We start from the raw sequence: 216,990 nt of genomic DNA, 5'->3' as shown, positions 1-216,990 counted from the left end.
TTGTTTGCATTGTGGTCATTCACTAGCTTATTCTCTACCTTTGCTGACTCTGAATCAATCTTGTCTTTGACAAAAGAAATGGGATTCAAGTTCAAGTGTATGATGATGTTTAGCCTCTGAAGTGAGCATGTTTGAGCAGATTCCTGGCTGCTTATTGGCTCCTCAGCAGGCCAACGCTGCACATGGTCCCGCTCTGCAGTGTTGTGTCTCAATATACTGTCATTTCCGGACAATAAGCTGCTACTTTTTTCCCACGGTCTGAGCCCTGCGGCTTGTACAACAGCGCGGCTAATATACGGATTTTTATTGGCTGAAATCGATGAAATCCGAGGCTTTTTATTTACCCTGAAAACACTCAAAATGAGCTGTTTTCGCCCGCATGTCCACAGCTCCGTCAACAAAGTCGATCTCCAGGAGGTCTGGAATCGAGAAGCAGCCACTGAGACCGGCAGTGGTGTCGGAACTTTGGGCACGCGGGAGAAAACAGCGCATTTTGAGGGCTTTAATGTGATTAAAAGATGTGAGACGCTGTCTCCAGACTAAGTGCGTTCGGCTAGTGTGTCAGGTTTTGGCCGCTGACTTGATCCCGGCTGCAGAGCTGTCTATTGTGAGAGCAGCGTGGATAAATCAAGACTCTCCATATTACACAGCTTGTCTCTCAATGCTGGACCCGTTTTCAAGACAGCACCACTGAACCTGCAATCTATAGACCGGTGCGGCTTTTGTATGAACAAGATCTAGTTTCCTTCTTAAATTTAGTGGGTGTGGACAATATGCCGGTGCACTCTATAGTCCAAAAATTACGCTAACTCTGTTTCAATCCCTGCAGCGACAGGTGAACATTCCGCAACATGCTTATCATCGTAGAGGTGGAGAAACATAGTAACAGAAGGATTCCGGGGAGGGTTTTTAAAGCCTTAAATGTATAAAAATTATAAAAATAAATATGGTTTCTACTTTGCTGATTTCCCCCAGAACCATAATAACTGAGAGGTTGTTGTACTGACATTTCTTTCTTGTAGCAGTTGTCCTGAATGCGGCATCAATGAGACAATCAACCTCCAAGTTCCTAATAGCTTTATGACTTTAAGGCTTTCACTTGTGTAAATCCAAATATAGCTTACAGTCAAATATTACTTGGAGCACGTGAAGCGCTTATGAACAGTTCTCATGGTTTTGTGACTTGGTTTTGCAGTACTTGAGCTGGTGGGTATCGTTCTGCCTGAGAGGGCTCGGCAAAGAGGCTAATATGACAGAGAGTAGGCTGTGTTTCTTCACAAACATACAATGCTGGAGCGGAGTAGTCTTGAGTCTACAAAGGGTTTTTAGATTCTTATATATCAGGGACGATTTTTTTTACTTTTTAGCTTAGCTTATTTCCCATGCTAGCTGTTAGTTTGTGCTATTTCACATGAATGATTTTAGAGTTATAAAAAAAAAAAAAAACAATTCTATTGACAGATCAAACCATTGTAGATTTGAAAGGTACTATCATAGACATTTTATGCCCAGATGTGCGTCTCACTAATGGAAACATGTAGAAAAACAGAATATAAGTTGGTCATCAAATCTGACTGTCTGATTCCACGAGTCAGAAAAAACAATCCGGAAAAGCAGTTTCCACTAAAGCCCATGCATTAGTTCTCGTTGCCCAGCCCTCACAGAGGAAAAGTTCTTGTTTGTACGAGTGAAATTACGCCGACGGGAGACAAGGAACACAAGCAGATTGACTGATCGCAGGTTAAGCGTTAGTTCAGAATGATTTCAATGGGAGCAGCAGCTAGAACTAGATCATAGGTCACTGAGGACACTACAAGGCTTCAAGAGGCGTCTTGACCTTACTGCAGGCGCAGGTCGGTGAGCTGGACACGTCTCTCAGTGAGAGCCGGAATCTTCTGAGAGCGAACCTCTCACTAGGAGTACTGTTGTCCACAGAGAGTGGCCGGCTGCAGCTTACCACATAATGGAACGGTGTGGTCCAAGTTCTGACCCTCCATGTCCATGTCCATTAGGTTCTGTTTCGCCGTGCTGGCGCTGCTGTCCCCCGACCCAAGGGGGCTTTCGCAGCTGCTGCCCGGAGACGAGCTCAGCGTCCGAGAAAGTGAGCCCAGCTTCCAGGGGTCGGCTCTCATCCGGGCCGGAGTGGGCCGAGGCCGTGGGGCAAACTCTAGAGTCTTAGGTCTCTCCAACGGACTGATAAGGGAATGCGCACTCTGGTCAGGGATTGGTGGAGCCGGGGCTTTACGTCGCATAGGAGTAGGAAAGACGGTGGTTGGGTCGGGGAGTCGAGGGATGTCTAACTTGTCCAGTCCACCTGAGAGAGGGAGATATAGAACAGAGAACTTCAGATGATTTTAGACAGACATTTGATTAGGGCAAAGATTAGTTGATGTCATAGATAACGCAGACAACAAAATTTCGTTGACATGAGAATCGTCGATGCGTCATGTTGCTGTTGCTGTAAACACACAGGGGCCGCAGGATGGGCATCGAGAACTGGTTGTTATTGAGAAACAGTGAGAAAATATCACATTATCTGGAATCATTAGGATATGTTAATTTCTCTTCCTTTAATTGGTTCTCGACTGAGGTCCGACTCCAACTGGCCGCCGTTGCAGCACGTCCCAAGCTAGCGTCACCACCTCCGACTGACAGCCTCAGTCACAGTCACAGAGGAATTCGAGTGGCGACGGGTCGTAGTGTTCACAAGTGTGGCTTTGTTTTGTTTGTGAAGATGGCGCGTCTTAAGGATGAGCAAACCCCTTCCACACCATGGTAGAATGATGAAAGAGTGTTCAGTGTTTGTTCTGAGACGCCACACACTCTCGAGCTAACAGATAGCATGTTGGTTAGCACTGGTTGTAAGTAGATGTAGTGAAGTGTCCTGGTCTCTCTCCTCCTAATAATAACCAGAACTGAACTAGGGAGCTACACTGAACACATTGTTTTAGATTATCATTGAAATAAGACCCAGTGATGTGGATGTTGGTCAGATATTTTATATGAGATACATATATGAATATTGATGATTTTTTAATTCTTCTCAAGGACCAATGAAGATCCTGCATTATGTGTCATTATTTTAATATACTTGTTTAACAATGCATGGTGTTGGAGTATCACAGTGAGATGATTTAAGCAACTTTAGGTTAAACAGACATTCAAAATAGGTCCAAACAAAGGTAATCGCGATTAGTAGACTAATCTAAAAAATAATCAATAGATTAGTCAACAACGAAAATAATCGTTAGTTGCAGCCCTACATTTGATTAGCACATTTTATCTCCCACTGCTCAAAAATGTAATTGTTTTGTGAGTCATTTCACGTATTTTAGCGGCAACTGAATGTGTTGTCATACCTTTGTGGTTTGTTAAGATAGCCTTCCCAGGTGGCGGAGGCATGGGCATGCTTCCATCTGATGGTGTCCTGCGGTGCCCTAAAGTCTGAGCTCTGGGTCTGATAGCGCCATCTGATGGAGTCCGTCTGTGTCCTCTGTTCATGGCCATGGTGGCAGAGACATGAGTAGGGGTCAGCGACTGGTTGGGCTCCTTCTTGAAACTCTCCGCCCGCAAGTCCAAGAGCGGATTCAGGGCAGGCGCAGTCGGAACTGCCGGTGTTTTCACCCCTGACATGGGGGTCATGGGATACTCATCCGGGTCAGAGGGAAGAAGGGACTTGGTGGAGTTACAGTCAGACAGCGAGGACAGAGAAAGAAGGGTGACTGAGGGGGACGGGTCCAGACAGGGGAGCGTGGAGTCATGGTGTCGGCTCAGAGAGAGGGAGAGGTTTCTGCTCGGAGGAGATGTGCTGCGGCGGAAACGTCCCGTTCGCTGGAAAAGACCCTCTTTCTTCTTGCGCTGTTCCTCTCTGAGATCCTGCTCATCTTGAAGAACCTGACAATAAATATTTTGTCATGAACGGGCGGGTTGAAGAGACAAGGTCAGTCATGAATCATAGAGGTCATTTTCCTCACCTGCAGTTTCCCGAGCTGCAGCAGATCTTGTCCCAGTGCCACAGATGCGAGCAGCGAAGCACAGCCCAATAGCAACATGTCACTCTTCTTCCTCTGGCTGCAGCGCCGCAGGGAGTCCTGAGACCCGACAGCCCCTAACCCCAAACTGGAGCTAGTGTTGGTGGACCCGCCCACGGGAACCGTGGCGTAACTCAGACTACTCCACAATGACCCAGAATCATCCGGGACCCCGTTACTGCTGGACTCTGAGGGCTGCAGAGATCCAGGTGACACCTCGAACTCGCAACACTCTTCTGCGTGAGACAAGAGACACAGAGTGATTGAATCAAACTCAATGATGCATTCACAGTCTAAAAACTTACCCATTTCATTGAGGCTGGAGAATGCTGCAGTCATTGGTGCATGCTTCGGGGACTTGCCCAGGTTAGGTGCACTGGATGACCAAACTTTGCATCCTTCACCCAGAGATTTCAGTCTGGAGACACAAATATAAATCTATATTTCTTAATTTTACATGTACAGACAATTCAAGTCACACATACTTGTCCTCCCCGCCGACTCTCTCCCTCTGGTGAGTGGAGCTGGGGCCCCAGGTTCTTCCCTTCTTCTTGCAGGTGGTCAGATCCTCTTTCTTGCACACAGCAGTGCGCCCCCATGTCTTACTCCCATCACTTGGTGTCACTGTGGAACAGTATATAGGACATTCAGAAAACCAAGCTGCTGCATGGCACTTGTTGATCATGATCATTTACATCTTATGGCCCTGAGTCTGGGAATGACCCCGGGGCTGGCAGGAGGGGTCGTGCTCTCGCTCCCCTGCATCTTCCTCTTGTCAACGCTAGGAGACGCCTGCACTGTGATCTTGTGTTCAAATCCTGCCAGAGACAAGACAGTTTGTGTCAAAAGGCTATAAGTAAGCTGAGATGCAGCGATATAAATAATTCGCTGAAGTTACTCAAGTCACCCACCAGAGGGCAGGCTAATGCAGTTGCCGTCTCTGCCCAGTTTCAATAGTCTGCTCTTCTTGAAATGGCCTTTTCTCTTTTTGACGCTGGGCTTCTCCTGGTACATCTGATGGATGATGATGTTGAGCTCACGCTCCACGATGTCGATCTCACGCTCCGCCAGCTCCTGCTCTCTCCTCCTCAGCTGCTCCTCCTGCTCACGCTGCTCCTCGGCAGCTCGAGCCAGTGCCTCCTCCCAAGACCTCAGCTCCTGAGGGGAAGGAAACTTGTCAACACTTCTTCTAACACCTCTCTCGATAAGGTGTATAGAATAAAACTGATGATTTGTGGGAAAACCAATCAACAAGTGGGCGCCTTCTTCATCACCCTGAAAACTGAATCTATTAGTCAGTTGTCACCTTTTCTTTGGCTCGCAGCTCGTCAAACATCTGCTGTATCTCCAGCCTCCAGTCTTCCTGTAAGGAGTGGAAGGACTCCAGGGGCATCTGGAACATGGCCGATTGTTCGATGGCCAGTAGTCGCCTCAGGATGCTGCTGAAGGAGGGTCTGCCGTGTGGAATCGAGCTCCAGCACTCTGGTGAACCAGACCAACTCATTCAGGCCAATATCAATACGTTTGTTTTGGACAAAGCGTGGAATGGAACTGTGAAGAGCCTAAAATAACCTCAAAATACTCATTTCGGGTTGTGAACTTTAATTATCAGTCCTACAGGCTCCAAGTTGTCATGGAAACTGAGACGAAGCCGCAGAAATTACGAGTCAAATATTTGCTGCCTGTGATGTAGAGACATGCTAAATGGATCAATTCATGGTGAATTCAAAATTAAGCCCGCGGTTGTTTTGTTCATCTTTTTTTTTTTTAATGGGCGTGTGAGGTATGGCTGTGGGAGAAGAAGCAGCAGAGGTAAACATAGCGGCCAGTGTTGACATAGGCGAGATTAAGGGATGAACAAGGATAAGACGGAGAAGAGGAGTAAGAGGTGGATGAAAAGATTTAGCCACATGGCTGAAGTCAGTTGATGCTGTATCAGTAAATGACGTTGTACATTAGCTTGCTGATCAGTCAGAGGTAGATGTGTGAAATTGGGTTTTATAATGGCAGCAGATCAAGTTAAGGGCATGTTAACAAGACTTAACCTCAGCGCTATTGTGCCGCCACAAAGCTTTGTGACTATTTTAAATACACTTAAGACGCATAAGCTTATCATTTTCAGTGCCATTCAGAATTTTCATTCTTGTCTTGTTGTGTTGAACAGCGCCAGGAGCTATTTACCACATTAAAGTCTCCAGCTTAAAATAGCGCTCGCTTGATGCCATCGTTGTCACAGTTGCTAGTCTTACCTGCCAGCAGCTGGGCGAAAGGCTCGGGGCAGGTTGAGGGGATGGGGAGGGTCAGCTTGTTCATAGCCACGCCATACGCAACTGCCAGTGCGTCGATTTCTCGGTACGGGACTTCTCCAGTCAGAAGCTCCCATAACAACACACCGAAGCTGTCAAATAAGAGAAAACAGGTGTGGATTATGCATCAATAGCTTTAACCCATCAGGTGCCAGCGAAATACCCCACGTTGATGTCACTATTTCAAAAGGCTGTGGCCTGAAAATGATTGGAGATGAAGGGAGATTGTAAAGAAGACACATCTTCTGCATGGAGCAAAGTTTGGGTCTACAGTAAATTTACTCATCTAATTGGTACTGTATGACATCACCTGGCGGTGGCCATGGTGGATTACATTTATAGATGTTTTTCTGATCCACTACTGATACTGAACAACAATGTTGATGGATCACCACGGCACACAGGCTTGTCTTTGTGGGGTCCGCTCATTGCCATAATGCCTTCCCCAGCCTCTTAACCATCCAAAACAAATGGCTAAACTAAACCAGGACTCTAAACCAAACGTAAACTCAATTATAATGACCTGGATGCTTTGAAGACTTCATCCTCAAATTGAGGCCTAACCTTGTGGGGTCTGGCAAAATGGCCTCAGAGGGGCATAAGGTCCCCACAAGGAGGTGTTTTCCCCTAAATTGGGCCTCACTAGGACAGATGTGCTTCAACCATTACTTGTGTTGTCACATCACTTAAAGAAGCTACTATCTTTTCACTTCTCTGCAGATTGTCTATTTTAAAATATTCTCACGTCCTAACATTAAGGCCTTGCTCATCGGTCCAGACATCTACTTTTTTTATTTATATTTATGTCCATGTCGGTGTCTAAGTGCTGTCCAACATGATCTTGGCTTATGGCTGCTTTTGTGCCCATTTTACTAGTAACACAGCGACACACTGGTACAGTCACTGTAACGGGGCGCCAAGGTTGAGATCCAACAGTAATGTCCCAAGGAGACCCCATTATGGATAAGACTCAATTGTTCCAGTTCAGATCATCACTGTGGCAGTTGCACTGCTTCAGTTTTGACATGTTTGATAGGTGGTCAGATGTTTCACAGCCGATGTTCGTGTGTGTATATGTATTAATATTCTTTATTAATGTCAAAATAAGTAGGTCATTATAATTGGGTTTAAGGTTGGTTTAGAGTCCTGGTGAAGGTGAGGTGAGAGGTCCTCAGAAAGACAAAGATACCAACGTGTGTGTGTGGCTATGATCGGGGATGAGCTATTTTCACTATACCTCCACACATCGCTGCTCTTGGAGAAGAGAGAGAGCTTGATGACCTCCGGGGCCATCCAGGCGTAAGTGCCCGCAGCACTCATCTTGGTTGTCTGGTGCCACTCGCGGGCAAGACCGAAGTCTGTAATCTTGAGTGTTTTGCCGCTCAGGTCGTCCCGCTCCAGTGGCTCCAGAATGAGGACTGAATAAGAGAGATGAAGATTGTTTTAGTCTCATAACCAGCTTCACCCTTCAAGATAAAAACACCTGCATTTGTAATTCATTATGATTCACATCTTCTATTTTCTTCATCCATATTTGATCCATCTACATTTTACAACAGGTTTTTTTGTTACTCAGAAATGCCTCCTCAAGGTTCCCTCTCTCTGTGGGTGATGAATGACTCAGTACAGAGCTGAGGAGCACTGGAGGCAGGTGGAAGCGCTGCTGCTTTCACTCATCTACAGGGTTATGCAAAGGCTGGTGGAACTGGACGGCACACACAGCAGTCTTTGTTAACACACACACGCACACTCCTACAACACACACAAAATCCATCCACGTGACGAAGGTGTGTCTGCACTTTCCCGGCAGTTTCACCGAAAGAGTCGGGACTGTGGAAATTGTTGCTAATTAACACAAATGATATTTGAATGATTCTAAGGGGGTGAAAATGGAAATATTATCCCCAGGTTGACACAAAATACAACTATATTTTTATTGAATAGTATATTTTTATATCTGCATTCAAGTCCATAAAATAACTTGGTGGGAAAGATAAAAATATGTGACTTGGCACAGCCTTATTTTGAAAGGACTATAGGATTTTTCTGTCACATAGTTGCTTTACTGCTTTACACAAACTTAGAACACAAATAAAAGAATTAACCGGAGCCCCATATTTTGGTTTCCGTGGCTTATGACTAGGTGCTGTGCTGTACACTATAAACCTGTAATGGCTGGTTTGAAAACTATTATTTCCTGTAAATCTGAGGGGTTTTTTTTGTTTGTTTTTTTCAGATTTTTCCTCCACTGCTGAGTGATATTTTTCTAAATCGTGATGTGTGAAATTCCCAAGTTAAAATGCAGTCAGCTAAGTCTTCTGTTATGTTATTCATGCCCGTTGACATGGTATGCAGGCTCTCTGAATTAACTTAGTTTGCTTTATTTCCTGAGTGTATGCGTGTGTGCATTTTTTATTGCTCCAGGACTAAAAAAAACCCCACTTGTTCTTTTAGTATAACAAATGTGTGGTTTCAGTCTTGGTCTTCATGCTGTTTCAGCCCCTTAAGTTTTGGTCTTGTCTTGAACTTCGTTAGTCTGAAACTCACAAAGTAAAATGATCTTCATGCACGGACAGATCATTTCCGTAATAAGCACTATTCTGCTATTATATATAAAACTACTTGAATTTTGCATTGTAATTGTGAGGCTGCAATGGGCTATCCGGGATTGTGCATTGGCATGTGGCAAAACACGCACTGTATCAAGCTAGCGATGTCATCCATGTTTTTAAATTTGGCCATCACACATTCATTCGCTTACTAGTGTTAGTCATATAAATAAAACCTGCCACAGAGTTGTGCGTCTTTTCACTATTTAAACACAACATTGCTGCTGCTTCTCTTTCTGCATGCTTTTCTGCGAGCTTCCTTACTGTTAGCAATGACCCAAAACCAACAGTAGCTCCGACCATTGCAACACACTGGCAGGCTGCAGCCAAGCTCCATTCACCTCTACTTGAAATGTACATGTTGGCCATAATGCCATTGAACAATCGCATAAAATCTTCAACAACTGCCTGATTAACAAACATCTTTCGAAGAATAGATTGATATGATCTACCATCCTTTGCCATCTCCTATCCTAACACAAACATCAGAGTGACAGCTGTCTCCTCAGGGATGTAAAGTCACCATTACATTTGTAAAGAAAACAAAAGATGGAGCCAGACATAAAGGAGGGATGTTTGCATGCCTGGCAGGGTGTGTCCTCGCCGTCTGCCTCTGCGCGTTTGTTCAGCACGAGTGTGACATAAACTACATGCACAAAACATATGTTGAAGTGCAGGTCAGTCAAGCTGCAGAGCAACTCTTTGTCAATCCTTTAATCCATATGTTTGGTGGACAAATCTGTTTGTGGCATTATAGTAGAAGAGCAGCAAACATCCTCGAGGATAAAGTGGCTTTTGTAGTACACTGCTGATGATAATGTTATCCTATTATAGAATCCATAAGTCACGGGAAAAGGACAGCAGACTCCCTGAGTTTGTCATGGCAACATGAGCAAGCATGATGAAAAAATAGAATAGCTGCGAACACTGATTCATATACCAAACGCCTCACACTGAATCAATTTAGTTTATCTCACAGTTAGTTGTCTGAATTTCAAAAGCCTTTTTAAAGAATAAACCCAACTGTTATTATTACATTCATGGCTGTAGCATGACTTTCCACTGAAGACATGTCAATTTCATAAAATAGCACTTCCATAGTTCTTATAACTGCGACACATTCCCATCATACATTCCAGGCTGATCTAACCTTTGGTCCATCCTGGACTTTGAACCTGAGTGACTGTTGCGTCACTGTTCAAACAGTTCTTGAAGTAAGGTTTTTGAACCAGCAGTCAGAGCACCCAACTCAGGTGACCCATTAGCTGCAGAGGAATGTGACCAAGGCTCTTCACAGACCTCCAGGCATTTCCATCAGGACCGATCACATCACTGGCTTTTACCCCTTTAACCAGCTGATGTGTTCATCAACAGCTGCTATTCGTATATATATAAATGCTAATACATTACAGAGGGACGGGATCTATGACTTAGTGTGCTGCTAAAACAACCTGCCGTAATGGCTGTGACCACATTGACCAGCAATATTCATCCGCTGTGTCACCACTTTGTTGTTATGGTAGCAAGGACAAAGGTTACATACTATCAGACAGTAAAACGCTTATCACACTGACATTAATTTGCAGAATAATGAGTATATTTACAACATTTATTGTTGTGTCGCCAAAGAACCACATGTACTGTGTGTTAAGAGTCACACTGTTTACTCTCCAGGATAAGATCTGTACTTGGGAAACTTGACACCATATTTTCTGCTAACAGATGTGGGAATTTAGACTCCACGTGAAATAAAACAAGCCATTACAGCAGCTGTAAACGTCTTGCTTTATGGCCAATCGTTTGGTGAACTAGAGGCTTGTCGTGCAGTGCACTGCAAAGCCTGAACCGCCAGGAGCCAACCAAAGTTTATGTCACACAGCACACAACAACACAAACACGGCAGGTACTAATACTGAACCGACAGCCTCTCGGTCACAGGCAGACCACCACAGTCAAAAAAAATTATCTTCAGCAGCTACTTAAATAATTCTTTAATAATGATTTGAATCTCATAACTCATGTCAATACATTGTCATATTTTGCATATTCCATAAGTAAAATTAACATATGGTCTGAAAACAAACATACTGGCCAACAAAAATGACATTTGTATACAGAAATTTGCCTCTGAGCTCAAGTTTTGGTTTAAGAACTGCACCTTTTTTGGTCAACCTCAGAAACACTGAGGTGCTACTGTACTACTACATGTCAGGGAAGAATGGCTTGTTGGCATGGCACATGAGCATCAAGTTTTCTTCAGAGAGCTGGCAGTGGTTGACTCTATAAAACCTCTTTACCGGCACCAAAATGGCGTCGGGTGCTGTACAGGCTGTGTCAGTAGACGTGCTCAAATATGGCTATGGTTCGGCCTTCGTGGCTGGAAGGTTGTCTGTGACATGCTGTTGCCATATGAACACCCCGTGAGGCTATGTCCTCTGTAGATGGAAGACTCGCCACTAGTGCCACGCTGTGGAGCGCAGTTCATTACTTCAGAGTAGAAAGTGCGTGACTTAGCTGTAGCTATTAGAAACTTAAATAAACCATTATCATGATAGATAGTTTTGTATTTTTAAAAAGTGTGTTGGCAAAATTGTAACTAGAAATGAAAAATCAGTTTCATTAATTGATGCAGCACAAAATATGAATGCAGTTTGAAAACTGCAAATTGTAGTTAAGCTATGCAGTTCAAGTGCATGTACTGTAATTTCCAGACTATAAGCTGCGACTATCTCGTAGTGTGAAACCTGCGGCTTATACAATAATGCGGCTAATATATGGATTTTTACACGTTAAAGAGCGTCATGCTGCCAAAATATTGCGGCTTATGTATGAACAAGATCTATTTTTCTTTTTAAATTTAGAGGGTGTGCCTAATATTGTAGTGCACTCTATACTCAGAAATTACCGGTAGTTTAAGTCTCCCTCACACTGGCGACAAATTTGTGATAGACTCAGGATGTTGTTTAGTGGAATTCATAGAGCTGGTCGATAAAATAGAAGATATACCAGTCGTGAACTAAAGCTGATCACGTGCCAAAGAGTCATGTGGGGTCTCAGGGTTCATTAGGTGCACCTCTGAAGATTAGCTGTTCTTGAAGCAAGAGGTTTTGAGTGCTGCCTGCCTGAGGGAACAGTTCATCTGATGTCTCGTGTGAGAAGGGCGGGCTTGCAACCCTATGCTCCAGAATCCTGGAGAGGCTGCATTCTACTCCAAAATATTGCAGTGGAATACCATAAAGTGATGGATGAGGTTATGATGGACCGATCTGCACTCAGCTGAAGGGGTTTGAATATCCTCTGATGACACATCTAATCTTGCAAGGAATGTTTGTCTGTGTGTTATTTGTGACTCAGACTGCCAGCCTGAAGAACAGTTCAAAACTGACTGGACCACCTAGGTTCAGGTCTCGATCACCCGTATCTGGTAGCTCGAAGGATTACATTACTGTGACTTGACTAGCGTGGCAGCGAACCGACATCCATGCAGGTTGTATGTGAGCAGGCAGGACTGCATTTTAAGTCCAAGCAAAAGCTTTCGTTCTGCAACAGCACCCTCTTCATCACCTCCCATCCTCAACCCCTTCACCGGTGCCCAGTGCACTGCCGTCTGCTTTTGCAGCTGCCGCCAGCTCGGCTACAATCACAACACACAGGGGAGGCGGCACTGAAAAAGAGATGCTGAGAAGGGAGGAGGGAGTCCAAAGAGAGTAACTGAGAGGTAGACTCAGAGTTGATGTTGGGGGGGGGCGAGAAGACGAGGCACCGTCGGGGAGTGGTGGTTTTAAGGATGCAGAGTGGGGGGAAGGGCAGCCAAGAAGATGGGAGGAAAGAAGATGATGAGAGGAATAATGCTGCTCAGAATGAGGGCAATGGAGGAGAGGGAAATATTGGGAGGAGTGTCGTAGAAAAGAAGTGGATGGAGCAGAAAGACGTGAATAATGAGAGGATGAAAAGATGTGGAGGTAAAGAGAGAGATGACTGCAGGGAGAGCTTTTGTCATTTTACTGGCAACACATACCACGTGCCTTTGTCTCTCTGTGGACACACAGGAGAAGCTTGCAGCATCTCTGTAGACGACTTGAGAGAGTCTAACGTTGCTTCAGCAGATCTAGTCGTGGATTGCACGGCATAATCGCTGCATCACTAGCACACCCGTGCATGAGCAGACTCAATTATGGGACAAGTGATATGCCGTAAATCAGTGGGTATCCCTGCTTTATGAGGGCTGGTATGCATGCCTGTCATCGATACTGCAGTTTGGCTCTTCGTGTACCACTGAAGGCCTCTAATCCTGAACCAAGCAGCATCAGAGTTTCACCCTGCAGCACTTCACTTTGTCTCTGTACAAATGCAGCTGCCAGATTCGTGTGACCAGCCAGCGTCTCACTCAGAGGAGATGGAAGTATGAAAGGAGGCGACTCGCTTTTGGTAGCACAGACCTGGAGTATAAAATTGCACAGCAACAACATGGGAATCATGTTTTTTGGGAGGTATAATATTTATAAAGGGTGTTGACATTTGAAAAAATGCCCAACACTTCAGATTCTATTTTCATTTAATATTAGATCAACTGAAAAAGTTAGACACAACACATTCTCACCTCTTTGTTGCTGCAAATATAATCTCCTCAGCTGAGTTATACAACTCAGCAGCAACATGAAGAAAGTGTGTCACTATGTTTGGCAGCTCTACTGAGACTCACTGCAATGCAGCAAAGCAGACGGGCAGTCATCTCTGTTGTTTTGGCATCAAGTCCTCTGTTCATTGACCAGTGGAGATGGTGGTGTACAAGTGTGCGTTTGCGAGCGTGTGTTTTGTCTGCAGTGGGTCCTCCATGTGTCTCTCTGCTCCCTGTCTGTCACGAGCGAAGCTCACTGTGGGTTCCAGCACCTGCTGACCGTGTGTTCACAATCACACACAGCTCGTGACAAGAGCACTGTCCAAACTCCCACCAGTGACTTATGTCTTCTTTCCGGATTACACAGTGATGATCGACCGGTTCTTGTTTGTTTGAACTCTAGTTCATGAGTCGGTTGAGTGAAGAGGCTTATGAGAGGTCCAGTTTCAGGTTGTATGTACATGTGAGTAAAGACATATTGGTGATGGTAAATGAACCAATCAGGGCATTTATAATCGCAAAATATCGCTGCTTATCATTCTTAAAGAAAAGAAAAGCCAACTTTGATTTGTTCATAAAACATTAAATTTAAATTTAAGATTCTAGTTGTGCATTGCATCCTCCATTTTGTGATATGATACACTTTTCGGTTACTTTGTCGAGCAAATGAAGTCATTTTGAGTGCAAAACAAACAACAATGCAAGACTTCCTTTGTGGTGCGTTGTTGTCCTCAAATCAATAACTAGGTTTCATTTTTGCTCAACAGCTCTGTTGCTGGAAAACTTGACAACACTTTGCTTCGGGTGCCGCACACAGAACGAGACTAAAAAAAAACGAGCAAATACTATATCATCTGGGTTAAGATCCAGTTTGACTAGTGTGTTGTTGACTCATGAATATAGATTGTTGCAGTTCAATTACAGCACACATATACATTTGATTTGCTCAATAGCATTGCAAACAGATTACTACAGAACATGCGATTGATTGTGAATGTAACATAATCTGTAGCTGGTATCCACCCCCTCCTTCACTTTCCTCCATTCTCACCCCCAGTCATCTCTCTATTCCCTCTCCCATCCGAGCCTCCAGGGGCTTCTTTGGTGCATTCCTGCCTTGCTCCTGCCTCACTTCAACCCATCGCTATGCTCCTATTCACGACCTGCAGTCGCCTTCCCCTGCCTCCATCTCCCATCATCCTGCCCCCCACCCCCTCCCTTGTAATGCAGTGACTCCTGCCATTGTGAGTGCTGCTCTGGTTCTGTCTTGGGCTGCTGTGTGAGAATAGGGTCATTGTTGCTCTGATGTGATGTGTAGACGTGTGTGTGCGTGTGGGTTTGCTGCCCCAGCGCCGGCATGTCATGCCGAACAACCTTCACACACAGGCCAGCTCTCACTGCACATGCAGCAGGATCACAGACCAAAAACGCAGACAAGACAACCAGGCTCATCCTCTCTGTCAACTGCAGTTTGACTTGTCGTCTTACTCCCCAGCTGCCAACTTGTAATACGACCATTAGAACATTAGCCACCGGCTCATTATATTCCCATCACCATTAACTTCTCCCTCCAATATTTGGCCTGGAAGACAGAGTAAAGCGAAAATGACATTTGCAAGGTTCGGTTGAGATGTAATTTTTGAGTGGTTAGGTGCTATTATATCATGTTGAAAAGCTCCGAATGGAGCAGGACAAATCTACCCAAAAAAGTATGATGACAACATTGTCTTGCGCTGATATTGCTCTGTCATAAAGTTAGCATTGACGGAAGAGCACAATGGTTTGCTTCACTCATCCATGCTACCTTACAAGTCATCTTTTAAGTCGTTGTGGAAGGGTACAATTATTCCTGTGGGTCTATTGTAGCCATACATCACTGCGTACACTGTGCCAGACCTACTTTGTCCCAGAATCTAGGGAATGCCTGTCCTAGTTTACCTATCCTGAACTGGCCTCGGACCCTGTTCTTTATGGTGAGAAAACATGCACACAAACCTTGACTCCAAAGCTCGCAAATGTTATGGCAGTGCGGGCTCATACTCAACCATGTGCTGGTACTGTACCACTGAACCCTAGTCAACCTCTACATGACACACATCACCGGCTCCTTATGCTTGTGCTGCTTTGCTTTCTCATTCTATTCCATTCTTCACACACGTAAAACACACTGGATGCCCTTTTTAACCATCCCACCTCTGGCACCATCAGGTTTTAGGCAATAGCGCTGAATACATGTACCTCTTTACTGGTTCACAGACGTCATTGCCGAAGAACTGACTCACTAGGAAGCCAGTCAGGGATCTGTGGCTCTTCACACATTGGTAGTGAACTTTAGTTCAGCTCTCAATCATTCATCCTTCACACAACACCATCCATAGGCTACAGGACTTTCCTGAGCACTTTAGCAGCATAGGGGCCACCTAGGTTGGAGTTTCAGCTTCTTCTTTTGAGACATACGACTTCAATGTCAGTGCCCCTTCACCATCAGTCGAGTAGGACTCGGATGTACATTATTCCTGGAAATACATAATACATGCAAAAGAGAATGGTATCCCTACAATGACAATCCCCGCTTCTCACACCATTTATTGGGTATAAGGAGAAGACATGACCAGAAATTACGATTTGTAACTGTCATTACAATTGTCTTAATACCGTGGGATGCACCGATATCTAATGTTGCATACAGACTTACAACATTACAAATGTTACGTCCTTTGGGAAGAAGGAAACGATGAGACAGTGAGGTATCAGAGATAGTCATTTCTGTTTAGTTAACAGCTCACATAAAACCTTTCAAAAACAAATACCAAGCTTGACTCTGGACTTTGACAGTGACGTTCCAAATGTAAACTCCAAGCTAATCCATGTGAAATGACACCAGCATTTGTGCCATGAAACGTCCAGCCATACTCTCATCCTGTTGATTCATCTGTTTTCTTTGAGAGAGCAGCAGCTGGCTGGATCACACTCTCACAGTCATCCAAGCTCACTACCCACCACATCTCTCCTGCTAATCTTTTAAGCAGCTACTTAGGAGCACCGTCGTGCTATCGACGCCACACTTCTTGACTTGAATGCCCTGGCCAAAGCAATATTGACGGTCAAAGTGAGAGAAAAGTATTCGTTTCTTGTCTTTGCAGTTTCACTCAATAAGCAAACAGCGTACTTGACAAGCCTGCTCCGAGTCAGCGGGCTCCCTCTAGTCAGGTGATTGTTGACTATGTAAACATGGCTACCATTTAAAAGTGCTGCAGTCAAAACAGCAGGTAATATCAGCTTCACGTCGGCAGAAATGTTTTAAACCAGGCAGGAAGCATACAAGCTGGTTGTGCTGTTTCGAGACGCTAATGTTCACCAAGTCTGACTTCACGTTATTTAAATTTAAATGAACAGAGGGCCACTGGTGTGTCTTCCTGTTGTTAGCGATAAGCTCTGGTTACCTACGGCTGACTCACAGCAAGCTCAAGCTCTACAGCAGGAGTTTCAGTGACACACCAGTCGAACCTACTAAATGACTACCATGACTAAGCCTTTTTAAATTTACTAAATGGGTGCTGTACTTTCCCCAAAACCCCCTCAATGCACAGAGTAGAGCCAAGCTAACAAATAAATCCAACCCCTGCAACTGAAAAAACGGGGCCTAATGGCCAGCATCAGATGGTTGCAGACAATAGGGTATTTAGGCGTCTCTGCTTTACTTCTTTCGCATCCTGTCACCAAAAACTCCTCCACCAACTCACAATGCACACAGAAGTATTAAGCCCACGATTAATGAACTTCCTGTTGTCTCACATGTCAAGACACTCAAATAAAGCAACGTGTGTTGTGCATGACTCAGAGAAGCTTGCAAAGAGAAGCTAAGTAGGCAGTGGTTAGCATAGTAGCATAGTTTGACTTTATTAAAAGTATTTAAATAATGGTGTAGGCACTTTGTTGCCTGTCAGTAAGTGCCCAGTTATGGACTGGCGACCTGTCCAAAGTGCCCAAGTTGGATTGCATACATTGCATCACTTCTATCTGAATTGTTATGAAGCACAGATGATATTTAATGCTCCCTTCAGCAGTGTTTCAAGGTTTCATGAATCACTGAATTCTATTTCATTTAAAAACACGGATTGATATGTCAGATTCAGGGGAGAATTTGCTTACTGAATCTACCAAAATATACCTGTTCTAAATGCTAACAACATAGTCGTTCATCTAGCTAACTCACTGTCATTTTAATTGATTTAAGGTAGGTGTACAAGCTAATGGCTGGTGAGGACTGGTGAAATTCCAGCGACTGATCCAGGATCAGGTCGATAGGTAGAGCAGGACCGCGGGAGCGCTGACCTGCCAACCCACAAACACGCTATGACATCCCTCTAAGGAGGTCATGGTAATCAGATTATCCTTGTTACATTTCGCAACCAACACTCAGCGGGTTGAAAGAGAAAACACACTCTGACACGTGCACACAGACTTTACTCCTGGTGTGATGTGAGGGATAAATTTAGTTGGAAGTGTTTCGTGTGCCAAAAATAGAATCCCTGCGCCAAAAGAGTGAAGCGCTACAGAAGTTCTTCAACCTGCGTTGGTAGCCTTCACCACATGAAAAAAAAAAAGAATTACTTCACGTTCCACTTTCAAAAATCCATCTTTTTAAACTGTAAATAAAAGCCACCATTCTGTCTCCTTCATCTCTACAGATAATAAGCCTAGCAAATGCTTATTGGAGGACGGTGTAGAGGCTCCGGGGGCTGAGCTGCTGGGTGACCACGTACATGCCAAGTGGCATGTGGTTTAGAGCTGACACCTGAGAGCACAGCACCTGGACAATGAGCTGAGGTGAAACCTTATGCTTAGATGAACTGCTGTTTATCCCCCACGCACTCCATCTCTTGTTCTGCGTCACCAGTCTTCTGCTTCATACATCTCATCTCTGCAAGCTCCTCACAACCAACACTGTGCTTTCTTTCATTGCCTCTGGACACTGCTAGGCTACTGCTCACATCCCTAACTGTGAACCACGCAGTAATCACATACTAGCGACGCACACTCACACATATTCAGTAAAATCATCACTAGCAGGAGCAGATACTGTATATCCAGGTCCTTCATGTGTCTCCACTTGTTTCCCACAAACAATCGCTCAATCACGCACTGACATTTCGCAGCAGCTGTATGACTCAGTGACACAGCAGCGGTGCCATGTCACCATGGAAAGGCAGCGTTATTGTGTAGTTACCAGGGCCACACTGTCCAACACACATCTAACGCCCTGCGTCGTCACTCATCAAGGCACTTCATCATAGGAACATCAAAAAGACAAAATGACTATTGTCAGGCTGAGCAGTGTGCTTGATCACAGCCTGTTATATTGTAAAAAGGCCTAGTCAGCAACACACACCCGTATTTGTACACTCCACCCCCCCATCACTCATGTCAACTGAGATAAACACAGAGGCTGACCTGCATGTACTCGCAGTCAAATACACTTAGATGCATGTTGTGTATTATTTCTTCGAGGCAACTGTGTCTTTAAACAGCATGTAGCACAAAGGACCAAAAATAGCACAGTGAGTTGCAGAGCAGAATTGCTCTTCTTGTGGAGGGTGGGAAACGCGACGAGTAAGAGTACAAGGAGGCACAGAGGGATGATGGAAAACGATCGGCCCTGCTGGGTTCAAATCTCCCTTTCATCAACAGCAACATGACATCACTACTTCATCCACTTTAAATTCCAATTAAGATGTCATGTTTGAAACACTGATGGAAAAACATACCGCAGACACAAACATGTCAATAACAGAAACGGCACATGAAATCAATAATAAAATATAATACTGCCATAGATCAGAATGTGCCACTGAAGCAAAATATTTCAGACAGTAGAGATTCAGGGAAAATACTGAATCACCAGACTGCTTCAAACATGTTAAGAGACTTTGCATTGAGCACTTTAATGTAAATAAATGCGTCTGATGTGACAAGGTTCAATATCTTGGCAGCTTGAAGTATAAGTCTGTAATTTTGGTTCAGGATTCAGCCTGTGACCAGAACTTACGGTAGATAGTTTTAGCTTCTATGATCGTGTAGCACACCAAGTGTTGTTGTCTCGCTCTCTCCAACTACACAAGCACCTTAACCAATAGCTTTTCTGTTACATCTCATTGGACACAAAACCCATTCAGGAAAATGTAAATGCTGACAAAGTTGAAAGACCATGAGGAGTAGAAACTGAGTGATAGGAGGGAAACAGAGGCCAGAGTACAGTACTTATAAGAGCTACTTTTCCTGGATGACTGCAGATGCGCGATACAGCTGAATGAAAGTTGACATTGATGTTGTCTCTGGTGCGTCAACACAAGACAGCAAACAGCTCCAACTGCTTCATGAACTTTCATTTCTTTTCCAACTTCAGCTTAATATTAATCTGTCAGTGACCCTGGTGTAATGTAATGTTAGCAAAACACAACTCTATTGAACCCCTATTGCATGTAGTGTTGGTGGTTCACACAGTGGTTAATTGTATCACTTATTTTCTCAAATAGCATTGGTGGTACTTACTATTGCTGGACTTGAGGTCTCTGTGGATGATGGGTACAAATGCCTGGCTGTGAAGGTAGTCCATCCCTGTAGCAATCTGGACAGCCCAGTTCACCAGAACCTTGGGGTGGACCTTTTTCCCAGCCAAAGCTCGGTTCAGCGCGCCTCCTCTTGCGTATTCCATCACCAAGCAAAGGTTGGGCTCCCTTAGACAAACTCCACGTAGTGCAATAATATTGGGGTGTCTGAGCATCCAGAACAGCCGGGCCTCCTGTCGTACACTCTCTGCTGTAACACTGATATCTTCATCGGGGTCTTGCCTCGCGGCCTTGACTGCTACTTCCTCATTCTGCCATACTCCCTTGTAGACTTTCCCGAATCCCCCAGCTCCGATGACCTCCTCTAAAATCAGTTCAGAGAAGTCTATCTCCAAAGGGCATTCACCAACCCCACCAGGTACAAGACCTCCAACCGTAAGCTGCTGGTAGTTTGTCGTGTCCCCTTTTGTAACATAGTTGCTGGGGAAAATGCCAACCTTGTCCTGGATCTTACCAGTCCACCAACCCTCATCACCGGACACTTTAGAGTCTTTGGAGAGGACCTCAAGCAGGTCCCCTCGATGTAGTGTAAGCTCCTCATCAGCTGTGGCTTCATAATCGAACACTGCAGTCCAGTATGGATTGGTGGGACCACAGCAATGGTCCGGGTGAGAGTCTGGAGAACCAAAGGACGAGTTCCAGCTGCTACCATTCTCCACCTGCAATACAGGTGCCGGATACATCGATGGAGGAGGGGTGATGTTTGACGGGATGGATGAGGTAGAGGACGAGAAGGGACCAGGAGGGATAAGGCAAGGAGGAGGTGGGGAGCAGCAACCCCCACAGTTGGAACAGGACATGGGGGTCACTGTGGTACCGGGTCTGCCGAATGGATTCATAGCAGCCCGGTAGATGTTAGACACTTCAGGCCTGCCTTTAGTAAAGTCAGGCAAGAAACCCATACAGGGCCCATCGACTAGGACTAGGTGTCCTCGACCACCGGTGGTGAGGAGATCAGAGAATCAAGGAGCGATGCTGCTCTTCTCCATCACAACATCTCATCGCTTGGTCACCAGTTGCTGATGGGCTGCTCCTCGCCAGTGTTTGGTAGCTTGTACTCCCAAAGGCAAGTTCATTCAGGGGCAGTGACCATCAGGTTAAATAATGTCAATGACATATTCCGCGAGACCCGGATTGATTGTTTTCACAATTGTCTTTCCGGTCCTGTCACAGCGGCTGCAGAGCTAGATCTGATTATGAGTTTATCTAAAGCAGCAGGAGTTTAGCAATTACTTGGACAAATCCCATTGTGGTGGTCCACGAGTCAATTGAATTGGGTCATTGTTTAATTGTCTCCCAAGTGGTGTTTTGAAGAAGATGCCCTTCAAATGTAGGTTCTGTCTTCACTTGAACAAAAGGGTGCTAAAATCAGCCCATTGGTTCTGGATAATCATAACATGACTGTTGCCTGGATTAATTTTGGATGAGGCTCCCTTCAGACCGCCAATAAAAACGCCAGTCTGTGGTTGAGCTGCCTGAAAGCCTCTAAGCAGGGGTCCTCATTATCTCTCAAACAGCCCACTGTGGTTGCACCTCCCCCGCCAGCCATCTCTATCAACATGGACCCGGTTCTCCGTCTGCACAGATGAAAGTGGTGTTCGGATGGATCCTCGGATTTTAGTCCTCCATGCCGCCGTGTCGGTCCCTGTTAAATCCCGTGTGCATGGCTGTGCGGGAGCCCATTCAACGTTCGTTCATTTTAAGAGGGAATTGTGGTATCAAGCTGGAAGCAGGAGTTTCATCCACAGCTGTAATGAGGCACCGTCCAACATCCAGTCCGAGCAGTGAGCGCGCACAGCGGCCTGAATCGGGTTTATTAAGGCGACGTTAGTAACAAGCGGTCGCATTCAAAAAAGGATAGTGATGAACGAAAACGAAGCAGTTGTCACGCTGCATAGAATAGGGATTGCGGAGATGCTAGTGTACAAAACGAGTGAAGGTATTTCATCAATTATTTTTAGCCATTACAACACAAATAAACACTCGCGTTATAGCTTAATCATACCGACGCTGATGTAAGGCCTACAGGTGTCCGCAACCGGTTTTCCGTCCCGACACTGTTTACAGTAACCGAACCTGCAAACGGAAGGCAGCAACATCCGACGACAACGTCGCATGGGCGTGTGGACGGATCCAAAACACCGGCAAATGACCGTTAGTCAACGTCGGATTAATCCATCAAGGCATCCGGAGGATGGTTCTGATCAAACCGGCTCGCCCCTCTCATTGACGCGACATGTCGAGCAGCGAGCTGTCAGTCTGTGGGCTGACTTTACATCCAAACACACCGGGGTGCCGTTCGCGGACGTGGGAGCGAGCGCCCCGAGTGTCGCTGATCTCTAAACAACATGGATGGACCTCCCCACTTACATGCGTCCCATCGTGTGCTATACAGATCGGATCGCTGCTAATCGCTCCCTGCGGCGGTCAGTGGCAGCTACGCAGGGGGGTGGGCGTGTTACAGGGCATGCTGGGTAATGTAGTATCTGAGGCCATCTCTTTGACCTATATCACAGAATCAGAAAAACTTTATTAATCCCGCGGGAAATTTTGTTCGTAATTTAACATGCTCTGTAAACAACAAAAATATAAATATGAAATCTAAAATGTAAACCGCCAAATACTATTTTTAACAGACACAATAGGAAAAGACGGCTATGCTCATTGTGCACATGAAGACGGACATGAAAGCGGGCTATGTACAATGTGCAAAAAAAAAAAAACAAAACAGATTAAAAATAGATTTAGATGGAAACAGTGCCAAAAATTATTTAACGCAAATTTTAACTAACATTGCAACAATGAAAGTGATCACACCGCTGAGAATTAATCACGGCACAATACGTCATTATTAAGCCCATACGTTGGCGTTACAACGTGCGGTACATTCATGCATTTTTCCTGGTTACCATGCCGTTTCAAAGTCAGACTGGACCTGTCTATGGGTCATCGTGTCATTCAAAGTTGAAATTTCGTCTTTTATTTTGCCCGTGAAATGACTGAATAAGAGAACAGAGATGATTTTGGGGGGGAAAAAACATTAAAAGCAGGATGATATTTATTTATTATGACGTTGACAACTTCGAATAACGTTAAGAACAACTATTTCCGGACAATGCTGACCTCTAGTGTCTTCTATCGACTCAACATGCTCCTGTGCCTGATAAACATATTCAATTATTAAAGTGAAAGCACTACTGGCAAGTAAACGTGGAATAAATGGCGATATACTTGAATGGGACTTGAATATGTAAGTTCGATTACGAGTACTCAAGATCGTTTTTTGCGTGTGAGGGTACACATGCAGTATATGTGGCCTGTATGTGTGATATTGGAATTGTTGTCCTGTATAATGGCACTCATAGGGAAAATGGGTCATTTGCCTTCTTTACAACCATGTGGTAAAAAATGATATCATGTCTGAGTGTGCAGAAGACAATGGAGGTAATATAAAACACACATACAGACATATTTCAATCTCTTATTTATGTGTAGTGAAAGAGATCAACTGATAATAAATAAAAGCAGATAACTAGACAACAAACGTTAATTCACTTATACCATCCTTTTGGGGTGTAGGTTGCGTTTTGCAGCGCAGCAGAGGATACGCTACACCCAAAAGCGAGTCATTCTAAGGATGGATGGTGTTTCCCTGCCACAAGGTTGTGCTATTTACTTATTTATAACAAGTGTGTGAAATAAACAGCGCCTCATGAAGAATGCATAGAATGATTCCGAGGTATCATGCCTGGAGGGTTTACTCTCCTATTCTCACATACACCTGTTTTTCCCCCCTTATTTTTTTTGACCGCCAAGGAAAGCTGCACTCCGGTGGGAGCCTCTGGGTATTTGCTGCACCCGGCTCTATCTCTCTACTACGCCAACGGAAGATCGACGCATGCGCGGAGCGTACGGGTGCAGCTTCGCCGTGGTTTCGGTTGAGCAACGTCTCCGCTCAGTGAAAAGGCAGTCAAGCGTCGGCACACGGAGCTCGCGCTCTGTCTGGAGATTAATTTTAATGGACTGGAGCGGAAGAGATACATCGGAGCGGCGCTTTGAATAAGGTAGACGTTATGCTCTCTGGCGCCGGCTCTGTCTGAGTTTTACACACTTTGGAAGGAGCAGGCTTTTGAAAAGTGACTAAGGTTTAGCGAGCAGCGCGGAGAAGGAGCCGGGCAACTTCAGCTAATACACAAAGTAGCTTCTTCACTGCTTTGTCTGAGTTCAAGTCTATTCTCTCTTTCTACTTGCGTCGCCACCAGCCGTTGTTTAATCGCTGGTAGCGTGTGTGGAATATCGTCCTCCTCCACCTGAACTACCGTAGCGACTTTACGAACTACCCGAATTCTACAACCTCCCTCATCGCCGATGTGCTTACTGCGCATGTACAGCGCTGCAGTCTTCGTTCGCATTTGTAGTTTTCGTACCTGGGCCACTTACCGGTTGTTAAGGCCAGTGGAAAACGACAAAACTACAAGTTCCAGACAATGCTAGCTTTGTTTGGGTCTGAGGCTATAGCCCGCTAGTTAGTTAGCCTTTCCACTTGAGCTGGTAATCGGAAGTTGCATTCACTCTGCATTTGTTTATGAATGGGTAGCATTCGATGTGTTGTTTCAAGTACTCGCACGCATACTGGTATGTGCAAACGGTTCCTACTCTAGTGACCGTGTTTACGGTTTTCTAGCCGAACATGTGCAACACGTTTTCTTGTGTTGATCGTGCCCTTTTTGGACGTGCACAACCTGTTCACCGAGCAAGATGTATGTGCTACGTTTGTTGGCCTCTGCGTGTCGTGTGCTTTCGAGTGTGTGCGCTCAGCAAAGGAAGGTGATGATTCCTCGGTGTGTCGTCTTCTTTTGCCAGTGATTCCCATGCTGCTTGCGTATTCCCCAACCCTCAGGAAATGACACGTCGAGCATCAGGGTGATGGATCTGTCGTGCCGGAGCAACAGAGCATGGCATCATTTACTCTGGTTGCATCCTTGGTGGAGATAATGGGCTTGTTATTACCTAAGATAACAAGAGAATGGTGTTTCAGTGACTCAACCTGGCAAGCCTCCTGGTTTAAAAGCCGTATAGTTATGTGTTATGACCTGTGTAATTACACCTTTTATTTTACATTCACATAGCATTGTTGTCAAAGTACAGTATTTCGTTCACAGGCTCGCCTGTTCTGCTGTGAAGGTATAAGAACTTTTGTAATCATAGCTGTGCTTGTGTGTATTGTGTGTCCAGAGAGTACATTGAAATGTAATATAGGCAGCATTATATTTATTCCAGCTTTTTGTTGGCTTAAGATGTTGATTTTAGACTTATAAAAATAATAACCACGGTGGGTTACATCACACATTTTAAATGCAAAGACCTGTGAAGATGTTATTAGTGGATATTAATTTTATTTTTAGGAGATTGTAGATTGTATAAGGTCGAACAGATTATTTACTTTTGGTGGCGTTTCTGTGCTCTAGTTCAGGAAGACTTTAAAGGTTTCTTTACAAGAGAAGGAATTCAGCGGTCTTTGTTGACCTGCTAAATCTACAAAGACCGGTCAAGGACATTACTGACCGGTGTATAAAAAAAGAGTTTTGCTTTCTACTGTCATGATGGTGTTGTTGAACATCAGAGTTTGGTCAGTCATTTCAAAAACATTTGCATCAGCCTTTGGGCGTCAGTGATGTTTCACCTGTTGGCATATTAGCTGTCATATTTTTGTTAAAGCAGTGCACTTCTTCCTTTGACACTGCACCGTCTTTTTTTAATGGAAGAGTTTGGAATCGGTGTGAGTATTACAGCATTTCAGAGTGAGATATTTGCTGCTGGATATCTATCGACTGCTTTTAAGTTTTTTTGTTGTGTGATGAGAGAGTGAGTACGATAACCGGTATCCGACAACTCTGTTTCTTATTTATTTGGCCAGTTTGTGGATATGAATGAAAGTTCTTTAAATTTTAGACACAGCCAGCTCTGTGTCACAGAACTTGGAATGTTTCATGTCCTAAACCAAATGAGCTCAGCTGCCTTCTGACGTCTATCTCTTATTTGATCTTATTTGATGCTGTACCCAACATTCTTTTTGCCTTGTGCAAAACCTCTTTTGACACCATGACACAGTTTAAATCCTTGGACTGTTAATCTGAGCTTGACGCAACTTGTAAATAAAACTGCCGTTAGGTTCGGGATCCCAGATTAATTCACTCAATAGCACATGTTAGATGCAGTGTTCCTGGGTAACAGGGTTAGTTTGTTACAAAAACAGACTTCTGCCCACATCAGTAGAACTAAAATAAGGATGTCTTCTGAATCAAAGACTACTTTGAGCTTTTAAATAATGTATTAGGTCTTAAAACACAGTTTTCAGTTGAAACAGTTGTTGCTTGCAATGTAAGTCCAGTGATATTTCACCTCCCTTTCTTATGAACATTCTTGTGTGCTTGTGCTTGATAAAGAAAACAGTCCATCTTGCCAGGATACAGAACAAAACAGAGACATCGGGTACATTGTGTGGGCTTCTGTGTCCATCCAGCTAGTTGAAAATTCTGTTTCTTAATTATGTAATGTGAGCTGTGAGGCTCTGCGGTTTGACACTGACGTGTGATGTGCTGTTACAGAGAAAATATCTGCCTGAGTGACAGGTGTGTCTCTTGGTGGAGGTAGACACTGACACGATTGTGTTGTTTCATCAGATTATTAGTTGAAGTGCAGCTGTGTTGTTTAATACTATAAAATGTCATGGGACAGGAGGGGTATCTGAGCCCTTTGCCCACACTCTCATTGATGTGTTGGGGTCCTCTGGGGGTCTTTATCCGTAAGTCAGTATGCATGACAGTGTCAGCAGGGTCAGTGATTTACTAAAGAGGAGCACAACACGTCTCCATAAATGAGAGCGTGCTTTATAGCCTCCTGTGCTGCAATAAAGCATTCGCTAAGCAGGCAGTTGATCTATCAGTTCGGACTCCTACGTTTCGTCTCAGACGGAGGTCAGATCCCCCCGAGGTGTTGTTTACTAATCTGTGGCTCCTCCTGAGGGTGTGAATGAATCACAGATCCTCATCCTGCATGCAAATGTCCAAAAAAATGCAGCGATTGGACTGGTGGTCTTAAGTGTGCGAGGAGGTAGAATGAGCCTGATGCATAGCAGAGCCTGAATTGCAGACGCAAATCTTTTTTTTCCCTTTCAGTTTCCCTGCACAGGGCATGTTTGGCTGGGGTAAATATAGCATGTTGGTTTTAGCTTGAGGATAAACACAGATGTTGAGTAGGCCGTTCTTCAGACGGGTCGAGTCCTGCCACTGGTCAGTGTTGGTAGCAGAGGAAGCCAGCGAGAGGGGAAGCCTGCTCATCCGTCCGCAAAACACTTCAAAGGAACCCAGCGCTAGGCCATTAGCAAGCTAGGCGGGCATTTGTTGGACCCCTTTATTGGATGATATTTAAGTCATGCTAGTCATGCCCCTGACAGGCTCCATGCAGGAGTCTGTCGAAAACGTTTAAATTGGAAGCTCTCAACCATTAGAAGAAATATTTAGTAGTTGGTCATAATTTCCTTTTCTAGGTTGTAACTAGTCAAATGTGGAGATATTTTGTACGTCATTCTGTTTGCCTCTCTCCAGAGATTTACACCAGTGCATCTTTGATTTCACCAGTCTTATATTTATCCAAACCTGGGCTGATTGCCATGGCGGGCAGGTGGAGTCTGTGTCTCTACACTCCATGGAGCATATGGTGAAGCCTGTCTATGACAAAATGTTCCGAAAAGAGGAAATCCTGGATGACGTGGCCGGGGTTTTTTTTTTTTTTTGGAGAGAGATATATAATAAATGGTGAGCGTGATTAAATATTTAAATTCCTCTCCATTCCAAGCATATCAACAATTTTGCTCATGTGTATGAAGTTGGAGTCAATGCAATCGGCAAACAAAATCTTTGTAAGATTTAGAATTGCTTGTAAAACTCAAGATGGCCACCATGGGAAGAAACAAAACAATGGAAGGGAACGCAGCCAACCAAGAAATGATAGAGGAACAGAGGGGAATGTTTTGTTGTTTACCAAATTAGTGACAGTAATAATGCTAGTTTTTTTATCATGAGAAATAAATCTGCCTCCAATCCAAACCGTCCTCATGTGGGTCGTCTTTTCATAAGTCCAGCCGGAATGCGCGGCTTCTGCAAGCAACAGACTGCAGTCATCATTTTGTTTTTTTCCGCAAGTAACTCAGCGAAAACTGTCATGTTGATGTTCACCTCCATGATGTCTCGATCAGTTTGTTTTGATAGGTTTGTCTTATATTTTATCTTCAAAAATAGATCATTTTTATGATGGTGTGGCGACTCTCATTTAAGGGGTGGCAGCACGCCATGCTAGTTTATATGGCGGAAACCCTGAACAGTTAATACTGGAGAAAAAGTTTTATACTCAAAAATCTAGTTCAACAAGGTCATCAACACAAAACTAAGTAGTGTTTTTACTCCTGTGCAACATCCTTCGGCCCCCTAAATCAATGAGAGCACAAAGCCACCGTTGTCCTCTCTTACTTTATTTCTCCCTTTAAATTCCGGGATGCATTTCCACCTTATTGGTCATTCTGTCACTGAGTTCTTGGGGGTCAGAGTCAGACAGGAAATGAGTGCGAACAACGCAGGATGTGTACTGATCAACCAAGTGTTACCTGGTGAATCATAGAAGCAGGGAGAAGTGAGGAGATCAGTCATTGTGACCTCTTGAAGAATTCCTTTATTATTCAGGAAATGTTGACTTATGCTGACGCAGGAATGTGGCCGGTCGTCTGCTCCATGTCTTTGCAGCGTCTTTGCAGCAACTGTTTTTGTCGAGGTTGTTTTATTTGGGTAATTGATATGAGTCTGAGCCAGCTCTGTGTTATATTATTAGGGCCTTCTAATTCCATGTAATGTGTTTGTTGGGCTAATAAGGGTGAGGAAGTGGAGCGCTGAGCTGGATGACTTCAGAACCTCACATGATAATAAATAAACATTTTGATAGAACAATTAAACATTGTGGAAGAACACTTTTGTTCCTCTTTACTTTAGAAGTTGAAATTGTTTGCTTTTAGTGACCTCCACGTCATTGAACACACAGATAGCTGGAGGGCTCCCTCACAAAGAACCCACACAGCTCTTGTGTGTGTGTGTGTGCGCGCGGTTAGACGTTTCTGGCTTTTTTTTTTCGTCTCTTGTGTTGCACCGGAGGATTTTTATGATGCTACTTCAAAAGTCTGTTTCTTTTTGTCCCCTCCTCTTGTGGTATGTGAGCTGAGAATTTGACTTTCACGGCCTCTCCCACCTTCTGACTCTTTACCCATTCCGGCTTGTGACTGTGGGGCCGTTGTTGCAATGCCAAGTGAGCGTTGCACGCCGCCATTCCACGCATACCTCCTCATCGAGTCCTCTGCTTCAATTCAATTCCCCACCTTCTTATTCAGGTCACATTTGTAGTAATCTGTTGTTTGGAGCCACAAGTTACCGGCTTGTTTTAGAGAGAGACTTCTGGGGCTGTGAATCTTTATGCTCTAATCAACAGTGCTTTTGAAGCTGGTTTCAAGTGCCTTATTACATTTCGTCGATCAACATTTGAGCTCTTGAAAAAACTCTCCAAAGTGGTAACATTCACGGCGCCGTGCAGTCCAGGATGCCCCCCACTTTCCCATCATTCTAGTTGTGTACTCCCCTCTATACGGTCATGATTAAAGTACAAATAATATTCACAATTATATTAGAATATTGGACAACACTAGTTTTAAAGGGTTTTATTTTTTATAATTTTGATAGATTGAGTCACTATCTTAAAGAGATGATATGAACTCTGGTGTCTTGAAATCCTCTGAAGTCAAAACAGAAAGATTTTAATCTTAAGTCCTACCACTTGAATCAAGCCATGTTGACCTCACTAAGCTATTAAAAGCTGTCCATTGTGGAAGACTGATGTTTAAAACAGGCCAACCGCAACCCAACAAACTGCTCTGTGTTATGAGCTTTTTGGCAGTTTTGAGTCTCTCAGCAATTCATTGTCATCGAACTGGTTCTGTTTATGTGGACTTCGCCTTTGATCATTGCACTCTATTTTTTTGTAGTGTCTTTCTCTGATTAAGAGTCGTCAAACCTTTATTCTGTCCAAATGTGTGTATCCGTAGTCATTTGTGTTGTGTTTTGAGCCTAGAATTACATTGTCATAACTGATTTTTGTTTTAGCTGACAACCCATGTTTATGACAAATAGTTGGTATGAAAATTTTGTTAATATATGAGGGCTCTGAAATCACTGGCTTTGAGCCAGTATATAAGAAGATGATATTTTGTTAGCTATTTTTTCTGTCCACTACCATTAGCTACAGTCAACATGATAGCAAAAGAAAAAAAACTTATTGCCCAAATATAGTATAATGCAATCCAAATGTGGATGTAACTAAGCAAAGCTCTGTATGCGTGACTTGCAATTGAAGTGCTGACCGCTTCGTCCCAGAGGAGGGGAGAAGGAAGTGACAGAAGTTTGGGTGTTTCTCCTTACAACAGGAGAGTCTGTTATCACCGTGGGAGTGAAGGGAAGAGAAGATAGCCGATAACTCAGATGGAGTAAAATGGTTAAATGGGGGTTGAGCGAGGTTAGGCGGACAGACTGAAGAAGAGGTCTGTTGTTCAAGCTTGTGAGCTTCTTCTCTTCTTTCAGTCCGTCAGTGTCTGAGTAATTTGTCCGCCCATGTTGTGTATGATCCCTCAGTGAACTACACTGCCAAGATTTGATAAGAAAATGCTCTGCCTATGGTGCTGAAGTGGTTCCTGGCAAACACAACATCAATAAGAAAGTAGGACAAAACCAAAAGAAACAGTGTTTTATTGTATAAACATGATACTGTACCTTCCTGCCCAAAGAGAGGGTTGCCTTAAGGTGAGGACTCTGTTGTAAACATCCAAGCTGTTTGTGACTGAACAGCTTTTTTTCTACCTGCCTGAAATACATGAGGTGTAACTCACAAAATGGGTATGTTTTTGTGTGTCTGTTCTCAAGGTCACTACTATCAAACCGCCTGTGGCTAGAAGTTGTTTGACCCACACTGCCTCACCCTCCTACTACAATGTGCACTTAGTCAACCCCTCTGTTATATTCTTTCTCCCGCACACCAATCCTTTGGCTTCTCTCAGCCGAACACACATGACTGCGTCCATTAAACACATTCCCACCATGCAACTGCAGACGCTCGTGTCGCACTCACTCTGCACTGACACACTACTCTCCCTTGCACAGTTGTCTGTGGAAGTCTGTGTTTTTCTTGTGGTTCCCATGTCGAAGTGTGACAGGAATGCCGACAGCCCCGTGGATAGCCTCTCCTGTTTGTTGTGTTTGTCCTCTTACTCTGATTCCACCTTTCCTCCCCGTTCCTTAAAGCACCATTGCTGAATGTGCTTGGAACACAAGTAGGCCAGTGTATGCCTTTGTGAGCACATGTGCAGCTTAGTGTGGTTGCACATGCATGCGTGAGTGCAAGTTGGGCTGTACAGCCACTCCCTGGACAAGTCCTAAACCAAACACAGAGAGAAAGAGAGAGGGCTGCTTGATGGATTAAGCTTGTTGTAACAGCACTCCTCACTTGCTTGGACTTTCAATGGGATGACTCTGGATTTCTGGTGAACTTTGATCAGTGATGCAGCCTGGCATCCTCCTTTATTATGCTCTAAAACAACCAGTTTATTCTTGTTGAAGATGACTGTCCGACCAGAGTTTGTGCGCTCAATATACGATGACAGTCCAATGGGTTTCAACTCTGACAGTTTTAAAAAGATTAATTACATAACCGTATCTTTCCCACTTCTTTCTTCTGATGAATTGAGTTAAAAACCATGAATGGTTCAGAACTAATCATTTCTGCTGTTGCGTTCAAACCACATGCTTGTTGGTCCAGATTAAGCCTTGAGTTGGAAAATGGCCTCCGGTTAACCTCAGTTGACCCGAAGTAACGTTTAGTCTTGTGTCTGGCGTAATGGCCTGTTCCGATCACTGCTTCACAAACAGGCACAGCAGTTCACTGGGGTAAGAAATGGTTTGGGCCACACCTTCCCTTTCGTTGTTGAAACCATGACCAAACTATTCTTAAAAAGAATAGTGATTACAACATCTACCCAAAAGTGGCTCCCTCTTTTGAAGGCAAAAACGCTTCATATGAACGCACCTTTCAAAGTCTTAAACAGACTTTTGTACATGTGCATCCCTTTTGCGTGACACCTGGGCTATTTAAAAAAAAGTTTGGTATTTTTTTCTGTGTTGAAAATATAATGATGCTATATCTTCAATAATTCTAATGCCTTGGAAGGCATGGCAATAAATATCAACAGTCAAATAATTAGGAACCTTGAAGAACACCTTGAATTTAATACATTTCCCACTTAACTGGTGGTGAAACTGACCAACAAATATTCCATCTCAATACACATTTCTGCATATTCCAAGAGCACATGACTCAGCTGAGCCGGTATCTGAAAGCACAGCCTGTGATGGCACATGAACCCAGAACTGGTTCTTTTGAGTCTCTCCTTATTTCAAATTTCAGTTGTGTAGCAGCCAGTAATGCAGGCAAATCCACATTTTGTAATTAAATATTTTTCCCGATTATTGCTGTCAATCAACCTGAGCTGTGTTGAAGAGCCAAACTCCACCACGTTCACCTTGTCTTTTCTCACAGCATCGGTTTATTCAGTTCTTTATAACCCCCTTTGTTTTTGCTTCAATGGACCTACTGTAGTTTTTTAGGTCTGAGTCAAAGTCCCTCTGGCAAACAGTGACTGGTCTCTCCGGGGCCTGTGTTCAGACAGAGCCTGGCTTGCAACACTACACCATTACGGTTTCAGCGGCGCTTCATGTTACCACAGTGCCTGGCGAGCAGTGTGTGTTGAAGTCTTGGAATGAAATTCTGTGAACTCTTGACAGACAATGAGGTATCATAAATGTATAGTCAGGAGCAGTGAAGAGATCAGATGCTGTAGGTGTCAGACATGAAGGAACATAGAGAGAAAGATTTGCCCGAGGTCGTGTTCTAAAGCGGTGATACTGATGTGCTCTGCTACGGTGTCTGTCCACATTATTATGTTGCATCTTTTGGGTGTACTCTGTTTCGATTCAACTACTTCTGCCTCAGCATCTCCAGATATTCTGCGGGACTTGAAATTGCTCCCTACAGCTGGTGCTGGCAGACAGCAGGAGGAGGAGGGAGAAGCCAAAGCGATTATGAGACTCGGGGTGCGCTTTAACCCACTTAGCACACCATCTCAGGGTCTCTGCCAAAACGGTGAGCTTAGCGCTTTCAATCCTTTTCCCAGAGTGAGCCGATAGTTTGTCGCTCGCAGCTGCGTCTTACTCCCAGAAAATGTTGTCAAATAATTTATGACTGAGTTACAATCGCCGTCAGATGGCATGTGTTGCGTGTTTTTGTCTTGGTGAATCACAAATGTCTGATCCAATCTTGTTGTCTGGGTTTTCAGTTTGCCAGTCATAAACAAAAGTCTTTGCTGACTGAAGACCGGAATTTCAACAAAACTTCAGATGTATACAGTTTTGGTTTTTCAGTGTCCGTTATAGATGGAGCTTGACGATGATAAGGGTGTTCAGGAAAATTAAGTTTCCAAAAAAAAACCTGATTTGAACTCAATTTAACGTTTTGTACAACATAAACAATGAACTGCAGATGCCACCTTTTTGACGGCATGTGTTGAAGTACTTACACGTTTACATGTTGCTTACATGTCCTGCAGTCCATGCATGTTTTTTCTTAGTGTGTCAGTAAAACAATCGGATGTTGCACATCGAAGAACAATTGTTATTTGTTCGCAATTCAAACACTATGAGTAGCTTTAACTACATTATGGTCTGTGTTTCTGTGTTCAGGTTGTTATGCTAGTGGCAGGAAAGGTGCTTCTGAGGGTTGTAAATTTCAATATTTCCAGGAGAGGGAGGGGCAGTGCTTCCCGGGGCCTCCCAATGTTGAGTAGAACTCCTGGTGAGAATCATGTTTTTAGCTGTGAGTTGGTGTAAATGGCAGTTAGATGGAAATATTTTGTAGCTGCGTCAATGGCTGAACCGATTTGCAATGGCATTTGTTATAATCATGAACATCGCATCATCATCCAAACATGATGCTGTGATGGATTTACACGCATAGTCATTTGGTGTAGTCACATCAAAGTTGTGCTGGTGTGGTTAAACAAATAGATTGATTCATCTTAGAGACTTTCAATGAATTAGCTGCGTTTCTTACTGCAAAATCATACAATTTTCCTATTTATTTTCTGGTCTCTTTAGCCTGCCAAGTGACTGACACTAGCTTTGTTTATAATCGTTATACTATCTATGGATATTTCAGTCCCATATCATATTTTTTTTTCTTGTTCTTTTGCTTCATTCCCAAATTTTGTCAGTGCTTAGTTTGCAAGTCATGAAGTGAAACTGTTCAGTCTGAGTTTGCCTGTCTCCGTCCTCTTTTTCCATCTGAAGTTCACAGTAGGTGAATGAACTGCAACTGTACACCAGTTCTCCCTTTCTCTTCCTTAATTTAAGTGTTGTTGCTAAGCATTTGCACCGTAAGCTTCACTGATCCCCAATAGATCTACTGTCTCCTATTACTGATTTCCACTGGACCTCGACGAACTGTATTAGCCTTTAATGGACTGTAATGGATCTGTCATTGAAATGAACTCAAGAGCACAAGAGAGGAAATGATTTTCTAGATTACAAATGTATATCTGTGAATGACCATGAATCACTTTCAAATTCTAGATCTATATTAAAATATGGAAGTGTTGTTTTGCCAAGCTCTAATCATACATACAGTATCTGCTCCTGATATCGTGCCCTACTCCCTCTCCTGGTAAAATTGGGGTCACAACGCCACATTCTCTAGATTCTTTATGCGCAGCCTTGTCTTTTATTTTCTCATCCACGCCTGGGTGGCACACAGAAACGCTGACTCCGTGATTAATGATTCCCGCCACAAACAAGGCTTTTTGTCAAATCAACAGTCGTCTCATCGCGCCCACAAATCTTCCAAAACATTACAAGTTGTAAAAGTGGAAGATTGGGTTGGAGGAGGGGCGAGGAACAAATACAGGGTGATTCAGAGGAGGGGGTGTTGTTTGAGCAGTGGCACTGTCACTGTAGGTTTATGTCTGGAGCGCTCCCTCCCTCCCTCCCTCGTTCGTACTGAGCAGAGTCATGGTGGAATTGGGGTCAGCTTCATGGCTCCATGGTCTTTTCTTTAACCTTTTATAAAACCTTGTCCTTCTGCCTATTTAGCTTACAACTCAACCACCGTATTCACATGTTCATTCCCCAGTATCCCATAAATGAGTGACCATCACTCATTTGCATTCTTGAGTTCCCTCCTATCCATTTCCTGGAATGAGACCAGGAGATTTATAATTAACAAAGAGAATGTAAGTTACAGAGAGAGCGCTGTTTCCAGTTCTCAGCGTGAGGGCACCAAGTGAAAAGGGGATGTTGCACCCGCCCTTTAATACGGATAAATGCTGAAGCAGGAAAAACACACTGAAAAGACACTGGGAATGATTTGATCAGTGCTTCTTCAGTGTTCACGCCAAGTCTAAGCTGCTTAGTCATGGCAGGTTATTGAAGTTGAAAGGAACACACTGCAAATGTTTGGTATGTCACGGTTGAATATTACAAATATTTAGTCATTTTTAATGATCTCATTTTTTTAGCATAAGACTATTCAAATCTCCCAACAGTCGATTGATTCATTCGTCAGCTACCACTTAGTCTGAAGAAAAGCCACACAAGAGTGGGAAACGCATGAGCACCTCACAGCTGGGACCAACATCCAAAATATCAATTTTCCTTTAAGCTCGTTTTCTGTAGATTAGTGCTTTACTTGATTATACAATCTGTGTAATAACACTGTAATACTACTGTTACAGAGATACTTGTCTTAAACTGACATATTGTGAAAATATATTATGTACATTAGCATGTAATATTAATATATTATTAAACTAAATTAAAAGAAAGTGGCTGTGATTCTTAAAAAACTTGTTTCCCTCTTTTAAAATTATTTTTTATTGATTTTGAATACAAATTACCCACCCCTTCTTATGCCACCAGGCTTTACACTACGCCCCTATGGTTAACACATCATGAAACTTCTTACTAGAATGTAACAAGTCGGATGCTCTCAAAAAATACAAAAATTATAAATTTGTTGGCACAAGATCCAAACAATTTGTCATTAAATCTATATTTCTGCCAAATGACATGAAGAGGAAAAGCCAGTGGAGACTTTCTTATAACAGTGTTTTTGATTGTAGCTGCCAAAATCCTGACATTCAAAGCGGTTCAAAACATTCATTGACTGCAGTGTGCATCAGTGTGATCACTAATTGCCTTTGTTTCATTTCCTAATTTAACACATTGGTCCTAATGTGCGATCTCACACAACCTAAGGCTCGTTGCAACAATATTGTGTTAGTAGTCGCAGCTACCTTGTCCAAGTAGAGGGAGTGATATAAATCTAATCTAACCTCCCTCGTCTCCGGAGTAGCAGGCTTGCTGAAGGGCTATTAATCATGGCTTGGCCTTGCTGAGCCTGCCACAGTATGTCCGTCTAAACAGATGGTTCAGTGCGGAGGACGGATTCTCGATCCTGTCTCTGTGTGACACCTTTCTGTCAAAGCCTTAAGCTACTTGATGATCACTTGGTTTGAAGGTGGTTCATTTGTCGTTTAATAGCCATAGTAGTTGACAGTGCAACCATTTTATTTATTTATAAAAAAAAAATCAGCTTTAAAAAAATCCTGGTATGTTTTTTTCTGTGGAATCAGAATGGTAAATGCAAGCGATTTGAGGCATCGGGATAAACCTTAACTTATTTTGAAACTTCATAATCCAACGACCTTTAAGCTTCTCCTCCCAACATTTAAGCCATGAAGCACCCGAGACTTGGCTGAAGGTTTAGCATCTCTAACAATATTCCTCTCTGACCCATTTATTGTGGTTACTGAAGCTTTTGCAATGAACACTTTTCATAGCGTAACACAATGCTGTCTAATAACAGTGTACCACGTGTTTAATTAATAAATGGCTGTAATGCATAGCTTGTTTACAAGCTAATTTCCTGTTTACCTTTAAAAGGCATGGCATGTGTGAGAGTGTTCAGGACTTAATTTGTCCTCAAATATGTCACATCCTCCTGCTCAGTTGTTCTCTTGGGTAAAACGGAGCAAACACCATGGGACATGTTCTTTATTGAATTATTTTTAGCAGTCAAAGTAGATGTGGTGAAGTGAAGGAGCGCGGTTCATAGCCAGTCCTCAGTCAATATTTGATTCTTTGAGTGCAGTGCCACTGCAGGGAGGAACTGACATGGCATGTGAATGATCTTCCAGGGAGGCAAGCCGGCTTTTCTTGGTGGAGCATGAATTTGGGCTTTATGCTTCTGTTGTCACAGAGTGTGTGACACCTGTTCTCCATGTTCTCCAGGTCTGAGGTTTAAAAAAAGCCCCAGAGCTGAAACCTCAGTTTAAGTGGTGAGTGGGCGCCGACAGTACCGGTTTTATGAGAAGCCTTAACATTGGTGTGTGTGTGTGTTTGTGCTGCTGCCGTTTCGATTGTCAGCCTGCTGTTGTGACACACCGGCAGCTAACAGCTTGGACACCGGCCGCTCAGGGTCACCGTCATCTAGCTTGCATTCCGGCCCTTCAGTTTCCTCCTCAGAAAGGCACAAGCTGAGAACTGTGTGAACGTTTTGGCTGCACATGTGGCACGTAAAGAGACGGCTTATCTCATTAACAAGACCTTCCACAGGAGCTTTGAAGGGAGCTGCTCCACCCCCACACTCACTCCAAAACTCCACATGCTACTGACTCACTGGTGTGGCTTTCACAAAAATATGACATTGAAACTGAGATTTTAGGGTTTCATGTTCATTACTACTGACATAAGAAGCGGCTACAATATGACCTTTAAACTAACTGCCTTAATGTATCTTGTCAGGACATTTTTAAGTGAGCCAAGATGATTTGTAAACCAAAACTCTTGTGGTGGAAGTTTAGGTACTTTTTAAGATTGTGCTGCCATTACAAAATGTGTTATCAAGTTAAACAGCTGCATGTCAGTCTGAAACGCCAAGCTAATGCTACCCTAATTCTGGTCCTAGATTATCTTGTTTATACGTTCAATCTGATGTTTACAGTAAGTCCCCCTAGAAGTCAGTCAGTCAAGGCATCAGTTATTAAAACAAGCATTTAAAACATGTCCTTTCATTTAAGAATAAAATGAAAATATTTTATTATGAGCTAAACCTCCCGCAGTGTCTGTATTAAAACAGACGCTTCTTGTGTTGACTGGATCCAAGCTTTGCTCTCTGTGTGTGTGTGTGCGTGCGTGAAAAAACAAAACAATTCAGCCCTGTTTGTTTAGGTCCGCGATGACTCAGGGCGTAGTGAAACTCGATGGCCCACTTTGCTCACAGTCGTCCCCACTGCTGCAATGAAGTCGAATTTCCTGTTTCGCCAGCATCCCAGTGCTTTGTTTGGGGTTGTGGGTCCGCGCTGTTTGAACATGTTTACATGAAACGATTCCAGCAACATGACAGTCACGGGGATGCACTGAGTCAATGGAGTCATTTTCACCCTCTCATTTGGGGTAAAGCTGGGCTATCAGTTTTCAGGTTCAATGTTTTGGCCCTGTGCTAGTTTGTAACTTCGCCTGATAGCATGTGCCATCGGCTTGACATTGTGACCTGCAGCATGTTTATGTCCAAATTAAGAAGGTTGGGTGGTTAATGTTTCACTTGTTGGCTCATGTAAGAGGGATTCCCCGACTAGTTTTTATCTCTATGATTCCGGTTGATCATGTCTTGCCATCATAACTAAGGATGTTATTGTCTCAAAGCGAACTCCTCAGACAGTGTTTAGTATCATAAAGTCAGTTGAGACGTTAATATTTAGTATAAAAATATAAAAGCTTGCCAGAGATGGTGGGCTTCATCTGGAGAGATGGCGGGGCTAATAAGGGAGTGGTAGATATGTTTTTAATTTCCTCCATGCAGCTTTCAGCCAGCTGTTGCCTCCCGCCTGTGGTGGGCTGAAGGGCCCCGGGTCAGAGTCATGTCAGGGCAGCATGGGGGAGGGAACGAAGGGACGGGGGATTTGTAAAGACATAAATTAAAAGATTCCATGTATACCTTCATATTTTCTTTCTTTGTCCATGTAATAAAAGAGTCTCAAATACATGAATGCAGAACATATCTGCTGCACAACAGTAGCAATTATAAACACTGTTATGTCACATAACTGTGTGTACTCTTGTCATAAGGAAGAGAAGTTTGAGGAAATCAAAGTCACTAGTGATTAGCATGATAAAAACATCATGTAGCCTCTTCATGCTCTCATGAATTGTAATATGGTTCTTCTTTTCTGTGGTAATTAATTGTGTCATGCTCTCTTAATGAGAAACAAAACAATGTCAAAGTGTTTTTTTTTCCAGATTGATACCAATGCTTCAATTAAATATGTTGCTGTTTTTTGTGTGTGAATCAATCTGGAGCTGTGTAACATTATATGACATGCCAGTCATCTCCACATTGACACTGGAACAATAATTTGTCAATAGGTGTGAGGCTTGCATGCTAACCTGTTTGCTGACGATGAGCGGCTGTTCGCTGGTTTCCCTCGTGTCCAGTAATCACTTGTGGGGAGTGTAATGTTTCCCAGGTTATACCGCGCCTTCAATTAATCTGCTCATATAGACTTACACCCTAATAGAACATGGTTTTCCCACACTTTGTCTCCACCAATACCAGAGTGTAAAGTTACAGAACACCGTTTGAATAGAAAACCCCAAAGGATTTGGTTGTTTCACAGGCATCACAGGAGTTAGTAGCACCAGTGTTGACATGGCTACTGTGGTGAGGCTTCAGATATTGTAAAAGTTCACTGTAACTCACATAAGTATTTATTTTGGAAGATGCATCATTTAATTTATCTAAGAGTCACTGACCCTTTGGGGTCTAAGACCCCAAGTCCAAGTGGAAAAGCTGGCATCCCCGGTAAAATGATCTTCTCAAACTGGCTCTACTGCTTTGGAGTCTGACTTAAAATGAAATAGATCCCAACTTCCTCCACCCGGAAGCCCTTTTGGCACCTTTGTTTCGCTGAGTCACTGTATTGAAAGACTTGAATATGAAGTGGGCTGATAGCACAAAGCCAGTAACTTGTTAGACAGCTACTGCAATGTCACTTTGTTTGTTTTGGATTTTACATTTTCTTTAGTAAGTACATGTAACATGGTGGAATGGTAAGGACAATGGCCATTGCCCGGGTGCCTTGTATATAGTTTGACTGCAGTAAACCTTACATTTGTAATGCTAAAATTGCCGAGAGAGGACGCAATAACAGTCTACCTGCTAGTTAAAACCAGTGTCTAATTAACGTGACAACAAAATACCAAAGTCATTGATTTGAGGAAACAGTAGCCTAGAGCGTGAATGCATGTGCCTGTCAGTTGACCAGTCTTCTCTCATACAGGATGTATCCCAGATTAGCATTCTCATTTATCAGACGAGTTAAATGCACTGAGCAGACATTTATTTGACAAATTGTCACGCCATTTTGTTCTATTCGAGGCATGTTATCGCTTCAGGCCAAAACATTCTGAGACTGCACTGATCGGAAGATCTGCTTTTTAAGGGGTGCATGAAAAATGTGCTGGGAGGAGTTCTGACCTTCTGTTAGTTTCCCCCTCGTCCTCCTGTTCAGCAGATTATTTCAACCAAACCAATATTTACTGCATCACATGACTCATAGGTTGATACATTTTTCACTATTTTAAGGGTTGTTCATCAAGTGTTGTTCTCCTCAACTTTTCTTCAAGGGGAAAAAAAAAGCTTCCTCAGGACAAATGAAACTCTCCCCCACGTTAGACACATTTCCTCCGCTTTCATCCGGAGTCCTCATCTTCCTGAAGCCTCATAGTCATTTAGCCTCATTAAACTGTCACTGGCCTGATTCAGTTACAAGAACCATGGCGTAACAAAGCTGCCTTGTTTGTGCCAGAGCATATATGTATGACTGTCAGTAATATTTCCCTGTTGTGTGTGCAAGCAACACTTTCTTTAATGCTGGTATTACTGAACAAAGGGGCAAGCTACCGAGTGTCTTTCCCTTCCCCCACCCTACTCTGGACAAGGAGATGAAGGGGGAAGTATTTATTAGCTGCAAAAAAAGAGTAAAAAAAAACTGACCATGGAGGTGTATATACATTAAATCTGTATGTATATTAAGACTGTGTGCTTTCAGCTTTATTTTGGGTTTAATTCCGGGTCTGTGAGATGAGTGTGAACGAGACAAGTGTGCTTCAATGGTCTGACATGTTTGTGGCTTCTTCATCATCATAAACATAAAGAGCCAGTCGTGTGATCACCGACAAGGGTGAATGAAGTTATGTTGTCTTTTCAACTTTGTTAATTTAGTCGACAACTGAAACACAACCAAATTCTTGTCTACATTGTGATGTGAGCATGGCTGCAAGTCCAAGGACTGATAAGTACTTCTACAACAGTCGATCATTAGACAGGTCTGCCCTTGGACAGCTGCAAAATATTGATCTATTGAGAGAATGTTGATCGTCTGGTTACTGATGTGCCGCTTACGTCATGATAATTATTGTTATCACCCAGCACTTCTTTTTACGAAAATAGATGCATACCAACAATGTTTCTAGTCTAGATTTCAAGCCAAACATAATGCATATGTTCCTGAACTGAAGTGATTTGCTCCGCTGGAAGGCATGCTAGTGTCACTCTTGTCCACTGTGTAATCATTTCCTGCATTACAATGCATTTTCTAAAGTATATTTATTCGTCACTCACTGATGTCTCTCTCAACATGGAATCCAACCAAAAAAAATTCTGGATTCTTTTGCGCGACCTGCTTTTAATTATGTAACAGAAAGACAAAATGTCACAACATAATGCTCGACCTCTGTGGAGTGCTCACTCTGCACAGTGTTTGAAAAGAGTCACAACATAAGGAATATGAAACATGGAACAGGACAGATGTTTACTGTCAAGCTGTCGACGTCTTGGCAGGTGTGCAAACACACCAGCATAAATCCAAATTACTCAGTGATATGTCACCGATGCAGGTGGCTGTGACAGTGCACGAGGAAGTAAATTCGTTCTCGACAGTCCTGAGTTATTGTCTGTCTTTTCAACTGTGGTGAGTTTTCCACCATAATAAACATAGTGAATGAATGAACAACCCTACAACAGCTCATTTCATGGTCCAATTACAGACCAAATGTACTAAATTGTGTGTACATTTGTTGAAAAGAAAGCACACTCTGCACTGAAAACACTCATTATCCACTGAATATTGTAATTCCTGGCTATGTAAAGTGTTTCGGAGTGAGGTTGTGAGGTTCTTCAGCCTCTCTCACCTCAAAAACACCGAAGCCAACTCAACCACCTTCCACTTGAAGTTCTATGTTGAGTCTCTCCTGAATGGCTTAGCGTCCTTCATTATCTATGAGGAGGTCCAGCCTGGGGGAAAACTTCATTTTGGATGGTTCATGTGTTGATGGAGATGCCATAGTAAGACTAGCTGTTACAGCTCACCAAACACCCAGGCAGCCTGGGGAACTGTCATGAGTGAGTTCTCTGTCTGATGTTTTTTTTTCTACCTTCTTGTTCGAAAGACAAATTTGGTTCATGGAAAGTTGTTTAGATTTTGCAGAACTGTCAAACAAAGAGAACCTCTTGATGGCTTTGTTTGACTTCTGCCACTTCTGTTGTGTTACAATAAACCAACCTCGTCCGTCCAAACAGAAAGCTGGTTTTGTTGTGTCTGCGCTGTGTGTGAGTGTGTCGGAATGCGTCCCTGGAATGTGTTGTTTTCTAAACATCCACTGTAGGTAACCAGCTGACTAAAATCAAGACGCCAATCGTCTGTAGCCGGCCACCTGATGCCACCGCTGATGCCGGGTTTGGGGTAGAAGAATGTGTGTGTCTGTGCTCTCTTTCATTTTTAATGTAACACACAGATGGATTTGATACTGAAATAATTTCGGTCAAGTCATTTGTGCTGCTCACATCATAGCAAGCTGCCTAGATAACTGTATGCATTACTGTTTGTAACATTTATACCTATTTATGCAGGTGGCTTTTACTATAAAGTGAACATATTTCCTACTGTTTGTTTGATAGATCTGGTCAGACTGGGGCATCTAAAACCCACCTTAAGTGAACCTTTAAGTTGCTCTTCTGGCCTGGTTGTTAATCTGTGTCACTGACACTGTTACCGGGTTTGCAAGCCTTTTGACATCTGTTAGCCTAATTTACCTTCCATGTACTCTGAGGTGGCTGTAAAGGAAAGGAAATAACCAGATTGGGAAAAGCTCCGGAAACAACAGGTGTTTGAATTCTGCTGACACGTGCACTATATGGCCCAGCTTTTTCATGTCCTTGTATAAAAATGTGCTGTGAAATCCTTAACTATGCAGTCAGGACTGAAGTGTCACTGTGACTTGACTAAACTGAGGCAGTAAACTTTTAAAAGCTGGATTTTATCTTGCTTTAGAAAAGATTGGTGTGTGTCTGAACATGTGTGGGCGCAGTGATGCGACTGTCACGACTGCATAACAGAGGGCACCGCTAATGTAAATTCCACACCATGCCTCATTATTTACCGCTCCTCTGTCAGGTGGTATGGCCTGATCGTGTCCTGGACGCCCACTTCACACTGCAATTTGCCAGTGCACCTTTGCATTTCCATGGCAACCGGCAAATAATAAAACAGCTGTCGCTTTACGCCTCTTGGAACATGCTCCCAATTTCAGTGAGATAGCACAATGACCTCTGCTAATTTCATATTTCAAAACAATTCATTTGTAGTCTTTTGTAGTATTGTAGTATTTTGCATTTCAGATACTGAGAGTCGGAGTTCACAGATTTGTTAGAATCCCTGGTCTCAGTTAGTTTGACTGCGTGGACTGCACAATATACACTACATGTTACTTAGCGATCCTAGTTCAAGAGCTGAAGTTTGCGATCACCTGAAAATAGTTTGACATGGAAGAAGCAGACTTGTAAGTCTATTCAAATGTGGAACTCCTGTTTGTGGAATGAGCCAGATATCACATTTAAGTAGGTGACATATTCTGTACTTGATGTATTCATAGAGAGTCCTCAGGTTAGCAAGCCGTGCCCTCATGTGCCACTTTCCGTCCTGATTGAATCTTAATGAAGACCTTCCCGCTGGGAGTCTGAAGGACAGAGGCACGTGTGGTTTAGCTCCGTGTTCTTCTCTTCTGCCGTGCATCCATTGTTCTTTTCCTAGTTGTGTGGAGCAGGAGGAGAATCCTTTTGAGGAAAAAAAGGAAAACATTGCGAAAGAGGTTGTGAAAGAAAGTGTGACATTCTCGAACCCCCGGTGCAAAAGCATGAATGGGGAAACCCGGCCCTTCCTGCAGGGGGTGGCTGCTTCCATTCTACCTACCACAGCTAAACCAGAAACGTTGCTAAGAAAACACACACAGCACGTCTCTCCAGACATTGCATGTCAATCTAAATATGCACTCAAGACTCTCAGACAGGTTTTCACCCTCTAAAAATATATTTTTAGAAATGTTTCACCCATAAAGGCTCTTTTAAAAGTCGGTTTTTTATCCACAGATACCCCTCTAAAGTCTACTGAGACAAATAAAATTTTCTGCATTCTGGTATTTGTTACATTTATGTTATTTGTGGAATCCTCAGAGAATTGTTTTCTTTTATCCGAAACGTATCAAGCCTTCTGTCTTTCATGGCATATTTGAGAAAAATGCTTTGAGTGTGTCAACCCCTTAAAGCTCAGTCACCATCACTTAAGTCAAATCTGTTTGTGTTGTTGCTCAAAGACCATATAATGGATATTTCTGGGGTGACATTTAAGTATGGAATTTAGATCAACATTCACTGTCGTGTTTGTGATCTCGTAGGTCTGTTTGCCTCACGGCTTTTAGCTCCACGTCAGTTTCACTCTGTCACCGGTTTAACCTGCCGACACTTCCGTTTTTCACAGGTTCACTCTTTGTGCTATCACTTTTAGTTTCTGTTGATGAACATGCTGTTTACTCTATGATGTCTCTTGCTTCTTGACGGTAATAAAGTTTTATTTATATTGCACTATGCAGTTTACCAAGTGCTTAGGGGGAAAAGCAGGACTTAAACAAGAACATGCTAAGAATAGAGTGTCTGCTCGTGCACATGTGTAAACATGCACATGACATGAATGTGGTTGGGTTACATCTCAACGAAAGTAGAAGTAAGACGTTTGGATACATAAATGCAACCTGACAGTGGAGGTGTTCTGCTTCGGATCTCATATGCCAGGCTGATCCAGAGAGGAGACCTGTTGACTATGTTGCTTCTTGTCACAATACAGCTTAAACCCATATATTTTGTGACCCACTGGGTCAAATACATGAATTAAAACATTCAGATAAACCGATAAGTCAGAGCTGCTGACTGCTGAGCTTCAAATGCAACACATTAACTTTTACTGCAAAACATGATTTCAAACTTCCCATTCGAAACTCATGTTATTGTTTCAGTAGCACCGCCCACGTCGCGGCCAGTATGTCACTGTTACAGATCCTTTGTAATCTTGTTAAGACTATTTAAGTCCAGTAGAAACCAGTAATTGGAACTACTCAATCTTCATCAACAAGCGGCCCATGATCGATGTGTACAAGTAGGGTCTCGACTAGCCTTTGTTGAAGTTGAGGTCCTGTCCCTGGTTTAGTAATTCTAAAAGTAAATGATAATTGTCAATACAATTTTGCATTAGCTGCATATGGACAATAAAACAAGCATGCTGTGTTGTTGTACAGCCGGAAAACACAGCGAGAGGAGGTGTGGCAGATGGAAGGAAGGAGTGATACAAACGTTTTGAAAAGAAAAAGTTGTAATATAATCTAAAATGGTCAGTCGAGGCCGCTAAAGTGATTCAGTGGCTTGTGATGGTTAATATTACCAATGCAATTGTCAACTCGGCACTCTGATAGTTTCCTCTTGTGACTTGTTTTTAGCACCTACTAGCCTGAAAACTCGAATATTTGGACTGTCTAAAGTGGGTTAAGACTCTGACAAGTGAACAATGTCTGTCTTTCTAATTTGGCTTCCGCTGCTGTCAGCCGTCTCCCCTCGGGGGTTCGCGTCTTTTCTAGTGTCAGTTAACCATCATTGTTTAATGAGTGCAACTGCCAAGTCAATGCATGTGAGAGTCTGTGTATTTATTCTTCAGTCTAGTGTGTTAGAAAACAAATAAGCGATCACCGGCGGAGCATGTTTTTCTCAAGATTTCTTCTTTTCTGGACGCTCAGCGCTCACGTTTTAAATCAGTGCTGACACGGCTGCCTTTGTTAAACACACTTGCACAGTCAGGGACCCCGCCCCTGCCCCCATACGGCTCCTCTTCTAAGGATGGTGTTGTTATGCTCGGGAAGTGGGACCTGATTGATCGGTATTGATTGGAACTGTATTTGTCCGACAGTAATAGGCCTCCCCCTCAGGACATCATGTCTGATGATTCCCACTACCCCCCCTTTTCTTTTTGTCCTACTTGTATTGGAGGGACCCTCCCCCTCGTTTCCTTCACCCCTCATTTGCTAATCAAACAACAGACTCCGTCAATCCTGCTCTGGATTACCATGTGTTCCCCAGGAACGACAAGAATCTATATCCAACCCCGTCTCCATTCCCATTGTTTCCCCTGCACATTTTTAGGTTTACTTTAAAATAAAAGCTCTGCTATGTAATGTTTGTGAGCAGAGTAGACAGCACTCATGTCGATATACTGCAGCCTCAGGCAACCTGCTCCTTCTGAACAATGGGCCTGAATTTGACCCAACAAGCGTGGAACAGTTCACAGCTGTCCAACAACTGAGGGCTATGATTTTTTCAATCTGTTATTGCCGTGATATAAATGTGGTAACGTCAACACTGAAAGAGAAGAGGAACGGTCAAAACACCTTTATTGTGTTTGTGGAACCAACCATGTTTCATCTGGAATTTGCTTTCGACTTTTGCTTCATCTAACCATTGCAAGGCAGTGTGGAAAGCATTATTAATAAACATAAAATTATCTTAGCTGTGATTTTAAATGATTGTGTCAGCTGGAGGTTTGACACCTAATGTGAGAAAAAGCGGATAATAATGAATGAATCTTGAAAGAACGGACTTGAGAGAAGCAGTAGACTTATATACACTCTTTTTTTTTTTCATTTTATTCACAGTGAAGCTCCCGAAGATTAAATCCCTTGCCACAGCGCTTCACCTTCACAGCTGATCCTGGATCAGGTAAATTTAATCTTATAATCCAACTATTTATTTTTCATTCATAACTATCTCAATGTATAACAAAAACAATGGCAAGTGCCACATTTAAAATTTTCCAAATCATGCATTACAACAAACACTGTTGATTATTCAACTGCTTGCACATTCTGCTCCTCAGTAATGAATATAATGCAACTTATCAAGCGTGTATTTTCATGCAAATAGTCATGACTGAAGCCCAAAGCTGTTCGTGCTGTGCATCTTTATTACTTGTTTGGGCACTGTATTTATTATAGACCTTTTTGAGCTGTAAAAACGTTCCACTTGAATTGAATTATGTGTTGTCTCTTGCTGACAACCATCCTTTTGATAAATGTTTTTGCTTCCAGAAGGCTAAATATATATTTAAAAATATAGCCACACCCTCTACATTTAAAACAGAAAGATAGATGTTGTTCGTACATAAGCCGCACTGGCACACAAGATTCTGATTGATAGTGGTATATGCCCATTGATCTCCTGACCAATCAGGATCCCAGTGATTAAGCTAAGATGGCAAAAAGAAGTGTCAGCATTTCTACAGTAATTTGATGAACTGTGGACAGCAGATGTAAATGTGTGCTTCAATAAGGGGGTTCAAGTCTTATGAGCCAGTGTTTAAGAAGACGATTAAGCAGAGATAACTGTGCCAAATTTATGCGGCAACAAAGGGAGTCTCTTTCTGGACTTAAAATTCATCTTAAAGAGAAAGCAGTTGAAGACACTCCAGTGTTAACAGATTGCTGTCTTGGGTAACAGGAAATGGCGGAGCATAGTGTGAAGTACTACATCAAGGGGTGTTGTAGTGGAGAGGCCATATTTCTTTGAGATATACTTGGTTTCTTGACCTCCTGTCAGCAGGTCAGCATGCTGTTCAAATGGCCTTGAGTCGTCCTCTGTGACCTCAATGGGAGGAGTTAAAAGAAAACAGTCAGTGTGATCAATATTTTTGTCGTTTCAGGACAAAAAGTTCTCATCTTTTTTGCCACTGCTGCTGTGAGTTGTTTCCTGTATGGTTTTTAGCCTTTTATTAATCTCATTTTCAGTCAGGTGTCTGTTGATAGTAAGTGACGACGGCTGTTGGCTCAGACTTGTGATCCTGTGAATCTTTGATGTGATGTCTTCAGGCCGGTGGCCAGTGTTGACTGTTGCACCGCAGTCAGTCATATGGGCCTCCATCTGCTCCGCTGAGCCTCTACCCGTAATGGATTTACTTATTCGTAGGCAAGATTTATAGTCATGATGCAGTTGACTCCACACTTGAAGCACTTAGGTACATTAACATCCAGGCCATTGAGTCATAATACCTGGTCACTTGGGTGTCATGGTGACAATTTGTGTGTGATTAAAATCTTTACACTACCTTTGTAATGATGCTTCATCTATTTTTCCTGTTGTTTATAAAGATACATATATACGTATAAAGATACAAAATCTTTTCTTATCAGGTCCAGAAAATAATTTTATATTGTTGTGTTTTCTTCATTAAGTTACATTCAGTACTCCCCAAGCAGAGACTAAGACCAAACTGACTCCTGAACAAAGTACTAGTTTGTTCCTATGATTGCGTTTCAATTCTTGTAAATAAATGTGTGTCGCCTTCTGTGTTCAGTTTGGCTCTGTCTTGATCGAGGTGTCACCCCTCATTGGTCCTGGTCTCAGCTTGGTCCCTCCAAGTCTTGGACTTGATGTGTGTATGCTCTGGTCTCGGCTCGGTCTCGGGTGTTGTGGGCCCGACTACACTGCTCAATTTACATATTAATGTTTCTGTATTCCCCATTTGTATCCTCCATTGTTCAGATTTTTCCTTCAGTTCTTGGTCTTTGTCTTTTTCTGACTGTGTTCTTCAGCTATTGTTCCCCCATTTGCATTATTTAACTACCAAATGTGTCACAGTCAAGAAGTCTTAAAAAGCATGAGCATGTTCCCCAGATATCTCTACAGTAGTGCATTATATTGAAATGGACTGCTCCATTGTGTGCACTAAGATAAGTTGTTGTAATCTAAATCTTCAGTTAATGTACTTGATTGTGACTCGGCCTAATAGCTGGAAGATGCTGTTAATGCATTTTTGGGTAGAAACAAAAACAAAGTTGTTGGTTTGATTTTAACTTTAGCTTAATATGATGTGACCGCCAGCCTCTGTGCAGTGTGTCGGGTCTAATCGGTTTGTGTTGTTGCTGTCAAAGAGCATATGGACGTGAGATCCTTTCATCAGCGCATGACAAGCTCTTACTTGCACTGATCCCAGGCCTGTGCGTTGAGCTCCGCCGCTCCTCCTCCAGTCATTTCCCCGGAAGCTATGCTCTTGTTAACTCTGTCATTAAACCATTCTAACTGGCGTAATTACCGGGTCGTGTATGTTTGTGGTGCACAGTCAGGCCGGATCCATGTTGATCAGGTCAGAGAGGGCTTGCAGGGAAGAAGGGTGACGACAAAAACATGAGCTCCTCAGCGAGTTATGGTGATTGATCTGTAGTTTTAGTCAGATGAAAGGTCAATAAGTAAAAATAAAATGTGATTGTTATAGTAGATGTTCGTCAGTAACATGCACAGATTTGACTCACCGGGTCACGGTGAGACTTTATCTTGCCGGAGTGGGACTTGCCATGATGTTTAAAAACAAAAAGACGAGGAAGCTGATTTCCAGCACATTTATGCTTATGTTGGAAATTGTACCCGTCGATTTCAAACGATGTTACCGTCACTGATCACAGACTTCCATGTGTTCTTTGCATTGATGTTGCTGTTCACCAATATATGCACCAGTGGCAGCAGCCCAGGGTAAAAAGTTTATGACAACAGCTCACTCCAAAACAAACATTGGCAACTGTGGAAGACGGATTGATAATGTACCTCTTGCACAAAAGAGTTTTAGGAGGAAGTGGTCAGTGAGGCTGATAAATATATCGCGACTGGAGGACAGACAGTTTCCGCCATTGTTATGTCTTCTTCGTGTCTCATTATATTGGGTAGAAGCACGGCCCCCCATAGTTTTTCATGTGGTGCTGCTCCATTTGGACTGTATCTGTAAGCTATGTGGAAACGTGCAGATATATGGACAAAATGAACACACAGAACGGACAGTAGGCTCCCTCTGTATCTGGATCCGTATGGAACGTTGAGCATAAATGGGCCTTAAGAAGTACCTGACATATAGTGACTGAAGTTGTGAATAGGATGAATGACTCTTTCAATGGGACATCTCATGTGGTGAGGTTTGGAGATAAGAGACAGGGAATGTTTTTATTGGAAAATGGAGATACAAGGTTAAAGGAAAGGTGAAAGATGACCGAAGAGGTTCATGGCCGTCGAGATGAAGAGGTGTGGTGAAGGAAGATGATTAAGATAGGTGCGGCTGGGACATGATGTGGTGACCCCTGATGGGAAATAAAGAAAAAATATATATACTCATGTATGATTTTTAAGGTCTGAGAAATTATTAAACAAACTCTTTTGTCAAACACAAAATGACCTCAAATCTGATGTCTATGTTTACATCAGTCTCTGCTAAATTTAACTTGTTGAGCGTGCAGCAGGCCGTCATGCTTGAGGTCCCTGATAAAGCACAGACTCTGCTCACTCCATCGGCTCTCTTGTCAGGCCTCTGACACATAATGAAGCCATTCTGCCGCTCCTGCAGCTGCGGCAGGATAATCTCTGTGGATCCCACCACAGCTCGCCGGATGAGCAAAGACTCTGTCAGAAAGCGCAAGCCTGTTGTCCGGAAGTGTCCCTCCTTCTTCAAAACAAAGATGTTAGACATGTGCCCAACTTGGTGACTACAGTGGAATGTTGTTAGTTCTGAATGAGCTTTGTTTATGGTGCTCTCTGGCGTTCATGAGTAATGCAGTGTTATGGCCAGAATTAACTCGCCAGTGGACTCATAAAAGAAACGGACTGTGAATCATAAAACACACAAAACACTGCTGCAGTGACACAAAGAAAGCTCAGTGTTATGCTAATTGAACTCCACCCTGCGTGTCCACATTTGTGGAAGTAATAAATTGGCAGAGTAACGGAAATGTCGACTTTTTTCCCCGCTGTAACTCATATACTTGGTGTTAATGTTTGGAGAAGGAAGCAGAAGCTACTTTGAAGCGCAGATGTGGAGCACTAGTATTAATCAAACTGCTTAAACTTGGTCAAACAGATCAACCTTTCTGAAAGCAAGCTGGGAAATTACAGAAATTACTATAGCAAGGCATGAATTGTGATGCTGTGATGCAGTGGAATCTATAAAGATCTTTGTTTCCCAATTATTTTTGTTCAGTGTAAGAGTATTTGTGAGACTGCTATTGAGTATGAAGGAGAGTAGTGAATCAACATTTACTAAGAAGTCTCCCTTGTGCAGTGTCGTGACAAAGAAAGCTATGATTGTGTAACAGTATGTAGGTGTTTAAACAACTTTGGTAGTCGCTCTCAGAGATGAGAGAAGTGCTATAATCCATCAGCGGAGGATTTTAATCAAGGGCGAGCTTAATATGAAACCCCAGAGTAGAATAGAAGCTGATTATCTTGAGAACCTACTATTTCACAACTTAAACCCTGAGGCAGGTAATAAGAACTAGTTATTTATGGCTTCATTTACACCTTCAAATCAGGTTTATGATATGGAATTAAATTGGTATGCACCTGTTTATGAATAGTGACTTTTGTACTAATGAGCATTTGATATTCAAAATTGTGTTTGCTAACCACTGTGATTTTGGTCTGCTGAAGTATAGAAAGTCCATTCATGTCCATTAATGGCACTAGTATTATTTGAGAGGGGTGTGGGAGGCTAGACTGTTCTTTTTTTTCAAGACATTACATAATGTCCAATATTTATCAAATAAGCACTGCAATAAATTTTCTGCGTTTTGTTCTTTGACATTTTTTGTTTGTTTTCAGCATTTAAACATTGTGACACATTGCCAATTTTCTGCATGTTTTCCTTTTTACAGATCTGCATTTAAGGAAGACCCCAAAGGATCCAGACTCTAACTGGTCAATTGTGGCTCAGTGAAGTCGCAGAACTCTTCAGCTTCAAACTATGTTTGTAAAAGTGGCCGGCGACGGCAACGCTCTCACCATATGTTTGGGGACCGTCCTCTAGCGCCCCTCCTGATTTGAAATGCCAGCCCCCTGCCCATTACGCTTTTCTCCTGCCCTGAGCTCTCAAGGGGCATCATGAACAGCTACAGAGACAGAGGGGTCACCTGCACCTCCGCTGACCTTCTCGAAGGGGGAGGGGACGCAACATTGACACAGCACACTCCATTTCGCCACACCCCCAATGGCCACCCAGACCCAACCGTGCAACCCCGCGTATCTGTGCCGAAGATGGGGGTCCGGGCTCGCATCGCAGAGTGGCCCCCCCGCCGAGCGCAGTCCCGAGAATCACTACTTGAAAATGGACAAAGTGGCAGCAACCATAATGAAGACGACTGTGCCACATCCATCTCCTCGTCCGTTCTGTCATCAGATGTCGGCCTGGTGAGGGGTGGGGTCGCCAGATTGCCTCGACGACGGTCAAAGGAGGTTGAGTTGAGAGGGTTTGGCATGGAAAGAGGTTCACCTTTGAGCCTCCGAGTATTCCCCCCGCTCAGGCAACGCTCAAACAGTGAGGTGACACTGAGTGAACAGGACGAGAATGAGGTGAGTGCAGGAGCATTTGTCATCCTTGTCAGCATCTCAGTGCCCGAATCAAAGTTTCTATCTCACATTCTTACAGGGTTGTGGGTGTACTGAACCTCCAAAGCAAAGATTCTCTCCTAACCCTCCTTTTTTCTCCCACAAGGTGGAAGTTAGGGGCGGAGGTGGGATGGCGAACCTGTTCAGAGAGTACGGCAGCACGTCATCCATTGACATCCAGGGCATTCCTGACCAGAGTTTCTTCGACATGCTCAGCCAGTTCCATCAGGAAAGACCGGACCAGCGCAGCTCAGCGCCCACCAAACTCAGAGAGCTGCTTCGTGCGCCTGACTTGCCACCAAGCGTACCTCCTCCCTCAGCACCATCACCTGGTCTCACGCTAGGAGATGAACGAGGCACAGCAAGAAAAGATGGCGCAGAGCGCGTGAGGAAGAAAAGCGGTGGGACAGAATCTTCTTTAGGTACTTCTTCGCTGTTTCGGAAACTTCGTAGCTCCAGTCGAGGGGAGCTCGATGGTGGGAAAGTGGACACGACTGAAGATGGTGGAAGTCGGGGTTCATCAGACGTTTCTTATAAACCGTGGATTTGTCCGAAAAGCTTTGTCCACTTTGATGCTCAGAGCATCCTTTTCGATCTTCACGAAGCTGCAGCTCCACGGAGCTATGCCACACAGAGGAAGAACACGGCGACTGGCGCATCAGCGGCTTCAGTGTCTCTTTCTGTGAACAAAACTCTGAGTGCAAACGAGCCCATATATTCCAGCATTGAGGATCTGACCATGAGCCTCGATCCTGGTGGCTCCATCTCTTCGATGGGCATGAACTCTATGGACGTGCCACTGGGAGCGAACGGCACCAGTCCTCTCCTGCTGTGCTGTCCTCACTTCCTCAATGAGACAGGAGGACACGGCGAGCGCAACATCAGCTTCTTGAGCACCTCAGCGGAGCGAGAAGGGGGTCGAGGCTGGCTGCGTAAGAGTAATGCCAGCGTGTCGGTTCTGGAGGTTGCTGTTGACCAGCAGGTGTCAAGACTGGAGAGACTCAAGCTGTACAGCATAGAGCATGTGGATCACGGGGCCAGATACTACAGAGACTACTTCCACGGGAAAGGTAAGATGCAAGACAATAAGACTTTACATGCTTGTTTTGAGCTCTCCTGGACGATGCAAAAAATAGAATTGAGCAGTAGTTCAGCTCCTAAATTGATGGGAAATACACATTTAGAGCTCAAGGTCACTGTTTCTACGCCAGCGACCAACACCAAATTTTGACTTCAAATCCAAATAAAACTGAGAAATAATGGAAGCAGACGTGTGCATCTACAGCACGGTCAATTGGAAGGACATCAATGAAATAACTGAACTCTGACCTTTGCCAACTGTATGTCGGATGTGCATTACAGATTGAGTCTCTTGTCATGGGATTGTTTGGCCTTTAGTCTGATCTAGAGGTCCGTTTAGAAAAGATGACGAGAGGCTGTTGCATGGGTGCAGATGGTATGAGAAAATGTTCTCTCGTTGTGTCACTTCTCCACACTTGAAATTACACTCTGGGAGGAAGTAAATTTTCCAACTAGCTTGTTTGTTACAAACTTTGTTTCACACAAACATCTTCAGTGTTGGTTATCAAGATGGATACTGTTTATGAGCCATAACTGAATTCAAGGTTGAGTTATGTGGTTCTGGTTACATTAGTATCTGATCCCCTTTTTATGAGGGCCAGGCTTTTTATTGTCGATCACACTTCTTGTGGTGGTTCAGGCTGAGCAGAGTGGGCCTGGCTGGCAGCAGGCCCGGTGTTTACACTGCCAGTGTGCAGTTTAAACCTTTGGCCTCATAATAAAAACCACCTGCTTGGCTGTTTGATAAGAGATGTTTATAACCGAGGCTCTGTTCAGACCCGGAATTAAGCACCAAGCGAACTGATCTCACGTGAAGAGCTGAAAGTGCAGGTGTGAACAGATCCTGACACTCTGAGGACTGACCACAGTTGGAGCTGATCCCGCTCTTGCATTCTTTTAGGAAGTTGAACACAGAGTTGTCTGTTTCATAAAATCTCCTCCCTTTTTGAATGCTGGAACCTCAGATGTCGAAAGGATCTCAGACATGTGACCGTTTTCTCTGTTTTCTTTGTCAAACACAAAGTCTGCACTTTTAATTAGCGTGTCATTTTGCTCAATTGAAACCAGTTTTTAAAGGTTCTTACTGACAAGTACAAGTCTCTTCAGTGATGTTTGAATGGGGGGCTTCTTGTGAAGTCCATATTGCCCCAGGTTTTCTCCCCCTCAACTGTAAAGCAAATGAAACATTGAAATTATATCACATTTGTCATATCACTAACTTTCCTTTTTAGATGTTGTATTTGTTCATTGACCTTTATTCCATATTGGAATTTAATGAGACTGCCAAATATTCTACAATATCAACCTGAAAATGTTGTAAAGACTTTCATTTTTAGATCAACTGTGTTCCGAATGCTCCAAAATACAAATAAAAAAACCCACTATTATTCTTGGCAGTAAAGGACAGGAAATGGACAGGAATGTTCTTTCAATTAATTTTCTGTTCAAATGCAATTCTTCAAATGGCGCCTCAAAAAACAAAAAGTGATGTAACTATGAAACGTCAACCCAAATGTACCAAACCGACACATGCGAATGTTGTGTTAATATAATCTATTCTTTGATTTATTTGTGCGAGTCCTGCTTGAGACATTCCTCACCAACACTTCACTGCGGATGAAGCTTGACTTGGGGGCAAACACCACTTGGCTCCTTCCTAATTACCCACAGATGCACACAAATGCGTGTACGTTTTCAATGTGTGTGTCAAAGACAGCCCCACGGACACACGGAAAGGTTATCATTCCAAAAATATGTTCATCAGCTGGCTTGTTTCAGCTTACCAGTGTCCCAGAATGCATCAGCGACTTCGCGTGTGTGGCGGTGCTGTTGCGTGTGTATCAAAAAGCTGCCTCGACAAAGTTGACGTTTCCGCCACAGGACATGGCACTGAAGCTGAGTCGTAAAGAGCGCGTCATCCCATTTGGGTCCAGTCGAAGGGGGAGGGAGGAAGGAACACTTGTCAAGTGAGATTCCTTTGACGGTGTCTGGAGAATTTATGTTTCAACTCCCATACCGCCAAAGGCTTTTGGCATTAACACGACTTAGCAAAACAGCGTCAGAAGAGGACATCCAAGACTCCGTGGAACATGTTGATAAGTTTGGCAGTCTTGAAACGGATTACTCTGTTGTGTGTTGACACAAGCAACTGGAGACAGACTTGTTTCATGAAAGCAAATATATCATTATTTGATGTATAACATTTGATCTCCAGTACTGTAGCACATGATCACATTTTGGAACAAGACACAACAGGTCTGCCCATCATTTCTTTGTCGAGAACAGGCGTGCCAAACATAATCACACAACAGGTCATTTTAAACACAGTCCAAGTCATTAGACCAACAAAATGTATTTTCATTGAACCATCCTTTTCAATGTTGTAGGGTAATTTTTGTGTTCTGTGACTCATAACACGTATATATTTAAAGGTTCTGAAGGGCTTCATGAAGTGCCTCAATGGGCCCTCAGCCCTTGAGTTTGTCACATGGCTTGGATGGAGTCTGAGTTCCGCACCAGTATATAATAAAGTTCCCTTCCTTACTGACTTCCACATCTCATTACTTACCCTCTGATGTAGTTCTTTCTGTCGGCCCTTCAGTTGTTATAATCAGCGTTTCAAACGGTTTCAGTTTCTCAACTTTTCCGTCAAGAGGATGTTTGAATACGAGCTGATCAGTCGCTGTAGAGCCGTATTAAGTTCAGTGGTCCTGGTTTAATCACTCGCCTGACATAACGAAGATGAACACAGTGATCTCCCAAACGTTGGCCTACTTCTAACAGCCGCACACTGGGAAGAATATTCAAAGGATTTGCATGAAAATTAGCTCTACGAGAACAGTGATCTCTGAGATTCATTCCTCTTTTACAGAAGCTGACTTTCATTTTCTCCCTTGTCTCAGAACACTCAAACTACTTTGGGACGGATGACAAGCTGGGCCCCATTGCAGTCAGCATCCGCAGGGAGAAACTGGACGATACCAAAGACTTGAAGGACCAGTACCAGTACCGCTTGATAGTCCGATCAAATGAGGTTTGTGCGGACCTTTTGAGTCCACTTTTTTTCCCCAAGTTGATTCACCAGGGGGGTGAGAGGGGACAGAAAAACCACAAGATTTTCTTAAGTTAACCGTCCTTTTTTTTGAGGTGGAAAGTTAAGTTGTCCTCTTGGTTAATGTAAGAACAGATGGCACTTTTAATTTTCTGTAAATATCACTCCCGCTCACACTTTTCTCTGATGTTCATCCTACATTTCTGATTGCGGTCGTCAGTGCTTCGCCCGTCTGCGGTGGAAAATTCCACCTGCTCAGTCTCGCTGCACAAAAGCCAACCCAAACACAGGCTTCAACCCCAAAGAGCCCTCACGACCACTTTTCCAATCCGACAAGTGAACCTCTCATCATGTGTTAAATCATGTGCGGGCCAGTCTGTCTGCAATGAGCTGAACAGGATCAGTCAGTGATCTGTAGGTTCGTAGTAGTGAGAGTACAATGGGCTTTTTGTGAATATCGTTTGATACGATCAACTGAAAGGCTCTGCATCTGTTAGAGGAGAGGTGGTGTCGACCTGCCTGCCTCTGACGTCCCGATTTGTGCGGTTGAGCTGTATTTTCTTTAAAGCTGGATTACGCTGATGCCTCTGCTGATATGACTAAGAAGTTCTCTGCAGTTGAAAGTGCAGAGGCAAGCCCAGCCGTGTTTACTTTTAAGCCCCCCCACCCAAAATAGAAATTGATTGCTGCGATGATTCTCCCCACTCGATTTGCTTTCAGGAATAAATCCACCTTAAGTCTGTCGCTTAATTCAATGCAGCAGTGCTGACACAGCAAGGCGCAGACGCCCCCTCTCTCCCACTGTCACGCACTGAATCATGTCGCACCACGCGCTGACGCGTCGTCGCACTGCCTCCACGGTACCACGTGTTTGTCAATCAGGTTACATTTCTCTGCTGCAGATTTAAAGCCACTGAGCCTCAACTGACTCTCCGCAGACTCCCAATACCGACATGCATTTTTGATGAGCCTCTGAGTGTGTTTGTTGAGAGGGAGTCATCCACTGTATCTCAGAGTATTATAGGCCCTCTGTTTTGATGCAGGTCAATTTCTCCTGACCGACTCTGGCAGTGCAGCGCTGAGTAGAATATTAATGCGCTATAAACTTCAAGTCTTCCTCTCTGTACTGGTGTGTGTGGCTGGAGGGCAGCAGGCTGCTATTATGAGCAGGAGCGGGACTATCCATCATCAGATGGACTTCAAGCTCAAAGGCTTCTCATATGTCCTTCCAGTTCACGGTCATTTTACTGCCGCTGCTGGCGACCTTTAACCTGTGGCGGGAAGAGTCAGTGATCAATGCGGCTCCAATGATGATCTTTATTGATATTTTTCAGATAAAAGGGGGGAAATGTTTTTAGGGGGCTTTTTGTTAACATGCTCAGGTTGATATGTGACTAAAATTGCCTGCCACGGCACCCAGAATAACATGAAGAAAATGTATTATGAATTGTACATTGAGTGAGACTGCTGAAGACACCTTCAAAGCTTAATCGAATATGAAATTCTGTGTGTGTGTGATCTATTGATTGAAAAAAAAAAGCCCAAGAGATTAACTCTCTGTGACTCTCTGTGTCGCGGAGCAGCTGGTGACCCTCCGAGGGTCGGTGCTGGAGGACGCAGTGGCGTCAACTGGGAGACACGGAACGGTGCGAGGTCTGCCTCTCAAAGAAGTCCTGGAGCAAGTTGTTCCCGAACTCAATGTCTCTTGCTTGAGGTTGGCACTTAGCACGCCGAAGGTCACGGAGCAGCTGTTGAAACTGGACGAACAAGGGGTGAGACTCTTGGTTTTTTTTAAACCAATAGAAGAATGGTGCAAATATAATAAACAAGTTTATACAAGATACTTTTGTATTATCCTGTGTCATTTACAAGGCCAAAAACTGATTTAAAAACATTTTCTACTGTAATTCAAATCAGACTCTGTGACACAGAATGTATTTGTGGCGACATTTGTAACACACAGTGTAGTTGGAGCATGTTTGCCTCTAAAGACCCTGTAAAGGTGTCGTGTTCAGACCTCTCTGCTTGAAGATGGAGCAGGAGCTGCCGCCTGCGTGAGCGCTGGTAATAATTTTATCTCTCTGCTTCCTCACAGTTGAGTCAGAAGCACAAGGTGGGTGTTCTGCTGTGCCGAGCGGGCCAGAGCACAGAGGAGGAGATGTACAACAATGAGGAGGCGTCACCAGCCTTCTCCGCGTTCCTGGAGCTGCTGGGGGAGCAGGTGCTTCTCAAAGGATTCACCAAATACGCCGCTCAGCTCGACACAAAGAGTGAGTACCGACATGAGATTTCAGACATCAGCCCACGTCCCATAAATACTACACCTGACACTGCTACACGCCAAGACCTTTCAGTTATTGGAACGTCTTTTTCTTTCTTTCAGCTGACTCTACAGGCACCCACTCGCTCTACACCACCTACCAGGGTTATGAGGTCATGTTCCACGTGTCCACCATGTTGCCATACATGCCCAACAACCCACAGCAGGTTTGTGTACTCAAGGAGTCATAAGCTCAGAGATAAAACGATCACTATAATGGGTTGTCACCCCAGGGGAAAATTGAGACGATATTGCACTCTGTTTTCAGGCATTAATCATTATAATGAAAACATACTGTTGGGGTCACTTGAGTATCTGTTTAACTTGCAAATATATATATATATGTTTTGTTTCCCCATTTGTATCATTTTTTTGTATGAAAGCAATACAGGAAGTTCATCTTAATGCTATTTTTTGATGGAAAAATTACTACCTACTCATCTCCATTTTATAAAAATTTCCATTGTAGTTTGTCTTAGGTGGGCGTGAGAAACTGTTACTGAAACTCGGAAAAAGCCTGTAGGCATCAAACCTTTATGACTGTTTTCCAATTATATCTGCAGGTTTGACTTGTCCGCAATTGTGTTTATTTATAAATGGGACAAGGTCTCCATCCAGAGGCCTCGCCGCTGTAACAGCGCGTGAGCTCTTTGTTTGTCCTCTAGATGGCAGCAGACCCCATTAAAAGCAGAACAATTCCGTTTGTGTTTATGAACGGAGTTAAAATTTAGATTTTTTTTTTATTTGTAAAACAAAAAACATGGAGCGATTTATGATGGGAAAATGTTTCAGAAATAAAGCTCAAAATGAATTTAGATATTAGCATGTTGAAAATGAAGGCATGGAACATGCATGAAGTATGTGGTGAAATTGTAAATTTGGTTCTGAAAACAAGCAAATGCACCAAAAATATGTGTGTGACATTGATTGACAAAGTAGAGATGGGAGAAATAGATGAAGCTGTACAGTATTTGCAGGAGTATTTGCAAATGAATCTGCAGGAAGAGAAAACCAAATAGCAATTAGGAGTGATATAGAAAGGACCCAAAGCCATGGTGTTTATCTGTTAACAGTAAATTGACTGGGCACAGAGTGTGTCATCATGCTTGAGAATGTGTGTATCAGTCCCAATAGTGGGCTGGATTACATAATTGCTGCTTCACACTTCCCGCTGAAGATGGGGTTGGCAAGGGCTGCACCACAGACTCCACTCGCCATTACACAAAAAAGGCTGATCTGTGCTGTTGTGTCTTGTAGAATGTCTGTCTCTTAAAGGTTCACTGGAGCGTTAATGTGACAGATGTTTATTTTCTTTATTTTAAATCCCCTCAGCTTCTACGAAAGAGACACATTGGGAACGACATAGTCACAATCATCTTCCAAGAGCCCGGAGCGCTGCCTTTCACCCCCCAAAATATCCGCTCCCACTTCCAGCACGTCTTCGTCATTGTCCGAGTTCATAATCCCTGTTCTGAAAACACCTGCTACAGGTTTGCCCGTCTCTTTGTCTTTAGACCGATAATCTGTGTCCGAATCCTACAACTGTCTCTCCTTTCTTCAGTGTTGCTGTGACAAGAATGAAGGATGTCCCTCCCTTCGGCCCACCCATCCCTAGCAGTGTCACCTTTCGGGACACTGAAACGTTTAGGAATTTCCTTTTGGCCAAAGTGATCAATGCGGAAAACTCATCACACAAGTCTGAGAAGTTCCACACGATGGCGACCAGAACCAGACAGGAGTACCTGAAGGACCTGGCTGAGAACTACATCAGTAGCACGCCGCTGGACTCGGCAGGGAAACTGAACAATTTAATTTCCCTGGCTTCTAAGAAACGTGAGCGCTCGAAGGCAAGAGAGGCAGCCGAGCTGGGAGCGGCGGGCGCCGTGGCCTGGAGGGTCCTGGCCCAGGACTTCAGTGGAGGCAGCACTGAGCTCCCCTGTGCTCTGGGTTTGTCTGCTGAATACGTTCTCCTGGTAGACTGTTCCACCAAAGAGGTGGTCTTCAACTGCTTCTGCGCCGACGTGATCGGCTGGACTCCAGAGCGCTTGGCGCTGAAGATCTTCTATGGCAGGGGAGACCACATCGCTGTGAGGGTTCCAGAGGGATGTGCTCAGGACATCAGGGAGGTGGTGCAGAGGTTAAAGGTGAGATCACGTCTTTGAGCTGGTTGTATCTCTGATAGCCTTAACAACTGTTCAACTTGAAGGTCGTTGGATGTGGGCTCATGTTTCTTTATTCGGTTAAGACGACGATTCAGCTGCAGTTGCCATAGCGCCAAGTCTTCAGGGGTACATTTTTACACTTTTTTTACACTACAAATCCAGACCCACACGGACATCCAAGTCTGATGCCGTTAAACAGAACTAACATGTTCGTTACCACAGGAAGGGTTTGAGTCACTCGCCAGTGCCAATATACATAAACCTATTGATGTGATGCGATCATGAGCTTTAATTAGGCAGCCCACTAGATGGCGCTCTTTGCTGACTAAGCTCAGTACCCTTCACATTATTAACCTATCCGAGGACAGAAAATGAGCTCGACATGTCATGCCTAGGTGGATTCCTAGGAGAATAGGATCAAAGTCGGCATTGTTTTCCCATCATGCAACACGCTCACTAACATTTTCAATCCAGTTGTGTCATACAGCACTAATCCTGCTGACAAATCAGGAGCTTTTAAAGGGAGATTAGCTGGAATCCAAAAAGCTGTTAATCCCCTGCAAAATATAATGATTAAATATTAATAAATCTCATTAAATGCAGTAAACACTAGAGGATGAAATTCAGGGTCTGGACCACAGCCACAGTAAGGGTTAATTTTGATTACTGGCTTAACTGGATCTTGGCACTGCTGGGTTTGAGTCATACCAAGTTAATTTGAAAATTTTCAAGTTCAGTGTTTCGTAACGAACTATAGGGAGCATTTATGTATGCCACTTTGTATTGAGCACTGTTGTTCTGACATATGCTGGTGGTTCCAAGATCCTTAATAACCTAATCCTCTTACATCTCAATGATACCTTCGAGTGCCATCAGGAATAGCAACTCTGTTTTATCTTGCTCTCTAAATTACATACGCTGAGCAAATGAATTTCAGGTCCCCCATGATTTTCCTTCCACTCCTTAGTCCTTCACCCCTTTTTCTTCTTTTATTTAGGTCAGACTTCCTCTCATCTGTGTTATCATATCGACGCTGATGATATTTCTGACTCTCCTCAGTCTCTGACGGTGGGGTGTGAGACGGTAGACATGACTCTGAGGAGGAACGGTCTCGGACAGTTGGGCTTCCACGTACGACTGGATGGCACCGTGGCTGAGGCAAGCTCCGTGAACTCGAATCATCCGCTGCTGCAGGCTGTTGATTCTAGTCTCATCTCCTGCAGGTGGAAGAGTATGGATTTGCATGGCAGGCGGGGCTGAGACAAGGGAGCCGATTGGTGGAGATCTGCAAGGTTGCCGCGGTGACGCTGACTCACGAGCAGATGATTGACCTGCTGAGGACGTCGGTCACGGTCAAAGTGGTCATCATTCCGCCGTATGAAGAGGGGGGACCTCGCAGGTGTGTTCACGCAACTGAAAATTAGCTGGTGGAGCTGATTCTCATAGTCTGTTTTTTTGTTTTTCTTTTTCCTTAATAGATGATCTCTGAAATAATCTGTTGCCCACCATGTGCTGCATGAATAGGTTACTTTGTCTTTTTATTTCTCTCATCAAAGTCCATTGATCAGTTACCATGAACCAACACAATGAATTAAAATTGACACGTGAATAACTATGACACTATTAATAACTATTAGAAAAAAAAAGGTAAATTCTAATAAAAGAAAAGAATTCTTATCTCTAACAGGCAAACCAAGTCATGTTAAAATATTTTTTGAAATATAAATAGAATAGGGAGATATCATTTATTTTTAAATGTATATAATATAAATCTAAATTAGTAAATACATGGGCTGTACAATTATTATACATGTAGTAATATTTTGGCATTTTATAAGAATTTATATACCTGCAGATTATAAAACAAGAAAAATAGTCTGTTTTAGTTATGAAGAAAGGGTAATGCATTTGAGATACAGGTGAAATATGTGGACAGCCGTGTGCGTTGCCTGCAGCCTGCTGTCTCCCATTTTTTATTCCTTCATCATGAAGACATGAGAGCACTGTGAACAACGCATATTGCAGTTATTTGAAGGCCACTGCTGTTACTCTTTTCTGGTTCAGAGCTTCATTTCATTCTTGCTTAATGCATCACTTTGGAAGAAAGATTCGTAGCGCAGTTGTGTTCATGTGTTCATCTTAGTCAGAAGAAGAACACCAGAAAAAACAATATTTAATGGTTATTTTCAAATGATAACATACCGGATGTTTCACTCCAGATTTTTTGGCAGTTGTACTTTCAAAGTACTCCTGTAAATAGAACTAATCATGTCCACATAGAAATGTCCACACTGGATCCTATATTTGTTGTTTAAACTGACTCAAGCTTCTAAAGTGATTGAGGATGAATGTATAACTTCCTTTGGCTGCCCAAAGGCTGCGTGATTTTGAAGTGATGTAAGGGAGAGCAAGGCGATAGGACTTGCTTTTCTCGACAAAAAAAGCTGAGACGAGAGAGTGGACAGACTCCAATGTTCCCAGTGGATTTTGAGTGGGAGTGTGTGAAAAGAGGAAGCGAGTGAACAGAGTGCCTGAAGGATCTGTGGCTCAATTCTGTACATGTGAAGCGAGAAACAACAAAAATGAAGGGAAATGATGAAGCACGGTCCATTTTCTGCCTCCTGATATTGTTGACTCGCCCTCCCACCCCCGGAACTTCACTTCCTTTCCCTCACCTTTTCACGTACAACACTGTGACATAATGAGCTGCTGACGTGGTGTAGAATAGATTCCAGGTGCAGAAATAGAAAGTGTGTAAGCTGAAGTTGTTATGGGGCCATTGAACTGCAACATGTCACATCCTTCTGACACACACTCGTACACACACAGACGCACAAACACACACTCCACTGTGGCACTGCTGTAGCTGATAATTAGAGGATCTGACTCGTCCCCATTCCCCCCCCCCTCCACTTCTCGCTACTCTCTGGTTCGCTTTTGTGCGCCAGTCTCACAGATTGCACGAGATTAAGCACCAGAAGAGTGAAAGCAGGAAGTAAACGGGGGAAAGCGATTAATTAAAACACGTGTGTAAGGGGCGGTGGTGAGAGGACGGCAGGTTGCTGAGCTCACACGGATGGAGACAGCACTGAACACCAGCGAGACTGGGGAAGTGGGTGGAAGAAAGAGAGAGAAAGGCTCGGAGGAGGAGGCGGAGCGGAGCTGGAGTTCGTCTCCTGTGAGGTCGGCTTTGGTGCGAGCGGGACAATGGTGTGATTGATGGCGAGTCGGACCTGGTGCTCCAGATGTCTAACTTCATTTTGCACAATGGGAAAGGCGCTCCCTGTCAGTGTGCGTCGGCTCTGCTCCACGGTGCGTGCTCTCTTTTCATTTTCCCTTTGTTTACATCGCTGCGTGTCCACGGCATTTACTACGATCAGAGGTAGACGGATGTTGGAGTGCTGTTTGGAGATGTCACTCGTGCATGGGTAGGGGTTCCGTTGTCCGTGGCGGATTGTCTTTTCTATTGTGTCTGTGTTTTTGTTTAGCCCTGCAGCTTCTCTTTGCCATGTTTACGAGCGTGTCACAGCTCAGTGTGCCTGAGAATCATTGTCTCAGATTTGTATTCCACTGTGAAGCGATCCATCACTGAAGCATCGTTTCTAGCTCACCTGTTCCTCCTTAGATGGCTGATATGTCTTCTTCGTTAGTCCTTTATTTGAAAACTGATTTTAAAATAGAGGTTTTACATGCTTTTAGAGATTGTGTAGAAGAACATGAAAGTCTTAAGATACAAAGTTAAATTAACTATTTCAACAACAGCGGGCAATGTGGGTGAGAGCTGGAAGGAGTCCAGCCTAGCCCCCAGGGTCAAGGTGCTCGTTGCACTTGGAAACAGTTTTGACAGAGACGGAACAAGAACGGAACTCGGGTGACGTTGCTCCAAAGGCTGGCAGAATTTACAGACTAAGATGGAAGACGAGGCTGGTAGCCAGGGTTCTGACGAACCGAAGGAAGCAGAAACGGTTTGATTAATTCAGGAGGACGAGAAGGACTATCGTGTTGGTAAAGACAATTTGGCTTGAGGCTAGAGGGGCTTCAAGAAAGGAGGTTAATGGGAAAGAATATGTAGCCAGTTGATGGCTGTGACACTTGGACGAAAGAAATCTTCAGTATTCAGTAGTACCAATTTCATTCTGTGTCCAACACAGGTTTGACTGAAAAAAGGGTCACATTGAAATGTTATACTTCTTAGCTTAAGGTTCATCAATATTGAGATCCTGGCTTGCAGACTGGCAGGTCTCAGTTCTTTCAACTTGCTACCACCGATTCTCTTGTTCGGAAACATGTTTTGATTCTGTTGCGCTGCACATGAACATGCTCTTGTACCCAATATAGTAATATTGCCTTGCTTGATCACAGTGCTGATCTCTGGAGGTGTAATGGGTGCGACATTTGTTGCCTACTAAATATGTGTCCTTATATAGACATATTGGAGATCAGGGAGGGGCTCTCATCAGATTAGAGGGTTAGCACTCTGCTGATGCCATTAAACACACACACACACACACACACACACTCACACGCACACTGTTTCACTTAGGCTCAGTCACACAGTTGGCAGTATGGAGTCCTGATGTGCCAATAATCAGTTTCCTCTCTTCTCTCTTGCCATCCGTCTCTGTCAGGGGCCTCATTAGGGAGGCATATATGTGTTGAAGCGTCTACATCAGAGGTGGCCAATTACATTTGGGTGGGTGAGGGTTCTACTGAGGGGCAATGCAATTTACAAAACCCATTAACAAGGACACAATGGAGGGAAAGAAATCAGATGTCTGTAGGTGTGTCAGAGGTTCCGTATGTTAATGTGATCATTTCTCTTTAACATGAAAACATGACATGGATTGGCTTTGTTTTCAGGGGCTGCACAGAGGACTATGAGATGAAGACGATGGAGCAGAAGCCAGAACCTGAGCCCCTGGCTGCTGGCTACAGACCTTCCCCTCGGCCCACCTGGAGATGGGACAGCCCGCCGATTCCACCAGGACTCCACAGCACTCCCAACCCACAACGCTGGCCTCAAATGGGCCCCCCTCCGCCGCAGCGCTCCCACAAGACTCTGGTACCTGTTCCCTACAGAGACCCCCAGCAGTTCAACCCCAAGAGGTGAGACCCCAATAACCTCAGCTGTCTAACACTAAACAGCTCTTCGATTATAGCTTTGCTTTGTGTGTCCATTTTCTGTTCAAAACTATTTTCAAGATCAACTGTGACGTTACAACCAACATTAAAATCACATTTCAGAATTAGCAAGTATTTTGGAGCTCAATTGCTTCAAAGCACAAGTGTCCTTACTTTTATTTGGTTTTTCAAGACATTTCATAGGAAAACCTTGGATCCAACTCTAGAGGAGCTTCAAACAAGATGAATCAAATCTGAACAGCTATTGAAAATAAAGAGAAAGCTGATTCATTGAAGCCTAAACAAGACTAATCTGCGTGTTCTACCTCATGTCTCTCCCTGAGAATAACACGTTTAAGATTTTTTATTTTCTGAACCAACATGACATTACTTCTTTGTTCTTCAGGCCAGTTAGCTACCCAGAGAACCACTACACCATGTCGCCTGCAGGGGGCGACAGAGCACTACCCTACAGAAACCCCTCAGCCAGTTTTTCCTCGCCCTCTTCAGGCCTGGTGCCGCTTTCTAACATGGGACCTCCCACCATCAACCCTGGCCCCTTCATGCGCTACAAGCCTTCCTCAGACAGGTTTGTGCTTCCCCCTGATGAGATGAGTTACTGCGACGTGTTGAGATCTGCTGTCGTATGGACACTTGGTATTGTGCGAGGAAGGATCTGTTGTGTGGGCGCCTCATCCTAACTGTGCAGAGGCGGATCTGCTCTCACCAAACCTGGGGAACAGGTTTCAATCAGCTGTCACCGTCTGGATATGCAACACTCTTTTGTCAAAAACAGGATGTTGCAGTGAATGCACTTGAATGGATTTTATGTTGCTCGGTTGTGCACAACAATAAACACTATTAGTTGTTATTGTTTAGATTAGATTATTATCTTGACACTGTTGAAACACAAATCATCCCAACCATAGTCTGCACATTTTACTTTTACCTGTCTCTATTCTATAGTCTCTATATTGTTCTGAAACCCCCTTCCCCTTATCACAGATACGGATCAGGGCAGCGCCCCCTGCTGCCGTATGAACCGCACCTCACAGTCGACCTCGCCTCCAGCGAGTCCTCATCAGGCTTCACCAGTCAGGACAGCACCATTGAACGCTGCAAAACAGGTACGTGTACTAAAGCAGACTGAAATGATCCAAAAGTATAATTCATATATCATTTTTGGTTGGAGTTTTGATACATATATTGATGTTCCAAGATGTTTTTAATCTATTTAAATTGACATTCTGCCGTTAAAATATTTGTTTAAGTTCTACATTTCCAAAAATATTTATGTGATTATTATTATTATATAGCAAACGAAAAATTCAGGGAACAATATTTTGTATTTTGCTTTGTATACTTCAGTCTTTCCACCTTAAGTTTGATAAAACTCTAGTGGACACCAATTCATCCCTTTCTATTCCTGTTTGGGTCATCAGAATGATGTCTGTCTAACTGTGATGGGAGGGGGAGGCTGGCATTATATGTGGTATAAGTATTTAATCCTCTTTGACAGCCAGGGAGGTCTGCTGTAGTTTGGTTAATCCAGGAGTGTCTGTGTTTGTCATCCAGAACCACTCTGGCACGTCCCGGCGTCATCCACTCGGCAGTCCGGTGGTGGAGGCAGCCAGAGGAGGATGAGACAGGATGTCGCAGGGAAGGACTCTCCAAACAGACATTCAAAGGTGAGATGGGATTTCGCCCTGAGTCACCATGTCTGGTGTAGCTTTATGTGGATCCTGCATGACTGAGTCTGTGTGCCAGCAGGGCGACACTCAATACTCCAGCCACTCCAGCAGCAACACACTGTCCAGCAACGCGTCCAGCAGCCATAGTGATGAGCGCTGGTTCGACAGCGGAGACAGGGGAGTCGGGGATGCTGCAGATCCTGAACCTGACATCAACAAAGGAGGGTCTAATGACAGCGGCATTGATGCTCCTGCGCATTACAACAACAGACACGTCTCCAGCAACCAGTCGCACAAGCCTGGCCTCTCGTCGGTGATGTATGGCGTCGCTCAGGAGACGTCCATTGGACGGAGCAGCAGTGGAGGGGAAACCAAGAGACGGGAATCATCACCCATGGTGTCTGCCTCAGCCCATCAGAACAAAGGCTACAGAACACGAACATTTCCTCCACCAGGATCCAGCGGCGAAAAAATGGATGCTTTCAAACCAAGGTTCTTTTTAATCTCACTCTTATCATTAAAGTTGCTTCTTGTGCAAGCTGTTGTATCATGACAGAAAATCTGCATCTGTGATGCCGCCTAACTACATAGGGATTACAGTCTGCTAATCCATAGAGCAGCGCTCATCATGTTATCTCTTTGCTGCATCATAAATAGGGAAAAGTAAAGTAACATACCATTGTCTAACACAAGTAGGATTCAAGAAACTTCAGATTAGCTGCAATTAAGTTCATGGTGCGGCAAAGTCAGGTGAAGTTTGGAGGTGACGTTTGTGTGGCGTTTTCCACTGACCCAAATGTCCTCTGTCTGTTCTGGTAGGGCCTACACACCTCAGGGGTACAAGACTCCTTCCACTGAGAAAACCCGACCCTCCCGAGCAGCAACAACGACCCCGACTTCTGCCTCTCTGTCCAGCTCCAGCCAGAAAGCAATGTACGGGAAGACCCGGCAAACAAACTGGCAGCCTGAAGATCTGGACTCGCCTCCATCAAACAGTTACTCTGACAGCAGCAAGAAGTACGTGAGGAAGCTGGAGCTGATATTAGTGTTTGGGATGTCTTCTCCTGCATTGTTTGTTGAACATTGTTTTGGCTTAAAACACAGGCAGGAGAATGACGTTGATCTTCTGTATCTTCAGGCAGGTGGACACAAACTCCAAGAACGTTTTTGGGCAACCTCGACTGCGAGCGTCACTGCGAGACCTCCGCTCCCCACGCAGGACCTACAAGAGCACCATCGAAGATGACCTGAAGAAGCTCATCATCATGGACAACCCTGGGGAGACGCCCGAGCGAGAGCCGGTGAGTAAAGTGGCCTCGCGAGACCTCAGGGTGTGGGACCCCCTCGTCTGATCCCGTCTGGCTCTGTCAGCAGTCGCCCAGACGGACTCTACAGCGCACCTTCTCTGACGAGTCGCTGTGCAGCAGCGGTCGCAAAGACTCCAGCTACACCATCACTGAGAACCAGTCGGCCCCCATGGACGTGCTGTTCACCTGCACGCTGCCCACACGCAGACACGGCTCCTCCAGCCACTCGCTGGGAAAGAAAGGTGAGAGGAAGAAGCGTTGTCTTAGACCTCCTGAGCATGTCCAACCGGGAGTAGGTCTTTGAAGTGGAGCATGTTTCCATCAGTTGAATCTGTTTCATGCTTGTGTTCTGCTCATGACTTTCACATGAATGAGCTGAGAAATCCGACTGACTGCAGCCACTGTGCTCTCGTGTCTCTCAGTGCCTCTTTCTGCATCTGAACTGTCTCTGACAGAAGTGAGAGATAAAGTTCCCCCTCTGAGGAGGCTGGATCCTGGCCTGATGCCGCTGCCGGACACAGCCTGTGGGCTCGAGTGGTCCAGTCTGGTCAACGCCGCCAAGGTCTATGAAGGTGAGCGGAGGAGAGTGTGTTCGTGTTAAGTGTGCGGCCGACTCCCACCTCTGCTGGAGGGCTTGAAGAAGTGATGTAGAGGAATCATGGTTTTCCTGTTTATTTATGCCGCCAAATATTTAAACAGCAAAGTCACGTAACTGTTTTGATATATGCAGCACATTAAATCAATAATCCTGTTTAAATGCAAGATCGTCTTAACAGTCTCACCCGTCTTCTGTGACTAAAAGTATTTTGAATCAAATGTTTCAGACCACAGTTGTTCCAGTTCCTCTACCCTCAGAAAAACAATTCATATTTGAGCAAATTATAAATAATAATTTTGAATTTTGAATTTGACAAGTACATGAATGTCGCAGTTTATAATTGAGTTATTTCCAACACATCCCAGTCATCTCGGTCAAGTTAACCATGCTTCTGTGTTCCAGCACAACGAGCCGTCTCGCTCTTCTCTCTGACGGAGCCTTCTGCCGTTGGTGCCGACAAGAGACCCGTGGTCAGCCCTGTGCAGTTTCCCACCCCGCAGACCCCTCGCACCACCCCCACATTCAGCAGGTAGGTCTCATTGGCTCCAGTCACTGGCCTCGCCACGCTCCCTCTGTGAATCTCTGAACTAGTTGGTAAACCAGAATGTTACAATCCAAGACTGGTTCCTCTCGCCTCCAGCTTTGTTTACGTAGGAAGAGGTTTGCAGTGCAGCCATTTTCTCACTATGATTAGACAAACAGTGCTGCCTGACGCATGTGTGGGGTGAAATCTCTGGCTCAAGTGACCGACTCTGTCTGTGTTTCCAGTGATGAAGTCCCCAACGATTTGTCGGGCCGTCTCTACCACCTGGAGGTGATGCTGAAGCAGCTCAACACCGACCTGGAGAGAGTGAGTGGCACTCAGACACGTTCTGAAACTGAAACAAGCAGCACAGTCTTCAGACACCTTATTGGGTGTTGGGGTCTACTGATAGTTAGGGGGGAAAGCATGCGCCCACTGTGGCCTTATTGTGGGTCACTTTGAGACCACTGATAAATATCACAGAAAACAAACACAATAAAACTGAACAAAAAGCCAGAATCCTTCTTTTACCAACCCTAACAGGTTTCCCTGTCGGTATAAGACGGAATACATGTGTGTGAATGAGAGGGAGCCAAGTGGACAGGTGAAGTTACAGGATGCAGAGATAAAGAAGGTGGGGGAGTTTAAATACTTAGGCTCAACTGTCCAGGGTGATGGAGGGTGTGAGAAAGAGGTGAAGAAGCGGGTGCAGGCAGGATGGAATCATTGGAGAAAAGTGTCGGGTGTGATGTGTGACAAAATGGTTTCGGCAAGGATGAAAGAGTACAAAACGGTGGTGTGGCCACCGATGTTGTATGGTTTGGAAACAGTGGCACTGAGGAAAAGACAGGAGGCAGAGCTGGAGGTAGCAGAGATGAAGATGCTGAACTGTTTTCCCTGCCGGTCTTGAATACAAACCACGAGTCAGAGAAAATGAGACTGAGACCCTAAAAAAATTGGTCTTGAGCCCGGTCTCAGACCAAGACCAATCTCGAGTTCTACAACACTATCATTTTCAGAATGTGTAAGAGTCACTGTTGAAGCCTCCTGTCTCCTGACATTCATGTCTGACTCCACCAGGAGAAGCAGGACAAGGTGGTACTGCTGGCCGAGATGGCCAACCTGAGGGAGAACAACCAGCGCCTGCAGGAGGAGAGTCAGACGGCCAGCGAGCAGCTGCGCAAGTTCAACAGGATCTTCACCACCCTGAAGACGGATGGCGAGCCACTCTCACTCGCCAACGACGCCCAGTCCCAGCGCGAGTGAGCGCCGCTCTCTGACCCACAATCCCTTGCACATATACGAGGAGCTCAGAGGTCGTCTCACCTCGCCTGGACGCCTTAAACTGAAGAGCAGTGAAATGTGATTTCCTCCACCGGGAAGTTTATTTTTATAGACCGAAGAAAAAAAAGTTTCTCCACATGTGCGGCTAAAAATAAATCTTATCGCAGAAGGAGGACGTGACTGTTTCACCCGGAGAGGCCTAATACTGTTCCTGCAGCAAATCAGCCAAAAACTCCCAGAGTGCACTACAAGTTCAGGGGACTGTGAGGTCCAAAGCTCACATATCAGCATCATTTATATCAACCTGATGTCCGCACTCGAGTGTGTGTGTGTGTGATTGTGTGACACAGAAGTTGGAGTTGAAGTCGGTGTCCGACTTCTTTTTGACACTTCAAACCGGACCCTTTCAGTCACCTTAGATCTCAAATAAGAACAGCAGCGCCAACAGTTGCTGTGTAACTGGTTAAAAAACGTACCCATAACTGGATAACGGTCATATTTGGATTTGAGTGCCTATGGTGTTCATGTATAAGATTCTATAAGATTCTCTACTATATCTGGATTGCAAAATTTTTTAATAAATGCGGAAATTGTAAAAAGATCTGCATCTACCAGTGATACTCCCGGCAGTTTCCTATGTAGTCTCTGGGCATCCGAGTGTCGATGCACATTTTCCTTGTGGACAATTTTCCAATAATTCTTCACATAAACTAGCGTTGTTCACTTGTATATGGAAGCAGTTTCTCTAACCACAAGGTTCTCAAATACAATTTTGTTTTTCAGTTTGTAACAAAATACTGCCGGGATGTTGCTGTTGTTAATATAAGCTACATTTTATAAGCTCCTCTACATAAATTGGAATATGCTATATTTTTCCGTTTTTCTTGGACCAAAATCACCTGTAGACACTGAATTGAAAAGCATTTGTGGGTGAGAAAACCCTGTGACACGATGGCTGGATTTCTCTCGTCGAGTCGGTGATTTTTGTAACTTGGTACTGCGTGGACGGTACACCTGCAGGAGCGTCTGCCAGTTTGGGTTTTACTGATGCTGGTTTGGATCTGGACCGGAGGCCACTTCCTGGGCTAACTGGAGCTGTTCCCCCTCCCCGCCTCCAAATCTCTCAGGTTCCTCGAGATGCTGGACATTACACTGACAAACACTTGCGAACCGTTATCCCTTTAATAATCCTGATACTTTTTGTGGTGGAGTTCTTTTGATCTGTGAGTTTCATCAACTGGAATTCCCCCTGCTTCACAGTTCCTGCTCAACTATCAAACCTGCACTTCCCAAGTCGGCTACAACATGGCTGATCTTGTCAGAGACTGTTCACACAGAATCACGATCGGATCTTCTCCCTGCTGTTCTTTCTGGTCTGAGTATTTAATAGAACACTCCAGTTATTAAAGCAGCTTCAGTCTATTTTAGTCTTAATTCTTTGCTTGTGAACGACAAGCAGCCTTTGTATATGTTCTGTATATTTTATTTAAAGCATCTACATGTTGAACAAATCAGTAATACACTAAGGTTAGTGGTTAATTAATATTGTATGACTAGTTTTCTTTTTCTTTTTTTTTTTTTTTAGATGTTGAATATTTTGATAATTTATTTTTTAACACATCTCTTGCTGACCAGAGGGTACTATGTGTGTATGTGTGTGTGCTCCAAAAAACTTTATATACCGTCAATTTCCTGGTTGTCTGTCTCTCCTTTGGGTTGTTTTGGGCTGTAATAAGTGTACATTTAAAAGTGTAAATTATGTTTTCATCATTTTATAGAAAAAAATATTAAAAATATCTCTGAACTTTGACTGTTGTGATTCTCAATTCATCGAAGAGAAACCAGTGTTCCACCATGAATTGCCAGTTGTGACAGTGAGATTTCCAGTGGCATTTTGAGAATATATTCCACATGAATCAAAGTAGTATTTGAAATAAGAGAAATTGCAAATTTGTGGAGAGAAAAATATGAGTGAGAAATAATTCTTGAATAATGTGAAAACATTATTCTTTTTAGTTAAGCTGTGGAATAGCAAATTCCAAATAATATCCTGGTTATGCCTGGTGGCTGTTTGAAAGATAAGCTTCGAAGTACTGCAAGTAATGCAATTACCTCAATGAAAGGCCTCCGGTTTCCAAAAACTACATGTCCAAAATAAATATCAGATAAATATTAAATAAATAAAGTCTAAGTCTAAGTAGTTGCTTGGAGTCAAGCGGTTGACACAAAGCACTTACCAGTAAAGTGGGATTTAAAGATAAATTCCAAACTCCTAAACTTTAGATGGGAATGTTACATTTCACCAGCAGTAAATCACTCCCAGATTGAAACGCAGATGTAGATGAAGCAGTGCTTTTTATTGGAATGTTTGCAGTCGTGGTCACGATGCCTTTCCAGTACTTTTCCCCTCCAAGAAAGAAAACAATAGTCAGCTTCCGAGGTTTTGCAATTTGACCCACTTTGGTTGTCGCTCCCGCCACTTTTTGTCCGGGGAAAACAGCCCGACCCTTCTTTCTCTGCCCTGATTGGTGCAACATTCTTGTGCCGGTTCCTTCCCGTCGGGTGATTGGCCCAATGGATCTGTCAATCTACGCTACCGGTAGTACCGCCTTCGCTACATATAGCACAGCAGCGGGCTGCCGAGGGTCGTTCGCGCTTCACCTACCTGCGACAGGAGAGCTGCCCGGCTGCTGACGCACCGACTGGAAGTGAAGCTTAGAGCCGGAGAGTCGCGCTTCTTGTCTGGAGTCGAGTGTCTGAAAGAGCCCCCAACATGCACGTCATCAAGAGAGGTGAGAAAAGTTTGTCCCATGATTCGTACGTATGTCGATCGTTAGGGATATTCACGCTTGATAAACGCGATTCTTATCGATAAACCGCGTCATTGCGGTCGGTTACAAGTGTCAACGGTGCGTCCATGTTTTAAACATCGCCGTGGCAAACTGCGTCTGTGGTGAAAGTTAAGTTGCACGAACCTTTTGTCAGCTGTTCGTGGCGAAGCGTTGTTGAATTCAGATACATTTTTTTAATATAAAACCGTACCAAGTAGCCTTTCATGGCGTTTATCTTTGTCATAGTTGGCGCCAAAAGCCCTCATTGTATACATTGTACCGGAAGTTGGGGGTGGCACATCGGCGGGTAACGACAGTCCGAGGTTATGAATGATGCCCCGGACTCATCTGTTTATACTGTTTTACATAATGATGTTTGAACACCTTTAGGTGGTGCAAGACCTAATGTGGAGTGTAAACAACCAGGAGCTGATTCATAATTTATTTGTATGTGAGCAACGAATTTTCGCCACAGGTGTTTGAATTCTGACATTTGAAACCAGGTCATGTAACTAGATTTACAGATTAAATGGAAATGAATAATCTGGTAAAACAAAAGAGAAACCAACAAAGTAAACTATTTAATTCAACTTAAATATGATGATATTGCAAAAGGAGGTTGAAAGCTGTGCTGTGTCTCGTGCACCTACATCAGTAACAAGCAGGTGCTGTTTGCCTGTCGACCTGCAGATGGGCGCCAGGAGCGCGTCATGTTCGACAAGATCACCTCCCGCATCCAGAAACTGTGCTACGGCCTAAACTCGGACTTTGTGGACCCGGCTCAGATCACCATGAAGGTGATCCAGGGCCTGTACAGCGGCGTGACCACGGTGGAGCTGGACACGCTGGCGGCGGAGATCGCCGCCACTCTCACCACCAAGCACCCAGACTATGCCATTCTGGCCGCGCGCATTGCCGTCTCCAACCTCCACAAGGAGACCAAGAAGGTCTTCAGCGAGGTGATGGAGGATCTGTACAACTATGTCAACCCCCTGAATGGCCGCCACTCCCCCATGATCTCCAAGGAGACGCTGGATCTGGTTCTGGAGCACAAAGACCGGCTGAACTCGGCCATCATCTACGATCGAGACTTCTCCTACAACTTCTTTGGCTTCAAGACGCTGGAGCGCTCCTACCTGCTGAAGATCGATGGGAAAGTGGCCGAACGGCCGCAGCACATGCTCATGAGGGTGGCGGTGGGCATCCACCAGTCTGACATCGACGCCGCCCTGGAGACTTACAACCTCCTGTCGGAGAAGTGGTTCACTCACGCCTCCCCGACGCTCTTCAACGCCGGTACCAACCGCCCCCAGCTGTCCAGCTGTTTCCTCCTCGCCATGAAGGACGACAGTATTGATGGGATCTACGACACGCTAAAGCAGTGTGCCCTCATCTCCAAGTCAGCGGGGGGCATCGGCGTGTCGGTCAGCTGCATCAGAGGCACTGGGAGCTACATCGCCGGCACCAACGGCAACTCCAACGGCCTGGTGCCCATGCTCCGAGTTTACAACAACACGGCCCGGTACGTGGACCAGGGAGGCAACAAGAGGCCCGGGGCCTTCGCCATGTACCTGGAGCCGTGGCACTTTGACGTGTTTGACTTCCTGGAGCTGAAGAAGAACACCGGCAAGGAGGAGCAGAGAGCCAGAGACCTTTTCTACGGCATGTGGATCCCAGATCTCTTCATGAAGCGGGTGGAGAGCAACGCCGACTGGTCTCTGATGTGTCCCAGTGAGTGTCCTGGCTTGGATGAGTGCTGGGGGGAGGAGTTCGAAGCCCTCTACACCAAGTACGAGAGAGAGGGGCGGGTGAAGCGCGTGGTGAAGGCGCAGCAGGTCTGGTACGCCATCATCGAGTCGCAGACAGAAACCGGCACGCCGTACATGCTGTACAAGGACGCCTGCAACAGAAAGAGCAACCAGCAGAACCTGGGGACCATCAAGTGCAGCAACCTCTGCACCGAGATCGTGGAGTTCACCAGCAAGGACGAGGTGGCTGTCTGCAACTTGGCCTCCATCGCCCTCAACATGTACGTCACCCCAGAGCGAACCTTCGACTTCAAGAAACTGGCGTCCGTCACCAAGGTCATCGTGAAGAACCTGAACAAGATCATCGAGATTAACTACTACCCTGTGATCGAGGCCAAAATTTCCAATCATCGCCACCGACCCATCGGCATCGGCGTCCAGGGTCTGGCGGACGCCTTCATCTTGATGAGGTATCCCTTTGAGAGTCCGGAGGCGCAGCTGCTCAACATCCAGATCTTTGAAACCATCTACTATGCAGCGCTGGAAGCCAGCTGCGAGCTTGCCGAGGAGTTGGGACCATATGAGACCTACCCTGGCTCCCCGGTGAGCAAGGGCATCCTGCAGTACGACATGTGGGACAAGACGCCCACGGACCTCCACGACTGGAAGCTGCTGAAGAAGAAGATCGCTAAACACGGAGTGAGGAACAGCCTGCTGCTCGCCCCGATGCCCACCGCCTCCACGGCCCAGATCCTTGGCAACAACGAGTCCATTGAGGCCTACACCAGCAACATCTACACCCGCAGAGTCCTCTCTGGAGAGTTTCAGATCGTCAACCCTCATCTGCTGAAAGACCTGACCGAGAGAGGCCTGTGGAACGAGGACATGAAGAATCTTCTCATCGCTCAGAACGGCTCAATTCAGGTGATTGATGGCGCTTTATTTTAGATCTCCAGACAAACCTCAGCGTGGCCTTCTCCTCTGTACAGGAAATCGAGGGCATTCCGGATGACCTGAAGCAGCTGTACAAAACTGTGTGGGAAATCTCACAGAAGACAGTGTTGAAGATGGCAGCGGACCGTGGCGCCTACATCGACCAAAGCCAGTCCCTCAACATTCACATCGCAGAGCCAAACTACGGGAAGCTGACCAGCATGCACTTCTTCGGCTGGAAACAGGTCAACTGAGTTTGGAGAAAAAAAAACAAAACTTGGGTATGTAAATTCAGAGTGACCCATTTTGACTTTTCTCTTTCTCTGTTTTCAGGGTCTCAAGACAGGAATGTACTACTTGCGAACAAAGCCAGCAGCAAACCCCATCCAGTTCACACTGAACAAGGAGAAGCTGAAGGAGAGCGCTGCGTCTGAGAAACCCACCGAGCAGGAGGTCAAGGAGCGCAATGCCGCCGCCATGGTGTGTTCGCTGGAGAACAAAGACGAGTGTCTGATGTGTGGATCTTGATGTGTCGCCGCTGCAGAAGACCGTTTTAGTTTCAGCGCTCGTCTTCAGGTGCTGTCGCTGATATCTACACGTGTTGAGTAAATTAAAAGAATGTTTTAAAGATGCAAGCCGTTGTTGTCGAATGTTTCCACTTTAAAATGTGTTGTTGGAATGTTCACTTTGTAAGTAAGATAATAAACATTTATATGCATATGTTCCTGCTGAGTTTCCATCATTCAATGCGAGAGGATTATTGAATTAAGTTACTTCATGGATTGTCTGTTATTCTATACTCGACTGCCAACCTCAAAGTATCCTGAGCTGACGATCAGTCCACAATGTGACAAATATGTCTAGTTCACTCTAAATTAAAATGTAACCATCGTTGATATTTAATTCAATGTCCTGTGTGTGTGTGTGTGTGTGTGTATATATATATATATATATATACATACCCCCACAAGGTGGCGGTATATACGCCGCCTGAGCGTGACAACTACGTCAGAAACCACCGAGGAAGAACAGACACCCGGTAGTTTATTTTTTTTTTGTGGCCGTTTGTACATCACCGGCTGGCGTGATGCCAGCGCTCATTTTTACTTTTTTTTAGTTTTTTTTATTAAGCGTTTGAGTCGACCTGGTTTGTATTTTTCAACAGTTCTCTGACTGGTTAAATCGCGTGACTGTCGCGTCACGTGCCTTGGCGTGACTGAATAAAGGTTTTGCTGTTGAAAGTGGCAGCGGCCTGACGGACTGGACTCGGTGTCTATCGCGATGAAAACCCAAGTGTCGCCGAGGACTCCAGCTCCGGTCGTCGGACTCTACTTCCTGTATACTTCCCTCCTACAACGGCTCCAGCTCGGTTTGTACACGTCTCTGTGAAGAGTCATGTCGAGGTCCAGCCGGCGCTACAAGCCCTTGCAGCAGAGCGATGGCTCGCTCCCCGGCTGTGACCGCTGGCGGTGGCCGCGCGCGCGCCTACTACTGCTGTGTCTGCTCGCTGTCCTGGTTCTCGCCGTGGTCCTGGGGTTCTACCTGTCGAATGAACCGACGACTGCACATGTGCACCCGCTACCAGCTGTGGATCTGAGCAGAGACCGGGTAAGAAAACCGTGGCATCATTTCCAGAACCGAGGTTGGGGACTTATATATAAGATGCATGAGATCAACACCGTTATATCTAATGATTATACCCTTCACATGCGGGGTCCCGGAGCTCATCCCAGCTACTCGGGGTGAGAGGCTGGGTTGTCAGTCCATTACTGGGCACCCATACTGTATATAGACGACCATATGGCCACACTCCTGACACTAAAGAATTCATCTCTGTATGTTTTTGAACTGTGGGGTCTGGAGTAAAAAACAAGCTCAGGGAGAACATAGAAGCTCAACACATACAGGAGCCTCAGTCTGAATTTAAACCTGTGAGTTGCTGTGTCTGATCTTAACATCTTAAAAAAATTGAACTCATCTTTCTTTGACAGAAATGTGGGGCCATCCAGACTCGTGGTAGCCATTTTAAAAGATAACAGACGTGATGGGCTCATACTTAAGACCACCAGCAGTGTTTTTTTTTTTTAATCCTAATCAGTTCTTGCCAGTACTTGCACCCTTTCCAAGTTTCTCTTAGAGAAACCAGTTGGACTTCTCTCCCCCAAGGTTTTAGGGCTGAAAAACCAAAATAAAAAATACCGTAGATGAATATGCGTTAGGGTCAATGGTCGATGACCATGTGCATGTTTTGTTTACTGGACTGACAAAAAGTTGTTCAAACCCATTTTTTTTCTCTGTCTCAAGTTGTCCCACAAGGCCAGCAAGTGCTCACCGGCGCAGTTGCGTCGCCTGGCCCAGCAGGTGGACGGCCATCGTCTGTGGGAGACTCATCTCAGATCCATCCTGATCGAGCGCCTGCCTGGAACCCCAGGAAGCGTTGCCGTGCGGCAGGTGCCCACACACTTCTGTCTTTTAACTGCTTATTGATCTAAGACAAGGACAGTTGTCTTCAGCTTGAAACCACAACATCCATCTCATTTCTCTGCTCTCTCTCAGCACATCACCTCCTCCCTGTCCTCTCTCACCGCTGGCTGGACCGTAGACCTGGACTCCTTTCAGTCACCCACCCCACGTGGGAAGGTCACCTTCACCAACATCGTCGCCACTCTGGATCCCTCAGCTCCACGCAGGCTCTTGCTCAGCTGCCATTACGACTCCAAAGCTCTACCTCCTGACCCCCGCCGGCCGGGCCGGGTGTTTCTCGGGGCTAGCGACTCTGCCGTGCCGTGCGCCATGATCTTGGAGCTGGTGTCTGCTCTCGATGCTCAACTCAGGTCCTTCAAACAGCAGGTGAGTGTTACTCATCCTCTACTGGTGACTGATGAGTGGATCTAGACTCAGTCAAAGAAATAGGAAGGTCAAGGTCAGAGATGAGGATGGTGGAGGTTTGACTAGAGGTAGCAGAAATCAAAGTAAATATACGTTTTTAATGCGGCAGGTTAGCCCGGTTTTTCATGCTGATCTGTTGTGATCCTGCAGCTTGAGAAGTGCTGAGCACAGCAGAGCCTCACCAGAGGCTTTGACTCATGAACGCACACACACTGCGACACAACACTGCAGAGGTGGCTTCATGTTGTCTCATGCCTTTTTATCTCCCGCAGAAACTTCCGGTATCGCTGCAGCTGGTCTTCTTTGACGGCGAGGAGTCCTTCGAAGAATGGACGGCCACGGACTCTCTGTACGGCTCCCGGCACCTGGCGGAGCGCATGGCGCACACGCCACACCCTGCAGGTGCCAGCCACAGCAGCCTGCTGCAGTCTGTGGTGAGGAGGTCGCAGCATTGATCCGTTCAGTCGGCCTCGGTCTAACTCCTCACTGCAGGACCTCTTCGTGCTGCTGGACCTGCTCGGCGGTCCTGATCCACTGATCGCGAACCACTTTGACAACACGGCTCGCTGGTTTGACCGTCTCATCGCGGCAGGTAAGACTTTTTACGGAACATCTAAACTCAGATTGGTTTTCATGGGCTCCCTCGCCACAGAGAAGAGGCTCCATCGGCAGGGCCTGCTGACCTCTCACCCTTCGGAGCAGACCTACTTCAGGAAGGACGTCTACCTCGGACCAGTACAGGACGACCACATCCCCTTCCTCCATAGAGGTGAGCAAGGAGACGCTACTGAAGATCAAGATCACATAAGATCAGGGGTGAAGGATAATGTCACTGTCAACACAACCGCTGTCCGTCGCATTTAGAACAGGTTAAGGTTTATGTTTTGTTGTGTTTATGCATTGTTGCTTTAGTGAGTATTCCAAGCATCGCGTAGCAGGTTAGCAGCAGCAGGAACAGTAAGCTGTGGCTTGGTGGTTCGAATCCGCTTCACTCCGTGGACATCCAAACAATCACTTTTGAACGGTTGATGTACGTCACAGCTTTGAGCCTAAAATGTCATATTAGCATCATAAATTAGTGATATAGATGATGTTTAGACCAGTGTTTGTCAAACTTTTTTAAGCCATGACTGACTTTGTTCATTGAGGAAAATCCCGAGGCTCACCACCAAAGGAACCTCAGCCCAAGCGCGATTGTGCTCAGTCGAAAGTCCTGTAGAAAATCCCTTTTAATTAATGAAACTTGTAGCTACTGACTCAGCTATTTTAGCATGTTATTTGCAGAAACTATTTGGAGAAAATGTATTTGTTTCAAATGTCTCCACATTTGTTGACTCAACTTGCTTCGTAACAACAGCAATTCTTTCTCTCTTCACATTTTCTCTTCATTTTTGGTTTTGAATTTAGAGTTTAGCCACCATTTAGACAGTCTTAGGCGCCTCGGGTTCTTTGCTGTGAGTGTGTGGGAAGAAGAGCACCACGTGTCTTGAGCAGCGCTGAGAGACTGGCGGACGAATCACCGCATCAAACGTAGATCTGTAGTGGGTAGAAAGAACGTGACCGAATCCATGTCATCTCCTCACGTAGGTAGACTGTCAACATGTTGCAATTGTTCATGACCTAATGTCATCATATCGCTCATCTGTGTGTCCGGACAAGTGAGGTGGAACTGGATCATTTCCTAAGGCACACGGGTTTTCATACAGTCACAACCTGATCTGAGTATTGAGAGGAGACGATTCTCTTGTCATTGATGTTATCAAGTCCTTCTGACGCACATGTACCACAGAGCGCTCTGCCACAGACGTTACGTCATGTCATGACCAGTTGTTATCCTGTACTAGAGTCTATTACACTGCAGTTATACGCCTTATTTGCATCACATGTCGGGAGCCCAACTCCAACCCGACCCACTTGCTGTTGAGGGTTCTCACTGGATGTTAAAGTCCCGCTTTCCCACAGGCGTCCCAGTGCTGCACGTCATTGCCACACCTTTTCCAAAGTTCTGGCACACGCTGGAGGACAACGAGGAGAACATGCACCGGCCCACCGTGGAGAACCTGACCAAGATCCTGGCCGTCTTCCTGGCAGAGTATTTGGGATTCTAAGCACAAAGCAGAGACTTCTTCACACAAAGTGGACCAGCGACGGCTGAAGTGGACTGACACACCAGCCTGAGTTTGCCAAGGTCTGAGCACAAGATCAAGTCCTGCCTGGACGTCGTGTTGTGAGAAGAATCTGTGAATTTATTTGTGGATCGTTTCAGCTCTAAGAAGTCCCTTCACTGAACTATTGTTAAGCCGCATGAGTGGCTCGGGAAACTTGGTACTGTATTGGACTTGACGGGTCGACACCAGGTTTGTTCTGGAGGGAGCTGAGTCCAGGACGGCTCCTACCTCTGCTTCGCCTGACCACCTGTCACAAGGGGCTCTCATTGGAGTCATTGTTAGCAGGCTAGCTTGAACCGTGGACCCCATTTTCACATACGGTTGAAACAGTATTGCTAGGGGGCGCTGTTGAAAGTGAAGGTCATGGCAATCCTCCTGTCACAGTCTTCGGTCATTTCATAGTTATGTTTTTAGGAACCAAATCTGCTCCACGAGGCCTTTTGAAGACAAATGTTTACTCATAAATAACTGTATTTATGGATCACCAGCAGTGAAGTCTGGGGGTCAACGACCTGCTTTATTTTTATCAGTCAAGTAAAGTTCATGAAGTTATTTTGTGCAAAAAGGAGTATGACTTGTGTTTTTCTTGCATTCTGACTTGCTCAGTTGATAAATGAGTCATTCAATCGGTTTATTTAGTGCCAGAACAAAAGTCCACTTTTGTGACGGGGCGGGTTGGGTTAGATGAACCTGAAATGCTTCAACGGACCCGTATTGGTCCGCGGCTCTGTCCCTCTGCCGACGGTTCTTAAACCAGTTGCTGACCTGGGTGGTGGTCAAGCCTGTGGCAGCGGAGAGCTCCCGCTTCTCCCACAAGGAGGGATAGGGTTGGCGGCGGTACCAGTCACGGAGAATGCTGCGGGACTTCTCCTGTCGACACATCAGACCAGGTAACAACTTCCAACTACAGATTCATTTCATGTTCTTGTTGTTTTCGACAGACAAAATCTCAAAGTACCTTAAAGCAGTAGCTGGTCTCCTCTCCATCCCAGATGGTGTGTGGAAGTGGGAACTTTCTCCGGACGCGATACTTCCCCACGGCCCCCAGGGGGCGCCCTCTCTGTCCTTCAGCCTCCATGTAGTGGGCTCGGAGCCAGAGCTGCTGCATGAGCGGGTGGCTGCGTGCGGAGAAGTGGAAGCCCTCCAGCAGCGCGTAGAGCTCGGAGAAGTGCCTGTGGTGAAAGGCCACTGCAGCTTTGGCCTTCAGCAAACTCTCCCTCTCCCCGGAGCAGGAGGCGGGAGGGAGGCTGCGGAGGAAAGCCGACAGTCGGTCCAGGTCGCCGCTCTGAAGGAGGACCTCGCACACACACACCACCTGCTCCGCTGTGAAGAGCATCTCAAAGCCGGTCAGAGATCCACCTCCACCTGCAGCTCAGGAGCTTCTGGACCTGCCGGCGCGTGCAGCTCTCCTCCATCCGAGGTAATGGGACACCGTCTGCATGAGAACGGCAAAACCTTGTGTAAACACAGACGGAGGTCGACTGCACGTGTTCGGCAGGAAGCGCATTTGACTAGGATTTACTTTCCAAATGAGGAACCAAATCAGCCGCTTATACGAATGTAGTTTATTACAATGTCATGTAGCATAAAAAATAAAATGGATTTCATATATAAAAAAAGTTACACACACACAAACCGTGAACAGACAAAAACATTCCCTTTAAAAAGTACACAATATCTTTGGTTATTCTGGAGTCTGTTGGAGGAGGAGGAGAATATAAACTGGTACAAATGAGTGTCAGCCTGCTCGGGCCGGCGACAAACTTTGGTAAGAAATGGCTCAAACACAACATACAATTCCCTTTGTCCCTCAGGAAAAAAAAGATCTGTCCGATCGTCTACGCTTTCTTCCGGTGACCCTTCAGTTGGACGATAAAAAGAAGAGTATTGATTGATACATTTAAATAGGTTAAATGAACAAAGACAAAAGACATGAAGTAATAAAAACACCGCCGCCACCTTGTAACCAGACTCAACACTCGTGTGTCTGTATGTACCGTGAATGGCCAAAGGTGTGACCGCCACCTGCGTCTTGACAGCCGAGAAGAAAGGTCATGCTATTGTGACGCTCTTAAGATGAACAGAATCGCTGCCGACGCTCCGAGGACCAATGGGGAAGATGACAAACTCTCGCCTTCTTGGGTCTTCACATCTAGAACCTGTCCACTTCCAGACGTGACTACACGCTCGGGGTTTGGTGAAGGACAGCAAGTGTAACCAGATCCATCACTTCAACCACTGTCAAGACCAGCGCGGTGTAAACATGGTGTGAATGAAATGTGCAAAATATACATGTCAAAAGATTAAAATAACAGAGCGCCATGCTGTTACTATAAGTCTGGCTTAAACATCAACACAGAGAAGAGGGTTCCGAACAAAACTAAATGAAGGCACTTTCTCTAGAGTCTGAGGTGGGAAGTAGCTGGTGGTTAGTAAAGCTTTGGTTCGCCTCCCAAGAATGGCTCTGTGTGAGCACATTTCAAATTCCTACAAAGAGCGCTAACCCTTTTTTTCTGTCGAGAAAGAACAGCGGTGTAGCAATCGCTCAACTGCTGGTGCCGTTTCCTGGAGTGTTGAGGTTGGTCAAACCACTGTGAGACTCATAAAAGCAGCGCCGTGATAACCATCTCCCTGAAACTGTAACAGCATCCATACAGTTTTGCACCAACGGCAGCGTATGCGTCCCACCCCCTGGGTCAGGTGTCTCTCCTCTCTCTGGCCAAGTCTTCCGGCCCCACTGGAGGGCAGAAGACAAGTGGAGGCACCTTTGGTTTTTTTTTGTCATGTAGTCGTAAGTGCCTTCCTGTGTGAAGTGTTGAGCTTCCTTCTCTATGGGTTGCCACCTACTTTCACTGGTGCTGGGAAAGCTGCTTCATGTTGCTATTAGATGTTTCAACTTAAAATACTGATTCAAACAAAAGCTCAGCCATGTGGGCGGGGCCTGGACTGGCACATACATAAGGCACAGGGATTCATAAAAGGCACATGTGGATTTAAGTCTCTGCGATTTCCTGGTTTTGGTTGGCGATAGGCTTTTTTTTTAAAAAAAAAAAAAAAAAAAAGAGGAGAGATCCCAAAGGTACCAGTCAAGGCCATGTAAGCTGTCTACATGCCAGTCTACAGACCCATATCGTCGTCCACAGGGACGGACTGCAGCTGAGTCAAAATCTTGGAGTCTCCATCGATGTCCTCCGAGTGTCCCAGGGGTGAGGCGCCTCGCTGCTCCGGAGACGGGCTCCCCAAAAGCAGCGACTCCCCTGGCAACCCCAGCAGCGCGGGGTCGACGGGGAGCTCCGCCTTCCCACGGCCGTCAAACAGAGTCAGACCAGCCGAAGCGGAGAGAGACACAGGGCTCCAGGCCGGATGGGAGGCCTGGGACTGCGATGTCACTCCACTATACATGGGGCTGAGAGTGAGCAAGCTCTCCGGGGTGAGATTGTTTGGTGTGGTGGGCGCGGCTGAGGGGTCCAGAGTGTTCTGGGAGTGGATGACTGGAGTCGCTTCCCCCAGAGAGTAAGGAGGAGACGAGTTGATGAAGTTGAGGGAGGACGTTGTTGTGAGGACTCCAGGTGTGTGGACTGAGGTGGGAGGAGACTGAGAGATGATGGCGGGGGGTTGAGAGGGGGTGAGAGCAGGAGCCACCCCGTTATTGGAAGTGTCTGGGACTGGCTGGAGAGGAACGCTGGTGAGCTGGATTCCTGCTGGGATCGTAAGGATCAGCTTGCCCTGCTGGACGCTCAGGTAGGGGCCTCCACCCAGGAGGAGGTTACCTGAAACCAGAGAAGTGATGGACATCATGAGTGGCAGATAGAGACGGGTGATATGGATCATTTAGTCAGATTCTATTCTCAAAATCATCATACAAACTGTCAGTCCTTTGTCTTGTGTGATGAATAACCTTTTCACAATTCTCTCTCCTAAAATGGTTGTTTTTCATTGCCTCGTTGAAGATTTGACCAATACTTTAACCACTTTAGAATTTGTTGATGGTCCCTGACTGATGGCGGGTCGTAGCATTAGCGCTGCCTGTGAGAGTGTGTCCATGATCAGGGAGCCCTAATGGAGATGCGGAAGAGGACGCCGCTGCCAATACTGGAGCGGACCTCCGTCCAATATCCAACTATTTTCACCACGGTGTTTCGCCGAGGCGCCAGCGCAGCGGGAAACCTGCATGTGTTGATGTGAACCAGGGCAGACGAACCTATGAGGACCAGTCCATCTAATAAAATTAACAAAGATCCAGAGACTCAGAGTCGACCAGTGTCATTATCAAAGGTTCCCTGGATTAAAAATGAGTTTCAATCGGGAACCAAAGTCCACCACACTCTCCACAACTGTCACACACCGGTGTCGGCTGTCAAACGCTGCGGAGCAGGAGAGCGAGATCTCGTCATGTTCACGTGTGCAGGTCCAATGCAGCGAGTGAGCCACGTGTTAATCAATTTTTTAACGTGAGATTCAGAATTGTCATCATGAAGATTGTGTTTGGCGGTATATCGTGTACGATAAGTTATCGCCAATCCCTGACAGCAGAATTACAGTTTCCATCTGTTGAAAGCAGGAAGAACACAGAGAAGGAAATGGTACCTTGAGGACTTGGGAGTTGGATGATCCCGGAGTTGATGAGCTGCACCCCTGGACCCATGCTAGTGGGGGGCCTCTGCTGATTCATCCTGACAGGGCCCTGTCTGACCCCCCCGGCTGCAGGGGTCACGATCTTTAAAGGTACTGGAGCAGACGGGATGGAGAGGGAGGGGGTTGCAGGGACCACCTGGGGGAAAGAGATCGCGGAGGTGGCCTGAGCAGGGACCAGCTGAGGCATGGAGAGGGGAACCAGCTTTGCTGGGGCGCAGCCTTTCGCCTGAGGGATGGGGACCACTTGTGTTGGGGATGAAAAAGCGATGGTCTGTGATGTCTGGACTTTGCTCGATGTGGAGGAAAAGGTTTGCTCCAGCAGCTGCTGGGGCATCGCAGCTTGGGCGGGTTTAGGATCAGCGCGCTGTGAGATGGTGACTAATGTGGGGGAACCTTCACCAAGAGGGGTCTCGCTCTGCTGCTGCGCTGACGGGTCAAAGGTGTTTAGCAACTGTGGGCTTTGATAGTGAGCAAGAGGCGAGGCCAGCGAAGACACTGGAACCAGCTGAGGACATTGGGAGAGCTGGGCTCCGGGAGAGTGCTGGACGAGCTGAGACACGGGTATGCCCTGGATGGACGGCACAACCTGGGGCAGGGAGAGGACGTGGGGGGTGGAGAGAGCGGAGTTGACCACAGCGCTGGAGGGGGTCAGCTGCGAGCTGGAGGAGGTGAAAAGAACAAAGTCCCCTGGTTGACCTGTGGTGGCCGGCGCAGTGTTGGAGAGGGTCAAACCAGACGGTAGAGTCAGGGGCTCCTGGCTCTGCGAGGGGGGCTTCAGAACCAGGGACGAAAGACTAGCCGGAGACAATGTGGGCGACGAAGGGGACAAAGATGAAGAAGACGAGGACAACGTATGGCTTTCTTGCTTGACCGTCAGATCTTCTTGCACAGCCCCAACGTTCAGGGCTTCCGCATCTTCAGTTTTGATATGCAGAGGTTGGGAGGCGTGACGGGTCAAGACGGACGTGGTCTTACTGCTCAGAACATGTGGCAGATCACTGCACTCCAAATTCTTCTCCTGAGACGCGGAGACAGGCGGCAGCACGCCTACACTCGGTTTGGCGATAACTTGAGCGCCGTTCAGCATCAGCGGAGAGTTCGGGACCGGGTTCAGTGTGACTGTCTGGCCGTCCCCCAGGCTCAGCCCATTGATGATGACGCTGCTTCCGCCGCCAGCGATCAGAGAGTTGCTGTTGAGCAGCAGCGGCTCCGTGGCAGTGAGGAAACTCCCAGAGCCGTTGAGGATGATTTGACCTCCAGTGCTGCACGGCACAGTCGAGAGCGCCAGGACGGGCGTCTCGGCGGACGCCGTCTCCTCGGCTTTAGAAGGCGTTTCGTCCATCGCCTCATCCTCAGAGCTGTGGTTCCCATCAGACTCACTGAAAAGGAAGAGGGAAAACATCATGAGAAACTTTCGTTTGAAGCTTGAATTTTCTTTCCTGATACAGACTTCCACTTAAAAGACTTGAAAAGCTGTGCTTGCAACAACTTTTGGTCAAATTCAATATAATTTCAACCGATGCAGCCCACTATGCTCCACTCTTGCTTCAGTTCAACCCCTCAGCTTTCACTTTTGAACCAGTGAAAACCAGAGTAGAGCAACGTTGTGAACACAAGCGAGTCGGGTTTTGGCCACGGACTTGATCCCGGCTGGAGACCTGCACTCTGTCTCGGGAAACACTCAGCGGGTGGTGAGCTTCTCGCCTCAGGTGACCGGAAACTATATGTACAGCGCAACTCCACACAAACCTGATAAAAGCCGCTGCCAGGGCGAACAACAACGTTCAAAAACAACTTCTCAGACTCCCAGAACACTGAGGTGTGCAGCCGGGAGCTGCAGGAAAATTGTGCTCGGGAACAGGAGCGCGGGACTCACGATGTGTGCGGATGTTTGATAACTCAGATGTTTTCACCTTTACTAGGCTGAATAATGCTGCGCTCTACAGTAACTGTTTTCACTGCTGTGGTCTCGCTGCAGCGCAGCTGTCTGCATGAGGAGGACTGTGAGGAGGAAAGATGCAGATTTTTCCCAAGTTACTGGAGATCACCAGACTATTCAATGATCATTTCTGGATCTGTCCTTAAATGATTAAAACCTTCTCATAATCTCTCTAACTGTGTTCAACGTGTTGTGAGAACAGTGTGGATCAATCGAGACGCTCCGTATTACACAGCATGTTTCCGCTATTTCCTTGAAAAATAAACATGACAACACTCTTCCATGTTAAGTTTTGGCTGTGAAACGCCACATTCAGTTACAGCCGTGGCGGAGCTCCGTCAACAGTTCATATCTAAGGTGAGGATGACTCGTAGTACTAAGAAGTGACAGAAATAAGGAGGTCAAGGCGGTAGTGGTAAACAGGTTGTCGCGCGACTTCACAAACCAGCTATTTTGCGCAGAGCAGGGGGAAAAAGGGATATGGCCAGAGAGGTGTGAGGCTGCACAGCAGGGGGCGAATTGTACTCAGGCGACCCGAGACAGAACCCGCAGTATGAAAAGCCCCATAGATGAGCTGCGACAGACCTGGGCCAAGAGTGGCCTGGGGGGCCCCTTCACTATCATCAATGTGGCCCTCAGGAATCAAACTTTAAGCTACATCACATAGAAATGACTGCTGACTTTTCTCATTTCCAATTGATTCTTTTCATAAGGTGAATTCGAGTGAGAATCCTGAAATAAAGAGAATAGAATTCAACACAGTTTGGTCACATTAACCCTGAAGAGCCTTTATGACCTCAATTAACATTTCTCCTGTCTTGAGGAGGGAATCCAGGTCGGACCCCTGCAGTGCTGTGAAGTCTGGCCATGATAACGCTGTTATCTCAACTTTCCCTGACTGCTGTGAAATGTTAAGCAAGTCATTTATTTGGTCTTCACTTTCTAGAGTCTATCACTATGGAGTAACAACAAATGAGTGTCAGTTGGTGGGGTAAATTCAGATCCATGTCAATAAACAGCTGCTGCAGACGACAGTCTAGACGGCCTCCCCTCCATGTCACCGCTGCGTCCATCATTTCTATTGTTTGTTTTTATTATTATTATTGTTTTTTGTTTCGGTCATTATTGCACGTTGTTCCAAAGCACTTTCCTAGTTGGTGGGATCCTCACCGACCTTGGCAATAAAGCTGATTCCGATCATAACAACAAGTTATGTCGCAACTGCTGACGTCATGTCATATTCCGTTTCTCGGTGTGTGTGTGTGTGTGAGTGTGTGTGAGCCGGGCAGCAACACAAACACACTTGATCAAACAGTTCCACCCTGGAACTCGGCGGTCATGACGAACGCTGCCGTTAACGACCGTTTCTCTCCGAATTCGACTCCGTTCTCACGGCGGAATCGTGGCTATGCGCTGGACGGGGAGCAGTCTGGCTGCGGGCGCTGAGCTGGGACCAACATGTTGTCTGAGGAAAGCGGAGCCACGCAGGGTGTCTGAGCTCACATTTCACAACAAAGCGACACACGCTCGAGGTCCGGGACCTGTGGGACTGACAGGAGAGGGAGTCCCACAGGTCCGATCGCCGCGTCTGGTCACGACCAGGCGGTTGACTTGCCTCTTGCTGTGGGCTCCGGACGGGGTTCGCTCCCTCTGCCTGCGGTTCTTGAACCAGTTGCTGACCTGTGTGAGGGACAAGCCGGTCAATTTGGCCAAGTTCTTCTTCTCGTCCGGCGTCGGGTACCTGTTGCTCTTGTAGCAATCTTTGAGAGCATTGCGCGATTTCTCCTTAAAACAATACACTGTCTCCTCTCCGTCCCAGATGGTTTTGGGCAGCGGGAACTTCTTGCGCAGCCGGTACTTGTCCACGGCGCCGAGGCTGCGGCCGCGCGACCTCTCCGCCTCCTTGTAGCGGGCTTTCAGGTACAGGTCCTGCAGGAACCCGTGGTTGGACGGGTGAAAGTCGTGGCTCTCCAGGATGCCGTACAGTTCGCCGAACTCCTCCCGGTGGAAGGCGACCAGAGCCCGGGCCTTGAGCAGGGTCTCGTTGCCACGTAGCAGCTCGGAGGAGCGCGGTATGGTGGAGAGGAACCTCCACAGACGCTCCACATTGCCCGCCTGCAGCAGGGCCTCGCACAGGCACGAGACCTGGTCGGTGGAGAAGCTCGGAGCCGCCTCCTGGAAACTTTGAAACAACTCCTCCGCCACTCGAACGCCGCCGTTTTCCTCGTTGCTCTCGGCCGCCGTGGGTTCCTCTGAGCTGTTGTCGGATTGTTCTGTCGACTCCAGAGACAAGGAAGCCATTTTTGGTTGAACTTTTTTTCCTCCAGTGTTTCCTCCTCCTCGCTCCCTCCCTCCCTCCGAGCCTCGCTCCCGTTCTCTCCCCCGCAGACCAACCACTAACGCGACTGCCGAGTCTGCGGTCACGCCCCAAAAACTCTTCGTTTGAAGGACATTCCCGTCTCCACCGGTAGAGTTCAATATTGTCTTCAAATCCTAGTCATTTTTCATAAAGTTCAATGTGAAGTGTTTGAAGTTGACGTCATGCATGTCACACACATTCCTGGTGCTGACAGGGCTATAAACCATGTTTTATGACAGACGCGGGAACCAGCAGCTAAATAACTTACTAAACACTGGAGTCAAATGTATTTGGTGAAATACAACCTTTATTATATCACTATTCAAAATAAATTAAAATATGTATTCATTGTTTCAGGAATAGCAAAATGTATTGTTTTAATTGTTTATTTTCAAAAGTTGTTTTGTACCTACCACAATAATACTTTTTGAATTTTTTTTGTTTTTGTTTTGTTTTAGTATATAACTTAATTCCCTCTGACCTGTAAGATTGTATTAAGGAAAATGGTTTTTTTTTTCTTTGTGTCAGTGTTTATTTCTGTGGCAGAAACATTGTGTAATTGATGGGTAAATGGTCTGCTATCTGGTGAACTGCATTTATTAATGTTCCTCTATGATCTTGATAATTGGATTTCTGTATCCTTGTGTTGAACTGGAAAGCCTGGTCTGCTGCTTTCAGTGGCTTCCTAATGCAAATATGATGAGCAAACACAAATGTAGTGGCAGTTGGATTTGAAACTGGTAGGCATTTTTATTTTACCTTTTGGATTCATAAATATTTGTTGTGAAAAGTGCAGAACATGACGTGACAAAAAATTTATTAGAAACCGAAGAGGATTTGTTGATAGTTGGGAACAATAGGTATTTCGTCATTGTCTGTTACTGCCATTTATTTATTTTTTAAATTGTGTTTCCAAAGGTTTGCCTTTTTATTTTTCCATTGACAAGCGTGCATAATAACGGGGAATAAAACACCCCACACTCCGGGATAAATAAAGGCAATTACAATATAAATGATACACATGTACAACAGCGCCACTCTGTGGCGAGAAAAGCATCGTGAAACTACGTAAATCATCAGCTTTTGCGGTTTGTTTAAGTGTGAAAAATCTTTATTGCAGTGGTGAAAATGTGTTGCAAGTGAAAGCACAGAGGACGGTGTTCTCACTTTATGTCAGTGGTTACCTCCTTACCAATGGGCGGCGCTATCGTTCCATCTCATCATCTGGCCTACAGCTTATTCAAGAAAGAAGGAGAGTTAGCGGAAGAGGGAAGGAAGACGCGCCTTATTCCTTTCTTTTGTAAACATCACATGTCAGGTTTATCAAGGCGTATCAACTTAATCAGTTTCTTCTAAATCCAGAGCCACCGTTTGTGGGGTTTGGGATCTGTGCGTGCAAACCTCTTATTTTGTAAGTAACGTGGCCGTAGCCAGCGTGATTGTGTGGAAGCTAAGCGATCATATAGCTAATGTTTGGTGCTAAAATATACAGTTATTTGACGAACTCGGTTCATTCTGTCAACATGACAGACAAGTTACTAGGCTTTCATGTCGACCATAGGTTTATCAATTATGTTCCGAGTTGTGTTACTTGTGTTTAAGCCTCATATATAACGATGAAGCCATTTGTCGTTTAAAGCTGATTTTTTTTCCTGTTCTGACTGAACATCCTGTTCCCACTTGTGATTTTGTTCTCTTTCATCTGTCATTTTTAAGCATTTGAAGACGCAAGATCTGGACAATGGACGGGGGAGTGGCTGTCACGTCCAATCCCTATGTAAACGTAAACCTGACAACCTCCATCAGTTCCTTTGAGGTCGTCAAGCGATATGACAGAGGGATCAGTATAGGAGAGCTGAAGGTGAGCATCTGTTTATTGCCATTTGTGTTCAAAAGTATTTACAATCAATAATGTTTTGGGTTGAACTGACTTCAGCGGAAACTGGAAATGGTTGTGGGCGCACCTTCCTCTTCCATGGACCTTGAGTTGTATAGCACAAGCAACAACTTTCTGCAAAAGATGGACAATGATGAAGCCTTGCTGGGTTCCTATCCTGTGGACGACGGATGCAGAATACATGTGAGTCATTGATATTCATATCAATGTGCGTTGTTTAGTTAATACTGACATTTTGTTTTTTCTAAATAAAATGTTTAGCAAAACTGAATGCTTTTGTGCTAATTAAATGTTGGTTTTTAGATGAGATTAGATAAATATCTCTCCGTTATTGGTCCCACACTTGGGACACTGTTAACAGAAATTAAACTTCTGTTTTCAATTGCAGGTTATTGATCGAAGTGGAGGAACAATGAATGAGTTCAGTGATGTGTCCAAGGTGGAGAAGTTTGAACTGTCTGATGAAGCCTATGATAAACGAACAGGTACAGTTTGATGCTCTCTCTGAGATCTAAAAATCTTTGGCAATAGTTCAAAATGTCTCGGAGGTCTACAATGATTTCTAAATACAGCCCGCTCTCGGTTTTCTAACAAATCAGAGTTTGAACGAAAATTTAGAGATTTTTTTGCTTCTGATTTTGCCCCCGAAAAAAGCCGGAAAACACAAAACGTGTGCGGCCAGATCAGCTGACCCACAACACGCTTTGTTATTGTGTATAATATAATATGCAGACGTGTCCCGTTTGCTACATTCACTGACTGTTATTCTGCACTTTTGTTAATAAAAAGTGACTACAGACACGGCAATGCACTCCCAGCCTAGCCTACTCTACTACAAAAGCATGCATTTTACGCAAAAAATAAATATATTTCTTAAATTATTTCATTATATAAAGAATGTAAACTATACATGAATTTCTACTATGCATTTTATTATCAGAAAAAGCTAAAAAAAATGCTTAAAAAAGCCAATTTTAAGGCTTGGAACGCATTATTTCTTTTTCCATTCATTGTAATGGGAAAAATCAATTCAGATTTCAAACAAATGGCTTCTCAAACGGCCGTCTGGAACGGATTGTGGGCGAGAACCGGGGTCTGACTGTATATTGTTATTAATTATCTTTCATTTTGTGTGTGCGTGGGCATGTTTTGCCACACTTGTGAGTACCAGGTCTTGACAAGCCACCTTCTTGTGAGGACATTTTGGCCTGTCCTCACAAGCTTTAGAGGATCAAAACATCAGTAAAAGTACGTTATTGTAATTGGGCACAAGTTATGTTCAGGATAGCAAAATGTCAATGAGGAGTCCTCACAAAAATAGCAAAACAATTGTGTGTGTGTGCTCTCCAATCTGATTTTACCAAATAATAAAAGCTTTTGCGAAATGTTTGTGGTTTAATCAAGTTCCTTTTCCCTCCTCAGATACCGTGCGATCGGTTTTACAGAAACAACGTGTTGGTAAATATAACGAGGAACTGATGGCCACAAAGAAGGCTGAGCAAGCCGCTCGGATGGAGGAGAGTAAAGCAGCTGCTGAAGCCATCTCTCCTGGCAGCAGGTGTCAAGTGCAGGTCCCCGGGCAGCCCACAAAAGTTGGCACAGTCATGTATGTTGGTAAGTGTCTTCCTTTATAGGTGAGACACAGTTCAATGCATGTGAAACAACATTGTTAGTGACAGTGTCGAGTTGCAACAAGTACGTCCTTGAAAATATATAATATGCAATATTTTTGGTCCTTTCTGTTGGAACAATTACAACTACCGACAAGTTGTAAAGTAAAACTACCACGACTTAAGTTGTCATGCGTGTGGCTATGTATTTATATATACTGAATGAAACTATTGTCTTTGTTGCTGACAGGAACAACAGATTTCAAGCCCGGTTATTGGGTGGGTGTCAAATACGACGAGCCTCTTGGTAAACATGATGGCAGGTAAGAGCGCTGCTGACCTCGAATGACCCTGAGCCTTTCTGTGACCCCTGTTGTGTTTGATCTGTCTCTCCATAGTGTTGATGGAAAACGCTACTTTGAGTGTGAAAACAAATACGGAGCGTTTGTAAGGCCCTTGAATGTAACGGTGGGAGACTTTCCCGAGGAGGACTACGGTTTAGATGAGATGTAAAGCTTTTTTTTATCGTGGAATATTCATTTGGTTAAGACTGTCTTAATTCAGTGCCTCCCTGGATGACAAAGGATTTCACCGAAAAAACACTACATCATGACAGATGTATCTAAACAAGGTCTTTGTGCATGTGACTGGAAATTTTGTGTTAAAGCGGTTAAAAAAAAATCAGAAATTCAATTATTTTCACATTTTGTGCGAAATAAAAAAGGTCTCATATAAAAAAATCAATGCAATAAAAAGACAATTTTTTGTTTATATTTGTGTTTAACATGTCTATCCGTTTGTACGTATAAACATTAAACTTTTTTTTGCACTGTATGTGTTATGAAATATGAATGTTTGTCTTCACTGTTGATTTAATGATTAGCTGAAGGAAACATGGAGAGGTCAAATGCAACTCCCATCATTTTATTTTTTCACACTGAAAACAGATTGAACTCGGTGATCCCTCAATAAAAACGTGATCCAAACACGTCTGCTTTTCATTCTTGTTGCGTTTTAATCAATCCACGTCTTTTTCTCCACCTTCAAGTTCATAAAGGAGTCAAACTTCTAGTGGGATGTTTATTAAAACATTAATAAAGTAGTGATCATAAACAATATTAGAAGTGCAGTATTTGAAAAGAGGTTGATAAACGATTGAGCGTGGAACCGGGAGACGCCCAGCTCACTGAAGTCAGAGGACAAAGTGCGACGCACTAAGTAATCGTTATTAACTTTCGGTTGAAAAGGTGTTTCGGGAGGAACTTGGAGGAAAGCCTGACCAACCGTGTCGCTCCGAATGACTCGTCACCGTAAAGACGTCACGAGTGAGGTCTCGCGAGACCTCGCGCAGTTTCCCAGCTTCCCGTGTGGTTGTGTGAGAAGAGACAAGGAAAGATGGCGACGCAGGAGAGCGAAGCAACGAGAGCCGCTGGAAGCAACGGCGAGGTAAAAAAAAATCTCTTAATCTTACACCGTAAATTCGAAGAAGCGGAGAGACCAGAGCTGACGGTCTGTATCCGATGAAGCGAAGAGTGTCGCCCCGTTACTCGTGTCACACGAGACCCGGTGACGTTGCCAGTGCCGGTCGGTTTTAAAAACGACCCCCCGTCCCTGCCGCCGACGGTGTGTTGGGGGTTTGTACTTGTTTTTCCGCTGTGTGACAGTACACTTACGCCAACCCTCACTCACGGAATGGTCACTAACTTGAAGGCGAGCGTGTCACGAGGGGACCAGAGAGAACGCTGCGATGTGTCAGCGAATACAAGGCCCGAACCTGATCTGCGCCGCCTGGGCTCGAGCAGCCTGAAGCGGCTCGGTCACCGTGTCCGTCTAGATACAGCGCTCAGTGAAAGGCTGCCAGTTATCCTGCATCCAGAAATGTCACATTCCCAACCGACTCCATTCGCTTTTACGTTCAAATATGGCTGAGCAAGATGCTATCGGAGCTCTACAAGTCAGGAAAGCGCCTGACTAGAAATGCTACTGGAGGCAGTGATTTCAGTCGCCCTGGATGCCATTCGTCGTATAGAAGATTATTTTGAGCTCAGTTATATTGTACTGAGTTATATTTCACTCTCTTAGGTTTGCTTACGCAGTTCTTTGATGGGTGTACAATAGTGTTTTACAAACTAAAACTCTTTCGGTCCTTTGATGACTAGAGAAACATGTAGATTTGTGTTCGTTGTGTGGCTGCAGAAAATGCTCCGCTATCTCCAAGATTTACTTTTACAATATCAGGCGGTTACACAACATCGCTGTGAGTTGTCTGTGAAATGGAAACTAGATAAACTGCGGTTGTAATTTTCACCATGGTAAGAGCTTAAACTTGGCATTGTGTTTTATTATTGACTTTTTCTGCCCGTGATAAGTGCACCGTTTTGCAGTTGGTGTGGTTGGAAGTGAGACGTTTCTGAGCTAAGATTGAAACCAATATTGCTATGATATAGCCTTGAGTGGGACGTTTTCTGAGTGACTCACTACCAAACTCTCAGACTCCAAACTTGTCTTCCAACTCCACTCTCTCTTTGTCCCGTCCCCTCTCAAGTCCCACTGCTGAGTTGTTCTAAAAGCCTCCTCAACTCTTCACTCATCTGAAGATGAATCTGCTCTGTATTTTGGCCATCCTGCTGGAGGACATTGGTTACATAGGCTTTTGAGGAGTTATGCCTCATTCACGCAGTCAAATCCTCACAAGTTCTCGACGTGACAAACACATCTCAGAACACAGTGGTATCCTTCTCATGGACTTGAAGTGATACTGATCATGTTGATATAAAAGAAGTAGGGATTCTTCACACCTGGAAACTGAAATAAATGTGGTAAAAGATAATATAAGGTGTTGTGAATAATTAAGTGGCCCAGTTCAATCCCTTCCTTTTCCCGTCTCCACCTATCACGATGTTCCCTCACCTGTTGGTGAAACAGTCACCATCTGCAACAACATGATCTAGGAATCACTGATCCTAGTGAATCATTCACTCACATCTTTAACTCAACAATCTTCACCTCGGGAGAGTTTGTAATTGTCGTACGTGGAAATGAAGCACACACAGCTGGTTGCGATGGTGTTTTGTTTGTTTCGGCCTTATTTTGTAGCCATATTCAGATGTCGGCTTCAGAGCCGACACGAGCAGGAAGTCACTTTGAACCCTTGTGTTTGTGAACAGCTTATCTCCCTCTGCTTGGGCTGCCTTGAGAAATTAGAATAAAAGGCAGTTGAACGGAAGACATGCATCCCCCGAAGTGGTTTCTGTCCGCAAAGACAAACTTTCTGGTTTGTCGTGTGTTTGGGACAATGGGGGAGATTAGATGTTTAGATAACCATTGAGTCTCATGACTGATCATGTGATTGTGTATTGTGTCAGCTGAATAGAATGTTGCCTTGTTGAAGGTGAGGGGGTTACGCACGCACACACGCGCACACACTCACACGGGCTGGAAGCTTGTTTGAATGGGATGAATTCAAACAAACGACAGGGTGAGGAAATAAACATAACGTGCACTCATTTAAACATCTGAATAAACTGGGTCGATCAGCTGCCAGTGAGTAATTCACTCACATGCACTGTTTGCTGTTTTTTTAGACAGTTTCTATCAACGTTGAATACATTAGGATAGTTGGATGGGAAGTACAGGATTGACAGGCTAAAGTCAGGGCTCTCAAACTGTTGGAAGGGGCTGCTGCGCCCCCTAGATTGTACCATTTTGGCCGGGTTTAAATTGAGGTGTCAACTTTAACAATTTACTTTAACCCTAGATGCTTAAAAACTCTGGTTCACAGAACAGTGATTCCATCGTTGGCTACGGGGAGGGCGGCATGTTGATGTGGAACACGGTTTCAATAGACTGTCAACATATAGGTCCAGAACTGGAGCTGGTCATATAGCCTTTTTCATGCCTGTCATATCGAAAGTAGACACTGCCGGGATATGAAGTCAAGTGCAATGTTGGCGCTGGAAAAGAGAGTGTAAACTTGTGGTCTGTTTTACTGGGGAAAGAGCGAAATGAGCTGCTCTGCACTCCCTTTGCCAGTTTTCGTTCGTAAATCATTTGTGTTTTTTAGGTGAACAGCAATGGAACTGCTGCGACGACAGACGGCCAGGCAGTGCAGACAGCTGGAAATGGACAAGAGGCTCAACAACAACAACAGCAGCAGCAGCCGGCACCAAACGCATGGCAGGTCATCAAAGGAGTGCTCTTCAGGTTGATTTCCCTTCTTATCCAACTTTAAAAACAAAAAACATATAACCACAAAGGTCCTGTACTTATGTGTTTGAATTCTTGGATCAGAGATCAAGTGTGGATCTGAGTGTGGACGCAACACTTTGATTCGTGAACTTGGTATGCAAAAATGGAAAATGTGTCATTGTGTTGTAGGGCTGGGCGATAACTTATCGTACACGATATACCTCCAAACACAATCTCCACGATGACAATTCTGCATCTCGCTGTATTGGACCTGCACACATGATCATGACGAGACCGCGCCGCACTCTCCAACTCTGCCTTGTTTGACAGCCGACACCGGCGTGTGACAGTTGTGGAGAGTGTGGTGGACTTGTGGTTCATGATCGTAGTTTTAAACTTATTAGATGGAGTGGTCTTCATAGGTTCTCTGATGTGGTCATCTGCCTTGGTTCACATCAACACATGCAGGTCTCTCACTGTGCTGGCGCCTCGGCGAAACACCGTGGTGAACATAGTTGGATATTGGACGGAGCTCCGCTCCGGTATTGGCGGCGGTGGTGTCCTCTTCCGCGTCCCCATTAGGGCTCACTGATCGCGGACACACTCTGACAGGCAGCACTAATGCTACGGCCCGGCATCAGTTAGGGACCATCAACAAATACTAAAGTGGTCAAAGTATTAGTGAAATCTTCAATAAGGCAACAGAAAACAACCATTTTAGGAGAGAGAATTGTGAAAATATTTTTTCATCACACAAGACAAAGAACTGAAGTTTGCTTAATGATTTCGAGAATGGAATATGACTGAATGATCATTTACTCACATTATTTCTAATATTTCTTCAATAGCATCTAGGAAATGTGTCCAGACTGGTCCATAGTTCAAGTCAACTGTTCAGAGACATGAGATACAGCAGACAAACGGCTCAATTTAACCCCTGAATAAAGCTGGCAGAGCAGTCTGTCAGACACCAGCGGCTTCTACCAGAGACGTGAAACATTAAATTTCTCATCTCTACACTTAGTTAGCTATTATATTTAAACATAAACAAATCATGATGTTGGAGACGAACTCCACTAGTAAGTTTCATCATAAAACAGTTTCACGAGAGACTGCAGTGTCCAACACATGGAATAGCATGAAAATGTATTTGTCGTGATAATTATTGGCATCGCTGAAATAACATTTATCGTGATCATTTTTTTGTCCATATCCCCATCCAGACCTGTTTTTGGGTTGAGTGTACGACTTATCAAACCAACGTGTTACGGGTGTCTTCTGTCGTAACATTGAAGACACTGGTGATTTGTTTCCTCCCTCTGTGTTGGCGTCTGTTCTGTGGTGAATTGATGACACTAATGTGACATGTGACAGGCTGTCTGGTTGTTCTTCGGGTGGACTGGAAACGGCTTAATAAGATTAGTCGTGGTGCTGCTCCACGATTTTGACAGCAGAATCTTCAGTTGCTATGTGACAAACGCTTGCCTCTCTTAATTCAATGGCCTTTCTTTTCTTCTAGAATCTTTGTCATCTGGGCCATAAGTAGCTGGTTCCGCCGAGGCCCGTCCACCCCTGACCCCAGCACGCCGGCCGGTGCACCCAGAGTGCCCAGCAGAAACCTCTTCCCCAAGGACACGCTCATGGTTTGACATCTTTTTCCATTAAGATTGGAGATCCTTTTTGAGGTGCACTGCGCTCACCTATCTGGCCCCTCTCTGTGCCTGCAGGACCTTTACGTCTATGTCTCCCAGGAAGAGGTGTTCACTGACTTCAACAACACAGAGTCCCTCTTCTGGTTCCACAGGGATCTGGTTTATGGCGACTGGACCACGGGGGAGAACGGAGACGGCTGCTACGAGCAGTATAAAGAGATGGAGATCCCTGAGGTGAGGGCTGGTTTTGGCTTTGACCCAGTAACTCACCACTAACCTGATGGTTTTCTCTGACGCCCTGAAGGCTGTTCAACAGAACGGATCCCTTTATATCCATGTCTACTTCACGAAGAGCGGCTTCCACCCAGACCCCAAACGGAAGGGCCAGTACCGGAGACTGTCGACAGTCCACTCCACACGAAGTGAGCGCCAATGTTTTTGCTATTTTAGTGCGAAACTGCTTCATTCGCCTTCTCTTTCTTTTCAGTGCTCAACAAGTTCAAGCGCAGGAAGTTTCTGAAGACCAAAAATCTGCTGACAGGAGAGACAGAAGCAGATCCAGAGATGATCAAGGTGAGGAAACACCAGGCTCGATCGTCGCTGGAGCTGTGACCCAGTTTACTGCTCGCACTGGAACAGTGCTGTTTTTTGATTTCAGTTTTGGTCTTAGTTTCAGTCTTTTAGACGAAACTAGTTATTAGTTTTAGTCACATTTTAGTCATGTCTACTTGTAATCGTTTTTGTCTATCTGTCTAAAAATCTAAAATCTGAACTAGTCTAACATAATCTAAAATAAGCTAAAATAACATAACAGATAACATATAACAGAAAACATAACATAGCAACCCAGCTAACATAACCGCAAACCAAGCTAATTTAAGCTCACAAGCAGCTCATGAGTTAAGAGTTATGTGGGGAAAGTTGTGTATGTGTCACAAGTAATGCTCGACGATAGTACACTGCCTGGCGCTGGGGTTGCTGCAGTTGGTCAGGCCTAGGTTTAGCAACATTATGTGCTCAAAGAATGAGGTCAGGTGACTACCTGAATATACTGAGTGACCAGGTTATTCCATCAATGGATTTTTTTCTTCCCTGATGGCACGGGCATATTCCAAGATGACAATGCCAGGATTCATCGGGCTCAAATTGTGAAAAACTGATTCAGGAAGCATGTGACATCATTGTCACACATGGATTGGCCACCACAGAGTCCAGACCTGAACCCCATTGAGAATCTTTGGGATGTGCTGGAGAAGGCTTCGTGCAGCGGTCAGAATCTACCATCATCCATGCAAGATCTTGGTGAAAAATTAATGCAACACTGGATGGAAATAAATCTTGTGACATGGCAGAAGCTTATCGAAACAATGCCACAGGGGATGCGTGCTGTAATGAAAGCTAAAGGCGGTCCAACAAAATATTAGAGTGTATGACCCTTTTTCTTGGTGACGACATTTTTTTTTGGGCCAGGCAGTGTATCAACATATGGTGTGATAACGGCACTTGTTGTGACTCGCCTACAAACACCTCTCACCACAGTGCTGCTTGAGGTTTGTTTCAGTTTTTCTTCGGAGTGATTCTGAAAGCAAGTACCGCCACACATCAATGCACCGTTTTTAACCACCAACTGAGTCAAAGTGAGCTCCGCAGCCAGCTGGGTGGTGGGTGTGTCCAAACACGGACTCTTCCTCTCACAGATATTGTGGACTCCACGACTGCACTCCACAAGACTGTCACATATTTTGAATGGCTGATACATTTTCCTCTCATGTAACCATCGTGTTATGGTCAACAACTTCAATTCAATTCAACACGAGTTCAATTCACACATATTTTGGTTATTTCTTGGACATTAATTCTTCTGGCACGTCTTCATTTTCAGCGAGCAGAGAGCCATGGTCCTGTGGAGATCATCTCCCACTGGCATCCCAATCTAACCATCAACATGGTGGACGACCACACAGCCTGGGTCAAAGGCTCTGTGCCGCCACCGCTGGACCAACGTGAGTTCCTTCTCGTTCCCCTCTGTTGAGTTGAGGTGTTGCATCTTTCTTACGTGGCCCTCTCCTTCCCCTCCAGATGTGAAGTTTGACGCCGTCAGCGGCGACTACTACCCCATCGTTTACTTCAACGACTACTGGAACCTTCAGAAGGACTACTATCCCATCAACGAGACCTTGAGCAAACTGCCGCTGCGCCTCAGCTACTGCCCGCTGACCTTGTGGCGCTGGCAGCTGTACGCCGCTCAGAACGCTCGCTCGCCGTGGAACTTCCTGCCAGAGGACACGTACGAACAGTCTGACGAGGACCAAGACTCCGTCAAGGTCAGGATTTGAACCAGAGCTCAAGATCCGATCCGTCCTTTAGGAGGATCCGAAACAAATTTGCCATTGTAACTGTCGCAGGTTGCCCTGCTGGAAACCAACCCCTACCTCCTGGGCCTCACCATCGTGGTCTCCATTGTACACAGCATCTTCGAGTTTCTCGCCTTCAAGAATGGTGCGAGCACATCATGGTTTTTGACGGTGAGCAGCGACGAGTTCTTTGCATTCACTGGTGTTGTCCTCGGCCCTCGACAGACATCCAGTTCTGGAACAGCCGACAGTCTTTGGAAGGCCTGTCGGTGCGCTCCATCATCTTTGGAGTCTTCCAGTCGCTCGTGGTGCTGCTCTACATCCTGGACAACGAGACCAACTTCGTGGTGCAAGTCAGCGTCTTCATCGGCCTCCTCATCGACCTGTGGAAAATCACCAAAGTCATGGATGTCAGAGTAGGTGTAACGGTCCTCACTCAGGTTGAAACAAGGATCGATCCTGACATGTTTGCTTGTCTCTCTCTAGTTGGACAGAGAAAACAAAATACTGGGAGTCATCCCCAAGCTCATTTTTAAAGACAAGTCCACTTACGTGGAGTCTTCAACCAAAATCTACGACGATGTAAGTTTCCAGTCCAATGCTCTGAGGCTCCTATGTGGCTCGGCGTCTGATGAATTGGCTCCTGTTCTCCCCTCAGATGGCCTTCAGGTATCTGTCCTGGCTGCTGTACCCTCTGTTTGGCTGCTACGCCATCTACAGTTTATTGTACGTGGAGCACAAAGGCTGGTACTCCTGGGTGCTCAGCATGCTCTACGGTTTCTTGTTAACCTTTGGTAAGTTTCCCCTCATTTTACTTCATTGAATGACGTGAAGCTCCGTCACTTGAAGATGATCGTCCAGAAATAGACTCGCTGTTTTCCTCGCTCCTGTTTTCCAGCCTTGTTGTTGTGCGGCCCTGCTTCCTTACACGCTGAAATATGAATGTGCTCATGCTTGCATCATGGTCGTCTCCAATTCCCAGCTGCCTCCACTCCTTGGTATAATTCATCAGGGCTAATTGTTATTGGTGCTCTCTGTGGTCCAGGCTTCATTACGATGACGCCGCAGCTCTTCATTAACTACAAGATGAAGTCTGTCGCTCACCTCCCGTGGAGGATGCTCACCTACAAGGCCCTCAATACGTTCATCGATGACCTCTTCGCCTTCGTCATCAAGATGCCCATGATGTACAGGATAGGATGCCTCAGAGACGGTGGGTTTGACTCATCACCTTACATCTTGATACAGGGCGTCCAAGACCCCGCCCCTAACCCCACCCACTCCTGACACACCACGTCAACAACGTTAATAACCAACTTGCTTTGTAAAAAACAAAGCTGTAAACATCTATTTGTACCACAAATAGATGTGATAAACAACACATAAACAAGCATCTGATTCAAATAACAAACATTAACAGACATGAGCTCAGTAACTGTTGCCACAGTAACACAGATGCAGGGGTCCCCTGGGCTTTTGTTTTACTTGGCTGACCCTGATCCATTAAAATAATAATAATAATAATACAAACATTTTATTATGATTCTTTTCCTTACTACAAGCCATCGTGTGTACAGCCTTCAGCCTACATCTTTTATCATATATTTATGCTTGGTAAGCAGCTGTATCAACATTCAACATTCCTTCATTCAAACAATACATATTTAAAGGCTTGATTCAATAAATAGAACTACTCGAGTTTTGATCCCTGTTAAGCTTTTTTGCTCTCATTCTGAAAGTTCTGTGTGTTCGTCCGCTTGCACCTGGGATGTGAGGGGCGGGGATGTGAGCGCCAAATATTCCTCAGATTAGAAAGCCATGAGTTAGTTTTGTGAACGATTGTTTAAAGTTTAGAACTTATCTGCGGTTTCCTCCTGTCGTCAAGTGTCAGACATCCCATCAATAGCAGCGCGCTTCCATGCCGCGAGATCACCGCGAGATTACGGCTGTGAACAAATATGACCGCGATGGCCAAAACACGGTTGCGAAAGGTTTGAGAATCTGTGAATTTGGATCATATTCGAGGAAATTACCAGGTGGAAACAAAAAGTCAGAGAGAGGAGAGGAGAAGCAAGCGCAGGTCGCCTCTGATGGATCCACAGACGGCAGCATCCAAATCTTTTTTTGCTTTTGAACTGCAGCTGATAAAAGGCTCCAATTCTCCATTTTGACTTTCCACTAACCTAAGACCCGACCCCATCATAGTGACTGACTTTTGTAATGCTACTAGAGAGATGGACAAACCCCTGCCACCAGAAGCCAGTGACCCCGAGTGATGTGAATGTACCTGTAGCCTGTGTGTATGGTCATGGGTGGATGAAGTCTGATAACCAACTGTAACCTGGTTTCCTCCTGCAGATGTGGTGTTCTTCATCTATCTTTACCAGCGTTGGATATACCGGGTTGACCCCAACAGGGTCAACGAATTTGGTACCAGCGGAGTGGATCACAACCAGACCAACGGAGACGCAGTCACTTCTCCTGCCGAAGCCATCACAGACAAACCAGAGGAGGAGAAGAAGAAGGACTAAAGCGGGCGACTCCCCCACTGTCTGCCACCCCCGGCCCGTCATGCTGGCGCAGAGAGGACTCGTGGAACTTGGACAGGACTGGCGGCCATCATCCTTTAGCATCCATGGAAGCCGCAGCTATAAAAAGAGTTTAAAAAAAGTCACGCAGTCCAACTGTTCCCTCGCTGTTCTGTGTGGATCCACAGAGCTTCATGATCATTGTAGACTTGGTAAATCATCATTTTCGTTCCCCTTCGTCTCGTTTTGCAGTTCCAGTGAAGTAAAAACAAAACGTGATGTACTGTATTCTGTTTGATTTCCGGAAGGCGCCACTGTCCGACAGTCAAGGTTGTCGGCGCCAGCACGGTTTCAGTAAATAATTTTTTTTATACAAGGGAAAAAAAGAGACTAAGTGCGACTCTGGGTTCTCTGCGTAGCTTCCTCGTGCAATTTTCTTTTCATTCCACGTGAGGACGAGTCGTGCTGGAGGAAACTGGAACCGTGGTGACTGGACAGGACCTGTGCAGGACACCAGAGGGCTGCCACCATTTTCAACAGAGGATTCACCTTCTGATGACAGACAGAAAAACTAACAGCCTCGTCGGGTCTCATATAAGTATATTAATATTGTCATTTTTATTTTGCAGTCACTGAAGCAATTTTTGTACCTCCTGAAACTGTAACTGGGTCTCGACCCGCCATGTTGGTGATGTAACTAATTATTTAACAAGCTCCGATCTGCAAGTCTAATCTTACCTACCAGCTAGATTTTGGACCCTCAAGTGTTTCACCCAGACACACACACACACACACACAGAGTGAGAAAGTTGTGCGCTTGAAGAATTACAGTGTCTCTTGTTTTTATTGTGAGTGCTGTAAATCCTGGATCAAACAGGGGGTCGTGTTGGTACATATTAAATTTTGAACATTCATGTTTATAGTAAAATTTAAGTGTGATTTAAAAAGAAAATGTCTCATATTTGTATCTGGAAAGCCACGGAATGGCAGCAAGTTCATGCTTTTGTCAACTCTATATCTGAAGGTGATAAGGGTTTCAATGTTTTTAGATCTGCCTTAAGATGGAACCTGTTTTCAGAAAATCGGCAGGTAGAGAAACATTTTTGTAGGGTACAAATGGCATAAAAAACGACAATATAGAGAGTAAATTTTATATTTAAATATACATTGAGATTTTTTTAAATAAAATACAGTGCACACTGCGTTATGTACTGTATTAACCTTGGTCGCTATCAAAAAAGGAGCATGGGAAAGAAAAACTTTACCATCACCAAACTCCCTCCAGAATAAAAAAAAATCGTCCGAATGGAAACCGTTTCCTCTAGGTGCTGGGTGCTTTCCATGGGACTCAAAAAAAGTCCCAGCTTACCAAACGTTGAGAGGAGATCACCCGAGCCGCAGAATGTATTTGGCGCTGGGATTTCCCTGAGAGCGTGCAGTTCTCCCTGCTGACCACTAGGTGTCACTGTTACCCCGATGCTGGCTTCCTAATTGAGTTGACGCGTGTGACGTCATGGGGATTTCCACGTCGACGCAACCAATCAGAGCGAAGCAGCGCCAGCGTCTCGCTGCGGTTCTTCGCTGATGCTCGTCTGACGCCGGAGTCGACAAGTTGAGGCCACTTTTTCAGTCGCAACTATCCAGTTTAATGGACGCGGAGCTTCATAGTCTACGTTAGACCGAGTTGTTTAGGACGCGGGAGCTGAGAGTTTTTTATCCGGAGGCGTCCCATGCGATGAAAGGCATGGACGTTTTCAGCGGCCCGTCTGGTGAGTGTTAGTCCGAGTTGACATCATCCGCATGTGACTTGTCCAGAGTGAATGTGTCACTCTCTCGTCTCCTCTTCTCCGTCTCTTCCATGTGACGCAGGCGAGACGGCGCTGTCAGACTTAGGTGAGCGCTTCCTCTTCGTATATTCGTATATATAAAGTAGATGTTGACTTCAGAGCGTCTGTTCAACACGATTCACGAGTGTGTTTCCAGCTGTCTACATTAGACGATGCGGCAATAGACGCCATTTTGCCGATTAATGACTGTTAAACTGAACGAGTTGTGCTCCACCTCAGTTGTTGGAAGTAGTTTCAATTTCGGTCTTGCCCACATTGGTTTCCTGGGCAACGGTGGTTACAGATCATACATGGAACATCAGACTCTTGAACTAGTAATTTTCGTGTCACATATGGATTGTCCTCTCTCACAATGAGGTTACTGTGAGGGTGACGTCATCATTCCTGTGCCTAACGTCTGACCGTGGTCTGCTGAGGCAGACATCCTGCAGGAGATCATCACAGAATGCGCCCAGCAGTCAAGCCCCTCCCTGCCTGGACCACCTCCTCCGCCGAGCAACCTGTTCGACCTGCCGTCCTCCGGCCAGAGTCACAGGATGCACCGCCCTGCCGCCGCCGCCTCTTCACCTGCTTCTCAGCCCAGGCTGGTCGCCAGGGGAACTGCGTGTCAGGTAATGCAGATGTGGAACCAGAACCATTGACACAATGGGTCAGTGACTCTGGAGTCACTCCCAGCACTCTACAAATGCTATTACACTATACAAGTAGCAGCACATTTTAATACTAGCACTGCTTTCACTTTCCACTGTCAGTTTATCCACCTCTACTACTCCTACTAAGTGACACATACTGCTACTATGAATGTGCACTGTCTACTTACACTACTACATTGTACATCACCCTAAGCTCATGTCCATATTTCTACTCTGCTTCTACCGTTCCTACCATTATTATGAGTTTGATTGTCGCTCCTACGGTATAATCTCATGTTAAAATGTCTACTACTACAGCTCTTACAACTGTTAAATACTGCTACTCTTTGTCCTCATAATACTTCCATCACAATTACTAATAATAAATAGAACCGTTTTTGCTATCACTTACTTTTGATTGTAGTAACGTTGATGTTACTATCATATTACTTTGTTGACACACACATACAAGGACATATCAGATCCCTTTTACCTATATACTTCCTTGAATACTACCACAGTGAAACCTTCAATATTTGAAAAATCATGATCAAGGATGATATATTTCGTTTATCTTACATTACTATCAAAACAGCCCCTGACCAGGAAGACCTCCCTCGTGCTCACTCACCTGTTCTCCTCCAGGTACACTGTAAATACTTATTCACCAGGACTTCCATTTCTCGCAATTGAGTCTGGCCATGACAGCTACGACCACTGGCACTGCTACAATCATTTTTACTATTACTTTTGTATCAGTCAGTATGACTACTTAAACTATTTCTGCTTTGAATACAACAGATATCACTGCATTATTACTTTGTATTTCTGCCTCCATTTGCACTGCTGCTGTCAGTATGAATATAAAAACTGCTTACTCACATGTGTATTCACAAAATATTAGCCGATAATAAAGTACTGCTTAGTGTCTTCTTAAGACTGACTGGAGTTTACCATGGAGTTTTACACTGTTATTTCCAAAGTGCCACCACTGACTCTCCTAATTCCACCGTCACTGTTGTGGCTGGGTAAATAGTGTGTGAACAGGTTTCTTGTGTTTGTTGGGATGAGGGTGTTGGTGAGTCCGGTGTGTGTGAAGCTGAGGCTGGTTTTTACTGTAAGCCATGTGACTGCTGGTGAAGCTGAACGTTTGTAAACAGACCTTGACACCACACACAAGTGTTCTGATAATCTGTGGGTATTATAGGAAGAGAAGGAGGCAGGGAGGAGGAGTTGTGGAGTGTCGTGGAGAAACCGTAATCCGACACCTAGTTTCATTTTGTCATCCTCCGTTGAGAATGGCCAAACCCACTGGAGGTCAAAGGTTGCATTCTGGGCTTGGAGATTGGTCACTGGGCTCTGGGTGACTTCCTACTTTCTGTCGGTGGCTCGAGCTTTTGTTTGGTGTCGTGGAGCGAGGACGTATGGCAGGCTAACACAGCCGCCGTGCCGTAGCATGTCTGGGCTGGAAGGCCTTTTGTGAAACAGGATCCGGAGCAGACCACATCCAGATGTGTCAGCAACGGTCCGCAGAGAGCTCGTCTTTTCTCCGTTGACTTCAGGTTTGACGCTCTAACACTCTGACTGGCTGTTTTCCCTGAGTGCTCTCTGACGGATGTTGTTTCTACTAGGTTGTAGGAACTCGTGATGATGACTTAGTCAGACTGCTCATCCAAACCGCTCACTTTATTGGGGAGTGACCACAACAAGTGTTCTCTGTTTCTGAAGTAAAAACAATGGGTTTTTAGCGACGCAACACTGAAACTTTCTTCTTCTTTGTCGAGCACACAGGAAGACAGTTTACCTCAGGATGCATGTTGAAGAAAGAGAATGTGCATTTTGGACCTTGCGTTTCAAACAGTCCAATTGTTGTTGAATATTGATGCACATTGTTGCGACCCCTGAAAGCAGCTCTGCAAACAACCTTTGGGTCCAGATTCTCCTGTTAAGGGTCACTTAACAAGACACTGAGCCTGTTGTGAAACCATTTACTTTAACTATTGAACAATAGTAAACATGAACGTTATATTATCAGACAGTTAAAATATTAAAATATACTTTGAGAAGGACCTGTTACTAGTTTTTCTTTACAATTTCTACTCCTAATAATGAATGTGAGACAGAGGTCATAATCCTACGTCTGTGGTACTTACACACCGACACATCGGCTAACATCTCTCCTGCTTCTCCACAGTCGACCCTCAGCTTCCCTCAGCAGCTGCCGCAGCGCTGCCCCCCCAGAGAGATGAACCACCCTCGGCCCACGTCGTCCCGTGGAGCTTCACATCGAGGACGTGCAGCGCCGTGCGCCGTGACCTCAGAGACCGGACCCCCAGTCTCCTCCCACTGTCTCGGTGGCATGGATTTATTTGACCAGATTTTGGAGAGACCCAAGCTGGTGGTGGTGGAGGAACCGAAGGAACGAGGCATGAGGTTTCGCTACGAGTGCGAGGGCCGCTCAGCAGGCAGCATTCTGGGGGCCTCCAGCACCGACACCAGCCGGACGCAGCCTGCCATCGAGGTACATGGATAGGTCTCTTCTTATCAGTCCTCTCAGTCATCTGGGTGAAGATGTGACTCTGAAACTCTCTGAAACCTGATGACTCTAGTCAGTGTGAGCTCAGGAACATCAGTGGGCTGAAGATTTTAGAACTTTATGTAGCAATTCTTATTGAAGCAGACTAGTGGAGAGGATGGCGTCAACAGTGGGATGATGAGTCACCAGAGCAAATACAAAAGGTTTTCTACTGCGTACGCGTCTTTGCACTGGGAGCTCGGCCCAGCTGCTGGGGGCAAGGTGCACCTCAGTCACACACACGGCTATTTTGAGTCACCACAGTTACTACAAAACGTGTACCAAACCAGATTCATGGTTTCATTTCAGATTCAGGGTGTGATTGAGCACCTGAAGAAGGTCGTCATCACGGTCTCTTTAGTGACCAAAGATCTCCCTCACCGGCCGCACCCCCACTGCCTCGTGGGTAAAGACTGCCCGGAGGGATCCGGGATCTGTGTGGTCACGATAAATCCACACAACAGCCGCCGTCACAGGTAAATGACCTCAGGTGAAGCTGGTTAAACCAGTTCATACTAACTGAAACGTAATGAAATGCGTCGACAGCTTTGCTAACCTGGGCATCCAGTGTGTGCGGAGGAGAGAACTGGACCGCTCTCTGGACAAGAGAAGGAGCCAGAACATCGACCCATTTCAAAGTAAACGGCCGACACCAGCAGGACTCGGTCGTCCCTTTACACGCAGCTGACAGACGTCTACTTCCTCCCTCAGCTGGCCACACCAAGAGCATCGAAGACATGGACATGAACGTGGTGCGCCTGTGCTTCCAGTGCGAGCTGGAGTGGGACGACGGCCGCAAGGACAGCCTCAGCCCCGTGGTGTCCAACCCCATATTTGACAAGAGTACGAGGCCTCCTCTCTCCGGAGCTTCTGGTGCAGGAGTCACCTTCAAATCCTGATTCTTCTTGTGTCTTGGATAGAGGCGACAACTACATCCCAGCTGAAGATCAGCCAGCTGAACGTCTACAGGGGACCCTGCACAGGCAAGACTGAGGTCTACATGCTGTGTGACAAAGTACAGAAAGGTACAGGGCTCCTGCTAGTCAGTCTTGGCCACCATTGCTGAAGGTGAATGTTTGTGGTCGTTGCTGTGACAGATGACATCGAGATCGTCTTCAGACGGGGAGCGTGGAAAGCCAACGGGGAGTTCGCGCAGACGGATGTTCACCGGCAGATCGCCATCGTGTTCAAGACTCCGCCCTACCAGGACCAGGACCTGAGCGAGGAGGTGAAGGTCAACGTCATGCTCCGTCGCCTGTCTGACCAGATGGAGAGCGAGCCGGTCACCTTCGTCTACCTGCCGTCCAACTCAGGTCAGTGAGCTTACCTCCAGAGCGCCGCACTGACAGTGGTCACAAGCCTGAACGTGGCTCCTGCTCTTCTTAGACCCGTACGACGTGAAACGCAAGAGGAAGATCAAGTCTGATGTCAACTTCAGGGAGAAGTCGTGTGGCACAGGTAGGGCACTCTGTTGTCCGAGCTCTTCCCTGGAGCTGCTGGCCTCACCAGAGTCTTGTGTCCCTGCAGCGGAGCAGAGCTCAGCAACTGTGGATCAGCTCTACGGCTTCCCTCAGACCGTGCCCATGGACCCCAGACACTTCGAGGACATGTGTTACAGCGACCACCAGGGCGCCAACATGAACGTGGATGAGTTAAATCTCGACCCCATTTTGGACTCTCCTGAGTTGTGGAACTTTCTGTCGGACCCCAGCTTCAACCTGCCCATGCCCTCGGGCTACGACCAGGGGCCCGAGGGCGGAATGGTGTTCGCCAACTTGGACATGAACCTGAACCAGCCCGCCGGCTCATACACGCAGGACTTCACCTCCTTCAATGACCTGCAGTTCAACCGGATGGTCTCGGTGAAGCAGAGTGCGCTGTCAGAAGCACCGGACGGCCCCGTGCCCATGGTCCAGGTGAAGAAGGAGGAGGAGTTGTGAGGTGCTCTCGTGTCACCGGACTTGATGTGACCCACCCACACTGACTGAAGTGACTGGGAAACAACGTTTTCCACATTTAAAGGAGCCAGTTACCACTTTTGGGGTGACATTTTGTTAGACAGTAACGTACCTCTCCAACTGACTTTGGCATAGTACCTCTGAGAAGGTAACCTGCAAGACATCAGCGTGTTCCTGAATTCAACTCTCCTTCAATCCCCGAGCCCAGTTCCAGAACTGTTACCATGACGATGGGCATGCATTGATGATACCAACATCATCAGTTTGAGATTATTGAAAACTAATAAAGCACTCAGCGAGCACCAACCTCCGGCAGTGAAGCAGCTCCTCTGATTCCACTGTGGTCAGAGTGGGCAGCAGAGGAAGATGCCGGGCCGTGACTCGACAGCGCAGAAGTCACAGCACTTCCCCTGGTCCCTCACCAAGAATCCTTCCCACCAGAACAACCGCTGTGCCCTTTCCCACACGTCCTGAAAATGTTATTGAAATCCGTTTGTCCGTTTCTGAGCTATGTTGCCAACAGACCGATAATGAGGCCGACAAGACTCGGGGACAGATCCAGGATCAGATGTGTTTCGTTCACAACGCTGGCTTAAGAAGCCAGAGGATTTTAGACGTGTGGGTCGGATGGATCTGCTTTGGCGACGCCACCCAGTGCCGACACACGTCCTTTAAAACCTGACGGACTACAAGTCACCGTTTGACCCGTCAGGTTCAGTCAAGACTTTAGGTTCATTTTCATCGTTGCCATTACGTTGTTCTCGGGTCAGTTGTGTTCGAGCCTTGCTGGACGAGGGTTCCGCTAACAATGATGATCATTCCTGAGTATGTTTGACTTGCTGCTAATGATTGTTTTGAGAAGACAGCCATTATTTTTACAGGATACATAAGGGAACCCAAATACCACAGTCTCCGCCTCTCTTGAGTCGTGAAAATGCACATATTGTGACGTCTTAATATTCCATGTGTGTGTGTGTCGCCTCACGGGTGTTGTGGGTCTCTTGACTGCAGTTTCTGCCGAGCCTTGTAACCTGAGAGAATAAAATACATCAGTAAATACGCACTTGTTTGTGATTCTCTGTGGTTGGCCGTCAGACGGATGAGGTCACGAACAGCCCTCTGTTGTTTGTGGTTTATTTATTTATTAGTTACGTCGTTATTATTGTTTATTTTTATTCATTTATATATATATATATATAATTGTTGTTGTTTTTTATATATTATTATTTAAAATTTTATTATTTTTGTTTTGTTTCGTTTTGTTCCTTTTTTTTTTGCTGTGACCTTGGGAAGTTCAGGTACTTTCTGCAGCTGCAGGGTTCAGTTTTGTTGAGATGTTCATCTCTCGATAGAGAGCTGCCTCTTCACTTCTTCCAATGTTAAGGATTTTCAAGCCCATTTTATTAGAGAGATTATTCGACGTCTATTTTGCCTTTAAAAAAAAATCCCACATTTGTTTTTCAGTTGGATCTTTATGGAGTGATGAGCCAGTGAGGCATCATGAAACAGTGTACTTATTTTTACAGCTCAGTAGGTGGCGCTATTGCCGAGTCAGGACGGTGTCCTCAGTCTTGGGTGGCTGGGAAATGAGTTCAGTAAATGACCGTGGAAATACCGTCCGGTTTCGAGGCGGACCTCATCACGTCGCATCTCACCGCAGTGATGGGAACTGAACTGAAATGCCTCTGTCCGTGACCTCGTTCCTCTAAATATGGAGTTGGAAAGGTCAGATCCGTTCACTACACAGTGAGCTGTAACAGTTCGTATTTCCCGTAAGTGGCGTGGCAGGTCGGCAGGTGACCTGACGCGGAGCCAAAACAGAGGCGAAGCACCAGGAGGGAAACCGCGTGTAAACACAGCCGCGCAACGCGAGTGACCTGCTGACGCCGACACATGTCGAGACTTGTTCCCGCCGCTCATTCAGCGCGGCTCGCACTTTCGATTTCTCCAAACGTTTTCACCGCCCATGAAGCTGATAAGAGTGAATAAAAAACGACGAGGTTAACGTTGCGATGGAAGCAACAATGGCCACGTGTTTCCAGAACCAATCGACAATTGGTATGAATTTAATATTTAAATATTAATATAATACTGTGTATTGAATTGCCTTCAGTTTTAACGTACACTTCCAGTGAATTAAAAGTCAGTCGTGTGCGTCTCTTCACATGACTGTATCGCGGAGTGACGGCGTTTGTTTTGCCAACACGTCACAGCAGAATAAGAAGCAAACAACAGTAATAATAAAACCCTTATATTGCACCTGTCTGACTCACGAGAGTCGCAGGCGCTTTCTATGAAACCTAAATTATAAATACGGTGATGCGACCCCCATAAAAAGTGATATAAAGATAAGACATGATTGGTGGGTGCGAAGTACGCAAATGGAAAGTTTGAGATATGGTCATGAATCTGAGTATAATTTATTCTCAATAGTTATCTGGTTAAAAACACTCCCACCGTCCTACACCCTGAACCAGGGTTTCGGTTCGATTGAAAGTCCTCGTGTCTTAGCTCCATCTAGTGGGCAGATCGCGACACGCACGCAGACGTTGGGTCTAATTTCACTTCTGCAAAGCGTTATAAAACCTGGCGATGCAAATTAGAGGTGTTTATTTTTTTAGTAGAAAGAGGAAGTTCACGACGTTCATGTAAATGTCTGGAGAGAAACGCATGTGTAAGTTCAGGAAGCGTAACGCCACAAACACGAGCGCTTCTCAGGGACACTGAAGAACCCAGGTTTATTTGAACTCTGTTGACGTCCGCCTGACTAGAAGCCATGGATTTGTTTGGAAGCAGCCAGTAAATATCCCTTTGTCTTCGCTTATGCTCAGTCCAACCAGCCTGACACTGCTGGTAGTTCAACAGGGAGGGCGCCAGCGGCGTCTGAAAGTCTGGTGCGTTCTCCTCTCTGCACCTCATTTCTTCTCGATGACATGAGGCTCTGACAGTTTTTGGATCTCCAGCTCCTCCACCAGCTTCTCCATACAGACCTTGAAGTGCGGCTCCGGCTCCTGGAGGGCGCAAGAATAGTCACTTTAATGAACAGCAAAAATATCTCAATAAATGTTGCCATTTCTGCGATAACAATCACGATAAATACATTTTTCATTCTATTCCATGTGTTTTATGAAACTTATGAGTGGAGTTTGTCCCCAACATCATTACAGTATGTGTTTATGTTTAAATATAATAGTTAAAGTGTAGAGATGAGAGACGTGAAATTCAATTCACGTCTCTGGTAGAAGCCGCTGGTGTCTGACAGACTGCTCTGCCAGCTTCATTTATGGGTTAAATTGAGCCGTGTGTCTGCTGTATCTCATGGACCAGTCTGGACACATTTCCTTATTGAAGACTTCACTAATACTTTGACCACTGTAGAATTTGTTGATGGTCCCTAACTGATGCCAGGTCGTAGCATTAGCGCTGCCTGTGAGAGTGTGTCCGCGATCAGTGAACCCTAATGGGGACACGGAAGAGGACGCCACTGCCAATACCGGAGCAGAGCTCCGTTCAATATCCATTTTCACCACGGTGCTTCGCCGAGGCGCCAGCACCAGAGAGATCTGCATGTGTTGATGTGAACCAAGGCAGACGACAGCGTCAGAGAACCTATGAGGACCACTGCATCTAATAAAATAAACACAGATCCAGAGACTCAGAGTGGACCAGTGTCATTATCAAAGGATCCCTGGATTAAAAATAATCTTAAAATTATGATTGTGAACCAAAGTCCACCACACTCTCCACAACTGTCACACACCAGTGTCGGCTGTCAAACGCCGCAGAGCTGGAGAGTGTGGCCTGGTCACCGCCTTGTCATTCTCATCGTGGGGATCATTTTTGGCGGTGTACGATGAGTTATCACCCATCCCTATTTGACAGCGCTTTTGTCACAGCTCACACACCACTTCCATGTGCGAGAGCCACTGGTGACTACAGAACACATCCAGTCAGGCTTCTTGAGCGAATCACACCCCCAAACTCAAGAGACAGAAGTCTGTCGTTTACTGTGTCAAAGAAACAGCACCTTGTGCTCCAGCTGCCTCTGTTTTTCCACAGCCTCTTCCAGACTCAGTCCCACCCACTCGGCCTCCTCCTCGGGCACCAAGAATTTCTGCTCAGAAATGAAAACGTGTCACCCTTTTCTCGAGTGAATCAAAATGCAAATCAGGTCACATAATAACCAAAGGCTTATGGACCCTGATGTACCTTATATCTGTTGTACATGGTCTCCCTCTTTGCAGCGTCGTGGGGGTACAGCTCCTTGTCTTTGCGAGCCAGACGCAGGAGCATGGCTCGCTTCAGGTCCATCCCAAGTTTGGAGTTCAAATCTTCTTTGGGGGTCTGTCCAGAGGAGAGCAGAGCTGTCGACTCACAGGCCTCTGCAGGTCACCACTGGCTCTTACCTTGAGGATGTAGAAGTCAAATCCATAGGCATCATCGATGAGGTCCAGGGTGCGCGGTGTGACTGTGATGGTGAACTTGTGATCCAAGATTTCACTGTACAGCTCTCTCTTCAGCAGCTGAGGCTTCCACGTCTTCGGGACCCGAGTGGACATCTAAACAGAGGGATGCCACAGAGCGACGCCCAGTTAAAGTAAAGTTTTACCACCATAGCAACTGCTCTTTGCACTACATGGACTTTACTGTGATCTTTTGCACGTCTGACTCACTATATTTGACTACATTTTAAACACTACACTTTAAACACAAGCTCACCTTCGATGTAAAGTACAGTGGTACCTCAGTTTTTGAACGTCCCGGACTTCGAACTAAAATTCTAAACTTCGAAAAAAACATTTTTTTTGCTTCGGATTTTGAAAATATGTCCCAGAAAAAAGCCGGAAAAAACATAACACGCGTGGACCCAGCTGACCCACGACACGCTTTGTTATTGTGTATAACGCAGCCTCTGTATGCAGACGTGTCCTGTTAGCTACATTTACTGACTGTTTTTTCTTCATACTGAGGTGTAAAACCTTTCCTGTCTCCGCACTGGACCGTGGTAGAGTGTCACAGGGGAGGTGCTCGCTCTCCACACCTCTGAGGCTCCACTCCAGGGTTTGATGTCCTGTTGTGGGCTGGAGCTGGGACAGGGATGAGGCGAGTCTGGGACAGAGCGTGACTTGGTTTATGACTTATGTCACAGCCAAACTGCACAGAAGCGCACATTCAGAGCTGGACACGCACCGGGCACCTCTTCACTTCTGGAGAGACCTCACTCACTCGGCAACCCCTCCCACATGCAGCGGCCACACACATAGAGGAACAGCGCACCTGCAGCAGACACTCTACATTCACTCCTACAAAAGACTATTTTAAGGCTTGGAACGCATCATTTCTTTTTCCATTCATTGTAATGGGAAAAAACGATTTTGATTTCGAACAAATCGCTTCACGAACGGGCGTCTGGAACGGATTGTGGTCGAGAACCGAGGTACCACTGTACAAGGCTTCTTGTTCTAACACTTGGCTCGGCTATAATCAGGCACAACTTTGGGGCGATGGCAGCCTGTGGCGAGCCTTACTTTATCGTTGTTGGCGTATCTGAAGCCAGAAATCCAGCCCTCTCCTCCCCACAGGCCCTCCTGCGACTGTGGAGGGTAGTAGATGGGGATGGGGATGTCCTGGACTCGCTCCTTCTGCCCCGTCTTGGGGTTGAGTCGATACTTGACCCCCAGCGGTCTCCAGTGGACAGGCGTGGCCTCCTTCGGCTCAAGGGACTTGAGGTAATGTTTTGGCAGGCGAGCGTAGATGCCCTGCTTCAGCTTCAGAGCGTCCCACATCTTGGGTGGGTATTTATGGAGAGGCATCTCTCAAACGTTGAATCTGGTGGAAACATAACGAGAGACAGACACTTTCAGTTTAGTTTTCACACAATAAAGCCCATAGTGAACTTTATTATTACTACCCTGCTCACGTCAGTTACACTAAAAACCAGACACTAGAGCTTATACTCTCTGATAATGTTTACAGTTTTGAACTTAGCGGTGTGGCTGCTGTATTCCATCACATGTGCGCGTGTATCCATAAACACGTATTACAACGACAAATCGGTACGTGATACTCACATTGTGGGGAGGGAAAATCCGCTCGGTTAGTAGAAACGCTTGTGTAAATTGCAAGTTAAACTAAAAATCACGAGTACAAGGACGTTTTCCACCAGCTTCCCAGACATGCTTCCGTCACAAGGCCCACCTATTGCTGTCAGAGAGGTGATTGGACCATGTGAAGCATTCCCGTCCTAGCGATTGGCTGGAATAATGGATCACTCAACACGTCTAAGCGGGTTTTGCTTCCGGGTAACACGGAAGTGTTTCCTGTTTGCCCTTCGTATTAGATGATTTGTTGCTATTTTCACTCAAATAAAGTCATTTAGTACGAGTTTAAAGTAGATAGATTAAAAAATAAACAGAGAAAGGTGTGCGACGAAGAAATTATTCTACAGTTAAACCGTTTTAAAGCTACGGTTAAATAATTCAGGCGAGACAAACAAAACAAAACAAGGACAGAAAATTCACGCCCGAAAGGTGGAATTGAACCACTCTGCCGCTAAGCAGCTACAGGTTTGAAGCCTGCACCCCGGACCACCGAGGCTCATCCGGGCACCTGAAAGACGTGACGCAGTGAGTCCAAGTATGTCAAGAATAGCTACTATCTTTCAGTCAGGGTGCTCAACTGGAGTCATGTAACTCAGACTTCACCTCATGTGGAAAACCCTCGAGCTTTTATATGATCCGTGTGACCTTTGGTGCATCAGTGAAGAGATAAAAGCCTGACAATAACAGCTCGTCTGCAGCCTCACATGATATGTTAATGAGATTCCTTATGATTGGTTCTTCAGACAGATTCGACAAACGTTCGTTATATTTACTGTCTATTTAATAAAATGGAAAATAAAGGTTACACAATAAATAACCAGCTACTTATATACTTTTATTTTATATTTTGTGATTTTCTCTCTGTTTATTTGCATATGTCTTTGTTGTCACATTTTGCTTGTTATATTAAAGTACTTAAAGTAGTTACCTTTCTGTTGGCTGAGGCAAATATGTGTTTAACAACTTTAGCTGGGCTAAATGCTATATGTATGTTGCCATGAAAGATTCTGCTTACACGAACCGTTTCCTTGAAATAGATTTGATCAGTATCGCTGAGCAATAGAGCGCTCACTCTATCATTATCTGTCAAAACTGCTTCAAAACCTGATGGCAACACTTTCACTGAGGTAAAAACAATAGTCTCTTTCCAAAGAAACCATATTCCATTTGGACTGAGATTCAAGAACTATCTTGAAGTAAAATGCTGAAGGCAACCACATGCGTCCGCACTGGATTCCTCTTTTGTTTTCCTATTCTATGACCAGAAAACAGGCTCAACTCTGAGTATCTGTTTGACCCTTTTCTCCCGCTGTGGTGCTGTTTAATTAACCTCATCTGAAGACTGACCTTACAGGACATGTTTTGCCTCAATACATCCACCGGTGGATTTTTATGTTTCAAAAACAAATTGGAAATTTGGGCCGAGGGTTGAGGGGCAACTCATTGTTGCAAGCCAGCACTTTCTTTTATTGTGGCATTTAAACGAGAAAGTGTGTGTGAAAATCAAACCTCAAAGTTTAAAAGAAACATTACATTAAAGAGGAAAAACAAACAATGAATCCATACCCTCCAGGACTCCACAAACAAGGGTCAGTTCCATCACCAGGTTGTCCCCATATTTCGGGCGTCATCTGTCTTTTGCATCTGTCTAGAACCTTATATATTTATAACACTGAGGATGGCCGTCTTCTAATATCACTCCATCACCCTCCTCTATAGATCAAGCATCGCTTCCACTGAAAGAGCACTGACTACTGAACTGTTTCACTGGGGTTTTCATCTGAGTCCACATAGAGGGTTTCGTTTTTGAGAACAAACATGACAGAAACGGTTGGATCCTGTTGGGTTTAATATCAGGCTCCAGTAACACAACCACCTCTACCTTTGGCATTAAACTCCAGGTGTGCAGCAGCTTACAGTCTTAATACATTCCAAGCAGCATTTCTCTGCATCACCGACGACCTTCCTGCAGCCGCACCACTGAACCACTGTCAGGGTTCCACATCTTCAGAGCAGCTTGGTTGGCAGCCCAGGCAGCAGGCTGATGCTGGGCTCTCCTCTTGGTGGAGCGCAGACGTGGCAGTGTCCCTCACAGCTGCTGAGGAAACAACGAGCTCTGGCTGGACGGTGCAGCAGGTCACTCCAGCGCTCCTCAGCACTTTGGTCACTTCTGAGAGCAGGTCGCTACATCTGGACACAGAAGACACTGTCAGCCGAGAGGCCAAAAGCTACACCGCCAGACTCAGGGCCCCAACCAAATGTGGATATCTATGTACTGTATATGGATATACCCATATGTAAAGGCACTTTGTGTGCCAGCTGTGGTCATTCAAAGCGCTAAAATGTCACATGATATGTGTCGGTGGGCCGGAATCCTTCCCCTGAGCCCTGAGTTTCAACCCATCCTCACTCCTGTGGTGTAATATATTGACGTTGGGAACTTTTGCTTCCTATACCGACACAGAAGGCAACCTTCAGTGTGTTGATCCATAGTTGCTTCAATGGATTAAAAAAGCATTTTCCTGCTGCAGGCCGGGAGGAATGGAAGCTCCCTTCACTGATCCATATTAGATGTCAGTTGCTAACTGCTTATGTGGCTCTCCTCTTTAGCAAAGGTCAAAAAGGCACGGCTGGTTCACAGGCTTTAAATAGCATTTGTCATGTTGTTACACAAAGAAAGGCTGGAGCGCCATCCCATGGCTTACCTCACCCCAACTGTTCTTTTTTATTGTGTCGCGCTGCCAATGTGTCAACATGCAACGAGTGTGGAGTGAGTGAGGATGGGTTGGTTTAGTCCAGTGCTTCTCAGTTATTTTCTGTTGCGCCGCCCCCCTCAGGAACATGTTAAACGTTTCGCGCCCCTCAACTCTCCACCGCCTCTCTAAATAGTATCATTTGTCTGTAAACTACACCTCTGCATAACATTGTATCCTTGTTGACGGTAAAGAAAAGAAAAAGTAATATAGAGCAACTTACAATAAAAAATAACTTATTAATTGTTTTTGTCTGTTACAGAAAAGTGCATCAATTTGCCTGAAAAAAAAAATCATAGTTGATGTGAAATTACACTTTGTAATACTAATACTATTCTAGTACAGTGGTACCTCGGTTCTCCACCACAATCCGTTCCAGAAGGCCATTCGAGAAGCCATTTGTTCGAAATCTGAATTGATTTTTCCCATTACAATGAATGGAAAAAGAAATAATGCGTTCCAAGCCTTAAAATAGTCTTTTGTAGGAGTGAATGTAGAGTGTCTGCTGCAGGTGGCTGTTCCTCTATGTGTGTGGCCGCTGCATGTGGGAGGGGTTGCCGAGTGAGTGAGGTCTCTCCAGAAGTGAAGAGGTGCCCGGTGCGTGTCCAGCTCTGAATGTGCGCTTCTGTGCAGTTTGGCTGTGACAAAGTCATAAACCAAGTCACGCTCTGTCCCAGACTCGCCTCATCCCTGTCCCAGCTCCAGCCCACAACAGGACATCAAACCCTGGAGTGGAGCCTCGGAGGTGTGGAGAGCGAGCACCTCCCCCGTGACACTCTACCACGGTCCAGTGCGGAGACAGGAAAGGTTTTACACCTCAATATGAAGAAAACACAGACCGTAAATGTAGTGGGACACGTCTGAATGCAGAGGCTGCGTTATATACAATAAAAAAAGCATGTTGTGGCTCAGCTGATCAGTCTGCGCATGTTATGGTTTTTCCCGCTTTTTTCAGGGGCGTTCGAGTTCTGGATCTTCGTTCAAAATCAAAAGCAAAAAAATCTCGAAATTTTTTTTCGAAGTCCGGGATGTTCGAAAACCGATGTACCACTGTACAGCAAAAAGTATGGTACAAAGGCCGGAGCAGGCTCACCTGTGGGCCTGGAACCACTCGTGGCATTTGACATGAACGGATGCCACCGTCAAAGAGTCGGCCAACTCCCAGACGTGGAGGTCGTGCACCGCCTGCACTCCATCGACGTTGGCGATTTGCTGTTCGAGCTCTGCCGTGCAGATGTTGGGAGGTGAAGCCTGCAGCAGCAGCAGCCCGTACCTGTGCAGCTGAGCACACGAACGGTTTTCAACACCACAGTACACGTGAGGCAGGGTTCGCTCCCGGCCGTACCTGAGGTTTGACGCTGACTAGGAGCGTGACCACGGCCAGGAAGGACACGCCCGGGTCCAAGTAAGCCAGGAGGCTGCAGGAGCTGTGGTGGCAGTGATGGTCCACCAGCAGCATCACCAGGCCGTTGGTCAGAGCCAGAAGAGAGGTCAGCAGACCCTGAAGCACCAGCATGAGGGCAGGGGGGGAGGCCTTCTCCCGGGTGCTGCTTCTGCGGGACGTTTGGGTCTCTGGGAGTGACAAGAAGAAAACATGATGCAGAGTGATGATACAGTGTTTTGAGGGAAAGCAGCTCGGCTCCAGGGAGTCAGATGCCTTGCATGTCTTTAGCAGTCTATAGTTAGAGGTGGTGACCCCACCATGCTACAATGCTAGTCTGTGTCGGCTGCCTCACAGCAGAAGAAGAGATGATCACAAGATCCTTGTCCAGGGTCACTCAAGTGGGAAGCTTTGCAGTGGTATGAAGTAGCGATCCACATGGAGAGTGGAACTCCCTCTCCTGGTCCAGCAACACCGAGCATGTGATCCTTCATGGAGGAGCTGGAACCAGCAACCATTAGCTTTTCTGTCCTGACCCTCCTCTGGGGCCACACTTCTCCTACAGTAGCCGGCCTCTCTGGGAGGATGTCTACGCTCGCAGTGCAAAAGCAGATCCACGTGCGTCGAGAAGGACCCCACCCAGCCAGCACATGCGCGGTCGCCCCCCCCTCCCTTCACGCCTGAGGGCTTAAGTAGAACAACAAGGCAACAGTGAAGCTCTACTGACCTCTCAGATCATACATGGTCTAGATGAGCCACAAATAAACTACGGTTCTTGAATGTCATGAGCTGGTCTGAACAGGTGGGATTTGAGATTAGAAAGTGGTGTATGGTCCTGAGTGTTGACAGTCGGAAAGACCACGTTGTGAATGTTTTCATTCTATGAGAAGAAATAACCTTGGCAGGAAGCAGCTTGAGATGTTGGAGTGGCATCGTTCATCTGATTCACACCGTTACAGGCGTGTGCTTGATTCACTTCCTGTTGTTGAGCTTGCCCACACTGGTTCTTCTGCTCAGTGTCCGCCTGGACCTCAGTGTCCGCCTGGACCTCAGTGTCCGCCTGGACTTCAGTGTTCGCCTGGACCTCAGCAACGTCCGCCTGGACCTCGGTGTCTGCAAGGACCTCAGCAACGTCCACCTGGGCGATAGCAGCGAGATTACCGAGGACTAGTGTCCCGTCATGGAGCGAGCCATTCATTGGGCCAAGTTGATCTTGGACTCTGTAAGAGTCTTTGTTGCCTTGTCTGGTGTCTTGGCCCAGAGCTGTGGGGGTCAGATGGAGAGCGGCATCACAAACAGTGGTTCTTCACGCTGAAACATAAGAACGTTACCGTTGTGGTTCACTTCGATGTAGACCTCAGCCTCGCTCAGACCCGGGGCCCTGGCTTTGTCCCAGTTCAGCGCCAGCACGGCCACATTATGGATGAGACTGAGCGCACCGACAACCACCAGCAGCAGGGGGTGGTGGGCTGGGTGCAGTTCCACGATGAAACTGATGATGTCGATGACAGAGGCAAGACAGAAAGACAGAAGGAAAAGAGCGGACAGGAAGGTTCCGACCGCCGGGATCCTTTTGTCGGGGTAGAGGAGACCACAGGGGGGCGTCACAGGTGGAGCACTGCTGTGACTGGTCACCTCAGGAGGAGGAGCCAGCCATGCAGAGCTGCTGGACAGTAAGTTGCTGGTTGAAGGCCTGGAGGAGAACAATGAGTCCGGCATGGCTCTGTTAGGCTCCAGAGCTGCTGGTCCAGGACGGTTCTCCACTTTGTTATGGACCAACGTGAGAACCATGCACATGAGAATGAAGACGGTGTGGAAGCCGTCCACCAGGGTGATCAGCGAGCCGCACACTTGGCTGATGATGACATTGGCCAGCAGCAGCAGCACCGTCACGGCCAGCATGCAACACTCGGTCACCCCCATATCTGCAACTGAGGGGGCACACAAAACCACTCCATCTAAATATACTGCAATATTTGGCTCTTCATTTCAACATCCAATTACTGATGTACCTGTGTTTTGGAGCACATTTGAGGCGAGAAATGTAGTTTTTTTTCCTTTTATAATATATTATAGCAAAAATGTAGATCATAAAAAATACACACCACACTAAAAAATGATTATTTGTGAGTATTTTGACATTTTTTCCCCCATTTTTTTTAATTCATTTGATTTTCTATATCAGATTTTTTTAATTATTTGGTTTTTAATTATTTTGGTTTTTTGTTAAAGTGAACTTTTTTATACCAGTCATTGGCTTTAGACCACTATTTTTCCGTTTTTTTTTTTTCATGTAAATTATGTTACTTTTAAGATGAATATGTCTTTAAATTTCACTTTATTTTTTATTGTTGTATTTGACAAAAATTCACAATATTTTGTTCACAATGTCGATATTGAAGTGCATCTTCTTATTGAATATGTCAAATCGTGACTTATTTACGAAGGTACTGGGGTCTCTCTTCCTCTATATCTGCATTAAACAATAATCTGATCATATTTAGTTCATGTTATGTACATCAGAGGTGGGCAATTAAATTTCACAAGGGGTCAGGATATATATTGTAACCGTTGAGAAGGGCCATCAAACCCAAAAAAAAGGAGGGTGAGAGAAAATTGAAAATATAAATCTAGTGATGACATCATGTGTGATTTGAAATTTACACTTTAAAAATGCATCGAAAATGTCGGGTTGTTGTGTTTTATTTAATTTAATCCACATTCCAATTCAAGATTCTCGACGTGTCTCATACATTTCAAAATCTACGTATTTTAAGGGACAAGAAATACTCATAAAATAGCCAATGGAAAAGACTAAGAAAAATAATCTAATGAGAAATTTATGTTTCAGTTGCATCATAATAAACAATCCACAAGAGAAAAATGTCAGTTTTATAGTTTTGCTCTGACTCCAGGAGGGCCACATAAACACAGTCAGAGGGCCGTATTTGGCCCCCGGGCCACACTTTGCCCAGGTCTGATGTACCTGGGTGATTCAAACGTCACTGACTCTTCCAAGCAGCCAGATGCTCATGACTCGGTACATGTCAAACAAACTTCATAAACCACTGCAGTCCTCCGATCCTTAATGTTCTGTCAGACCGACAGGTTTGCTATGAACCATCCAAATGGGAAATGGAGTGCTGGAGTGTGTCCCAGCTACTTGGGGCGGGAGGCAGGGAACACCCTGAACATGGCTACAGTTAGAAATCCCCCCTGAACTCAACTGCCTCGTATCCTCAGGATCCCAGACAGTGCCAGCGTGTACAGGTGACAGCGGAGGGATGACTGTATTCAGAGGTTCCCGCTCATCTTCCACCCCTCTCTACTCTGAGTGATGCTTCCACCTGAAGGTCTCACTCTGTCCAGCACATGGTCCTGACCTGAGCTGTGCCCCAGGTGCAGCCATAACACGAGATTTACACTGCTGTTGGCTGTGTAGTTTATCAATACTTGGTCTCAATGTACACACTATACGTAGTGCGTCAGGTCCGTGGTATTTTCACTGTTACGGCAGCGTGTTTTAGAACATTGTGCTCTTATAAAGCTATGAATGATTCACGCGATGCAACCACATCACCAGCGTTGTTCATTTGTGGTGTGTCGATAAAGACTCCAGCTCACTTGTCTCATCTTCCTCCAGATGCAAAGCAAAACAGAAAACATCTTGGAAACAGCAAGCACTTTCACTTTGGCAAACACGACAAGGCAAAAACAGGTACCTGGAGTAGAGGAACATTCAGTCGGAGCCGCCTGCTGAGGTCTTTCGCCCTGCGATCAGAAGAAGTGTGTTCAGAGCTGTGTCTCTGCCCGGCTCCTCCTCTCCAGAAATCTCTGTCATGTGAGTGTGTAGAGGAGGGGAGGTGCGAGGGGGGGGTGGGAGGTATCGTCCTCTCCCCTGATGTCCCTGTTTGCATTCCCTCATCAGCCAGTTGGCGGGACAAAGTACTATCAGAGGGCGACCCCCCCCCTTCATGCTTGAGTGAGGCCTGAGTCCATGAATTAAATCCCCACTCACTGTGCTGTCAGGATTACGTAAGCTGCGAGCCCCGGGGACCAGGGAGGTCTCCAGTCAGAGTTGAGCTCCGTGGCTAACTTCAGCCGGTGCTACAAACTGGAGCAAGGTGCCGGGCTCCTGGCCACAGTTATCGCACTGTGTGTGAGCATCAGCAGCTCAAGTGTGAGTCACTGAGCGAGACTTGGTGTCACCTTCTTACATGGACACAGAGATTTCCACTCAACATTCCCAGTGGAAATGGAAGTCCACAGAACAGCACGATCAATGCAGAGCTTGGAATTTTTTGGGACTTTTTCAATCAACCCAGACCACCTTCTGTCATGAAGCTCTTCCAGCTCAGGAGGGGTTGCAGGACAAACTCTGCCAACAACAGATGAGCTGCAGTCAAAATCCTGGTGGCCTGGAGTCTCCGTCCCTCACATCCAGTGAGTCTGGGACTCTCTTCCCCACCAACAGGTCGCTACAGGGCAGGATCTGCCCTCAACCACATGCGGCTGCAGCTGCGATGGTTGGACCTTCAGTCCCACCCAGCCGCTGGAGGGGGCAACTCATCATGCCACAAATCCATATCTGATGGTGGCGAGCTGCATGAACCGCAGATGGGAGAGCAGATTGAGTGCGGCCCCTGTGGTTATAACTGGATCAAATGAAACCAGAGACCAGCTGTAATGTATGTCATGTATGTCATCCGGGCGCAGAGAGGAAAAGATTGCAGGTCGGAGACGTCCAAAGCGGCTCGTGTCTTATATGAAGCGTCCATCATCTCAGGATGCGTAGACGATCACAGAGTCACACTGACGGCTGAATTCAGTCACCTGATAACCTTGTTATGGGAGGAAACCAGAGTGTCAGGGGAGAAAAGCCAACCACCACACAAGAAGGACCTGGTTCACTGAGCAGCTTGGCTTCCATCCAACAGACAGAAACCATCTCAGCCTCATGGAGTCACAGGACGATAAAACCGTGATGTGAAACTCACCAGTTGATCCGAGCCATGCTCCTCCCATAAGAGTCCAGCAGCTGTGCCACATTTTGGTCCTCAATGACTTGGAAAGCAGCTAAGAGGCGGAGCGACTGTCCTTCAGTGGACAGTCACATGACTTTATTGACATTAGCCTTCAAGGTGACACCAAGTGCATTGACCGAGGTGGATCCCAAAACGTAAACACAGAGTGACTCACTGAAAGGAAGGATCTGTTGGTGGAGAAAGAAAACAGAGACACAAATCAAACCGTTCCTGATCCGTGTCAGAGGTCGGATGCTGCAGTGAAAATTCTAATGATGTGACAAGACACATCTCCATGAAATGGAGAGGAGATCCAAACCTATCTTCACTGCTTTCCTTCTCAGGGAGTCGCTTCAGTAGTCCAACCAGCCCGGAGTCCCACGCTGCACTGGGCTCTGGCAGCTCAGCGGCTCGTGTGTCAACAGGTTCGATCGGGGTTGACACAGCGGATAAGTCTGCCCATGTCTGAACATTCCTGCCTGGAGATGAGGCCTCCAGTTTCCCACCGGCTGCTTGGTTCATCACATTTTAGCCTCAGTTCTGACACTTGTATTGAGGATATGGATCTGTGTGGTGAACTCTGAACCCTGTCTGCCATCATCCGGCTGCACTTGTTTTCTTGAGGAAAACTTCTGCCCAGGCTTGTTCTCAGCGCTGCCTTGATGTGTTGGACAAGACGAGAAATACTGTCTCAAGAGGGCGCACATTCTCTAACCCCTGCAGTACTGTACTACCAACCAAAAGTACTTGTATAACATTCAGCATGTAAGTAGTAATGTAATGTAAGTAGAAAAGTAAAAACTCTTTGATGTTGACACAACCTCCAAAAACATTCAGCCAAACCAAATCTTTGATGATAAAATAGGAAAGTGCAAGACATTATATGCTGAAAATATTTATAACATATTTTTATAAACACTTCCCAATATAAATCATAAATATTGGAAATGGTGAATATATTGGTGGCAGCACCAATGTTGTTTATTTTGCATCCGTTTGACAATAGCACAATAAATCACAACGGTGGCTATATTCAAGTTTTTATATGACCTAATATAAACTAAAGCTTTTTTAATGTCTTGAAAATATTTGTATCAGAATTCCAATTTTATAAGAATTTCAAATACATTCAGAGTAGCTGAAACCCTGGACATTGTGAAGTGAAAAACCTCCCTGAACAAAAGCAAACAGATGCTTTTGTTCAGGGATTCCTCCATGTTTGTTGTTGTTGTTATCATCCTAGCTGCCACGTGTCTTGTGCATCAGTGTGACCAGTGGATTGATGAGATAATATAATATAAAAACACTGTATAATGAAAAACAAGTTGAATTTCTCATGAGGGCTTCATAAATATTGGCTTCACTCAGCCCACACCTCTACATTCCAGCTGCAGATGCAGAGCAACGAGGCTAGCGGACTGTTTTTTTTCCCCATCTTTACCTTGAGCCTCACAGTGGCAAAGAGGCGAACAGCAGGGGAGCGTTGCTCCGACAGGCCTAGGCTGCGGAGTGTGAAGAAGCAACAGGTTGACAAGGAAAGACGCTGGTAAGTGCAGGTGCTGTTCGATAAACTGTTTACAATTACACCAAGTTTGGATTCTAATTCCAACAACAGGTTTATAAACAAGCAGAAGTAATAGTGGCAGCAGAGTTCGCCGAACCAACACAGTGTGAGCAGGAGGTCACAACTCCTTCAGCACCATGCAGAGACCAAACACGGAGTGTTGCTTTGATGCAGATGGCAGCGTGGAACACCGCTGATATTGAATCACCTGTTTCTCATGCCAGTCAGCATTTCTCTGAAATCTCATTTAAATGCGTTAATCGTTGTTTTGAGAATTCATTATTACTGCTCACGAGTTCCGTGTCCCTGCATGTGACTCACCCAGTTAGCAGTGAGGTGTCTAGATTTCCATGCTACATTGAAACCTGCTTTTTTCTTTTATGAAGAAGAAGAAGAAGAAGAAGTGTAGCTTTAGTTAGAGATAGGGACGAGCAATAGAACGTTACATGCATTTATTGGAGAGGAACAAATTTCGCCATACATTTGTCTGTGATTACCAGCACATTTCATTTAAGTTAACAAATCATCATTAAAAAGTCCTAAAAATTAAAGCATTACAAACAGTGTTGGGGAGGAGGTCGGAGGGGTGGGGTGAGGGGAACAGCATTGTTGATTTAACTCTCGGATCTGTAGCTTGGGTGGATCTGGCCAGAAGCTGCAGGTACTTGCAGCCAATTCCAGGAAAAAAAAGAACAATAAACATCTTCTACTGGCGCCTGCCTCGGTCAGACCCCCAGTGGCGCCATCTGCTGGCCACACACCCACCCAGCAGTTCTGATAGAAAACCGTAGATGAGTGACCCCTCCATATTTACCCTCAAGCCCCAAATTCCCAGAGAAACAAACCAAAGGAAATAAAACTAAATATTTGCTCTAAATGAAATATACATCAAAAACAGAGGGAGCGGGTCCTAAAGGCAAATGAAAAGGATAAAACTGGGGATCCATAGATCTGAAATTCTCATATAGCTATAAAATAAATACATGGTGACTTTTTGGATGGAAGAACACACCGAAATGCGGAGTTGAAGGCAACATGATGATGATGAAGAGCTTGAGGTGAATGACAAGACAGAGGGGGCAGAACGTATAACGCTGTTTTGTGGCTGTTGAAGTTCATATAAAGCATCAGTCAAACGCTGGTGGATGGTATACTAAACGCAGTTCCAAACCTCGCCAGCAGCGGCCTGGATGTCGAGTCGAGAGGTTAAGAGACTTTTAAACAGATATTTTTTAAATGAAAAGTCATGCAGGTTTTTTCTGTGCCTTTTTTCATTCTAAAAACGATAAAAAAAATGTTGAAGTGAATTTATGAAGCAGCGGAACATGTGTTGCTCATCTACCAGAGGCATTACGGTCAGACAGAGAAGATGCTCATCTTTCACAAGTATTAGTGTCTTTTGTTACAAGAACAAAGCAGGAAGTGAAATACCAATGTCTCTTGCATCTGTACTGCAATGACTGGGAGATGATTTTTTTGTTGTTTAACGTTTTGAACCTTCGACAGCCACAAGATCCGAACAGAGCGGCGCTAAAGTTTTGTCCACAGTTTATGGACGAGTCAGCGAGGACAAGCGTGAGCACGAACACAAGGGGGGCGACGTTCGTTAAGGTCCCTGTGATTGTTTTGGGAGAAAGACAGAGAAGACGATAAAAACAAGACACGAGGACGTTTACGTCGTCCTACAGACAAAACAAGTCAGCAGGATCAGTGTTGGTCGTTGAGTCTCAGCGGACTTGTTTCCCTCTGAACCACCGAGCTGAGGTCGCGACAGCAGAGCACGTAGAGGTGAGAGACAGTCTTTGGTTCGCACGTCGTCCACCCACCTTGTGTCCCCCCCCCGACTCTCCTGCCCTGCTCATGTCAGCAGACGGACCAGCTGCAGTGTTCCGCCTTCTTCTGAGCCTTCTGTGTGTCAGTGGTTTATGTAGTGTGGGTGAGTCCAACTGGGACCAGTTGAACTGGTCTGGGCCAAATTTAGTTCTTGAGGTTTTTGTGATCAGCTGTTCTGGTGGTAAAGTTTCCAAAAATCACTGTCCAGTTAGAAGCCGGCTCGTAGTTGTGTCACAAAACCCCTCTGCAGCGCTTTCCAACACCTGGAAAAATGAAGCGGGTCAGGTCAAATCGGGAGCCGGACTGGTGAGGTCTGGACTGAATTCTCAGAAGTTCTCCTCACCCCGTCATGGTGCGTCCCTGCCGGTGTCTAAACTGGCTTCCAGCAGCAGCTCCTCCAGGTCCTGGGAGCAGCTGACACTCACTGTGGAGCAGAGAGCAAACGCTTTAAACACCGACATTTGACAGAGCTTTGTTTAATGACCATTTCCAGTGACCTTATCGAGGTCCATGATAAAACTGAATCCTAAAGCACAGTGGCTGAGTTTGAGGCGCCAGATGTGCAGATATTGACAGAGAAATCAGCCAATGAACAAAGCAGAACGGCACCAAGTGACACTGGAAACAATGGTCTGGGCGTGGAGTTCAGCAACTCACCGTGCTCCATCACACAGCTGCCAGGTTTGGGCGTCTCTGCCTCCAGAAGGTGCAGAGAGAACTCGGACTTCAGACCGTTGGGCAACGCTGGAGCTAGGACGTCGCTCTCCTCCCCCTCTTCAGCCGAGCTCTCCTCAGGCGACTCCTCAGGAGGAGAGCTGGAGGTGGAGTCAGCCCCAGAGGTCTCCAGCAGTTCCGGCTCTGTCAGGTCCTGACCGGCGGGTGCAGGCAGGTTTGTCTCTGAGGGCGACTCCTGGCTCAGGCTTTCCTCTGATGTCGGCGTCTGTTGCTGTGTGTGAGTGACTGGATGCATGTGTTCTCCTTCTGTGCTGGCCTCCGGTGTGTCCTCGTCCGCCTGCTCCACACTTTCAGCTGCTAGCTCTGAGGTGGGCTCCGCAGAGGAGGGTGAAGGCATGGTTGCTTCTGGTGGACTTGGATCTGCCTCGGGTGAAACTAAAGTGCTGCCTGCTGCCTCCTCTGTGGGCGGAGCAGTGGACTCAGGTGTGGGGATTGGTGTAGTGCTCAGTGCTGCAGGTGTTGCCTCCTGCTGTGCTGCTTGTGGTCCTACTGCACCTGCTGCTTCTGATTTCATTAAATGGTGGCTGCTGGCTGTAGGCACCTGCTGCTGCTGCTGCTCCGGTGGGCTCTCCACTCGAGTCACCATGAAGATCTTGTGCCCTCTGCCCGGACTGGAGACTGAAATACAGCGACCTGGAGAAGGCGGGGTGCCAGGAGGAACAGGCGCTTCAGTGACTGTGATTCCTGAAATGAGATTTGGTCCAGCAGCAGGAGGCGACGGTGAGGAAGCACCTACGGTGGTCTGTTTCTCCCCAGTGGAGGTCTCTGAATTCTGCTGTTCAGTCATTTGTGCATGATTTGTGGGAGCAGACTTGGTGACCACCTGTACCTCCTCCTCATCCTCTGTGTCTGAATCAGAGTCCCCGGTCACCTGAGGACCACTTGCCTCAGGCCCAGCTCCTAATGGAGTGCTGACCTCGGGCTTCTTTTCAACCTCCTGACCTTCTCCTCCCTCTGTTTTCTCCTCCTTTTTCCCAGTCTCCTCCTCTTCCTCTCCCTCTCTGGTCCCATCTTCTGAGGCGATCTCAGCCATGGACGCTGACTGTCTCATCTTCTGCTCTGTTTCTTCTTTCTCCTTTGCCAAGATGAAGTTTCTCTTGCAGCCATTCTGAATCTCAGCCAGCAGGGCGCGCTGTGTCTCAATGAAGCTCTTCACCTGGGAAGTGTTCAAAAAACACAGTGGCGCTATTAGGAATAGACAATTAGCTAGAAAGAAATTCAAGGCCTTTTCCAAACAAACAAAAACACAGAGGCGATATGGTAATATGGTTACAATGGCTCTGTAACAAGAAGGGAAAATAAATAAAATAAAACTATTACCATTAGAAATAATCACTATAAAATTAATTTAAAAGTCATTTTAAGAGCAAAAAACATTTTGTATTGGTGAATGTATTATAAAAAAATCAAAATAAATTCATGACAGAATAGTTTTCTAAGTAAAGACAAACATGGGCCTTTACAGAAATAAAATCATGAAAATAATCTAAAAAAAAAAAAGAACACAGCTATATTTTTACCTTACAAAGCATGTGAGTAACAGTGTTAGTTAACAGTGACTGAGAGTGGAGAACTAAAAAAGTAACCAGGAGCTCAACAGCACTTGCGTCCTGCCACTTCAGTCTGTTACTCACAGTTTCCTTCTTGGGCTCACGGTCCAGGTCGAGTCTCAGCAGCGAGGTGTTGACCTTCAGAGCGAGGGACAGTGCCATGAGTCCGCCCGTCTTGATCTCATTCTCTCTGAGGTCCAGACGCAGCAGCCGGGGACTCTCTGCGATGAACTCGGCCACAGCAACAGCTCCTGCAGTCACCACAGACATGTCAGACACGTGCCAGCATCAGAGTGTGGAGGGACGCACCTTCACATGACAGCTTGGTGGAAGCCAGACCCAGTCTGAGCACAGAACGGTTGGCAATGAGTCCGTCTTTAAGCTTGTGAACACCCTCGTTCCCCACCGAGTTGTGGCCCAAGTTCAGAGTCTCCAGGCTCTGTGTGCAAGGCTACGGGACAGAAGCAGAGAGCAGTATTCCTCTGAAATAAGGTTGTTGAGGACAGTGAAGTGTGAGAAAACTACTTCATTATAGACCTCACATCATAGACATGAACTGGGAAGAAAAATGCTTTCAATTCCACTTGCACATACATTTTAATATCAAGGTAACACAGACAAGGTTAGCACACACAGGCACACACATTGATTTAACGGTTGTTAATGGTCTCTAATTTGAAGCCATTTAAGACTTGACCCAACATAACTTTGCATATCTGAATAAAGTTAAACCATCCATGAAAAGAACATGGACTGAAAACAACATGCCATGGTCACAAATGAAGCATTGGCAGCAGTTTTTATCTTTCGATGACAACACTGTGACTCAGCAGAGAGGGAAACATGAGGGTGCAGATAAAGACGGGACAATAGAAATGACAGCAGACTGTCACTAGGAAATGTTGCTATGCTCACTCAGTCACCATATAACAACTCATAAGGCACACAAATATGGATTTCTATGGTCTCATTTTCACTAGAAGTCTGCTTACACACCGTCTATAAAAGATGTCACGATGGCTTGTAACAGATTATTTATTCAAAATGCTTTCTTTTGTTTTGAGACTTGAGTTTGACATAAAGTACACTCTAATGCAGTGATTCTTAACCATAGGCCTGAGGCCCATGTAGGGCTGCGAGCGCCCCCTAGAGGGCCTCTTTAGTTTTTTTTGTTTAACGCCGCAGGTCTGTGAGACGCTCAGTTTTAATACATTGAGTTAAAGCACCTGTTGGAGAAGTTTTTTTTTTTTTATTAAAATTAATTAAAAATTGTTATGGCGACACTTTCATTTACACTATATTTATCTTCTTCAGAGTTTATTTATAACATATTTTATATTTAGATGTCTTATTATATTTATATTACTCAGAATTGTACTCATGATGTACAGTTTTTCCAATTTTCTCAATAGTTTGCATCAAGTGTATTTTTTTTCTTATTATTTTCTTGAACAAATTTGATGTACATGACTTGCACCTGCTTCTGCTGCTGGTTGGACTTTTCAATGACAAATTGAAAATCAGTTCAATTCCTTGAGAGGGCTCTGGATCCATTTGTTCTGGAAAAGGTGAGGAAAAGGTTAATAACCCCTGCTCTAATGAAAGCATCACAAGGTTCAGCAGCTACACTGAACCTTGATGACCTCCCTTCAGGATGGTGGCTCATCCCTTCCCACGTCTCAACTACTGTAGCTCGGCCTGCTGGTGCCATCAGACCTCCGCAACATATTCTACTAAACTGGTCACATGGCAAAATGAATGCAAGTCATGTGACACGTAATTGGGTCCTTATCTCACTGTACAGTGCGCCCATGTGTGCGCGAGAGTGTTTTCCTACCAGTGCAGAAGCGAGGTATCCCATGCCATTGTGTGTGAGCTGGTTGTTCCATAGCACCAAGGTGACAAGGCCTTTCCTCTGCTCCTTCAATCCCTCACACACATAAGCCAAACCTGCAGAGGGCAGCAGAGAGTTTATTGAAGGGTGCATAAATAAAGCAAGTCTGTACAAAGGAACAATAAATGTATGAAGAATACTTGATCAAAATAGAATTGGAGGCCCTTGATGTCCAATTCTATAAGTCCAGAGATACACAACTTGTTATGCAGGATCATACACAGTACGGTTGATTTCACTTGATGATAACAGACTGAATACACAGGGCAGTAAATGCCTCCAATAGTTGAACACATATAGAGCTATGTCATGTCACATCAAGGACAGATATTTAAACAAGTAGCTTCTCGTCAGCGAAGTACATACCAGAATCCAGGATGTGGTTATTGCGCAGGTCCAGTATTTGGATGTTGTAGTTGAACTTCAGCAGGTTGCCGAGCTGTGCAGAGTCCTGCAGGCCGTTGAGCTTGTTGTCTGCCAGGTACAGCTCGCGAAGGTTCATGTTCATCTTCAGCGCCGTAGCTGAGTGCAGAAGTAGCATAAGAAGTGAGTGATCCGTAGACATCAGGAGGAAATAAAGTCAACTGAATAAACAGTATATGAAGCTGCTCATTTTGTGCTGGACTTCTCACCCAGTAACATCAGCGGTCTGCCAGACAGACCAGCGTTCTCCAGGTGGAGGACCGCGAGGCTGCCACTGATCCTGAGAGCTCTGGCTACAAAAGGAGCCGAATGGTCCAGCAGTGGAGTGTTGCGTGCATCAAGGTACTGCAGAGAACTTGTCTAAGGAACCACACAGGCAAAGAGCAACGTATGACATCGGAAGGAGACATTCATCAAACAGACACAAACAACAACCCACAATTACTTATGTTTACGTAGCTATTAGGAGGATTTAGAGTGTCATCCATTCATCTTATGAAATTGAGTATAACACAGTGACTTATCTTGAGGTTTTATTGAGCAACTTTGTGTCTACTAATGAGTCAACACCACGCATGGCTTTATCACATATACATATGAAAAGGCACTGTGCTTGGGGACAGCACCGCCTCTCACCTTCCTCATCATGTGTGCAGCAGCCTGCCATCCCCGCGTGCCGATGTGCTTGTTGAAGGAGATGTTCAGGTGCGTAGCTGACTCGTAATACTCGATCATGTCGAACAAAGCCGAGGCTCCCTGAGAAGCAGATGATAGTAGAAGTGAGTCACAGTATGTGGCAGTGTGGGACAGTAACAGCAATATTTTGCAAGCATAACAGACACTTGTTATGTCAGGTGCATCTGTTCATCTGTCGGGGGAAGAAATTTATCTGGGTGGAAGTGACACTGAAAAGACAAATAAAAATAAAAGTAAAAAAGAGAATTTAATGATTTTATTCGATTGTGTTTGCACATCAAAGATAAGGTAAAATAAACACTTTGTATTGCCATATCTAACTAGCGATACCTCTTTCTTCTCAACATTAACACGCATGTGCCATGCAGTTCTACATCAGGCAATGCAGTGGCAATAGAAGAGTTTTTTGATGATAGGGACATTTACTTTTATTTTAGACATTGTCAGTTCACCCTGTCAATTCGGACCACATGCTAATGACAATCTAGCTTAGGTGGAGGTGAAGGCAATGGTGTGTGGCTATGGTCACGTGCCTTGAACCACAGTGTCCTCCTCTCAACTGAAAATGACTATCCTGCTGAATTGCACAAACAACCTCGCTTGATTCTTATCTATGACGAGTAGCAGTGGGTGGCAGATGATTCTTGCCTCCATGTCCACTTCCTTTGGTAACATTCTATATATAAACAAAGCACCGATCGACAGCACAATTGTGGCTATGCCAGTCAGCAGTGATGAAACAGCTACTGTGCACAATGTTTGATAAGAAACAGTTTCATCATGTGTGAATAAGATCAATAAGGAGGTATAAAACCAGACTGACTGCCGCACATCCCCTCAAAACAGTTTGAGCATACACAAAGGTATTTATCTATGGGGTGGAGGAAGATGAGTCACGTCCAAAGCACTGAAAATCGAGCTCAATGCATGCAAGCTTCTCCCCACGATTCTTAAGAGCATATTTCCAAAACCAATTTCTCCTCTTTCATCTCAACATGACACACTCAGCATGAAACCTTTGCTATCGAATCAAGGCACAAGTGTCTCCCAAATCCCTTTCAAACACAAACATCGTGGTCTCATATCCACATGCAAGTGTTTCACTTGTCTGCCTGCAACGATCCTTTACTTCTGAGAGCATCTAAGCACGGATGATAAACTTGTTTAAGTGGGAGCTGTAGCTCTTTGGTGACTCACTTGCTGACTCACTAAGTTACTTCTTTTTATGGCAAGCTAAGTAACTACACTGAATGTTTGATGGATGAAACTCAAACATCATGATTTTAATGTTAAAAACATATAAAACAATGTGAGGGAACAGTTATTTTTACACAAAGACATGGGACATTGAGCTGGTATTAACATTTTCTGGGACTAGTAGTCCATCCTTAAAGCTACATTTAACGGCCAAAATGTGTTGTATTTCACACAGACAACTCAAGAACAACTACATCTGGAGCAATAAACCACGTCTAGTATATCATTCGTGTTCTAAGTATAGCAATCTCGACAATGGCATAAATGAAATCTAATTAAAAGAAAAACACTGCAGGTGGTTTTGAGTCGATGACTTTGTACGTTTTTTGATAAAGTTAAGGAAATGAAATGCAATATCGGGAATGCTGTATGGCAGGAAGTGCTTCAAGGCCAGTCACCTCTGCTTTTAGCAACTGTGTTTGCATCTGCCCCTGAATCTAACAATATTGTTTACACTGTGTGACATCTGGCGGATGAGAAAATCCATGACCAACACGACATACACGAACTGTGCAGCAGGATAAGCGTCAGTGTTTTGTAAGTTCACACTGCAAATCTGAATCAAAATGATAATGAGGCTAAAAAAAGATGAGCTGACTAATGAAAAAAAAGGTTCTTACATCTTCATCCAGGTTTGTCTGTTCCAGGTCGATCACCTTGAACTGGACTCTCTTTAATATCTCCTCCAGAGACTCGCATGATTTGTAGTCTAACTTCTCACCTACCATGAAGCAAACAAAACTGGTCATGTTTACAAAGACAGTCTTCGGCGAGAAATCACTGATAAGGCTTCAATTCAAACCTTTCAGATCGAAGCATTCGTTGCGCTGAGTCAGGTCTCTCAGTTCCTAAAAGGAAGGGAAAAATTCATTAGCCACAGAAACATCACCAACAGTCATAAAGATTTCTGGATTGATTTTCGCAGAATATTTCACAACTGACTAGAAGAATGACAAAATAACTTTCCTGTTGATGCTAGTTCAGTTCTACAAAATTCTAAACGGATATTTTTTTTTCACTTACATTATGAATGCATATTAATACTGTATTGTGCATTTTCTTTCATTTATCTAATCATTTGATTCTTCAGGGCATAAATCGTGTACGAGGCACAAGACACAGCTATGCTCTTCAGCATTTACTTCTCTGTAACTCTAACAAGTCAGTAACCTCAATGGGGTTGCACAGAGGTACGAGGAGGCAGCTGTAGTCACGCTAGTTTGCATGTGCAGATTCACACCGCACACCCTCACTCACGCTTTCCTTTTAGCCTTCTCATTATCTTTCTGTGAAGCGGCGGCATTAGCCACAGGTGATGTTTTGCCTCCTATGCTTACTTAAGCGATGGCACTACTTGGCTATGTGGACATAACCAGCAGTTTATATACCTTCCTACATTTTCTTATCAGAATATTAATGTTTATTTTAATAATTGAGCACAAACAGTTCACCATTACAATTAAATAATAATCTTAAAGTTCAAGTTACTCTAGCCTCTTGATACTGGCTGGACTGACTTCTAACATCTAAAGTTGATATTGGTTTCCCCCACTCACACTTCCTCCTCTTGATCTTCATACTGGGTTCCCAAGTGCACACATGATAGCTTGGCAACAACTGCAGCAGACGGGAAACGCACGATACACAGTTCCCACACAACCAGCATCTGAATAAAACCTATATTTGCAGCCAACATTTCTTCTGATGATAACATACTCGTCGTGACAGAGCAGGTTTAGCAAGCCACAGAAGCTACATACTGTACCAAGATTTGCATAGATCGGTATCCCATATTGACTATGGGTGAGTGATTTGGAGAAGATTAGCCACTTGACGCCTTAGGGTGCTTACATAAGCTGCTAACTTGTTACACTTAAAAAGACCAGACCCACAAATAGTCGTTTGTCAAAGGTTCCTAGAGTACATTTAATATGGTGTGACATGCTGGGAATGCATTTGGTATCCTAGAGAAAACAAGGGAATGGAACGCAATTGATGCCATACAGTGTAGACAGAAATAAGTCACCTTCCTTAAAAGATTGTTTAGTTTCCCCAAACCAGGTCATTAAAAGTGCAAGAGTCTGTATCTTCATACTGGCTCAGGAATCATCCCAAACTGTGCAGTCCTAACACGCGTTTCTGCTTCATATTTTACTGTGTGAAAAGCTCTTTTTTAAGATCAAGTCACAAGACACTAGCAGCTAAATGTATGCTCCGGATAGATATGAGTCAGGAGAACAACACACTTAAACGCCCTCTCCGGGTTTCCATCTCAGATGATTACATAGAGCCAATAAAGTTACAGTTATACACCGTATTGAATGCAATATAAAAGTCAAGTCTTTTTATGACAATGTACAAGAAATGAAATTTTTTTTCAATTACATAAAGGACTTATTTCTTGGATGGCGAGGGAAGTTTTATCTACTGATTTTACTGTTGTTGCAGATTAGAAAGTAAGATCAGCTGAGAAAAAAAAAACGTTTACAAAAGTTCATTGAGTTTTATGGCTTCCAGAGAGCAGGTTTGTTGCCTGAAAGACAACTGATAATAACTGTTTGCATTGTTCAAGAGGGCAGATAAACGTGGCATCGTTGTAGCCCAGAGTTGAACCATCAAAATCATCAGCATTTACAAGAGTATATAGGAACAAACATCTAAGCTGAAAAGCAAATAACTCATGGGGCCCATGGCAAACAGCCACATGTACATGGGAATGGCCTTAATAAAGAAAGCATTTACAGTTGAAGCGAAAACCTTCTCATAACCTCCCACAGGCTGAATGTTAGGTCTGACTAACTGGTCCATATGACCAGTGCCTGCGAGGATGACTAAGCAGGAGAGTGGAAGCAGACCAAAATTTGTTGCAAACATGAGTAATAAATAAGCAGGAATTAGAGTTCAACTAATGGTTAGGTGGTACCATCCTGCAACATGTAATCATCCCTGACCAGTGGAAATATACCCAGCGACCATTAGAGCAACAGATGCAGGAGCTTAGCGGACTAATGTGCTTTTTCACAAGTAGCTGTTGTGTGAACCTCGCTTACATCACTGGGTTGAACATGGGTGGGGGGGACTTCTTTGCAGAGTTTGTTAAAAAAAAGAAACTGTGGTCTACTGGAAATATTGCCAACAAGTCATTTCCACTGGCTGCAAAAACTTAAAGTTGAAATGCCAGATCATTTTACCCAACCTTTCATTTGTTAGTGACCGTGAAGTGTAAAAATAACCTCACAAATGTAACTATAAAGTCAAACAAAAACCTCTTTGGTGTGACTAAATTAGATTAAGCCATGGTGGGACTCGAGCTACCGCTTAATAATCAATCAATTGTACTCAGGGCAAATCCTATTGTTAAGAGGATTGCTAGCCCAGTGATGGTTATGTGAACATATTACACAGTGTTGGTCGCTTTATCAACAGCATTTAGAGGTGAATTATCAGACACGTTCATCTGCATTGTTTATCAACAATACTTACAATACTTGTTTTGTTAAACCACCAAATTGATTGATGGGAATGATCAACAATGTTCCTTGTTCAGCTTGAAAAGAAGAGCCTGAAGCGCTGGTCTCTGAACAACAAAAACCCAGAGACTTTCCCCACTGGATTTTGAGAACGGCACTGACAGAGGGATTAAAGGACACATGACTGCTGGGTAACTCACAGGAGAAGGCTAAGCTAAAGACTTGAAACACTCCCCTGCTGTCCTAAACAACTTCCCTTGTTTGGCTTCAAAGCCCCCCCAACGGCACCATGCAGTCTTCTTGAAACAACTTTTTAGATGTGCGGCGTTTGTGGAGGGGAGAAATGGTTTGGGAGAAACAGGCACATGCAAAAACTGTCTTTACTCAACACATCAAGGAGCACAAAGAAACTTAATCATCAACCATGCAAAACCATTCACATAAGAGCAATTTGGCTCACCTGTATCTGCTTGAGCACTTTGGGAATAGGTTTACAGTTGAGCTTCTGGCAAGCCTGCTTGTATGAAGAAAGGATGTCATCCACTGTCACATTCAAAGCTGTAAGTAAAGAAAGATTAGATATTAGAGGCTCACTTCAAGCTATAAATTGTATGAAGACACACTTTGGTTACAATGAAAAGTACCAAATGTATTTATGACTGGATTATGCACTTGACATCATGACCATTTATACTTATGGGAAGTAAATGAGTGTTTTTGTTTTTCTGTGTAGCTTTCTAAGCTCGACATGTAGAGTCAGTCTGCTTTGAAGGACTCCCCCACTTCAGTCTACATGCTCATGGTGTGTGAATGTGTGTGCATGTGTGCATGCACGTGGTAATCATTCAGCAGCTTGTGCTATCATCCCAGACCACTAAAGGTCATGAAAACCACAATCAAGCCTTGAAGATACTAAAGGTTACCAGAAAATCCAGATAATCCTATAAAAAATATACTTTTTTTTCTCCAGATAATGTAGATGGGAGATGGACCTTGCCCCAGCCACTTGGGGCGAGAGGCAGGCGATAGCAGGGGACCACAGTGTGAAAAGAATTAACTGTATATTGTTATCCCTGATTAAAACAGTTGCACAATCACCTGTCAGCAATTGTAATCATGGATAACAATATACAGTTAATTCTTCACACACAGACAACCACTCTGACAAAAAGCCCCAAAATGTCTTTGGGCTGTGGACACACACAAACACATTGACAAGGCTAGCTCAAGAAGCTGTCAAACGCTTGCAGAGAGGCACTAACCAATATCAGGGTTTCCGCTACAACGAGAATGGTCCACCGCAACCGCTTAGAAGAGAGCCGTCTCGCTTTCAGAAAAATGTTCCCTTGTTAAAAATGCAATCTCACGCGATCAAACGTATTAAAACGAAGAGTAAACATCGAAACAGGCAGATCTCACGTGACACATCATGGAGGTGCAGATGACTACGGTGGTTTTCTGTGTGTTTTTTAACAGAAAAATCCAGAGAGAAACCACATAATCACTGAAGTCTGTTGTTTTCCCATCTGTTTCTCTATCGCGTCTTGATTGGCTACATTCTTTTCTGTGATTTTTTTGGTTTATTTTTTTGGGGTTTTGTAGGGGGGCTGCGGGAACCCTGAACCACTGTGCAGCCTATGTTTTTTTTTACTGTTTCTTTGGGGTAAAAATAAGTAAGAAGGCTTATGATGTTTTAAGTTTGAACAACTAAGACAATCTTAAATACAATTAATTTAGGCAACTTTTTTACATGGATGAGCTTCAAGAACACCTCAAGTAACTTTTAAAATAAATTTAAAAAATGAACAGGAAATTGAGGGTGCACACAAATATGTTAGCAGCGCGTGTTCATGTAAGGACAGTAATCAGTGCTGGAGACAAGTATTAGGGTAAAGACAGATACTAAAGATTCACAGTATAAAGTTTTTTCAGCAGCTATTTCAGGAGACAGAATAGCTAGGGCATGCAGTTGATCAGTCCAAAACCTCTTTTACAAATATGAAATAATTTTTCCCACCTATGACAAACACAAACTTCCAAGTTAGCTGAGTCAATGATAGGCACCAATGAGCAACTGGTTTCAAAATGGATTAACATCTGAAAGGCAATCCTGTCTCCCGTCTACCTTATCTTGACCCTTATCACAGTGGAGAAAGAGGGTGTAACAGTTCCAGTATTAACGTTTACACACAGTGTTATCACTTCAATAACTGTATCCAACCAATGAGCTCTTATCAACTGAGAATCCCCCTATTAAACTTCATGTATGCTAATACCTTTACCAGACAGAAAGAAACATAAATGAACCCCTTTTATGCTGAGTAACAGTGGATCAACAAAAAGTGACAGACTCCACTGCATCAGAATCTTCCTGAGTCCACAGACTAACAACTATGGCAAAAGACAGCCTCAGTGTGAAAGTTCATTCACTGCATTTACCTCATCTGTCCCAGCTGTAAATATTTGTTATTATTTGTATTAGCAGACTCACGAAGAACAGAAATATTTTTGCTATCAGCACCAGAACATACAGTCTCGTTAATTTGTTGAGTACACTGTGTACGTTGAAGTGAACACTATGTCCTTGGAAAAGTGTTATTGTGGGCTGCCGTGGTTTGTGTGTGTGTGTGTGTGTGTGTGTGTGTGTGTGTGTGTGTGTGTACACTTCCTGAGCAAAGGTGTGGTCTGAGGGTGAGGAGGCAGTCCCATGTTCACTACACACAAGTTTCACACCTACCACATTAATCACAAAAAAGGGCTCGGAAACAGTAGGAAAATATCCCCACACATCTAAAAGCCAATAACCAGTTTCATTTACAGTATAAATAAATAGAAAAAAAAACAACACAAGATCTGGTACCATTCTTCTCTTGCTAGTGACGCAATTGTAAAAGGTCACTTTCCATTCCAGTCTGTTCTGCAACATTAACCAGTAATGAATGTTCTTTCAACATTACATCTAAAGACCTCCAGCCTGAGAAGACACAAATTAATTGAGCTGAAAGCATCTCTATGTCAACAAGATCATAGTTATATAATCAGCCGAGCAAACATTTTCTCCTCACTACTCAACTAGATTATCCTTATTAACAACAAACTGCCCTATAACAAAGAAAGGCCATTTTACCTGTTGTGAATTGTTAACATTTCCTCCACCTGCATCATTTCATATCAGTTTAGTTATAACTGAAACTGACGGATCATGCCACAAAACTACAGTCGTCTTCCCTCCCACGTCACGTTAGCCGTCATCAAAATCATCAAACTAAAAATCTTTATTTGAAATGTAATCACTGGGCCTTGTTTCTTATTTAAGAGCCGTTTGTGTAGCATGCTTGGTCAATTTTATGCTCACACGTGCAAAAATGCACACACTTAATATAGCACAGCAGCTATTTCAAGTCAGTACATTTCTACAGAGCATTTCAAGTGGCAAGTAGTCACAAGGTTTAAAGCCATAAGGTTTATAAAAGTCATTTAAACTAACAATGACATGAAGCAAGTGAGAACAAAAACGGTATAAAGAGCAATCACAGGGCGTTAGTAATAATAGGTCAGGTTGTTACATTCTTCTGTAGCGATCAATAGACGCTGAAGAAGTGACAGACACTGTCAAAAGTGGACTCATAACTACATTTTAATTACATATAGATAGTCAAGCCATGTTATTGGAGCAAAAATCCTGATCAAACATGAAACCATTTGGTCATTCTTTAATAAGTTAAACGTCATATTTTGTGTTATGTATATCTAATTGGTCATTAACTACCAAAAAGTATCATATTACTCAATTAATCATGAAAATTATTTGATAGAGTAGTCGATTACAAAAGTATTGGATATCTGCAGCCCTGATATAAAGATATGGAGAGAGGCATATCACCAGTCAGACAGGTGGAGAGAGAGACAGACAGACAGAGCGAGGGAGACAGAGACAGACAGACAGACAGAGTGAGAGAGAAAGATAAAGATGACACGTGGGAAACCGGGACAACGTGACAGAGCACGACGCGCACTTTTGAGGTGGAGCGCTGCCTTATAACAGACAAATCTCCCACACCAGCCATAGTAAGCAAAATATGAGTCAGGTGATTTTTATTCTTCATTCTGAACCGCTGATGTGACTGGTGGTCAAATCAGACAACATTACTTCCCCTTTTCAACAGGAATATTCCAGTTTCTTGCCTCTTCGAGTGTGAAGATGCATACATAATAGCATGACTGTTGACCCAACTGGGACAGTTACGGAAAGCAAATGTACTCAATGACGATCTAAAAGTTAACATGTTGAATCCTGATGAATGGGTCTTGGAAAATAAATAAATAAATAATTGCTGCTATTTCACCTGCATGACAATGTTACATTTCCCTGTCACGGGTACAAAGTAACTAAATGGAAATGGGGCTGACAATTTCAGGTCCCTTTCTTACCATGATTCAGACATCAGTTGAGAATTGGGAAAACTCTAGAAATAAGGATTCACTTTATCATGTTCCAAAACTACAATAACAATGGAACGATGATGCAACACATTAAAACAAAAGTGGATGGGCACAGCACGTGTGTTTCTTTATAGGGTTGTTCATAAGTTATTTCCTGTTTTTTAATTGTCACAACACTTGCTTGCTGTTATTGTTATGTAACCTTTGCCACTAAAATAAACAACATTGTTGTATTGCTACATCAATAAACACTCTATACAATACCTTTAAAAGACAGCATGACAGATGGTTGGCCAAGAGTAAATAGCCATGTAAAACCCTTAACTGCTTTTACTGTTATTTGATGAGAAGGGAGAAGCCCCAACTGTTTGCCAGGTAAGTGCTACAGTTAACTGTAGTTAACTGAGTTTAATAACCACCTTCTTATCACAGGAAAAACATACTACTGTTAGCTGGTTCAGAACAAAGACGAACAAAATTAAGCACCACAAGAGCAGGGTGTTTCACTCACATTTTGCTCTTAAAAGTTTGTAAATATTTATATCCTGCAGTCGTTTCTTACCCAAGCTGGCACACAACCTTCAGCAGGTGTGCCACCTACACAGGGAAGACGTGCAAAGACATGCCGGCATGTGTGTCAAGGGAAAGGCAACACTATTGAAGACTGGCAGAGAAGGATTAACAATACAAGAGGCCTGGCACATGAAGAATTCTGCCCGATAGGGTTTCAGAGTCAAGAGGGTCGGTGGGATATCTATCCGTGCAGAGTCCAGAGCAGCAGCACGCGATGGCCGAGGAGCCACATTCTAAAGATTGAAAAATAAAAATGTGATCTCCAGTCATGTCCTTTTAATTTGAGGTTGAAACAAAGTAATTTCTGTACTACACAGCAAGAAAAAAATCTAGGACTTGTTTCCTCTGCAAATAAGTGTTAATTCAATAATAAATTACAGTAATCCACCCCTGTGGCTTTTAATGTGATAGAACATGCATATATCACCTATACAAGCACTGCAGTAGGAGACAGAAAGATGGCTCCTGACGGAGCCGGAAGAAGACCAGCAGTAGCGACGTAAGTGGAGGTTAAAGGGTCTCAGTCTTTTGAATGGAAAGTTTAGTTTTAAAGGCATTACCGCATAGTTCTTTTGACAGGACTGGAGTTACTTGCAGTCAATGTGAACTCAGTTACCACCAGAGTAAGAGTATGGAGTATTTACAGGGTGAATAAGCAGTGGCGGTATATCGTGTATGATAAGTTAACGTCCCATCCTAGGTTGCAGGGACCTCAACGTACTGTCTAGTAATTACACACATTCAAGTTAAAATCACTCAGCGCTGAGGACTCACTTCCGAATCACGCCAAACATGAGCATCCACATTCTGACATGCTCTCCACAATCGTCCGACAAACAGGGCAGTCATAAACAGTTATATTATATAATATATATATTATTATATATATATTATATACAGCATATATAAGATTAAACGAACATAAGACCAGTTCTAATTTCAGACACTAAATAACTTAGCTATAAATAACTAACGATAGTCATAACGGCTCCAGTATTTCATGGACATCCAAGGAGAGATGATCAAAGCCTGACAACAAGGACCTGATTGAAAAGCGACAGGTGACATTCTGCAGGACTAAATTATATTCTCAGAAAACAGTTTAAACAAGGTGAGCAGGCAGATGAGATTGGACAGAACCACATGACAACCAGGTGTCCAACCAGCAGCGCTTAGTGTTTAATCCACTCTGTCTCAGATATACAGATAACACCTCCAGCAGGACGGAGAACCCAATGAAATACACCCTGGCATCAGAAATGCTTACTTAGATAAGCGTTTAAAGTAGTGTTAATAGTTTTATTTACATGCACATTTATGCCAATTATTTGGTTATATCTTACGCCACATGTGTTATTAACGGCCATTACATTGTCTAAAATCATTTACCTCTATTCCTTTTTGTAAGAATACAACAGTGCGTGGTTGCTCATATGACATTGGTTCAAAGAGGGGAAATCAGGAGCCTTAGGGTTCAGCTACTGTTGTTGACACAGCATCTATAACACGCATCAAAAATGGATTACTTAGTTCTGGAGGAAGGTGACCCAGTCATCTCTGATGCTGTGAACATCTGTTAAATAGAGGAGCCACTCTCTGATAGAAGCTCGCCACAGTCAGCAACACATACAACTAGCAGCAGCATTTACTACTTGATATTACAGTCTGAACTGCAAATATTAAACACCAGGGTGTATGTTACAAGTTAATTACATAGTATGCTGTGGGAGGCAGTATCAAGGAGGGCTTATCACCACATATTACAAAGTTAAAATGCAGTAAGGACTATTCATAATTCATATAAGAAAATAGTGATTGTGATAGAAGAACGGCAGTTTAAAAGTAGAGGAGGGAGTGTAAGGGCTGAGTTTTTAACAGCTGAGTGACAACATTCAAACCCTCCATTCTAATCTCACCGTCAACTGCCGTGCCAGTTTCCAGTGTTGTGCTTAGAACGGTCATAATGGCATCATTCACACATGACAGCTGGCTGCCTGACAGAGGTGGGACCTGGGGTGCAGGGTTGCAGGAGCGCAGAACAAAATCTGCTCTGTGTAAAAAAATAATCATAATGATTTTTAAAATAAAGGCATCTATCATTATAACATATTTTATGATATTCGCCAGGATTTTTTGATACTGGAACTGCCACACAATGATGTCTGATGATGTGTAATTATAAAAACTAAAGAATTCATTCCAAGCACGAACACGCAGAGCAGCAGTCGTGCAAAGATCAGGCCTCTAGCAGCATTGAGATGGTTAAGTAAACAAAAGAAACACCTCTAATGAAAAATATCAACCACATAAATGCAATGGTTGCGACGAGGAATAAAACAGGCAGCACAACAGCAGACATGAAATCCAGTGTGCTTTGCTTAACCTAAAAGTTGCTCTTATCGAGCAGTTTCATGGCTCACAGCCAAAGCACATACCATGTTGTGGGTCACAGATCCACTTGTAACCTGGTGCCAAAGTGGCCTTGGGTCAGATGACACAAGAAAGTAGTGAATGTAGGCCAGAGTTTCACATAATTCAGGATAGCTAAATACAATATACACATGCAAAGTCACTAAACTGAGGAACATATTAACACACAGTTTTGGCAACTGAGTCTAGATTCCACTCGCAGAAGACACTGATGTTAATCACAGGACTAAACTTGTGTACACAGAAACACAGCCAATAAACTTTTATCATAGAGCCCTGGTTTCCATCAGTGAAGACCAATTTAATAGTTCCTTTAAGAAGATGTATTTTGGAAAAGTGTTTATAGGTACACATGGCTGTCTGGATGAAAAAACAGAGGTGTCAATTGTTTTTACAGCTCAATTAAACAGAGGGAACTCAACTCAAACAAGTCTCTACGAACTCACAAAAAAATACAAGGGAATTCAATAACTGCCTGCTGTGTGACACCAACTAGGTGTAATTTATATGAACCTGGTGTATGTGAACTTGGGGAATGCTCCCTTTGCTCAAACAACAGCGTCACATTCCTTCAAAGGCAGGAGCTCCTGACGTTCTGATCTCCGTCCAACTCTATTGTTGCATGACACGAGACGTGAGACAGAAAGAGGAAACCTGAGTCCAGACGGGCAGATAGAGTATCTGAATTAATCATTTCTGACACAATGTCCACGGTTGGCTAAGAATGAAGAGCCCTGTGGTGGAGATTAAGATACATTTCAGTCGCTGGACTTTGCCTGGGACACATAGGACTTAAAGTGCATTGTAGACTAGATGCTGTGAAGAAGAATGTCAGTGTCAGCAAAAACCTTTTGATGAATATGGGCAAGAGGAATACCAAAACAAAGTTATGAAACTCAACATTAGACATTAACTTCAAGCAGAAACCACTGTTCATTCTTGACACCTTGTGATACTCAAGGGCACGCAAAGGTTTAACATGTGAGTTTCGCTCCAGTGACCTGCAACAGTGGTGGGTACTACATCTTGGAAATACTTATTTATTATGAATGCAGTCTGCAATGCAATCCGTGAAACAGCACTGTGGGGTGACAAGTGGCAACCCGCTTTAAGCATCAGCAACTAAAATCCACAACTAGTCCTTGATATACATTTGACGCTAGTACTTGAAAATAAGTTTATCACGAGGCGTTTTTGATCGGTGACTCCGTTGAGCACGAGACGTATTTGACCTCAGTGTGTCGTCCATTTACCCAGAAACGGATAAGACATTGTGTCTTCCTGTCGTCAAAATGTGAGGAAAATGAAAATCCCTTTTTTTGCACCCTCCTTATAAGTAAGCAACTGTGTAAGTAACAGTGGCTCCTGCAGGATTCATCACATTTTAAGGTGTTCAGAACAGGCTTTATATGAAGTAATTCTGACAAGAGAAGGCTCTGTACTGCCTATCAACAGACACACCAGACTCTGGAATGCTGGAGTTAAGTCTGGTTATCAAATTAGCACTGATTTGGAACCAAAAAAAAAACCCACCAAGTCATTCATGGCTCACTACATATTAAATAAATCATGAAGACCTTGATTAAATTGAAGTCAAGTCCAAAACCATATCACAGTCAATCCCACAGTCAGTTTCAAAGAAGAAGTTCCAACTCAAGTTCTTAGTCACTCCATTAAGGATTAAATCAATGATTTAAAAACACAAAAATTTAAGACAAATTTATTGAATAATTATTGCCACACACTGACTTCTGCAATAGTAACAAAACGTATATTCAGCCTGAGCTCCTCAGTAGTCCCCTTAAGATGAATAAACTTGCTTCCATTTGTTTGGTTGAAGCGGAGCTAAAAGCCATGCTCTGCATTTATGTCTCTTGCATGTGTTTTATGTTTTACAACATCTTAAAAAACGCATTTCTTTTCATTTTTTATCAAATAACTCATTTTAATGGCACAAAAACAAAAACAAAAGGCAGTTTATCTTCATCTTGGAAAGAATACAAAATTCAAATGTGATCAGTGTGACTCTCCTGTAAATGAGTGTCACACCTCATTGTGCTAGACATCATACTGTGTCTTAACTTCACAAGGCCTTGTGAATGCAAATGATTTGCTAATAATAATGGCAATAATAATAAGTAGCGTATGCAACCAGGTATTTGATAATTCAAAAGTACAAAAAAAAAATCATAGCAATTACTGCTGACCTTAACAAAACTGCCACAGCTTTATAGCATTCCAGATATCTAGTCCAACTGTTAGACTTTGCCTTGGTATGTTTGCTTTAAGATATTTCATGTTCCACAAACTGGAGTCTGATAAGAGGACAGTAAAGTGGTCACTGAAAATCAGTTGGCGAAATAAAAAAAATGAAAATAAAACCTGTAACAATAAAGGCGTGTTTAAAAATAAATAAATCATGATGTTTTTAAAATTACCTTATTTCAATATGTGGCACTTGGCACTAAATCAATGTTTCCCCCTATATGGTTGGTTCATACATGAACTCTTACAAGAAAGTACAAGAATCTAAAAGCTACAAGATTCTATAACAGCCTCATATAAGAGGATTTTGATACACCTGAATATCCAGATAAAGACAGGACTGTCTGAGTCATTTCAGGGCTGCTATTAATTTGGCTGTGGCTGTTTCTGCAACATAAGACAAAGGCATTATCTATGGGAAAATATGAGTTGCAATGCAAGTCAATGGATAAATAAATACTATAAAAATCACAATTCATTTTAAAATCAGGTCATTTGAAACAGTCATTTCATTTGTAATTTCACTAAATAACTTGACGCTATCATGACTGGAAATAAATAAACATTTGCTGGTATTATATATATGTATATATATCCTTCTCCCATCCCCCCATCTGGACACATTGATGACCCTGGTCTGACCTGGCCTACATTAGGGGTTTATACATCATGCGGACATGAGACATATCACAGACAGCTAGTGGAGTTGTTCATAAGAACAAGCTTTCAACTCTGACAGGAGACAAACGTAATCCACATCTAAGATTTGAAAATGGAAAAGGGGAAGTTTGGAAATCCCTGGTGGGACAGTGTATAGTCGAGTTTAATATAGCCGTCTACTGTATCAGGGGTCACGAACCATTTAGCAACCGTGAGCTACTCCTGGGACACTGTGACCCGAAGGGCTACCATCAGTTCAGTACACACTTCTGAAATCATGATAAACAATGGATGACAAATGATATTCCTCTCATTGCAGAGTCTTCACAATATTTGTTTTCTAACAGCCCGTGGGCTACTCCCTGGGACTCTGCAGGCTACCTGGTGCCTGAGGGAACATGTAGTAATGCTCAATTATGAAAGTTACTGCTATTGAAGCGTGTGAAAGGTTTCAAGGTTGGTTTACATTAAATGTTTTGTTTACAATTGTCATCATTTTTAATCTCTTTCATTCTGGTTTTGGAGATAAGCCAGCTGAGAGGAGAGCGATAACATTATTTTAAGTCCTGATTCGCTTCAGATTTATGCCGGAGGATTCACTTTAAAAAGGTGAACAAGAGAAGTGACGAAGTGGCTTGACAGAACAACTTGAATGTGTATCCTGCACGTTTCCTGAAAAAGTGTTTTCACAGAACAAACAGGAACAGTAGTGAGGTAAAACGACACACCTCAAGGAGTGGAGGGATGAGCCACTCACAATACAGAGCAGAAAGTCTTGTGTGTGTGCGTGTGTGCCTACATAGTCAAATAATAACAGGATTAATAAAGTACAGAGCGTGATACGATCAGAAATATCTCACCACCTTTTGTTCTAAAAAGAGGTTGGGACTGGCGGCAACTGCCTGATGACTCAATAACCTAAGGAATTACCCAGAAAGGGAGGAGGAAGTTCAAAGTAGTGCTCACGGGAATGATCAGAAATTTGTTATACAGCATAACAAACGATTAACTTCAAACAACGCCTGAGGTCAACAACTTCCACCATAACTCACTTTTTATGTGACATATGACATATCAATAATTTTGGAACCCAAAAACGTTCGTAAGTAGATTTTTCCGGCAAGCTAGATGCCTATAATGAACAGGGCAAAAAATAACCACTAGTTAATATTGATGTGCACAACGTTCCTAATGTAAACATGCACCAACAATTAACACCAAGATAAAGAAGTGAACCTCTTTTTAAAGAAAGTTTAAAGACCATTTCCAGAAAAAAAAAATCTTCTTAGTGTCTGGGAACTTGTTACGTGCAGTTAAAAATTAAAGTTAAATTGATGAAGTAGTTAGCCAACTATTTGCTAGGGTCTGGGGAGACTAATGGAAAAAGCACATCAACTCAGTCACACATCAATGCATATAAACACACTTGTCTACTGGATTACCGTGTCTCCAGGGATCTTTGGGCTCCACTGCTCCAGAAACAATATCCTCATCTGATGGAAAAGTCACCCGTTTTCCACTTGGTTTGTGCGTGCTGTCCACTTCTTCCACCACAGGGTACAACACAGCCTGTTCTGTTGATCCAGCTCCACCTGCCTGGCTTGGATCCGACAGAATATCTCCCGGAACAACCTGACTTGTAAGACTGGAATCCGGTAAAGACTTGCTAGTTGTTGTGTCTCCTTCCAACACCCCAGTCTCATCCAGACTCAGATCGACGCCAATGTCCATGTCCCCATTATCATCCATGTCGTCAGTAGCAAACTCAACATCTTTATCTTCCTTCATTTTGTCCACCACAATATTGTCTATGTGCTGGTCATCATTGACCAGGCCAGGAGGGTCCTCAGGAGTGTCCTCTGCACTGGTCCTTTTATTCCCATTGACCTCATCATCCAGTGTTTCTCGAGGCTGATGGTTGTCCTGCTCCACCACTTGGATGTTGTTGTCCGTGAGCTGAGGCATCAGGTAGCAGTCGGAGGCCTCTGTGGCAACAATGTTTAATTTATCCGAATGACTATCCGTTACCAAATCCGAGATACTCGTGATGACCACTTCGGTGTTGGTGGTCAGCTCATCGTCCACGTTGTTGATAGATTTGATATTGCACAAGTCTAGACGCTGCTCTTCGATATTCATGGTTCAATTTCCCAGGACAACTTAAACCGTGTCAGACATGCTGTCGGTGAAACATTAACTAGGAACCATGGGATCGACAGGGCAGTGGTCCCTGAGCAGCCAAGCAAACAAGTTTGATTTGTTTTGGGAGTAAACCAACTACCAACACCAATATACAGTGGAGAGTAGACGGGCTGACTATGATTCGGTTAACTATGAATGCAACCGTGTGGTTAAACGGTCCAGATTAGAACAGGGAAAGGTAAATGAATTGAAATAAACCAGCAGTTCAGGGAGCCTCCATTACGCTAGCAAAGTGAGCCCACAGTCCGCGAGCAAAGCGTTGGTTTACATGGATTGAGCGACACCCAGGCCGGTGTTCGCTCGCATGTCCGCTTTAACTTGGTTTCGTTCAGATAAAGCCCATTGTGCCAGCGTCAAACAAGCGATTTCTCGGTTCTGGTCTCACCCTCCGTCGTGCTGCATCACAGCCCTGGATCCGCGGCAGCGAGGAAAAAAACAGGCGTCACACTCGGAGCAGTGAGCATGTTCCCGTGGCTAATGTTAGCGCCGGGGCTCGCTTCCTGACCGACGACGCTACACCTGTCGGTTCCAGCAGTCGTTGGGAAACGAGTTAGCTACGTTCCGGGCGCGCTGGTCGCGGAGACGGGTTCGCTTTCAGGGACAAGTCGGCAGGAACTGTTTTGTCTGGCGTTTCCATTCGCTAGCTTCAAGTCCAAAAGTGTTTGTTGTTCACACGTCTGACGTCAGCACGTCGTGCCAGCGGGGTTGCGTCCAGCGCACCGAGTGTTGCATAAAGGTTGGGGAACGAGAGAAAGCGCCACTTTCAAAGCAAATATGTTGTTTTTAACATCGACAAGCGTTGGAAAAACACGTGACAAACTGCGAACATGCCCGGTTTTAGAATAAACAGAGCCATGTTTAGATTCAAATGACAGCTATGTTTTCTAAATATTGTTATACATTCGGGGAAAGGTATACAAATAAAGAGGTTTCAAAAGGAGCGTGCACATGTGGTATGACCTGATATCAAAGTCACCCAAGGGTCAACACTCTGAAAACAAACCCTTCTGGTTTTTCACATTTGTTGACATAATCCTCTGCTTGGATAAAACTTGTCCTGAGGCAAAACCTGAACACTTATGTCTACTATATACCTTGCTTTGAAGGTGGAACTGGTTTAAAACAGCACAAGATTTACATATGGAAAGCTCTTGTTGGCCACAAAATAACTCGCCACCTCCACTTCAACTTTAGCCCCGTGATTATTAAAGATTACCACTTTTGTTACACAGTATGGAGCAAATGAAGGTTTACCAGCCAAATAAAACGCATTAAAGATCTAAAAGCAGACTTAAACTGGAGACACTGCTCATATCAAACTTTGAAACGTCACATTGTAGTCTTCAAGTACCCAACCGTTGCATTTTAATTCAGATAGATTCAGTTCTCGGAAGTGGAAATACTGTTTAAGACAGGTTTACCAAGCTGGTGTTGCACTTGAGGTGCTAGAATTCCACTTAGAAGCAGTTACCATCTTAAACATTACACTTTGATTAGGGATAACATAACAGTTAAAGGGCTGCAGGTTTTTGTTCCAAACAAGCACAGTTTAACCAGTTGTCAGGAGAGCAAAGACCCCACAAACAGGATTTTTAAAACATAAATATCAGGTTTTATTGAATAAAAACATTAAACGGCAGCATACTCAAAACTCTTGAGATTGAACATCTCGAGCGCCGGAGACATCCTTCTTTGACTCCTTCGTCTTCTTCGGCAGGAGGCTGGCCTGGATATTCGGGATGACCCCTCCTTCTGAAATTGTGACTCCAGCCAGCAGCTTGTTCAGCTCCTCGTCGTTCCTCACCGCCAGCAAGATGTGGCGAGGGGCAATCCGATGCTTCTTGTTGTCGTGACTGGCATTCCCCGCCAGCTCCAGAATTTCAGCGCAGAGGTATTCCAAGATGGCGGACAGGTAGACTGCAGCGCCGCTCCCCACCCGGTCGGCATAGCCCCCACGCCTCAGCAGTCTGTGGATGCGGCCTACTGGGAAAGTGATTCCTGCTCTGGATGACCGGGAGACTGAGGATTTTGGCTTAGTCACAGCTTTCTTGCCTCTGCCAGACATTTTTTTTTTTCACTTCAGTTTCGGTTGACAGACCTGCACAGACACAATGGTGATAAGAAACCACGAAAGCACTTGCACCATTTTGAACAGTCCACAAGCAAAAAGGGATCCGTTTGGAGAAAAAGTTAAGATCAAAATGGACACAACAAATGACACAAGGACAGTGTACCAGAAACATCTAGCATTCTAAAATGAATACTTAAGGGGAGGGGATAGTTAAGCTAAAACAATGGGGTAGCATTAACTTAGAACCATGTTTCAGAGCCATGGTCGCCCTACTGCTCAATCTCTGGTGTTCAGCATCTCTGGTTATTTTAAATGCATATGTGTAAAGCTAAGCATTAAGGTGTTGCCATTATTTTGTCCAACCCCTGTATATATGTGTATATATACAAGACTCAACCAAACATGATGGGCTGTATAGAACTGCACGTGTTGTAAAAGCCACCCACAAAATAAATAAAACTAGTGATTAAAAAAACAAGAAAACCATACATACTCACCAAACTTGCTTGAACTTGCACAGGAAGCTGATGCTCAGTGGTGTGTGGTGGCTGCTTTTATACCATACCATGTGTGTTAATTGCCAACACCTGACAACTTGTGTATCTCTTCCTTACGCAGCCTCTGAGCATTGAGGATTCTCTTGTCTTGTAAAATCCAGAATTGCCTTTATGCCTTTAACGTTTGCTCATATATATATATATATATATATATATATATATATATATATATATACACACATTTTTTTGCTCATACTGCTTCATTGCAAGTGATATATATATATATATTTATTTATTTATATATAATTATATCACTTGCAATGATGCAGTGTGAGCAAAAAAGGGCTCATACTGCATCATATATATATATAATCGTTCACCTGTCCTAAATTAATTAATACCCAATAATCCGTTTACGTTCCTTTATTTACCAGTAGATGGCAGCAGAGGCCTGAACACCGTTGCCCACTTAGATCCGAGGTCAATGTAATTAGTTTTTATTAAAATGAAATTTCCTTGATGATGAAGCACTTAAAAAGCATGTCGGGATGTCCTGCTCCTTGGTTTTATGATGAGGTGCTTGACTGTGTCTGCCTCCCGAGAGCCTGCCGCGCCTACTAACTGGATTTTGGGGTGTGATGACTCATAGCTCAGCACTTGGTCCTGCTCTAACACTTATGGAAACACAGACTGATGAACCGCAGTAATGAATGTGTGAAGGTGCAAACGATAATTCCTGTCTGAGGATGTGCACTTGGCAGCACCATTGACAGGTTGGTGTTCCGCCTGCACACACATAGACCAGTTGAACTGACTTGGACACGACGTCTTGCTTTGAGGGCGCAGACACATGAAGAGGAGAGGCGGGAGAGGAAACCGCTTGAATTAACTGCTTTTTGTCCCGATAGGAAAATGAAGAGTTGAACTCTGGTCTCTTCTTAAATACTTAGGATGGATGAGAGCTGCAGATTACAACTATATTAAAGCCTATTACTTGCATCACAGAGATGCGTCATCAAGAGGCTGAGAGGTACATTAGGAAAATGACTCAGACATATTTACATCAGGGAACACAATCTTTTGTACCTTGGGATGAACAACATTTTTGCTTCTGTTAGTAAGAGCTTCACATCAACACCGTCCCTTAGATGAGACTTTAAAACTACACTGTTTAATATACGTTGTCGCGTCAGCTTGCATAAGCAATACAAAAACCTTCGCATCAGAACTCCTTTATTTGTCTTCAATGATGGTGGATAAACCCGAGGTTTCATTACTTTTATTAAAGTAAGAATTAAGCCTTAAATGAAGAAACAAAAAATAACATTGATAATATAACTATCTCTTTGTGATATATATATTAGTTTGTATTCTACAAAATTAGGCACCTGACTTCAGCAGCTTAACAACCATGAATGATGTGAGTTGTTAAACTGCAAGTATATATATAAATATATATACAAATAAATAATTTTGTGCACGGTTGCTGGGACCGGGTTATGGGGGCAGCTGCCAAAGGAAAGAAGCCCATGATTCTTACTCCCAAGAATCCTCTTCTTCTATGTGAGACAGACGTACTAGCAATTCAGCAGAAGCACGCTCGCCGCCGTGTCCTGGATCTGGCCCTTGGCCTCCTCCCTGGTGACAGGGCAAGCAGGGAAACTATTCCTCAAAGTGAAAGTTTATTGAAAATATCCATTTAGGCCACTCAAACTTCAAGCTTGGTTCATATCGGCTGGTTCCTTCGGTTCCTCCCACAGACCTTGTTAATTGATGAGTGATGTGTCAGTATTAAGTGTGTCTGTACTGAAAACATGCCTCATGACAGAGTGAAATGAATGAAGACGAAAAGGGAAGGAGCAAAAATATATGGGAATTTCAGAGATATAAGCAATTTTCAGCCTGAGTTTTACTCCAGACCTCCTTCGTCCTCTGTTCCATTTGCCTCACCGTCCACTGACAATGAGACAAGCAACAGAGAAAGAGTGGAAGAGAGACATTTTGACTCTTTGGATTCACTTATAGACATGGCAAGAGGCCAATAGCAGAGCAGTGGGAAAACAAATTAAGTTGGGACCTTCCTAACAGGTCGTCCTTGGACGGATCGCCATTGATTCTCTTCAAACTCACGACCGAGAGGCTGCTGGGCTGAGCCACATCGGGTGAGGAGTAGCTGTTTATGCAATTATATATTTCACAGGGAGCACTTTCAACCCATTTCTGAAACAATTGCAGCGTTCAGACAGTTGTTTTAGACTTTAAACTGCGTTTTCTCCTATTCTGGCTTGTCATCATTGACACAAGCCATTTGTTTTCTGTGGTCCTCCTGAGAGGCTTCATCTGGATAAAGGCTGAAGACTCTCTGTATTTATTAGCAACAGTAGCTAGTAACACTGCTGTTTGCGCGCGGCTGCCAAGTGACGAGGTGAGATGAAAGGGAGCGAACAGGAAGACTTGTCAAATGATCTAAGCATATGATTAAACTTGAGATTGAAAGCAAAACCAGATAGCAGAGCCCCCAAACAAGATTTCTTTTGTTTCAAAGCCGTGCAGGTCTGAGCAGGAGAACTCCTCACAGCCTCTTATCATGTCCGAGAAGCTGACAGATCTTGTTGACGGCTGCGTCACCTGACTGGCAGGTAAACACTGGAGGCAGATTTGACTCTTTTCCCCCGGAGGAGGAAGGGATCCGACTCGACAGCTTTTAGGGAGATTGGACTGCCGTATTGACTTCTAGTTTTTCCTCTTTACTTTGCTTCATTGAGATGTCAGTCTGAAGGAGACTTTGTCTGGTATTAGGAAGGCAATTAATCATCCGCATGAAACCAATTCAAGGAGCAATAACTACTTTATCACATGCGGACACGCTCGCGGCACTGCAGACATCATCAAAGATGGAGGTAACGCTGTTGATGAGAAACACAAAAGTTAAAACAAGTACTAAAGCTGATGGAGACACACCACTGACGGCTCAGATTAGTTGGTGAACAGAATCTTAATGAAGCTGAATCCAACCAGCCTAAAAGGAAGCCTTAAATTTAATGTGACCAGTGCAGAAATGTTTGAAATTTAGAATCCTTTTCAACTTTATTAGCACTATTCCTGCAGTCTTTGAGCCAAAAGTAGTTTTTGGATTTGAGGTGAGTCATGATGAGTGGAGTTTACAAGCGGAACATGGTAGGTGCAGGTTAATGTAAACAATGCAGTACACACACTGGGCCTGTGGGTGGCATTGTGATGTTCTTGCAACAAATGAAGAAGATGACATGCAAGACGGTTGAGCGTCATGAAACAGTGTCCTTATTTTCAGAGCCCACTAGGTGGCGCTCTCTGCACTGAACTCCTTGGATTTGAACAACCATTTCAATGAAACATCATCTAATTTTTAAGCCAACAGTGCCACCTACTGAGCTCCAAAAATAAGGACACCGTTTCATGAAGCCTCACTGGACCATCAGGAGTGTCATGACACATTAGAACAACAACCCAAACAAACAAAGATGGTAGATTATTTAGTCACACTTTACTACGCAGAAAAATAACCGACTTCCCAAATGCTGATTGAAACTCACTGTACGCCTTGAGGTCGCACCGTAAGGGACACATATCCCAGCAACTGGGCAGTGCTGAGAATAACCCTGGAAATGTTGCATGAAAATAAATAAAAATACATGCCTCTGCCTAAATGAAGAAGCAAAACCCAAACCTACACATAAACTATCGATAATCTTTTGCTTTTCCTCCAGGATCAAAGGTCAAACTCCAGAGGCGCCCAAGGCAAAAACACAAGTTGCAGTGCTATACAGTACTAGTCTTGCTTGGAATACAAATTGGATTTCATCCTTCAACTCCTATGATGGTGTAAGAGCTTCAACTATGGCAGTGCATGTGATTCTTTTACATGTAATGCAGTATATGATACTGTCCCTGCTTGTCTCTTTGTTTTCTTTCAATAGTTCAATTTCCGCAAAGTCCTGATCTTCCACTGTTAAAGTCATGAGGTTGAATTTGCTCTCTTCTAAATGAAATTGTTCCTGGTCTGTCTATTTTCGGAAACATTTTCAAGGAGACAGGAATAGAAGAACCATTTCAGTGATTCTTTTTCCTGCTGTCTCATAACCCCCCCCATCTCACCTTATTTTAAATCTTTTCTATCATGCGACACACATCTTTATTCCTCTTCAAGGCAGCTGTAATGGCTAACACATGTCAGTACCACACACCATTGCTCTCCCAATAAAACCTCTTCTATTGGGAAAACACAGGCTGGACCCGGGGAATTGTTAAGACAGGGTAAGATATAATTTCGCATTGAGCCCCTCTGTGGTGGGATTAACCAACAAACGCGCAACACATCAAACTGACGAAAAGGAAAGCAGGAAGGAAAATAGGTTTTCCTTCATCCACCCATCCCACCTGTGCAGACACTATTCCGCCCTGAATCTTGTCCATCTGCTTTTCTCTTGTTCCCTCTTCTCAACCATAACTCGATTTGGCTGTGGTTCGTCGAATCCTCTACTGTGTGACTTAAAATATGCAATTCTCTTCCTGTGCTCTCTCTCTTCCTTTACCCTTCATACCTCATCATCCAACACACACCCACAGACGCACGTCCCACACACATACACACAGGCATTCACACACTTCATTTCTTTAAATATTCATTTCCTTCAGCCTGTGATGTGTTTCGGGGGAGTTTCCTGTTCCCAGCAATCCTGCTTCCCTGAGAACAGCCATGTAGGAAGTTGTGGTCCTGGCATTCCGTTCTTCATGTCTCACTTGTCACATTTCCACCTTAAGGATAATGACAGAGATGGAAAAAGATAAATATATCTCCACCATATGTACTTTTCTGGACCTGCTTTAAGGATCCTGAAACTTGTATCCATAGAATGGCCACCTGTTTACAAGGAAGAGTGAGCAAAATAAAACTTAGGATTCACAACTATTGAATCGTCTTTAGATAATCTGTAACAAAGGAACGCCAACTGCATTATGGGTCTGGTCTCGGTGGAAGTCCATTTAACCAGCTGGAAAACTATATTCAGATCCACGTGTGGTTATATAGCAGGCTTCACTTTTACATAGATGATTCAGAGTTTGAGCATTGAGGTGAAGTTTCCTAGATAAAGGGTTCAGTTGGAGGTTACTTGTTCAACCTGAGGGACGTCAAATCCAACTTAAATTTAAATCCACATTGAAGGCTGAAAACAATATGAGTTTCTCAGCGTCCCTGTGTTTTGTGTCAAAATACATAAATTATCCTCCATCTTTCATTCAATTCCCTTCAATTTGAATCAGAATATTTTGCTTCTTTTTTCATGTCATTGAAGAACTCTGCTTGGTAGGAAACTGCGTTGAACAGCAAAGCTTGAATACCTTTCTTCATAGGTCTCAACAGCAGTGGAGATAACCCTTTTTGTTGTGCTTCAATATGTATTTTAATTTAGTTTTGAGTCTTACTGCTGTTGTGGGCTGCATTGAATGAGTTGGCGGACAGATTTGGCCCCTTGGCCTTCAGTTTGACGCCTGTCATCTACCTGTTATTACTTTTGGTCGTGATGGGTAGATGAGGTTTTGTGACACAATGTTGAAGGGTTGATGAGGTTTCATGAAACCTCCTGCGTTGATTTTTAGAGGCCACCAGATGGCACTGTCGGCTGTATATCCTGCATTACTGTTTCATGATACCTCATCTACTCATAAGTAACGTTTGACTCTCAGTGATGGAATTTATTAGCACAGTCCAGGGGAAACGTTGAATTCTGCTATTTGCAAACCTGATAACCCGCAAGCCGCTTTGTATAGTGGGATGTCCTACCGAGTTAGCAACGTCCTGTTTGAGTCTCAAGTTAGCTAATGAGGGTGAGAAGCAGGGGACAACCACTGATCTCTGAATGTTTTTGTACGGTGGGAGGAAATCAGAGCGGCCAGAGGCGACGCACACACACAAACGCCACACGAGTTTCAAACCCACAGTTCTCTCAAGCTGGATTTTAATCCTCAACCTTCTGACCGTCAGGCTTCAGCAGCTTCCACTACCACTTTGCTGCCTTGCAGCTGGGAGGAGACCACAGACATGCAGTGGACCATGCATACAGATTGGCTCTCATCTTTGTTCGACGAAGGGCAAACCTGGATCTGGTTCATACATGTCAAATGCAAAACTTGATGGATTTTTTTTCTGCCTGGTTCTCCAAACACAAGATTTCCTTCCTGCTTAGGTATCTGCTATAGCCTCCGTCAGTTTAGGAAACATACGACTGCAACTATAAAAATAGACCCTTTAGCAATATATCTGAATGGGATCAGCTGGTGGTGGTTTTGTTTTATTTTATTGTCTTTTGTCCAGAACAATAGGTACCTGTGTGTTAGTATAGCCTGATAGTTGTTGGTGGGTAGCGCCTCCACAGTTCATCAAGAGAAGAAAGATTACTTCTTCAGTTTTGAGCACACAGAAAGTAAAGAGGGCAACTTGTCAGAGTGAAGCCCTGAAGTGTTGCAGCTAGGCCACAAGGATGAGACCAAGTAGACTGGACAACAGGGCGTGGACAGACGTGTCGCTGGGGCGAGCAGAAGGTCAGTAGACCGGGCCTTCAAGGGAGTGTGACGACCAAGGATAAACAGACGCAGGAAAGAGACTCATTTGCTTGCTTTACATGGACACACTAATTGGAATAAATGTCTGAAAATGCTTCAAGCAAACTTTCATTAGACTCTCCACGAGTCCCCCAGTATGCTCAATGTTCAAATCCAAATAATGCAAAACAAATGTTTTAGACAAAATTCAGATATGAATAAATGTTTTGATAAAACGTGTTTCTTTGTAACAAATTTGTTTACAAAGGGACCGAGGAAGTAGTGCAGTGGATGAGTCTCTCTACGCTCAGCTTCACTGGACTGTATGTGACTGAATAGGTGGTTCGGATTAAATGCAGATTAAATGGGGTTATTTTGTGTCACAAAGACGGGTATGATCTTATCTCCTATCAGAATGAGAATACACTCCTTTAAGTTGAGGAAAAAATGTCAATGTACCGGTGCTATTGTCAGATACATATATATATATATATACATATATATGATATAAACCTCCAATAATTTGCTCAACATCAGACACACTTGCTATTATACGTGAGTGAACTTTGCTTCAAAACCTTCAGACGTGTGCTTTCTGGATTAACATTGTAATATATTTTCATTTCCTCCCGCTGCGGTCACAATTGTTTGTGAATAGTTCAGCTTAACCTTTTGGCTTCCCAAGTGCAGGTCCAGGAATGTTTATACAACCTGTTTTTGGCGTTTCTTTGCCGCTACCAAACCGCAAACAGGATGTGTCTCTCCTGCAATAAAACACAATGCAGTTCAAAAAGAATTTCTTAAAAAAAAATACAACCTCACATCTTGTATCATCTAGACCACAGACACCTGCTTTAGTGCTCATTGTTATTACAACAGACTTGTCGGTGTCCCAGCAGGGCCTGGGTGGAAACGCTCTCCTGGCTTCTGGCATCTTCCTTCCGACTAGCAGCACTCGCCTGCCAATTGTGATTTCCTTGAATCCACACAGACACCTGAGGTTGACCCATTCAATATTTTCAGGCCTGAAACATGTGGTGAGTTGGTTTTAAGTGGGTGTTTCCCGTAAAGTCACCAAAAAACAGCATCTGGTTAAGTATGGACGGAATCTTTTTCTCAGCTGATGAAAGATGAACATGAAGAAAGGCTATATTTGAGGACATCTTGACTCTATTTATTATATTTAAAATCTGTCATAGAAATAATTCTGCCATTGCATTTTAACTATATTAAGATACCCATCGGCATCAGTTAACTTTTTGCCAAGGGTCGATTTGTCCCCACCACACACAAATCCAGTAAGACATTGTAACCCCGGTTATTTTCATCAGTTTAGACAATTCCGATACCGCTGAACACATCATCCGCACGCAAAAGGAAATGAAGTAAAGCAGGAAAAGCGAACAGCACTATGACATGCAAGCTCCTGTGTATTCCTTGTTTATTTCAGCCTGATCAGCTGAAGCACGTAGGGCAAATAGTTTGATCTACAGTGGCCTGGGGTGGACAAAAAGTCTCACCAAAGAGAGATCAATGAGAAATTATAAATATGTGAAAAAGTCTAAAATGTAAAAGTCTAATTTTAAAAAACATATTATAGTCAACGTCGCCACCACTTTGCAAAAGTCGCTTTTGCAAACTTCTCAAAACATACTGATGCCCTTGAAGGTACTAATGTTATATGCGCAACAGTAGGTGTTGAGAAGTTGTTTTCAACAAATGTCACATCTATCATCACCTGACAATATTTTTTGTGATGAGAACAATGCTTTTTAAAAAAAATACTGTTTAGACGTTATGACCAGCAGAGATTAGCTTTCGATTACTTTTAAGCAAATTTGCCTTCCAAGGTGTAAATCTAAAGACTGATACAACATCGTGTTTAGTGGTTGTCTGTTGATCCCTGCTGCCTCCCAACGTAAGTAGCTGGGCTGTGCGCCCCCCTCTGGTGAGTCTGTACTGTTATTTAAGGGTCTCCTCACTGAATAGATGGAACACTTCTGTTTAACCCGATGACCTTCAGTGTAGGTACTTAAACAAACGATGTTAAATGTATCAGCTGGGACGGCACGGCGCCAGGAATAAAAATAGATCCGAGCGCACATAACTCCCCTCAGATCTGTGATGGATAGTGAGTGAAGTGTTTTGTGGCAGATGTTGAAAGGAGGAATTAATTGAAGCCAAATCTGGTTTCTCTTCGGAGGCATCGTATCATTCATTAGTCACATTCAAGTCTAACACGAGGTTTATCGTTTATGTGATAGAGGATGAGGAGGAAATGACACGGTGAAAGGCAGGAGTGAGGACTGTGTGGACAGTGAATGTGAGATCAGGACCGACCGTGTGGGGAAGTGGTATACGCAGATGTTTTGAAGTGCGGATCTAACCTCTGTGCCCTCGCTTCCCCTCCTCCCTTCTGGGGAAGGAAGAATGCATATTTTAATTTCTAGACTTGGTGTTGTCATGCTCATTTGTAGCCCCACTTGTGACATATACACTTTCTATTGAGCGCTGACAACTGAAGAAAAAAAAAAAGTCACAACCCTGCATCCACTTTAGCTTTTCCGCTCGTGGCAGATGCACCTGTGCATCAGTTTTAGAAAATATCTAGCCACATCCCGAAAATCTGCGGTTAAAGCCGCTTCCTGCTGACACACCAGAACAGAAACAGTGAAACAGCGCCAGAAAAATTCCCCAGTTACACAGGACCTGGGAATATAATCAGAGATCTAGAAGAGGATGTAAAACGGCGACTGAATACAGAATTGATAAACACAATTTGCTTTGAATCCAAGGGAGGAAGGCGTTTGGTTGTGTTTTATTTTTATGATTAGTGGGTGACATAAGTGTTGGTTCCCGCTGAAGCCCTTTGAATGGAAGTGAACACATATTGTTGTGTAAATCACACCAATAATGTGTCCAACTGGACCAACAGGAAACCATCCAAATCTTTAAAAAGTGTGTACTTTCATTTGCTGCCACCTCCCCCCGCTGCACTCCCTTCTGTCTGTTGCTAAACATCTGGAGAAGAGTGCTATCCTGGAGGTAAACAGAGCAACAGCTGTCCACCAGCTCACCATCGCTCTCCTCCCTCATCACTTGATTCTCCATAGGAGGAGCAATAGTTCCTGCTCCACTCGTCTCCTGTCCTGGACTGCTGGCATGAGCCGTTCGTGATGGATGTGTTTGTGGTGGTAAGCTGTGAGCTAAAAAATACGGGACAATGAGGGAAAACTGATGGAAGAATTAAGACGATTTTTAGGAAAATAAACAGTAAAAATTATTCGGAAGTGGGAAGTCGGACCTCGGAATGACGTCACAGCTGAGTTCGACTGAGTTATCGAAGAAAGAAGCAACTTCTTCATAGATACACTTAGGATGAAGCGTAAACACAAATCTGCTGAATGTGTTTCTTCCGGCGTGTTGAATAGATTCCTGTTTACGTTCCTGGATACCGTCTTGGATTGTGTTCTTGGGGTGAGCATTCTTCGTCTTTCTGATTTGGAAATGCTCCATTGGGTGACGCCACGGGGCGGAATTGGGAATTTCCCAGTTCTTACTCCGTCATCCTGCACGTTATCCACACCACCCATGCTTCTTCATCGTGGCTTCTCTTGGACCCCACAAAGAAATTCCCCCACATCAAGTTTCTGTATGTATATTTGATTCGCAAAACCTTTATGTTCTGACATGGGTTTTCTAAGGGCAAAACTGAAGGCCAAGTTAAGATGTTCCCTGCTACTTTGTGACAAGATATATCTGTGGCCCCACGTGTAACTGATCCTACTCCTGATGAACTGTCACCATTCACTGCTGCCTCCAAATATTAGCTGGCATTTTTGCTATGCTGTTTGACAATTGCTCCACACTGTTTTCTTCTCCACTCTCCTTACTTCCTGTATTCTATGGGTCCACTACGGGTTCAATGAACACAAGCTATAATATATGCTATACTGAAACATTGTTCATCAGGTCCACTGCTCTTCAATAGCAGTGGACCTGGGCTACGTCTTGCTTAAGACGTAAAGGAGGCCAAACACATTTTTGAAATCTTACGTCATTTAAAAAAAAATCTGTCAGAGACCCCACCCATGAAGAAATTTGGAGTTGATCTGTGTGTGGTTGGCACTGATAATCTCAATGCTGATAACACATAAACATTCTGTTCCAGCTGTGGTTGAGAAGTGCGTGATCACACGTGACAAAACAAAGTGGAAACACTTTGCAACACAGATGTGCATCAGATTGGATTGAGATTTACTTCTCACATTTTATTCTCTGTTTGGAATTAGCTTGAAGAAGAAATGAGAGTAAAATGGATTTAATCTCCGGGGCTGACTTGAAAAGTAAATTTTTCTTGATCACAAGCCTCTGCTGTCAGGAACCATTGCGAGGCGTTGAGAGAAGGTAGGAGGTGGGGAAAGCTTAGAGGAGAGAAATGCTCTTTCCATTCCGGCAGCGACGGCGTCTGCAGCCGAGACACCTGTGAAAACACCATTTTTCATCCCCGAGCTAAAAGTATACCGTGTGGACGCACAAGTAGGGATTGAGACACGAAGGAAGAGACGGCGGCTCAGTGTTTGAACTCCTCATCAAGATCTGGTTCTTGCATTCATTGTCAGTCGGAGGAAACTGACAATAATGGATGTTAGACGACAGCTGCCGTTACGCAACCTCTGCAACATCAAACATGCGGCCAAACAGACAGACGGATGTAGCAGCCAGATCCGCCTTCAGGGGTCAGCGTTCTGCTTTGTGACACACCAGGTTCCGGCCAGGAGTCTTGACAGGCTCCACCTGCCTATCGCTGCAACCCAGAGGTCCAGTTGTGCTGCTTCAGTGAGTGAGCCGGGCTTTGAAGCTGGGAGGAAAGACCCCAAACTGTCGCTATCTGTTTTATGCGATGCTGACAGAAACCGCCAACACACACAAGCTGCAACTGGAAGATACATTACCATCTGCTGCAGTGATTTCACTCACTATCGTATTATTGTGTGACACGCAGTATGTATCAAACGGCAATTTAGTGTACTTAAGGGGTTAGCATGATTGAAAACGGGATTTTATGTCCAAAAGATAATCCTGCGCAGCCATTTAGGGTCCCCAACCTCAGCAGAAATTGATACTGTGTTCCTCTTCGCTGCCAGTAGCTCACTATCTTCCTGGCTGTCATTTATACATTCCAAGTCCAGTTCTTAGAGGACAGATATGACCAGCAGAGGTTTTAACAAAGCTAGCGCTCCCAGCTTTTTGTGATGTTTGTGACTCCCATTGATAGATTACGTGTTAGTGGGATGTTTGGTGTGGGAGACTAAAGGTGTCACCCACATTCACAAAGCCATTTGGCCCTTAGTTTCCTCATTAGAAACCTTTTATACCCCAAGAATCTTTGAGGTTAAATCGACTTACACTCTACGTACAGTAGCCACCCTGCCTGAGGATGCTACACCTTACCACCATTGGATCCTTGGACAAATACATGTCACCACTGATATAGTGTTGTAGTGCTTGAGATCGGTTACTCTTTTAGGGTATTGGTCTCGAATGCACTTTTACTCGGCCTTGCCTCAGGGCGCTTTCACGCTTCGGGTTCGGGACAACGCTCTTTCGGGTCAGAAGTCTGAGATGTGAACACAAGCGAGTCGGGTTTTGGCCACAGACTTGATCCCAGCCGGAGACCTGCACTTTGGGACTCGCGATGTGTGTGGATGTTTGATAACTCATATGTTTTCCCCTTTATCAGGCTTTATTGACAGACAGATTTGCTGAAATGAATAATGCTGCACTCTACAGTAACTGTTTTCACTGCTGTGGTGTGGCTGCGGCGCAGCTGTCTGCATGAGGGGGACTGTGAGGAGGAAAGATGCAACTTGATTTTCCCCAAGTTACTGAAGATCACCGTACTATTCATTGATCATTTCCGACGTCTGGATCTGTACTTAAATGATTAAAACCTTCTCGATCGCCAGTAAACTTGAAAAAACTCCTCTCACACACTTACAGGGTCAACATTTTCACTAAAAACGTATAGAATGGAAGAAAATGTGGAAAGGTCAGCTAACAACAAGTCAATTCCATGGATGGAGAGAATTTTCATGGAAGAATCAAATACAATACTTCATAACTTCCTGGATTAAAAGTGAACAATGCAATCAAAATCAGACGTGTTGTAGAAAATGTGAGCAGCTTAATTCCAACCATACACATATCTTTTGGAACTGTCCAGAAATTCAGACATTTTGGCAAAATGTTCACATGGTAATATGCAAACTGATACAAAATACATGTGCAATACTTTATCTTGAAGGATCTGTTCACAAATCAGACTCATACCTGGTCAAATGTTTTTGGTAGCTGGAAAGAAGGCTATCACAAGACAAAACATGCCGCACCGGACATTGGACAATGGACTGACATTGTTCAACATTTGTTGGAGAAACTCACATTTAGATTGACCGGAGCTGGGAAAAACGCTTGAAATACGAAAATAAAAACAAAAAACAAGGAATGTAATTTTACATAATACAATTATTCCCCACCGACAGTGTAATTATACTTTTTATTTGTATTTCTCTGTCTCTCTGTATCTGTCTTTTAATTTTACATATATAAATATATTAGATATTTTTCTATTTTTTTCTTCATATTTTTGCATGTGCGCAATCTAAGTCATCTATGGTGTGCTTCACAGATGAATTTTATATGTGCATCAACAATGACAAATATCAGTTAAAAAAAATCTTACAGAATGAATAATAATAAATAGAAATCTGCCATGCACCTTGACAACGACCTGTTTACTCATCCAGTCATCATTGAACTTCTGTCTATATACACATTTATTTTATCAACCAAATCTACTGACTCATCTTTCTTCCAAACCGCTGGCCTATTGACTAATCATCCACGGCTCCAAACCTTCCACAGGTCCCACCCATCCCTCTCCTCAGTCTTCTGTGGCTACACTCCTCACCTATCCACTGATCTTTTACAGTAGCTATTTATTAAATGACCAATAAACCAGCCACTATTAAGGACCACTGTGCATGCAGACAAGGGCACATTTCAACAGGAACTCTTGGTTGTTATTGGCTGAACCTGACGTCGCTGTTGACCACGGCGGCCTGCTAATAATTATCATCATCGTCGGTTCTGCAGATCTTGAATCCTGGCTTCTCCCCCACTGCTCCCCAGAGCTTATCTGGGGATCATCACAGATAAATCTAGACACCTGCTCAGTACTGCTGCCTGTCACGGGGTGCAATGATTTACGTGCTGTGGGAAGGTGTTCCACAGGGTTTACTGGGTCAAGGCTGCACTGCTTCCTGGCCTCAGACTCATCACCTGACCAGATAAGCCAGGTCAGAACGGCACACGAGAAAGAGAAGAGGCGTTCATGCAGTATCCAGTGCAGTGGATTTAAGGTCCAGTACAAAGAATAGCACAATCCCTCACCGTCATATCAACATTTTAAGGCTTTGCATTCAGCACATTCATTTGATTTGGTGACTTTGTAATATGATCATGATGAAGTTTTGCTTCGAATGTGTCATGGCTGCAAAGGAGTAAAACAAACAACTAAATATAAATCAGCTCAGCTAATAAAACATGTCCGTCGACGACATTTGCCAGACAGAAAACAACATTAACGTGTCGCCGTCAAGGTGATAGAGAATAATGCTTCACTAAATATATTTATAGAGATATAATGAGCTATAAATCTGCCACCATTGAGGATGACTGTGCATGTAGATAAAGACCCATCGAACAGTGCTTGCTTTATTGCTCACTTTCTTTTGCTGTGGATTTGCAGCACTTGACATATTCCAAAACTAAGCTTGAAGTCTGCTAAAATAATAAAAATAATTTAATTTAAATATCAGTCCATGTAGATTTTACTCTACACACTGGGGGCTTATCTATCGCTGGACTCCAGAAGTCCTGTCAAGAGCAACTAAATACTAGTTGTGATCATAACCAGCTGTTTTTCAATGCAAGATGAAGAATCACGTCATTGCGACGGGTTGTTCAGAAGAATCAAGTGAAGAGCAGCGCAGACAGAGATCAAGTTGATCATGTGATTCTTTGAAGGGATGCTGAAGGATGAGAGAGAAAGAGATAAGACAGGACGGAGAGAATGAATGGGAGTCGAGAACTGGAGTCCAGACAGGTCAGAGGTTATCGCTCTGCCGGTAAGTGAACCACGATGTGTTGCGATGTGAAGGCTCTGTGACCAATAATGGGTTATTGATTCAAGACTAGTTCTCTTGGATGAAGATCACACAGCACACTGAATAATCAGCTTAAATTGACCAAAGTGTATGGAATCTGATGTAAGAAAGTGAGCACTCGCTCCTCACTAAGACGGATGATGAAGGGGAAACATCTGGCTGCTGGTGATCTCCTCTCTGGTGGTTAAAAGTTCATTCATTCAAGAAGGAATTTGGAGGTCAGAGAAGTTGTGAAATTGCTTTAACCCTTGTGTTAAGGACTGACCTGAGACTCAAGGGTTTGATGTTTGTCCGTTTGTTACATTTTCTTAGTTTATTGACTCCCATCTGCCATGTTTTTATTGGAAATCAATAAATCATATCCTACAATGTTGTCAGAGTAGCTAGCTATATAACTGAATCACATCATGTAGAACTGTCTAAACCATATTGTTAAAGTAAAATAAATAACTTCATGCTTGACCTGAAAGTTTAAAGATAACTCTTGAATACTGTTTGAAATCATTCAGTGCTCAAAGCTACTTAGATGCCAACTGTTGTTTACCAGGAAACATGGTGACGCAATAGGGCTTGAAAGGCCATGTGGTTTTGTTAAGCATTGTGGGCTGCAGTCGCCATGTCAATTATTTATTTAAACTAGGGGTGGAATTTGATTTAAAAAAAAAAAAGATAATTTGTGATTAATTAATCTCAATTAATCACAGTTTAATCATACACAAATATTTGCCAGAAAACGTTTTTCAATTTGAATGAATTTGGTATATTAGTGAAACTAATGATGGAGCAATACATACATTTAAACAAGAAAATATTGTTTATTTTGCATCAGTTTGACAACAGCACAGTGGCTATATTCAGGTTTTTATATAACCTTATTTAAACTAAAGCTCTTTTAATGTTTTTGTATAAGAATTTCAATTTCATGGAAAACATTCCAAAAACTCCTTGGCTGTTCCTCCCCTTTTGAAACGAGTTGAACCAATGTTTTTCCAAAGCCGTCACGGGAACGAGTGTGGCAGTTCAAAAAGAAGCATGTTTGCACCATGATAAAAATCGAACAAATCAACAGTGCAGAGAACTGGTGACGGAGTTGTAAACACACGTTGCAGTTGACCTATGACCCCACCATGCATTGCAGTCTGTGACGACACCCTTTCGATTCTTACGGTTGTTAACAGTTTAAAGTGCTCTTTAGATCAAAACTTTTTTTCTGCCTCTCAGTTCCCTTGTCTTATGAAAGAAAAAACTCTAACTGTTTGAGATACAGTGAGGCTCAGAGTGGAACTGGGGGACCAGTCCGTCCAGAGAAGCCAGTTCAGGAGGCGTGAGGTGTTCTGCATGTGTCCAACTGGGACCGGGCCTTGGATCACATCCATTATAAACTGCATACATTCACATAGCATTAGCGGAATAGCTGTTTCTGGAAGGAGGTGTCTCTGCCTCTTTATTGGACTGCTGACCCCCTCAAATGCATGGTGGAAAATAGGTGTATTTCTATTTGATTTAGTACAATGCAGGAACCAAAATACCATTAAGAACGTAAATGCATTTCCTTTTCTGTTCTTCAATATCTGCAGCATGTGTGAGACTTGGGGGCTGAGACCTCAGAAAACCTCTCCAACTATCTAAATCTTTTAAAAATATTGGTGTTTAATAGTCAAATTGGAACCACTTCCATCGTTGTCATACACACAAATCTGCTTGTATCTGTGCGCCCCGTGGGACTGCTGTCTTCTTTCCCCTCCCTGAAAATGGAAACTCGTGTCTGACGGTGAATGAAACTGCCAGAGGAAACCGGTGCAGCAGTTTTGCCGTTTGCTCTGTTTATTAGAGGTACATTGTCAAACATTTTACAAGCTGTTTCTTAACTGTTTCCACTTAGAGAGAAAATGCAACACTGAAAAACAATGACTAAGCTTGTCACTTGCTCCGGTTCGAAAGGCACTGAAGTCCCAGTTTTTCCACTAGTTTTTGACTTCTTATTTTACTTGACACATGCAGACAACAACTAGCAAAGACACCTGTTGTTACACACTTCAGTAGCTACGATACACAGAGTTTGAATTGTTAGTCGAGCTGCGAACAGTGACACCACTCATATTGTTGTACACCGAAATGAACGTGGCAGCTGAGATAACACAGACTTGTCTTTTGATACACAACACATTGGTACGGATGTAAAGCTTTGAACTTCATCTCAGAGGCAGAGTTTCAGTTTGCTGTGTGTTTTTGTAGTGCAGGTATCTTAAATAATCGGAAGATTAAATACACCATGTTACTGCTATTTAAATATCTCTTTTAAGTTAGGTTTGAGAGTGAATGAAATGATGCGTAGTCACAAGACGGCTGGATTTCCTTCACGTCTGCAAAAGAAAATGTACAAAAGGTTTTGTTCTCTTTTAAATAATAGCACTGATAGTACATTCAAAAATAACATAATAGTTACGCATCATAAATGTTTTAAATAGCTTGTGAGGGTCAAGGAGAGGGTGGAGAACCGTCACTGTGATAGTACTGGTTAAAGCAGTTGCACCCGCTCTCTCAGACACTTCTTGAATGCCTCGCTGATGCCTTTGTCATATTGCTGATGCAGCTCATTGTCAGGTCATAAGGTCAAGTCTCTCAACTGATTCTGGACGACTCAACTCTTTGACATGGCAGAATGTGAATGTGAATGTGTCATTTGTTCACTCAACATTAGACAAGGGCATAAATGCCACAAATGATGAGCAATGGTTTTTCACAACAAACAGAAAGATAAAAAAAAACAACTATTATTACTCAAATACAAGCAATTAAATACTGGAATCACCACATTTATATTTATCTTCGGGTCATGTCTATCCAATTCAGATTCAATTAAAATAAAAAAAATATTTTGCAATATAGCTCTTGGCTTCACAGAGATGGGTAGAAAAATAATTTACTCTGTTTTTCTTTTAATTCTCAATATGTAGTTGAGTGAAGACTGTGACAACTGCCGATATTTGACAATGTTTTGGAATGGATGTCGAATACTTTCCTCTGAAACGCTTTTGCTCAAATGTTGATGCAGGTGTTATTGAAAAATATTCCCTTGTTGAAATGGTCAAATGATACACAGGTGATGGCGTTTCAGTGCTAACCATATGCTAATGTTCAGATGCTAGCCTGTCACTGGTGCTCGAAAGCAAATGGTGCAATACTGGCTAGTTGTCATTCGAGTGTATGAGGAATTCGTAAGGTTCAGTTGTTTTTTTTTTTTACTGTCTCCCTTTTTCTTAAGTGTTTCATCAATGAGTTACTGTCTTTTCTTATTGCTCTTCTGCTACATTTGCCCTGCCAGTCTGTTACCAGTCTCACCGTCGACTATTTCACCCATCATACTAAAGTATGGTTTCGTCAGCTATCGACAGCCGCAGCCCTCCACCACCATGTCCTGGTAATTCTTCAACACCACCCGATCTTGAGGGTCCAAGTAGAGCAGGGCGATTGGGCTCAAGGAGGTGGGGACGCAGCATGCCCGCGGCACCGCTCCATTGACAGAGTTAACCAGGGTTTGGACCATGGCGTGGCTGGAGGAGTTCATGTGGTCGGCCAGAGGAAAGCGACACTCTCCCAGGCAGAAGAAAGCGTCGTAGCCGCTGGGCGCGATGATCCACTTGTGCCACCCTACATCGTTAAAATCTACATAGAGTGGATGGCGCCGACACCTGTTTCTGGAAAGACGCTTCAGCTTGGCCGCACGACCCCCGTTCCTTTTGACCCTTCCGCTCCAACTGGCTGCTCCTTGATCACCTTCCAAAGTGGGAATATCTTGATATTTTTGGTTTCGACTGCTGTTTTGGCTGCTTCTTCTGTCTTTTGTCATTTTTCTCCCTCGCATTCTCTGCCCGCCGCTGGACTTCCTCTGGCTGTGTGTGACCAAAGGCGCTCCACGGCCATCGTGGGTGTACGTCACCAAGAGGGGCCTCTCCTCGGCCCAGCTGTGCTCATTCTGGCCCAAGGAGCGACACACCCTCAGATGTCCCTGTTTGTGTCCATCTCCCTCTTCAACAGCGCTACGGCTCTGGTCATTCAGCGAAGCCGAGCTGTTCCCTGGACTGACCTCCAGCAGGAAGCCCAGGTGACCAGCTCCATCCAGCGCTTTGTGAAGGAGCTCTGCGCTTATACTGAAAGCTTCCCAAAGGCTACGTCCCTCCTCTCCGCTTAGGTCGCTGCTCAGCAGTCGCGTCTCTAGCAGAGAGCGCTCAGGGTTCTTCTGGTCACTAGAGAGGTAAAGGTTCAATATGTGAGGTCCCGAGCCCAGCGAGGCCCTGGCACTGCGGCGGAGTCTAAGTTCAGCCGAGAGCACCTTCTCTTCCTGCGGGATGGACGAGATATTGAAGGAGATGTGCACCCCCTTTTGATCCTCAGCCGCGAGGGGCTCTGGGAGAATGAGGAAAACAGACAACAAAGACAGGAATAAAATCTGGCTTCAAGACATTCACTTTATCAAGCAGTGATTCTAAGGAAAAGAATTGTCGGAACCGCACACGGTATGAGTAAATCTTCTTAGATATGATAGATCGTGTCCCAAAAACGCTGGGTGGCCTGAAATAAACCATCATGACTCAAGCAGATATTAACCTCCTCGTTCTATCCACTCTGCTAAGATACAATGAAAATGGGAATAACCCAAGTTTTTAAGACCAGTGATATATTCTAATGGTAAAAATAAGTGTTATGCAACTGGTTCTCAACAAAGCCTCATATCCATGCTGGTGTTGGAGGCCACATATTTGTCTCATTTCAATTTAAGTTTTGTCATATTTCTGTGCGATTATCAACAAAATATTCACACTACCATCACCTTTAAACTTTATGTTTTTTTATGTTTTGAGTGTTGTTTACATTTGAAAGCCAACATAGGAAATCATTCTTCAGGCCAACTCAGAATAGTGTTGACACGGTCGCTCAGTATTATGAAGTTGGACCTTAAAGAGGACTACATCTGTGATGTTATCATTACAACCTCCGATTTGGTTTGGACGCCATCTTAGGAAAGACTTACTCCAACTTTGCGTTAATGTGGTCAGCAATGAGCCAAACACACACTCCTTTGACATTGAATATTTTCATTTTATTAGTTAAAAGGACGTATTTTTTTCTTTTGGAAGCGAGACGTCTGATTTGTTCAATGACGGGGGAGTGTTTAAAAGCGTGAAGGGTGGTGTTAAGATTTCTTATCTTATCTAAATGTCCACATTTTCTTGGAATGGACACCCTAAGCCGTCAAGATTTTGAGGGTGATAAATCTGTTTCCAACGATTGAAGAACAAAACAAAACAAAACAAAAGGAACAGGCATGGAATTGACCTTTGATGGCCACAGGATACATACATATATATATATATATAAACAGTTCAAGTTTAGAGGGAAAAGTTGTATGTTTGATGTGAGATTGCAATAACTTCTTCTTATGCTTATTTCCAAGTGACTGTGAAGGAAAGAGAACTGTCTGTCTGCTGTGGTCTTACCAGTGTGGTGAAAACTGCGTACGGTGTTGGCCTGCTCGATGTGTCGGCTCGGGAAGCTGAAGGATGGATCCTCCAGAAGGTGGTACTGCTGCTGGTGGAAACGATACAGATCCAAAAGGTACCCCGGTACATGCACGCCGGGCTTCGGGTCCGGCTGGGACTGCAGGCCGAGGCGACTCAAGAGGAGACTCTGTATGGTCTGTGCCAGGCTTGGCTCCAGGGGGGAGCCGTCGTGGTCGATCTCATTGTTGTCTCCACCCTGGCGACCAGACGAGGCTTGAGGTAGCAGCAGGACCATGAGGAGCAGGAGGTTAGCAGGGAACATGGTGGACCTGTTGACATCATCAAAGAAAAGCAAGGTGAGAGGATGGTATTCTGCTGCTTATTAAACAGAATCTGAAGCGATCATATTCCCTCCTGCTCCGATTCCTTTCCTACATTGATTCATAAAAGTTTACTTCTGATCTTGCATCTTTTCTCATTGAGACACTCTTTACACTCAACATGGGATTGCACTGAACGACAAGATAGCTAGGTAACGCTACGCTCACAGTGAAAAACATCAGCCTTTGTGCGGAGGTAAACGGGTCGGATATTGGTTTTGGCTGCAACACTGAAAGTATTTTTGCCTCAGTTTTGGCCGGTGGCAGGAAACATGGCTCCCACAGGAATTAAACAGCTGACCAGCAAGTTTTGAATCTGTCCGCTAAAGCTACAGCTTCTCCTGCTAACTAAATTTAGGTCAGCTAATACGCCACCCATTACAACTAAAGTTGCATAAATTATATGACTTAATGACGCTGAATAAAAGCACGGCTCTGGAAATCTGCAAAAGCGATGACGGTCTGAGAAGCTTGTGTATATCATTCTTACGTCCTCTCCTTCCTGGACACACTAGTTTCTCATTAGTCCTCGGCATCCAGGGGGCATATGTTCAAGAAATCTGCCGTCCACACGCCCAAATCAAGTTGTTTGCTTGTTGCTTATGAGCGTAAAAACTGCCCGGGAATTTATGGGAAGCCTCTTACTCCCCTGGCCCGTATATCTGCTCGCACACCTATGCAGCAGTAATTAAACTGTCACGTTCTGTAATATAACCACGCTGTGTTTGTGTGTGCGAGACAGAGGACAGGGCTACAGACGAAACATCCCAGCCATCAGTCATCGTGGCCGGACTTTATTTGCTGATATTTCTAATAAAACACAGAAGAAAACAGCCAAAAAAGTTCATGAAGATGCTGATTCGGGCTTTCTGTCGACTGAATAGACATCATTATGCCTGAATCCATTTTGAGCTCAGATAATTTGGTTCTGCAAAAAAAAAAAGAGTTCAGAAAAGGGCTTCAATATGATGGAGAGTACCATAAAAACCATCTTTACTTCTGAATGAGGTTAAGTTAGATGGGCTCTACAATGTCATCATTAATTCAAAGAGCCACTTAAACATGGAGAATTGATCTGTCTTGGGTCTTCATTCCTTCTAAATGCTCTGAAGATCTGATGAAGTTTGCATGGTCGGCTTCATGGACGCCATCCTCCTTTGGTTTATAGCATCAGCTACGTTCATTTCGATGGTGAAATCACTAACACGAATGAGTGACCAACGCTCTGTTATTACTTTGAAATCCCAGCAGCAGAGTAAAACCTTCCGTGTAAAACTGTGTCAGCCTGAGAACAAAAGGAGGTCACACAATTACTGGCCCGACCTGGTGAGGGAACCTCTGCTCGGAGCTTCAGGTGTTAATGACTGAGCCAGTAATTAGACCGCAGTCCTGTGAAGGTGTGAAAGGTCAAACCACTTGTCAGCAGGGATGTGACTCTGTTGTTGTACCCCGATTGTGTTTGCAAGCAGTTGGAAACATCAGCTTGCAGATTACAACTTCAGATGTGACATAAGGGCTGAGGCTCAAACACACTGCAGACAGAAGACAGTGTTTTTAAATCATCCCATTTTTACATGTTTCATAAATTGTGGTTACCATAATGAGAGTCTAGTAAATTGGGAGTGAGGTTTTACAACCATCTGGAAAAGTCTTTCGGCCCTGCCGTGCATTTTTACTGTTGCGTTTGCTCGCCTGTCACTCAAAACACCAACCCACCGGCTATCTCTGCTTTCAATTGGATTTCCCCTGCACATCTCTTCTCCGGCCGTCTATCTCTTCAGCTCATCTCTTTATGGGATAGAGAGTCACATTAGCCTCTCCAGCGAGATAAGCAAGTGTTTATGGTTGAGAGGACACATAATGACGCTGTAATGACTGCTAATCTGCCCACTTTGTCATAAAAGAGGTGAGACGCAGGTCACAGGTGTGACGCTATCTGTGCGTGCTCTCCCGCTCCACAAGATTGCCAGTGTGTGTGTGTTGTGAATTGAGGTTCAAAGGGCAAGCTTGGGAAAATAAGTCACCTCCAAGCGTGGGATTGTTGGTAGCTAACCATTAGAATCCCGCAGCCCCACCCAGGGTTGTTTCACCTGGGGCAACACAGAAGAGGACAATTACAGATTAGCGTCTCTGCTGGACAGCCTCTCCCATATTCTGTGGAGGCTTGTAAAGCACATTAGGGACAACAACACCACTTGTCTCCTGTACTTTCCTCACAAAATCTGCTCAGATGACTCGGAGGTTCAAAGTTTCAGGGTGTGTCAAAGCTTCTGCACGAAACCGGGGCTGGAGCGAGCGTTTGTCCTCGAAGTTTTTCGGTAGTTTTTAAGTGTCATGCGATCTCACCCGCCGTGGTGTTGACTCATTCAAGCCTGGCAGAGAAGATGACATCTTTATGAATTCATCCTGTCTTTCATCTCTGGCCGGGCTTCCTCCCTCCAGCAAGACCTGGATTAATGTTCTCGGTGATAAAGAAAGGTGATGTATTGTGACGGAAAAGGTGAACTGAAGGGTTTATCTTCTCCGTGAGTGGCTAGCATGAACCTTCTGAAGACATATTGAACGTGACCCGACCCCGCGTGGACGCTGCAGCGACCCTGGCGTGAGGCGGACATGCCCACTTGCCGTCCTGCCTCGTGCCTCTTTGTGTCACTGATTAAAACCTCTGACCTCCGCTGGCGCCTCTTTCTACCCCGTGTTTCGCTCTGACTCTATTATCTGAATCATTTCAAACACGTCTGCCTTCCACTTCCTCCTTCCCTTTGCATTCCACGAACTTTGTCCCTCAGCTTATTCCTAAAACACACCATTCATAACGGCCTTATAATCGGGCTGCCTGAATTCCTTCCTGAGTTGATCTGTTATTTGTAATAGACGTCTGTTTTGGGCCTCTTCGACTGCTAGCGTGGACATTGGTATTTTTTCCGAGTCCTTTAATAAATGGTGTTTTTGCGGAAGAGTGCGGCGGACTGAGGGCTGGAGTGTCACCACAGCCGGCTGATTTATCCACCGCTGCTGTCTTATGTTACGCCTGGTCCCTCAACTTTCCCTTCCTGTTGTTCTTCCCGTGTTTCTTTTCCCAAATTCCTCCTACTCTCTCTCTCCCTGATATCTCGACCCCCCCTCCCCCTTTACAGCCCTCTTTTTTATCCACCGCTGTCATTCTTCTACCAAAATATGATACATGCAGAGCACAAGCCGCGGGGTTCGTTTTTCACCTCTGAGCTTTAATACTGGTGGATATGTCATGTTTGGCAGCCGAAACGTGATGAACAGTGTACACACCTGAGAACACTTCTGAGGATACATCTGTATCCACTACGTCTCTTTTTCCACTGAGGCTCCTTTGCTATAAAACAAACCAGGGACTGTTTAATTGACTGTGAGGTTATAAATGCGCCATATTCCATATGCTTAACTGGTCATTAATGCATGGCTCTGGGCGGAGGTGCGATGAAAAGAAACTCCCAAACAGTTGCAAGTGGCGTGGCCGTTCTCCTTCCACATGGAATCATTAGGGATATATTCCAGGTAGGCGGCTGGGCAGTTTTATGACAATCATTTGTTACAACGCGACTTTAGTTGTTCCCAGCTGGGCTGATTAGCTGCTTAATGACCCGCACAGACGTCACACACACTTCTATAGGAATGTGTGGCAGGGACATGTATGGCTTTAACACATGCCCAGCAACACATATGCTTTGGCTGGTGGCAGATGCCACCCAGTTCTGGAGAGGTTTCTGCTTCTCATTCCTCTGGTGAATTGGTGAAATGAGTTGAGTATCTGTATTACACTTGTTGTCTTCGACTCATGATTGTATTTCAATGTTAAAACTGTGACTGTTTTTCAATAAATATTTCACGACCTTTTTTAAAGCAGCCACAAAAGCCGAGTGGTCCACAAGTATAACTGGGAGTGTTACTCGTGTTATTATGAGGTAATATGACTGAAGTATGGAAGGTACATGGTTTGGTTCATCACTACAAAGATGAAGTTCTGTTCATTATATTGTTGAAAACCTGAAAATGTAGCAGCAACATTAAGACGTTCGCGAGGGTTCCTGGCGCTGACAGCCTGGACAGTAGACTGCTCCCTTAGCGCTCGGGTGCAGTGTAAACTTGATAAATCATTCCTCTAATAAACATATTGTTAGCATGATTACAGAGTTGACTGTACTCCTACAAGGCTTTGCACGGGATGAGTCATTCATTTACTCATTAACTGAGTTTCCCGGTGTAGTTCAGCTTCGGGAGCATCTCTTGAAAAAGACTTATAATGTTTTGATCTGTGGAAAACCTATTTTCTGTGACGTACTGGAGAGGATTGTGGCTCTGACACAGAACAGATTCAAGTTAATTGTGAGGTCGTTTTTGGCACTTGTCCTGCTCCCATTCATGCTCATTTTCCTGTCTTCGCCAGTGCACGCTAGACGTCCCGCAGCCGCCGGTGAACACAAGGCAAAGGAAAACAAGATCCGATTCATTATACCCACCAAATGCTCTTTGAACTCACAAATATTCTTCCAAGGAATTGTGCGACACCATCTATAGAAGCTGAAGAAAGTTGCAGCTGGACCAGCATGTGTGGTGCGACAGATGCAGTACTCACGTCCAGGTGTGGTGGGATGTATGCAGAGTCCATGGTTTATCCTTGAGCTCCAGTGTTACGATCCCTCGGCTCTCTCTCCTTCTTCTTTGGGCAGAACAGACATAGTTGACCGGTTAGTCTACCTCTGCGTCCTGTTTCGCTCAGGACAGCCGGTGATTCTCTACCCCATGCTTCCTATGTAAATGCACCGGAGCTAATGCTCTTTCCATGTTTCTCTCTGTTTCCTCATTCAGCTTCTCTTGTCAGTGTCAGATAAGCAAACTCTCCAAAACATCCACCGGCTTCCTTCCCTCTGTCTCAACTGCACTTCCACTCCTGAGTGTTCAAAGGAGATAGTCTGGCTCTCCTGTTCTGGCAACAACGACTGCTTGTTGCTCAACCTTCTTACTATGTCCCTCTCCCATTATCTCCACTTGTACTCCCTTTTGTATCTCCTCCCCTTTCTCTCTCTCTCTCTTTCTCAGCCTCCCTCTCTCCTCCCATAGAGTGACAAACATTTACACACTGTTTTTCAACTTTGCTTTACATCCATCTTCACTAACTGCAATTGCTGCTTAAATCCAGCAAACAACTTGAGACGACATCTGCTCACATGCAAAAGCAAAGTTAAAGTGAAACATGTGGAAGGCATCTTCTGAGTCACTCACCTGATTCCTGTTGGCAACATTTTACTTTTTGGCTAATATGTTCAAAGCTACAGGCTCCATTATAAATACAAGGCTCCATGTCACTGAATAAGCGCCAAGCGATTCGGCCACAACACAAAAGTATGAATGGATGACTCATAACAGCTGCCATGAAGTCACCGCAGTTTAGTTTTGTGATTGGAGGGAAGAAGGCTTTGAGGTAAATGGAGAAAAAAAAAAAAAAAGAAAAAGCGGGCCGTGCCTCTCCACTACTGAATGAGGCAAGGTGCGTCCGTCCTTCCAGCTCAGAGCGAGTGGAGGCTGAATTTGTATTCATGTGGTGGGCTCATGAGAAAACGTCTCTTTAGGATGCATCGTCTCACATATTAGATCTCATCTGGAGAATCACTTGCTGCTCCTCCTCTCTGTCCTCTCCGCTCGCTCGTCCACCACACAAGAATCCATCCACAGACCTCATTCATCTGGAGGATGAGTGATTGTCCCGGCTCAGCGCCGCACTCACACAGGCACGAACATGGGCACAGAGCGGTTTAAAATTCAGTGAGTGCAACATGATGACTTTCAAAATGAGAAAACAATTAAAACAAAATGCTCTAATCCTCTTCTGCCTCTGACGCCAGCATTAACATAAAGCAGAACTTGGATCAGATTTACAGTACATAGATAGTTTGTTTGTTTTGCTTCTTCTCTATCACACGAACAAGGGGCCACTGTAAAACCTTATCTGACATCCATCACACAATAATCCCACACGACCTTGCCGTACCCTTTAAAAAATTTTAACGCAACATAAGGAAACGCTCTACAACGGGATGAAAGAAGCAGGAGTTGAAGGGGGGTGAAGAAGAGAGTGCTAGTACATGCTACCCATTGTTATGATTTTTTTTGCATTCGTAGCCAAAAAAGTTTCATTAAACCACTTCTCAAATTTGATTCCCCGACTCTGATCATTATGTTGTTGGATTGTAGCTGGGCTTTCTTCGGTGTCAAACAACACAGATGCTCATCAATGTTTTGTTTTTCCCGAATATATGATTCAAACCTTTGAAGCTGAATCCAAAATAAGTCCTGAAAACAAGCCTGAGATGATGGTAGCAACGAGTGATGGGCTGATGGGGCTTCATGAAGCAGTGTCCTCATTTTCAGAGCCCACTAGATGGCGCTCTCTGCTCTAAATTCCTTGCATTTCAACAGCCATGTCAATGAAACTTCACCTCTTTCAACCAACAGTGCCACCTACAGAGCTCTAAAAATAAGGACACTGTTTCATGAAGCCTCATCGACCCATCACTAGTAGCAACTAGAGGGGGAAAGCCTGAGAAGGTCCCTTGTTTGGCATATTTTTTACCCCACCGGCCACTGCATCATCCCTTACTGAGACAGCCATTGACATTTACTTCACACTGACTTTCACTTTTTGAGTCAAATGACTGTCGACTCAGGTTTATTGTGGTCAGCCTGATTAATGGCGCGGGGATGAGATGCCAGACCATCTGCTTATTATCATTCTGCACCAGAGTTTTTGGTACAGGGGAGAATTTTAGGGCAAATCTAATCAGTGCAGAGTTTCTCTTTCAATCTTGTCAAGTGAGAGATAAGAAGACTAATATTATACACAGCTTCAACCCAAGGATGTCTGTTTTGATCCGGCGCTGGATAACACGGCCGCAAAGTGTTTCCGGGCGGATCCAACTAAAGAACCGTGGGACCATCAAGTGGGAAATAAAACATTAAGCACACAAATTAATCCAGTTATATTTGATCCATTGAGGCACTTATGTGAGTCATAGCAACAACATGGAGTGTACAAATATAATGAGTGAACTGACCGTGATAGATGGCTGAACTGCTCCAAGTTTAATCAGTTTAAGTGGTTTTCATGCGCGAGAAGCTGTTTGGAGCGTCTGCTAGGTGACATTAATTCATATATGTTGCAAGCTGAAGTCGCCTCTACGGTATTTAGGTGACCACAAAGCAGCCAATCTGAAGGTTCCAGCTACTGTCGAATGACTTTTCTATTATGAGTGTTGATACAAATCCAAGCACTTGCGGAATAACTTGTTTGACACGTTGAATCGGTCGATCTACAACGTAGGCGGGAAGTTACATTTCCTAAAGGGCCACATTATAAACTGTGACTGTTGTGAGGGGCCGGCATGCCAAAAGAAAGGCGGCGATAACTAAGAAAGGTGACGGAAACAAATCTTAAGTAACAAGGACAAAATGAACTATTAAAGATTCAATTGTATAGTTTTAGTCTTACCTCATGAGGGCTGCAAAAACACAGGCAAAGGGCCGCATATGGCCCCCAGGCCACACTCTGCCCAGGTCTGAGCGACAATGATCTGTACTGGTTTTAGCTCTGTCACGTTCCATTGAGGGTTGCTCAGCAAAGAGGCATCCTCCACTTCTAACTACCTTAGACTGTGTCTGAGCTTCACCTCAATAACTTTGCGTTCAACCTTCCCTCTGCTCCTGCGATATACTCAGTACAACGACCTCAGTTGCGCCATTTTTGACACGGCCTGTAATACTACAACTACCACCGAACAACCAACTGGCGACTCATGGGCCACATCCGGCCTCTCAAGAGTCTCCACCTGGCCTCCAGGAGACATATCAAGTCTGTTTTTAGAAGAATATATACTGTATTACTCTCCATTTCAACACATGTTTTTCTGACCTTCTTCCAAACAAACAAACAGTAACACACTCAGGTTCAAAATTCCTGCTCAAAAGTGATAACTATGCCTGAATATAACCAATGTATATCCATATATTATAGCAGGTAATATGGACATTAATGTCATGCATGTAGGAATAATTTGCACCTGGGCCTCACAGTGTCTGCTGGGAAAATTCCTGCCCCCTGACCCCATAGTTGGTGACCCCTGGTCTGGACCGTACGTCAGGTCTCACTGCTACAGTATCCTGTGAAGATTCCCTTTGACACATCCCACCCATTCCACTCCTGCTCTGCTTGCAATCCTTAGAGACGGAATTCCGTCATTGCTCATCACCAACCTTGATGTATTAGCCGAATGAAGCCAGCTATGTGAAAGACAATGACTCTTGTTGCATAAAACTGACTCCACTCAGTAGAGTACATCACATCAAGGAGCCAGCTCTGGCACCTGGTCAGGATGCCTCCAAGATGAATCCCTGCTGAGGCGTTCCTGCCTTGTCAAACAGGGACTCCGGGTTCCACTTTATGAATCACAGTGTTGTGAGGATTAATGAAGGCAAACCGGTATAAAATCTCAGGCAGTCAGCGTTTCTAAGATGCTCAGCTATTAGCAAGAGACTCAGAATATTGCTTCCTGTTGTAGAGGGGACACGCGGAACTGCGTTGGGTTTGGGCCTCGGCTGCATCCTTACTCGGTGCATCCATTAAAGAGGAGACCAAAAAGGTGAGATGCGATATTTCTCTCTGGCTTGGGAATATCTGGACAGTAGGTTTGGAAAAAACAAGCACAAGAACTGTGTCTTACAACACAATAAAACAATTCAATAATGATTAGTAATGAAAATACTTTTTGCAATGCATAAATACACCAGGAATATGGCCAAAACATGGATCAAAATTTTGCCTCTCATCATACGTTTGTTGTAATAACTCAGATTTATAGATGGAATACTTGGGATTTTTGTTCTCGCTCTTACTTTAAGAATCGCCCTCTTGGACGGTGAAGTAATTCCAGCCTCCAGGTTTCCCATCCTCTGGAAAAACTGTCTGCTGCCTTTCCTTTTAACTTCCGACCGGGGGTGGAGAGAGACATTTAACAAGCCTAGTCTATCCACCTCCATACCGCTCCTGCTCTATATGCACACGTGGAGCCGCTTCTTAAAGCTTCAATAGAAGCTGAATATCCTTCTGTTTATTAAAGAGAAGCGTCATAAACTGCAGCGTGTGCACAGAGAACAGCTCACAAGGTGATAATACAGGAATTTATGAGACTCTTTATTCCCCCAATAAATTCCCCAATTATTTGTGAGCTCAGATAAACACCTGCGGCTCCGACACCTTGTGAAACAGATTCTCATTCACAAACGAAATTTGTTGTTTACGATCGTTTTGTTTCTGTTTGACCCTAAACCTGGCTTATATATTTTACTGGTGTAAAGCATGGTTTATGACTTCAGACTGAAGTTCTGATGTCAAAGTTCACTGGTGCTGGTCAATAGAGGGCGCTGCCGTTCATAGTGCCTGCATGACTAATTTAAAGGGAGCCTTAGTCTCTGCCCCTTCCGGTCCTTGGTACCTAAGATCGGAAAAAAATAGTAGTCAGTGGGGAGATCAAAGTTCTTTCCTGGTCCACTTTGCCTCATGCCCAGGATCCCACATACACCTCAGTTATAAAAAAATATGTTTGACTAAGTTTGTGGTGTCATTTATGATTTATATACTAGTGTAAAAGTGTAATTATTTGGACTACAACTCAAAGGTCGCATGTATCACGTCACATCAGAAGAAGTGCAACCGCTAAGGCAGATGCTAAAGGTACTAAACTATCAAACTGGCATTAGAATGTATCTTTCAAATTCACAGACTGCTACTCATATTTTTTGGGAACTTAGGTCTCATGAGGCGGAAGTAGATGGGCGGGACTTAGGCTGCCTATTAAGTATACATTATTTCAGGTGTTCACAACACAGAACAAATGAAGTGTGAAAATGAAATGGGAGGAAGGCACGGGCCTGACCCAGGAGATGTTGTAGAGACTACTATATATCCCTCCCTCCCCAATACTTTGGCAACCTTTACTTTTTGCAGTAATCTAGGACTTTTACTGAAACATTGCAGGGTAAGATTGTCTATTACATGAATATTCTAGAAGAAAATAAAGATTTTCATCTTAAAGTTGAGTTTAGCATATAAAGGTTTAGGTCAGTGGCAGTGGTTGTACTTTGATGTCAGGAGCGTAGCTGTACTTTCCAGGATGCCTGCAACCATGAACCGTACGTCAGAAGTGAATCCAGTGAAGTCATGATGTTTACATAACTCACACAGACAGCGGAGCTTAATGACTCACTCATCTGGACTCGTTCTCCAAAATGAAATTATCCTCGAACGAGAACGTCACTGGGCCGAGTGATTCATGAAAGAAGAAGCATCACAACATCTAAATAAGCAAAGATTGATGATGAAACACTTAGCGTGATCGATGTTGGTGCGGGGATCGGCCTGAATGACAAACATGCCGACGCAGAGCCGTCATGACTGTGACCACCTCTTGTCTGCCGTCGTCTATAAGAGCTGTGAATTATGACCTGGATATGGCACGCTGCAGGAACACATATGTACACGCTTGTACACGTGAACACACTCGTACTCATCGTCTCACGCGCTCAGACTCAATCGTCTGTTGATTTTACAATTCATTTGATTGGTCAGAATTGAATATCTTAATCTTCATCTGTACAATGAAAACAACAAAATATCTACAGCCCTGCTAATATCATACTACACCCAGTGTTGGTAACAATATTGTATTTTAGTAGTTTGAATACACTCTGATCCTGAGCTCAGGTCACTGAGCAGCGAAATAAGCAAGTGAGCCTCTTGCTAGAAAGTCCATCCTGAGGAAAACGGGCATGGCCCGGCTCTGTCCAGGGGCCTCCACCTAGTTGGATGTTGGAGACCTCCTGAGAAAGTGCTGAAGACACTAGACTGGCATGATTGGGAGTCAAGTTCCTTAGCAAGACCCTTTCAAAGAACCAAGCTTCTCACTCTCTCGATCTTCTCCTGGTTCAAGTTCATACATAGCTTGACTGGCAAATTGATATATAGAATAATGACTTCCCAAAACAGTCCTATGAAGGCTCCTTCCATTCTCTGGGCCATTGCGAGCATGGTTTAGGTTAGAGTTTCTTGCTCAGGATACAATACCTTCTGTGGCCCCGCAATAGATGGGAGGATCAACAGATATTGCTGGAGTTAAAACCTCACCATAAGGTGGTGAGGCTTTGAGAGCTTAGTCTTGGATGTAATGCATGGTTCATGACTTCAGACTTCAGTTTGAAGTTCGGATGTCAAAGTTCACTGGTGCTGGTCAATAGAGGGCGCTGGCGGACAAAGTGCCTGCAGGACTAATTTAATAAATCAATTTAATAATTGACTTAGTCAAGGTCAAGACCAATTCAGGAGGGTGAGTCCAAGACCGAGAAGTGCATGGTCCAAAACTAGTCTAGACGAAAACCAATGAGAGGGGTGAGACCAAGACTCAGACCAAATTGAATGCAGAACATGATCATGATGAGTTTGTTCCAATGAAAGCATTTCATTTTCTGACGAATGGACTTAAGCTACTGTAGTCAGTTTGGTCTCAGTCTTGGTCTCACCCTCCTCATTGGTCTTGGTTAAGTCTCAGGGTCTCAAAGTCTTGGACTTGGTCTCAGTCTTGGGTTACGTGGTCTGGACTGCAGCACTAGCACATCGCATTAATGGACCGAACTTGTCAAGAAGAAATGGGTTTGTTATCATCACATGGCTCCTCCGTAAGAGGTCAAGGGGGAGTTCGAGGGTCGGAGAGTCAAAGACTGTTATGTCATACGGCGGAAGATTCTTTCTTGTGAATATGGTCCAAAAGCGTTGGACACTCTAAACCTGGATTTACGAACTGATCTCAGTCACATTTTGTGCCACCTTTTGTTCGGCTTACGGCCTACAGAGCCAAAAAGTCAGCTTTTGTAACGAGGAATCGAGGCATAACAACCTCTTGCACATTCTTGTAATATTTTTTTTTTTTTAAATCCTGTTCTCGGTAACCCAGGTGACCCCTGTGGAAGTTGCCAAATCCATCTCCTCGGGTCCAAGAGCTGGAAGCTTGAGGAAGAGAAGACCAATTAAAGCCAGATCGGTCAGAGCTGATTCCAAAAAACACCTCAAGTCTCTCTTTTGTTCTTAGACATTCGGGCCTGGAGGGTAATGACTGTGCAAAATGACCAGGATGATTTGTGAGAGCAATGTGCGATGAAGGACAAATGGATGTCAGGGAGAAGTGACAGATTTTTATTGGAGGTTGAAGAGACGGAATGTGCAAGTGTGTGAGAGCAAGGTGAACACGCAGCTCCATGCTGAGCAGACACAAACAACGTCTGATGTTTTTCATTCACCACGGGGAATGCTAAGGAAAGTTTTCGCAGTGATAAGGCTTAATTCCTTCGATGTGAGGTCACCGCTGCGGGGCAGAGAGGTGTGTGTGTGTGTTTGCTTTTGGAGCCCATTTTCAGCTAATGATTCACTACAATAACGGGTGGATGCATTTTTCTCAGAAACAATGTCATGGCAGTTTCCTTAAGTGTTTTCTGGTGGCTTGTGAACGCCTGCCAATGTGGTCATCAAAAATTCAAGATATTTCCCCGAGTGTGGTGTTTGTCTGCTGGCTGGCGCAAGGACGTCGAAACAAAGGACGACACAAATGATCGCTGCGGCAATTCAATTGCGTAAAGGACCATTTTCATATTCACTCCCTGTTGTATTGCCTTTCGATAAAACACTGCGCTGAGGTAATGACATCAGTGGTTTCGTATGAGGCAGGTGATCGCAGGAGTATTTTGGAATGTGGCCACTGAAGCATCAGTGAACGGTATAAGGGCTGCAATCCTCTGGTTTAGAGCGGAGGTTTAGACCTTTTGAAGGTGATGTGGCACCCATGGTCCATCACTCCCAAAACCTTCGATCCTCTCTCTACTAGTGTGGAATAAAGAGGGCGAATTGAGCTCCTCAAAGTCCATGGTTCTCGGTTACAGCAGTGACAGACTTGTCCTGATAAACACCATTATGTACGCAAGGGTTTCATTAACATAGCCATGTCCAAATGTAACACCCTGAAAATAAACTCAGTTCAGAAACATCTGATTCTGTAGCATTTGTAAAATCTTCATCTGCCAAAATACATTCATGGGGGTCGAAGTAGTGTGAAGGTCAGAGTCCAAAATAGGAACTTAGAGATATGAAATCCATCTCTTCCTCTCCTGACTGTAATTTAGGCATTCCTGTAGTTGACAGCTGTTAAAAACCTTCAGCAGCAGATGATACTGTGTGAATGTTCTGTGTTTGTATTACGCTGAGCAGGTGCAAGACCAGTAGTGTCATGGTATTCATGCAAAGGTCATGTTAGCCTGCTCGCTTTCAAGGCAGACTCACTCCATTTTCTGTTTTCGTATTGTGGGAGGAAACCAGAGTTCCCAGAGGATACTCTGGGAGGTGTAGGGGCAACATACACATAAAGGAATTATTTTTCTGAATGTAGAGAGGCCTCACGCTGGAGTCAAAGCAGTTGAGGCTGCACTGCTAACCAAATTACAATATTTACTGAAATTATATATATATATATAGTCTATAAAACAAATGACAGGAGGATAAAATGCGTTCCAGAGCGACAGAAGCTCGACCCAGAGGACAAACCATAAGCAGACACGAGGGCGAATGTTTATGGCCGCGCCTCGCATCGATGCATACATGTGTTTGCTGGCACACATCGACTGTATATATGCATTACAGGTTTGTATATGCACATGTGTGTGTCTGTCTGTGTGGTCAGTAATAACAGGAAGCCAAACCTCCATGTTGACACAAACCTGCCCGTCCAATTGGTCTTGCAAGATAAATAAACAAACAAGGCAGTGACCTACACAAACCACCAACAGTGGAATTTTGCAGCCTAAAAATACGAAACTTTTCAAACCCAAACAGGGACACCTGCTGCTCGGCCCTGGTTGGCTCATCTTCATGACAACGGACTGCAGAGCATGCAAACAGTTTATAGTCGGGTAAAGACGATGAGAGTGGAATTAGCTTTAAGAGGGGAAGTTGAAGCAAACCAGGGAGAGATGGTCGGAGGTGGTCGGAGCTGTTGCTGACTGGCTTGAATGGCAGCTGTTCGTTTCCAAGAAGGTCACTCAAGGTCATTTAAGAATATTACAGTTGCAAGTCTTAGACTTAGATACTAACATTAAACCACTTCTACGGTACAATGCCGGATATGATATTACAATTGTAGCTGGTGAAACGAATACATCCAACCATTTCATCACCGTATCAGTGAAGTTTGTCCTCATGTTCTGACGTCGGGTAGCGAGTGTCACTCTTGTATTTTGTATTATCTTGTGTTGCGTGTTTCTGATAGCATTTGAAAAATTGTTTTGATGTCAGAATGCAATATCACACTGTCTTTTAATTGTTTCAGCTTCAGCTTTCCCGTAATTTGGGGATTAATTATAGGGAAACCCTGTGTTGCTCACATTGTGTACTTGTAGTTTTTTGTACACCTCAGTTAAGTAGTAAGAGTGGGCCAGCCAGTGGGCCGGATTTGGCCCTCGGACCTCGAGTTTGTCTCTTTGAACCAAGGCACTTGATAGAAGGAACAAGTGGGTGGAGCACACGGGCAATGTGGAATGGAGTTACATTTAAATCTTGACTGCTATGGGTCTCTTTTTTTTACCTGTTTTCAAGTTGTTTGACTTTCACATTATGACGCAGCACATTGTGTTTCGCCGATATTTTTAGACATTGTTTTCTGCCAGATCTTGAAAGGGCCGTCGTCTTTGCCTCAATAAAATCTATCCAAACTCCAGACGTGCTGTGACCTGGATAATCTTTTGTTTCTGGTCACCTCACATCATTGCTTGCTTGGCTCTGGTTCCTGCCATGAAGATGCTTGAAATACCCACAGTCACAAATGCTTGTTTACATTTTAACATCAAACGTTCTTCTGTGCTGGAACGTTCCATATGACCCATGGACGGCGGTTGTTGCTATATTTTCTAGCAACGGCATGATATATTCAGTGGGTGTTCCGCAGCGCATGATTTCATATCTGGGTTTTCTTCTGGGATGCTGTCTCCGGCATGGTTACCAGGCTCTTCTGGGAGGCGAAGTGCCCCTCCAGCATCTGCTGCACCTGCTCATATTTCTACCACAGACAGTGTGATAAAACACAAGTTTCTTTTCATGCGTAAAATAAAAGCACACGCTCATAACTCATGAGCTGGACTGAGCAGCTGCAGTTGCGGTGGGTGTGCGAATGATTTAACCGTTCCTCCCTCACAGGTACGGCTCAGACGCGTACAGTGTTTTTCTTTGGCACGGACAAGCGTGTCTGTTGAGTGTCTCCCATGAAGAGGATACTGTACATATGTGTGAGCATTATTTACACACCTCCTCGGCTCCAGATGTGCGAGGGTCACAGCAGAGCTGCCCTTCCTGGCCCAGATGCATCCAGCTGAGGCTGGCGGTGTCGCGCTGTGGAGTCCAGTTTCTCTGTGGACCCCAATGCAGATTGAGCGATCTGCTGCTATTTGAAATCCACGTTGCTGTTTTAAACCTTGTACAACTGAAGGTAGGGTTGCAGTTGCGACCACCTCGACTGTGGCCAAAGAGGTCAAGATAGAGACAAGACTGAGACCTTAAAATTGACCAGTCACTCACACAAACATACAGAGGTTTTATTTGAAAAAATAAAAAAGTTGAGTTTGATGTAATTTTTCAAAATACAAGTCTGATTTAGTTCTAAGTTAACTCAGGAATTAAGAAAAAAAAATTACTCAACAAAATTAAGTCTGTAACAGCCGAAAGATCAAAGGTAGTCGAGTCAAGAGGCCTTGAAAATGAAATCCATGACTACTACAACACTAAGTTAAGGCCTCAACTGACATTTATTTGTTATGCCTTTTGGCTTGACAGCAGTATCTCACACACTTAATGGGCTGCTGTTTCCTTGCTCAGAACACTGGGTTGGTGAGAAAGTTATGGCCTTCAGCTGGGCTCCTCGCGGAGTCCCACAAGGTTCTATCCTTGGACCCCTACTGTTTTCCCTTTCAGATGTACATCACACTGCCACAAACTGGTGCATCCAATGTCCAACAATGAGCCAGAGGATGTGATGCTACTTCAGTTCCAAAGACAACCTTTCTCCAGCTTGCACAGTAAAACAGGTTTTGTCAAGTCCTTCCATCCTGGAGTCTACACTATAGGCTCTATTTTAAAAGTCAACATTGTGTTAAATAAAATGGATTGGATTCCACAAAGATGCAAGGGCAGTCTCACAAAACCAATAAACCTCAATATGCTTTGGGACTGTGGTGGACACCGAGTGTTTCTGAGGCAATAACAATGACATTACTATCTCGCCAACACACCTCGCCACTCTTATTTTATTCCTTCTTTATTGTCCAAGAGTGATGAACAGTGATGAACAGCAGAGAGCAGACAATGTCGGATTACCCTGGTAATTTGGCAAGGAGGACGGAAGCATCCTAGGCGGGCACTCCCTCCTCCCAGTGCGGCGAGTCCCACCGATGATTCACCAGCCGCCATGATAAAGGTGGGTGACCCCAATTTGAGTAAGGCAGGAGGAGGAGGAGCGGAAGAAGAAGGCCGATGAGGCTGGGGGGGGTGGTGTGGCGATGCCTACGTCAGTGGCACTTCCTAATAGGCAGATGTCCTTGTCCCTGACACAAGTAAATCATGCCTCTCTAAAGGGGAAAAATAAACCAAATAAAGGAGGGGAGCTGAAGATGGAACGACTGAAATAGAGTTACAGATTCCGTCGAGGAGAGCGGAGCGTGGAGTGCGTGTCTAAGTGAAATTAAAAGAAATTAGCCCGGCCCCTGTGTGCACTGTGCGAACGCTACTTTGATGATGTGAAAGACAGAAGAGACGCTATACAGCCTGGGTTTAAGTGTTTCAAGCTGTGAGGGAGTGAGTGGGCTGAGCCGGAGTTTGGGAAGCAGGTGATCTGGAGGAGAAGGAGGAGGAATGGAAAATAAAGTGAAGCATACATGTGGGGAGGACATCTGCTTTCTGAGAGCTCTGACTAAATCAACGCTCCACCCTCTCATAGATGTGTCGAAAATCTTATTTTACATGTCTTCTGGAATCTACCATGAGCTGAAAGGTCACTTACAGACTTCAAAGCTGTGGCTGAATCGCTTCAGAGAATTCACTCCAAAGTCATGTCGACAGTGCTGCATGACCTCTCACCTCTGTTGACCACTGTGGACACCTGCTTGCGCTCAAGTCTATGAAGTCTTTCTTTATTCTTGACCCAAACAATTTCATAAATGATCCTACTCTTTGAATCCAGAATCTTAACTGGTTGAAAGTTAGCAGATGTCTACGCCATGGAGCGTTCCACAGACGAGTCAATGAGGCTTCATGAAACAGTGTCCTTATTTTTAGAGCTCAGTAGGTGGCGCTGTTGGTTTAAAAACAAGGTGAAGTTTCATTGAAATGGTTGTTCAAATGCAAGGACTTTAGGGCAGAGAGTGCCATCAAGTGTGCTCTGAAAATGAGGACACTGCTTCATGAAGCCTCATCTGCCCATCGCTACTTAATAGAGACAGTCCATTCATTGTTAAATGCTGGATTTCAAAATAGCACAACAACTTTCACTGACGGTGGCAGGAGTGACGGTTTGTGGAAACTCAGATGCTGTTTAGACGACCCAATGTTTTCCAGTCTCCGTTGCTCTGGGTGAATGTGTGAGGAGTTGCAGGGTCTGTTGAAACTATACATTCAAATAAATGTTCCATTTCAACACTGCATGAACCTTTGCGAACTACAGATGTATGTGATCCGGTCAATGCATCAAGTTCTCAGGCCATGAGGACATATAGACTTTTCACAGGTGCGTTGCCGAGTCACACGAATGTGAGCATTCATGTTCCGCTCACAAAAGGAGCGTGGTTGTTTGAGGTCATGAAAACATTCCTGTTGGAATCTCTCCTCCGGAGCAAGACCATATGTTCTCCCACCTAGAGTCTGATAAAAAAAATATGGGACGATTTCAGTGAAAGTTACGGGTGTTGATTCTTCACTATAGTGGTTGATGGATCATAACAAAGTAATGAATACTTAAGTGGCTTATGCTCAGTTTTAACCTTATAGAACATTGAAACCCAAGGCCCAGAGGGAAAGTTCTGCACTCCAAGTCTGGAGCAGGTTGTGCATGCCCATTTACATTCCCTTTACGTACATAATTGTACTTGACTGTTTCAAATGGTCCTGAATGATCACATGCTTTCATGCCTTTTCTTATGCTGTTATTGCTGTTCATTAATATATCCACTGGGGGGAGCAGCTCAGAGTCAAAAGTCCATGACAACGACAAACTCCAAAACCAACATGGCGACTGTGGAAGAAGTATATATAATGCAGCTCTTGCACAAAAGAGGAAATGGATGCAGCGTTGTAGGAGGCCATTAAATATATCGCCACTGGAGGACGGAGAAGTTCCGCCATTGTTACGTCTTCTTCATGTCACATTACAACTATGTATGGAGTAGTAACAGTAACACTGCCCCCCGTGGTTTTTCCAGTGCCACTGCTCTGTTTGGTCAGTATCTGTAACCTTTGTGGAAACATGCAGAAAAACGGAAGTAATGAAGGAACGCAGAGCATAAATGGGCCTCAGTCAGTCCGTTGACATGGGAACATATGAGGGGAGCAGGAGGAGATTTGGAAGGAGATGACAGTCTGAAGGGTCAGAAAAGAAAAGGCTTTCTCCATGAAGCAAAATGAGTTTTGTGTTTTCTGACTGTCTCATCAGCTGTGCTGGTACAAACTGAACCCTTTCAGATCCATATAAACATCACTCATACACAGCTGAGATGGGACTCAGTTGAACAGCCCTCTGGAACGCAGCTCTCTGTCATCAGATGTTCAGCGTGTCTTCTACATCACAGACAGTCATTAGCATCACCTTCCTGTGTTTACTCCTGTGGGGGTGGGAGGGGAACATGATGAGTCCTGCTGACTTATAGATAAAACTGGATTACTTTAATCTCGCTCTAATTATCGCTTCCTTTCTCCTCCTACTCCGCCGTACCACTTCCTGTCTAGACTGAAGTTGCACTGTACGTACGCGACCTTCATTGAGATCACTGGCAGTGACTTTATGCTGAACTTCTGGATTCTAACAGATCAGTCAAGCCATTATCTTTGAGTCAGTGCCGGGGCATTAACCGGGCTGGAAGTATTGCCAGAACATTTCCGTCCAAACGTTTATCAGAGACGTTTAAAAAAAATAAAGTATCCAAATGGGGTTTTGTGATTCTTGTGAATTTTTGCTCGATCGACTTCCAGCCTTCGCCTTAATCTCTCTGGCCACTCGGGGCAGGAAGTGATGTTGGTACACAGCCTGAGCTCCTCACAATTACTGGAGCTCCTCCAACATTCCCACTGAGGGCAACTCAAACAAACCTGGAGCCTGACGGTGACTCAGACGTTCCTGTTGTGCCGACCTGTCTGGCCACTTCAACCCTCCAACCAGGACTAAGGGTAGTGTGTCAGGAGGTTTCTCACTGAGAGGAGGACCGTATGAGGATGATGTTAGGAGGAGTGGAAATATTCACCACGATCATGCTCTTACAATGTCAGGTATCATGAGGAGGCGTACGCATGCTGTACGCAAATGTATCAACCTCTGTCCTATTTGACAATTTGGAATATTTGATGAGGGCCAGGAATTATGCCCCCAACCCCTCCAACCCCCCTCCCCTATGATTTTTAGAAATTGAAAACGAAATGAAAAAAATATATAGTATTTCTCTTTTTTTGTGTGTGTGTCTGCATCCTCAGGCAACCTCTCTGCACTGAGGCTTATCCATATTGAGGTTTTGCAGGGATGTCCAACTAGGAGGAAGCCCAAGGGCGAACCCAGGACATGCTGGTGACAGAATGTTGGGCAGTTCCCCAAGAAGAGTTGAAGACACTGGTTATTTACTTTCTGCTATTACCATAAGAGAGATAACTTAAAGTCATATAACCTTATTTGGCGTATCATGTGAAGTGGCCTGGTAGAGGAAGTCGATCTGGAACAGATCCATTAAACTCAATGGACACTCACAAGAAACGTTTTAAAAGACTAAAGCTTGTCTTGCCTCATGACTGGTGAACATATTCACGCTAGAAACTGAAAACCCAGACACAGATTTGAAGGTCAATATTCCCAGTTGGGGGTCAGCAGATGAGGACATGCAAAGAACATTGAACCATGAAAATTGGTTTATCACGCGAATAATCATTCTCCACTGAAACATACAAGACCCTAAAAATAATGATCAGGAGGTCACAGTCCAGTTATTTCAGTCTGGTGGGCAGCAGCTCTGGACAAGTGGAGAGGATTTGTCAGTTATCAACCAGGAAGTGAGTGATGGCTGCAAACAGGAAGGAGCAGAATGTGCTCCCGCTCGGCCGGTCCGTTTCTCATACCATCCTGACTGACACACAGACACGCGCGCCATAGTTCGTAGGAATGTTTCGCCGCACGGATAAGAGGGAGGCGGCCGTCAGGAAAGATAAACAGAGCAGATAAAACTGAGACTCGCGCTGAGGTCCACTGCTGTTCATCACAGGAATATTTCTAAAACTGCAACATCGCAGCGCAGGTCATTGTCTTCCACTTATCCAAACTCAGATCACAGAGGCAGCACCCTAAACACAGCGAGCCAGACCTTCTCCAATAACCTTCCTTGCAGTCGGGCACAGCAAATAAAAAAAAGAATGTAATCCAATGTTTTCTGCAATCTTGAGTCATCACACCAAAGATATGAGTAGTAGCTGCAGTTGTTTTTGTGATGTCATGTATGTATTTTATACATAGTTCAATGTTGTATATGTCACTGCATGGGGTGCTGAGTGATGACATTTCAATCTTCCATATGCAATGCATATGACAGTAAATAAAACAATAAAATCAACCTTACTTTACCTTACCTTACCTTAGCTTACCTTGCCTTGCCTTATCTTACCTTACCTTACCATTCCTTACCTTACTTTACCTAACCTAACCTAACCTACCCTTACCTTTCCTTGCCTTATCTTACCTTACCTTACCTTACCTTACCTTGCCTAGCCTTGCCTTGCCTTGCCTTACCTTACCTTACCTTACCTAACCTTACCTTATCTTACTTACTTTACTTTACCTAGAAGGACCAGAAATATTGCCTTTGATTTTTTTCACCGGAACAGCTCGGGGGGAAATAAATGTATTTTTACTCACAAAAAGTATGGAAAAAAATGACATGGCCCATGTCCCCTTAAGGAACATGGTCTGGTGTGACTCCATCTCAAGTTCAACCCCCCAACAACGGGTCATCTGACAGCGCAAACAAGTTCAAGGACGAGTCTCTACTCTAATTAATGTGGAGGTCTTCTACTTGATGGACAACAAGATGGGCCCTTGCTCCACACCTTCTCCAACTGCTGCCCACCTCTTTTGGGGTTCCACCCCGTAACTTCATCCAGAGCAGGAGAGCTGACAACGCAGCGGCAGAATTTCAGCGAGTCAGTGTCAGGCAGCACACAAAAGCCATGAATAGACGTTTTTCCATTTCTTCGAGGAACACATGGGATAAGATCTCCAAACACAGTCGTCACCACGGAGGTGAGAACTGAGCGAGTTGTAGGCTGCCGCTCGCAGAACAAGCACGCCTGTGTAAATGGAATTACCATTGCGTTGTCCTTGAGGGCTTCCTGATTCAATCACGAAGCCCCGTTGACGTCATCTCAGTCATATTGAGGATTAGGGAGGGCGAGCGAGAGGAGGCGGGAGAGCGTGCGAGAGAGAGAGAGAGAGAGAGAGAGGGGATGAGTCACCGCCTCATTGATGACTGTCTCCACTGAGTGGTCAGATAATTCAGGTACAAAGAGAGACACCGGCCCAGCACGACCGCCTAATGGCACTCAAATAAAATGACTTATTGGGAACTCGCAAAATACACCTTTTAGGAAGATTAAATAGTATTGATAGCGCCGACTCCCCGCCCCGGCAGGCTGCTACTAAACAGTGATGAATCTTACTTGTCTGGATTATACTCACCGCCAGCGATTTGAATAACTGATCTGGGAGCAGTCGGGCTTTCATTGTTGCTTGATTTGCTTACGGTTACAGGAGAGTCGGTCTGTTCCCAGCACCAATATTCTAATGGAGCTCAGCTAAAGGCTCCTCTCAAGGAATCTGTTATTCTTTTGCATGTGATCTGTCCCTTTGATTTTGATGGCCTTGTGTCCTCCAGTCGTGTTCAGGGCTGGGCTCAGGTCCTTGGTACACGCTCGGTGGCCTGCGAGATGCACTGGCCTGAGGGGGAGCAGGAGAGGAGCCGAGTTGGGAGATGCACATCATATCTAGCCAAGATGGAATCAGACCTCACAATAACCTTTTCCTCCTCCAGCATTACCACCACATGCCTGCACCCCCCATGGTCACACCTCGTCCTCACGCATCCATGAACCTCTTCCTCTGGCCTCCTCAACTCCACCTGCTAACTTCCCCACTATGACATACCAATTCTGATCACTGACAATGTTAGAATCTTCATCCTCGCAACACCTTACTCTGCGGGAACAGTGGAATCTAACTGATTTTCTACTATCACTACTACTCATAATTCCTGCTTAAGTACTTAAATCAAGTTCTAGTCCAGTATTCTAATGAGAAGGCTGGGTCTCAGGAAGAAAAAGCTGCAGACCGATGCAATATCTCAGCTCTTATCCAAGCTGAGTAGCCAGACTTTCCCCATTCACAAACCTTGTGTCAACTTTTGTCTCGGCACTCCAACATGCAACGAGACAGAACAGCCATGAGTTTAACTCAAGTCATGGTCGATTTCTGCCTGACATGAAGAGTGGACACAGACAAACAAGAGACCAGCAATGGCAGTGAGCACATATTGAAATCAAGGATATCAAGGTCATGACCTTATAATGAAATTTAAATCCCAAACTGCTGGACATGATCGATGTGTCATAATAGACTGCTCTTAAAATCTATCTATAAGGAATTCAACACAATATTGGGTGTTTGTTTATTACAAAAATAAACAAAAAGTCACATGAGTGCAACATAACTTCAGTGGTAGATGAAGGAATTTAGCAAGGCATGAAAAATAACAATATAAAGGAACAGACGTGGAGAAAGAAGTTCTTGAAAATGCTCCACATTGAAGGTTGATTCAGTTGGGGGGTAGAAAAAAAAAAAGAGTCTGGCGCCCTCATGTGCTGAGACAACAAAACTACAGTTTGCACGGCACCCCAGACATAACTTTATGAAAGAAATCTGGAAAACGGGCACGTGAAATATCAATCTTCATAAGTCAAACGTGAAGGAAATCACATCCTGACATCTGAGCAGAGCCTCTTTTTGAACACCAATGGGAGTGTGCAGGTCAGACACTTGAAAGTTCAGCACGTCGATGTCAGAAGCACCGAACGTGGCCTCCACTTTGACGTTCTCATACATGTTAAATTGCACCTTCTTCTTGGTCATGGACAGGAGACACCTGAGGAAGGTCTCTCTCAGCACAGATCTGGTCTGTTGCTCCTCCTGCAGTTGATCGTGGTTGGTCTGCGACAACACTGAGGAAGAAATGGAAGTGTGACAGAGGGCGATGAAGCGCGGAGATGTGGGGTCGAATCCACGGCTGTTCAAGTCTGGGCCTTTCGGTAGCCGGAGCACGGACACCGGTGTTGCCATTGCACGACCTGAAATAAAGGAATTGCCAAAAATGATTAGCACACGACAAATATAAAGTGAATATCTGATCTTTAATAAATCTAAGATATATAAAGAGTCAGGGGTGGATACCCAGAAAAAGCTAACTTAAAGTCTGCTGTGCAAAAATAATATATATATATATTCTAATGTAAAACTGCTTAAGATAAAATTTGAATATTTTAGGTACTGCATGGCAGCAAAAGTAAACTCAAGCACAATTATAGAATCTGGTACTAAAGTTTACGTATTGTATATTTACCTTGATTGTGAATACCTTTCACAGTAGAAGTTATATATGTGTATATATAGTACATGATATATATTGTGAATTTAACACGAACGTTTCACAGTAATGAGAAGCAACGGACTACCATCAGTAAATCCATCAAAACTTAAATCGCTACATAAACGTGTCAGGAAACTACATTTATATCGTCATTTGGTTTTTGCTGGTAGCAACCTGAACTGGTCTCTACCGGAATTTGTTTTAAAAGGGGAATCCATACACAAAACCAATGCAAACATTGATTTAAACAAGCAACTTGTAAAGGACATGTAAAAAATAAACGTTGTAGAACGAACTTACAACCAGTAGCTTGAGACGACACGCCGACGTTCTTCCTCTACCAACGTTTCAAAACCACACCGACCACTCCTGCCACCTGCTGGTCAGGAGTGTACATGCACAAGCAAAGTTATTAAACAGGTGGTGGAGAAGCCACTGTTCAGGAAGGTGTTTGAAGAAGTGTGACTTAGAATTTGCTCCGAGCCGTAACGTCAACACGTGGCTCTGAAATTCCCGACTGATCATAATATTTGGGATAAAATTAGTTGTTTGGATAAAAAAGTCATTTGAATTTCTCTGAACCCTCGCACAAATATTGCTGTTTTTTTTTCGTCTCAGATCTCAGAAATTCAAACTGCACCGCTTCATAAAGGACTCTATTATTATCATTTCGAGGCTTAATAAACTGATGCTGACATACAATTATCTTATAAATTAGAAAGATAAACCAACAGTTTTATTGACAAGTAGTTTCACAAATTGAAATAGTAAGCCATTTTTGAAAATGAATGAATTGAGAATTAAAAATTGAATCAGAAAGAATATTTTAGTTTTACACTTTAATATTGTTTAATGCTATTTTAGACAAAATATTTTCTTATTTATTAAGGTACACAAGTCAACAGACTAATCCTTTTATTTTTCTCTGACTTAATTCAAAAACCAATTGATGTCATCACATTATTATGGGATGCAATCCTGGTTAAGGAAAACAGGTAGGACAGATCTGGGTCTGCAAACAGTCGTATTGTTTGCCCATCCAGTCAAATGTCTCTACAAATAAGGAGAATATGAGTGTGCGTTCATATGTTTCTGGCTCATAAAGGATGTGTAAAGACAGATTATTGAGCTGATGATAAGCAGCTATCACTGAAGAGCGTTAAAACCCCCGCAGACCCAGAAGCAGCAGACGCTCCAGAACCTCTGCTGTGTGTGGTTGGTTTAATGGTGGCATCATGAAAGAAGACAGTCACCTGAGAAAATTTCAAATGTTATTGAAAAGAGATTTCCTGCGTGGAAGCTTGTCTCCGTGCCACAGCTACGACACGGCCACTTTCTTGCTCCTGGGTTTTCTCATTGCTTTCTACATGCTGGCTGGAGCCGCTGTTTTTTCTGCTTTGGAGAGATCGGCTGAGCTGCAGGCCCATCGGCTCTGGAAGAAGAGGCTGAGGGACTTCAGCCAAGATTTCAACATCAGCTCCGAATCCTTGAAATCTCTGCTGCGTCACTATGAAGAGGCCAGGACAGCAGGGATCCGGACTGAACCGGGCAGAGCCCTGTGGGACATTCCAGGAGCCTTCTACTTTGTGGGAACTGTGGTGTCCACCATTGGTGAGTAGGAGAGTCAGGGAAACAGCACAACACTGCAATACACACACAAGACTCACAGTGGCAACATTACAATAATAAACCCTTGTTGTTTATTTATTTATTAGTTACTTCTATTGTTATTGTTTATTTTATTGTATTATTAAGTTATGTTCATTATTGCTCAATGTACCAAAGCACTTTCCTAGTTGGTGAGATCCTCACTGAGCAATGAATATCATTATTTTCAAAGTCAAATAATACAGCAAGAAGAAAGAAGAAGTATTAGTCAATTGAAACATATTAAAACAAACTAATAGATCATATTTATTTACATAAGACACATTATGTTTTCTGTACACTTGTGTTAAATCATGCCTAGAGGATTCACTCAAATCATCCATATATCAAATAAACGCAACAATCACTCATGTCGTGAACTGAAATACAATGCTTAGAATTGATTTTTGAAATACAAAGTCATTGAGTGTTTACAGAAAAATCCATACATTTTCACTTAAAATTAAATAGCCCACGAGCATGTGGGATAAAAATTAAACCAGCTCTATCTCTGGCGATCAATAAACAGTCTGCTCTGCATATCTTTGATCGACCCCATCATGGCGGAGAGAGCAGCGATGAGCAGGGACTTGTGTATTTACTGACTCTTATCGCTGATGTAACCGCGTCCTGTGGGTTTTGTTCCACCTGCTATTTAAAGAAGAAAATGATGGAATATATTGATATCCAGATCGGAATCACAACTGTGTTGAGCACCAAATAAGGTCATAGAAACGTTTGTTCTTCTCAGTAGAGAAACTTTCCAACTTAATAACTAATAATCTAATAACTTAACAGAAGCAGCTGTCCAGGAAAAAGTTTCTTGGTGTCAAGTAATATTGGAAATTTCAGGTTGAGCGGAGTGCCCTCTAGTGGTAAAAAAAAAAAAAAAATCGAAGGGCGTAATTTAAAAATGTGTCCCTTATTATTATTATTGTTTTTAATAATAATTATAACACAGTATACAGCATATTTAGCACCATTATTATTATTATTTTGTCATAAAATAGCCTGTGGTAGAATAAAAATGTGGTTTAAATATAGAAATGTCTACATTTTTGTTCTTTATCTATTTGGGCATTATTCGCATTTTATTTATCCTGGTTTTCACCGCATATTGTAATACCCTGTTTATTATAAATAAACATAAACTATCACGTCAGCTACTATTTTGATGAAGTAACAACACAATCTAATGATTTCCTTCCAGGTTTCGGAGTGTCTGCCCCATCGACAACAACTGGGAAGGTCCTGATAGTTATCTACGGTCTGTTTGGCTGCCCAGCAACGATACTTTTCTTTAACCTGTTCCTGGAGAGAGTTGTGTCAGCGCTGAGCCTTTTCACAACCTGGCGGCATCATACTGGATCCATCAGCTCGCAGGGAAAAGAGAGTTACGGTGTATCGAAGCCGTCTGTATACTGCATCGCCACGGCACTGTTTCTCGCCGTCCTCGTGGTTTCATGCGTTTTCGGCCTGATTTATTCAGTGATGGAGGGCTGGAGTTACCTGGAGTCCCTGTACTTCTGCTTCGTGGCCTTCAGCACCGTGGGATTCGGCGACTTAGTCAGCAGTCAGAGAGAACAACACGAAAACATCCTGGTGTACCAGGTGGCCAATTGCCTCATGATGCTTTTTGGAGTGTGCTGCACTAACTCTCTGTTCAATATCATCTCCGTGATCATCAGACAAGGACTGAACGGCCTAATGGGGACATTCATCTGGGCTTATGACCACGTCTGGGGCTATAAGGAGCATTTGCGACTGTTTAATCTCTGTGTCTCTGGTTCTGAGCCAGACGAATCTACAAGTCATCAGCATGTGCAAGTGGTGTCCACTTGAGACAGGGACATTTCGTGAAGGTCAAGTGTCTCCAGTCCTGCAAATACCTCACAGAAAACATTCAGTTACAAATAAGATCCAATAGATATTGATCAGTTCCACTTTTTAATCCTCAGTCTACTGGGGCGCAGTGTCTTTTTCATACACTAAATAGAATGATAAATTACTTATTCAACTCAAAAATGGGCCTTGATCATATGTGATTGTGATTGTATTTCACCATCTCCAACTTGATTAAATTCTTGATTTTCAAAGTGTCCTCAGTTTTCCTCCTCCTTCTTTTAGCTGGTTCCATCTGGAGTTGCCACAGAAAGTCAGCCTCCCCTCTTCATTTACCTCATATGTTGCACCCCACTTCTCCTTTTTTCCAGAAATATGGACAAAAATACTGAAATATTTTAGTGATATGATTATTTATTGTAAAATAAAATTGATAATTAGGTTGTTTTCTTCATAATGAAACGTATATTAGCCGGCATATGAACTTGAGATGCAGAACAAGCGACTGCATCTGACAGGAACTTTCCCATTCATCCTGAAGGTCACGGTGATCTGTTGCTGCAGGTGACGACATGTGGCACAGTCTTGTGATGGAGTTCTGACACGAGATTAGTGAAGCCTTGATGGGTGTTTCTCCTCATCCTCATCTGTGAGGATGACTATGGTACGGATGAATTGAGGCACACAAACGGTTTAATAACAAACGGTTAAACGGAACCTGTTGTGTGTGTCATCAAAGTGAAAGTCACATGGGGGTTGACTGTAAACTCACAATACACCTTTGTTTCAAGTGGAAACATCGTGAAAGTCTGGACAATTTGAATTTTGGTGAGGACGAACGTGGACTAGCTTTATTTTATTTACAGCTTCTTGTTTCTCAATTGCTCTTCACCACCATGTTTTTCCCCCCTCTGTTAACAAAGATAAATAACTGTTACACTGAGAGGAAATGATGAAATATGTCAGTGGAGCGCATGGAACTATTTATAGACACATTTTTTTGGTTAAATTTGTTCGACATTTACCACATATCAATGGTATATATAATAGAATATGCAATAAATAAACGAATCTAATCAAAATATTATGCCTTTGTTACTTTTATTTTTGTCGAAAAAGAGCAATACATGATTAAAAATCTCCCCTTTGAAGTTGTTATTGGAATTATTTGTTGCTTTTATTGATACATGCAGGCAGCTTTATTAAAAAGAAAAAGGTACAAAAGAATATTAATAGCGTTGGCACCTCTCATCCTCCATACATATCCTGGCTCGAGACGCTGTGGTGGGCATGGTATCATTGCGCGCTTTGTATTATAGTGCTCCAAAATAATTTGGCCTTGTAAATCAATATTTACAAAAAGCAAATTATACTCGGATGTCCAACGATGTTAGCAACACTTTCATCGCAACACTGACTCATCCGCGCGTACTGCGGTGACACAAAGAAGCAACTAAGAAATTCATGGGCGGAAGGATCCCTTTTCAAAATAAGGCGCAGCAGCCGGCGTCATTGGATTGGGGTTTCCGGGCAACTCGAGCGCAATACTGGCACGCTGCCTTCCTAGACTTGTGCTGTCGTTTTAAGCATATAACCTCACTTAGCCAAAGCCAAGGAACCATTTACCTCTCGTTAACGGTTATACCGTTCTTTATACCTTCTACAAAAAGCGCCGCAAGTTAACGGGACGATGGTGAGTACAAGCTAAAGCTAGCTAGCATCCCTGCAGCCAGGTTAATGGTGATTTAAATGTGTCTGAAATGCTTGTTAATATTGAAATGCCTCTGCTGAAATGCATCCTCACTCTGTGTGCTGTACGGGTCGCGTTATAAATGACGGTAATGAGAAGCGCGAGCGTTCGGTTAACGCTAATATCTCTGTAAATCCGCATATCAGAGCAGCGCTCGCGCTTCATCCAGTGTATTCGGAGTGTTGCCTTCTAAATTCCAGCTGTTTTCAAGCGATGTGGCATGGCAGTTATTTTCGACCGACATGCGCAACAAGCCGAAAACGGCCGTAATCGGCAGCAATAGCGATTACATAAGAATATAGCCCACAGGTAGCGGCGAGCGGCTCATCCTTGACGCTGATCGTTTACTGCGAATGTGCAATGAATGAGCCCCATTCAAAGCGGACTGGCGCTTCTACGTATTGCGCCATGATATTAGACCGCATTCTGTCTTTGCCACCCCTCTTTCTGCGCCTCCCTTCCCCCCGCATTGAACCAGACCATGCTTGGTGCAGTAAGCTGTCAGCACCCGCAGTGCACCCTTCAACGTGGGACCCAGCCGTTTACAGGATCTGTAATATCTAGCGAGAAGTGCGGTTATCTCATCCAGTGCCCCACTTAACAGCAAGTCCACGTCTTATTTTGAAAGACAGCCTGCTCCCTGATATGGATGTTGTTTGCCAAGCAAGTGGAGGAGACAATATCCGCCACATGCTGCTCAAACACAAGTTGTGAGAAAACAACTGCAGCACTTTCGGTTTTAACAGTGCAAATGGCTCTGAAAGGAAACTTTTCGTTGCATTCTAAACATTCTCCGGCCCAGCGATCTCATCCAGACACCTCTTGCTTCAACAACACCTACTTGGTCGGCAGTGGACAGACTGCAGTGTGTCTTGCGCCCTTCTTTTTACCCCCCCTCCCCTATAATCCACCAGGATGAGTCATGAAACTGAATGGAAGAACACATGGCTTTATGGAAACCTAACACTCCAGAACGCTCTTCACTATTCCCTTCACTGCTGGCGATATTAATTAATTTCACTTTCACCATTTTTTGTCCACAAATATTTGTGAGCCATCTGAATTAACTAACACATAAAGGACACATGATTTGCAGTTTAATTTAAAGTAAGACTTCCTTTGATCATAGCCACAAGACATGTTTAATATCATAATATGGCTAATGGATAACGTTTAGACCACGTGGACCGATTTGTCGATGGTTTTATTTGCTCTAACAAAAGGAAATCATTCCTAATTTAACAATTTCAAGTAAATTTGCTAAGATTTTGATTGTTGTCTAACTGTTAATGTCTTAGTATACATGTTATAATTGTAGCAATATAAAATACATTGGCAGGGTTTCCCGCAGCGCTTTAGCAGTGTAAGGGCCCCGTACGCTGGGATTTCACAACCTATGGGGAGCTTTTTTTTGGGAAAATGTAGTGAAATGTGACTCCACGGTCAGTGATCTCTCACTGGAGCGTTTGTGTAGCACTGCCGCCTTTTGAGGTGGGACCTTAATGAGGACCATGAAGGAAGTACAATGCACTCTGCTTACGTGTTCCCTGTACTAAGTCACGTTATACGTGAGAATTCCTTTTACCAGACTCATGGCAAATACATCTCTTTTAGTACCAAGGAGACCAATAGCCGATGAGAAAGTTAGATTCAAAGTTGAAATGGCTCTGAAAGTTATTGTGGAAGAATAAAAAGCATCATAGTAGCACAGGACTTGCTAACTATGTGTCTTTAGTTTTCCTTTAGATGCCATTTACGATCAAAATAAATATTTTTGAATACTATCCGACCACATTTTGACTGCCATCACTCGTGTTTTGCTTTCTCTCAGTGAATTCTCTGTTTTCCTCATCTGCTAGTCATCACATGACTGAGCCGATGCAGACGCCACTTATCAGGCAACAGCTGCCGAGGCCAAGAGTTCTGTCGTTTTTGTGAACTCCAATGTGTGAGGCTGTGGTTCATTGCTGTGATATTCAGTGTGCTACTTATGCGACCCTGTTCATGGCTCACTAATTATAGCAGGTGGGTGTATTTTGGGCTAAGGAGTTTTCATACCAATCCCTCATCACATTTTCTCATTTTGAAGTGGACAAGATGACTGGCGTAGGCTGCCCTGCTGGGACTGTTTGGATGAGTGTTAAGTCTAGTGACTTATCGTCTGGTATAAATGATCAGTTGAAAAAACTGTCCAATAAAAAAGTCCCGATGCACATTCTCTGTTAACAGATGAGATACGTTTTTAACCTCAGTGATCCAGGACTGCTCAAAACCAGGGTCTCCTCAGCATGAAACCTAAAAAAAGAAATTGAAAATAAGGTGTTTAGGTTGTACAATACTTCCCCCTTAATGTGCATTAAAGCCCCTGCCGGTATCAATGCAGTTATGTTAATATAGATCAGTTTTTAAGTGAGCAACTACACATGGGTTAGATTTATGTTTAACATGCCACATTATGTTGAACTTGGGTGATGTTCATTTTTTATTTAGGTCTTTAGAAAAAATGGATTTTGTCACTTTTATTCTTACTGCCAATACTCTTTACATCCTCTTTGAGTTGCTTTAGTTTTAGAAGTTTACCTTTGTTGTACAGTATTTGTTCTTCCCATCAAAGTATGTTGCGAAAAAGGATGTGTCATGGAAGAATGAAATGGTTGATTAAAGATTGGCAAGCAACAATGGAGAGAATTGATGTTTGAATTATTGTCTCACAGGCTGATCAGCTGACCGAAGAGCAGATTGCAGGTGAGTTTTTTGGTGCATTTTAATTGCTTGACCTCTTTAGGCTTCATTTTGACCGCTGTTATTGGACTCAGTGATTAGATTGCTGATGTTTCACCACTTTTTTCACTAAAGTGTCCAGTTCTAGCTTTCAATTCTAATTCTGCCGTACTTTACCAAACGACATGCAATGGTGTGGCTGTCAGTAGTCTAACCCAGTTCTTTGGATGCACACAGAGTTCAAGGAGGCGTTCTCACTGTTTGACAAAGATGGGGACGGTACCATCACAACCAAAGAACTTGGGACCGTGATGCGCTCACTGGGACAAAACCCCACGGAAGCCGAGCTGCAGGACATGATCAACGAGGTGGATGCTGACGGTGAGGAGATGTGCTTGTGAGGACTTCAGACCGCTTCTAGCTCCAAATATATACATATATGCCACACACATACTTGGCATCTGCATGGATATTCTTGTCCATGTCAGTATGATGTTGGCATCTTTTAGTGTAATCTTTATTTTGCTAGTTTTGGAGCCCCTGATGGTGGTTTTCCTCTTGCATGTTGTCCAGAGCCACTATTAACATGCCGTTGTTTTTGTGTGATGCCGTCTTCTTTGGCACAAAAGTAAGCTGCTGCCTATTATGAGTGCGTGTTGAAGAGGTGGGCTTCGAAAGGAGTCGGAGTTTCAAGCTGTTAGTGGCAGTTGAGTTTGAATAAAGACACTGTAGACACTAGACTCCATAGGTGAATGTTTTTTTTTTTTAAGAATGGGTGAGGATATATTTGGAAAATATCACCTCTCTCACTGAGACAGAGACACAGCAAGTGTTAGCCTCACAATTCCCAACTGTTCACAGCACAGCTACAGCAAATGTTGATATGCTTCTGAATGCACATTAAAAAGACCTTTTAATTCAACCAGCTTAACTTTCTCGGTCATTGGCCAAAATATGAGAATCCACTCCTTTTAAAAATGAGCCCGATAGATGTGAAGGATTCACAACCAAAGCAAACGTACAGTTTAATGCCGTTCGCTCATTCTCTCGCTTGTGCCTCCCACACTCCTCTTGTTGCTCACAGAAATTGCTTGATAATGGATAGCGAGGCCACTTCTTTCAAGTTTAGTAAAGTGGGTAATTTACATGCTTCTGTTTAACCCCACAGACGCTGTCTTTCTCTGATGCTCTTCTAATAATAACGTGTCAAATGCAGCATCTAAGCTGGTGTCTTGGTCGCACTGTTTTTAGGTAATGGCACAATAGACTTCCCGGAGTTTCTGACCATGATGGCGAGGAAGATGAAGGACACTGACAGTGAGGAGGAAATCAGAGAAGCCTTCAGGGTCTTCGACAAGGTGCGGGTCAACCCCATTTTGGGCATGTTTCTTCACATTATTTACACTTTTGAGAGGCTTACAGGGAACCTTTTTTAATGGTGGACTTGAGAGAAGGTGAATATGTCACAAAGATCAATGGAGTAGCACTTTCCCAAAAATAAATATGGCTGCTGAATTACATGTGATGAATCAGTCTTGAATGACTCTTAGTTTGTTCTACCTCATGTGAAGCGGAATCCTGTAGTAGAGATTGTACAGCCCAACATATGGGAGATCTATTCATCACGAAGTTTTTACAAGTCTTAAAATCTTAAAACAACAGAATATTTTCAAGGTGTTTTCAGGGTGATGTGGTCTAGTCCGGTGTTGACCTGAGCTGAGGCGGTGTGTGAATGCGGTCGTGTTCCTTCTCAGGATGGAAATGGTTACATCAGCGCTGCTGAGCTCCGACACGTCATGACCAACTTGGGGGAGAAGCTCACCGACGAGGAGGTGGATGAAATGATTCGAGAGGCGGACATCGACGGCGACGGTCAGGTCAACTACGAAGGTGAGTGTTTAATAATGCAAGCTGATGGAACATTTGAAGAGGGAGTGAGGAGGGAGAGACATGTAGCAGGTGGTCAGAAATGAGTCTGAGTCTGGCGACGTTGATCTGTTCTCTGTCTCCATCCAGAGTTTGTCCAGATGATGACCGCCAAGTGAAGAGAAGACTGAAGTCTCTGTTCATGTTTCTTGTCCTCTTGACATCTCTGTCTTTAAGAACAACAAAGGAACTACGAATCAAACGGTTAACAAATTGCCCCCCTAAAAACGATCAATCTGTAGAATATTTGTGCGACTTCTGAGGCGTCTGTCTGTCGGACAGGACAGTGAATGGACCAAGTGTTAATGTGGGCCACCGGCCTTTTCTTCGCCCAAGGTTGCGCCGAGTCATCCAGCTATATGATTTATTTAGAGGTAAAAGCAACACAGAAATTGCAAGCAGCGACGAACCAATACCAGAGTTCCTCTAGGGAAAAATCTTCTTTTCCAGTATTCAACATTGACTCTTTTGTGGCTGTGGTGAGACTCTACCAATTTGATTACTCTTGTTGCATGCACCTTTTCTGTGGCTCATGTCTTGACAAGGTGGTTCTGAACCCATGAGAGTGAGTGGACAGAACGTGTACACAGTGGAGGTATATACATGAATATCTAGCTATATTTCTGTAATATATGTGTCTCTATTTACAATCTACAGAGCCAATGACTGCAACACAAGGGGTTCCATGTTGGGAAGGGGGATCTAGAATCTGAAAGAGTTTAGACGAGCGAAGCGGTGTAGGAGGGTTCACTTCTCTCCTGGGCGTCGAGTATTGTCTGAGTGGCAGGGTTGGTGTCACCGGGGAGTTTAGCCATCAGGACGATCTCACACTTGACAACTGCAGTTCCTGCAAACGGATATCCTGATGATATATTGATGTAATGCTTTATAAATGTTATCAATATCAATGTATTATGACAAACTTTGCTCACAAGAATATATCTATATCTATATATATTGGTGTATCGTAAAGTTTGCATTGCTTATTGTTGTGGAAAATGACCTGTGAACTGTTCTCTTTGGTTTTCAAACGTGCCATAATACTGTACAGGGTTTCCCGCAGGGCTGTGTTGTTAAGGCGGCGCTGCCTTCGCCAACACTGCTACGTTCTCCCGAAAACAATCGGCCTTACACAGCGTCAGCAGCAGAGGTTTATCTTCTGTTTGCTGACACCAAGCTACAACAATCTCTCTCTCTCTCACCACTGACTGAACAGACTGTGATGTCACAGGCTCCGCCTCCCGCATGCCGCCGCCTTGACTGACAGATCTTCTGCGGGAAACCCTGCTTTGACTTACTCAACTTTCCTGCTCGTAGTCCATCCGACTGAAATAACCTTCTTGATATAACAGAATATTAGAATGCACACCGTGATTATAGTCGACTTTGGTTTCACCCATGTGGATATGACAACGTTCTGTCTTAAAATAAGAAAAGGAAGTAACCAGGTTTGGCCGCCTCTGCTGTGGCTGCTCTTGTGTTCCACTCATTTATTTGTCCTTGTTGTCGTCCGATCTCGGATTTGTAGTCCAGTGGTTCAAACTTCAATCTGCTTGCTCTTTTACTCGACTGTATATTCACCAATACTCCTCGTTCTCTGGGTGGTGCGTTTCATTTAGACTGTTTGAATTTCCGGTAAAGTGGAATGTCGACTGGCTTAAGAGGAAGACTGAAGCTTGATTTGATGCAATTTGAATTGGTTTCCTTGGATTCAGATGATCGAGATGGCGAAGGTGGAGGGATCTATACAACCATGTAAAGATGTTATATATTTTCCATGAATCAATAAATTGACTGAGCTTTACTTCACTTGAAATGTTTGGTGTGCGTGTGTTTGGAAACTTGTCACAGCAAGTCAGTTGACTAAACCCTATCCTGAGTAGTGTTTTACCCTAAAGTGGCACATTTATTTGGTAAGCTGCTGGATTGCACTCTGACCTGTCCATGCACTGGTGAAATAAATGGCTGGCGACTTGCTTTATCCACTCATGGCTGGTAAATTGCCCATAATGCGCTGCGGCAGTAGAAGTAACTGTTTACAAGTGTTGTGTTCTCACTTTGCTTCTGTATCATATGAGTGAGGACCAACGTTCTGCTCCATTTTAGTGGCTCATCCGCTGTGCTTGGTTTTCCTCTGACCTCTGTGGAGTGACCAGACCGTTCAACAGCAGAACTTGTTCGTGAGGTGGCTGGTGACAATGTTTTGGCTACCAGGTGTCATTTGAGTGTAATCGCCTTCTTGAGTCCGACCAGTATTGGAGAAATACATGGCAGACGATCCGTCTGTTTTCTATTTTCACACCAGCCACCAGGAGGGAAATCTATTTTCAACAAGAGAAACCATTTAATTGCTCTTCATCTTTGCGCCTGAGCCTGGAAGAGCGCAGGCATCGCGTCCAGATGGCTGAGAACGGGGTCACGAGAGGTCGCATTTACTGGTTCGCACTATATTTGGCTTCCTGTGGGATAACACTGCAAGCAAGTGGTAATCTGGGTCAGCAGGGGTCGCGACCTTGCATTCCAAAGGCTATAAAAATAAACCCCAGCGTCATCGTGGAGTGACCACGGCAGTCATTAGCTAATGTCATGAGCTTTTATTGAACCCTGGCAGTGGCGTTTCAGTTAAGTGGATGAGCGGGTTAACTCTGTCGCAGGTTTGTGCCGCCTCACTGGGCGGTGACGCCGGTTGCCAGGTCAGAATTGTCAGTCAAAAGCGAGGGCTTGAACATGAAGCAGGACGTTGCCAGACAATGATCATGTTTATAACTCACTTCCCAGACTTCTGGAGACACTCATCTTTGCAGAGCACCGACTCAACAACTCGGGCAGAGTAAAATGTCCAGTATGATTATGTTCCACCTCATCTTACCACTTGAGGGCGCTGTACCGTCGCTCAAATCCATCCACCCTTCTAAAGCAACATCAGCATCAGCTGTATGGCAGGTCAGTGAGGTGCTTTGGTGCATCGTGCAATTATGAACAAAATAAAATAATAATAATAGTAAAAAAACAATGGTAGAAGTAACAAATACACAAACGTTTGTACCTTACAGACAAATTTGGTTTTTGCTAATGCTGTGCTCCCGTTTAACACATTAATGTATATTTGCTCATAGTAATAATCTTCCACTCATGTATCATCTCACCTGATCTAATCTCATCCTGCAGCTCGTCTTGATACACCTGTTTAAAATATTAATCCATTTTTCCATTTTTGTTCTGGTACTTTCCAGCCACTGCATGGCGCTGTTGCGCCAGAAAACAGCGGTTTACTGCCTATAATGCGCCTGGAATTTTGTTGAAAACCAAATAAAAAAACTCGTGAATAAACATAAACCCGCCGCCATTCACATGTGAACAGCGGGTGTGTGTTGTAGCGTGTTTTCTGACGCCGCACCCGCTGTTCCTGATGCTGTACAACGCAATTATTCCATTTTACTGGGAGGAGCAGGTTTGTTGGGAGGCGCCCGGTGTCGCCTGGCCTCACCTTCTCTGAGGCTATTTTAAGGTTCGGTCTACGAGTAGACGATGAAACATTGATGGCAACCACTATTTTTTGTCTTAAAAAGAATCATTGAAGACTTTCCATGTGTTAAAGATGAACGTCAGACGTGCCACTTTGCGCATGACAGACGCCGCCTTTGTCACTTCAGCCAATGATGAATCGGCTGAATATAGAATTTATATATCTTATATGTTAATGCTCATTTGAAATTAAATAATCACTCAGATTAAAAAACTAAATTAAAAACTGATTTGACAATGAATTTCTTCCAGTCCATCTGTTTTCATGTTTCGAAACGTTCCAAATTCAACTTATATTTACATTTTTTTATCACCATATCGGAGAGTTAACATGAGTTAAATCACAATGCTTGCAGCGTTTTTCTTCTACATTTGATCCGGCAGAACCAAATTAACTTGAAGTGCAGTTTTTCCTGTTTCCATTGTCAACGGATGATTCACATGGACTCAATTTCACGTCACTCTGGAACAGAACTGCTCAAAGGTCACTCTCCATTCGCCGTGGAGAGAAAAAAAAAAGCCGCTCAGTTTCATGCACATCACGACAGGAACATGTGAAAGCAGGTCCAGATTCTTGTGTTTCACTGACGCGCTGTCGTGAATCATCAGAACATTTCTCCATCTGGGAAATGCCCGGCATGTCTTCTGTTTCTTCAGTGATCGAGCAAAACAGAGAAGAAAACAGAAGTGACAAACTATTTTAGGTCCAGAAAAAGGAACAATGATGAGTCTTGAACAAAGAGGTTTGTGCTTTGAGTGTGGCAGTTCTGCTGTTGACCTTGTTGTGTGGACCTGTAGTGTCACACGATCATGTCATGTCTTAAAAAATTATTTTTTAGTCCGTATATAATTATGTACATGTTGTTTATTTTCCCATACAATTTAACACTTAAAGAAAAAAAAGACAACAGGGGACCTTTGTAAGTGCAGGAGTTCCTGGTCCACTGATCACACTGATGCACAAGACACGTGGCAGCTAGGATGATAACAACAACAACAAACATGGAGGAATCCCTGAACAAAAGCAAACAAAAGCTTCTGTTTGCTTTGGTTCAGGGAGGTTTTTCACTGCACAATGGCCAGTGTTTCCACTACTCTGAATGGACTTGAAATTCTTATAACATTGAAATTCTTATCCAAATATTTTCAAGACATTAAAAGAGCTTTAGTTTAAATATATATAAAAACTTGAATATAGCCACCATCGTGATTTATTGTGCTATTGTCAAACTGATGCAATAGAAATGTGTGGTTTAAATGTATGTATGTCTCCATCATTAGTTTCACTAATATACCGAATTCATTCAAATTGAAAAATGTTGCTTCTTGTGGCAAATATTCTTATACCATTAAACTGCAACCCAGTTCTGCTCATGCTTCGATGAGGTTTCCTGGAAAACAAGTGAGACAGCAATGACACAACACTGAGCTCCATTTTCATTGGTAATGCGTCGATGGCAGGTCAAAACAACAGCAACTGCGACTCCCACGTGTTGCGGTTTTGTCTGTGTTCTGAGGCGTGTGTTGTTCTTCTCATAGATTGTTTCCTGATGTCAACATCGCGGGTATGAGCTTGGTAAAACTCCCCTCCCGAGGTTGAACAAAGTGAGGCCGGCGGATTAGGTCTGTAACTCGGTGACGTTCTTTGACCTCTGACATCACTGGACGACCATAATCCGATTGCTCCTCCGCGGTTCCGGTTTCTAATGTGGCCTCTTGGGAAATCTCTGCTGAGGAGACAATGGAAAGAATAACTTTGGAGTTTTGCATCACTTCAGACGGACAAATTCCATTATGGGTCAAATGACATCAGACAGGGTGAGCCAGCGCAGGCCTGGCTCATTACGGCTCTATTACACGCGGCTGTGAGTCGTCTTCCTGGCGGGGAACACCCTGCTTCCTCTCCGCTTCAGT

At 44.3% G+C, this 216,990-nt stretch overlaps 17 protein-coding genes and 1 non-coding gene across 28 annotated transcripts; 8 read left to right on the top strand and 10 right to left on the bottom strand.

Annotated features, from left to right (window-relative positions):
• Nucleotides 1-1,427: 1,427 nt before the first annotated feature.
• map3k10 (mitogen-activated protein kinase kinase kinase 10) lies at nucleotides 1,428-22,464 on the bottom strand. The gene is made up of 11 exons (XM_053873526.1): nucleotides 20,117-22,464; nucleotides 7,575-7,755; nucleotides 6,281-6,429; nucleotides 5,338-5,513; nucleotides 4,943-5,189; nucleotides 4,727-4,849; nucleotides 4,517-4,655; nucleotides 4,337-4,449; nucleotides 3,975-4,267; nucleotides 3,360-3,894; nucleotides 1,428-2,314 (listed from the first exon to the last, which is right to left on the bottom strand). Exons 1-11 carry the CDS (start codon nucleotides 21,093-21,095, stop codon nucleotides 1,914-1,916), a joined length of 3,336 nt encoding a protein of 1,111 aa, XP_053729501.1. The 5' UTR covers nucleotides 21,096-22,464; the 3' UTR covers nucleotides 1,428-1,913.
• Nucleotides 22,465-24,114: 1,650 nt separating this feature from the next.
• On the top strand, nucleotides 24,115-74,171 carry sipa1l3 (signal-induced proliferation-associated 1 like 3). 7 transcript variants are annotated; one of them, XM_053873523.1, is made up of 24 exons: nucleotides 24,115-24,257; nucleotides 47,472-47,535; nucleotides 52,500-53,193; nucleotides 53,336-54,299; nucleotides 57,213-57,343; nucleotides 58,945-59,133; nucleotides 59,457-59,631; nucleotides 59,745-59,848; nucleotides 61,014-61,171; nucleotides 61,243-61,825; nucleotides 62,903-63,001; nucleotides 63,067-63,242; nucleotides 66,704-66,949; nucleotides 67,371-67,553; nucleotides 67,970-68,091; nucleotides 68,540-68,652; nucleotides 68,735-69,147; nucleotides 69,475-69,672; nucleotides 69,794-69,956; nucleotides 70,030-70,204; nucleotides 70,385-70,534; nucleotides 70,963-71,089; nucleotides 71,329-71,410; nucleotides 72,164-74,171. In XM_053873523.1, the coding sequence occupies exons 3-24, from the start codon at nucleotides 52,726-52,728 to the stop codon at nucleotides 72,347-72,349; spliced, it is 5,205 nt and encodes a 1,734-aa protein (XP_053729498.1). In that variant the 5' UTR covers nucleotides 24,115-24,257; nucleotides 47,472-47,535; nucleotides 52,500-52,725; the 3' UTR covers nucleotides 72,350-74,171. The 7 variants fall into 7 exon arrangements, with proteins under 7 accessions (XP_053729498.1, XP_053729496.1, XP_053729497.1 ...); XM_053873521.1 differs by having other exon boundaries at nucleotides 70,027-70,204; XM_053873522.1 differs by having other exon boundaries at nucleotides 68,732-69,147.
• Nucleotides 74,172-74,978: 807 nt separating this feature from the next.
• Nucleotides 74,979-78,597, top strand: LOC128763730 (ribonucleoside-diphosphate reductase large subunit). The gene is made up of 4 exons (XM_053872858.1): nucleotides 74,979-75,159; nucleotides 75,889-77,870; nucleotides 77,936-78,124; nucleotides 78,213-78,597. The coding sequence occupies exons 1-4, from the start codon at nucleotides 75,141-75,143 to the stop codon at nucleotides 78,405-78,407; spliced, it is 2,385 nt and encodes a 794-aa protein (XP_053728833.1). The 5' UTR covers nucleotides 74,979-75,140; the 3' UTR covers nucleotides 78,408-78,597.
• Nucleotides 78,598-78,941: 344 nt separating this feature from the next.
• On the top strand, nucleotides 78,942-83,501 carry qpctla (glutaminyl-peptide cyclotransferase-like a). Its single transcript, XM_053873136.1, has 7 exons — nucleotides 78,942-79,487; nucleotides 80,184-80,330; nucleotides 80,436-80,729; nucleotides 81,041-81,202; nucleotides 81,261-81,360; nucleotides 81,421-81,537; nucleotides 82,731-83,501. Exons 1-7 carry the CDS (start codon nucleotides 79,275-79,277, stop codon nucleotides 82,874-82,876), a joined length of 1,179 nt encoding a protein of 392 aa, XP_053729111.1. The 5' UTR covers nucleotides 78,942-79,274; the 3' UTR covers nucleotides 82,877-83,501.
• six9 (SIX homeobox 9) lies at nucleotides 83,272-84,420 on the bottom strand. The gene is made up of 3 exons (XM_053872234.1): nucleotides 83,895-84,420; nucleotides 83,646-83,806; nucleotides 83,272-83,311 (listed from the first exon to the last, which is right to left on the bottom strand). The coding sequence occupies exons 1-3, from the start codon at nucleotides 84,270-84,272 to the stop codon at nucleotides 83,272-83,274; spliced, it is 579 nt and encodes a 192-aa protein (XP_053728209.1). The 5' UTR covers nucleotides 84,273-84,420.
• An 80-nt stretch (nucleotides 84,421-84,500) lies between these two features.
• six5 (SIX homeobox 5) lies at nucleotides 84,501-91,862 on the bottom strand. The gene is made up of 3 exons (XM_053872841.1): nucleotides 91,126-91,862; nucleotides 87,524-88,950; nucleotides 84,501-86,706 (listed from the first exon to the last, which is right to left on the bottom strand). The coding sequence occupies exons 1-3, from the start codon at nucleotides 91,809-91,811 to the stop codon at nucleotides 86,054-86,056; spliced, it is 2,766 nt and encodes a 921-aa protein (XP_053728816.1). The 5' UTR covers nucleotides 91,812-91,862; the 3' UTR covers nucleotides 84,501-86,053.
• tbcb (tubulin folding cofactor B) lies at nucleotides 90,829-96,364 on the top strand. 2 transcript variants are annotated; one of them, XM_053872840.1, is made up of 7 exons: nucleotides 90,829-91,977; nucleotides 93,586-93,730; nucleotides 93,806-93,949; nucleotides 94,155-94,251; nucleotides 95,189-95,380; nucleotides 95,627-95,699; nucleotides 95,775-96,364. In XM_053872840.1, the coding sequence occupies exons 2-7, from the start codon at nucleotides 93,611-93,613 to the stop codon at nucleotides 95,887-95,889; spliced, it is 741 nt and encodes a 246-aa protein (XP_053728815.1). In that variant the 5' UTR covers nucleotides 90,829-91,977; nucleotides 93,586-93,610; the 3' UTR covers nucleotides 95,890-96,364. The 2 variants fall into 2 exon arrangements, with proteins under 2 accessions (XP_053728815.1, XP_053728814.1); XM_053872839.1 differs by lacking the exon at nucleotides 90,829-91,977 and adding an exon at nucleotides 93,101-93,280.
• A 372-nt stretch (nucleotides 96,365-96,736) lies between these two features.
• Nucleotides 96,737-107,050, top strand: clptm1 (CLPTM1 regulator of GABA type A receptor forward trafficking). Its single transcript, XM_053873783.1, has 14 exons — nucleotides 96,737-96,822; nucleotides 99,440-99,579; nucleotides 101,084-101,207; nucleotides 101,292-101,450; nucleotides 101,521-101,638; nucleotides 101,704-101,789; nucleotides 103,099-103,219; nucleotides 103,296-103,540; nucleotides 103,622-103,715; nucleotides 103,796-103,986; nucleotides 104,057-104,152; nucleotides 104,229-104,364; nucleotides 104,616-104,783; nucleotides 105,929-107,050. The coding sequence occupies exons 1-14, from the start codon at nucleotides 96,772-96,774 to the stop codon at nucleotides 106,099-106,101; spliced, it is 1,902 nt and encodes a 633-aa protein (XP_053729758.1). The 5' UTR covers nucleotides 96,737-96,771; the 3' UTR covers nucleotides 106,102-107,050.
• A 630-nt stretch (nucleotides 107,051-107,680) lies between these two features.
• On the top strand, nucleotides 107,681-114,188 carry relb (v-rel avian reticuloendotheliosis viral oncogene homolog B). 3 transcript variants are annotated; one of them, XM_053872785.1, is made up of 12 exons: nucleotides 107,681-107,867; nucleotides 107,968-107,991; nucleotides 108,366-108,556; nucleotides 109,173-110,139; nucleotides 110,772-111,098; nucleotides 111,462-111,628; nucleotides 111,699-111,790; nucleotides 111,864-111,995; nucleotides 112,073-112,177; nucleotides 112,250-112,465; nucleotides 112,539-112,610; nucleotides 112,680-114,188. In XM_053872785.1, the coding sequence occupies exons 5-12, from the start codon at nucleotides 110,823-110,825 to the stop codon at nucleotides 113,090-113,092; spliced, it is 1,473 nt and encodes a 490-aa protein (XP_053728760.1). In that variant the 5' UTR covers nucleotides 107,681-107,867; nucleotides 107,968-107,991; nucleotides 108,366-108,556; nucleotides 109,173-110,139; nucleotides 110,772-110,822; the 3' UTR covers nucleotides 113,093-114,188. The 3 variants fall into 3 exon arrangements, with proteins under 3 accessions (XP_053728760.1, XP_053728759.1, XP_053728761.1); XM_053872784.1 differs by lacking the exon at nucleotides 109,173-110,139; XM_053872786.1 differs by lacking the exons at nucleotides 107,681-107,867; nucleotides 107,968-107,991; nucleotides 108,366-108,556 and having other exon boundaries at nucleotides 108,568-110,139.
• Nucleotides 114,189-115,124: 936 nt separating this feature from the next.
• mrpl28 (mitochondrial ribosomal protein L28) lies at nucleotides 115,125-119,774 on the bottom strand. Its single transcript, XM_053873179.1, has 6 exons — nucleotides 119,182-119,774; nucleotides 118,639-118,939; nucleotides 117,517-117,669; nucleotides 117,320-117,454; nucleotides 117,138-117,224; nucleotides 115,125-116,121 (listed from the first exon to the last, which is right to left on the bottom strand). The coding sequence occupies exons 2-6, from the start codon at nucleotides 118,921-118,923 to the stop codon at nucleotides 116,026-116,028; spliced, it is 756 nt and encodes a 251-aa protein (XP_053729154.1). The 5' UTR covers nucleotides 118,924-118,939; nucleotides 119,182-119,774; the 3' UTR covers nucleotides 115,125-116,025.
• On the bottom strand, nucleotides 119,631-119,717 carry trnastop-uca (transfer RNA opal suppressor (anticodon UCA)). The gene has a single exon. It is a non-coding gene; the product is annotated as a tRNA-Sec (tRNA).
• Nucleotides 119,775-121,055: 1,281 nt separating the features above from the next.
• LOC128763976 (uncharacterized) lies at nucleotides 121,056-128,751 on the bottom strand. The gene is made up of 8 exons (XM_053873300.1): nucleotides 128,689-128,751; nucleotides 128,343-128,557; nucleotides 127,068-127,116; nucleotides 124,677-125,276; nucleotides 124,243-124,608; nucleotides 123,310-123,536; nucleotides 123,058-123,245; nucleotides 121,056-121,401 (listed from the first exon to the last, which is right to left on the bottom strand). The coding sequence occupies exons 4-8, from the start codon at nucleotides 125,266-125,268 to the stop codon at nucleotides 121,203-121,205; spliced, it is 1,572 nt and encodes a 523-aa protein (XP_053729275.1). The 5' UTR covers nucleotides 125,269-125,276; nucleotides 127,068-127,116; nucleotides 128,343-128,557; nucleotides 128,689-128,751; the 3' UTR covers nucleotides 121,056-121,202.
• Nucleotides 128,752-130,369: 1,618 nt separating this feature from the next.
• On the bottom strand, nucleotides 130,370-155,049 carry ppp1r37 (protein phosphatase 1, regulatory subunit 37). The gene is made up of 13 exons (XM_053872925.1): nucleotides 153,605-155,049; nucleotides 142,252-142,349; nucleotides 139,124-139,169; nucleotides 138,942-139,042; nucleotides 137,005-137,124; nucleotides 136,578-136,728; nucleotides 136,312-136,467; nucleotides 135,889-136,001; nucleotides 134,361-134,502; nucleotides 134,136-134,302; nucleotides 132,424-133,657; nucleotides 132,110-132,190; nucleotides 130,370-132,029 (listed from the first exon to the last, which is right to left on the bottom strand). The coding sequence occupies exons 1-12, from the start codon at nucleotides 154,299-154,301 to the stop codon at nucleotides 132,114-132,116; spliced, it is 3,102 nt and encodes a 1,033-aa protein (XP_053728900.1). The 5' UTR covers nucleotides 154,302-155,049; the 3' UTR covers nucleotides 130,370-132,029; nucleotides 132,110-132,113.
• Nucleotides 155,050-156,009: 960 nt separating this feature from the next.
• On the bottom strand, nucleotides 156,010-156,429 carry LOC128764090 (histone H2A, sperm-like). The gene has a single exon (XM_053873541.1). It carries the CDS (start codon nucleotides 156,427-156,429, stop codon nucleotides 156,010-156,012), a length of 420 nt encoding a protein of 139 aa, XP_053729516.1.
• Nucleotides 156,430-172,992: 16,563 nt separating this feature from the next.
• bmp16 (bone morphogenetic protein 16) lies at nucleotides 172,993-182,616 on the bottom strand. 2 transcript variants are annotated; one of them, XM_053873673.1, is made up of 3 exons: nucleotides 182,233-182,616; nucleotides 177,241-177,572; nucleotides 172,996-176,149 (listed from the first exon to the last, which is right to left on the bottom strand). In XM_053873673.1, the coding sequence occupies exons 2-3, from the start codon at nucleotides 177,563-177,565 to the stop codon at nucleotides 175,128-175,130; spliced, it is 1,347 nt and encodes a 448-aa protein (XP_053729648.1). In that variant the 5' UTR covers nucleotides 177,566-177,572; nucleotides 182,233-182,616; the 3' UTR covers nucleotides 172,996-175,127. The 2 variants fall into 2 exon arrangements, with proteins under 2 accessions (XP_053729649.1, XP_053729648.1); XM_053873674.1 differs by lacking the exon at nucleotides 182,233-182,616 and having other exon boundaries at nucleotides 172,993-176,149.
• An 18,060-nt stretch (nucleotides 182,617-200,676) lies between these two features.
• On the bottom strand, nucleotides 200,677-202,041 carry gemin7 (gem (nuclear organelle) associated protein 7). The gene is made up of 2 exons (XM_053873354.1): nucleotides 201,966-202,041; nucleotides 200,677-201,366 (listed from the first exon to the last, which is right to left on the bottom strand). Exon 2 carries the CDS (start codon nucleotides 201,356-201,358, stop codon nucleotides 200,972-200,974), a length of 387 nt encoding a protein of 128 aa, XP_053729329.1. The 5' UTR covers nucleotides 201,359-201,366; nucleotides 201,966-202,041; the 3' UTR covers nucleotides 200,677-200,971.
• Nucleotides 202,042-202,933: 892 nt separating this feature from the next.
• si:ch211-261a10.5 (potassium channel subfamily K member 13) lies at nucleotides 202,934-205,959 on the top strand. Its single transcript, XM_053872233.1, has 4 exons — nucleotides 202,934-203,276; nucleotides 204,523-205,021; nucleotides 205,855-205,877; nucleotides 205,946-205,959. Exons 1-4 carry the CDS (start codon nucleotides 202,934-202,936, stop codon nucleotides 205,957-205,959), a joined length of 879 nt encoding a protein of 292 aa, XP_053728208.1.
• A 486-nt stretch (nucleotides 205,960-206,445) lies between these two features.
• On the top strand, nucleotides 206,446-213,360 carry calm3a (calmodulin 3a (phosphorylase kinase, delta)). The gene is made up of 6 exons (XM_053872884.1): nucleotides 206,446-206,847; nucleotides 209,619-209,649; nucleotides 209,863-210,006; nucleotides 210,877-210,983; nucleotides 211,380-211,515; nucleotides 211,642-213,360. Exons 1-6 carry the CDS (start codon nucleotides 206,845-206,847, stop codon nucleotides 211,668-211,670), a joined length of 450 nt encoding a protein of 149 aa, XP_053728859.1. The 5' UTR covers nucleotides 206,446-206,844; the 3' UTR covers nucleotides 211,671-213,360.
• The last annotated feature ends 3,630 nt before the right edge of the window (nucleotides 213,361-216,990 follow it).

This window comes from Synchiropus splendidus, chromosome 8 (genome assembly GCF_027744825.2).
Source record: "Synchiropus splendidus isolate RoL2022-P1 chromosome 8, RoL_Sspl_1.0, whole genome shotgun sequence".
Lineage (NCBI taxonomy): Eukaryota > Metazoa > Chordata > Actinopteri > Syngnathiformes > Callionymidae > Synchiropus > Synchiropus splendidus.
This window is presented reverse-complemented; position numbering and strand designations above follow the sequence as displayed.

Excerpts from the sequence above, each read along its gene's own strand:
- LOC128763730 (XM_053872858.1), top strand. Across the intron at positions 77,871-77,935 it reads CTCAGAACGGCTCAATTCAG|GAAATCGAGGGCATTCCGGA; the intron begins GTGATTGATGGC and ends TCCTCTGTACAG. Across the intron at positions 78,125-78,212 it reads ACTTCTTCGGCTGGAAACAG|GGTCTCAAGACAGGAATGTA; the intron begins GTCAACTGAGTT and ends CTCTGTTTTCAG.
- bmp16 (XM_053873673.1), bottom strand. The coding sequence starts at position 177,565 with ATGTTCCCTGCTAACCTCCTGCTCCTCATGGTCCTGCTGCTACCTCAA. Across the intron at positions 176,150-177,240 it reads ACGCAGTTTTCACCACACTG|AGCCCCTCGCGGCTGAGGAT; the intron begins GTAAGACCACAG and ends TCATTCTCCCAG.
- LOC128763976 (XM_053873300.1), bottom strand. The coding sequence starts at position 125,268 with ATGGGGGTGACCGAGTGTTGCATGCTGGCCGTGACGGTGCTGCTGCTG. Across the intron at positions 123,537-124,242 it reads TCAAGCTGCTTCCTGCCAAG|AGACCCAAACGTCCCGCAGA; the intron begins GTTATTTCTTCT and ends TGTCACTCCCAG. Across the intron at positions 121,402-123,057 it reads GAGTGGTTCCAGGCCCACAG|ATGTAGCGACCTGCTCTCAG; the intron begins GTGAGCCTGCTC and ends TTCTGTGTCCAG.
- six9 (XM_053872234.1), bottom strand. The coding sequence starts at position 84,272 with ATGCTCTTCACAGCGGAGCAGGTGGTGTGTGTGTGCGAGGTCCTCCTT. Across the intron at positions 83,807-83,894 it reads AGACCAGCTACTGCTTTAAG|GAGAAGTCCCGCAGCATTCT; the intron begins GTACTTTGAGAT and ends ATGTGTCGACAG. Across the intron at positions 83,312-83,645 it reads AGAGCCGCGGACCAATACGG|GAGGATTGCCATGACCTTCA; the intron begins GTCCGTTGAAGC and ends AGACTGTGACAG.
- gemin7 (XM_053873354.1), bottom strand. The coding sequence starts at position 201,358 with ATGGCAACACCGGTGTCCGTGCTCCGGCTACCGAAAGGCCCAGACTTG.
- si:ch211-261a10.5 (XM_053872233.1), top strand. The coding sequence starts at position 202,934 with ATGTTATTGAAAAGAGATTTCCTGCGTGGAAGCTTGTCTCCGTGCCAC. Across the intron at positions 203,277-204,522 it reads AACTGTGGTGTCCACCATTG|GTTTCGGAGTGTCTGCCCCA; the intron begins GTGAGTAGGAGA and ends ATTTCCTTCCAG. Across the intron at positions 205,022-205,854 it reads CAAGGACTGAACGGCCTAAT|CAAACGGTTAAACGGAACCT; the intron begins GGGGACATTCAT and ends ACGGTTTAATAA.
- six5 (XM_053872841.1), bottom strand. The coding sequence starts at position 91,811 with ATGGCTTCCTTGTCTCTGGAGTCGACAGAACAATCCGACAACAGCTCA. Across the intron at positions 88,951-91,125 it reads TCCGGAGCCCACAGCAAGAG|TGAGTCTGATGGGAACCACA; the intron begins GCAAGTCAACCG and ends CTTCCTTTTCAG. Across the intron at positions 86,707-87,523 it reads CCAACTCCCAAGTCCTCAAG|GTAACCTCCTCCTGGGTGGA; the intron begins GTACCATTTCCT and ends CTCTGGTTTCAG.
- qpctla (XM_053873136.1), top strand. The coding sequence starts at position 79,275 with ATGTCGAGGTCCAGCCGGCGCTACAAGCCCTTGCAGCAGAGCGATGGC. Across the intron at positions 80,730-81,040 it reads TCAGGTCCTTCAAACAGCAG|AAACTTCCGGTATCGCTGCA; the intron begins GTGAGTGTTACT and ends TATCTCCCGCAG. Across the intron at positions 81,203-81,260 it reads GCAGCCTGCTGCAGTCTGTG|GACCTCTTCGTGCTGCTGGA; the intron begins GTGAGGAGGTCG and ends TCCTCACTGCAG.
- calm3a (XM_053872884.1), top strand. Across the intron at positions 210,984-211,379 it reads CCTTCAGGGTCTTCGACAAG|GATGGAAATGGTTACATCAG; the intron begins GTGCGGGTCAAC and ends GTTCCTTCTCAG. Across the intron at positions 211,516-211,641 it reads CGGTCAGGTCAACTACGAAG|AGTTTGTCCAGATGATGACC; the intron begins GTGAGTGTTTAA and ends GTCTCCATCCAG.
- mrpl28 (XM_053873179.1), bottom strand. The coding sequence starts at position 118,923 with ATGCCTCTCCATAAATACCCACCCAAGATGTGGGACGCTCTGAAGCTG. Across the intron at positions 117,225-117,319 it reads CCATGTACAACAGATATAAG|AAATTCTTGGTGCCCGAGGA; the intron begins GTACATCAGGGT and ends ATTTCTGAGCAG. Across the intron at positions 116,122-117,137 it reads AGAGGCAGCTGGAGCACAAG|GAGCCGGAGCCGCACTTCAA; the intron begins GTGCTGTTTCTT and ends TGCGCCCTCCAG.
- relb (XM_053872784.1), top strand. The coding sequence starts at position 107,834 with ATGAAAGGCATGGACGTTTTCAGCGGCCCGTCTG. Across the intron at positions 111,099-111,461 it reads GGACGCAGCCTGCCATCGAG|ATTCAGGGTGTGATTGAGCA; the intron begins GTACATGGATAG and ends GTTTCATTTCAG. Across the intron at positions 111,791-111,863 it reads GAACATCGACCCATTTCAAA|CTGGCCACACCAAGAGCATC; the intron begins GTAAACGGCCGA and ends TTCCTCCCTCAG.
- clptm1 (XM_053873783.1), top strand. The coding sequence starts at position 96,772 with ATGGCGACGCAGGAGAGCGAAGCAACGAGAGCCGCTGGAAGCAACGGC. Across the intron at positions 96,823-99,439 it reads CCGCTGGAAGCAACGGCGAG|GTGAACAGCAATGGAACTGC; the intron begins GTAAAAAAAAAT and ends TGTGTTTTTTAG. Across the intron at positions 103,716-103,795 it reads GTTTCTCGCCTTCAAGAATG|ACATCCAGTTCTGGAACAGC; the intron begins GTGCGAGCACAT and ends GGCCCTCGACAG.
- sipa1l3 (XM_053873518.1), top strand. The coding sequence starts at position 52,726 with ATGAACAGCTACAGAGACAGAGGGGTCACCTGCACCTCCGCTGACCTT. Across the intron at positions 63,243-66,703 it reads GAAGAGGGGGGACCTCGCAG|GGGCTGCACAGAGGACTATG; the intron begins GTGTGTTCACGC and ends CTTTGTTTTCAG. Across the intron at positions 69,673-69,793 it reads TACTCTGACAGCAGCAAGAA|GCAGGTGGACACAAACTCCA; the intron begins GTACGTGAGGAA and ends CTGTATCTTCAG.
- tbcb (XM_053872840.1), top strand. The coding sequence starts at position 93,611 with ATGGACGGGGGAGTGGCTGTCACGTCCAATCCCTATGTAAACGTAAAC. Across the intron at positions 93,950-94,154 it reads ACGACGGATGCAGAATACAT|GTTATTGATCGAAGTGGAGG; the intron begins GTGAGTCATTGA and ends TTTCAATTGCAG. Across the intron at positions 95,700-95,774 it reads CTTGGTAAACATGATGGCAG|TGTTGATGGAAAACGCTACT; the intron begins GTAAGAGCGCTG and ends GTCTCTCCATAG.
- ppp1r37 (XM_053872925.1), bottom strand. The coding sequence starts at position 154,301 with ATGAATATCGAAGAGCAGCGTCTAGACTTGTGCAATATCAAATCTATC. Across the intron at positions 137,125-138,941 it reads AGACAAACCTGGATGAAGAT|GGAGCCTCGGCTTTGTTCGA; the intron begins GTAAGAACCTTT and ends TCTGCTTCTCAG. Across the intron at positions 136,002-136,311 it reads TAACCACATCCTGGATTCTG|GTTTGGCTTATGTGTGTGAG; the intron begins GTATGTACTTCG and ends TGCCCTCTGCAG.
- LOC128764090 (XM_053873541.1), bottom strand. The coding sequence starts at position 156,429 with ATGTCTGGCAGAGGCAAGAAAGCTGTGACTAAGCCAAAATCCTCAGTC.
- map3k10 (XM_053873526.1), bottom strand. The coding sequence starts at position 21,095 with ATGGGTTTCTTGCCTGACTTTACTAAAGGCAGGCCTGAAGTGTCTAAC. Across the intron at positions 5,514-6,280 it reads TTTCGCCCAGCTGCTGGCAG|AGTGCTGGAGCTCGATTCCA; the intron begins GTAAGACTAGCA and ends CTGGTTCACCAG. Across the intron at positions 4,656-4,726 it reads CAGACTCAGGGCCATAAGAT|TGACACCAAGTGATGGGAGT; the intron begins GTAAATGATCAT and ends ACTGTTCCACAG.